Here is a 251,646-nt window from a genome sequence, read left to right on the forward strand (position 1 = left end):
TCTTAACCAGTAGCCCTCCCCACTTTGAGAATCTTTGTAATCCGGGCTATCCTGGAACTATGAAAATTAGGCTGCCATCAAACTCACAGAAATCCTGAAGGCTGGTGAAGGAATGAACCACCATTAATGGCCCTTTTAAAAAGCTATTTGGAGGAAATTTGAGAGTTGTATGCACTTTTTAAATCTAGCTTTCTCCAGTATTATCCCAGCTGATCTGGTACAGTTATTGAAATCAACAAATTAGTATGATAGCACCTTAATTACATTCCCTACTCAGAGTCCACATTTCTCTACCAATATTCTAATTTGTGACAGTTCGTTATCTTTCATGACTCGAGAATTTGTTCTGTTGGGGGTTGGTTATGTTTCTGCTTTGGAGACAAGCATCTTAACTGTGAAGGCCAAGCTGGCCTAGAACCTGCTATCCTGTTTGCATCGCCCCAGGGCTGAGTGCCAACCAGACCTGATGGACAGTTGAGATCCCCCTCAGACCGGTACAACCTTCTGGAGAGAGTGCTGTTCAGTGCCATAGTGCAGTGGTTCTCAACATGTGGGTCGTGACCCATTGGGGTCGCATATCAGACATCCTGAATATCAGAAATTAACATACGACTCATAACAGTAACAAAATTATGAAGTAGCTGTGAAATAATTTTATGGTTGGGAGTCACCACAACCTGAGGAACTGAATTAAAAGGTCAGAATATGAGGAAGTTTGAAGACCATCTTAGAGAATATCACTCAATATGGTTTTAATTTTTTGTTTTTGTTTTGTTTTTTGGTTTTGTTTGTTTGTTTTGGTTTTTTTGAGACAGGGTTTCTCTGTGTAGCCCTGGCTGTCCTGGAACTCACCCTGTAGACCAGGCTCGAACTCGGAAATCTGCCTGCCACTGCCTCCCAAGTGCTGGGATTAAAGGCGTGTGCCACCACCGCCCGGCACTTAATTTTTTTAAGATTGGATATTTTTGGCAAATACCAAGGAGGTCATGCTCCCTTAGTCTATCATACTAGGTGCACAGGACATTAATACAGATACCGTTATCCTTGGTCTGATTGATGCCTGATGCACTCTTGATGCATTCTTGACGCAAACCGCGTGCACTGAACTCTTCCACACTAAAGAAAAGGTACTTGTCATGAAACTCTGGAGGTAGATAGATCATGAGGCTTTGTTTCAGCAAGTCCTATTGCAGGAAGAAACATTTGTGAAGAAAGTGGGGGTGCCAATCGCATAGTGAGGCTATTGAGGTATACGACTTTTCTGCTAGAAACCTGGATATTTTTCATAACCTGCAAGAGTACACAATGAGCAGAGGACAAGGCAGGTCTCTGGTAAACTGGGTCCTCTAAAGAGGTGAGGAAATGGCAGGGCAGAAAAGTAAATAGGTTTCTCCCAAGAAACACAGGCGTGCAGTGGAGTTCGCAAGCCCAGATCTTGCTCACCCAGGGCAGGCAGCCATGACTAATTCATCCCAGAGCTTGCTCCTGAGATGCCCAACCTCGGGGCTGCCCAGGTTATTTAGGATCCTTCTCTCTGCCTCAATCTGGGCCAAAGGGAGTTCGGCAACAGTTGGCCTCAGCGCAGGGACCTCGATTGAATACTGAAAACAGACGCCAAGACTTGACTCACAGCTGGATGGGGAGAGTCCTTGCGTCCCTGACGCACGTCAGCCCGCCCCATCACTGCTGGCTCCTGATAGGCTGTCCGAGCTGTCCATTCCCACAAAGGACTGTGCGCAGGCTCGGAAGGGCGGGGAACTCGGCTGAGTGTTGGCGATTCGGAGCTGCTGGAATTGTCCGAGATGGTGAGTGTCCACCCAAGGCGGCGGTGGTGGGCTCCGGCCGCCCGTCTTGGCCATCTCCCCGCAGGGGTTCTAGTCGTTGGGCGTCGCCCTGCGGGACCCGGGGGTGCGGGCCTCCTGTCCAGCCGAGGCGGAACGACCGGAAGCCGGTGTGTGAGGGGCCGCCCCGGAGGCCCGCCCTCCGGCTCGATTACAGTTTTGCTTTTTAGGCAGTGTTGGGAGACCCCAGGCAGGCTGCAGCGTTTCCTGAAGTCCGGCACGTGGCAGGCACAGTACGTGTAGGCGCTTTACGTGATTTGCCTTTCCACCTCCGCTCTGTGAAGCAGGTGCGGCCATTAGGGCCATCTTCACACTTGGCTTCCAAAGATAGTCGTCCCAGGGATTCGAACTCTGCAGGCTTGACTCTTGTGGGCTCAGTTTGGCGTTGGGGTCAGGAACCGGCGGGGCCCGCTCCGTGGAATCCCAAAATCTCTGCCTACCGTAACAGTGTGGTGCTTTCCACCCCCAAAAGTGTACAGAATTGAAAAGAGCTTTTCCGTCGTTAAACCAAACCTCAGAACCTTATGCACTGCGAAAGGATTTGCAGTTGAAGGGCAGCTTGGGATATAAAACGCCCGACCATTTTTTGTGTTCGTTTTATTTTTTGTTTTGGTCAGTGTCACAAAAAAACTTAAGAGAAACTTTTTTCTAGTTGCGAAGTATTTTATGTATATAAGTAGTGTTTTGCTTGTATGTACTGTACATGTTCCTGCTGCAATAGAAAAGTATCCTGGACATTCCTCCGAAGCCCAAGAGCTACACACTCTGAGGGAGAAGAGAACCCAATGGAAGGACGGCCTGAGACATGGGTCAGGAAGCACAGCTCTGAAAGGCAGTCTCTTCAACAGAGGTGTTGCAGGGAGGGTATCCCCAGCTGAGCTGAGGAGTTCAGGTGCCTCATTGCAGGGCCAAATCCAAGGTGTGGGGGGATGAATTCTGGGGTGGCTGTCTCTGCTCTGGGAAGCGGGCAGCAGGAAACTAAACAAACAGGTCTTTTATAGGATTTCTTAGGGGGCAGAGCTTCTCACAGCAGAGATTTCCAGTGTGAGAATTGGTTGGGATTTGGAGTCCTTAGCTTGGGGAGCTCTGGGATTGGTGGGTTTTCCTGTCCAGGGATTGGTGGGGTTTTTCTCACCCCCTTTTCCTTTCTCCAGGACCTTGAGCTAGGATAGGAAGGCCTTCCCAGCTACAGGCAGCTTTGGCTGAGGTGCCTGAATATGTTGTTCCCTACTGTGCTGTTTCCAGAGGCCAGAGCTGGAGATGCCAGCACTAGGGACAACTCCTTCAGGGGTACCTCATGTCTGAGGCAAGAAAGGAGTTGCCACCACTGAGGACAGCTCCTGGTGAGGGCTACAGGCAGGGGCAGGAAAAGAGGTGCAGCCATTTTGACAGCTCCAGCGTGCTGCTTAGGGACTACATGTGTGTATAATGTGCCTGGAGAGGGATCCGATTGGAACTAAATTTACTCATGGCTATCAGCCACCATGTAGGTGCTGGGAGTCAAACTCACTCCTATGGAGGAATATCCAGTGTTCTTAATTAATAATCCATCTTTTCAGACCTAGAAAGCTATAAATAAAAAAGCAACTTAGAAGGAAACAGAATGGCGTCACCTAGACATGGTTATCAACCTGTGGGTCTCCACCCTCACCGGGATCACATATCAGATAATTACAGTTATGAAGTGACAATGAAATAATTTTGTGCCTGGGGTGACTGCCCCATGAGGAACTGTATTAAAAGGTCGCAGATTGGGAGGCTAAGGACCACTGAGCTAGAGGCGACCACGTAGGCACATTGCGTATAGTGTTCTTATTCTGTGTTTGTTGTGGCCAACATCAACTGTTCAACTGGGGATCTGTGTTTTTCACACAAAGAATGTCTCTACAACATCAAAAACATTATTGCTTCAAGTCTATGTAATGTTATTTTTCACAACACTTACCTGTAAAAAAAAATTTAATAGGAAACTGGAGAGATGGGCTCAGCTGTTGAGAGCATTTGTTGTTCTTACAGAAGACTCAGGTTCAATTCCCAACACCCCCATGTCTTCTCACAGCCATTCATAACTCCTAGATCTGATACCTTCTAGATCTGATACCTACTTCTGACTTCTCCAGGCTCCTGCATGGACATATTGCATATATAAAGTAAATACATCAATATATTTAAAAAAATTTAATAGCATTTTTTTGTTTTTGTTTTGTTTGTTTTTGGATTTTTTTTTTTTTTTTTTGAGACAGGGTTTCTCTGTAGCCCTGACTGTCCTGGAACTCACTCTGTAGACCAGGCTGGTCTTGAACTCAGAAATCCGCCTGCCTCTGCCTCCCAGAGTGCTGGGATTACAGGCGTGCGCCCGGCTAACAGCATATTTTTAATAGCATATTTTAAGAAATACAAAAGGATCTACGTGAAAAATCTCTCTCATCCATTCCCAATCCCAGCTTCAGACTCCTTTAGGAACAGCCAGGTTCGTGTGTGTCTGTCTATGTCTGGGTGTCTGTCTGTGTCTATGTGTATCTGCATATGTGAAACTCCCTCTGTAGACCAGGGAGTTCTTTATACACCAGAATGTGCTCATATATGAAAGTTCCTCAGCAGGCTAGGCTAACCTAGAACTTACAAAGATCTGCCTGCCTCCACCTCCCAAGTGCTGGGAGACAGCACCCCCACCCTAGTAATTTACATAAGTGTGTATGTGCTGTTTTTTTCATACTTGGTAGATTTCTATATGAAATATGAATTTCTATATTTCTATGAATGCAAACTGTTGTTTGCATTCATAAAATTGCTACATATTTACATGAACATTCCAAATGAACTCATGTAGCTTTGTTGTATATAATATGTAGGAGGTGCATGTGGTCAATTCTTACCCCTCCCCCCAGCTAACTACGGCGACAGCTTGCTTTTTGGTATGTGTGGTGGGACTATTGTTTTCTTTGTGCCTTATATAGTGCACAACTTGCCATTTAACCAAAGATGACTTTGAACTTCCAATCCTCCTGCTTCTACCTCCTAAGTGCTGGGATTTTGAGTATGTGCCACCATACTCATTGATTAGTGTAAATTTGGCCATAGGTTTACTTTATGATACATGATACTATAAAGATGTTTATTCTGATCTGGAGCAAGGGTTTAGTGATTAAGAACACATACTACTCTTCCAGAGGAACAAAGTTAGGTTCCCAGTGCCCACATTAGACAAGTCACAACTGCCTGTAACTCCAGCTTCAGGGAACCAATACCCTCTTCTGGCCTCCTCTGTCATTACACTCATGTACACAAACCTATAGATATGATTATAAAATAACTACATGTACTACACACACACACACACACACACACACACACACACACGCACGCACATGCATGCACATGCATGCCTGTGTGTATTCATTGATTGATTCATTCCTCTTTCACTTAAAAATATCTGTTTCCAGACATGGTGGCTCATGTATATGTGTATGTATATGTGTGTGTGTATGTATGTATGTATGTATGTATATATGTATATACATATATATATTTTATATATGGCTCTTATCATACTACCAGCACTTGGGAAGCAGAGGCAGGCAGTTCTCTCAATGCCAGCTTGGTCTACATAGTTTTAGGTCAGTCAGTGCTACATAGTAAGACGCTGTCTTTACACACGCACATACACCAAAAGAAAAACTATCATTACAAGAGCCAGTGGATCTGAGCCCCCACTCATGAGGCTCAGATCATTTGAGGACATACTCATTGCAAACACACGCATACACACACCTACCTACATTCTAAATCTACCTCATTCTAAAGCTGCATAGTGACCTATGCTCATATATTTAGTTTAGTTTCTTTTACAGACAGTTCTGGTAGTAATTGCCTTTGACACTCCTGCCATATAGAACTATTCTATAGGATAGTTCATGTTAATGGAAACTGCTCATTAGAGCTATTATAAATCATCCACATTTTTTGTCTAGTTTTACTCTACCACATAGCTGGTTTCCTCTTTTCCTGTCTTTTTTTTTTTCTAAAGATTTATTTATTATATGTAAGTACACTGTAGCTGTCTTCAGACATTCCAGAAGAGGGAGTCTGATCTTGTTACAGATGGTTGTGAGCCACCATGTGGTTGCTGGGATTTGAACTCAGGACCTCTAGAACAGTTGGTGCTCTTAACCCTATTCCTGTCTTAACATGTGTCTTCAAGATGTCCATGTTTGATATTTATTTACTGCCTAAAAGCATTTAAATAAACCATTCTGTTAGATCATTATGTGTTTTTGGTTTTTCAAGGCAGGGTTTCCCTGTGTATTCTTGGCTGTCCTGGAACTCACTCTGTAGTCCAGGCTGGCCTCAAACTCAAAAGATCAGCCTGCCTCTGCCACCACATGCTGGGAGTAAAGGTTTGAACTATCACCCAGCTATGATAAATTATGTTTACTATATAATAGTTGATAAAGTGGTATGTGTGTGTATATATGTATGTTTGTATATATGAATATGGAGTGCTAGCTGTCCAGGAACTTGCTATAGAGGCCAGACCAGCCTTGAACTCAGATATGTACTGCCTCTGCTCCCATGCTGTGATTACATGTATGCACCACCACACCCACCCATAATTCCAACAAAATTTGACAAACCATTTCCCTGGTATGTAATGTGTTTCCAGTTCTTAACTCAGTCATAATGCTGTGCTCTGTGATTTTTGGTTGTTTCTTTTAAATGTTCTTGAGAGCTCTGCCTTAATGAAGCCAGCATTGAAACGGCCCTGCATTGCTGAGTAGTCATTCCTTTCAAGGGGTTTAGGGGTTTGGTTAATTAGTTGGTTGGTTGGTTTTTTGGATTTGGTTTTTTCGAAATAGGGTTTCTCTGTGTAGCCCTGGCTGTCCTAGAACTCACTTTGTAGACCAGGCTGGCCTCAAACTCAGAAATCCGCCTGCCTCTGCCTCCCAGGGTGCTAGGATTACAGGCGTGCACCACCACCACCTGGCTAGGTGTTTGTAATTTATCTTCGATGTGTTTTGTTTTCTATCTCCTAGTGGACACATGAGATTTTTTTCTTACTATTTTGTGGAATTTTGGTTGGTTTTGGTTTTTTTAAGACAGGGTTTCTCTGTGTAGCCCTGGCTGTCCTGGAACTCACTCTGTAGACCAGGCTGGTGCTGAACTAAGATGCACCTGTCTCTGCCTCCTAAATGCTGGGATTAAAGGCGTGCGCCACCATGCCCAGCTTTTATGTAATGTTTTTAAAGTTTTTTTTTGGTTTTTTGTGTTTTTTTGTTGTTAAATTTTACTATATTAAGGATGGAACTCAAGATCTTGTGCCTACAGGACTACATCATCTATATTTGTAGTTTTTTGTTTGCTTTTTGGAGACACATGCTCCCTATATAGCTCAGGCTAGCCTAGAATCTTTCTAAATGCTGAGTACTGGGCATGGTGGAACCAGACTCCACAATCCTGGAGCTTTACTGATGCAAACACATCTAACTAACTAGAGAACACAGGAACACTGTCTCCTCTTTTGCCTGGAGGGCATTACTTACACATGATTTAGCTTACTCAGGGGTGATAGATGGCTGAGTGGTTAAAAGTACTTGCTGCTCTATCATGGGAATTCATCTTTGGATGCCAGCACCTGTGTTGGTCGGTTCACAAATGTCTTCAGTTCCAGATAGCTCCAAGAGGCCTGATGCTGTTTTTTGGGCATCAGCAGGCATCGATGGACACACACGTACGTATACTGAGATATACTGATAACAAGGCTACATAATTCGGCCTGGTCTCTAGAAAACAAATAACAAATTTAGGAAGAATGCCACAAGTTGGAGGCCTGCCTGGGCTATAAAATGAAAATCTTCTCTCAAAAACAAAAACCAAACAGTCTTACTTATTGTCTTAGTTAGGGTTTTACTGCTGTGAACAGACACCATGACCAAGGCAAGTCTTATAAAAGACAACATATATTTGGGGCTGGCTTACAGTTTCAGAGGTTCAGTCCATTATCAAGGTGGGAGCATGGCAGCATCTAGGTAGGCACAGTGCAGGAGGAGCTGAGAGTTCTACATCTTCATCTGAAGGCTGCTAGTGGAAGACTAACTTACAGGCAAAGGTGTCTTATAGCCCACACTCACAGTGACACACCTACTACAACAGGGCCACACCTTCTAATAGTACCATTCCCTGGGCTGAGTTTATACAACCATCACGGTTATGTTTCTGTTGATGTGAAGAGACACCACAACCAGGGCAATTCTTATGAAGGAAAGCTTTTATTGGGGCATGGCCACAGTCTTAGAGGGTGAGTCCATCATCTCATTGTGGCAGCAGCACAGAGGCATGGCACTCAAGCAGTACCTGGGAGCTTTACATCCTGGTCCATAGTCAAGGAACAAGTGGAAAGACAAACAGAAGGCCAAGCACAGGCTTTTCAAGTCTCAAAGGCCAACTCCAGTAAGTTCACACCGCTTCATCTTCAACAGTCCAGCTGGGACCAGCATTCAGATAATTACTGCAACTTATAATGAGTTTATTTTTGGCTTAGGGTTTTAGAGGGTTAAAGTTCATGGTAGTTTTACAAACATCTGTGAACTTACATCATCTGTAAATCAGAGGCAGAGGTGGGCGAGGAATGGCCTGAGTCTCTGGAAACCTGAAGGCCTGCCCCTAGTGACATACTTCCTCAAGACTATATATGCTAATACTCCCTAAACTGTTTCACTATGCGCCTATTGAGAGCCACTCTCATTCAAGCCCCACAGCCACTATCGCCAAGACCTCTGAGGGGTGGGGCTAAAATTGTGTTTCCCTGCATGTATGTGTTAAAGGATTCCAGGAGAGTGTGATGCATCTCCTGGGACTGCTGGAGCTGGCTGGTCAGTCAACATGGGAGCCACGACTAGGGGAGTAAGGATGATTATAGGAAAGAAGATGCAAAGACAGGTGTGGGAGGCTGCTGGCCGTACTATGCCAGCAAGCAACACAAAGCATGACAATTCCAGGAAGATAAACAATGACCACAAACACTTATGTGGCAAGTTTATGGCACATAGTATCTGTTTGACTACGGCCATTTCCTTCGGGCTAGGACAGTCTCTCAAGGACAGATGCATAAGTGGAGGGACTTGGCAGGGTGTAATGCATGTCTTAATTAAAAACAAAGACAGATGTCAGCAGACTCAGACTCAGTGATTAATCATAACCAAGAATCAGTCAAAGATAACTCGGGAAGTGCGCCCTACATGTCCCCTATACAAGTTAAAGCTCTCTCAGCTATTGGTGCAGAAAGCCTGTGCCTGTTTTAGGTATTCCCTCGAGAAGTATGGACCTTACCCATCATTGGTACATGAATCTTACCATTCATGGCCTGTCTTAGGTTGATCCACCTGAGAGAATCTTACCCATCTTTTATCTATAAAAGGTACTTTTTATCAGTTACAGAGCAGAAAGCTATGCCTGTTTTAGGTTGCCATCTGAAAACACAGTTCTTGCCCATCATTGGCACACAAATAATCGTGTGTTTGTGGCCTGTCTTGGGTTGAAAGGGTTTTCAAGACTCTTACCTGTCACTGACTACCAACTTCTATTAGGGAAACATTGGAGCTTGAACTTATGTAACTTTTCTTTGACATCTGTAAAAGTGTTGATGATTCCTCTCAAAAGAGCAGGTAATAGACATGCCATAAAAGGGATTATAAATCTAAGTCCTGCTATGCCCAATAAGAGATGTATACAAGGACCCTTAAAGAAAAATGTCTTGTACCTTTTTCAGAATATCATTTGCGCTAACAGTGTCAAAAAACAAAGGCTTTGCACTTCTTTTTAAAGATTTATTTATTTTATGTATATGAGTACACTGTAGCTATACAGATGGTTGCAAACCATCATGTTGTTGCTGGGAACTGATCTCAGGACCTCAGCTTGCTCTGGCCCAAAGATTTATTGTTATATGTAAGTACACTGCAGCTGTCTTCAGCCACACCAGAAGAGGGCATCTGATCCTATTACAGAGGATTGTGAGCCACCATGTGGTTGCTGGGAATTGAACTCAGGACCTTTGGAAGAGCAGTCAGTGGTCTTAACCCCTGAGCCATCTCACCAGCCCTGGCTTTGCATTTCTTTTTTTTTTTTTTTTTTTTCTTTTTTGGTTTTTTCGAGACAGGGTTTCTCTGTATAGCCCTGGCTGTTCTGGAACTCACTCTGTAGACCAGGCTGGCCTCGAACTCAGAAATCTGCCTGCCTCAGCCTCCTAGAGTGCTGGGATTATAGGCGTGTGCCACCACCGCCTGGCAGCTTTGCATTCTTAAACTTAAAACCTCCATGGGCAGGGCTAACAAATCTAAAATATATTAGTATTATACCACATACTTAGAGGTACCTTCTTACTCTGGTCCAGTTATGCTGACTCATACATTTGGCTTCTGACTTTGATTCCTTTTACCTCATCTCCCATGATCTGCACTATATCATAGAATGTGTCAACTCTTTGTTCTAACCATCTATCTAAATCCTCTTTATGCTTAGGGCATTGGTTACATTTTTTGCAAGATGATTAATAAAACCAGCTGTTTGTACCTCTCGTGCTAAAACTAATGCAGAAGTAGTAGTGCTGGCTGTAAGTGTTATGAGAACAAGAATACCAGCAATGATTAGCCCAACCATGTTTGTGCCATGCCAGAGTGTGACCTATTCTCCCAATATTTGTAAGCCTTTTACAGAATACCAGGGTTCAGATAAATTTACAGGAATTATAATAGAAGCTGGTTGATGCACTACCATTACAGATAGACCATCATACAGTGCAGAAACACAGTTGGACAAAAGACCATTAAAACAATAAACACTGAACTCATCAGAGCCTACATCAAAAGTAACATTCCCAATTAGTAAAAGATTAGGTGGGGTAATGCAGGATGTCACATTTGCCTTAACCCCAGAACCTGTTCCATGTTTATCCATAGCAACATAACATCATACAAAACAGCTGTCAATTTCCAAATATGTCTCTGAAAATGTCCAGAACCAGCCCTCCAAATGCCCACTGCCATTTCCTTTTGTCCAATATTGAACTGATTCACAGACCAGTCCGTGAATGAACTGGAATGACTGGTCATATTAAAGGACAGAGGGTCATTATAACAACAACTCCATTTGATTTTTCAAAGGCAGATTCCACAGTCTTCGTGTTCTCTGTTCTGAAGGTCTAAAAGCCTGAGGCAAGGCAGCTTGTTCAGTCTGAGATACAGGCATTCCCATCTCAATGCTTTGCACTACAGTCTTAGAGATATTCTTCTTCCAAGTCTGAGGATCCACAGAAACACATCCAACTTTGGTACTATTTCTAGTAAAACAGGTAGGTAGGTCCTGACCCATAGCAGTGTAATTCACTAATTTGGAATACATTTTTACTCTCAGACCAAGGGAATCCAACAGAGTATTATTAGAGTTCACAAGTACTCCTGGCCTGGACTATACAGAAGGATGTAGCAAAGGTGGGTCAGGAACATATGTCCAATAGAGCTTCCCTGTAATCATTGTCCAGGCCCTCAAAAGCTCACAGTCAGCATCATTCTCTGTCCTAGCACCAGCATGTCTCACCAATCACTCTGGCAGCCACTGTGCTCCTTCACCGTCTTGTGAAAAACAACAAGCATGCCCTCCTCCCCCTATTAATACCAAATCAGGACCCTGCCATATGGCAGTAAGTGGATTCTTCCATTTCACCTGGGCATAAGTAAGCCTAGTTGAAGGGTGCCACACAACAGCAGAGAGACCCTTGGCACTCAAAGTTACAAAACTTCTTTTCTGAAACCAAATAGTTTTCTAGACTACCTGAGACATCATCTCTTCAAGACTTAGCCTGTGACTCTGAGACATATCAGATTCTGTATCTAGCCACTCAGTCTCTCAGAATGGTCAGTAGAGTAGGTGCCCATAACAGAAGCCTCCCTGACTTTCAACTAGGTCATAAGCTCCTCAAACGTAGATCTCTGTGAGATCAAGGCCAGTCTCTACATAGTAAGCTACAGGACAGCCAGGATTTTGTAGAGAGACTATATCTCCAAAGGGGGAGGAGGCAAAGGGTCTTTGGAAACAGGGGTATCATTCACAGAAAGAATGATTCTCCATCCCCTGTCCAAAGATCTGGAGCTGGGGTGGGGTGCTCCAGAACTGAAGATAGCACATTCTAACCAACTGGGTACTAACAGCTTACTTCCTGTAAGAATCGTGCCAGATGCTACAGGGATGCGTTGAGGGTTCCTCCTGCAAAGTCGCAAGCGGCTTGATGCCTCTAAAATCTAGAACCTGGGTAAAAGGGCATGGTTGTGTCAGGAGCCATCTGCCTGCTTCTGTGAAGAAGAGAGAAAGAAAATAAAAGTCAGCCTGCCTGGCAGAGTCAAGGCAGGTCAGGGTGTGTTGGCAGATATCCTGGCCTGCTGAGGCATGGAACTATAAAAGAAGGTGCACTTGAGGCTCCTCGGGAGGGGCTGAAGACTCTATTGACCTTGGTGGGAGGAATAGGGATGATTTTGGATGAGAACTGATGTCTTATGTAAGTTTGTTTTTTAAAGGGGTGGGGAGGACCAGGTGTGACATCTTTAATCCTAGCACTTAGGGGGCAGAGGCAAAGTTTCAGTCCAGTCTGGTCTACAGAGTGAATTCCAGGAAAGCCAGGGCCATTATGTAGAAGCATGCATGACAGAGGGAGATTCCAACATCTATCTATTATCTGCTGGGTTGACAGGTTCTCTGTGCTAGGACATCCCACCTTGAGCAGTTTCTGGATAATCAGAACTCTCCCTGAGACATGTATACCAAGTGTCACTGTATCTAGGGTGACAGCTTTTTAAGTCACTGGGTTTATCCTTATGGGGTCATTTTGCTCCCTTTGAAATATTTTTTTTTCTTTTTTTTATTATTTTCTATATTCTTTGTTTACATTCCAAATGATTTCCCCTTTCCTGGTTCCCCCCTCCCCATAAGTCCCATAAGCCCTCTTCCCTCCGCCCATTCCCCAATCAACCCCCTCCCACTTCTCTGTCCTGGCAATCCTCTACAATGCTGCATCAAGCCTTTCTAGGACCAGGGCCCCCTCCTTCCTTCCTTCTTAGGAATGATTTGATATGTGAGTTGTGACTTGGGTATTCAGAGCTTCTGAGCTAATATCCACTTATCAGTGACTGCATTCTATGTGTGTTCTTTTGTGAATAAGTTACCTTAAGATACCACTTAGGATGGCATTTTCCAGTTCCAACCATTTGCCTAAAAATTTCATGACTCCCTTTGAAATATTTTCATTTTGATGTTTAAAAAGTATTTTAAAATGTAGGTTTTTTGTTTTTGTTTTTTTCCAGTACATCAGAATGTGTGAGTCATGGGTCATGGTGTGTCTGTACTCCAGGGAATGGTGTTTATATTCTGCTCTCAGATCGCTGATGGGCAGAGAGGGGATAACCACCTGGTGTAGGAGCCAGTAGCAGTGCTCCTCACGGGGGAGAGGGGGCTGGGGAGCACTCCACATGGTAGCCCCTGGCCTGGGCAGCTTTGGAGCTATGTGCCTGGGTGTCATTCATGGGCCAGGATCTGAAGAAGTTAATCCAGTCTGCCTACTGACTCCGAATCTTGGTCTCCTTTTCTGGCAGGCAGAGGTGGAGGAAACACTCAAGAGGCTTCAGAGCCAGAAAGGAGTGCAGGGCATCATCGTGGTGAACACAGAAGGTAGGTCCTTAGTCCACCCTGCACCCAGCAGGTCTCCAGAAAACAGCCCACCCCATGTGCATTAGCCTTCCTCGGTCCTAATGAGCCTAGATTCATTCTCATTTTCTTTCTTTAAAACATTTCCAAAGTTCTGATACTATTCTTGTGATTTTCTTTCTTCCTTTTTTGAGGCGCAGGGTCTTGCATAACCTAAGCTGTCCTGGAGCTTGTGATCCTCCTGCTTCTATCTCCTGTGTACTGGAGCTAAAGGCATACACCACCTTAGAAAACTTAATATAAATCTTTTCTCAGTTCCACTGCCCTGACAGATCACAGCTGGCAGTAACCTGTTTTTCAGTCCTTGTGATCACCCAACTTATTTCTCATGTGATAATCAGAGTTGTTAAGACTTTCGTTTTTGAGTTAAGGTCTCACTATGTCCTTAAACTCAAGAGATCCCTTTGCCTTCCTGGTGGTAGGATTAAGTGTGTACCAGGGATAGTGCTGAATGCCCCTTAATTCCAGCATTGAGAGGCATAGGCAGGTGGATTTCTTGAGTTTGAGGCTGGTCTGGTCTATACAGTTCCAGGACTATGTAGAAAGACCCTGCTTCAGAAAAAACACGAACAGAAGAATGATGATTTCCACCACACCTGACTATTGGTACTCAGTTTTAAATATCTACCTTAAAGGTATTGTTTTGCAGATTTCACACAAGCAAAAAAAACAAAAACAAAACAAAACAAAAAAAAACCACTTTTTTTAAGTGCTGAGAGTTGAACGCAGGCCTCATATGCACAAAGCAAGTCCTTCAGTCCCTTTAAGCAAAAAATTAAAAGTATCAGTACAATTTTATTTTAATTTTTTAGTATTTTTGAGACAGTGTCTTATGTAGCCCATGCTAGCCTAGAACTCAGTGTATAGCGCAGGGTGGCCTAGAATTCACAGCATTCCTTCTCCTGAGTCTGTCTTGGCTGGGGTTAGACTTGAGTCACTCTGCCCCACCAAGGACGGTGCTGACTGATCTGTCCATGCTGCTCCTGTTCTTTCCTGTGTGCTCACCAGATGGTCAGTGTGCATCCATTTGTGGGGATGCTGCTTTCTTGTGTGTGGCTAATTCTCCAGTTGATTTCTTTGTAGCCAGAGTTCATTTCTGTCTCTGGAGAATGAGCTTACATGCATGACTGGTAAGGGACAGATACTGATACTCCCTGCACAAGAGGGGCAGTGAAGGGAACTAGCCTGATACACTCACTCTGTACTAACTCTGAGGACAGCCCATTATCTGTATTTACTAAGAAAACTTGAGTTTAGAAATTTAATTGATAGGCCAGGCAGTGGATGGAGGTGCACACCTTTAATGCCAGGACTCAGGCATATGCAGGCAGATATCTGTGAGTCTGAGGCTAGCCAGGTCTACAGAGTGAGTTCCAGGATAGCCAGGGCTACACAGAGACAGAAAGAAATTTAATTGCTGGTTGCCTGTCATTACAAAGCCAAAATCTTTTCTAAGATGTATTTTTATGTTTATTTTCTGCATATGGGTGTTTTTGCGTGTGTTTTTAAGTGTCCACCATATACACGCAGTGCATGAGGAGCCAGAAAAGAGTGTCAATCCCCTAGAACTGGAGTTACAGAAGGTTGTGAGCTGCCATGTTGGTGCTGGGAATCGAACCCTGGTCATCTTTCTGGAAGAGCCATCTCTCTAGCCTGCAGACCCAAGATTCAAATCTGAGTGAGTGCACCTGAGGGGTCTGTAGGCCCTGACGGTCCCGACAGCCCAAGGGCCAGCCTTGGAGCTTACTGTATGGCTGGTAAGCGGCAGGTGCTGACGCGTTCATGAACGAAGAAGCCAAGAGACAGCAGAGAGAAGTAGACCCACACAGACCCTGCTTCTGGCCCCCAATCTGATGTACAGACAGACGGCTGGCTGATAGACTGGGGCATCAGAGCCCAGTGTGCTGCGGCTGCCAACAGCCTGTGGGCATGAGCAGCACAAGGAGATGGGTGTCAGAGGTGGCGGAAGCTGTCAGTCTTCTCAACGTTTTCTACTTAGCATGTGCTTTCTCCTGTTGCCAGCTCGCCTGGCAAGAGTTCCTTAGATTCTCCTCTTAAGAAGCTAAGCTCTAGAGCTGTTTACCACTGCCCATGTCTCTAGTTCTGGGGGATTTGATCCCCTTCTCACCCCCGCAGGCAGCTACGTGCACATGGTGTCCCCCTTAGGAGTGCATACATACAGTTTTAAAAAGAGAACAGCGGCTAAGTCTTATGTAGCAGTGAACCTGCAATGTCTCTGAGACTCAGGAGGACCATGGGAAATTCCAGGCTGTTCTAGTCCATAGCATGAGTTCTAGGTTAGCCAGGGCTACATAATGAGACCCTGGTTCAAAGAGGGGGTTTTTTGGTTTTGGTTTTTGTGGTGGTTTTTTTTTTTTTTTTTTTTTTTGGTTTTTCAAGACAACATTTCTCTTTATAGCCCTGGCTGTCCTGGAACTCACTCTGTACACCAGGCTAGCCTCCAACTCAGAAATCCGCCTGCCTCTGCCTTCCAACCTTCCAAGTGCTGGGATTTTATTTAATTTTTTACCATAAGGAATTTGAGATTCAGAGAGATCAAGTAGGTACCTGGCATGTTGGCCCTAGCCTGAAATCTAGCTTGGGAGATACAGACTCAAGAACTGGGCTTAAAAAAAAAATCAACCTCAGCTACATAGTGAGTTCAAGGACAGCATTCATGGGATCCTGGGCTCCAAAAACCAAAGGGGGAGAGCAGCTAAGCACACACCCTCCGAGGTGTGCAAAGCCTCTGGCTCTCCACTGCTTCTCGCACACTTGGGCTAGTGCAGAATGTGTACCTGGTAACTGTATCTGGAGGGTTTCCTTCTTCTCAGTGCTGGGGCTCAGACTCCTCGACATGTACAAATGCTTGACCCACCAGCCCCATTGAAGGGCTTGGGTAGACGTTTTTGTTCTGAGAGCACCTGACTGAGCCATGCCTCAAAAAAAATGTGTTTCCCCAATAACTACATAACTCTGCAAGCTACACAGTATTTGTGAAGAAAAGGGCCTAAGTTAGGTTGCCTAATAGTAGTAGGCATCTTTGAGGCCCCCACCTCTGTCATCCTTCTTAATTTTGTCCTGGTTTAAGAGTGAGCCACTGAATGGTTAGGTTTGCTGGCACCTTAACATTTGCCTACTTGATATATAAACAAACTCATTCTATTATCTGAAGGTAAACTCCAGTAATAACTCAAATACCAATATCAGTAGAGATGCATCACATGTAACCACAGATGCTAGTGAGCAAATGAGGTTAGGTCCTGCCCCCAGGGAACTTATAGTCTGGTGGGAGATGTATAAATGTCTACTTTCCTAATAGTGAGGTGCTGGGGTTGTAATACGCTAAAGAAAATCTATGTGGTACTGGGATGCCATCAGACTGGAGGGTCCTTCCTTCAGGATCATCCCATTGTGGATCGATTATAGCAGGCACCAGTCATACTGCCACCCTCAGCTGTAGAGAGGCCTCACGGGGCTCAGGGCTGCATATTTTTGCCATCTAGGACCCAAAAGCAGCATTGAGGTCAGCCCCTTAAAGATGAATGACCACTGCAGCCCATTCCTGTGCCTTCATTCTGCTGCTCAGCTGCTTCACGTGTTCCTGGTGCCTAATAAAACAAGGCTAGAAGGCTGCCTTGTCTCCAAGCTGTTTGTTCACTGTTGGCCAGATTTGCAGGGCCCATGTCTAGCCACTTGGATGCGAAGAGTCCCCTGTAACACATTCCCTTCACAAGTGTCCAGACTTCTCTTGGATGGAGCCTTCTGACAGGCCATAGCCAGTTCACAGGCACCTGATAACAGAATGTGGCTCAAGCCACACCCTCACCATCATAACTGTAGGTACCAAGTGAAGACACACCCAGTGTTCATTTAATTGTTCAATCTTCAAAAAGAAAGAATACACAATGATAGTCATTGACTGGCTAATTATACCAGTAAAAGCCTAGTCTAAGCATCCAGCAATGGAGGATACTGGGTGAATAGACTCTTACTTCATGGGCTCTTTTTATGGTTTTTTGTTGTCTTAGGGTTTGACTACTGTGAACGGACACCATAACCAAGGCAGCTCTTAGACAACATTTAATTAGGACTGGCTCACAGGTTCAGTCAATTATCATCAAGGTGGGAGAATGGTAGCATCCAGCTAGGGGTGGTGCAGGAGGAGCTGAGAGTTCTACATCTTCATGTGAAGGCTGCTATGAGAAAGCAGCGAGGGTCTTAAAGCCCACACCCACAGTGGCACACCTACTCCAACAAGGCCACACAACCTAATGGTGCCAAGCATATACGAACTATCACATTCCATTCCCTGGGGCCCCATAGGCTTGTTCAAGCATGAGTCTCTGGAGGCCATACCTAAACATAATGCAAAATACTTTTTTTTTTCCGGTTTTTTAGAGACAGGGTTTCTCTGTATAGCCCTGGCTGTCCTGGAGCTCACTCTGTAGACCAGGCTGGCCTCGAACTCAGAAATCCACCTGCCTCTGCCTCCCAGAGTGCTGGGATTACAGGCATGTGCCACCACCACCCAGCTGCAAAATACTTCTAATCCAACTTCAAAAGTCCCCATAGTTTATAACAGTCTCAACAATGTTAAAAGTCCAAAGTTCAAAGTCTCTTCTGAGATTCAAGCAGTCTCTTAACTGTAATCCCATATAAAGTCAAAAATACTGGACCAAATAAGACAAAAACCAGCTGGGCAAACTCCAAACTCTCTCTCCATGTCTGACGTCAAAGCGCTCTTCAGATCTTCAGCTCCTTTCATCCTTGTTGGCTGCAGTTGGCAGATGTGGCATTCAGCAGCCACAGACGTCATTCTCTGGGGCTGGCTGCACTCTGTCAGCTTTCCTCGGCAGGTTCTCACTGCTCTGGCATCTCAAGCATCCTGGGGTCTCCAAGGCAAGCAACATGGACTCTACAGCTTCTTATCCCAGTGTCTGGGATCTACACATGATCTTCTGGGCTCCTTCAAAGGGCTTGTGCCACTTCTCTAGCTCTGCCCTTGGTGGCACTCTAGACTTTAGTTGATGCCACACCACTGCTGCTACTGTTCTTGATGGTCATCCTATGGTACTGGCATGGCTAATATGCTGGGGTCTTCAGTTGCAACTAGGCTTCTCTCATAGGCTATCGTCATGATGCCAGGCCTCAGCTCCTTTGCATGACCCCTTCAGTCCTGGGCAGTCAACTGCAACTGAGGCTGCACCTTCACCTTTCATGGTGCCAAGCCTCAACTGCTTTCCATGACCCCTTCTCATGCTTTCAAAACCGGGGTGAGTTTTACATCACCAAGTCCAGCTATAGCACAAGGGATAACCCTGGCTATCTCTGGAACACAGCTTGTGCTCTCAGAAAATACATCCCAAGCCAGGCGGTGGTAGCGCAAGCCTGTAATCCCAGCACTCTGGGAGGCAGAGGCAGGTGGATTTCTGAGTTCAAGGCCAGGCTGGTCTACAGAGTGAGTTCCAGGACAGCCAGGGCTATACAGAGAAACCCCGTCTCAAAAATACCAAATCCAAAAAACCAAAATAAATAAATAAATAAATAAAAAAGAGAAAGAAAGAAAGAAAGAAAGAAAGAAAGAAAGAAAGAAAGAAAGAAAGAAAGAAAGAGAAAGGAAGGAAGGAAGGAAGGAAGGAAGGAAGGAAGGAAGGAAGGAAGGAAGGAAGAAAGAAAGAAAGAAAGAAAGAAAGAAAGAAAGAAAGAAAGAAAGAAAGAGAAAGGAAGAAAGAAAAAGAAAGAAAATAAGTCCCAAATTTTACAGAGAAACCCCGTCTCAAAAATACCAAATCCAAAAAACCAAAATAAATAAATAAATAAATAAAAAAGAGAAAGAAAGAAAGAAAGAAAGAAAGAAAGAAAGAAAGAGAAAGGAAGGAAGGAAGGAAGGAAGGAAGGAAGGAAGAAAGAAAGAAAGAAAGAAAGAAAGAAAGAAAGAAAGAAAGAAAGAAAGAAAGAGGAAGGAAGGAAGGAAGAAAGAAAGAAAGAAAGAAAGAAAGAAAGAAAGAAAGAAAGAAAGAAAGAAAGAAAGAAAGAAAGAAAGAAAGAAAGAAAGAAAGAAAGAAAGAAAGAAAGAGAGAGAGAGAGAAAGGAAGAAAGAAAATAAGTCCCAAATTTTACTTCAGTGATACTGGTCTCTTAATCAATCACCGCTAATTTCTTAGCTCCAGCATCAATTGACCCAGTATTAACCCTTTCTATTCTTGACTCTAAAGCCAGAGCCACATGGTCGAAGCTGCCAAGTTCTGCTGCTTGCTGGGGATGGAACATGCCCTCCTTATTCTATTATATTATAACATGTTTTCAATGAATTTATTCTCTTCGTAAATTAGACTGGTTAGACTGACTTTGAACTCAGAGATCTGCATGCCTGTCTCCTAAATGCTAGGATTTTTCTACTTGGAACCTTCTCAGTACCAGGCTGGCCTTGAAGTCAGAGGTCGGCTTGCCTGCCTTTGTCTCCTGGGATTAAAGGTGTATACCACCATGCCTGGACCTAAATTTAGCTGGGTGGGCTCCTGCTCCAAATTCCCACTCCCTTAATCTGCTGTCCTCCTAGAACACAGGATTCAGCACCATTCTACTTCCTGGTGCCCCTTTAATACTTGGAACTATATATTTGTATTTTTCCTTTCTCAGCTTGCTCCTTTTCATAAAAACATTCTTCATAAGACTCAACCAGAGAACAAAGTCTGCTGAACTTTGAGACTTCCTTTGTCAATTCAATTAGTATAAATCACTTTACCTTAGCCTTAGGTAGATCTTCAGACAAGGACAAAAAGCAGCCATATTCTCCACCAAAATACCACAAAAACAGTTTCTAGGCCACATACTGAAATTATTCTCTAGTAAAATCTCTTGGGCCAGATCTGCACAGTTCAAATCACCCTCAGCAACAATAGCTTCCATATTCCTACTCAGATTTCCCATTAAGCCCCATTTAAACTTAAATTCCACTGCTTTCCAAATACAAAGTCCCAAAATCCAACAAACAAAAACATGGTCAGGCCTATATCACAGCAATATCCCACTTCTGGTACCACTTCTGTCTTAGGGTTTTATTGCTGTGAACAGACACCATGACCAAGGCAACTTTTAAAAAAAATATTTATTTTATTTATGTGAATACATTATAGCTGTCAGACACAACAGAAGAGGGCATCAGATCCCATTACAGATGTTTGTGAGCTACTATGTGGTTGCTGGGATTTGAACTCAGGACCTCTGAAAGAGCAGTGAGTGTTCTTAACGGGTAAGCCATCACCAGCCCCCAAGGCAACTCTTTTAAGAACAACATTTAATTGGGACTGGCTCAGAGGTTCAGTCCATCATCATCAAGGCCGGAACATGGCAGCATCCAGGCAGACGTGGTCTAGGAGAAGCTGAGAGTTTTACATTTTCAAATGAAGGCTGCTATGAAAAGAGTGGCTCCCAGGCAGTGAGGGTCTTAAATATAGCCCACCCCACAGTGACACACCTACTCCAACAAAGCCACACCTCCTAATGGTGCCACTCCCTGGTCCAAGCATATACAAACCATACAGTTAAGTTATATACTGGACCCAGGTCTCAGACAGACTATACAGAAAAACTCACTTTACCACTGAGTAAACTTCCAACCTCTCACTGGGCTGTTTTAAAGACAGCAATGCACACTGGGATAGGGAAGCATCCTCACATGTATACAAGCTTACAGCTCAGCCAGCCTTAACAAGGACAGTAATGGGTTATGTCTGGTATGCCTCAGTATAAGCCAACCTCTTTTCTTTCTTCCTCCTTTCAACCTCTTCTTTTTTAAAAGATTCATGTGTTTGTGTTTATGAACATTGTTTTCCTGTGCGTCTGCATGACAAAAGAGGGCATCAGATCCCATTACAGATGGTTGTGAGCCACCATGTGGTTGCTGGGAATTGAACTCAGGACCTCAGGAACAACAACTAGTGCTCTTAACCCAACTGAGCCATCTCTCCAGATCCCAACCTCTTTTCTGTTTGGTTTCAATTTGTCCTTCCCACAGGCATTCCCATCAAGAGCACAATGGACAATCCCACCACTACGCAGTATGCCAACCTCATGCACAACTTCATCTTGAAAGCACGGAGCACTGTGCGTGAGATTGACCCCCAGAATGACCTAACCTTCCTTCGAATTCGCTCCAAGAAAAATGAAATCATGGTGGCACCAGGTATGGGTTCTTGCACCTTCACATTTAGTTTCTGAACTTATAGCAGTTTCTCTGTGGCTTATCAGGAAAGTGTGGCACAGTAATGTCTCCACAGGTTCAAGGTAGGCCTAGTGGGTGTAAAGAGTCAACTTGCTTCACTGCCTAGTCACTATTGGGTGGCATCTACCAGTGATCTTCAGCAAGCCTCATAGAGGAATTGTGGATTCATGAAGGAGAAAGACACAAACATTAATGCTGGTCATTCTCAACTTGGTAAGAATTCCATAAGAATTTGGGGCACAGAAGTGTTTATCAGTTAGTTCTGCCTGGGCAATCAGCAAAGATTTCTCAGAAAAAGGAATGCTGGAACTGAATCTTAAGAGCCAGGGAAATATGAGTCAGAAGAGTAGAAAAGCTGTTTCTATATGAAAAAGAATTTATAGTCCTGTCTCCAACCCATATAGCCAGTTCCCCACCACCATTGGAGCAGACTGCTAGTGTGAGTCATCAGTAAAAAGCTTGACTGGGTAGTAAGCACAAGCATGCCTGTGTTTGGGCCTTGGGATCATTCTCAGTGTAATGAGATGCTCACATTGGGAGGCACCCACGAGGATGGGAACTACCAAGGGGAGGCCTTCTACTCTGCCTCCTCTAACTCAGCACTCACAGACTCGAGTGGCAGACAGATTCTATAGGACGTCTGTGTGGTTACCTCTTCCTGTCCTTCTGCCAAGCCATGACTGGACATGCATGGGTTCTTATATAATGATGCCTCAGTTTGTAGAACATGTCAACTAAGGAAGGTATAAAAAGTGGCTCCAGTGGTAGACCCAGAAACTCAGTGTGAAGGGCAGATGACATGGTGCCACAGAGACACAAACACTTAGTAGACAGTGTCTCTCCACCTACTGTGTCACCTAAAGCTCCAGAAATGTCTGGAAGTGCTGACCACTCAGGTCTCAGCTCAGTACGATAATAGCTCCTTCAATTTGTCCTTGAAAACCACAGACATTCGGAGTCTCTGAGGATTGTAGGTGTCCAAGTTGAGTTCACAGGCTAAGTGGCTCTAGTCTCATCAGTGGAAAAGTGGCCAGACCCTCACATGGACAGCCTATGGAAAAGTGTGTAGCGACCTGGCTTGTGGCCAGTGTTTCTCATTCATACTGTAGTTATGCTGAAGGCTCTGACGTGTTGAGGTGGCCATAAGCAGTGCTGTTTCTTGGGGCCACCACACTACTACCTCTCCCTTCCTGAGGCCTTCTCACACACCATCTTCTTGCTGGAACAAGCCTTCGTTCCTCACTGCCCTGCTGACTTGCCTAGCTGCATCTCTACTGGTCTCTGTCTTTCACAGTAAGTTCTCTGAGGGCAGAGACTTGTTTTAAGCACAGTATATACATTCAACAGATGGCTTTTGTTGTTTTGAGAGAAGGTTTCTCTACATAGCCCAAGTTGTTCTAGAACTCACTATGTAGACCAAGCCAGCCTTGAACTCATATACAGTTACTCAGCTACTGGGATCAAAGGCTTATGCCACCACGTCTAGTTCTCAGAAGGCTTTAATTTCCTCCCCTATTGTGGATTGGGGTGGGTTAAGGAGAGGGTTAGGGTTAAGGATGCCTGGGACATAGTGTCTAAACCTCTATGTATTTGTGCCTGGGAATACGTATATCCATGAGGTATCAGTGGAGGTCCAAAGAGGGCACCAGATCCCCCTCTCCCCCAAAACTAGAGGAGCTGAACATTATGAGCTGCTATCTGAGTGCTAGGAACTGTAGGGTTTCTGCAAAAGCAGGAGTGCTCTTAACCAGTTGCTGAGCTGTGTCTCCAGCCCCTGGGACATGTTATTTCAGACGAAAATCAGTACTACATACTTTTATGTACCCAGTTTTATGTGGTCAATATAGAAATCCTGGGTTTGGGGCCAGAATGTCCCACAGGGCAGTCCCAGCATGGTCCCACCATGCAGTGTGGGCAGACTGGAATAACCTTGCCTGGAAGGATAGAGGTCTAGTCTCTTCTTACAGAAATGGACTGCTTGTGGCTTCTCAGAAGTTTAGCACAAGACCCAAGCCCACATGTCTAGAATATGCTGCTGACATGCTTGGAGAACAGAGTACCTGCATCTAAAATTCGTCAGTGAATTTGGGGACTGAGGGTATCAGGATGCTTGCTTACATAAGGCCCTGGCTTTAAGCCCCAATACCATAAGAAAATGATCAAAATCAGTGAGGTTTGCCCAGACAGACAGCACTTTGCCCTATTTTCTTGATAAGTGAGACCTCCATTTCTGTGGAGAGTCTGATCATGAGACTGTCATGGAAAATGCTTCAAAGAAGCAAATACCTTGTTGTGACCTTTCAAGGTTCTCTTGGGTGAGGGATGCATATTGAGGAAGGCACAGACCCCACCATGCCAGGCCAGTCAGTGGCTTCGTAGGTGTCTGCCAGTCATATAAAAATCTCACATTAATGTGTCCGTGTGCATGTACACATGCATGCTCAACTGCAGAGGTTAGAGTGCAGCCCTTGGGGATGATTGGCTGTTTCCTTCTACCACGTGAGTTCTGCAGGTTGAACTCAGGTTAGTTATCTTACCAGCCTCCAAATCTTATCTTGGTCAATAATAAAAATTAAAAGTATGCAGTAGAGGTAGTTCACCCCCCTGCAAGTGAAGACTTCACTTCCCATCAGCCACTTGGCCGGAGACAGTAAGGAACTTGTAGGTTATTTCCTGTTCCCAGAAGTCGTCTGCCACTAATGCTTTTCTGAAAGCTGCTTCCCTCCTGCATTGAATGGCTAGTGATTATTGTTAACCTTCTCCTAGTTTGCATCTAATGATTTGTTTTTGTCTCTCTCTCTTTCAGATAAAGACTATTTCCTGATCGTGATTCAGAATCCAACTGAATAACCCACTGTCTGGCTTCCTGTGTCATTCCTTAATTTAATGTCTCCCAAGAATAATAGTGTTAATCATGTCAGTGGGCACAAGGTGCTTGCCTGAGAGCCCATGTAGACCATGCCATTGATCCAGGGTAGTCCTGCCCTCCCCACCGAGGAGTGCCTCTAATGGTCCAGTCAGTCCCTGCTCATCTCCTCTCCAGGCTTTGGAATAAGAGCTTGTGATAAGCCACACCCAGCTTTCTTCTAACCCTCAGTTCATTTGGTTCCCCTTGGAAAGCTGTTTTTGTTTTTTAAACTAAAAATTACTTCAAGCCCTCTACTGGCTGTTGTGTCTTTACTAGATTGGAAAGGCCCATTCCTGTGTTAGCTCACGGTCAGCTGAACATGCCCATAACTTATAGCCACTGGCGGGTTCTCATGGTCCCTGGGCCTGCTCTTCTTAGCACCTGTGGCACACTTCCTGAACAAGGCTTAGTATGTACTGGTGCCTGACTCCTGGTTCCATTGCATTGCCCTCAGCAAAGGATGAGTGGTGTCTACAGAGTAGCCACAATGTACCTGATGTACCTCAGGAGTGCACATCATTGGATTAAAACTACCTGAGAGCTGGGGACTTGAGAGAAACAGAGGTGGGAAGGAACATGTTGTTCCTGGAGTCTCACAGCTGGGAACATGGGTCTGTAGGTAGCCAGCTCTTTCACACTGTCTTCCTTGGATCTCTGACCCCATCCTTTCCCAGCAAGCTCATTCATGGTGATCATTCTTCCACCCACAGCACTGTTGTGTGCAAGGGGGTCCTCACCAGAAGCTCTTCCCCAGGTCTAGTACCCATTCTGCTGCTCATCACCCTGCAAACCACCTGTACTTGCCATTACATTTTTGTCTTTTGTTCCTTGTTGCACAGAAAGAGGCTGGTGCTGGTGCTCTTTCTAATTGTAGTTGATCAGACCCTGAATTAGAATACACTGTTTAAGAAAAAAGAATGTTCATGGGCTGGAGTGGTGGCTTTGCAGCTAAAAGTGTATTATCATGCTTGCAAAGGACCAGATTTCAGTTGCCAGTATATATGTCAGACAGCTGACAGCCACCTGTAACTAACTCTAGCTACAGGGGATCCCATACCCTCTTCTGGCCTCCAGGGACACCTGTACTCATATTCATATACCCACTTAGAGACATAACACATAACTTAAAATCATAGAAATGTTCCAAAAGGTTACGGTTGGGCTCACGAGCACACAGCCTGGCATGTGTGAGGCCCTGGGATCAGTCCCCAGAGTCCCATAAACTGGACATGTATCCAGTTAGGGGCCAGCCTGGGATATATGAAGGGGTGCCTTAAAAAGACAGATTCTAGCCAGGTGGTGGTGGCGCACACCTGTAATCCCAGCACTCTGGGAGGTAGAGGCAGGCAGATTTCTGAGTTTGAGGCCAGCCTGGTCTACAGAGTGAGTTCCAGGACAGCCAGGGCTACACAGAGAAACCCTGTCTTGAAAAACCAAAAAAAAAAAAAAAAAAAAAAAAAATCCAAAAAGACAGATTCTGAAGTAATGAAAAGAGTTTGAATTTGAAAGAGAGTTGGAGGGTTGGAGGGTTTGGTAGGAAGAAAGGGAAGAAGGGAAGGGAAACTATATATATATCGTGTCCAAAATAAATTTTACAAAGCTATAGAGATGGCTCAACAGTTCAGAGCACTATGTGCTCTTCCAGAGGACCAAGTTCAGTTTCCAGCACCCAAATGGGGCAGTTCACAAATGTCTGTGGCACGTGTGCATGAACACACACACACTTAGGCTGGAAATGGTGGCTTAAATTAGTAATACCAGCACTCAGGAGTTAGAGGCAAAAAGTTCAAAAGTTTGGGGCCTGGCCCTGGAGGGTTGGAGTGGAGCAGGTAGCTCAGTTGACAAAGGCATCTGCTGCTGAGCCTGATGGTCTGAGTTTGATTTCTGGTTTCTATGTTTGAAGAGAAAACTCTTGAGCTGGCCTCATGGCTGTTATGGCGCGCGCACACGCACGCACACATACAGTTTTATTTTTGTGTGTGCATTATAGGTCAGAGGATAACTTCTGGGAGTCAGTTTTCTCCCTCCACCATGTGAGAGTCTGGTATTGAACTTTTTAAAGGCCAGGGCTACAACATCTCTTTGTGGCCAGACTACACTCCTGGGTAGCACTTATCCCATTTGGCTCTGCCCTGTCTATCTAGCTCAAGTCTGCTAACTGAAGAAACAAAAGTTTACAAACAGCCCTGACTCCCTCAGTTGGGTGCCATCCTGAGGGATTCAGATGTTGCACAAGTCCATCTTATAACTAACAATAAAATTCAGAATATCCTTCAAGACAAAGTTTGCCTCGCCCCTGATCTTTTTTTTTTAATAAAGATGTATTTATGTATAGATGTACACTGTAGCTGTCTTCATACACACAAGAGGGCATCAGATCTCATTACAGATGGTTATGAGTCCCCATGTGGTTGCTGGGAATTGAACTCAGGACCTCTGGAAGAGCAGTCCAGTGGTTAAGAGTGGCTCTTAACCACTGAACCATCTCTCCAGCCCACCGCCAGTGATCTTTTAAAGTGGTAGCACAGTGTAGCTGTTTGCAAGCATGTTGAGATGAAAAGGATAAGGATGCTAAATTCCTTAAAATCTGACAGAGATCTGAATTAATGATTGGCTCATTGTAAGACTAAGCAGGTTCTCCCACCTAACTAGAAACATGAGCCATCCACAGCCTCTTCTACAGTGCCAGGAATCGGTCCTGTGTGCTCAAGCAATAAAATCACTTTACATTAAAAAGGAAAAAGAAAAGCTTAGGGCCAGCTCAGCAGGTAAACTCACTTGCAGGACAACCCTGGTGAGAACAGACTCCACAAACTTGTCCTTAGACACTATAGCATGCACCACTCCCGCCCCCAACACACACACACAGTTTATACCTACATAAGCAAGATTTCTATCTCAAAATAGAAAACAATTCACACTGCTAGTTCTGTTTTGACAAGGCAAGACCAAGTACATCAAAAGCAGCTTGATTTTGTTGCCCACTGTCTGTCTGTCCCACTGGTGTTCTTCCCACCCACATGGGTGAGCGCATTACCTGGGACCTACGCATGGAGACAAGCGCTGTGTGCCCAGTCCACCTCCACTGAGACACAGCCAGTGTCTGAACTTAGCCTTCCTGCCCACCTCAGAGCCATCGCTTTCCCCAGTGTTGCTAAAAGGCTACTAAGCTGGGAGGAAAGTTCACCATACACTGAGTGACTTCTGGCTTGCCTAGCATGCATCTGTACCCCTCTTCTCTGCTTCCCTAAACTGAAGCCAGATGGCCCCCACCTGCTGATTGTGGGTCTCCCAGTGTGAAGCCTTCTAGAAGCCTCCTGTCTTCCACCTACTCCTCCCACAGCCACAGCCTAGGCAAGAGTATGAGACAACATGGCCCCTTGACTGTGGTTCTGCTCCTAGCCTGTTCTTGCATGTGGCCAATGAACCAGGTGTGTGGTTCTGGGCAGGAAACAAGGTGATACTAAGCCTAATTTAACATTCAAATACACAACAAATGGCAAGATAAATTAGGGAATTTGATAGTGTTTTGAATTTTCTGGGGCTCTGAATACCTTTTAATATGCATTTGATTTGAATATCCTACTAGAAGAGCATATCAGGGTGTCTGCTCCTTACTCCGCATCCCTGCTGAGACACTCCATGTGATCGTTTACTCAGCCGTTACTCAGCCAATGCCTACTAAAAATAAGACCAGCTATGCTTGGGCTCTACCCCACACCAATACATTTTAATTCTTCAGAGTAAGCCCTCAGACACTTGTGACCTACTCAAAATAAATAAATGAATAAATTTAGTAAAAAGTATTTGGCATCCCTACAGCATTATCAGAAACTGGAAGAATTTTTATCCCCAAATTTTTGAGAAAAACTAGTGGTTGAGATCAGCCTGGACTAGAGACACATTATCAAAAGAAGAAAAAGAAAATGACACTGTGCCAAAACCAAAAATATCTAAGAAAGGTGGGTGTGGTGGTGCATGCCTTTAATACCAGTCCTCAAGAGGCAGAAGCAGCTGGATCTCTGCAAATTCAAAACCAGTCAGGGCTACACAATAAGACCTTATCTCAAAATAAACAGATATAGACAATAATAAGTCAAAAAATTTCAAATTAATAATGTAAGAACACAGAACTTTGGGATACTATAAAATAGATTTTAAAATATGCCTCCTGCTGGGCAGTGGTGGCGCACGCCTGTAATCCCAGCACTCTGGGAGGCAGAGGCAGGCGGATTTCTGAGTTCGAGGCCAGCCTGGTCTACAGAGTGAGTTCCAGGACAGCCAGGGCTACACAGAGAAACCCTGTCTTGAAAAAAACCAAATCAAAAAAACAAACAAAAAATATGACTCCTATGCCAGCTCTAGAGAAAACACTGAGATCTGAAAAGGAGACTAAACACACCTAAGAAGGCTTAAGGAGCAAATAAACAGGAACACCAAATCAGAAGAAGCCTAACAGGGCAATAAAATGAATGGGCTTAATATTCATAATATAAACAGTCTCAACTTCTCAATGGAGACACACAGACTAACAATGGATCAGGAAATAGGATCTATCTTTTGTTGCCTTCAAGAAACACATTTCACAATCAATGAAGGCAGAACTTGGCTTGGTTAGGGTTTCTATTGCTGTGATAAAACAGCATGACCTTAAAGCAACTTGGGGAGGAAAGATTTATTTCCTCTTACAGCTTATAGTCCATTATCCAGGGAAGTCAGGACAGGAGGTCAAGGCAGGAACCTGGAGGCAGGAGCTGAAGCAGATGATGCAGTGTAGGAGCACTGTGTAGTGGCTTGATCTCTGTAGCTTGCTCAACCTTGTTTCTTTCTTTTTTAATTTTTATTTTATGTGCATTGGTGTTTTGCCTGCATGTATGTTTGTGTGAGGGTGTCAGGTTTTGGTGTTACAGACAGTTGTGAGCTGGCATGTGGGTGCTGGGAATTGAACCTGGGTTCTCTGGAAGAACAGTCAGTGTTCTTAACTGCTGAGCCACCTCTCCAGCCCTCCACCTGGGTTCTTATAGCACCCAGGGGTGGCATCACCAACACTGAACTGGGCCCTCTTACATCAGTAATAAATAAAGAAAATGCCCCATCCGAGTTGGAGGGAGGGGTTCAGTAGTTGGGAACACCAGCTGCTCTTCTACAGGACCTAGGTTGGATTTCCAGCACCAACATGGCAGTTTACAACCATCTGTAACTCAAGTACCAGAGGATCCAATGCGCCCCTCTGGTCTCCATGAGCACCAGACACACATGTGACACAGACATTCACACAAAGTAAATAATTTTTAAAAATATAGTCTACCAAACTGAAAAATCTAAAAATTTAAAAATCTAAAAATGAATACACACGCATACACACACACACACACACACACACACACACACACACACATACACACACACACACACAAAGCCTAAGTTAAATCAAGATAAATAAAATAATCTTAAGTAGATTTGTAACACCCATTGAGACAAAAACAGTAATTAAAACTCTCCCATGCGGTCTGGTTTTGACATAACTAGAGTCATTTTGGAAGAGGGAACCTCAGCTGAGAAAATGCCCCCAACAACAAACTGGCTTGTGGATAAGCCTGGGGTGCATTTTCTTGACTGGTGTTTAATGTGGGAGGTCTCAACATACTCTGGGCAGCAGCACTCATGGGCTGATGGTCTTGGGTGCTGTGAGAAAGCAGGCTGGGCAAACCATAGGGAGCAAGCCAGTGTACAGCACTTTTCCATGGCCTCTGTCAGTTTATGCCCTGACTTCCTTATGTAGAAGTATAAGCAAAATAAACCTGTTCCGCAAGTTGTTTAAGTTCATGGCGTTTAATCACAGCAATAGAGACCCTCAACTGAAAAAAGCTCAGAGCCAGATGGGGTCAGTGCAGACCAGACCTCAAAGCAGGATTAACAACAATACTCTTCACCACCTGGAGAGATGGCTCAGCGGTCACGAGCACTGACTGCTCTTCCAGAGGTCCTGAAATCAATACCCAGCAACCACATGGTGGCTCACAACCATCTGTAGTGGGATTTAATGCCCTCTTCTGGTGTGTTTGATGACAGTTAGTGTTCTCACATACATAAATAAAATCTTAAAAAAAAAAAAAAAAGGAGGGAGAAAAGTGAAGGGTGTGCCCAGCAGTTCCACTCTTAAAAAAACAAAACAAAACAAAACCCAATACTCTTCAAACCATTCTGCAAAATGGAAGGAGCATTTCCAAATTCCCTCTACAAAGCCAATATTACCATGACACTAAAACCAAGCAAAAAGGAAAAGAAAAAAATTACAGGCCACTATCGCTGATGAACAAATACAAAATTTCTCAACAAGGTACTTACAAACTAAATTCAAGAACATATCAAAAGGATTATCTATCGTGATCAAGTTGGATGGTTCAACATATAATCACAGTTCACCACATAACAGACATCTCACTAAGGCAGAAAAGGCCTTTCACAAAATCCAACATCCATTCACTAAGAGAGCAGGGTTACAGGGGACATATCTCAGCACAACAATATACAAGAAGATGTAGGCAATATATATTCCATTTAAAATGTGTTTTAGAAACTGACAGAGATCTGCCTGCCTCTGCCTTCCAAGTGCTGGATCAAAGGTGTGTGCCACCACTTTCTGGCAGGAAAGCACGGTACTTTACAGGAAAGACCCCAACAGCACAGGCATTAAGACCAACATTAAATGATACTTTGTGAAACTAAAAAGGTTTTGTACAGCAAAGGACACACTCACACAAGTAAAGAGGCAGTCTACAGAATGAAGAAAAGAAAATCTGCCAGTTATACATCTGACAGAGGGTTAGTATTTAGAAAATATAAAGAACTCAAAATCAAACAAGCAAACTAACAATCCAATTTAAATATGGGACATGGAACTCAACTGAGTTCTCAAAAGATGAAATACAAATGGCTGGGAAAAACTATTTTTCAAGACAGGGTTTCTCTGTGCAGGCCTGGCTGTCCTAGAATTAGTTTTGTAACCAGAACTAGTTGGCCAACCAGGTTGGCCTCAAACTCATAGAGACCTGCCTGCCTTTGCCTCCCAAGTTCTGAGATTAAAGGCATGCACCACCACCATCACCCAGCCAAGAAACACTTTTTAAAAATGTTGAACATCCTTAGCCAATAGGGAAATGTAAACTAAAACATGTCTGAGACTTCATCTTACTCCAAAGAGAATGGCTAATACAAAACAAATGGTAGCTAGTCAGGCCTGGTGGCTCCAGACAGGGGAGCACTGGCCCCTGGTTCTAACACTCCATAAGGAGCAGGCAGATCACTATGAGTTCAAGGACAGCCTGGTCTACATAGTTTCAGGACATCCAGGGTTATACAGTGAGACCCTCCTGCTGAGACAACAAAATACAAATGGTAAAAAATGCTGCTGTACATTTGTGGGAACACAACACTCATCCCCTGCTATACATTTGTGGGAACACAACACTCAGCCCCTGCTGTGCATGTGTGGGAACACAACACTCAGCCCCTGCTGTGCATGTGTGGGAACACAACACTCAGCCCCTGCTGTGCATGTGTGGGAACACAACACTCAGCCCCTGCTATACATTTGTGGGAACACAACACTCAGCCCCTGCTATACATGTGTGGGAACACAACACTCATCCCCTGCTGTGCATGTGTGGGAACACAACACTCAGCCCCTGCTGTGCATGTGTGGGAACACAACACTCATCCCCTGCTGTGCATGTGTGGGAACACAACACTCAGCCCCTGCTGTGCACGTGTGGGAACACAACACTCAGCCCCTGCTGTGCATGTGTGGGAACACAACACTCATCCCCTGCTGTGCATGTGTGGAAGCACAGCACTCATCCCCTGCTCATGGGGCTGCTTCCACTCGGATCTCAGCATGGAAGTTCCTCAAAAAGCTAGAAAGAGACCTGAGGTAAGAGCCCGTTCTACACCCCGTTACACACTCAGAAGACCAGTCTCTCCTAGCGTACTCTAGAGATACCTGCTCACTGATGTTTGTTGCTGCTCTACTCACAATAGCCAAGAAACAGAAACAAAGCAGTTGTCCATCAACTGATGATACACTTACACAACAGATTATGACTTATCTATTAAGAAAATTGAATTATAAAATCCACAGGTAAATGGACAGAGCTGGAAACAATCATTCTGAGTAAAGAAACCCAAAACCAGGAAGACAAATGTCCTGTTTTCTCTCAACAGTGGATGTTAGCTTTAAATCTTCAGACATGTGTATTTCTCTTGCAATACTCAGGAAGGTCAGCAAAGTACTAAGCGTCATATTCAAGGGAAAGGCGATAGGCTGCACTGGTATCAAGGAATCATGGAATAAGAAGGGTTAGATTAGGTTAAGGAAGTGGAGGGTGAGGTAGAGGACATGACAGAGCAAGAGATAAATAACACTGATGACCTTTTGAAAAAAGCTACTACTGCAGAAGCCCCCCTCCCAAGTCTACCCCCCTACACATACAATTACATACACATACACTACCCCCGCACACATATACACACACACACACACATACACATACACACACACACACACTAGTTAAAATCAGGTTACCATGTTAACAGGACAATACATCCTAGACATCAGAGGCTAACAAAAAATCCAGTGCCAGGTATGAGTGGCTTCTATTGACCTGGTTGGCCACTGAAGTCCCAAATATTACAGGACTGCTACTGCTCTCCGTGGCCCTCCAGACGGCACTGCTGAAGACAGCGCATCCTTCAGTATGCTTACGCATTGATCACAGAACATGTCAAGAATCAAGCTGATGCAGACCTGGAAGCTTCATCCCCAAGATTAGTTAGCTTTCACAGTCCAGAGGTGCTGTGCGAGTTACTGGAGGAGAAAAGTTATCAGTCACACCCAGCTAGGAACTGCAAAAATGTCTGTCTGGAAATACAGGCCCCCTGGCTTACTGGCGGCCCAAGCATCACGTCAGGAACCAGCCACTCTATGATCTGATCTGAATCACTCTCTACAGGATGAAATGCACGCCTGTCAACATAAGCCCTAGGGAGAGCCCACTGCTGTCACACTGCCCAATGGACATAGAATTGAACCCAGTCCTAATGACTTGTGGTCTATCCACTGATTAATGGACTTCATTATCTGAGAAATTCTAATTGCAATAGATTGTGATTAATACAGAGACTCACAACTGGCCAAATTGCACAAAATAGGAAGACTATATAGAAAGCTCAGACCTGCTATGCACATATATAAGGAAACATATACAATGCACCCCCGTCTCCCAAGGCTAAGGGATCATTGCAGAAGAGGTGGAAGAAAAAGTGTCACAGCCTGAGACAGTGGGTGACTACAAGGAAACATCCTTTGGACACAGCAAGGCAGCTGCCCATGTAAACTCATAACGGCTACAATAGCATGTTCAAAACCTGTCCAATTCCAAGGCACACAAAATCATATCAAGGACGGGGAAATTCGCAATCCCATTCCAGGCCATGAAACTACTGGCCACTGTCAACTGCTGGGAGAGGAAGCGGCAATTTTCTCTAAGAGTGTACCCCCTGATAATGGTAATTTGGCAGTGCTCCAGTAGAAGGCCACATGTCCAAGAATATTAGACACCACAAAATTGGCCTTGGAGGCTTAAAAATAATGCCACAAACCTGGGTGGGCAGAGAAGGGGAGGCAAATTATGGAGGAACATAAAAGAAGATCTACGAAACACTCAGAGAGGCTGAAGAAATGGCTTCTCTGCTGTTAGGATTACTTGCTTTTGCAGAGGACACAAACTTGAACACTGGCACTCATATCACAACCACAACAATGGTTCACAACCGCTTGTAACTCTAGTTCCAGGGATCCAATACTGTCTTCTGGGATCTGTGGTCACATGTATACACATGGTATACATATGGACATACATGAAGTGAACTCTCAAAGAACAAAAATTAATTGTGTGTGGTGTGCATGTGTGTGTGTGTATGTGTGTACATATGTGTGTGGTGGGGGTATTGCCACAGTGCACATGTGGAGGTCAGGGGACAATCTGTGGGAGTTGGTTCTGTCATCATACAGGTCCTAGAGCTCAGACCGTCAGTCTTGGCAGCAAGTGCCTTAACCAACTAAGCTTGCTGGTAACTTCTAGATTTATCATGTCATATACCCTAGCCCATTAATCTCATCTACTTAGGAGGCTGAGACTGGAGGATCTGGAGTCCAAGGTTTGCCCAGGCTTCAGAGAAAATTCAAAGGCCAGGTTGATTAACTCAGTAAGGCATTGGTATACAATGTAAAATAAATAAATAAATAAAAATAAAAAAAAGTCAAGAGGCAAAGGAGGGTGGATTTCTGTGAGTCAGAGGTCAGCCTGGACTACAGAGTATGTTCCAGGACATCCAAGGATTCATAAAGAACCTGTCTTGGGGGTTGGAGGAGGCTGGGAATGTAGCTCAGTAAGACCAAGGCTAGGGTAGGTTACATGAGACCGTGGCTCCGCCCAGTGCTCAGAGTCACAGCCGAATGCTGTTAAGGAAAGCCAGGGTTCTAGCACTTAAAGGCAAAGAGCTCCAAGCCCAGCTTGGTGATACACACTCAGTCCCAGAACTCAGGAGACAGAGACCGGTGGATCTCTGAATTCAAGGCCAGCCTGGTCTACAGAGTGAGTGCTAGGGCAGCCAGGGCTACACAGAGAAACCCTGTCTTGGAAACAAGTGAGTTCAGAGAACTCACTCACCAGAGCGTGAAGAGGAAGAGAATGTGAGAGAGAAGCGCTCCAAAGGCCCCACCTGTTCCAGGGAGCAAGATGAGTCAAGGGGCCACCCACACTGTTTGAACTGGGACGGAATTCAGCTGCAGAAAACCAACAGTGGCTTACACTGGTGCTAGCAAGATGGGTCAGCTGGTAAACGTGCTTGCCACAAAGTGTGATGACCAGAGTTCAATCCTCAGGACCCACCTGATGGAGAGAAGCTTCTCCTGCAAGTTGTTACTACACACATACACACACACAATTAAAAGTTACTTTTGGTTGATCTGGTTACAGTCCAGAACTCAGGTTCCTTCTAACTTTCAACTCTGCGACAGGTAATAATCCTTTTCTTTTGTTTTTTTTTTATTTTTGGGTTTTTTGTTTGTTTGTTTGTTTGTTTGTTTGTTTATTTGTTTGTTTTTCAAGACAGGGTTTCTCTGTATAGCCCCAGCTGTCCTGGAAATCACTCTTGTAGAAGAGGCTGGCCTCGAACTCAGAAATTCGCCTGCCTCTGCCTCCCAGAGTGCTGGGATTGCAGGAGTGCGCCACCACCGCCTGGCAATAGGTACTAAGCCTTGATGTCACTCACCCAGACAGTGTAGCTCTCCCTGCGGGCAGTCTGCATCAAAGCCTGGGTTCAGGCTCCAGCACTGCACAGTCTGGATGTGGAGGGACACAGTGTGATCCCAGCCTTCACTCAGGAAGTGGAGACGAAGGTCAGGAGTGGGAGGCTGGTGTGAGCTCAGGAAACCCTATCCAACTTTCAAACCTGGCAGGCATAGTCCACACGCTGGTGAAGACCTGGTACAATAGATGGCCAAGGTCTCCGCAAGCTCCAATCAGCACTTTCTCCCAGTGGTCTAGTTATTCAAATGTAATCACCTTGCTTTCCTGAGCGGCAGAGCTGGGAAACAGTCCTCAGCTGGCTGAACTTGACCAGGAATGGGGAAGGAGGCAGAGAAGCAGGCAGCCGTGGGAATCTTGCTTGGGTAAAAGTAACTTTTATTCTCCTGTTGGTCATCTCCACGGCTGCCTACCTCCCTCTCCTAATGCAGGCCTGGAAGCCTCCAGCCTCTGTACAATCTAACCTAGGCCTAGAATGTTTTCAGCCTCTGAGACTTACCACTGAATAAGTTCACCCTTTCTAGTTCTTTCTGAGTATGAATGGCTGAGATGCCTCCCCAAACTGGTTCAATCTGTCCCCCCCTCCCAGACGCTCCTCTTCAGCTTGAGGTTCAGCTTGGCCTCAAACTAACTCTAGCAATCTGTTCTAATCTTCTGGCTTCTCATTCTTTGGCTCCTCTGTCTTCACCTGTCTAACTTGTTCTCTCCAACCTGACACTGTAAAACTCCCAATGAAACTGCCTCCTTCTTCTCTACCCTTCTCTCTGCAATGCTTCCCTTTTCTCTCTTGAGAGTTGGGCATGACCTATTCTGTCAAATCCTCTGATTGGTCACTTTGTTTGCCACTCAATGAGACATCACTTTCAAACATGGGTGCTTCATTCTACAAACTAATTTACAGGCAGGCAGGAAGCCCTGATGTGGCATTAAAAATGGCACAGTGGTGGAATATAGCCCACAGAGGGGAAAGGGGTCCCTAGAGGTCACTCACTGCCTTGCTTCATCCTACAGGAATAATGGTGGACAGGTGAAAAGCTTGAGGGCCACCTAGAAGTCTCAGAGTTGGGGGTCACAGTCCCACTAAGATCAGGGTCAGGATGAGATATGAGAGAGCGAAGGATTAGCTGGAAGCACCGGTTAGTTAAAGGGGTTAGGAACTCTCTTTGACTTGTCGATTTTGAGCAGCCCCAGGCTCAGGAACCTTGTTCAAGAGGCAGGGCCTGAATCTGTGACACGGGGAAAGGCACCTACATGGTAGCTCATGACCATCTCTAAACTCCAGTTTCAGGTGCTCCAATGCCCTCTGCTGGCCTTGTGGGCAACAGGCATGCAAGTGGTACTCAGACATGCAAGCAGGCCAAACAGCCATATGCCATAGGAGTAAATGTGCTATTAGCATATTAAATTTAAAATCCTAGTCAGGCAGCGTTTTTGTTTTGTTTTGTTTTCATTTGTTTTGTTTTTTCAAGACAGGGTTTCTCTGTATAGCCCTGGCTATCCTGGAACTCCCTCTGTAGACCAGGCTGGCCTCGAACTCAGAAATGCACCTGCCTCTGCCTCCAAGTGTTGGGATTAAAAGCATGCACCACCACCGCCTGGCTTTTTGGTCTTACAAGACAGGGTTTCTCTGCGTAGCCCTGGATGTTTGTCCTGGAACTCACTCTGTAGACTGGGCTGGCCTTGAACTCAGAAATCTGCCTGCCTTTGCCTCCCAAGAAGACTGACAGCTCTTCTGAAGGCCCTGAGTTCAAATTCCAGCAACCACACGGTGGCTCACAAACATCTGTAATGAGATCAGATGCCCTCTTCTGGTGTGTCTGAAGATAGCTACAATGTACTTACATATAATAAATTAAAAAATCTTTAAAATAAAAATAAACAAACCACAAAACCTTTTGAGTTTAAGAAGCAGGACACAGCCTGGCATGGTAACACATGCCTTAACCAGGCAGTGATGGTGCACGCCTGTGATCCCAGCACTCTGGGAGGCAGAGGCAGGTGGATTTCTGAGTTCGAGGCCAGCCTGGTCTACTGAGTGAGTTTCAGGATAGTCAGGGCTATACAGAGAAACCGGCTCAAAAAACAAAAAAAAAAAACAAAAAACCACATGCCTTTAAACTTGGGGCTTAGAAGGCAGAGGTGGGTGGATCTCTCTGAGATAGTGGTGACTCTGGACCAGGAGGCAGAGGTGGAGAAAGTCACCTCTGTCAGATTACAGAACTATCTCAAAAGTCTAAGCAACACGACTTGAGGATGTGCTGTGGGAGCACAAAGTCAAGAATGACCGAGGTTTGGAGTACATATGGGAGTTTGTTCTGGGCAAGTCAAACTTAAGGCATCCATAAACAATTCACTTAAAAAACTTGGGAGGCCAAGCTACTGAATTCTGGAAGATGGGTGGCCCAGCGACCAAGGGAGGCAGCACACTGGTGTCAGGTGGATCAAGTGTAGAGTCTGACAAGAGACAGGTGTGACCACTTCTCCCAAGGCCACAGCCGACCCAGTTCTTCCAGCTCCCTTACGGGCTGCAGGAACACTCCATCTCCTGTGGCACTGTTTGTGAGGTTTGTCCACTCAGTCATAGCTCTGTACCAAGGGCACATTGGGGCCCTCAGGCCAAGTATGTCAAAAATCAAACAACACTGTGGTATGCAGTGCCATGCAGGCTGAAGCTGCTCTCACAATGCTGCAGAACTGAGTAGCTGCCAGAGCCCAGGGCACTATGACTACACCTTTAGTCCTTGTCACAAGTTTTGTTGTTGTTGTTGTTTTTGTTGTTGGTTTTTCAAGACAGGGTCTGGTCTTTGTCACTTATAATGATGTCTGCTGATGTCTGCTCCCTACTTAAGAGTCTATTCTGTTATAACAAGATATTATTGAGACAGGGTTTGGGTTTGTAGCCCAGATTAGACTTGAAGTCACATGATCCTCTGATCTTAGTTTCCAGAGCTCTGGATTACAGGTGTGTCACCATGCCTAGCCTACCAAAAGCATTTTTCTTATTTTGAGATAAGGTTTTGCATGAACCAAACTGACCTTGAACCTTGATCCTCCTCCTGCCTCTACCTCCCAAATGCTAGGACTGTAGTCATTCACAAGACAGTTCAGCCTTTCATAACCTCAGAATGGAAAAGGTCAAAATGATCTCTTCCTAGAGAATAATTTCATCACTTAGAAGGGACACTCAATCCTTTAATAACCTTAGCCTTACTGTCTTTGTGTGAATTTTCTATCAATTTCTTCTCTTGGTTTTCTCTGTATGCATCTGGTACTTTTTTGTTTTGCTTTTTAAACACTTATACTGTTTGTATTCACAAGTCTGAGGGTCAGAGATCAATTTGCAGAAACTGGCTCTCTCCTTTTAGCAGACAGGTTTCAGGGACTGAACTCATGTGGTTAGGTTTGGCAGAAAGCGTCTAGAGTCATCTCACTGGCCCAAATTTTATGTTTTTATTAACTTTTTACTTACAACGAAAAGAAATGGGTCTTACATTTCACACATATGGTATACCATTCCCCTGCCGTCCTCTTGTAAACACGATGGCCTTCCTCCATACTTTTCTTGGCCAGTCCTAAAATTTGGGATGACAGGCAAGTGCCACCATGTCCAATCTATGTGAAGCTGGGATCAAACCTAGGATGTCCTGCACAGGAGGCATGCACTCTACACACTGAGCTACATTCCCAGCACTTGGTGTTTTTATAGGTGAGTAGAAGATTCCTACAGCTCAAGCCAGGCAGTGGTGGTGCACGCCTGTAATCCCAGCACTCGGGAGGCAGAGGCAGACAGATTTCTGAGTTTGAGGCCTGCCTGGTCTACAGAGTGAGTTTCAGGACAGCCAAGGCCACACAGAGAAACCCTGTCTCAACAACAACAACCCTCGACACCGCCCGTCCCCCCAAGTCCCTCCAGCTCTGCTTCTGTGCTGTTTACCATCCTATTTGCTTTCCTACATAACCTGCTTCTGGCTTCCATGGTTCAGAGCCCTTCACTACCCGCCTTTCAGTATTTAAAACCTTATTTTTTATATTTCTATTCTCCTAATGACCCCTCCTGTTGTGTCTGACTTTTTTTTTTTTTACACTTAATCTATTTACTGTGTGGAAGTAGTTCTTCTACCACCACAGACAGAAAGTATTTTAATATTTAAAATATTTTTTAAAAAGTTCTTTCCAGGTTCAGTAGAGAGATGTCCTGAGACAGATTTAGTAATCCTGTCACTTGCTGAAAGAGAAGCCGGAACACTGAGGAGACCCAGCAGAAACCCTCAAAATAAAGGCTAATCCTTGCACTAACAGACTTTCTGCAAGGGGAAGGTGTCTAAGATTAGTAGAGGCACTAAATAGGATTTAAGGTCATAATTTAGGAAGGTAATTCTACGTCCCTGGGCTGCCACATACTAGGAGTTTAGCTATTGGAGAAGGCAGTAAGTGGTATCTAAGGACCGGTTGAGTCACTTGCTAGGGAGAGCCTCTAGGATCCCACACACCCCGAAAATTGAACTCATGTCCTCATGCTTGCAGGCAAGCACTCCACCTGACCAAGCAGACAATAACCAAAATCTTTCCAAACAAACCCAGCTCCCTAGAACATTTAAAAAGCAAAACAAAATCTAAAACACAAGGTCTCACTATCTAGATCAGGTTGGCCTTGAACTCAAGAACTCATCCTGTCTTTGCCTACAGAGTGCTGGGATTAAGGAGTATACCACCACCCAGCCTCTTTAAGGCAAATTTAGCTGAATTCTTGTGACCTTAGCAACTTGTTGTACCCACAACCACTACTATTTATGCCCCTATTAAGTAGTTGTTTAGAGTTACTTAAACATGCATCTGTTCATTTGGGTACCAGTTCCCATCGAATTTCTTCCCTTTGAGTTGTATGTTTCTGAAGTGCAAACTTTAACTTTTTCCAAGCAATAGTCCTTTGTAAATTCTTTTGTTTTATCCTTTTTCTTCCTTATTTCAACTCTAGCCCATCCTTCTGCCTCAAATTCACACAGAGCCAGCTACATCTGGCATTGATCCTGGCTTTTAATCAATTTTTAAAGTTCTTCAAGGGTCTGCCTCTTAAGTGTCCGTGTGTGCTCTCCCTCTATCCCCTCCACCTCTAGAAAAAAACTGAGCTATTGAACTTACGCCTCACATCTGCGAGTCAAGTATCCTACCCTGACCTGAATAACATTTCAAGACCATACTTCTTCCTATCCTACCAAGGGGCTCAATCTGTAAATTCTGACTTCGTGTGTTGTCAATTCCTAATGTTCTCTATCTCATGGTTAACCACTTCTGATATAGCCTCCCATTCAGTGATTCTCTCCTGCTTTATCTAAACCGTTTATTAATGTTTTATAATGCTTTCTATGGCTGTTCCAGAGTTCTTTGAAGGCCTGGGTGAGGGTTTAGAGCGATGGCTTGGCAATTAAGAGCCCTTGCTGTTATTACAGAGGACCTCAGCTTGATTCTCAGCATCGCTAGTAACTCCAGACTAAGGGTATCCGACGCTATGTTCTGGCTCCGCGGACTTACACGTAAAAACTTTTAAAACCCCGGGTGTTCCATCCTCTCTCCACGCCACCTTCGTTCTCTAATGCTAAAGTCGGTAGAGGCCCCGTGAATTACTCCGCAGCGTAGAGAGGCTTGATGGAAGCGACAACTGCCTAGCTTCAGCGCCTGAGGAGCCAAGGAGACGAGCCTGTGCCATCGTGACGTCACAATACTGTGACGCGCCCTGGAGCTCCGCCTCCTTACGGCCTGCGCCGGGAATCCGGGCTGTCTGCGCCGTGGCGTCACAGGTCCAGGCAGGCGGGTTTTCCGTCGGCCCAATGGGAGCGGCGCGCCGGCCTCCCCTTTAAGGAATGTTGTGACCTGACGTCACCCAGGCGAGTTACCTCCCGCAGCCGCCACCGCCGGGTTCAGCGCGAGCCCCGCAGCCCTTGAGCTCGAGCCCCGGAGCCCCCGGCGCGCCGAACCGCAGCCGCATCCCTGAGCCGCGCGCCCCGGAGTCCCGGCTGCGCGCCCCGCCGGGCCCGCGCGATGCCCTCCGACCGGCCTTTCAAGCAGCGGCGCAGCTTCGGTGAGGCCCTGGGGTGAACTGCCATCGGGGACCGAGGGATGGGGGTGCCAGTCGACCCCGATTGCCGCAGATGACGTCAGCCCCATGACGTCAGGCACAGGCCGGCCGGACCCTGGGTGGAGAGGCCATAAGGCCTGGCAGGGTCGTCCACCTCTCTACCCGGTCCCCCGGTGGAGGGCTGTGGGGCCGACGGCCCCGGGGGCGGGCGCTGGGGCGGGGCGGGCCCGGGGCCGCCCCTCGGGGAATCAGCGAGGCGGAGTCGCGGGAGGCCTCAGTACCGCTGGGCCTCACACAGAGCTCTGTCCGCAGCCGACCGCTGTAAGGAGGTGCAGCAGATCCGCGACCAGCACCCCAACAAGATCCCGGTGAGTCTTTAGCCCCCCACCACCCCCCGGCCACGCCCTGCCCTGCCAGGTCCCGCCCCTGACTTACGAGTCCCCCGCCCACTCCACTCCCAGGTGATCATCGAGCGCTACAAGGGTGAGAAGCAGCTGCCGGTCCTGGATAAGACCAAGTTTCTGGTTCCTGACCATGTTAACATGAGCGAGTTGGTCAAGATCATCCGGTACGTGGACAGCCTCCTACAAGTCTTGGGTGGGGCAGGGCCAGGTTCCACTAGAAGGGATGGAGCGGGTAAAGGGGACATGATTTGGGACACCCGACCCCTGTTCTAGGAGGCTGGGGAAAGGTCAAGGTCGGGGTTGCGGTGATCTTCAGTAAAGAGGTGAGAGCCTCTGGCTGAGATGGACCGAAAGTGAAGATTCAGAATCATTTTGGGAGGGTCACCCAGGCCTCCATCAGGCGGCCTCCTCACCTGGCATGCCCACCTGCCTCCACAGACGCCGCCTGCAACTCAACCCCACGCAGGCCTTCTTCCTGCTGGTGAACCAGCACAGCATGGTGAGCGTATCCACACCCATCGCTGACATCTATGAACAGGAAAAGGATGAAGACGGATTCCTCTACATGGTCTATGCCTCCCAAGAAACCTTCGGCTTCTGAGTCAAGAGTAGGGGTGGGGGGTGGCTGGGAGTTCTGGTCAGGTTCTCCCCAGGGAGGTCCTGGCTCCTAAACTAAGCTATTTGAATCCCCAGTGGATTAGGCAGAGATGTGACACCCCCTTCCCCCCAGGTAGGGGCCACCAGCCAGCCTACCACATCCTGGGTAGGTCATGGGCCAGTCATGTTAGGGTTGCTCTTTTGGATTCTGGCTGGGTTAGGAGTGGGCAGGGAGCAGCATCCCTGCTCTGTGGGGTTTGCAGTTTTTTAGGCCCTTGCCTGTCTGCCCATCTTGCCCCTCATCCACCGGAGGCTTTGCCTCCTGCCAGGACCTGCCCCACCCCTGACAGGCTGGCTCCCCTTGTCCTGACATGGTATATGGATCTGTGGTCATTTCCTCTGCAGAATAAAGATTGCTCAGGCCTGCCTGGCCCTTTGCCTCCAGCTGCTTGCTTGGGAGTAGGGAGGGCTGCTAGGTGACGTGTACACATGCTCCGTCAGAGACACGGGCCTGTGTCCTTACTACAGGAGACTACCTAGTATTGGGGGCCAAGCTTAGTCCGCTCTGGGAATACATGTCATCAGAACAACAACAATGAAAAAAAGACCCACACATTTATTAAGTAGTCACAACCTATAAAGCCCTGCTCACCGGCTGCTTCCTTTCTGTGCACAGTCACAAAGTGGGGGGTCCAAGTGGGGTGCTCCTAGCTTCTCCCCATGGGCCTTTGTTGCCAACTTTGAGGCCCCTTTGGTGCCAGAGATTTGGAACCCTGGACTTGACCGTCTTCTGCCTGAGGACTCGCCTGCTGGCAGCTCTGGATGAGGGACCTGGCCCGGCTTCTGGCCCTCCCCCTCTTGTCCATGCAGCTCTGTGCCAGCCAGGGCTACTTGAGCACAAGCATGGCCTCAGTGCCGTCCTTGGCAGTCAAGTAGAGACCATGTGTGAGGTAATACTCCCGTCGCAGGAAGGCATAGAAATAGTCAGAGACGAGCAGGATCTGGCAAGGAGAGAGAGAGAGTGAAAGCCACAGGGCACCTTACTGAATACTACCCTCTGCCTCAGACAGGCAGGTTAGTGCCTGCCTGGCATCTCCCAATCTGTAAGCCTGCCCAGGGCCCTCCTTCCCTCTTGGCACATACAGAAAGATCTTAGCGGTCACCTGGAAGCTGTGATTTCTACCTTCTGTACTGTCTGGTTTACACCTCTGTCCATGAGAATCCAGACCAGTATTCTTACAGTGGTGCATGCACCTTGCCTCTCCCCACAGGCGTTCCCCATCTATTCCCCCACCCCCCAGAGAAACTGTCTACCCAGCAACTCAGGACAGAGAACACAGCCCAGGAATCCTACCTTGAAAACACAATTTGTCAGGTGGTGGTAGTACATACCTTTAATCCCGGCACTTGGAAGACAGAAGCAGGCAGATCTCATTCTCAGAGGTCTGACTGCTTCTGTCTCCTGAGCACTAGGACTGAAGGCATGTGCCACCATCAATCTATTGCCAACATTACTAACCTGTAAAAAAGTTATTTCCAGCTGTGACTGGTATGATTTTCTCTCCTTTGACCTAGCCAGCTCACCACTGATGAGTTGTGAATTCTGATTTTGCATGTGTTCCTCACCTACCCTGACACAGAGTCTGGGTGAAAACCTCAGGGCTCAAGGTCAATATCTACTGCCTAAACCAGGCTGACCTACAGCTGCCTGGCCACTTGCTGATATGCTACAGGGCCCTGTGTCCTTTTGTCACACACTTAAGGGTTTTTACCCCAAGTCCAGCCCTCCAGGTATGGCTTTGGTTCAACTACTTGAATGCTTCCAGCCTCAATTTCCCTATTTGTAAGATAGGTCTTTAGCCCTCCAACTAGAGAATGGCAGGAATGAGTCCAGAGACTGTCTGGTTTTGGCCCCTCCAAAGGTCTTCTTAGCTGCTCTCCTATCTTGAGAAAAGTATATAGCATTCCAGGACAGGGCTCAGAAGACCTAGATCCTTGGTTTAGGTCAACTTCTGACCTATCTCCCTCTCAATAAGTACCTGCCATGTTTAGACTTTAGTCTCCCTGTGTGAACTAAGAGGTGGTTTGTGCTAGTACCCTTGGATCCCCTAAACTTTTTAGAACTGTGGTATCTCCGGTACTGTACATGCCCTCCTTTGGTGAAGCAGGACACTCCCCTGCCAGCTCCAGTTACTGCAGTCTTATGCATGTTAGGCTGAGTAGGGCTGTAGACTTTGGGGTCAGTGTGCAAAAGAGACAAATCCTGTTCCTGCCACAGGCTCTATTTAGGGTGACAGCAAACTAAGATTGTTGGCTCCTTTTGATTTTTGTAGTCAGTCTGAGTTGGGGCAGGTAAATGTCACAGTGGCAGAAGCACTCAGGATCCATCCTTAGCAGAAGAGCATTCCCACTAAGTACCACACAGTTGAATGTGAAGTTGCAGTTGGAAAGAGTTTGTCAGGAGAGAGGTTAAGGGGTCAGGATCTAATCTAGGGAAGGTGAGCCTACTACAGATGAAGCGGAGATCGGTACTGACTAGGTCAAAATGCTCCAGGCAGAGGGAACACCAAAGATCCTGTGGTGAGAGAGGCAGTGCAAGGAAATGATGTAATGGATGGCAGGACCAGCTGCAGGGTCGTGGAGCTCGTAAGAGTCGGAAGCATGAAAAGCTTCTGGGAGAACTCAGGTCAAGTAGTAACATGATCAGATTTGTGGTTTGAAAAGCTCCCTCTGGCTGCCTGGCACTGGAGAGGGTTTGAAAGCAGGGGGCCCTGGGAAATGTCTGACATGGTAGTTACAGGGATGGGTAATACTTGCAATAGCAGCAAGTATTTTTAACTGCTGAGCCATTTCTCCAGAACCCTGGGGATTCTTGAAAAACAAATGAACAAAAAGCACAAGTGTCAATCTCAGGACAAATATCAGATAACCTCACTGAGTGAGGAGTCCTGCCTGGTGTTCCATAAGCCTGTCAAAGTTATGAGACATGAGGACACAGAGCAGAGGACACTGGGAGACATGACCAAGTATAACGTGGTCCCCTAGGTGAGTCCTGGAAGAAGCCATGACTGGAAATGTCCCAGTGAAGCCTCCCGTTCAGCTAATGGTACTATCCCCAGAGGGTTCTTAATATAACAAAAGTTCTGTGAATTTAAGATGGAAACCACAAAGGAAAAAAGAGAAGACTGCACAGCACCTCTCTGTACACTCTCTGAAACCTGTGACACTAAGACAGTTCTCCAATGTAAAGGTTATCTAGACAAACCAGACACAACAACACAATTGTGGTCTTTTTTGTTGTTGGGTTTTTTGGTTGAGTTTTGTTTGTTTTGTTTTAAAATAGAGTTTCTCTATGTAGTCCTAGTTGTCTTGGACTATTTGTATCGACCAATGGAATCCTCCAGCCTTTGCACTCCAAGTGCTGGGATTAAAGGTGTGTGCCACTATACCCAGCTTGTTTGTTTTGAAACCCACTGTGGCCTTCAACTTTGTATCAGAGAATCTCCTTAAACTTCTAAACCTGCTTCTATTTCTCAGACGCTGGGGTTACAAGTATGTGCCACAAGTCTGTTTTTATGCGGCACTGGAGATCAAATCCATGGCTTTCTGCATGCTAAGCAAGCACTGTAAGAGTGTTAAGGGAATATTCTCAGTCTGGTTGTTTGTTTCTTTGGGACTGTCTCAATATCTAGTCTGAGGTGGCCTGACACTTATTGTATAGCCAGGAAGAAGGTGGAGGCAGGTAGATCATGCAATTCACTGTCACCCATGGTTACATAGTGCATTGAGGCCAACCTGGTCCACATGTGAGAACACAAGGAACCTCAAAAACATTTTTGTGGGTAAGACATGGTGAAGAATACTTATAATTCCACCATTAAGGAAGCAAAGGAGAAAAGATCCTTCTAAGTTCTAGCCCAGCCTAGACTACAAAAAAATGGTAAAATGTGGCTTTGGCAAATACATGTCTAAAACCTGCATTTTCAATTATATTAATTCTGTGCAAATGAAGTATAAATATTTAACTCTACTTAATGATGTAAAAGCTGACATTTTAAAAAAAAATTTATTTATTATTATATGTAAGTACACTGTAGCTGTCTTCTGACACACTACAAGAGTGAGTCAGATCTCATTACGGATGGTAGTGAGCTACCATGTGGTTGCTGGGATTTGAACCTGGGACGTTTGGAAGGGCAGTCAGTGTTCTTAACCACTGAACCATCTCAGGTTAAGGCACCTGCTTAACCCTCTGTCTTAACCTTAACCGTAACAAGCCTGAGACCTGAGTTTATTCCCAGAAACTACATGGTGGGAGGAGAGAACTGATTCCTAGAAGTTCACACACACACACACACACACACACACACACACACACACACACACGAGCAGGGCCTGCTGCTGAGCACTTCAGAGGTACCTGGTCTACATGAGACTCAAAAACAAAAATAGTAAGGTAAAAACCCAGAATGGCAGTAAACTAAACAAAAGATGGCTTAAGAGACAGCTTTGTAACCAAGAAAATACTGCAGAGTGTTACCACTAGGGTCTCTGTGGTTGGCACGTGGGTGTGCAGTGTTTCAGGGTTGGTGTGAGAGAAAGTGTAGACAAGGGCCTTACTCCTTGGACATACAATCTTGAGTGTTGCAGCTTTAGGTGGCTGCTGTGGCCACAGAGAGAGGATGGAGCTTGGCTCCTCAGAGGAAAACTTGGTCCTGGGCTTTCCATTAATATTGCAAAGAGAGCCTGCTGGTAATGGCACACACCCTTTTTTTTTTTTTTTAATTTTTATTTGTTTATTTGAGAAAGGTTTCTCTGTATAGCCTTGGCTGTCCTGCAACTCACTCTGTAGACCAGGCTGGCCTTGAACTCAGAAATCCGCCTGCCTCTGCCTCCCAGAGTGCTGGGATTAAAGGCGTGTGCTACCACTGCCCAGCACAGGTGCACACCTTTAGTCTTAGCACTCAAGAGGCAGTGGCAGGAGGATCTCTATGAGTTCAAGACCAGCCTGATCTACAGAGCAAGTTCTAAGACAGCCAGAGCTACACAGAGAAATCCTGTCTCAAGAAAACCAACCAACCAACGAACCAAACAAACAAACAAACAAGACTGCAAGGAGGAAGGTCTTCTCCCCAGAGGTGCTAGGATTCACCCTGCTCACAGCCCTTTGCCTATTCTGAGTAGGAAGTATTTGGGGAGGGAAAAGCAAAAGCATTTGTAAGTTAGTAATTGGCTTCCTGTTCTTTACATTTTATTTTCATTGTGTATAAAATGAAAGCAATAAAAGCTCTAGCATATTACCCACCACAGTGGTCTTCCCTAATCCAAACCTATGATTTAGGGGCACAAAAATATGCCTGTCCCTCTGCTTTCAGAGACCTGAGGCCTGTTTTTGGCGGCTGCCCTGCTTGTGGCTGATCACCCAGCCTCTCCCTTATGTTCTATTTCTGTACTCCCAGACTTTCTACAGAGCCCATTTTAACCATAACACAGCCACTCTTTTCTTTTTTGGGGGAAGGCAGGATCTCACTATGTAGCTTTGCTTAGAACTTGCTAGGTAATTTCCCTTGAACTAAGAGATCCATTTGCCTCTACTTCCTGTGTTCGAGGCTCAAAGGAGTATAGCACCACCTCTGGCACCCACACAGGAACCTATTGGCAGGGATGCAGGTTGGAGGGTCTCCCTGATAGAACTTCTTGGTCCCCAAAAGACCTCTTTTTATTGTTTTACTGCTTTTGAGACAGTCTCACTCTGTGGTCCAGGCTGGCTTGAACTCAGTGTGGTCTACCTGTTTCAGCCCCTGGGATGCTCAGATATAGGCAGGTAAGCCTCTGTACCACGCCCGGTTCCTGAGGAATCTTCTGGGCTATACACACATGCATCTGCTGACAGGAACCCCTGCAGCTTCTCTGCCCACATGGCTGTCTGCTCAACAGCCACCATAATACCTCCACACTCAGTTGTATGACCACAGAGGGTGGGGGCTCTAGCTCTGAAGCCTTAGGCTTGCACAGGGCTCACACACTGGCTGCATGTGATGGTTCTTAGCCTTTTGGCATTACCCTTCAGGCCTGGCTTAGAGAGACTTCAATTCCTCTTCTTGGCAATCAGAAAGGCCCCAGGGCTGTTCTCTGGACTGTGGTGGAGACTTTATGAGACAGCCAAGGCCATAGTGGATCTATGAAAACTGAAATGAGACTCAGAACATGCTTCAGCACAGATGTGACAGAAATAAACATTTTCTAAGCATCTGTCCCTGGCCAGGTCCTCCTGTGACTGGGGCCCATTTATAACCCAGGGTCACAAAGTATAAGAGAAAAGTCAGGCTATGCCATCAGTGCTGCCTGTCTACACCCATCTTTCCATCATCTTACCCCTCTGAGGCTTGCTCAGCGTTGCCCTAACAAATACTCTGTGGGTTGTTCTCCCCAGTTCACAGCTCTGTTACTCTACTGGATTCTTTTTGGAAAAGGCAAATAAGTTTGAGACTTCAGAGCCAATCGGTTTATCCACCTTTGACCAATCATCCTCTGGACTGCAGCCCCCTGGAAACACAGATGTGATCCCTTCAGTATGTCTTGACTCCCTAGGCTGCTTCTGTTGGAGACACTGACACTCTTGGGGACTTCAACTGGTTGCCATAGTTGGCAAACAGCTGCTTCCTTGGCCACCTGCCTAGAGTCTAGGCAAGCAGAAGCCGGAGGAGGGTGGCAGCTGACTGTGGAGCTGAGCTCTGGCCTACCCACTCACACACCCAAACAGACGCTGCAAAGGATGGACAGTAAACAGCTTCACCTTCCAACTCAGGGAGTGTGGTGTCACAGGCCCTCACCTGAGGTGGAGACAGGAGGATCAGAAAGTCAAGGCCATTCTCAGCCACTTAGTAAGTTGAGGCCAGCCTGGGCTATAAGAGAGTCTGTCTCAAACACAAAGGAAATGCAAGATCACTGAACTTCAAGTCAATGTTATCAGGAAGGAAGGAGTCTCAAAAACATTCTTGTCCAACATCACGCTGAGTCTTTACAGCCACCTTCCCTGTGAAGAAACCACAGTATAGACTTTCAAGAGACTACATCAGCATTCTCCACACCAGAATTCCAGACTGAAACCTTTTTTCCTCCTGGCAGTATACAGTTTGCAGAGTCTGGATCCAATCATATTTATCCTTGGTTGAGAACTAATGGCTTGGCCTGAACCTCAGCAGAATGAGGTCCTCAGGGGCCAAGTAGCTCTGACCACTGCAACCCTGATATGTTCTCATTCTGTCAGAAAGCACAGCCAGTGCTACACAACCTCTAGCAGCACAAAGCATTACTCTCTTCCTCTGGTTTCCTTTCTCTCTTTCTTCCCCTTTCTCCTAGAACCCCCTGGAGTCTACAGGTTCCCCAGAACTGCATTTAGAAAGCACTTCCCTGAGAAGCACTCCAGGCCTGGCTCCTGGCTCTATGCTCCCGGCCCCAGGCTGACCCCATCACACTGTGTAGCCCTGCTTGTTTATTTTTCCTTCTCTCCACTACACACTGATCCGTAGAAGGGAGGAGGCTATGTCTCCTTCACGACAGGGTAACAGTGCTGTAGAGAGCAGCAGTTCTGTGCACGAAGCACGATGAACTCTCTCTTGCAGGCCTCAAACAAATAGGAGGCTCCTCTCATATACAAGCAAAGGAAGCTTACCAAAGGTGTGTCCCCCCCTTCGCCCCTAACCCCCCATCCCCTCCTCCCCCCCAGACAGGGTTTCTCTGTATAGCCCCGGCTGTCCTGGAACTCACTCTGTAGACCAGGTTGGCCTTGAACTCAGAAATCTGTCTGTCTCTGCCTCCCAAGTGCTGGGATTAAAGGCATGCACCACCACTGCCCAGCCCAAAGGTGTTTTCTTAAGAGAAACTAGTTGATACATCCACCATAATGAGCACACACATACATATACACTCTCCATGAGTACAAAACACTTGGAAACAAGTGGAGAAAGACTCGGAAGGGCAAACCAGCACGTGACCCAGATGACAGAGATCCTGGGGCCAGCTTGCAGTAACTTGCCTTAAGCATAAGCCACTATCAACTACGATTTTAAAGTCTGATTCCACAAGTTCTCCGTTCCTAAATTTATTTAGGGTGATTGAGACACTTTAACTTTTTCTTTTAGAAAAGCCAAATTCATGCAAGCTCTTTGTGTATGGGGGGGTGTACATAAGTCACTGATCAATTTGTTATACATATAATTCCAGCATTTGGGATGTAGAGGCACGAAGATGAGGAGTTTAGGGCCAGCTTCAGCTATGGAGCAAGCTAGAGGTAAGGCTGGGTACAGGAGACCCGGTCCAAAGACTTTAAATAGGAAAGAAAAAAGAGATTTTTGGCCTGAATACTGCCCTAGGAGTTTGCTGCATGTACCTGAGAGCACACTCTTCACATTCCACACACCAGCAGGTGACTGAAGGCAACAATAGGACTCACAGGTCATACCAAACCCACACAACACTGTATGATGTGGGGTTATCACCCTGGAATCTGAGAAGTTAAGTCACCTGCTGAAAATCACCACTGAGGGAACTGTATGAGTCCTCAAGCAACCAGCCAGACATTTCAGTCTTCTCTCTCATACTCAAGCACGCACACACACACAAGCACACAAGCCTCATTAGATAGTTTGCTATTGTCATTTCCTGTTACTGACTCTGAGGTAAGGGTAATTACCAAACTTACCACATGATGTAAAAATACTTAATGGCCCCAAGAGGGAAAACAGAGCTTTAGTCACTAGAGTGCTTGCTGGGGCAGCTAATAATCAACATATATCCATTCTGTAATAGGACCTGGCATTTTTTGAGGTGTTTTATGCATTCTATATAAATAAAACTGAGTCTGTCAATAATAGTTTGGGCTCTGGGCATCTATTTGGAATCTATTTGGAGGCCTTTTGTCACTCTGAACAACTCTTATCTGCCTGTACCAGGGAGGGAAGGAGGAGGCCAGATGAATACAGCTTTCCTGGGTACAAAGGCGTCATAAGAACAGGCTGTGGTGCACAGATGTCCCCGAATGCCTGATATCTCAGTAGAAATGCCAACACAGAAGCAGGACTGGGCTTGAGTGTGGAGGACATGAAGAGGCCAGGCTTGGACAGAGGGAAGAGGGTAGAGACAGCTGCAAACCAACTTTGGCACCTCCACCTTTCCCTCCCGACCCTCACAACCCCTTGCCCCCTCACTTTTTCCCTTCCTGAGGCAAGGTCTTGGTATGTACAGACTAGCTTGACCTCCCCATGAAGCTTGGGCTGGTTTGAAACTGAGGACCATCCAGCCTCAGCCTCCCAAGTGCTGGGATTACAGGTATTAGCCCCCACTCCCTGTTTCCCTTCCCTCCTTGCTTTCCAAGTCTGAAGGACCCAGTTACTACTCTTAGTACCCCCCACCTCTCAACAGAGAAGCCATCTTGTTCCTACTAGATTCTTCAACCAACCCTGTGCATCTTTGATCTCCACATACTTGTCATGGCACATGCATCACATACGTCATACATGTAGTGATAAATAAATGATATTAAATAGACAGCAAGGCAGGAGAACTTCATGAGACCTAAGGTGGTACCAAACTAATGAGAAAATTCTAAATGCCCCATATCTATACCCAGTGGCTCCACAGGTCCAAGGACAGGGGCATATCCCCTTCCTGCTGAGGGTCTCTTTTCTTTAGCCAACACTCCAGGTTAATAATCTTTGTTTTATTTTCATTTTATTTTGTTTTAGTCTTTCTATATATTCTAGGCTGGGCTTGAACTGAGTAATCCTCATACCTCAGCCTCCAAAATACCAGAATACAGTTTTGTGCCATCAAACTCAGCTCAGGACAATAAATGATATGTTTAGAGTAGCAGCCTAGTAAACCAATGTTCCTTCCTGACACAGTCTTTTACTGATCTGGTGGTAGTGGCGGTGGCAGCAGCAGCAATGGCAGCAGCAAAACTCAAGGTCAACAACCTCCAAAAACATTTAATCCAAGGAGCTCTCTATGGTCAGAGTTCAGTCCTACAAAGGCCAATGACAGGTATGTAGGTGGCCTAACAGTCTACCAGCTTAAGGGGTCACCTCGGCTGGCAGGCACAATCTGAATAACAACTTGCTAATATCTTCCAAAAATAGAACATTCACATGCCTTCTGATTCTGCAAATGCTACCACTTAAAATCTACCCTAAAAGCACTGCTATATACGTATGAGCTATGTAGGAGAATACAAAAGCCTCTTCCATTTCAAGTAGCTAAATGACCAGAAGCAACCTCAAATCCCAATAGCAAAGGGTCACCTACCTGGTCAAATAAAACATAGTGTCTCCTACCCAAGGAATGTGGTGGGGTCACTATAAGCATTCATCTCAAGAGGCAGAGGATGAAGCAGTAGGTAGAGTGCTTGTTTACCACGCATGAAATCTGTGTTCAGTCTTCAGCATGACATAAAACTAGGCATGGCAGGCATATGCCAGCAATCTCAATGTTCAGGAGGTATGACAAGAAGGATCATGGTCAAGGTCATCTTCTGCTACACAGCACATTTGAGGCCAGCATTGGCTACATGAAACCCTGTTTCTACACACACACACACACACACACACACACACACACACACAGTGGCAGGGTTTCTCTGTATAGCCCTGGCCGTCCTGGAACTCACTCTGTAGACCAGGCTGGCCTCGAACTCAGAAATCCACCTGCCTCTGCCTCCCAAGTGCTGAGATTACAGGCGTGCACAACCACCACCCGGCTCCGGCTTCATTTTTTTAATTATTGTTTTATGTATACAAGTATTTTGCCTACATGTATATCTGTGCACCTTGTGTATGCTAGTGTCTGTGTAAGCCAGAGAAGGACATCAGATTCCCCAGAGCAGTGACCACCATGAGAGTGCTAGGAATTGAACCCTAGTCTTTCTTAAGAACAGAAAGTGCTGCTATTAACTTCTGAGCCATCTCTCTCATTCCATTTTGTTTTGTTTTGTTTGGTTTGAGACAAGGTCTTACTGTGTAGCTCTGGCTGGCCTGGAACTCTCAACTAGACCAGGCTGGTTTCAAACTCATAGAGATCTATCTGTGTCTGCTTCTCAAATGTCAGGATAAAAGGTGTGTGCTACCATACCCAGCAAGGCTCAGTTTTAAAACTAATTTTCTTTCTTTTTTTTTAATCTCAAAATGAGTGTTTTATGTGAAAACACTAAGTCCAGGAGTAGTTTGCAGATTAGATGTTTTTGATTCACACAAACCAAAGGCTCTTCTTGTATACAAATGTTCTCACAGCTGTCTGAAACCAACCGTATAAAGCCTAAAAGATACAAACCACACTGAATGCATGATCAAATGACCAATTTCTATTCTGGGTGGAAAGGAGAGAATAGGTGGATCTTTTTTTATTTGCTTTTCTACCTTTCTTCCCTACCTCCTCCTCCTTGGTAGTGCTCATCTCAAACTCAGGGTCTTAAGAATGCTAAATAAAGCCGGGCGGTGGTGGCACACGCCTATAATCCCAGCACTGTGGGAGGCAGAGGCAGGCGTATTTCTGAGTTCGAGGCCAGCCTGGTCTACAGAGTGAGCTCCAGCCAGGGCTATACAGAGAAACCCTGTCTCAAAAAAGAATGCTAAATAAGGGGCTGGTGAGATGGCTCAGTGGCTAAGAGCACCAACTGCTCTTCTGAAGGTCCTGAGTTCAAATCTCAGCAACCACATGGTGGCTCACAACCATCCATAATGAGATCTGATGCCCTCTTCTGGTGTGTCTAAATCATTAGGCCAGAACAAGTTGGGCCAGGGCGAGCAGAGGTCCTGAGTTCAATTCCCAGCAACCACATGATGGCTCACAATCATCTGTACAGCTACAGTGTACTCATATACATAAAATAAACAAATCTTTTTAATAAAAAGAATGCTAAATAAAAAATAAATGTGGTGGTATACACAGGTAATTCCAGCACTTGGGAGGCTAAGACAGGAGGATCTCCGAGAGTTAGAGGCTAGCACAGGCTATATAGTAGTGCAGGCCAGCCTAAGAAGGAGTAATAAATTTATTGTTGTTACAGGAAAGAAATCAAACAAAAAACTGGGAAATGGAAAGTAAAGCTGCAAGGTTAGGCCTGTAGTTCAGCAGTGCCGTGCTGGTCTCCAAAAAGGGGAATGGGAGGCTGGGAGACAGCTCAGCTGGTAAAGCACAAGCAGGAGAAGGTGAGTTCAGTCCCAGTAACCGGGCTCCAAGGCTGTGTGGAGTAGCCTGCGCTAACCGTAGTGCTGGGGAAGCAAAGACCGGATCCCTAGAGCTTGCTGGCTAGCCCTCCCTGGCTAGCCAGGCTCAGGGAGAAACGTTGTCTCAACAAATAAGGTCTCCCTTATTTGTTGTGTCTCCCCAACACAAAAGCAAAGATTGCTGGGCAAACACTGTATACTGAGTACATTCTTAAATCCCAATAAAGACTTCTACTTGTTTGTTTGTCTTGAGATGGTGTTACCGCCATGTCCACTGTCAGCTCCCCACAGGGGAATTAACCTTGGGCCTCCAGCACGATGCTTAAGCATGGCACTGCTGAACTATCTACAGGCCTAACCTTGCAACTTTACTTTCCGTTTCCCAGTTTTTTGTTTGATTTCTTTCCTGTAACAACAATAAATTTATTACTTATGTGATTAAAAATGCATCCAAAATGTTTTTAAAAGGTAAGAAATGGGGGCTGGAAAAATAGCTCTTCAGTTAAAAGCACTGGCTGCTCTTCCAGGACTCAGGTTCAATCCAGCACTCTTGGGGTGACTTACAACATCTATAACTCCAATTGTAGCGAAGCCTATACCCTCTGGTGGGCTCTGTGGGTACCAGGAACACACCTGGTACACATGCATACAAAAAGGCAAAACACTCAAACACAGAAAATGAAAATAAATGAATAAATAAAGGTCACCACAATGGAGCTGAGGAGTCCTCAATCAATACAGTATTTCCTGTGCAAGCGGGAGCGCACCAGGTGGGCTCCAGCACCCACATGAAAAGCCAGACCTGGTGGCATATTCCTGTAATCCCAGAGCCAGAGAGGGGTCGAGACGATCCATGGAACTACTGACTGACTGGCCTAACTTAATCTGTGAGCCCCAGTTCTGCTGAGAGACCTTTCTCAAAACCTAAGGTTGGGGGATGGAAAATGGCTCAGTGCTTAAGAGTGCTGGCTGCTCTTGCAAAGAACCAAAGTGTGGGTCTCGGGAGGTATGGCTGGCGGCTCAATCCTCCTATAACTCCAGCTCTAAGAAAGCTGATGTCTTCTTTTGACCTCCTAGAGCAAGCAGACACACAGTAATAAGAAGAGTTTTTTCTTAACCTTTAAAGGTAAGAAGTGATGCCGGGAAGTTGGCTGTTCGCTACAGTTCAGCTACAAATGTACTTGGGCCTGCTGCCTTGGTCTCTAGCTCAACCCCAATCCCTCTTTCCACTAATTAAGTTTTTCTTTTTTGTCTGAAGACACCTACAGTGTACTTACATATAATAATAAATTTTTTCTTTTAAAAAAGATGAAGGTCACCCTGGCTGAACAGTCCCTCGGAAGCCGGCCTGAGCACCAACAGCAAACCCACCCACTCCTCGCTCCTTGCCTGCGTCTACCATGATCAAACCCCACAAAGCTGCCGTCACCTCAACCAGTTCACCATATGACACTTGATGCACTGTTAGTGCTAAAAGGGCAAAATTATAAAAGAGGGGTGCCTCTGAAGTTGGGGCTCACCTGAATTCTTAGCTCCACTGACCATGAATGAGAGCTTCAGTCCCTTAACTGTAAACTATGGAGAAGGCTATCTTTCTCTAGATTTGTTGTAAGGCCTTACTGAAGCAGCGCTCAGCATGGTACCTAATACATGTGCGACAGATTCAACTTCATGCTGTTCACTCCCCAGGCCCTTCTATCCAAGTGAGCTCAAAGACAAAGGAACTGCCCCGCCCCCCCATACGTTCAAAACTACAGGGTGGGAACCCAGGGCCTCAGCTGATAGCCTGAGATGCAAAATGACACCCTGACCCTGTGCTACCCTCAATTCTTACCTGCCCAACATTGAAGGTCAGTGTGATGGCATAAAAGAAATTAGAGTTGGCACTTCCTGCATAAATCCACAGGTGCCACAGGACAGGGAAGAGAAGAGAGCAGACGATGATGATGCAGGTGAGGACGAAGATGTTCCGTAGGACTGCAAAGACAGGCGGTCAGTTAGCCCGGCACTCACTCTCTGATACCCTGTTTGCTGTGATAGGCACAGGACAGGGAGCTCAGACGGCTCAAAAGCAGAGCACTCCTGGAAACACTGTGCTAGGAGCAAACCCCAGACCCCCTCAGACCCAGGTCAATGGCTCCCCATGCCCATAACTGCTGGGAATCTGTATTTGAAGACTTTCCTCCCACTGAAGGCTTGTCTGCCTTAAAAACCGGCTACAACTGGCAATTCTGTGAATGCTTCTATCCATAACAGTGAGGCCATTTTATGAAGACACCTGTCTTCTACTTTTCAACCTTCCCTCTTGGGTACAACATGGCTGGAGACAAAGGCTTCAGATGGGTGAAAGAAAAGAGACCTGACTACAGAAATGAAAGAGGTTATAAGTGCAGCCTGTGGGCTGCAAAGAGACATTTCAAAGTGCTTGGAAGATCTTCACTGGCATCCAGTTGGATTCCGGCCAATGGTGACCTTTGCAGGAACAGGGAACTGCCACTCACTTGCGCTGGCTGGAAGGCTGAAAGATTAAAGCTCTATGCCAGAGCAGAAGGAGCTGGGGACCTGGGGTACAGTACAGCTTGTTCCAGGCACCAGGAGGCGTCAGAGATGACCAGGGCCTACACCCTTCATCAGACCTGCCAGGTCAGATGGACTCAAGTTCCCCAGACACTCACTGGGTGGCTTATCCAATCAGCCACACCACACTGAACAACAGGGACTTCTGACAAGGCCCCTTCCCTCTGGAGACATTCAGAAATAAAATGTCACCTAAAGTATCTGATCTCATCAGGAGAGTCATAGAGGGGTTTAGGGGGCTTCAAAGATCAAAGAGATGTTTCTTTTCTTAAATTACATGCTAGATACAGAAGAACTTACAGCATAATGCTTATAATTTATTTGTATTTTAATCAGCATTCTTTTACCTTTACATAATAGTTAATAAAAAAAAAATACAACACATGTTCAACTCCAGTCCTGTGGTGGCTGGCTCTGCAGTAGTCCACTGCAGGCTGGCACCAGCTCTGCCAGCAGGCTGGCCTCTAATACCACAAGTATGCATTTGTCTCGTCTGACTCATCCTAACTCAAGGCTACAGAAAGAAGCTAATGACTGTGATATATTTATTTATTTGATTTTGTTTTTGAAGACAGGTTTCTCTGTGTAGCCCTGGCTGTCCTGGAACTCAACCAGTAAACCAGGCTGGCCTTGAACTCCACCTTGAGATCCACCTGCCTCTACTTCCCAAGGGCTGGGATTAAAGTGCCAGGGCAGGGCCTATTCTTTTCTCTTCCATGGGCCAATACAAGAAAACATGTAAGGTGGAAGCAGGGAGGTCAGTACTGGCAGCTAGTATTTCAGTGGGACATCCTACAATATTAACTATATTCAACTAGAACAAAAGGCTTCACAAAACGTCTACTCAGGATCCCAAGCCCAGAGCTGAAGTCACTTAGCATAACAACTCAAATGACAAGTCCCAACCAGTTGCTCCAAACTGTAGTCCCTGGACAGTGCCTACAGTACAAAGCATGTTGACTACTACTCTCCGCAGGAGCTTAAGATACACCGTGTCTATAAAGTCCTTGCCCAACCAGTCGATAACTGCCGAAATTTGCTCCTCCTCTGCCCCATCATCTCTGTGGGCATAAAATAATTTATTTCAAGTTTAAAAATGTTTATTTCAATATCTCTGGCTGCTAGGCCAGCAGCTTTGATGGTGGAAATATGCAGGAGATGCCCCTGGTTGATTATTATTGGTGATGAAAAATAATTTTTTTTTTGAAGCAGATCTCTTCATGTGGCCTGAATTCCCTTTCTTGCCCTGGCTAACCTCAAAGTTGCTATCCTCCTGCTTCAGTCTCTTAAGTGTTAGGGTTATAGATACATCCATACCAGGAACTCCACTTATTCTCTTCATCTCATGGGTGGAACAGGAAAATTCAGAGGCTCAGAAAGGCTAAGGCAGCTGCCTGGGAAAGGCAGGATGTAGACTCAAGCGTTAGTCCGTCTGTCTACACACTGAATTCAGCAACATGAGATTGCTACACAACACCTCTGAGAAAGGGCAATGCCCTCTTTAGGACAGACAGCTAATGCAAACAACCAGGTTGGGACAGAGAAAGACCAGTGCTCTACCCTCCCACAGACCAAGGCATATCTGTATACTCCGACTGCCATATGAGTCATCACTGGGTGATTCTTATCTGGGAAATGAGGATGTCACAAGCAGAAGACGCTAACTCCTCTCAGTCAGCTCAGATTGGTCACCATGCCAACCAGGCCCAAGGGACACACCTGGCCTGGGCTTGGCCTGCCCACTTTGCTGTTTACTCTGGGGCCTACACTTCAGGTAGATTTCCTAGCAGCTGGTCAGTTTCACTTCCTGGTTGACACCCAAACAAACTCAAGACAACAAGAACTAACTTCTTGGGAAGCTAACTCCAGGAGTTCGCTTCTTAGCTTGGCTGTGTGTCACAGCTCCCTGTCGGAGAACCAGGAGTGACTGGGCTCTGCTTCCTTTATGGGGATGCTTCAACAGTTTTTTCTCTACATTTGCAGATTCTTTCCTTTTCTTTTTTGATGATCATCAAGGTTTCTCTGTGTCGTCTTGGCTTTACTACTTTGAACAGGCTGGCTTCAAACTCAAGAGATCCACCTGCCTTTGCTTCCCAAGTACTAGCATTAAGGTCATGTGCCACTGCCCAGTCATTTGCTGATTCCTTTGTGTTAGGATCCATGTCAAGTGTTGGAAACACACAGGCAAAGGATATCTACCCTAAGGGAGCCTCAAGAGAGATGGGTAAAATTGAGAGGGGTCTTTATAGGAAGCAGGAAGTCTGATGTTCATAGACAAAGGCCACAGTTGCACTTGTTCAATAGAAGCTTGGCCACTGTCCAAAAAGATGCTTGGTCACATGTGGCTTCCTATATTTGATTTTAAACAAGAATTTCAGTTTCTACCGACACCATGACTCTTCTTTGTAATCTTAGTATTCAGGAAGTTAAAATAGGATGACTTCTTCTAATTTTAGGATAGCCTAGGCTACATAGTGAGTTTCAGGATAGCCTTAGCTACAATCTAGGCTCCATCTCAAACAAACAAACAAACAAACAAACAAACTAATGAAAAAAAACCTGTGCATGACAGTACACACCAGCAACCCTGGATCTGAGAGGTGAAGGCAGAAGGGTCAGGAGTTCAGGGTAATCTTCAGTTACACAGTGATTAAGGCCAGTTTGGGCAATATGGAACCCTTTGTCAAGAAGCCGGGAGTCGGGGAGCAAAGAAAGAAAATACTTAGTCTCTGTATAATATTAGTCGCCACTCTACTGGAATACAGATTAGACACGGTCAGCATTACAAACACTGAGGTTGGACTGCCCTGGGCAAGGACCACAAAGCTAGGCTACGATCCTAGTCTTTCTATTTGGCAGTCACATGACCTTGAGCAAGTGGCTCCATCTTTCTGTTCCTCATTTTTCTCATGTGTATGAAGGAGATACTTACCTCCAAAGCTGATGCAAAGACAAAATGAGCAACAGCGGTCAGGAACATAGTCACATGCTCTAAGTTATTATTATCTTTCCCTCACTGGCCACAGGACCAGGGGACACAGAGGCACATGTACGCTTCAGATGGCCTCCTCTTTCTCGGTGCTGCTAGCACAATGGGTGCCCAGTAAATGCATATCAAGTCCCTCTCCCAGCTGTTTCACCTAGCAGTTAGCTGTCCTTGAATCCATCCCCAGTGAGGAAGTCAGAATACTCACATCTGTACAGATGGTTCCACACAGGGAAGAAAGCCATGTAGAGGGCCACATCCCCCACAGTTGGGTAGGACTTGAAGATAGAGATGATGGCAATCTGAATGAACATGAAGAAGATGGGGTGCTCCCTGGAGCAGGGCAGGGAAGACAAACAGGCAGAGAGATTAGCCAGGGACTAGGCCCACTCTAGAGACCCCTGATCCTACCTCACAAACTAGGGGTACTTCCGGCAACGGCTGCCTTACTACTCACACAGCATGGATGAGCCAGGCCCCAGTGGCAGGCAGATACCAATATGGCCAGAGGTGGCAAGGAAGACCAGACAAAAGCCAGTAAGCCAGTTTACAGGGACACTGCCCATCAGTAGCTTCTTTCTGTCTGTGTTACCTTTCGACATGCCCCCCGGGAACCAAAGCAAGGAAAGCAAATTAAGTTAGCATTTCTTATCTGGGCAGTGGGGGTGCACACCTTTAATCCCAAAATTTAGGAGGCAAAGGCAGGCAGAGTGAGTTCCAGGGCAGTCAAGGGTACACAGAGAAATCATGTCTTGGGAAAAAAAAAGTTAGCATTTCTTATTAGTAGCCTAAATGACTGCTTGTCAAGAGGAAAGTGGGCAGCCTCTCTCAGCAAAGGTCACTGTCAACAGGTCCCAAGACAGGAAGTGCCTGCTGGCTGATGGCTTGCTTACTGACAATATGGTCAGAGAAATAAGAACACTGAGAGCTACACTCAGTGTTTTTAGCTCTTCAGGGGCCAGAATTTCTTTTTCTGATATAGGGACTCATGTAGCACAGGCTGGCCCTGAAACTCATGATCCTCTTGCCTCTGCTTCCTAGGTGCTGGGATTACAGAGAGCTACTATGACTCTCTCTGAAATGGAATTTTGGGGACCTTCAACTAGTAACAGCTACAACTGGCTTCAATTAACAAATTCTCTCCTAAGCCCTTTTCTATGCTGAGTTCTGTGCAAAGTTTCTCCTGTGTCATCTCAGAGGATCCTTACAGTACCAAGGCCAGCCCTCTAGGCAGAGATTCTTGTCCCCTGTCCTTCCCAGAGAAGTGAAGTCAGTGATGGAGCTATCTGTCTACAGAGCTCCTAATCCACCATGCTCCTCTCTGGTATTCCACATGTCTCACAGCAAGGGTGAGGAGAGCATGGGGGACATGGCTCACCCCACAGTGGCCCTCTGAGAGCAATAAAGGGAAGTGGGTAGGAAAGGCCAGTTATACATCCCTCAGAACAGGCTCTCCACACAAGCAGAGGGCTGACTTCTGCACAAGACCTAGATGCCTGCTTGTGAAGCCCGGGTGATGGAGCCGCTTCTGAAACCGCTGCAGTGTTCTGCTTAGGAGCTTGGCATGGCCCAAGAGGATGAATACAGATTCTGGAGTCAGACAAACTATGGGTGAATTCCAGATCCACTGCTTGCCAGCTGTGTAACTCTCTGAGCAAGAAGTCCTCAACTATACTGCTGGCCTCCAAGCTCCTGAGTTTGCTATCAACCCATTTCACAGAGCTACAAAGATATATGACAGTTCTGTTGTAGAAATGAACTACACAGTAAGCCCCATTTCAGGAAAACTGACCAAAAGACTAAACAGGGCTGTGCATGTCCAGTCTTCCAAATGACCCAACTAGAGTCCCTTGGGATAAACCATAACAGGGCTGTTGATCCAGAACTTCCAACCAGACCCACGATCCACAAAGCCATCTTCAGTGTAACCTCTTCTCATGCCAAAAATGGTGACTGAAGACCGTGAGTAGGAATGTGGCCTCAGGCCACTGCAGGAGAGCCCAGAGGCAGCCCAGGGCTCCAGAGCAGCCCCTTTGCGCTTGTACTTGGGTATGACTCTCAACTGCTGACCCAGTCAACGAAGCCAGAAGCCTAAGGGCACTGCCAGGTGCCAGCAGGCCACAGCGGGGAGGGTGGACGAATGAGCCACAGGCTTCACACTTACTTTAATTTGATGGCTAATGGAACTGTGTAGAAGAAGACGTTGATCTGAAACACGCAGACAAAAAAGAGGCTGAAGTGCTCAAACATCTCTGCAAAGAAGTACCAGAAAAGACCAATGTTTGGAGTGAGATCTGGAACAGAAAGTCTGAAATTAAGAAAACACAGAGAGAAAAAAAGCAGAGTTACAAATGGTTGGCTTTGCCCTGCTTTTTCCTCCAGACTGGGGCAGTACTAAGTGACCAAGGATGGCACCATCCTTCTAAAAGTCATCAAGAGCTCTAGATAATGCCATACAGACAATTTACAAAATGTAGGGCTGAAGATCCAGAGAACAGAAGCTGTAATATATACTAGCTAAGGACTGGGATACAGCTCAACTGTAGAGTGCTTGCCTAGAATCCACAATTCCCTTGGGTTCAAACTCCAGAACTGCATTGAGCCCAAATGTAAAAGCAGGAGAATCAAAAGCTTAAAATCATTCTTGTGGATATTGAGTGCAAGGTAAGAATGGGCTACATAAGGGGAAGAAAGCAAGCAAACAAAACCCAGCTAAAAGAATCTGAAATGAGTAAGGAATGCATCTGAGAAACCGAGAGAGCAGCCCCTCTTCTCCACACCGGGCCAGTTCACAATCAGGAGCTGCCCAGATTGCAAGAGGAAGGAGACTTAAATAAACAGAATCTATTTTGGGCATTTGAAAGACCTGCCTAGAGGAACAAGCTCTGTAAGCTTGCTCCTCCCAATTCTTGTTCCACACCCCCATAGCAAGAGCCAGAAAACTGCGTGCCTGAGCCTGCAGCTGAGTTTTCCAAGGGCTTCGGGAGCCATTAGCAGGTTGTGCAAAAATCCCCAGGGCCACAAAACTCATTTGGAAATTTTAAGTTTATCTGGAAAAGTTTTGTCTATTTAAATAATAAAAGAACTGGCTACAATACTGGCTCTTTCAAAAGTCCATGCTAAATGGAAACACACACACACACACACACACACCATTTGTGGTTTGTTTGTTTGTTTGGACTTTTTTGGTTTTATCGAGACAGGGTTTCTCTGTATAGCCCTGGCTATCCTGGAACTCACTCTGTAGACCAGGCTGGCCTCGAACTCAGAAATTTGCCTGCCTCTGCCTCCCAGAGTGCTGGGATTACAGGTGAGCACCACCACCGCCCGTTTTTGTGGGTTTTTTTTTTTTTTTCCAGTGCTAGGGATAGAACTCAGGACTTCCAGAATACTAAAGATACTCTACCACTGGGCTACATACATCTTGAGCTCTCTAAGTGTGCAAGCAAACATGAGTGTGTGCTTGTGTGTATGTGTGTCTTTTAAAGAAAGAAGGCAGCAAGGGGCACTAGGCTGGGCAATGACAAGAGTACTATCTGCTGCCCCTACCATATTTATATTTATATAAACAGATCCCTGTTTATAATTTTATTATTTTATATTATTGGGTTTGTTTGTTAGTTTCATTTTTGTTTTGTTTTTTGTCTTTTTGAGATGGGGTCTTGAGTGACCTGAAACACACTATGTAGACCAAATTGGACTTGAATTCACAGACACCTGTCTCTACTTCCAAAGCGCTGGTATTAGAGGCATATACTACCATACCTAACTTTGACTCATAATTTTAAAAAGTCAATGAATGAGGAAAAGGGCAAGAGAGACAGTTTTCCCTAACCCAGGTAAGGTAAATAGGTAGAGGTGTGTGGGAGGGTGGGTGGGGGGTTGTTGAAATAAAGTCCATGAAATACAGCCCAGGTTGCAAATGAATTTAATATATAGTCAACAATTTTTTTTCCGATCCTGATCCTCCTGACTCCAGCTCCCAACTTCTAGGATTGCAGGTGCATGACATCATGCTTGCCTAGATTAAGTCTGTCTTATAACGACGACATTCCCTTTTCTGAGTAAAAGAAAAAGAATAGAATTTTTGGTTCAGTAGAAAGCCAGAAAAAAACTATTCACCAGATAGTACAGACACCTATCCAAAGCAAAACACAAAGAACTCAAAGTGAGCAAGTTATTATGCTTAGAACTTACCACACGGAGACAGCCCAGCGTCCCGGATAAGACTTCTCCCACTCCTGAGTCCATCCCCACTCTAAATATTACCTATTGAGCTATCTCACACCTACGTAACAGAACTCCTAGGGACTGGCCAGCAGTCTGCATGTCAGAGGTTCTCTGAAAGTATAAGGACCCTTCTTGTAAACACTACCTGCACAGTTTTTTCCCTCTGATTCCACCATGAACTATGAAAACCAAATTAGCCTCCAGCAATTTCTAGAGAGGTCTGTACTCACATGAAACCATAGACTGCAGGGATGAAATCCCAGGAGCTGAGAAGGAAGAAGGAGAGGCAAACTATCACCACGAGGCTTCCTGTGTACATCATGGCGTACTCCCAAGAGAAGATCCAGAAGGCTTTGTTGTTCACTTTAACAGGGATGTACTGCCGCTAGGAGAGAGGCCATAACATTTAGGGACACGAAGGACAGAAAAAACAGCTATCAGCTTATGCATGAAGATCCCTCCTATAAAACCAAGCCATGACACAAGCTTTACAATTTTTCTGTTTCCTTTCTGTTTTGTTTTTTTGAGACAAGGTTTCTCTGTGTAGCCCTGGCCATCTTAGATCTCTCTTTGTAGGGCAGGCTGGTCTTGAACTCAGAGACCTGCCTGCCTCTGCCTCCTGAGTCCTCTGATTAAAGGCTTGCACCACCACTGCCTGGCAATGATTCTTTTTCTAAACCAGAAAAAAAAATGCAAGTGTTTTGAAAAAGATAATAAAAATACATCATGGGCTGGGCAGTGGTGGCGCACGCCTTTAATCCTAGCATTCAGGAGGCAGAAGCAAATGGATCTCTGAGTTCAAGGTCAGCATGGTCTACAGAGTAAATTCCAGGACAGCCAGGGCTACACAGAGAAACCCTGTCTCAACAAACAAACAAACAAACAAACAAACAAATAAACAAATGTATCCTCTGCCTCAGACCCACTAACACTGCTCCAGTTGTGCATCCTGGACGGGTGCACAAAACGTCAGTGAGAAGATGTTGCACCAGGAGGGAAGCACAGGCTAAGAGGGACAGGACAACGGCACACCAGTGATGACATACAAACCCCACCTATACGTGTCAACATAGCTACATCTCAAACATGTAAGGCTATAGCAGGAAATTGCCAAATGATCAGTAGAAAATGAAAATACTTATGCTAACTTGAAATTGCATCCAACAATATTTAATGTTATTCATATATGTGGGAATTTAAGAGTAAATGTTGTATGAAACATTAGGATATACATGGCCCAGCGAGATGATGTGATGGCTAAAAGCACTTGCCACCAAGCCTGGCTTCAGCCTAATCCCCAAGATCTACACGGTGAAGGAGAGAACCAAGTCCTGCAAGTTCCCACTGAGCCCTTCTTATCCACTGTGGTGTGTTTGTGCCAACACCACAAAAAACAAAATTTCAAATGCAATTTAAAATAATAAAAGAGAGCCAGCTATTGTAGTGCACACCTTCATTAAAGTCTTCAGGAGGCAGAGGCAGGTGGATCTCTGTGAGTTCAAGGCCAGGCTGATCTACAGAGTAAGTTTCAGGACAGCCAGGGCTACATAAAAAATACCCTGTCTCAAAAACAGGATGGATGGAAGGAAGGAAGGAAGGAAGGAAGGAAGGAAGGAAGGAAAAATAAGATAAGGTAAGGTAAGATATACACTGAAGTCATAATAACTTGCAAAAGTAGAGAGAAAAAACCAGGACTTTGTAAGTTACATCCTGTTTATTTTGTATGTGCGGTGGTGGCCAGACACTTGCCATGGTGTGCCCGTGAAGTCAGAAGGCTGGTTTTTCACTATGTGGGCGCCAGAGAGCAAACTCGGATTCCTAGACTTGGCAGCCGGTGCCCTGACCGGGCAAGCCATCTCACTGGCTCTACGTAGTGTTTAATAAGTATGTTCAAAGCTAACAAGAGCCTGGAATGATGCACAGGCCCTTGATCCCAACACTCAGGAGGCAGAGCAGAGGCAGGCAGATGCTGTGAGATAAAGGCCAGCCTTGTCTACATATTGAGTTCAGGCCAGCCAGAGTTACATGAGACCTCGTCCCTGTTTCCTCATAAAAGCAAATATGAAAAAAAATGGTAAAAAATAAAAAAAAAAAAAACCAAACAACTTTATCTTTTAACTTTGGGACTCTAAAAATATTGATGGGGGGGGGGGAGTTACTACTGCTCTGCCCTTCACATGAAAGAAAAGCACAGCTCAAAGGACAGTGGCTCACACCTCAACTCCCTCAGAACTGCTGAGGCTGACATAAGGGTCCAGCCTAGACTAAACATCGAGACCCTGTCTCAAAAAATTAAGTAAAATATTAATGGGTGAAATTCTGAAAGGAAACAGACTTGCATAATCTCAAATTATCTCTCTGAAGGTACTTACTACCACAGGGTGGCCAAGCCTGACAACCTAACTTCAACCCGCAAGACCCCAAGGGAGGAGGAGAAAACTGACTCTTGAGAGTTGTCCTATGACCTGTGTGTGTGCACTGTGCCACATACACAAACTACATCAGGGAGGCTGAGGAGCCAAGTGCAGTGTAGCTATAAAACCATGCTGAGTAAAAAGGCGGGTATACAAAAACACCACTGAATTTCACAAATAGACTATTTGGAAGAAGCATAACATAATTTGTTTTATTTCACCTGTATCAAGTTCTGGGCATAGTGGCTCATATCTGTTAATCCCAATACTTGGAAGGCTGAAACAGGAGGATTGCTGAAAGTTCAAAGCCAGACTAGGTTAGAGAATAAGTTCTAGGTCAGCATAGGCTACAGAGTAAAATCCTGTCTCAAAAACTAAAATAAGGCTGGGCAGTGGTGGCACAGGCCTTTAATCCCAGCACTCTGGGAGGCAGAGACAGGTGGATTTCTAAGTTCGAGGCCAGCCTGATCTATAGAGTGAGTTCCAGGACAGCCAGGTCTACACAGAGAAACCCTGTCTCGAAAAAAACAAACAAAATAATAATAATAATAATAATAATAAAATTAAGATGAAAATAAAACTAGGTATAGAATAGGCAGACCCATAATTATTATTAAAATCCAGAACAGGCTTCATTATAGTATTTTCCTTCTTATTAGGACTATTTTAAGCCGGGCAGTGGTGGCGCACGCCTATAATCCCAGCACTCTGGGAGGCAGAGGCAGGTGGATTTCTGAGTTCGAGGCCAGCCTGGTCTACAGAGTGAGTTCCAGGACAGCCAGGGCTATAGAGAGAAACCTTGTCTCGGGAAAAAAAAAACAAATCCAAACAAACAAACAAACAAAAAACAAAAGACCATTTTATGTGACTGGGTGTCTTGCTTGCATGTGAGAATGTGCACCACGTGTGTGCCTAGTGTTGCCTCTCCCCCAAAGGCCAGGATTACAGGCTGCACGCCCATCTTTCATCTTGGCATTTCCACGTGTCACTGTCCCTGTTCTACTGTCTCCCCCACCCCCGCCCTTCCCCCTTCTGCACTCCCCGTCCATCTCTGCAGGCTTACTCCCCCCCCCCCCCCCCCCCCCCCCCGCAAAATTCCCCCTTCCACTTCCATATCACACGTGTTCTGTTAACACAAACACAATGTAAAACAGTTAAGGACCTGCTCCACGGCAGGTTCCTCGCTAAGCTTTCCTCTATCCAGATCTATTCTGTAGACACACATCTCTCTTCCCTTAAATGTGCTGTCGGTGAGAAATACAAATAAAAATTCAACTCTAGCCGGGCAGTGGTGGCGCACGCCTGTAACCCCAGCACTCTGGGAGGCAGAGGCAGGCGGATTTCTGAGTTTGAGGCCAGCCTGGTCTACAGAGTGAGTTCCAGGACAGCCAGGGCTACACAGAGAAATCCTGCCTCAAAAAAAAAACAAAAAACAAAAAACAAACAAACAAAAAAATTCAACTCTTGGGCTGGAGAGATGGCTCAGCAGTTAAGAGCACTGTTCTTCCAGAGGTCCTGAGTTCAGTTCTCAGCAACCACATGGTGGCTCACAACCATCTGTAATGAGATCTGATGCCCTCTTCTGGTGTGTGTCTGAAGACAGCTACAGTGTATTCACATGTATATAAAGTAAATAAATCTTTTTTAAAAAACTTTTACAAAAGGAAGGTGGAAGGTAGAACATAAGCAGCTAAGTTTCTGTCTGGGGATTTATTTAATTCTGTGTAGTACTGCTGACATCTGAATAGAAAATGCTCTTTCCTTAGCAAACTTGTAATTATAAATTGTAAATCAATTCAAGATACATTTTTATTTTTCAGATTAGTTCTGTGGGGAACACAGTCATGAAATGATAAAGTAATGAAGAATATTTATTGAGTTTACTTACAAAAGCTTAAGTTTCAGTTGTAAGGACTATTCCTATTACATAGCAAAGCATAAGTGAGATTCTTCTTTTTCTTTTCTTTTTTTTTTTTTTTAAAGATTTTATTTATATGAGTACACTGTGGCTGTCTTCAGACACACCGGAAGAGGGCGTCAGATCTCATTACAGATGGTTGTGAGCCACCATGTGGTTGCTAGGATTTGAACTCAGGACCTCCAAGACAGCCATCTCTCTAGCCCAATTCTTTTTTTAGACTAGCTCTGTACCCATAGCTGGCCTCTTTATATAGCCCAGGCTAGCCTCAAACTTGTGTCAATACTTCTGCCTCTTAAGTGGTAAGATTAGAAGGATGTGCTATCATGTCTGGCTTTGAAATTCTTTTCACTGTTTTTGAATAATCTTTCTTTTTTTAAAAAAACTTTTATTTTTAATTATATGTATGTATGTGTGTTTGTATATAGATATTCATATGTGAATGCAGGAGAAGCCAGACAAGTCTAATCCCTCTCAGGCTGGAATTACAAACAACTGTGAGCCACCAATATAGGTTCGAGGACTCAGGACCTCTGCAAAAGCAGTACATACCCTCAACCACTGAGCTATCTCTCCAGCACAAGATTTGATTTTTGTTTCTTTTGAGAGAGGATCCCACACAGCCCAGGCTAGCCTCTAACTAACTAAATAGCTGAAGATGACCCTGAACTCATGATCCTCCTGCCAAGTGTTACAGTTACAGCTGTGTATCCCTACACAAGGCTGAGATGGTCTTGCTATATATAACCCTGGCTGATACAAAATTACAGCACTATTCCTGCATTAGCCTCACGGGTGCTGAGACTATAGGCATGAACCACCATGCCTTGCACACTACATTTGCTGCTGCTGCTGCTGCTGCTGCTGCTGCTGCTGCTGCGTACATGTCAGGCCTTGTGGATGTGTCAACTATAGATGTCATGCAAAAGCCATTCACTGTATTGGTTTAGTGGTGTGTGCTTATTGCTTGTGTATGTGTGAGGCACAGGTTAGATGACGGCTCCCAGGAGTTGTTCTCTCCTCCCCCACAGGGGTGCCCAGGTGTCACTTCAGGCAGCAGGCTTCTCCTTTACCTGCTGAGCCAGCTTCGTGGCCCTTGGTTTGTTTTCTGAGACAAGGTCTCATGTAGCCCAGGTTGGCCTCAAACTCACTGTGCACAAATGACCAGGAACTTCAGATCCTCTTGCTCCACCTCCCTAATCACAGGATTACAGATACATTCCATCATACCTGATTGTGTTGTGTGTGTGTGGGGGCATTGGGAATGAAGCCCAGGTCAAATATTCTACCAACTGTGCTCCGCTCTCAGTTCCTCAGCCCCAGTAATTTTTATCCTCCTGAATCCATCTTTGGTCAGTGGGAGACTCTTCAGGTTGGATCTTGAGTTCCTTTAGGATGACTTCAGTAGTGGCTGGTGGCTTGTTTTCTGGGGTCACAACATTCTGCGATCACCCTGTACTACAATCACCATTTCTCTAAGAAACTCATGTCTTTTAAGGGTGAATGGTGTCTCTAGATCACAGCATGGGCACTAAGGATGTACACTGGATCAGGCATTGATTCTACACCTTTTAGTGAGCACGTGATATACAGATACAAACAAAATCAAGTATCAAATACCTGTGGCAGAACAGGTTAAACGGAAGTTTTGTGTGAAGGAGACAGAGCTTCAAATTCTTCAAAAGAAGCCAGAAAGGCTGGTGAGGTAGTTTACATCAGTAAAGGGTTTGCCTGCTGTCCAAATATGAGGATCTGAGTTTGACTCCCAAAATTTATGCAAATCACTGCTGGGTGTGGTGGTGTGCGTTTGTAATCCCAGCACTGGGGAAGTGAACACAGGGGGGATTTCATGGATTCACTGTCTAAACAGCCTAGCCTGTTTGCTGAGTTCTAAGCTAGTGACAGACTTTGTCTCAAAACAAAAACAAACAAAATAAATGTGGCCCTATTTGAAGGTTCATGGAGATGTACACCCAATATCCCAGAGGTGTACTATTACTAACACATATAAACATTTAGGGACAATTATTCTCAAAGCTTGTTGAGGGCTTCTCGTGATAGTATCCAAACCTTGTCACAGAAGGGAGAGGGTTTTTCAGGCTGGTCCCCGACCCTAGAGTCTTGTACAAGCTAGGCCAGTGCTCCATCACCGAGCTTTAGCTCAAGTCCCTCTTCTCAATGCTCTAAAACACTTCCACAGAAACCATTTTCTTTCATGATATGAAAAGGAGAAAAGCCTGAATTCGAAGCCAGCCTGGTTTACAGAGTGAGTTCTAGGACAGCCAGAGCTATACAGAGAAACCCTGTCTTGAAAATATGAAGAAAAAAAAAAAGAAAGAAAGAAGAGAAGAGAAGGGAAGGGAAGGGAAGGGAAGGGAAGGGAAGGGAAGGGAAGGGAAGGGAAAAGAAAAGAAAAGAAAAGAAAAGAAAAGAAAAGAAAAGAAAAGGGGAAAATCTAGTTATGAGACTCAAGCTGCCTAGTAGATTAACCAAATTGGGCAATTGTGGGTTCAAGTGAGATATCCTGCCCCAATATATGTGGAGAGTGATCAATGAAATCAGCCAATATCATCCTCTGGCATCTATAGGCAGATATATACATGTGCATGTGCATCCGCATATACACATGCCTCCTACACATGTAAACACATACACATATTTACATGAAAAAGGTTGTGCTTTTAAAAATTCACCTTGGGCTGGAGAGATGACTCAGCAGTTAAGAGCACCGACTGCTCTTCCAAAGGTCCTGAGTTCAAATCCCAGAAACCACATGGTGGCTCACAACCATCTGTAATGAGATCTGACTCTCTTCTTCTGGAGTGTCTGAAGACAGCTATAGTGTACTTACATATAATAAATAAATACATTTTTAAAAAAGAAAAATATATTGTATTTTATTAAAAATAAATAAATAACAAAAAATAAAAATTCACCTTAAATCTGCACTTCCTATTACTTGAGTGTGTGTGTGCCTTTGTGAGTGTGCGTATATGTGTGCACATAGGTGCTGCTCCTTAGTACTGCTTTCCTCTCCTTCCCTTTTTTTTTAGACAGGGTCTGGAACATAACAAAGGGCTAGAGTAGCTGATGAGTAAGGCAGAGGGATCAGAAGTTCAAGGCTTCCTCAGAATGGTGAATTATAAACACATGATCAAGATTTGCCCTGTATTTTGCCTATTTATAAAAAGGAAAAAACTAAGACACCTGCCACCTCAGCCCTGGAGCTATCCTGGAAGCAAACAGAAAATGCTAGGGAAATAGAGCAGGGTGTAAAAATTCTAAATAAGGGCTCCTCCTGAAGGAGGCCTGGGAAAGATGCAATTGCAAAGTGTCAAGAAAATCTGATGGGATTGACCCAGCTGTGAGGTGGTGAGGTATCATGAATGTCCTCAGACACAGGAAAATATGAAAATCATAGGCTTAGGTTCTTCAATTCAAAGATAAGAGGTCAGATTGTATCTAAAAAAGAAATCAAAAGACTGCCTACAAAAGAGCCTGATGTCTGTTGTCATGACAGAGAACTGGGTCTCGAAGCACTCCTGGGGGTCCAAGGCTGTAAGAATTCCAGGGGTGGGGGCGGGGCAGGGCAGGTAAAAAACAAAAAAGAATTCCAAATGGGGTTAGGGAAATGGCTCACTGACTGCTTGCTATTCCAGAGGCCCAGAGTTCAATTCCCAGCAACCATATAGTGGCTCACAACCATCTGTAATGGGATCTGATGCCCTCTTCTGGTGTGTCTGAAGACAAGACAGTGTTCTCATATACATAAAATAAATAAATAAATCTTAAAAAAAAAAAAAAGAAAAAAGAAAAAGAAAAAAAGAATTCCAAGCAAAACACTCACTTAGGCAGCACATATATTAAACTGGAACGATACAAGAAGATGACCTTTTACAGGATGACATGCAAACTCATGGAGCGTTCCATATTTTCAAGATTCTCTGAAGTCCAAAAGGGCATGTAGGGGATCTTTTCCTAACAATTTGTTTATTTTTATTTCCTGTGCACTGGTGACTTGCCTGTGTGAGGGTATTAGATCACAGGCAGTTGTGAGCTGCCATGTGGATGCTGGGAATTGAGCAGGGTTCATAAGCATGGAGTCATCTCTCCAACCCCTATGCAGGAGAATTTAACCTCAAAAAAAAAAAAAAATCTAAGCAAAATGGAAGAAGGAAAAACCACACCTTCCTGGATGTGCCAGGAGCTCCTTTAGCCCGACCCCTAGTGTCTCTCACCAACATCACAGCCTCAAGCCTTTTCTCCACTTTCTTATGTTTGTTTTGTTTTGATTGCTATGTTGCCTCTGCTAGCCTGGCCCCAAATTTATGATAATCCCGCTGCTTCAGTCACCTGAGTGTTGGAGTTACAACATGCATCACTCTGAGGGGCTCAGCTCAGCTTCTCGGTCTTGTGCTCTAAGCTTGCTTTTCACTGTGGAGCCCAGTGCTGCGCATACCAGGGCTGTTTTATTCTGCGTGCTGTCAGGTCATGCACCATAGCGTGCTATCAGGTCATGCACTGTAAGCGTCTCTCTAATTTGGAAACTAGGCTCCAAGCCAAGGTCAAAGGAAGAGCAGAGCTGGGGGAAGGGACCAGATGGGCCCAAACTATCATTTTCCTCAGTGATTCACCAGGGAGCCAGATGCAGCATCCCTGCTTTTGACCCGGTGTCTCCTGAGAGAACAGAAAAACAGCCTTTGCCTTTGGTTCTGATGAGACACTAGCTTATCCACTATCTACATTTCACAGTCTCTAGAAGCTACCAGCAAAATGAAGGCAGATTTATGTTGTCAAAAGAGGAAATACACTAACTTTAGAGTTCCTTTGATTCTAGAAGAGTAGTTTTCTTTCCCCCCATTGCTCCTCATATTTACAGGCTCGTAAATGTTTGTTCCATGATCACATTCTTGTCATGTGCACACCAAGTAACTATACTACCAAGCGCCCATTAGACTGTATTCTAGATACATAGCATGTATTAACCATTTCAACAGCTGCTAATTCCCATTTTACATTTTTATTTATTATTATTTTATTATACTATTTTACTATTTTATTTATTATTACTATTATTATTACTATTATTACATGTGTGTGTGTGTGTGTGTGTGTGTGTCTGTGTCTGACACATAAGCATGGCACGCCCATGCTGTGGTGTGAGTGTGGAAGTCAGAAGACCACTTTGGGACATGCGGTATCTTCTTCCATCGTGGGCTCAGGGCGTCTGACTCAGGTCGTCAGGCTTATGTGGCAACTGCTTTATGGGATGACCCAGCTTGCTGGCCCATTATCCTATTTTATAATTGAGGAAACTAAAGAAGAAAGCTAGACCAAGGGTGTCCGAACCAAGATGTCAGAAATTGTCTCCTAGTCCTTTTTGTCCTATTCTGAGAAGTATGGAAAAGGCTGACATGATACAATCACCAAACATTTATCATCTATTATCTATGTAGAATCTATTATCTATTTATCATCTATTTAATTTTATTTTTCATTTTATACCTTGGTTAAATTTTAAACCTTGCTATATTCAGGTTTTGTTAAAAATACATTTATTAATATTTGTATCTATATATTTGTATATACATTGCTACAGTGTCAGAGGACAACTTGTAGGGATTGGTTCTCTTTCCCCATTTGGATTCTGGGGCTATAACTCTGGTCATTAGACTTGGAGGCAATCACCTTTACCAGATGAGCCATCTTGCTGGCCTCAGGTCAGATTTCCTAAAGGATATGCATAAAAAAGATGAAGGAAAATCCAGTTGGTATGGTGGCATACATGTGTAATCCCAGCATTTGGGAGGATGAAGCAAAAGGGGAAAGGAAAGAAGGAAGAAAGAAGGGAAGGTAAAGGAAGAAGGGAGGGAAGGAAATAGATGGGCTGGAGAGTTAGCTTAGCATATAAAGTGCTTGAGGTCTTGAGTTCAAATCCCCCAGCATCCCTAAAACATCTAGCATAGTTTCACAGACCTGTAATCCCAGCTCCGAGGAGGCAGAGGCAGGTGTATGTGGGGCTTGCCTGCCAGTCTTGCTGCAGCAGTGAGCGTCACTGAGTTCAGTGAAAGGGATTCTCAAAAACTAAAGTGGAGATGTCAAGTATGGTGGTATATGCCTTCAATCCTAGCACTGGGGAGGCAAAGACAAGCAAATATCTTGACTTTGAGGCTAGCCTGGTGTACACTGTTCTTGGATTCAACAAAAACATAAAATAAAATCAAAACAAAGTAATTTCACCACATAATGATCTATTAAACTGGCAACTATAAATCTAACTTGAAAAGCCAATGCTGGCCGACAAGGAAGCAGTTCACTCCTCTGTGGACACTGCTGGTGACACCACAGTCTGGGCCAAGCTTTCTGGTGAACAATCTGGATTTGCATATAATAACTATAAAACTTTTCACAGACTTGGACCCAATTAGAAAACAAGAATGTTTTCATTGGCCAGGAAGAAAGCTCAGAAAGTAAGAGCATTTATTTTTCTCTGTGCAAGCATGAGGACCCAAGTTCAAACTCCCACACTCACATAAAAAGCCAGGCATGGCTGCCAGCATCCCTGTAACCCTAGCACTACTTGGGGTGCAGACGAAGGGACCCATGGGGCTTCTTGCCTACCTGCCTAGCTCCAAGTTCAGTGGACACCCTGTCTCACAGGAACAAGGAAGAGAATGCTAGAACATCCCCTGACCTCTGGGTGTTCACATGGACACACATACACACACACACTAACAGATGACACATGTATATACATGTATATACAAAAAAGATGAATAAAAGGACAAGAGGAAGGTACACAAGAAAAAAAGAAAGGAAGGAAGCAAGTGAAGGGAGGGAGGGAAGGAAGGAGGGAGGGAGGGAGGGAGGGCTGGTAATGCAAGACTGTAATTCCAGCTAGATAGTGCGCACAAAGACAGCTTGGGCAATTTAGTAGATAGTATTTCAAAGTTTTTAAAAAGTAAGAAAAGGGCTGAGGCTGAGTGAGAGCACCTGACAAGCACGTGTGTGACACTACAGCCAATTCTCAGCACAAAAAGAAGAAAAGAAAAACAAATTTCAGCGAGCGGGATTGACCAGAGCGAGCAGAGGTCCTAAATTCAATCCCCAGCAACCATATGAAGGCTCACAACCATCTGTGAAAGCTACAGTGTACTCATATAAATAAAATAAAGAAATAAATCTTTAAAAAAAACCCAATTTCTAATATATATATATATATATAATTAATAAAGAGGAATAAATTAATCGCTTACCACTGTGTACAGCAATATGATTCTATATACCAAGTAAGTTATAATGGTAAGACATGACCTGTTTTAATGAGTGAGGTGTACAGTCTAACCTGGCCTGTAAACCGCTCTCCTGGACTTGAATCCCAGTGCTGCCGACTACACAGTCTGAGCCATCACCGGATCCATTTGGACCCAGCACTCAGTACCTAGATGCTAGTACCTAGCACATCTTGGTTTGATGTGCTCTTTTTTATGGGCTAGGGAAGTAGTTAAGCATCAAACCCAGAGCCTTTCACGAAGGCTGACTGCTTGCTCTACTGCCAAGCTACATCCCAAGCTTGAGGTGTACATTCTTTATGAGCTAGACAGCAGAGTCAGACACCTGAGCGCAGAGCGCAGTGTGGTCATTTGGTGGCCCAGGTGAGTGACTGACCTCCCAAAACTCCAGGTTTAATTCATGTGTCAAGTGGAATATATTTGGTCACCACATGGCTAATAATATAAGCTACCCATGAAGTTTCTAAGGTTAGGATGAGACGATGTCTGCAGAGGGCTTAGCATAAGAGCGCCACATGTGGCGTCTTCTCCACAAACACCAGCCCTCAGAATCCTCTGATTACTGTGTGCTGGAGTGGCCACTTACCAAGTTCTTGTCATTGCAAAGGGGCCTGGGTTCCAAAGTAGTGCAGAGGTCAGCCAGGGTAATGGTGTAAGGTTGGTCAGTGTGCCATGTTTCAAAAAAAGGATAATACCTACCATCACTTTCATTAGCGTGGAATTAACTGCTTATTGAAAATAGCAGACACAGTTTAAAAATTCCCATTTTGTTTAATCGCTGTAAGACCCTTACAAGGCAAGTGCTCTTGATAAGAATAAAAGCTTTAAATGAACTCAAAGAGTTCTATGTATATTAGGTGAAATAAAATACAGTATTTAGTGAATCCCCACCTCAAATATTCTAAGTGAACTGTCTCTACACACTTGCAGTGACAGACACAGAACTTAGTGACTTTAAAGTCTCCTTTATTTCATATCAGTCTTTGTCTTTTCAAGAAGAAGTAAGATGTCTTCAGTTCAAGACCCAATTCCAGAAACATCTTTTAAAATGTTTGTTCTGTTTTGTTTTTGTGGTATTAGGAATTGAGCCAGAGCCTCATGTGTGCTATGCAAGCATCCAACCACTGAGGTACATCCCTAGCTCCAAATGCTGTTAGTGGCCTATGCCCTTCCTGCCACGCCCCTCCACCCCCCACACACAAGGCCAAGTGCTGAGTATCATTGGACCGAGGCACCAGTATGTGCTTACCTGGAGGAGATAGAGAAGTCCTGGGGCAAACAAGGTGATTGGGTACAGAGACTGGTATGTTGCTAAGGCAAGAAAAATAGCACTGAGGAAAACGCTGCCTGTGAAAAGAAACAGAGGTGTAGAATAACCCAGCCTCATCACTCAGCAAGTCCACATCAACGTGAAATGCTCAATTACCTGTCAAGTGCTTCCTGGTATGCAAGGTACTATGCAAACTCAAACAGAAGGAAACTACTTGGCTTAGTCCCCATGAAAGGCAACAATGGAAGTCAAAATCACCACCTTTAGCAACCTGTGATGCCACAGATAGTTTCTTAAGAATTTTCCAGAGCCAGAAAGACGTTATAACACCTTGGTTCAAAAGATTTACAAACAGATAATATCTATTAACCTCCATGCCTAATGCACCAAGTTACTGAACCTGCAATTACTGCTCATGATGTTCAGAGCTATAAAACCTCTACAATTACTGCTCATGATACTTGGAGCTATGAAACCGAGCTCCCTGAACCTCATGACAGCTCATCACTCTGTAATACCCCTATCTTGAAGCTGCCTGTTTTCTTTTTTCTAAATAAAAACACATTATTAATGTTTATTGTTTGGTTTCACTCTGTAGCCTAAGCTGGCATCAAACTGCAGCAATCTTTTTTCTATAAGTCCTTTAAGCCCTCACATCAAGCTCAGAGTATATTTTTTTATTAATAATGAGTCTATTCTCTACACAAAATGGACTATATGTAATCATTACACATGTTCTAAAGGAAAATGATACTTATAAAACTTTGTTAAATGAAATTTTAAAAGATAAAGCTTACACCATCAGGCTCAGCTTCTCTGTTTTCTTTTTAAAGCTTTCAAAAAATGTATCTTTAAACTAAGACTAGAGGTTTCCGTACAGGTTTCAAAGTGACCTAGAAATCAGTTGAATATAATGGTTCAAAGTGCATGTCTCATGATGGTTACAGTTTATAAAACAACAGCACTCAATGTTACTCTGATGAGTATGGGATCAACTCTTTACTAAATATGATAGAAATTTTCACAATGGTGTTTCACAAGAGGACCCCTTCTTCACTCTACTCAATCCAAGGAAGTTCACACCTTTCCCTAGCTCCTGGGACACAGAGACAGAGATGATCAATAAGCTGTCCCACACACTAAAGCATGTCTACTGACCTGACGGCAAGGTCACCCTCAAGCAGTAACATGCACGAGTCACCACGGGAGGAGAAAAGGCTAGGAACATGTGTGTGATGGAATCAGAAGAGGAGGATTATGACCAGAAAAGCAAAGAGCTAAGGGGGGGGGGGGTGGGAAATACAGTAATGAGATGCATGTAACTTTAAAAAGTGGATTCTAACTGGGGAGAGGGGAACAAACTGGAGGAGAGCTAGGATATGGGGAAGGAGAAGGAATGGGAGCAAAGTAGAATGTCACATATGTGTGACAATTAATCTTAAAAATAGAAATAAGAGGGCTGGGCGGTGGTGGCGTATGCCTTTAATCCCAGCACTTAGGAGGCAGAGGCAGGCGGATTTCTGAGTTCGAGGCCAACCTGGTCTACAGAGTGAGTTCCAGGACAGTCAGGTCTATACAGAGAAACCCTGTCTTGAAAAAAAACAAAAACAAAAAAAAAACAAAAAAAAAAAAAAGAAAAAAAAGAAAAAAGAAATAAGAGATGAGGAAGTAGAATAAAAGGACTCTGAACATTTATTTTTCAAACTAAGAATAATTGTTATGGACAAACCAGTAGGAAGACGGCAGAGACAGAAGGGAGTTGGATGTAGAGGACGAAGAGCAGCATTCCTGGAAGAAGGCTGACCCACTGTACTGATGACTAACAGACAAGATGTTCCCGACCTCAGGTACTTGCTAAAACAACTGAGCAGACACAGAAACAGGCGGAGCCAAGTCCTGACACCTAGAGAGGCCTCCTCCCAACTACTGAGTTAGAGGCTCTAGAACCAGAACCAAGTCACCCTGAGACTGGGAGATGGCACCCATGAGAAAGGCAAAAGTAGGCTCAGGATTCCTTGACCTTGCCAAAAGTTTGAATAACAGTTTGAGGGAAATTGGCTAAAAGTGGGGAAATGCTAGAGAGAGTTTTTTATTTCACATGTTTCTATGCATCTGGTGGGCCCATACATGGAAGTGTTGTCAGAGTTGGGAGGCTATTGTTCCATATCATTCATTCGTACAAATAAGGTGGAAACACATGACCATCACCTCATTCTCTGCCCCAGGAGGCCCCAGGGAGTAAAATAAATACAGTTACCTCCTGCCCTAATTGCCTAAAATCAGTAATTGCTTGTCTGGAACACTGTCTGTAAAACCCAAGAGAGAGAAAAAAGGCTTAAAAATGAACTTAAAAATGCCTTAGAAAATGTGCTCTGAAGATCAGGAAGAAGCAATCTGTCTTACTTGTTTGTTTATGCACAGGGTCTCTCTATGTAGCCCAGGCTATCCTGGAACTCACTATGTAGACCAAGTTAGCCATCTAGCTTCCTCTGATTCCTAAGTTCTAGGATTCAAGATATATGCTATCACATCCAGCCCTGAGATGATATCTTAAATAATTTTAATTGTTTTATTAGTACTAGGGATTGCAACCCATGACCTTGCCAGACAAATGCTTTACCACTGAGCTATGTTCCCAGTGCCTGCATGGAAATCTTAAGCAAGAAAAATCAGTTCCACCTGCTTTCTATTAATAAGTGCCATTGAAGTCCAGGTGGATACCTCAGCTCCATGTTCCTTCTTACACTAGTCCCCAGGCCCACAGGGCCACCTCTGAAGTCAGTTCTTGCTCTCATCTGTTACCAGTGTTCAACAATCTCTTTTTATTTGGCCCCCTCCTTCACAGAAGCACCAAAGGACTCTTGTAAATCAGGCAGTGACTAATCCACAAAGACTAAGCCAGGTACTGCAGTGCACACCTGTAATGTCAGCACTCCCAAAGGCAAGGCAGGAGCACCAGGAACTCAAGACCACCTTCAGCTTAGCTGAAACAATCCTAGGCTACCTGAGACGTTCTCAAAAGCCAAAACATAGTATGTTCCTGTTACTGCCATGTCATGTGGCAGCAGGGGCTCAAGTGCATTCTAGATTGGACTTCACCTGTAAGTTACTGCCATGCCAACAATCACGGCTGCTGGAACTGTCCATCCTGCCTTACAACAAGGACTGAGACCATCTATGTGTGCTTGCATCCTGCTGTGAAAAGCCTGTGTAAATCAAGTTGGTGGAGGCCCTTTGTGCTCAGCACCAAATCACACTAATTAAATTTGATGACAGCAAGAAACTAGGGGAGGGCTGGAGAGACGGCTCAGTGGTTAAGAACACTGACTGCTATTCTACAGGTCCTGAGTTCAATTCCCAGCAACTACATGGTGGCTCATAGTCATCTGTAATGGGATCTGATGCGCTCTTCTGGGATGTCTGAAGACAGTTACACTGTACTCATATAAACAAAATAAATAAATCATTTAAAGAAAGGAAGGAAGGAAGGAAGGAAGGAAGGAAGGAAGGAAGGAAGGAAGGAAGGAAGGAAGAAACTAGGAGAATGGGTGTGCCTCTATGGGATGGATCAAGAGGGGAAATACCATAATGTGCATGGTTGGTCGTAGCTGTATAGTGGTTAAGGACTATGACAAAGCATCTCAAGCCAAGAACATCAGTGAAGAATTCCTCAAATGCAAGAAATGAATAAATAAATTTGGCTCCTAAAAAAAACCCCACAAAGCCAGAGCCCATCGGTGGCAGCACACCTTCAATCCCAGCACCTGGGAGGCGGAGGAAGTTAAGACCAGCCTAATCTACAGAGCTAGTTCCAGGACAGTCAGGGCTACACACAGAGACCCTGCACTGGAAAACAAAAACAAAACAACACAAAAACTAAACCAGATCGTGGTGTGGTAGTACACACCTGTAGTCCCAGCATTTGAGAGGCAGAAGCAGGCAGTTCAAGGCCAGCCTATAAAGAGATAGATAGATAGATAGACAGACAGACAGGCAGGCAGGCAGACCACCAACAGGCCAGACAGACTTCTCAAGTCCTGTCTCATCAGTCAAACTCCAAGCCCAAGCCCAAGGCCGTCATCTGCGCTTTGTCTCCTCCCCTCGCACTTGCCCACCCTGCCTTCCACTTAGACACCACTGCAGCTGCTGAAAACAGCATGCCCTTCCGTTCATGGTCTGTGCTCACGCTATTCTTTCTGACTGAGCTCTTTCCCTGTCATCCCTCAGTGGCCGCAGAAGCCAAACAGAGTTAACAAAAGTAGTTACAGCTAACACTTGCTGCCCCCTTACTAGGTGGCATGCATTGTGTAATGCCTACCTCAAGAAGGTGCCAGACTCAAAGAGGCCTTCAGGGAAACATCACAACAGCGTGTGAAACAACTTTCAAGCTTACTTTCTTGTGACACAATTATTGTTATAAAATCACATATTCTACTCATTTCGCACATGTAGAAACCAAGGCATAGAAGTAAGGCTAAGTATAGAACCTTAAGTTGCCCAGTCGCCCCAGTCCATCCCTCCTCTCTTGTTAAGGAGGCTCTAGTAATGCCAGTTTGCCCTTTCTGCCCTGTCTGTCTTGGGAATTTCTCAAGGGCAGTAAGCCTTTCTAAATTCTGAGTCTCTTCCTTTTGCAGCACACATGAGGAATGTGTAACTGACTGGATGAATGAACGTTAATCAGTAATGCATAGGAGAGTCTTTCCAAAAGCAAGCACATAGCTGGAGGTGGTGTCTCATGCCTTTAATCCCAGCACTCAGGAGGCAGATCTCAGAGTTCAAGGCCAGCCAACAAGATCTACAGACTGAGTGTCCATATAGCCAGGACTACACAGAGAAACCCTATTAAAAAAAAAAAAAAAGGCAAACCAATGCCCTTGAAGAAGAAGCCACAAAGCTTTAACAGCAGGTAATATAACCTGAGAAGCACAGCACAAATCTACTTTAGAATGGATCAGATCCTACAGATGAGCAATTGAGAACTCAAAATGGCAGAGGCCTGGCATGGGAATGCTTTCTAGAATAAAATAATGACTGGATGGCTGAGGCCTGAATTCTGGAGTAGAAGCATGATGCTCCGACAGCCAATGGCCTGGGGTCTGGGTATGAGACAAGGCAGGCAGGGAGGTGCACGAAGACTTCGAAAGGGCTGGTAGGTTTTGAGGAAATCTAAAAAGGGTAAGAATTAAGAAAGCATCCAGTTAGGATGATATGTGGATGGTAAAGGGGAGGGAAGATGGAAAACAGTAAAAGGTGACCAAACATTTCAGACGAACTGTGACAAGCAAACGCCAGAGTCTGTTGTTCGAAACATACGCGGGGTGTCAAGGAGACCAGTGACTCAGAGATGTCCTTCTGGAGCTCCCAGTAAATAATACAAAATACAGGGAAGTAATCAGTCAGTCAGAGCCAGGCCACGCCCATCAGGATGCTGGCACCTGAGCTTTTGAACAGTGAGTAAGCGAGACACAGCATCTAAGGGAACAGCACAGCAGAATGGGAGGATTCGAGGTAACAGTGTGCTAAGAATAGGCGGGATGCTAATTAACAGACAGTGGGCAGGGACTCTGGATGAGGACAAGGGACGTGGAGACCGGAGAATCAGAGTTCAAAGTCAAACTCTGATGTAGAATGCATTTAAGGTCAGCCTAGAATACCTGAGATCATCTCCGAAGGCAAAACAAACAAAACAAAAGAGAAAGACATAGGAGTCATTAGTATAAAGATAAATGAAGTGTAACAAAATACTGAGTCCTGCTACCCAGATTAAGCAGAATTCTACATGTGTCCACGAGAGAAACCTCACATCCCCCACCTTTTTTTTTTCCTTTTGAGACAGGGTCTTCTATTACTTGGACTGGCCTTAGACTTGCGATGTAGTTGAGGATGACCTTGAACTTCTGGTCTTCCTGTCTCTACTTTCCAAATCCTAGGTCCTCAGGCAGAAGCCACCACCTCTGGTTTATGAAGTGGTAGGGATTATAACAGCAGGCAAGCACTCTACCAACTGGGCTGCATCCCCAGCCCAGGTTTTATTTTATTTTTTTTTTTTTTATTTTTTTATTTTTGGATTTGGTTTTGTCAAGGTAGGGTTTCTCTGTATAGCTCTGGCTGTCCTGGAACTCACTCTGTAGACCAGGCTGGCCTTGAACTCAGAAATCCGCCTGCCTCTGCCTCCCAGAGTGCTGGGATTACAGGCATGCGCCACCACCGCCCGGCTCAGCCCAGGTTTTATATTTTAGTATTATATCTGATGTACTTAAATTAAAAGTTACAATCTACCATATAAAGTCACAAGCAGGCAGAAGTCAGAGCATGAAGGGCTTAGTTCCAGAAATAATCCAAAATAAATATATACAGGTCTACAACGGAAATAATGTCTAACCAGGAAGACCTGTGACAAGAGGGATATGAGTTTTACCCCAAATGATACAACTTGCAAGTGCAGCCCATGTAAGTTCTAGGTTTCATGAACAAAACTTCACCTTTGGCCTGATCCGACAGAAACATTGGGATGAATGAGCTAAGTGGGCATGGAACTAGTTGCTGTCTCAGGCAATGGCATTACCCAATCTACCTCTGACTATGTTTTCCAACTCCCTATCAGGGTGGGGGCCAAAACAAGCCTCTGCAAGAAGGTGCCTCAGGAACGGTGTCTCTCTGAGGGCTTGGGCAGAGCAGGAGGAGACAGACGGATGTAGGAATGAGACAAGAAGCCAGTGGCTAGCTCAGAATATGGATGTAGCAAGGAATACACAGTCAGAGACTGGGTCAAGACTATGACCTGTTCCAGGGCAGGCAGGCAGTGGGACAGACTGGAATACTGCCCAAAAGGGCTGAGGTCCCATAGGACTATCAGAAAAAGGAAATTGCACCAGCATCTGAGGCAACCGGAGGCAGAGGAACGGCTCGGGGCAGACCCAGTGCACTCATCCCTTGCCAACTGGGCTCTATTAACGGGAAGGCTGTCTCAAAGCACTCTAAGCATACCGATGGGGAAACTGTTCCAAACAGAACTGTGAGCATGCCACATGCCATAAACTGCAGGCTTTTCAATCACTATTACATACAAAGGGACATAAGCCTAAACAATCTCCTCCAGGCCCCTCTGCATGTCTGCACCACCATGCTGATCTCAGTCTATATCTGAGATATAATAAACAGAGGCCAATGTGAGACTTCGTCTCAAAAAGCCAAAACAAGTAGTGAAAGTGAATTGTACTATCTTTAGTTTTACTGTTTATGCAATACAACAGAAACTAGGCTTGAAGAATGTACAACTAATCCAGTTTTACTGAATGAACTATTACTTGGCATCATTAATATACTTGAAGAATCAAAGTGGTTCAGAGGGAATGCAACTAAGAGAGAATTCTTCGAATATTTTAATAGATTAGGAACACTGTGATAGTCTCTATTTATAGCAGACAGCAGTGGAAAACAAATGTCCAGCACTAGGGAAGGGCCTGGGCTTCAGAACAAATGTCTATCAGACATGGAGATGGGGGTAGGGTGGAGAAAGACTGGCTTTTTATTTGGTATAAGTTTCTTTTATTTTTACCAAATGCTTAAACAACTCCTAATTTTTAAAATTAAAATGACAAAGAAAATGACAAATGTGTGTTTAATGTCTGTATTACTTTAGAAAGAACCCAAGCACACAAAATGTATGCAGTGCTGGGAGTTGAACCTATGGCTCTGTACATGATAGATAAGTGCCCTACCAAGCAAGGTACACACCCAATCCTCGGTATTACTTCAGGATAGGTTCTCAAAAGAAGAATAAACCAAGCGGGTGGTAGTGGCGCACGCCTGTAATCTCACCGGGTAAGAGCACTGACTGCTCTTCCGAAGGTCATAAGTTTGAATCCCAGCACCCACATAGTGGCTCACAACCATTCATAAAGAGATCTGATGCTCTCTTCTGGTATACACAGCTATAGTTTACTTACATATAATAAATAAATCTTTAAAAAAAGATTAAAAAAAAAACCAAAAACCAAAAAGCAGCAGAATAAATAAAAAATATAAACATTTTAAGACTACTGATAAACAGCCTCCCAGGAAGGTAATACCAATGTGTTAAACCAACTTGCAATGTTCATAAAATATTAAACAAAATTGTGTGTATAACATTTTTAAATGGCTATGAATTTATTCAATAGAAATCAAGTTATATAGTAAAAAGCCTCTCTGTGGAACCAAAACTATAGCTCTGAGATTTTCTTAGAACCATTTTCCCCTCCGGGTTTAAAAGAAAATTATTTGTGTATATCCCCAGAAGGAAACCATGGAAACCATGGGGGAGCCTGGGAGAGCTGTGTCTCTCCTTCCACCATGTGGGCCACGCGTAGTAGCGGGCTCCTTCGCCCACTAGGTCAACCTGCCAGCTCTTCCACGTAACCCTGGCTGGCCTCAGACTCCTCACTATATGCTGAGGACGACCTTGGAATCCTGACACTCATATGTCTCCCTCCCAAAACTGAGAGTACAGGCATGTGCTACTATGACTGGCATTACTTTTAAAATTGTGAAGCAGGGTCCAAGTTGGTTGGTGGCTCTCTAGTGCACTACATAAGCAAAGGCAGCCCTTGAACTTATGACCCTCCTGCCTTCAACTTCTAAGGAACTCTTTAAAGTTACTTACATATCAATTCTAATGACAGAATAACAGTCATAATAATAAAAAACAAAAGTGACTTTCTCAGCGCTGGTCAAAGTGATACATATCTGTATTCCAGCTACTTAGGAGGCTGAGCAAGAAGGGTTCCTTGAACCCAGAAGCTTAAAGCTAACCTAGACAACTGCACAAGAGCTCCAATAAGGTCAAAACAAAGCAAAACAATTAGAAAGATGACATTTCCCAAGGCCAGTGCTTCTGGCTGACGCAGCACGTGTCCTTTATTGTGATGGACACTAGGTGTCTTGGTAAGGGACAGCCTATACAGTCTCTGCGCTTAGCATCTAGAGGCAGAGATTGAGGTAGGACATATAGACAGTAAAAACTTTTCTTTCTAGTATTATTTACTTATTTTATGTATGTAAGTACACTGTAGCTGTTTTCAGATACAACAGAAGAGGGCATCGGATCCCATTACAGATGGTTATGAGCCACCGTGTGGTTGTTGGGAATTGAATTCAGGACATCTGGAAGAGCAGTCAGTGCTCTTAACTGCTGAGCCATCTCTCCAGCCCATAAAAACTCTTTATTGTTAAGAACTGTCTCTTGCAAAAATGCCCACAACCTTCATAACAATATCAGAATTTCTTCACCACTGGAGATTGAAGCTAGGGGCTCTATTCTACCACCGAGCTATATCCCAGTCTGTAATTATTGTAAATAACCCAACAAATGAAACTAAAAGGCCTAAAGAACATCATAAGCAACCCAAAAGAAACAAAGCCTTAAGTCATTCTCATGAGCTACCCTGCAAAAGGTTAGTACACTGTACATAAACGGCTCACGACACCTGATGTTACATGATGAGTATTTCTTGATCTTACCAATGATTAAGCAACAGTATCTGAAAATAAGAATTCCTATGATAAGCCAGGTGGTGATGGCACATGCCTATAATCTCAGCACTTGGGAGGCAGAGGCAGGTGGATTTCTGAGTTGGAGGCCAGCCTGGTCTACAGAGTGAGTTCCAGGACAGCCAGGGCTACACAGACAAACCCAGTCTCAAAAAAAACAAAAATAAAAAAATAAAAAATAAAGAATCCCTATGGTATTATAGGAATATATTATAAGAATATAAAGGGCTGGAGAGATGGCTCATCGGTTGAGAGTACAATCTGTTCTTCCAGATGTCCTGAGTTCAATTCCCAGCACCCACATGCTGGTTCACAACTATCTGTAATGAGATCTGATGCCCTCTTCTGGTGTGTCTGAAGACAGCTACAGTGTACTTATGTAAATAAAATAAATAAATCTTAAAAAAAAAAGATTTAAAAAAAAGAAAAAAGAAGAATATAAATTTAGCAACAAATTTAAGGAATCATGAGCTGGTAGATTCCATTTGTAGAACTGGTAAGAAAATACCTGGTTGTGAAGGCAAAAAATTAATACACATGACGAAACTGACTGTAGTATTATTTAAGTACCTAAATACCAGAAAATCACCTAAATACTAAATAATAGAAATTGATTAAAGCATTTCTAAGCTGAGCATGGCAGTTGAAACACCTACAATACCAGCCTCAGAAAGCTGAGGCATTCACAATCAGACTTGGGGTACATCGGAAGTTTGAAGTCTGTCTGGGTTAAATACCAAAACCTTTTCTCAAAAATCATACATACGTACATACACACACACACACATATATAGAGGCAATAAAGGGAGGGGAGTCTTGAAGAATTAGCTCAGTGATTGACTCAGAGGACCCAAGTTCAATTCTCAGCACTCACAGCCATTGCAACTCCCACTCCAAGGATCTAGCACTCTCTTCTGAGTGCACAGCCCTCATACACATGTGTACACAATTAAAACTTAAACCTTAAAAAGAATCTCCACATATTCACTCACACAATGGACCAGTGCTCGGAATTACAGACTCCAGCTGGTGGAAGTGGCACATGTGTCTTTAATCCTAGCACTAGAGAGGCAGGGGCAGGTGGATCTTTGTGAGTTTGAGGGCAGCCTGGTCTACATAGCAGGTTTGAGGTCACGGCTACACAGTGAGACTCAAAGGAAAAACAAATTCAGGCTGGGTTCTTGAGCCCGCTCAACAAGGACAACACCTGGCACACGAGCCTGCGTGCATGAGGTCGACCCCCAAAGCCCACAGTGGAAGGTGAAAAACAAATCCCAAAAGCTGTCTTCCTACCTCGTGTGCTGTGGCAAGCACACATGCTCAGACACATAATCAATACAATGTAGAAAAAATAAAATAAGGTCTAGATTACATCTGGATCTGTCACAGTGAAACCCAGTACTCTGAAGACTAAATAGAGAGGACAGTAGCTTTGAGGCTAGCCTGGATGCAGTTTGGGAAGGGTTAGAAGGTGTGGTTTTGTTAGGTAGGTTTGTCTCTGGGCCTCTGAGGTTTCAGAAGACTCAAGCCATTCCCATTCCCAGTGTGCTCTCAGTGTGCTTCTGTTCTGGGTCCGGATGTGCGCGCTCAGCAGGTAGTCCAGCTCCAAGCCTTTGTCTGCTGCCACACTCCTGCCAGGATGGTGAAGGTCTCTTACACCTCTAGAACTGCAAGCCTCAAATAAACATTCATTTCTGTAAGTTGCCTTGGTCATGGTGTGTTGTCATAGCAATAGAAAAAAGACTAATACAAAACAAACTAACAGACAAAATGCTCACTGGTACATTTATGGGACCATGTTACTAGCTTCAGTTCTCCCATCCTCCCTACGCCCAGGCTTTCTGTCTGCTTTAAAGTGCCTTCCCATGGCGCACAAGAAAGATGCTTCCCCGTGGTTTTCTGTTTTGTTTTTCTGTTTGTTTTTGTTTTGATTTTTTAGTAAGGGTATCACTATAACTCAAACAGGCCTAGAACTCACTATTAAGAGACAAAGTTATCCTTTAATTTGTAGCAATCCTCCTGCCTCTGACTTCTTGGTACTAAAATTACAGGCACATGTCACCATAACTGGCCCATGTGTTATATTTTGATTAATGGATATTAATATAGACAATGCTACCAGAAACTTTAAAAAGTCATGCCTGATTGGACTTGTCTATTATGCTTCTCCCATTCCTAGAAGAACAAGATGTTTAAATTAGTCCCCTCATGCAGGAAGATGATAGACTTACAGAGTTGGGCCCTACCTAGATTAGCAAACTCCAGCCAGCTACTGATGTACAAATGATCCATAGTGAAACTGATGGCAAGTCACATCCACATAGATAAGCTGATCTATACAAGCAGCTGTGTCAAAACGCCATGACCAAGGCAACTGAAAGCACAAGCTAAGTTTTTGTGGCTGCTTTAATTAAGTTTGGGGTGGTCTGTTAAATAACCTTTTATTTGGGGCTGGTGGGCAGAAAGACAGAGAGGCTCTCACTACAGGGTTCTGGCTATCCTGGAACTCAATATGTATATCATCCTGGCCTTGAACTCACAAAACTCCACCTGCCTCTACTTCTCAAGTATGGGGATTATACACATGAGCTACCACACCTGGCCAAAATTATATTTTCTGTGGCACTATTTATTATATATAATACCAAAAGTCTGAAAGAAAAGTGGGAGAAAACTAGAAATATATAACCCATATGTAAATGGAAAAGACTTTCAGTCAAAATGTATCATCAATCACATGTATTATACTTTATCTCACTGAAATGACAGTATATAAGAATTAAACCACCAAAAATAGATTATAACAAAAATATTCTTTTTAAAGCGTTAACCTTTATTTTATTTTATATGTACAGGTGCTCTGCCTGCATATGTGTCTGTATACCACGTGTGTACAGTGCTGGTAAGGTTCAGAAGAGGACACTGGATCCATTAGGGCTGGAGTTACGCACGGTTGTGAAGATACCACGTGGGTGCTGGGAATCCAGCTCAGGTCCTCTTGAAGAGCAGCCAATGCTCTTAACTGCTGAGCCATCTTTCTAGGCCCTCCTCCCCTCAATTTTTAAAAACTGGGTATAGTGACAACAAACACCTATAACTCCAGCACTGGGTAGATAAAAACATTGTCAGGGCAGTATGGGCAACAAATTGAGTTCTAGACCAACCTAGGCTACAAAGTGAGACCCTGTCTCAAAGAAATAAAAATGTACACTTGAGAGCTAGAGAGCAACCAATGACAACACATACCTACAATCCCAGTGCTTGAGAGGCAGATGCAGGCAGATCCCTGAGAGTTCAAGGCAAGCCTAGTCTACAAATTGAGTTCTAGGGCAGCCAGGGCTGCATAGTGAGATCCTGTCTCAAAACAACAAGCAAGCGAGCAAGCAAGACCTCAATGGGGAAAGGCATTTGTGAAAATCTGATGACCCAAATTCCATGCCAGAATCCACAAAAAAGTAGGAGAGAAGTAGAGTGGGCCTCTGCCATAAACACGAGCCACGGCATGTGTGTCCCTACAAACACATCTCTCTCTCTCTCTCTCTCTCTCTCTCTCTCTCTCACACACACACACACACACACACACACACAAACATGCATACACAAAATAATAGATAAATTAAAATCAAAAGTAAAACAAAAACAATTTCAGGAAAAATAAGCCACAGTATAAGACTAGAGCAATCACATAGAAAAAAGCAAAAGTAATGATAGAAAATAAAAGTAGTAATAGTTGCTACTTTGCCCAGCAGTGAATACTACACGGTGTTGTGAAATGTAAGTTCTAACCACAGATTTACTTATTTATTGGTGCTAGAGTTTTAAAGCAAGAGCTTATCCATTCATTCTAAGCACATACTACCACCAAGTCACACACTCAGCCCTACTACTGATTTAATCAAAACTGAAATATAAGAAAAGCAAACAAAGAAGAAGCAGAAACATTGGTACAAAAGTCCTATAAGAAATCGCCACTTCTCGTAACAGAACACAATTAAAAATGCCTAAAATGTATCAGTCATAGACAACTACATAGTTCAGAAACACAGAGGTAAATCATAGCAAAGTATTACTCCAAAGAAGCTGAACTAGCCAGAAGTGATGGCTCAGCCTATAACACCAGCACTGGGAGGTGGAGGCAGGAGGATTAGTGGTTCAAAGCCATCCTCCCTAACCTGACTCACAACAACAAAGACTGGCCTAGACATCTTACATTCAGAATTGATTCTTCCTTCTTTCTGTCCTGCATTTACAAAAGAGCTGCAACACTACCATGAGAGACAATAATAACAAAGTTGGACTATAGTTACAGAAGACTGACATTCGCATATCATTTGTTTGGAACTTGATTATGTCAGTGATTCTCTGAGTGGTAGATTTTTAGGGCTTTATTTTTTTTCTCTTGGTTTATCTAAATTTTCTATAATAATCTTATGTCATTTATATGCAATTTTTTTTAAAATGTATTTTTTTTCTTTTTGAGACAATTTCTTACTATATAGTAAAGGCTGGCCTTGAATTCCAGATCTTTCTGTCTCAGCCTCCCAGATATGATAATAAGTATGTGCTACAATGTCAGCTTATGTATGCGTGTAATAAAACCCTGTACCTTTTATATTCATCTTGGATGCCTTACCTTTTATTGTGGTCAAAATGAAGAAAGCAATGAGGGTGTTGTTGATGGCGCAGGTAGACTTGGCAACACAAGACAAGATCGTGTAGGGATTTAGGAGATAGCTAGGGAAAACACATAGGTTGTCATTAGCAAATCTGATCAATGGACCAGAGAGAGTCCTGGCCACCACAACCATGAAGTTCAACTCATTTATGAAAAGGAAGAAAACTTCTTAGAAAATCATCCCACAAGCCAGGTGTGGCGGCACATGCCTGTAATCCCAGCACTTGGGAGGCAGAGGCAGGCAGATTTCTTAGTTCAAGGCCAGCCTGGTCTACAGAGTGAGTTCCAGGACAGCCAGGGCTACACAGAGAAATCCTGTCTTGAAACACCGCCCCCCCCCCACAAAATCATCCCAAATAGAAAAGGATAAAGTGGGATTGAATGAATAAAGGCACTCAACATTATATTATATATGTATATATGCAAATCTGTCATGTTTCTATGTAAGAATCACAAAGATCCTATAAACTAGCAAAAATATTCTTGTTTTTATTTTGTTTTCGGTGGGTTTTTTGTTTGTTTGTTTGTTTTTGCATTGTTCTGTGATTTTTGGGTCCTATGAAGCACAAGCTGGCCTTGAACTGGTGATGACCCTGCATTCCCAACCATCTGGCTTCCAGCTTGTCAGTGCTGGGATCTCACGTATGTACCAGCCGCCAGCAACATTATCTTACTTTTGTAGATGATGAAACTGAGGCTCAGTGATTAAATAACTTGTCCAAGTTTTTAAAGCTATTAAATACACTCAAAAATCTGGTCTTCCTGGTTCTAAAGCCAGCATTCTTTCTAATAAGCCCCCTGCATAGTCAAGCAGGACCTCCTGAGCCAGACTCACAAAGTATCCTCCTAATCTACAAGTTGGTTGGCAAAGAACTTCACAGGACATCTTGACCTCCTATTATGAAAGTTAAGAGTCTTTCCCCGTTAAGGTAGGAAGGAATGGAATTAGAAAATGAATCTAAGGTGTTTTGGGGTTGGAAAGTTTTACACTGCCAGAATGCATTTTCTTTATTTCTGTCCTGCTTCTACAAAAAAATCTGTATCAGCTGAAATGAAAAAAAATAAAAAAAATAATAGTAAAGTAAAACCAGCCATCATCAAGACCAGAGGAAATACATAAGAACAAAATAGAACGCACACCTAGGAAAACCAAAGAGCTATAGCTGTGGTACAATAACCAGCCTCAGACAGGTCTACAGCTGTACAAGAACAGCCTCAGACAGGTCTACAGCTGTATAAGAACAGCCTCAGACAGGTCTACAGCTGTACAATAACAGCCTCAGACAGGTCTACATCTTTACAAGAACAGCATCAGACTGGTCTACAGCTGTACAATAACAGCCTCAGATCTGGCTGAGTTTCCCAGCAGACAAAGGAAGAAAACCCAGTTACATAATTCTGATTATCAGAAAAGAAGAAATACACCAGTGTCTTAGAAAAAGATTATAATAATTATTTACAAGTAAAGGCCTTAAACTAATACTATCTCCTAGGAATGTAAGATTAGTAGTTCTAAAACCAAATGCCTAGAAACTCTTGGGGGTTTGGTGGGTTTTTGTTTTTTGTTTTTCCCAGCAATCAGACTTGTTACACAACCTTTAAAGAAATGACTGCTGCTATTATGAAACTACCCTCAGGGGATACAAGAGTCTATAAGGATTCATTATGTTGCTAAACCTTTGGTCCTATTAAAGTAGTTCCCATCAAATTTCTGAAATATGTAGTTGAGAACGGATATACCAAAATTATCTCATTGGAGAAAAAAAAACAACACAAAATCTTTTCTAAGTAGCAGGTTCTAAAGAAGCAGCTGCCTAGACATCTACCCGGAATACTGAATAGGAAATTCATACACAGAGCAAAGACTCCTAAAAAGTTGCCTGCCCCATGCCGGGCGGTGGTGGCGCATGCCTGTAATCCCAGCACTTGGGAGGCAGAGGCAGGCGGATTTCTGAGTTCGAGGCCAGCCTGGTCTACAGAAACCCTGTCTCAAAAAACCACACACACACACACACACAAAAGTAGCCTGCCCCCCAGAATACCTGAGTGGGCATCAAACTCACTATGTAGGTGAAGCTGACCTTGAACCTCTGCTCTTCCTGCCTCCTATTCCCAAGTGGTAGGATGACAGACAAGCACCACGACACCTAGTTTATTCAGAGCTGAGGATCAAACCCAGGGCCTTGTATGCTATTCAAGCACACTAGTGACCAGGCTCCCTCCACAGACCCATTTTCTGATATGGAGTACTGCTACATAGCACAGATCAGCCTCAAACGCAGCAGTCCTCTCTCCTTAGGCCCTGTGGCTGGGATCACAAACATGTGACACCATGTCCAGCGTCTAATTCTAAAAAATTTTAAGAGCATGCTTTTCCACGAGGAAATTTATGTTTTGTTTAGTATGTGTTTCTAGAAACTAGCATGTTATTTATATCTGATGACTACTGGCTGATTAAATAATTCATTTTGCCCATCTCAAAACACAGATGAGAATGATCTGAGAGGATCATACTCACTGGCACATTAATACTCCTAGAGAATTCTTTGTTAAAGCATCAGCTGCTGCCACTCTCCCAAGCTGGTCACCTAGCCCAGTTTTCTGAATTATAAACAGGGAACTAAATCGTACATGGAGTACAGAAGCTATCTGAGACAGCAGCACAGAAAGATCAAAATTTTATTCAATATACCACTAATGAAGAACTACCATTCTTAAAAAACACTAGTTACAATCAGGTTGGAGCCCAAGCCAGCACTGAGTCAGAAGGCCTTTGTGAAGGGTTTGATTGTGCGTGTCCCTGTGTGAGCCTTTGTCTCAACAGAGACAGAATGGCTCTGTCTCTCTTATTGGCCAGAACCCCAGTTGTGCAAGAGAAGTACAGCAAACACTTGATGACTAAGACTGCAAATCTCTACAACTACAACATGGGAGAGTCTCATCAGATTTTCCTTGCGTTTGTTGGCACTGAGTTCTGATTTGTGGCGGAGTACTTACAACAGGGCCACTTTCAGAGGGATGTAGCGCATTTCCATAGGGGTTCGGATGAGTTCAGCCACATCTGGGGCATACTGGTCCAGCTCCAGGAGAAGCTTCTGCTTTTTAAACTAGAGGTGGGAGAGAGTGCACAAGACATAAACAGAAGATTTGCCATTGCTTTCAGGATGAAGTAAAAAATCTTTGCCCTGGTCTACACCATGGTCTGTCCCACCCTACCTCTCCAGGGTCCTCATACTCAGTCCCCCACCTAACACCAATAAGCCCCAGCACATGGACAGGGAATGTTCCTCATGCTCCCAGAACTCTCCCCTAGCTGACTCCCACACAGCCCTGAGAGCTCAGCTACTGCTTCCCTTCTCAGGAAGGTGTATGCTCCTCAAGGTGTGTATACACATTCTACTATAAACACTCTTCACGGCAGTACTTCTAACTGACTGGGGCCTGGCTCCTCCCTAGAGTCTAAGTTCCACAAGGGTTCCGGTTACTTAATTTGCTCTCTGTGTACGCCTAACACTTAGCACCGTGGGCAAACGGATGGATTAATGTATGGCAAAGTCACTTAGTCATTCTGGGAGGCGCCATCAGTGGTGGCAGGGCTTGAGAGTTCCAGCAGCAAAACATGTCCAAGCAGTTTCAATGATCTAGATGCACAGTATCTCAGGTTCCCTTCCCCATTCCTCTATCTCAAAGGTTTGTTTGTTTGGCCTTCTTTTATGCTTTTACAGAGGAAGCGTGAAGGAGTTCTGATGGAGAAAGGGACTGGAATGGCTGGGGAGCTAGAGTAGGACGCAGTCACATAGGGTAGAAAACTTCTTGTTCTCCCTCATGTATCCCAACAAATTCTTGGATGTAAGTTCCAAAAAAGAAACATCATTGAAGAAAAGGACAGATTAGGCTAATGTCACATTTGCAAAAGTCAGCTGGCCACCAACAGTTAGAGCATTCATACCCCAGAGGCTGATGGGAAAAGAGGGCTGGCTGTGAAGTCCCCTCAGAACCAGTTTTCCAGGATGCTTTGCAGACTACAGGGATAAAGTCTCAAATCCATCGAGACAAATGTCCCCAGACTGTAAAGATCCTTTTAACAAATGGAGACTTTTAAATGTAATTTTTATTTATGCTTTGATAGTAAGACATGTGCATAATGATATTTTAACTATAGCGAGCCCCCACTGATCTCTTATCCACGGCTCACTCCTGCTGTACTGTATCCCAATACATCTGTCCTGGCTGGGTGTGTGTCAACTTGACACAGGCTGGAGTTATCAATCAAAGAGAACGGAGCTTCAGTTGAGGAAATGCCTCCATGCAATCCAGCTACAAGGCATTTTCTCAATTAGTGATCAAGGGGGGAGGGTCCCTTGTGGGTGGTACTATCACTAGACTGGTATTCTTGGGTTCTTTAAGAAAGCAAGCTGAGCAAGCCAGGGGAAGCAAGCCAGTAAGTAACATCCCTCCATGACCTCAGCTCCTGCTTCCTGACCTGCTTAAGTTCCAGTCCTGACTTCCTTTGATGATGAACAGCAATGTGGAAATGTAAGCTGAATAAACTCTTTCCTCCCTAACTTGCATCTTGGTCATGATGTTTTTGTATAGGAATAGAAACCCTGACTAAGACAACATCCCTCTGTACTTTCTTTTACTTTATTTTATGTATTTGGGTGTCTTGCTAGCACGTGTCTGTGAACTACATGAGTGCCTGGAGTCCCTAAAGACCAAAAGAGAGCTTTGGATCCCCTGGAACTGGAATTTTGAACAGTTGTGAGTTGCCATGTGGGTGCTGGGTATTGAACCTGAGTTCTCTAGAAGAGTAATCAGTGCTCTTAACCACTGACCCATTATCTCTCTAGAACCTCTCTATTTTCTTTTTCTCTTTTCTTTTCTCTTTCTTTCTTTCTTTCTTTCTTTCTTTCTTTCTTTCTTTCTTTCTTTCTTTCTTTCTTTCTTTCTTCCTTCCTTCCTTCCTTCCTTCCTTCCTTCCTTCCTTCCTTCCTTTCTTTTTTTTTTTTGAGACAGGGCTTCTCTGTATAGCCCTGGCTATACGGGAACTACAAGGCCACTCTGTAGACCAGACTGACCTTGAACTCAGAAATCTGCCTGTCTCTGCCTACAAAGTGCTGGGATTAAAGGAATGCACTAGCACTGCCCAGCAAACATCTCTATGTGTATGTGTGTGTGTGTGTGTGTGTGCAGCCTTGAGGATAAGAGTACACCTTGGTACACTAAGAAATAGCATAGCGAGCTGGGCTTGGTGGTATATGCCTATAATCCCAGGGCTCGGGAGACAAAGGCAAGAAGATTAAAAATTCAAGGTCATCCTGGACTACCACATAAGAGCCTGTCTCAAAAACAGGAACAAAAAACAAAAGAAAATCTCTCACACTCTCTCTCTCTCTCTCTCTCTCTCTCTCACACACACACACACACACACACACACACACACACACACACACACACACGACACACGGCTAGAGAGATTACTTGGTTGTTTTTCTTTTTTTGTTTTTTGGATTTGTTTTTTTCGAGACAGGGTTTCTCTGTATAGCCCTGGCTGTCCTGGAACTCACTCTGTAGACCAGGCTGGCCTCGAACTCAGAAATCCACCTGCCTCTGCCTCCCAAGTGCTGGGATTACAGGCGTGTGCCACCACTGCCCGGATTACTCAGTTGTTAAGAACATTTGCAGAGGACTTGAGTTCCAGTCTCAGCACGTACATGGTGACACATAATTGCCTGTAACTCCAGGTCCAGAGTATCTGACACCCTCTTCAGACCTCTGCAGGCACCAGGAATGCGTATGTCCTCTCAGAAGCCTGGACAAGGAGAATGGTCCCAAGATACAATTTTCCTTGGCTATTACATGATTAGGAAGAAACTTTGTATCAATACTTTTTCACTTATTTATGTACATGTAGGAGCTCACATGCAGCAGGGCAGCTTATGGAGTCAGGAAGCCCACTTGCTGAAGCACTTCCCCGCTTCCACTGTGTGGGTTCCAGGGACCCAACTCAAGCTGCCAAGATTGGCAGCAGGCATGTTTATACACTAGGTGATCTTGCCAGCCCGATATGCCAAATTTTCTAATTAAGATTATTCTTTTAGGGCTGGGAAGTGCAGTGGGATGGCACTTTCCTAGCATTTTCCAAGGCCATGCTTTCAATCTCCAACCCCCAAATTACTATCTGAAGGAAAACCAATTTATCAACAATGGGACTCCAATTTTACTTCAAGAGGCTTAATACAGTGAGTTAAAGGCTTTGTTCATTTTTCCTTTGAAGAGATAAACTGATAAAAGGGAAGCTTTTCAATTTTTATTTTAGGGGCTGAAGAGATGGTATATCGGTTAAGAGCACTTGTTCATGCAGAAGATCCAGGTTTAATTCCCAGCACCCATACAGTGGCTCACAACCTTCCATCACTCCAGTTTCAGAAATTCCAAAATCTTCTGGCCTCCAGGACACTGCATGCATATGGTACACAGCCATATATGCACACAAAATATCCCCACAGAAAATAATAAAATTAAGAAATAAATACAATAAAATTTTATTTTAGATAGTATATCATTAAGCTCAGGCTGGCCACAAACTGGTGTAGAGCAGAGAATGACCCTGCACTTCTCATATAATAGCCTTTACCTCCCAAGTGCTGGCACTGCAGGTGTGAACCAATACAACCATGTTCTCTCTCTCTCTCTCTCTCTCCCCTCTCTCTCCTTTCTTCCTTCCTTTCTTTTTTTCTCTTTCTTTCTTTGAAGTATGTGTGTCTACATGTGTCTGTGTGTGTCTACATGTGTCTGTCTACATGTGTCTGTGTGTGTCTGCATGTGTCTGTGTGTGTGTGTGTGTGTGTATGTGTGTGTGTGTGTATGTGTGTGTGTATGGTAGTGTAACTATCACTGCACATAAGCAGAGGTCAGAGGATGACTTCCAGTAATTGTTTCTCTCCTTCCACCAACCCTGGAGACAGAACTCACCTGAGGCTTGCTGCAAAGGCCTTAATCCAGTGAGCCATCTCACCAGCCCCCGTTAATTTCTTAACATTTTTACATAGTTGGATCTTTAAGTACATGACTTTTGATTCTTTGCCATAAGTGAGTTACCAAATCCCTCCAGCTTTGTCCTACCCACTAATGACTTACCACAACTTTATTGAAGTCTTGAATTGCAAAATACAGGGCAATAGCAGTAAGGGCATCTGTTATCTGTCAAGAGAAAGAGAGTAATAGGAAACAGAACCAGGTCAGTTCAGGATACTGGATGCTGCCACGCCTGAAGAACTCTGGGGTGGTATTGCACTGACTACCCAGTACCAAACTCACAGTCAGGCCGGGCTTACTTAGGGAGATAGAAGAGATAGGACAACAAGTGCCCTGGACTATTATCCAGTCAATCTGATGGCCATATCTCTAGAATAGCAAGTTAAATGAAAATAAGCCAAGGATCGAGGTTAACACCTGTAATCCCAGAAGGCTGAGGACTCTCATGAGTTCAAGATCAACCTAGGTTACATGGTAAAAATGTCTCAAAAAACAAAACAAACAAAACTATACATACATACATACACATATACATATATATTCAAACATGTATATGTGTGTGTGTGTGTATGTTTGTGCGTGAAGGTAAATGAGAAATACCCACTGATCTGTAAGCGTCAGGTATGCCAAGTGCCTCACACATCCCAAATCTTGAATAAATAGCAGCCAATAAAATTAAGGAATACTTCAGAGTTTCTTTTTCCTTTTCTTTTTCTTTTTTTGGGAGAGGGAGGGGTGTTCAAGACAGAGTTTCTCTGTGTAACCTGGCTATCATGAAACTCTCTCTGTAGACCAGGCTGGCCTCAAACTCAAGAGATCCACCTGCCTCTGTCTCCTGAGTGCTGGCATTAAAGGTGTGCACCACCACCGCCTGCTAACTTATAGCTAGCAATGTTTTATATCCTGACCAGATTTTCAACTCCAAACTAAAGTTTCAAGTTGCTCTGCTCTCAAAACTCAACCTATCATCTCAATCTTCAATTCTTGTCCTTGAAAGCCTCTTCAGCCCCCTCAGAATATCTTGGCAGAATGCTTAGGAAACTCAGGATGCCCTCCAAATTGCCAGGGTTAAAGCCAACCATAGAATTTAGGGGCTACAAAATTGAAGACTACATAGTCCAGAAGCCAAAGAGTAAGAAAGAAGACCTGGCCAGAGTCCCGGCCTATTCCTCATACTCCATACCACAGCTCCAAAGCCAGGGTCCAGACTAAAGATATTGAGGCTTGGCTTTTACTTTCTGAGAAACTCACTTCCTGTCCCCCCCCCTTTTTTTTTCCTTATAGACCAGGGTTCATGATAAAGCCCTGGCTGGCCAAGACCTGCTATGACCAGGCTGGCCTTGAATTCACAAAGATCCACCTGCCTCTGCCTCCCAGGTGGTATGATTAAAGGCATGTGCCAACACACCCAGCTCTTTATTTTCTTAAAAACAAACTGTAAATACAAATCTGTATATATAGATATTGATTTTCTCTGGAAAGATACTTACCATAAATACCAATTCTGCATAGTCAATTAGGAAATGAAAGAGGTATATTATTAATGGAGTCTGTAGGAGAAAACAAAGATGAAAAAAATTAAGTTAAACCTTAATATAATTTATCAATTTCCAAATGGGGATAGGGAAAAACTTACTCAGCTAAAACATCCGGTTCTTCCTGCAACAGTATCCTGTACTAACTGAAAAACTTAGCCTCCTGAATCACATGGTATCACTGAAACTGCCAACAGAACATAGTAGAGGATAAAACAAAACTTGATGTAAGTTAGAAATTTGCCTGGCATACTTGGCTTGGTGGTTCACCTGCAGTAGAGGGTTGAAGCGAGAAGACAGGCTGAACCCCAGAGGAGTTCAAGGCCAGCCTAGGCACTTCAGTTTACCCCATCTGAAAAAGTAAACAGGGGCTAGGGATATAGTTCAGTCTGTAAGATGTCTGCTTAGTATACATGAAGCTCCAGGGCTAGTCTCCAGCCTGCAAAAACCCAGCGAGCTGCTGGTGAGTGCTTGTAATTCCAGGACTTACAGGCAGGGGTCAGAAGAGCAGGGGGTGGATCAGAAACTCAACATCATCTTGGATATAGCAAGTTCTATGCTAATCTGAGCTACATGAGATCCTGTCTCAAAAACAAAAGAAGCCGGGCAGTGGTGGCCCACACCTGTAATTCCAGCACTCTGGGAGGCAGAGGCAGGCAGATTTCTGAATTGAGGTCAGCCTGGTCTACAGAGTGAGTTCCATCTTAGAGCTAGCTAAAAGGGCTAACAGAAACCCTGTCTCGAAAAACCAAATCCTAAAAAAAAAAAAAAGGCTATCTTCCACTGGATGTTTTCCACTCCTTTGTCGAAGATCAAGTGACCATAGGTGTGTGGATTTATTTCTGGGTCTTCAATTCTATTCCATTGGTCCACTTGCCTGTCCCTGTGCCAATAAATACCATGCAGTTTTTAACACTATTGCTCTGTAGTATTGATAGAGGTCTGGGATACTAATTCCCCCAGAAGTTCTTTTACTGTTGAGAATAGTTTTAGCTATCCTTGGTTTTCTGTTATTCCAGATAAATTTGAGAATTGCTTTTTCTAACTCTGTGAAGAACTGAGTTGGGATTTTGATGGGGATTGCATTGAATCTGTAGATTGCTTTGGCAAGATGGCCATTTTAACTATATTAATCCTGCCAATCCACAAGCATGGAAGATTTTTCCATTTTCTGAGGTCTTCTTCGATTTCCTTCTTCAGAGACCTGAAGTTCTTGTCATAAAGATCTTTCACTTGTTTGGTTAGAGTCACACCAAGATACTTTATATTGTTTGTGGCTATTGTGAAGGATGTCATTTCCCTAACTTCTTTCTCAGCCTGCTTATCCTTTGAGTATAGGAAGGCAACTGATTTGCTTGAGTTGATTTTATAACCTGCCACTTTGCTGAAGTTATTTATCAACTGTAGGAGTCCTCTGGTGGAGTTTTTTGGGTCACTTAAGTATACTATCATGTTGTCTGCAAATAGTGACAATTTTACTTCTTCCTTTCCAATTTGTATCCCTTTGACCTCCTTATGTTGTCTAATTGCTCTAGTTAGAACTTCAAGTACTATATTGAAAAGATATGGAGAGAGAGGGCAGCCTTGTCTAGTCCCTGATTTTAGTGGGATTGCTTCAAGTTTCTCTCCATAAATGGTGCTGGTTCAACTGGAGGTCAGCATGCAGGAGAATGTGAATTGATCCATTCTTATCTCCTTGTACTAAGCTCAACTCCAAGTGGATCAAGAACCTCCACATAAAACCAGACACACTGAAACTAATAGAAAAGAAACTGGGGAAAACCCTTGAGGACATGGGCACAGGGGAAAAGTTCCTGAACAGAACACCAATAGCTTATGCTCTAAGATCAAGAATTGACAAATGGGATCTCATAAAATTACAAAGTTTCTGTAAGGCAAAGGATACTGTCAAAAGGACAAAACGGCAACCAACAAATTGGGAAAATATCTTCACCAACCCTACATCCGATAGAGGGCTAATATCCAATATATACAAAGAACTCAAGAAGTTAGACCCCAGGGAACCAAATAACCCTATTAAAAAATGGGGTACGGATATAAACAAAGAATTTTCACCTGAAGAAATTTGGATGGCCGAGAAGCACCTTAAGAAATGCTCAACATCATTAGTCATTAGGGAAATGCAAATCAAAACAACCCTGAGATTTCACCTCACACCAGTCAGAATGGCTAAGGTTAAAAACTCAGGAGACAGCAGGTGTTGGCGAGGATGTGGAGAAGGAGGAACACTCCTTCACAGCTGGTGGAATTGTAAGATGGTACAAGCACTATGGAAATCAGTCTGGAGGTTCCTAAGAAAACTGGACATGACACTTCCAGAGGACCCTGCTATACCTCTCCTGGGCATATACCCAGAGGATTCCCCAGCATGCAATAAAGACACATGCTCTATTATGTTCATAGCAGCCTTATTTATAAAGAAGCTGGAAAGAACCCAGATATCCCTCAATGAAGGAATGGATACAGAAAATGTGGTATATATACACAATGGAGTACTATTCAGCAATTAAAAACAATGAATTCATGAATTTTTTAGGCAAATGGTTGGAACTGGAAAATATCATCCTAAGCAAGGTAATGCAATCACAAAATACACATGGAATGCAATCACTGATAAGTGGATATTAATTAGCCCTGAAACTCTGATTACTGAAGATATAATTAGCATATCAAATGATTCCCATGAAGAAGGAAGAAGAGGGCCCTAATCCTGGAAAGGCTTGATCCAGCATTGTAGGGGAGTACCGGGACAGAGAAAAGGGAGGGGGAAAGATAAGAAAATGGATGGAGAGAAGAGGATTTGTGGGACATATAGGGAGGGGGGAACTGGGAAAGGGAAAAACTTTTGGAATGTAAACAAAGAATATAGAAAATAAAAATATAAATACATAAATAAATAAATAAATAAAAGAAAGAAGGGGAGGGAGGGAGAGAGAGGGGGAAAAGGAGGGAGGGAGGGACACTCTACACAGGACAGACTGTTGAATAAACAAACTAGGAGGAAATTTTCCTTCCTCTATTTTCTGATAAGTCTATCTAAAAATGTTATTTCTTGCCTTGATGGGCAGTGGTGGCACATGCCTTTAATCCCAGCACTTGGGAGGCAGAGGCAGGCGGATCTCTGAGTTTGAGACCAGCCTCGGTTTACAGAGTGAGTTCCAGGACAGCCAGGGCTACACAGAGAAACCCTGCCTCAAAACCAAACAACAACTAATGTAAATTCTCCTGGGAGACGGAAGGAGAACCCACATGTAAAGCTTGCTGTAACACCAGCACTTCAGCTGAAGTAGGGTGAAAAGTTCAAGACCAACCTGGGCTACATACAGAATCCTGTCTCAAGGGGAAACGGTTTCAAGAAAATTCACTCAATAATCTTGGCCCGAGGTTTTTCCTTTTAAAAAAAAAAATGGTTTTTAAGACAAGGTCCGATGCAAGCCTAGCTGGCCTTGAACGTACTGAACCCTCCCAATGCTCCGGATGGCCTGCAAGGTCAGAGGTTACATGGATACCACCAAGTCTAGCTTCACAAGGTTCAGTTTTGTTTTGTTTTGTTTTGTTTTGTTTTGCTTTGTTTTGTTTGAGAGACTTAAATTGTGGGTTAAATTTTTCTCATGTAGTAAACATTATTCTGATTTGCTTTATTTTATTAATCTAGGTAAGTAGTATTTTCTAGACACTTATTTATATACATGTTCATCTAAATTTCCAGCTCATTAATTATAAGGTTGCTTATAATGTTTTCTTTTTTGTTTGAGGCAATACATTTTCCTGTCAAGACAGCTTTAGCAGTAACACAAAAGTTTTGGTATGTTGCTTTTTTCCCCACTATCATTCAATTAAAAATATATTTTAAGGGCCAGAGAGAAGAAGGCTAAGAGAGCTCCTCTTAGCCATTCTTGCAAAGAACTGGAGTTTGGTTCCCAGCACCTACATTAGGGGGCTCACAACTGCCTGTAATTACAGTTCTAGAGGGCCTGATGCTTTGGGCCTCCTGCATACATAGCATTCACATATACACACAATTAAAAATAAATCTTTTAAAAAGACACTACACTAATCTCCATGGCGTTTCTTGTCTGAGCTGACCTCACGTGTACATACTGGCCGGGTGCTGTGTTCATTATGTATGAGTCCTGTGCTCAATCCTAGTACAAACACAAGAGAGAACGTGGCTGAATTCCAAACAGCTGCTGTTTGTTTATCTGTTTGTTTTTTGAGACAAGGTTTCTCTGTGTATCTCGAACCTAGAAATCCACCTGCCTCTGGCTTCCAAGTGCTGAGATTAAAGACATGTGTCACCGCGACCCAGCTGATCATTTATTTTTGAAGTATTGGGAATGAAACCTTGGGCTTTGCACATGCTAAACATTCTATTACTGCCCCAGCTCTTCTTTTTCTATTATTATAACTTATTTGTAGCTTAACTCTAGTATCATCATTACAAGTACAATAAATGATCTGAATAACTTAAAGTGTGTTCTGAGCCAAGTGGTGGTGGCGGCGCATGCCTTTAACCCTAACCCCAGCACTTGGGAGGCAGAGGCAGGCAGATTTCTGAGTTCGAGGCCAGCCTGATCTACAGAGTGAGTTCCAGGACAGCCAGGGCTACACAGAGAAACCCTGTCTCGAAAAAAATCAAAAACTAAAAAAAAAAAAAAAAAAAAGAAAAAAAAAGAGCACAGTATTCTATATCTTATATATATATATATATATAATCTTATAATAATATATAAGATATAGAATATATTTATATAGAATATATGTATATTCTATACAATATAAATATATATTCTATAGAAAATCTGAATTACATTTGTATGGCATATAATTTGCATGGTATAATTTGTATGGTATACACACTATAATTTGTCTGGTAATGATTTTTTAAATTTCTACATCCTTATTGATTTTTTAACAAATCAATTATATCACTCTTTGTTCTATCACTGATGGAAAAAGACAGGTTAAAAACATCCCACTATTACGACTGGAGAGGCAGCTCAGCAGTTAAGAGCATTTGTTGCTCTTGCCAAGGACCTGGGTCTGGCTCTCAGCACTCACATGCTGGCTCACAACTATCTTTAATTCCAGTTCCATGGAACCTGAAATCCTTTTCTGGCTTCCTCTAATACCAAACATATATGTGGTACATATATGTGCACTTAGGCAAAACATTCATACCCATGAAAAAATAAATAAATCTTAAGTATATATCCCACTATCACCAGGCAAGGGAGTATATACCTTTAATCTTAGCACTGAGGAGGCAGAGGCAGGCAGATGTATGTGAGTTTCAGGTCAGTCAAGGCTATATAGTAAGACCCTGTCATACACACAAAAAAGTTCCAATATGACTAAAGGCATATTTATTTCTCCTTTTGCTTTGTGTTTTTGTTTGTCTTTGAGACAGGACCTTATATAGCCCAGGCTAGCCTCAAACTCACTATGCACTGAAGATGACCCTGAACTTCTAACACTCTGACACTCTTCCAAAGTGCTAGGATTGCAAGTGTGTGCCACCACTCCCAATTTTATTCAGTGTTGTACACTGAGCCCAAGGATTCATGCATGCTACATGAGCACTCTACCAAGTGGGCTCCACTTCCGCCCCTGCTCTGTACAGTCTGAAGCTGTGAGTTAGATGCAGTTCCATGTAGAATGACTATCTCTTGGGTAGAGCAATTTTTATATTACAAAAAATCCTCTTCATGTCTAATAAAGTGGGGGGTTGGGGTTTTGTTTATGTTTTTGGCTTTAAAGTCATCTGACAGTAATAAACTACACTAACTTGTCAAACTACTATTTGCATGACATACTCCTCCCTTCCTTTCTTCCTTTTTTCCTTCCTTCCTTTTGTTTTTTGAGTTTAAGAGACAGGGCCTCATATAGTACAAACTATCCTCAAGCTCACACTAGGCAGCCAACGATTATGTCGGACTCCTGATCCCCCTACTTCCTCCGCCTACGTGCTAGGATTATAAGCATGTGCCACAATGCCTAGATTTATGAGTGCCAGGGGTTAAACCTAGGATTTATGCATTCTACCAACTGAGCTGCATCTCAAGACCAAGCTTTTTCAATCCTTTTACTTTGCTGGTCCTTATATTTGAGATGTGCTTTCTGTTCAGGTGATTTTGATGGTGGTTAGATGAGTGATCATCTGGTTTAGTTTTTTTCCTGGTGCTAAGGATGAAACACAATAGGTACATGTTCTACCATTAAGATACATGCAAGATTTCCCTAGCTCTGAGATGCATTTCTTTAAAAAGAACATACAATTATTTTTCTGTGTTTTATTTTGAGTTTGGTTTGGCTCTGAACCTTTGTGATGGACTCTAATATAGCAAAAGCTAGCCTCAAATTCATTATGTAGCCAAGATGACCTTGAGTTTCTGAGCATGGTGCCACCATCTTCCCAGTGTTATGATTACAGGTTCTGGTCTTACTTTTCTGCTTTGCTTATTTGAGACAGGATCTCGGGTATTCCATGCTGACAGCCAAGGATGACCTCTGACTTCCAGTGATTTTCTCACCTCCACCTCTTGAGTTACAGACATGCAGTACCACACCCGGTTTATGAGACATTTGGGGCTGAGTTTCATATATCTTAGGCAAGTACTCTACTAACTGAGTTATATCACCAGTCCTATTCACATTATTTTTATTTTATTTCATTACTTTTATGTGTGTGTGTGTATCTGTCTGTCTGTCTTTTTGTCTGTGTGCTTGTACTTGCATGCTGGTGTCAGAGAAAACCAGATAAGGGTATCAGATCCCCTGTAGCTGAGCTTACAGGCAGTTGTGTACTGCTTGACAGGAGTGCTAATATTCAAACTTGGGTCCCCTGTAAGAACAGCCACTCTTAACCACTAAGCCACCTTTCCAGCCCCTGAGTCTCACTTTGTAAACTTTGCTCTTGAATTCTGATTATCTTGGTACTTTCCAAGGCCTTTAAACAAACAGTTTGGTATTTCTTCTTTCTTCTTGTCCTTGCCAAGTTAGCTGGCCCACTACTATAAGCTAGCTCACCATTCCATCAGAATCAGAAAGGAAATGCATAGTTAGGTTTTAGTGTGATTGCTCAGAAGAATCTATTCCTACCACCTAACTACATGGAAAAACGTGCTTTTAACACTATAGGATGGGCGAAGGATGTAGTGGAAAAGTAGAATACTTGCCTAGCATGCACAAAGCCCTAAGACAAAAATCTATTACCAACACCCACCCCCAGCCCCCCACCCCCATGCTACAGATCTATCTGAGCCAGGAATAGTGACTCACATCTATAATCACAGCATTTGAGAAGCTGAGACCAGCCCAGGCTACATAGTGAGTTCTAGGAAAGCCTGAGCTATGTAAAAGGCCGTATTTCAAGAAAATGGTGAGGGGGGCTCGCAACATTGGAATGATCACTGACAGACATTTTAGTAAAATGTTTCCTAGCTAGGTGCAAAGTACCTAGCATGCAAGTGGCTCACAAACATGCATGCAGACAAAAACACTCATAAAAAAATGATTTTTAAAAATCTATTTCACAGGGCTCTAGGGAAGAGTAAAGGCAGTTATATATACAAAGAAATTACTACAATGCCTAGCACAAGTTAAATCTCAGCCTGTTGGCTACCTACAATCAACTTCTTATATCTTTTTAAAAACAGGCATCAATTGTCTCTTTCAAAGTTCCAAAGGAACTAATAGATTCTACTATTCACAAATCATTGTGCGTGTGTGTGTGTGTGTGTGTGTGTGTGTGTGTGTGTGTGTGCATATGTGCGTGCATTTGAACTTTATATTTCAAATAGCCTGCTTTTGAAATTTCTTGATGCTTCAAACAGTTTAAAAAGGACCCAAATGAGAAAAACATTGTAACATTTCTCAAAAAGCCTATCAGCAAAATGGCTGGCTTCCACAGTTAGCTAGCACCTATGTGGCAGTTTAATTACACATAAAACTGGAATAAAGAAGCACATATTGAATGAAATCTGCCTTTATGTTGAATATCAATTTGAATGGCCATAAATTTTCCCCTAAATCCTTAGTGACATTCTATATATACGACAAACTAAGGTTTTTGCTTTCATTAATTTCAGAGATACTTCTAATTTCATTTCTGATTTCTTCTTTGGTTCATGGGTTATTTTGTTTCCAAAGATTTGGGGGATTTTCTGCATATCTTCCTGATGTTAATTCTTTAATTCTTCCTTGGTTAGCAAAAATGAATCTCTAAGTGACAAATACATTGAACCTTCTTTTATGGACATAACATAGTCTCTGGAGCAAATGTCCTACACACACTTAAAATGTACTTAGATGTTACTGAATGGGGCATTCTAGATGGCTGATAGCATTATTCATAATTTCTATATTCTTGGGGCTGGAGACATGGCTGGGCATTTTAGAGCACTAGGTCTTTCAGAGAACCTAGGTTCAATTCAAAGCGCCTGCATGGTGATCCATAATAATTCATAACTCAGAGAGGTCCAATGCCATCTTCTGACCTCTGAGGACACCTGGCATACAAATTATGCACATACATATATGCAGGCAAACACTCAGAGAAGTTAGTAACAGACACATCTTTAAAAAAAAACCCACTTTCAAATTCAAAATTCATTGAATATTGAATTTTAATATTCAATATTCTTGCTAACTTCCCACTTGTCCCACCAACTGTTGGCAGGAACACTGAAATCTCCTACTCTAGTTAGGGACTGGCCTTCTTTACATGAGTCTGTTTCTTTAAATGTGGGGTTGGGGAGGCGCACACCATAGCTCACATTTGGAGGTCATAGGAAAACTTTCAAGAATCAGCTGTCATCTTCCACTTTATTGAAGTGGGGGTCTCTTTTTGTTTATACTGCTATGCTGTGTACTCCAGGTTAGGACCCATTAGGTCCCAGGAGAGTCTCCTGTCTTACTTAACTATCAAAGAGCTGGGATTAAAGATACATGTATCCCATCTGGCTTTTTACATGGTTTCCAGAGATTGGAATCAAGTCATCAGGCTTGCAGCACTAGCATCTGCACACACTGAGCTGGCTCCCCTGCCCGGTCTATCAGTCTTCACCTACTAAGGCTTAAAGCTGGAATTAGAGAGCTACAATCACTCATTCTGAGAAACACATCCTGTCACTCTGATAGGAACTTTGTCATTTCTGATAATATTCTTTGCTCTGGAGTCTGTTTATCTAAAAAATATAAGCATAAGCACCTGGGCTGAAGATGACTGAATCATTAAGAACACTGACTTCCAGGGGGCTCAGGTTCGCTTTCCATCACCTACATTATAGCTAATAGCTGTCTGTAAATCCTGTTCCAGAGGATCCAATGCTCTCTTCTGGCCTCTGTGGAAGCTGTACATATGCGGTACATAAGACATATATGCAGGAAAGACACCCATAAACATAAAACAAATACATCTAAAAAATTCAAGTGCATATAAAAGTAGTACATGGGAGGCAGCAGTGAGATGACCAGGAATTCACAATCACCCCCAGCCATAAAGAAGCCAGCCTGAGCTATATGAGATCCTGTCTCAAAAGAAAAAGGAAGTAAAGGGGGCAGGGAGAAAGGAAAAACAGATAGAGTGATGACAGGCAAGTATTATAAAGCCAGTGTCTGTGTCTTACTTTGTATCACTAAAACCTAGTAAGAACTGGTCTCTGGTAAGTACAAGTGTCTATAGAGAAAGGAGAGAGGGAGCGGGGACTGGCATGAGACCCTGAGGTAGGTACCAAAAATCAGTGATGAAAAGGGGTATAAGTTTTGAGGAGAAAAAAATAACCATTTTTCTATTCTTATAGGTAGCCCTGGCTGACTTACGGCTCCCTATATAGAAGAGAGATCTACTTGTTTCTGCCTCCTGAGTGCTTGGAGGAAAGGCGTGTGTCACCACACCTGGAAGATTAGAGGTGAGTTTAAGAATGGGATATGAGCCAGCAGTGGTGACTCATAACTTTAGTCTCAGCACTCAGGAGACAGAGGTATGTGGACCTCTTGAGTTCTACGCCAGCCTGGTCAACTGAGTGAGTTCCAGGTCATCTAAGGTTACACAGAAAAACGCTGCCTGGAAGAAAAAAAAAAGTGGGCTATAAGCCATGGAAGGGATAAGATTCTTTGGGTGATAAAGTAGGAGCATTTAACTTAGTCTAAAGTGATGCTGGATGCTGGAAGATTTTCTGGGAAGGTAAAAGTCTAAATTTGTGTTTCATAAATAGAGCCACACACACAAAAAAGGGAGAAGAATGGCTTTCTAGGAGACAACATCATGAGCAAATATGATTAGACATTAGAACTATGGTACAGTAGCACTGGAAGCTTAAGCTTTCAAGCACACCCCAGGCCCTTCACACTGGTCCTTGGGGCTAGTGGGCTGTCATGGATGTCAAACATAAATACCCAATAGCTACTTGTGCGCTTAAGAAAAGGAAGGAAGGGAGGAAAGAAGAAAGGGAAGAAAAAGGATCAGAGAGAAACTCAGAGAGATCTCAATGCTCCTCTGAGTATTGGGAATTTGCACCTGAGATTAGTGAAATACAGGTGCCAAGCCTAACAGTGACAAATTCAGATTCATAGTTTAGAAAAATGTTCCCAACTGCAGAGTAAAGAGTACGAGCAAGACTGAGCCAGGAAAAAAATTAACAATAAAGGTGCGTGTGGCAGAAATCCAAGAGACGGGGACGATTACTCAACAAAGAACATTTTTATATTTTTGTTCTTTTGCCATTTTGAGATAAGAGTCTCATATAGCCTGGGCAGGTCTCACCATGGCAGTCTCCTGCCTTGGCCCCTAGAAAGCTAGAATTACAGAGGGAGCCCATGCCTAGCCTGTTTTCACTAGTTTTAAGAACTAGTTTTATTAGGCAGGCAGTGGTGGTGGATCCCACCTATAGGGAGGCAGAGTTTAAGGCCAGTCTAGTCTACAGAAGGGAGTTCCAGGACAGCCAGGGCTACACAGAAAAATCCTGTTTCAAAATACAAAAATGAAAAACAAAAAAGGGAACTAATTTTATGGTTTCAACAACCTTGGTAGGCTAAGAAACCAATGTCATAGTTTCCATGGGCAAGCATTTCAAAAAACCAGTTACATGCCACTTAGCATACAGCGATTCATGGACTGACAGCAGCTTAAAACATGCAATAAATAAAATAATTTCTATAGAAGCCTCCGTTTGGTCTCCAGAACCCACAGAAAGCTGGTAGCATCTGGAATCTAAGCGCGTCTGATGGGACAATTACCCAGAAGCTTCACTGCCAGCTGGCCTGGCATGTGGAGCCCATACCTCAACAATGGAAGAACACTAACTCCTGAAAGTTGTACACACACAAGCACACACACATGAATACACACACATACATACAAACATAAACATGGTCTCTGTCTCTGTGTCTCTCTCTCATTCTCTCTCTCAAGTTTTTTAAGTCCTAACCTGGATCATTTTCCCTGTAATTCTACAAAAGGGCTATTCTTATCCAAAAACAGATCTTTTTAAATATCTGCAGCACACAGAGTTCAGGTTTTCTCTGGTATCCATAACTGTAAGCTTCTCTCAGTGCTAGAAAAGAAAGCACATACTTACTTCATGAAACACTGCTCCAGAATACGGAGACACTCCCAGATCCAACAGTGCAAGGCCTTCAACCACTGAAAGGGAAGAAAGACATATCCACTCAGACTTTAGAGACACCAGCAAAGGGTCATAAAGCATTAGATATTCCTAGGACCAAGAAATGCCTGAATGTATCTAATCCCTTTACTTCTGGTCAAGCAAGTAGCTGAAGGTTGATTTAAAAAAAAATTCAAGACTGTACACACATATGAAATTCTCAATCACACACACACACACACACACACACACACACACTTTTCAACAATGGACAATTCTTCCATACAAAGCAGACCTTTCCATCATGAGCAATGCTCATTATGAGAAAGTATTATACTGAACTGTAAACTTCTGAGTTTGGAGAAATAGCTTGGCAATTAAGAATGCATACTACTCTTGCTTCTCAGTTCAATTTCCAGCATCCACACTGGGCAGCTCACAACTGCCAATAAGCACTCTTCTGGCCTCTGCATTGACATACACATTCACATGCAGATATACATACATACATACATACACACACACACACATAACATATAGTTAAATAAATTCTTAAAAATAATCATACACTTCTACCTTCTTGACCTATACCAACTCTAAAGCATTCCTTTTACGTATATTCTGCCCTATTCCAAAATACAATTAACAAAATCAGCAGCTGGCTTTTAAAAATGTCGTCCAGGCTAGTGAAATAGGCAGTCACTCTTGTGGCACCTGCCTCAACACCCCAGTCCCCTACCAAAGTAGGAGCAAGCCACCAAGCACAGTTAAGATGACACTTTTGTTTGCTTGTTGAGATCTTTAACTGATCTGCTAAAGAGCTCAGTCTGGCCTCAAATTTCCTATTCAGCCAAGAATCACCTTTAAGTATTTAACTCTCCTGCCTCCACCTCCCAAGTACTAGGATTACAGGCATGCACCACCATGACCAGCTTAAAATAGTTTTGTTGTGTTTTTGGTAGTGGTTTGGGAAGGTGATTGAGGGGGTTTTGGTTTGGTTTGATGCTATGGACTTAACTTGGAATCTTGTACATGCTCGGCAAATACCCACTGCTGAGCTATATCACCCAAACAAAATGATAATTTTTGGGTTTATACAAAGTTTCACTTTGTAGTTCTAGCTGGCTCACAACTCTCCATATAGACCAGGCTGGCCTTGAAGTCAACAGAGATCCACTTGTCTCTGCCTCCCCAATGCTGGGATAAAAAGCCAGTGCTGCCATGCCTGCCCCCAAATGATAAATCTTAAGGTAGATTATTTTAGGAAATAACTGATCAAGTTCCTGATAAAACATTCAGTACAGCTCTCAGAGTAATGTTTTTATTTTCTATGTATGAGTGCTTTGCTTGTGTGTACGTCTGTGCACCACATATGCGCCTGGTCCTGAAGAGGCCAGAAGAGGGCATTAGATCCTCTAGAACTGAGTTACAGATGGTTGTGAGCCATCGAGTGGGTGCCAGGAATAGAACCGGAGTCCTCTGGAAGAGCAGCCAGTGCTTTCAACTGATGAGCCATTTCTCCAGCCCCTCTTAATAAAAACTTGAAAATAATCCCAACACTGATTAATGGAGATTTATTTAAATACATAATATATGTATCTACTGATATACCAATATATACTGATATGCTAAGCATTAAAACTATGTTGTAAATAAATAAATAAAATAGGCGGAGCGGGGCGGTGGTGGTGGTGGTGGTGGTGGTGGTGGTGGTGGTGGTGGTAGTGGTGGTGGTGGTGGTGGTGGTGGTGGTGGTGGTGCATGCCTTTAATCCCAGCACTTGGGAGGCAGAGGTAGGCGGATTTCTGAGTTCAAGGCCAGCCTGGTCTACAGAGTGAGTTCCAGGACAGCCTGGGCTACACAGAGAAACCCTGTCTTGAAAACAAACAAACAAACAAATAAATAGGTAGAAGAAAAAGAAATGCTCTCTGTGATGGTTTGTGTATGTTTGGCTTAAGGAGTGGCACTATTAGGTGTAGCCTTGTTGGAATAGGTGTGTCACTGTGGGTGAGGGATTTAATACCCTTGTCTTAGCTGCCTGGAAGTTAGTCTTCTGCTACCTGCATCTGAACAAGAGGTGGAACTCTCCAGCCCCACATTAGCCTGGATGCTGCCATGCTCCAGCCTTGATGATTATGGACTGAACCTCTGAACCTGTAATCCAGCCCCAATTAAATGTTGTCCTTAGTAGAGTTTCCTTGGTCATGGCGTCTGTTCACAGCAGTAGAGCCCTAACTAAGACACTCCCCTTATACTGACTGCTCAGTGGCAAGTGTAGGAAGGCCACATGTGATGCTGTGGCAGGGCAACATGCAAAGCAAGAGGGAGGATCTGAGGTCAATACCAGGACTAAAAAGGGTAAAGAATGAAGAATGGAACAGGAAGTCATCACTTGGCTGACCCACAGAATGGTTTTCAAAGGAAACTATCGTTAGTGGATACTGAAGTCAGTGGGCAAAAGTATGAAAAACAAAGTATTTGCAAGGGAAAAGTAATAATTTCATCTAGACTTTACAGTACCTGCTTTAATCAGGTGATCCATTAAAATCAATAAGTTAACTGCATTATCAAGTATCTCATGATTCACTGATGTGGTGATAAGAACATTTCTGTGGTCCTCATGCTACCAATGCAGTACAGTGAGGAAATCAAGCAAAACCATACCCTCCGCCTAACCACCGGAAAACATCAGACAACCCAAACTGAAGGCAAGATAACTGCCAAGAATCTTGAAAAAGTAAACAACATGTCCCAGATTGGTAGTCACTCAGGAAACATTACCACTAAATGCAATCTTAGGTCATGGACTGAACATTAGGCCAGAAAATGGACAACCACAAGGAAGCAGTACAATTCTTTTTATTTTGTTTTGTTTTCTGTTTTTCAAGACAGGGTTTCTCTGTGTAGCCCTGGCTGTCCTAGAACTCACTCTGTAGACCAGGCTGGCCTCAACCTTGGAGATCCACATACTTCTGCCTCCTGAGTGCTAGGAATAAAGGCATGCACCACCACTGCCACCACCACCACCACCGCCACCGCCACCGCCACCGCCACCGCCACCGCCACCGCCACCGCCACCGCCACCACCACCACTGCTAACCGCCACCACCACTGCTAACCGCCACTACCACCACCATCACCACCACCACCACCGGCTCAATTTTTTTTTTCAAGATACATAAAAAGGCTTTATTTGCAGGGGAACAGGAATTTAACCAAACAAGCCAAATCCCATCTGATGCCTCAGACTCCTCCTTCTTCTCGTCTTTCTCCTCTGCTGCAGCAGGGGCAGAACCAGCAGCAGGAGCTGCAGAGCCAGGGGCAGCAGCCACAGACCCACTAGCTGGCTGGCCAACATCCTGAGTGATGACATTCTCAATGTTTTTTCCATTCACCTTGTTGAGCTGGTCGTCATCCACCTTGATGCCCACGCTGTATAGTATTTTCTTGATGTCTTTGGTGCTAGAAGAGGATTTGCTGCCGAGGGTGGCCAGCAGATAAGAGACGACATAGTGGGCTACGGTGGACAAACCTTGCGGGTGCAACCTTGGTGGTGGCAGGCAGTGAAAACTGGCTCAGTTCTTATAAGATATATACACTAACGATATTGACTGATTGAACCCACTACATTACTACATTACAGTAATACTGGATAAAGTATAAACAGAAACTTCACATATTTTTATAACTGCGTATGTGTGTGTACAGGTGTGTGTATAAGTACCTATGGAAGCCAGAAGAGGTTGTCAGATCTCTTCAAGCTAGAGTTACTGATGTTTGTAAACAACCTGATGTAAAGGCTGGGATCCAAATCACAGTACTCAGACTAATAAGGACTCTTAACTGCAAAGCCATCTCTCCAGCACCCTCCCACCTCTTTTGAGGGTTGGCAAAAAGGCTCTGGTGATTGCTCTCAAGATTAATGACCTGAGTCCAACCATCAGATCCTAAATTAGAAAGATCCCATTAAACAGGAGTTACAGACAGTTGTGAACTGGCATGTGGATGCTGGGAATTGAACTTGGGTCCTCTGGAAGCACAGCCAATGCTCTCAACCAAGGAGCCATCTCTCCAGCCTGTGCAAGACGATTTTAACCAGGGCTAGCAAGATACCCCATCAAGTAAAGGCTCTTGTTGCCAAGCCAGATGACCTGAATTCAATTCTAGGAGCCCTCATGGTAGAAGAGGACCAACTCTCACCAGTTGTCTTAACTCTGCAAGTACATGTATGTGCACATACACATTCACGCACACAGACATAGGAAATTAATATCTAAATGCTTACAGAGACAATTGTAACTGGTCCTTTATTCTAGTACTGAAAAGAAAAATCCCTTAAGAAGCAATGTAGAGGCTGTTCTGAAGACAGCTATTAAACTCTCACTAGCAGCTTTACTGGAAATTCAAGGATTCATGAAGCCACTTCACAAGGCTTCCTTCAGCCTAAGTCAAAGCATCTTGCCATAGCAAGTAAAGCCAATCCTTTGGTGACTTTGCTTCATTTGATACTGTGCATCAGTAAACTTGTTTGAGTATTGTGGTGGTTTGATTATACTTGGCCTCATGGAGTGGGGGGAGGTGGCCCTATTAGGAGGTGTGACCTTGTTAGTGTGTGGGGGCTGGCTTTGAGGTCCCTATGCTCAAGTTCTGCCCAGTGTGGAAAGAGACTCTCCCCCTGGCTTCCTGCAGAAGACAGTCTCCTCTTGCCTGCCTTCAGATAAAGATGTAGAACTCTTGGCTTCTCCAGTATGATTGCCATGCTCCCTGCCATAATGATAATGGACTAAACCTGAAACTGTAAGCCATCCCCAAGTAAATGTTGTCCTTTAGAAGACTTGGAGACATGGATGAAAGCTTTCTCAGGGTCTACAGTGTCTATTTCCCATCTCGGCTAGAAAATTGTCAAAACTCTTCTCCGACTCTATCAATGATTCATTCAATGTTTAAAAGAATAATCAGGCTGAGCATGGTGGCTGGCACTGTAATCCTAGCACCCGGGAGGCAGAGGGAAGAATACTAAAATTCCTAGGCTACCTGGTCTATTTATGGAATTCCAGGCCAGCTTGGAGAGCCTGAATCCAAAACTTAACTAAAACCAAAAGATGATCAGTGCACTTGGGAAGCAGAGGCAGGTGGATCTGTATGAGTTTAGGTCAGTCTGGTCTACACAATGAGTTCGGCCAGGCAGCGGCGGTGGTGGCGCACGCCTGTAATCCCAGCACTCTGGGAGGCAGAGGCAGGCGGATTTCTGAGTTCAAGGCCAGCCTGGTCTACCGAGTGAGTTCCAGGACAGCCAGGGCTATACAGAGAAACCCTGTCTCAAAAAAACCAAATCCAAAAGGCTAAGGAAAAAAAAAAAAAAGAGTTCCAAGACACTCAAAGCTATATAGTGAGACCCTATCTCCAAAACAAACAAACAAACAAACAACAAAACGAAACAAACGTCAAGCATAGCTGAAAGGATGGAAGTTGAAATACTTTTATAGCCAAACAACCTGAAATCCTAACACTCAGGAGGTAGAGGTATTGGGATCTCTGAGTTCAAGGTTAGCTTGGAAAAAGAAACATGCAGTTTCCACTTTCTTTTTAAAATGTTCTTTTATTACACTTATTTACTCTTTGTGTCTTTCTCCCCTGTCCACTGACACCTCCCACCCTGTGTGTGTGTGTGTGTGTGTGTCTAAGTCAGTTCTTTCCTTCCACCTGGATCAACCTCAGGGTGGTTGACTCAGACTTGGTGACAAGCACCTTTACCCACTTATTCTTTCAAAGGAGCTTTCCTTTCCATTACTACCATCTTGCTGAGGAAGACCCAGAAACTTCATACCCACCTAAGCCACAGCCATGGCCACATTCAGCCATACAAGTACAAAAGAGCAGTCAGTGCTCTTAACCGCTGAGCCATCTCTCCAGTCCCCAAAGACTTTCTTTTAGTCAAACAACAATTAAATATTGTATTTAATTAAATAAAATATTAAATTTTAATTTAAACAAAATTAAATTAAAAACCTAAAGAACTCATAAGCTTTAAGCTTTTCTTTTTCATGTATTTTTTTTAAATAACATTCATAAAGTGCACCAGAGGAGCAGTACTGAATACATTTCTTTCTTTCCTTTCCTTCTTTAGATTTTGTTTCAGAGCCCAAGAAAATCTTAAACTTGCAACACTTTGTCTAGGTCTCCATAAGTTACAGATTACAGATATGTAATTACCACTACACCTAGCTGTAACATTTCTCCCTTCCTCTATGAGATTATTATTTAATTAATATTTTGGAATAGAGTGGAGTTTTTGGTGGTTGTTTTTTTGTTTGGTTGGTTGGTTTTTGTTTTTTTATTTTTCATTTTTTGGGGGTTTTTTTGTTTTTTTGTTTTTGTTTTGTTTTTGTTTTTGTTTTTTTGCTGTGTTTGGGTTCGGGGCTCCATAATCATAGGCAAGTAATCTACCACTGAACAACATATCCAGACCTAGAGGAAGAGGGAATCTCAGATGAAAAGCTGCCTCCACAAGACTGGTCTGTGGGGGTATTTTCTTAATTGCTAATTGATGTCAGATAGTCTTGGCCACTGCAGGCCTGAGCTGTACAAGAAAGGTAACAGAACAATCCAGGAGAAGCAAGTTAGTAAGCAGTTTTCTTCTTCTGTTTTTTTGTTTGTTTGTTTGTTCTTGGTTTTTTGGATTTGGTTTTTTTTTTTTTTTTTTTTTTTTTTTTTGAGACAGGGCTTCTCTATATAGCCCCGGTTGTCCTGGAACTCACTCTGTAGACCAGGCTGGCTTCGAACTCAGAAATCCATTTGCCTCTGCCTCCCAGAGTGCTGGGATTACAGGCGTGCGCCACCACCACCTGGCAGGCAAGCCCACTCTTGCCTCTACCTTCTAAATGAATCTCCTACCTCAACCTCTAAATGCTGGGATTACTATAAGACACACTGGGCAGTGGTAGGGCACACCTTTAATCCTAGTGAGAAGCAGAGGCAGGTGGAGCTCTTAGTCTGAGGCCAGCATGGTCTACTGAGTGAGTTCCAAGACAGCCAAGACTACACAGAGAAACCCTGTCTTGAACAATAACAAAAACAACTACAAGACACCATGCCTGGCACAATTATCTGCTTTTTCATCTATCCCAGTTACAGAATTGTAAATACAAGTGACAGATATTGTATCCTTTCTTTAAAGTGAAATTAGTAACTATCCTTTGTTAACAAGATCCACATGCTGTCTGACTACCAATTCTCTGTAGCCTAGATGCTGACCCTAAGCTAGAGCAATCTAAACCTCGGAATGTCATGCTATTATACACTAACACTTACTGCCCTATCCTCTCGGGGTCACCTAGTCAGCTCAGCCACTGTCTCACTCTTTTAGTTCCTGAACTCATGACTTTGGAACTAGTATTTTGGTTCACTGCGCTTTAACGGGTTTTTTTCTCATTTAGTGTCTCATAGATAAGAAGTCACAAAGAAGTAAATGGCAGAGTCAGAAAAAGCCCTTCCTACTACTCTAGAAATCATACACAGCACTGCCTCACCTTTAAGTTGCCTGTCCATCTACTCTGTAAATAACAGAGCTTACGCTTCCCATATTCCTTCCATATCATTCAATAGTAACTAACTACACACCTGTTGTTCTCTAGCACCAAAGAATTTAGGCACAAATAACACAGTCCTTCCAGAAGTTCTTACTACTACAGAAAGACCAGAGATAAACAAAATTTTATATAAGGTGAGAAATTCCTGGGGGTTTTTGTTGTTGTTTTAAAGATATATTTATTTTTATTTTGTGGGCATCGATGTTTTACCTGCATGTACTTCTGTGTGAGGATATCAGATCCCCTGGAACTATAGGTACAGACAGTTGTGAGATGCCATGTGGGTGCTGGGAATTGAATCTAGATCCTCAGGAAAAGCAGTCAGTGCTGTTAACTGCTGAGCAATCTCTCCAGCTCCCTTGGTTTTGTTTTTAAGAGAGTCTCACTCTGTTGGCCTTGAATTCTATAAGAAAACTTAGGCTGTTTTCCAACTCATGGTCTTATTGCCCATGTGCCGAGATTCCCAGGTGCTGAGATTCCTGATCTGTGCCACGGTGCCCACTTCTGAGAAAGTCTTACTACAGGTATGTCTAAGGTTCTAAGAATGTAGAGGAAGAAAGACCTGGTGGTGCCTTGAGTGTTCTGGTATCCAGAAAAGAGTAGGAATTAAGCAGCTTCAATTCATTTCAACAACAAATTACACACAAAGATACCAAACCCAAGTTCTACCACCTCACACAAGAATCACCACTACTACTCACCAACACTAAACTTGGACAAAGTCTTTCTTAGTCCCGTTTTTTACTATGTATAAAATGGGGGCATACTACCACCTACCACAAAGAATCATTGTGAGGGTTAAGTGAGGGGAAACAAATTTTAAAAGCTTACTATACTCCTTGACATACACTAAGAAACTTTAGAAACTTTAGTGAAGCCACACCATAAGAGACAACCAACTCCCACAAGTGTTCTCCAGCTTCCGTACAAGCCCACGTGTCTGCACATGCAGCCATACACAAGAAATAAATAAATATTAGAAAATAAGTTGATGACAGCAAGTGATATCAGAACACAGGCATTAAAGTTTTAGGATAAAGTTAGATGTGATGGCTTACACCTACAATCCCAACACTTGAAAGGCTGATCACCATGAATCCGAGCACATGCTGGGCTAAAGAAGAGATCCTGTCTCAAAAATCAAATAATAAGCAAAGTGTAAGGCTACACAAAGCAGACTTCTAGGATGTTGGTGTTTTTGAGCTAGCATAGACATGCATAGACATGGCTCATAAAAATTCACTAAGCTCTCTGTCCCTGCTTACATGTGCCTTGTACGTATGATGCACGATAGGTTCTGTTTTGTTTAAAGAATTAAACTTGATCTGGACAGATGGTTCAATAGGTATGAGCACTCAAACTGCAAATTGAATCTAGATCTGAATCTAAATTCTCAGCACCCCTGCCAAAAAAAACCAAACAAAACAAACAAACAAACAAACAAAAAAAAACCACAACAGTCATAGCCAGAGATGCCCATAACATTGGAGGATTGTAGGGGTGGAGACTGACAGAAACCCCCTGGGGGCGGGGGAGCAGGCTCTTGGCCAAACAGCCCAATTGAAATAGCTTCCAGTTCAAGTAGACCCTGTCTCAGGGAATAAAGGGTAGAGTAATACTGAAGAACACCAGACATCCTCTTTTGGCTTCTGAACACACAGGTGTGTTCAGCACAATAAAGCTATATATTGACTAATAATGACTAAAAAAAAATTTAAGTCAAACTATAGCCCCAACCTAACCCATATCTTTCTCTACTCTGAACAACCTCAGGTAGTTCCTGACCCTTTGCAACCTGAAACTTCTCTTTTTCTAATCTTTTCCCAAACCTGGTCCTTCATTCATTCATTCTGGAAAAGGGACGTCAGTTTACCCAGGGTCAGATACTAAGGAAATGACTATAAAAACTTATTCGTCTCCTCTACTGGCCTGTGGCTCCTTCAGCCCAATCTCCGCGTCTTGTTGGAGACGACAGTATGCAATAGGGTTTGATGAAGACCATGTACATACATATATTTAAAAGACAAACTAAGACAAACTAAGAAAAACTTCACGAGTCCTAGACTGGGCAGAAGTGACTTAAGTACACAGCTACCTTTCTTACAAAGGCACTGGTTCCCTCGGTCGCGGTCACCGGCTCCGCGATCTGCTACCCTGTGGAACACCCCCTGCAATCTCATTGCTAAAAGCTAACACTTCACAAGACCCAGTGCACACCGCACCCTCGGATATCCATCCTTACGCCGATCCCGCCGCCAGACTCGGGACACTGGGACACGCCCCCTCGGATACCCATCCTAGGGTAGCGGGGCTCACACTCCACTTCTCCTCCACACCAAAGCTCCGCCCTCAACTCGCGAAGAACCCCCAGACGTGGGTCAGAACCGCGCGCTTGTGTCCACCTCCTCCACCTCCAATTCAATTCACTGAGGTTGGCAGAGCGCGGGCCGCCCTACTCTAGTCAGTGGCCTCACCTCTCTTCCAAGAGCTCAGTGGGGACACCACCTCCACCCTCTCGGAAATGAACTCGGCCAAACTGGAGCGAAACAAGGCCGCCCTCACGGTCACGGCCACCACAAGCACCAGGGCCAAGGGAGCCGCCATGATAGCTGAGGCGAGCGCGCAGGCAATGCGGAAGAGCCTCAAGACTTCCGCGCCACACTGTAGTACCTCCGCGGAGCGAACACCGCTACTGCTGCTGGAGTATGCAGACTTTGAGACTACCATTCCCAGAAAGCTCTGCGGCGGGACGACGGAAAGCGGGATGTGTCAAACTTCTAGTAAAGGTTTGGACTACGCCTCTGATCAAATAAGAGAAATGAAGAAATATTGTACTTATTTTACTAAGATCGTGAGCAAACTTTAAAGAAATCATTTCACTCGAGTGAATATTTTTGATGTTAAGATTTTTACATTTATATTTGTAAAGAGCGCGACTTATTTATTGAACGCCAACCATCCTCAAGGCACTATATTGTGTGGTGAGGAAATATTTTGGAGTGGTTAATTATTAACTTTGCGACCTTCAGCAAGCTATTTAACCGAGGGAAGTTAGAGCAGGAACTCAAGGTAGAAGCTTGAAGCTAAAACCATGGAAGAACCCTGCTTTTACAGATTTTCTCTTCTGCTCAAGCTCAACCAGCTTTCGTGCACAACACAGGCACACCTGCCCAGGGACGATTGATTCCTCCTCCTACAGTGAACTGGTCCCTCTCAATCAATTAATTGATTTTCCAAAACCAAGACAATTTCACACAGATCAATCTGATGGAGGCAAGTTTGCAACTGAGGGTTTCCTCTTCCCAAATGACCCTAGGTTGTGTGAAGTTGAGAAAAATAACCAGGACACGTACTGTGGCAAATACTGTGTAAGGATGCATTTCTGCTTTTCTCGGTTCGGGTTAGTAGCTTGAAATCCCTCCAGGTAGGAGAGTGCACAGCTCAGAGATAAGCAAACAGAACAAGTCAGGGGTTTGGAGAGCGTGTTGATAAACACTAACAGCATACCACACTTCAGTCATTTATGCATGAAAAGCGTTAAAGGAGTGCTTTAAAAATAGCTATAATAATTAACTATGCAAGGAGTCTTTATATCCATGATGAAATGGAACAATGTATCGATAATATGACCATGGCTAACAAAAAGTATTGACTACTTCAAAATAGAGAGTAGAAGCGTTTGGCTTTCCTAGCACAGTAATGTTTGAAGTCATATGTCAGTTCCCCTGTGATTACTATTCTTGTATACTGTATTAGGTTATCATACTGTACCCCATCAGTAGGTAAGCTGTTTCAGTTAAAGGCATGACTTAGGATACCCATGGGGGAGGGAGGGACCCTGGTGACATGACAGGGTGACATTTTAGATGAGAACCTTAGGATGAGTTCTCATGCCTTCCAAGCAGAGGGTACAGACTCAGATGGAATCAGGAAACAACAACTATAAATGAGAATCAGAAAAGGCAGCTGGAGAGAGGGCTCAGCCCTCAAAGGCTAGGCTCACAACCAAAAGGACAAGAGGACCAGCAAAGAATCCAGTGTGGGCCAAGGGGACCAGCAAAGAATCCAGTGTGGACCAAGGGAGGAGAGCAGCATCAGCTGTGGAAGAAGACATTGTAAGAGGCAGGCAGGGCAAGCGGCTGCAGTTAACAATTTGGGGATTATCCAAAGTACAAACTAAGTATCATTGAAAAGTTTTATTTTTATTTTGAGTTATTTTGGTTTTCAGATACTGGGACTTTATATAACCAGGCAAGCCTTAAATTCCCTGTGTATCTGAAGATGTTCTTGAAAGTCTAATCCTATCTCTGCCTTCCCAGTACTGAGATTTTTCGGGCTTATGCCACCACCTAGCCTTTTTTGTTCATATTTTTGCGTTTTGAGAGGGGGTCTTGCCATGCACCCCTAGCTGACTTAGCAATCTCTATGTGATTTAAAGAGGCTTCAAATCTGTGGCAATCCTTTTTATTTTAAGATTTATTTATTTATTTATTTATTTTATGTCTATGAGTGCTCTGTTTTCATGCACACCAGAAGAGGGCATCACATTCCATCACAGATGCTTGTGGGCCACCATGTGGTTGCTGGGACTTGATCTGAAAGAGTAGCCTGTGTTCTTAACTACTGAGCCATCTCTCCAACCCCAGCAATCCTTTTTTTTTTTAAAGATATTTTTATTTTTGGTGGTGGAGGAAGGATATGGAGGTCTGAGGAAGTTCTGCCTCTGTCTTTAAGGTCTGGGACCAGAAGCATGACCTACTACACCCAGATTCCATTTGGGAGTTTTAAACAGAGTGGTATCAGATATTTTCATTTTGTGGAGTTTTTGAGGAATAGGAGTATTTCATTTGATGCTAGGGATGAAACCAAGGCCCTGGTGTGTGCTAAACACATGCACTATATTACCTAACTCATTGTTCAGGTGTACATTTCTAAAGGATCACTATATTCCCAAGCCCATTTGGGTGTTAGAGAACAAGTCATGAACAATGATGGAAAATGTAAAAATCAGCTCCAAGGGTCATATCTAAGAAGCAGAGGGTGACAAGATCATAAGAGAATAGAGAAGGACACACATCTTTGGATCCAAGCATGGTGACATACTCATAGCACAAACTTCTTTGGTCTGTTCAGTTTTCTTCCTAAAAATATAATGTTGACACATGCATAATGCCTTTATGAAAAGTGGAAGCTAAAGTAGCATCCACTCTATATAAAGTCTCCAAAGACTGTACACAGTGAAATGCTTGGCACATATCCAGTGCCTGACACACATCAGACACCTGTTGTGTTAGTTACACCCACTTTGTAAAAAAATATTTTAGAATGTTATTATTTTGCACATATGGGTATTTTGCCTGCATGTGTGTATGTGCACCACACACATGAGGTACCCACAGAAGCAAGAACATGCCATTCAGATCCCCTGGAAATGGAGTTCTGCCCCACAGTGAGTCACCATGGCAGTAGTGGGAACCGAACCTGGAAAAGCAGCCAGCATTCTTAACTGCTGAGGCAGCTCATTCTTAACTGCTGAGGGTTCTACTTACATCATGTTAATAGGTAACTTGAAAGTTCTTATAGTGAAGACTGTCTCTGGGGGAAACTATGACCAGCCGTTACGAGTAGAACTGAAATCAAAACTTAATAGTTCCAAAACATGTATCGCTCAGTATCCATATAAAAAGGCTTACAAGAACTAAGACTCAGAAGAAAACAAGAGTAAATCTTCTGATGCCTTGTAAAGCATCTGTTTCTTTTCTATAACATCAAATACATAGGCAACAAAAGGAATAAGTTGGACTCCTGCATTAACTTTTCCTGGGAAGAAGAGAATGAATGTCTATTTACCCATAAGACAGCACCTATGACAGAGCAAAGGAACAGTTCCACCCAGGTCCAGCTTGATGAACAAATGAATTTATAGGGCTTACTTAGAGGCACGTGCATGACCCCAAACAGCTGCATCATGGTAAAGCCCCACCCACCACCTCCAAACGCTGCCTAGGCAGAATGCCGCTTCAGTTCATCTTCCACCCTCTATATGTGTTAGCACCTGTTGAAATGAATATGCATACAGCTGGGAGAGTGGGGGAGGGACTGGAATCTCAGGTGAGAGTCTTTTTATGAGGGACTGCCCAGAAGCCTGACCTTAAGGGTCACTCCTGAACGATGCAGCTGCTCAGATAATAGCTGTTTTACGCCCTGTAGCTAGTGTTCCGTAGCAGACTTTATCAAAATTGAAAACTTTCATGCCCCAATAGATACCACCAGAAAATAAAGACAGCCTATGAAAAAATCATGTACCAGAATTGTTCCAAAATCCATAAAAAATTGTTTTCATTTTTTATTTGTGTGTGTCTGTGTAAATGTGGCTAAAAATGAGTGCAGTACGCACAGAAGAAGGAAGTTGGCCGGCCCAGCACTAGAGCTGCAGACAGTTGTGAGCTGGATGACGTGGACACGTGACACCAAACTTGGGTCCTTAGGAAGAGCAGCAAGAGTTCTAAAATGCTGAACCATTACTCCAGCCACTTAATTTTTTTTTTACATTTATTTAATTTAAGGTGAAAGGGTCAGTCATATACCATGGCGTTCATGGGGAAGTCAAAGGACTTGTGGGAGTCAGTGTTCTTCTTCTATCATGTGAATTCCAGGATTGGATTCAGGAGCCTTCCAGTATGGCAGCAGATGGCTTTACCTGCTGAGCCATCTCACTGGCCTGAGAATATATTTTTAAAATACCCTTCTACAAGTCACTTATGAAAAGACATAAGAAAAGACAAATTCTCTTTTTAAAAAACGATTAATTAGTTGATTAATTAATTAATTAATTATATGTAAGTAAGTACACTGTAGCTGTCTTCAGACACTCCAGAAGAGGACTCCAGATCTCGTTACAGATGATTGTGAGACACCATGTGGTTGCTGGGATTTGAACTCAGGACCTTTGGAAGAGCAGTCAGTGCTCTTAACCATTGAGCCATCTCTCTAACCACAGAAAGGACAAATTCTTAAATGATCCAAGGATTTCAACAGACATAGATGCAAAGAAGATACACAGATTGCCAATGAGTAGAATCCCTGATGCCCAGCCTCACTGGTTACTAGGAAAAGTCAAATCCAAGTCACCAATGACCTCAGCTTCACACTCACTGGGATGGCTGAAGAAAACAACAATACAGTCCGGCAAAACAAATGCCTCTGTGCACTGCAACTGCAAACAAAATGTAGCCACTTTGGAAAACTGTTCAACAGTTCCACAAATGTTAAAACTTGAGATGGGCATGTAGCTCTGTGATAGAGCTCTTTTTTGTTTTGTTTTATTTTGTTTTGTTTTTGAGATAGGGTTTCTCTGTATAGCCCTGGCTGTCCTGGAACTCACTTTGTAGACCAGGCTGGCCTCGAACTCAGAAATCTCCTGCCCCTGCCTCCCAAGTGCTGGGGTTAAAGATGTGGTAGAGTTCTTGCTATGTATCTGACAGAAGTGGAAACATATGTCCACACAAGTGTGGACAACTTAGTCATAAAGCCAAAGCAGATACACTCGTAACCTGGTAACAAAATAGAGTTGTATATCTATGCAATGAAACATAGCTAAGCAATAAGATATAATGAAGTGCTGATATATACCACAATATTCAAGAATCGTGAAAATATTTGCTAAATGAAATAAACCAAACCACAAAACTATTTATTATATAGTTCCATTTATATGATATGTTCAGAATAGGCAAATGTACAGCAAGAAGGACTACGGACAGCTGAGAAGGTAGGAAAGAGTATGATTTCTTCTCCTCTTCCTTCTTGTGCAGCTGGGGATTAAACCTACAGCCTCTTATATTGAGCATGCACTCTACCCCTGAGCACACGATTTTTCTTCTTTCTTCTTCTCTCTTCTTCCTCTTCCTCCAGTTCTTCCCCTTCCTCCTTGTCCTCCTCCCTCTCTTCCCCTGTCCCTCCTCTTCCTTCTTCAACTCCCACTCCTCTTAGGTCTCAGACTCGGTAGTGAGCCAAAAGTGGCTTGAATTTTCAATCCCTCTGCCTAGGCCACCTAAGTAATGGAATAAAGGTGTGAGCTACCACACCCAATGTACAACATGCTGAGGTCAAAGCCAGGCCATCCTGCATGCTAAGTTCAGCCTATCAACTGATCCATATTTCTAGTCCCCTTAACTTCTTTTATAGTGTGTGTGTGTGTGTGTGTGTGTATGTATATATGTGTGCAGTGTGTGTGTGTGTGTTTTAAAAGCAGCATCTTGCTGTGCACTCCTGATGACTGGATACTCAAGATGTAACCCCAACTAGCCTAGAACTTGCAACAATCTTTCTTCTTCAGCTTCCTGAGTATAAGATTTCAGCCATACACAACTATGACAGCTACTTTTTTTTATCTTGAGACAAGTCTCCCAAGCTGGCCTTAAACTTTCAATCCTCCTGTCTTAGTCTTCCCAGAAGCTGGGATTACAGACCAGGTAAGGTAATACAACTTCCTTATGAAATAATCAAAATGTTCTAAAATTAGATTGTAGTGATGGTTACATTGGTCTGTGAAGATACTGAAAACCACTAAACTGAATCAGCTCTTTCCTCTGCCATGTGGGTCCCAGGGATGGAACTCAAATGGTCAGGCTTGGCATCAGGCCCATATCTGCTGAGCCATCCCGCTAGCTCAAGAATGGTTTGGGTTTTTTGTTTGTTTGTTTGTTTGTTTTGTTTTTTGTTTTGTTTTTTTCGAGACAGGGTTCCTCTGTGTAGCCCTGGCTGTCCTGGAACTCACTCTGTAGACCAGGCTGGCCTCGAACTCAGAAATCTGCCTGCCTCTGCATCCCAGAGTGCTGGGATTACAGGCATGCGCCACTACCGCCCGGCAAAAATGTATTTTTTAAATGTAAACTCCTCCAGTCTTCCCTAAAAACTGTGATTCACAACAGTAAACTGTGTTCCTTATTTCTCCAGGAAATTCTGATATCTCAGACTCAGAATCCATACCTTGGAAAACATGATGTTGAAAGGCATACACATCCAGTAGTCTATGCAACAAAAGGATGAAGAGAGGAGTAAACAAATAGTGCTTATTATGGGCCATGTTCTGTATGTATACGCACTCTTACAGCTGCTCTTGTGTCCTCATTAGCAATAAGGAAACTGAGGCATAAAGAGACTTGATAATTTGCCCAAAGTCACATGACAGGTGGCACAACCAGGATGTTTATGTAAGCTCTAAATATTCTGGCTAATTGTTATGCCTGAGAAAATGAGAGGAATTTGGGTTGGGTTGGGTTGTTTTGTAGTTGGAGCTGAAGAGGAAGGGTATTTAATAGAAAGGAAGTCATAAGCAAGGTGATTCCTCTCCTGAGAAACCAAACATCCCAGTTGATAGGTGAGCCACCAGGTGAGCAAGAAATTGAGGCTCTGAAATACCAAGTAAACAGCATTAAGCCACACGCCTGGGTTGATTTTTATTTACCATTTACTGAGCACCTGTCACCACTAGACCCTGTGCTAATCGTGAAGGAGAGAGGATCCACCTAATACAGTTTGTGGATTCCAAATAGCAAATCCATTCTGTTCATCTTCAACATAAAAGAAATCATTAGAATGCTATTTAATGCACACACTATTAAAGAATAGGCCGGGGAACCAGACACAGAAAAGACACAGAATTCAGGTAAGCCACACTGCTGGCCCTGGTCAGCAGAACTACCTAGATGGCTACCCTTTCCATTACTAGAATAAGGACATTTGAATTCGAGTTAATTACCTTGAATATCTCACTCTGGAGGCATTGTGCTCAGAAAGAGGATGATAGTATTGATTATGATCAGATTTGACACCTTGCTGCCTCTTGGCTGTATACAAGGCAACAAGAGAAAAGAATCTGTGAGAAATTTACCATCGTTGGCCTAGAACAGCATACTCTGAAGGCAGTTGACTGGAGTCAGTTCATTGATATTTTATATTCCGCTGGGGTCAGGCAAACACTAATAATGAAGGTGTGAAAGAGAGGCACAGCCCTTCCTCTATTGGAGTCTACCAGGGAATCATTAAATTAATGTAGGCAGCCGAAATAATTAGGGTTAGCGATTAGACTTTGCTGGTCAGAGACAGGAACAGGGATAATGAAGAATGGAAGAGCTATTGTATAGACCGGCTAGGCAAGGAAGTGATGGCTCATCTGAGGAGCCACTGGTGTGAAGAGTTGGCAGTGGTGTGCATGAGGAAGAGAAGACTGAAGCCACTGAATTTGCAACCACAGAGGCCAATGTGGTTGGAGTGATGGGAGCCAGAAGAGAAATGGAAAAAGCAAGTAAGAATCAGATGACCTTTGAAGACCATCATGCTAAGCTGAATTCTTATCCCCAAAAGAAGAGGAAATCCATGAAAGCTTTTCAGATACAGTTAGAACACCACCACACATTAGATTTTTTTTTTCCAGACAAGGTCTCATGTAGTCTTAGCTGCTTCCAACTCGGATACCCTGGAGCTGCCCTTACAGAGATGTGTGAGCTGCTATGTGGTGCTGGGGATGGAACCTGGGTCCTCTGGAATAACAGCCATTGCTCTTAACTGAGGGCATTTCACTCCAGCCCAGCCCCTGTCTAACCATTTCAGATACAACTAGAAACTATCTTTCCAACTGCCTGACAACCAGCCACCATTGTGAATGACAGAACAATGAGAGGAGGGGGTGGGTGCCCATGACCTTCCAACCACTGACAATTTTATTAGAAAAATAAGATCAAGACACAAATGAGGTCTAAAACCCACATGAGCCACAGGTGTGCTCTACCCTTGGGAAGCAGTAGGACCTAGCCAGAAGTTTCAGAAGGTAAATCAGAATTTACAAGAACACATCAGATTTGAAGACTACTTTGCTAACAGCAAAAGAAGCGTTGACAAATTAAAAACCAATCCCTGCCAGCATGGTGACTCATGTCTGTAACCCCATCATTTGGATGTGAAGGCAGGAACATCATGATTTTAAAGCCATCCCGGACTACTCACATAGTCTATCTCAAACAACAAACATTTACAACTTGAATTCTGCAGAGAAACCAACCCACACTGGGTTTTCCAGGTACACTGGGATGACATAAAAAGAACTCAAGAAATTGTCAAAAGAAACAACAATAACAAGCTATTGTCCCAGGGCCTCTGGAGGCTGAGGCAGGAGAATTGCTATGTAAGGTTGGGCAACATAAGGTCAAGCATATCACGGCAGAAGTTAGGGTGATGTGAAGGAAATCTTAGTGTGATCTATAGTGAGCATGATTTTTTTCCACCAAGAATTAATGAACTTTAATACCTTGAAAATAAGCCGTACAAACAACAACCGGGGGCGGGGCTGTGAACAGTAGCACCATGTCAGGGAAGATAATTAAAGGGATTCCAGAGATTGAAGAAAGAAGAAGGACCTGACCTAGCCTTGTGTACAGACTGGGAAACTGGAGACCAGAGAGGGGCAGCACCAGGTTCAGGAACCAACAGCAGATCAGTGGTGACATTAGGCCTAGACACCAGGGTTCCACCATAAGCAGCCTCCGTTTTCTGGACCAGAGTCTCTGATGAGGCTCATTAGAAAGTTCACAACTAATTCGCTCCTCAACCCTTCACCCAATTATTGTAAGCCCCCATCGCTCCATCCCCCCGCCCCAAAAGAAACGAAGATCTGACTTACTGGCTTATGTAATTCCTTAGGACAGATTTCAGAGACCAGTGTGTCTACAGCTCTACAAATTTCCTTCCTACTCTGAACCCACACATGCCCACAATTACCAAAGTCATCCTGTTAGGAAAATGATGCTAAGATGTCACTATGAACCCAAAGCCGGAGCTTCGCTCCTCTTCCTCAGCCTCCTCTATTGGATTCTCTTTCCCTCCCAAGAATCCCACACTCTCCATGGCTATGAACCCAGGCTCTTGGTGTCCTTGCCCCACATAGGCACACCCTTCAATGCTCTGGGAAAGGTGGTACAAATTCGTAGTCTTGGTTTGTTGTTCCTTGGTATCCATGCCCCCATATTCTCCTCTTCCCAACCCCTGATTTCTCTTCCTAGCAAGACCTTAAATTCTTCAGCGCTCATTCCAGGAATAGGGCCTAAATGATTTAAATCAACAAATACATGCTAAGACCCCACCATCATGACTGGTTGACGGATGAGCACGTGACCCACAGGACATTCAAAACTGAGATTTGGATGAGCCATCTGGGGAAATGAATTTCATCTTTTCCTTTGGATTTGAGTTTAGAAGACATCCAACCCCAAGAGCAGCTGGTAACCTCTTGGCATACTTATCTCTGCACATAAGACAAGGCTACAGTCTGAACGGCTCTACTAAGAACAAGGCAGCTCATTGTGTCCTGTCCTACACACCAAAAGGATCATACTGAGGCACAAAGAGTTAACCAGTTCCACTGAGTTAGCTGTGGGTACTCTGTTACCTAGGAGCCAACTCATTTGCTTTTTTAATTTTTTTAAAGGTTCATTTATTTATTTTATGTATATGAATACACTGTTGCTCTCTTCACGCACAACAGCAGAGGGCATCAGATCCCATTACAGATGGCTGTGAGCCACCATGTGGTTGTCCGGAATTGAACTCAGGACCTCTGAAAAAGCAGTCAGTGTTCTTAACCACTGAGCCATCTCTCCAGCCTCAGAGCCAACTCTTAAGAGGCAGCAATGCTACATATTCTCAACTATATCCTAAATGGGATGGGCAGAAAACCCTGTGCCTGGGGCTGGAGAGATGAACATTTCCTGTTCCTCCTGAGGACCAGACTTTAGTTCCCAGCACCTGTCAGGAATCTCACAACAGCCTATAACTCCAACTCCAATACACACACACACACACACACACACACACACACACACAATCTAAAACCAAACAAAACAAAACTCTACACCTCATTAGATCCTGAGAAGTCACAGAACCATCTCTTGCCAGCCTCCCAGAGGACATGGGAGGCCCTGGGGAGAAGGCTTTTCCTGTCTGACAAGCCTTCTGGTGTTCTGGTGCAGCTACAGGGCACTCTGCCAAGAGCCAGATGAACTAGTTAAGCTCATCTTGGGCCTTCAAAATTCCCAGATGTATCTGGGGCTTTAGTTCCAAGCCCTAACAGTTAGTTCTTAAGTCCAAATGTCTGTTAAGAGCCCAAGCTGTTTGTTAAGGGGTCAGTTGTGTGTTCAACAGAATGGTTTGTTTTTGTTTCTGCATTTCCGTGTACTATGTAGCCAGGAGTTCCAGATATTGTCAGAAAAGGAAGTCCATCTCAGTGCTGAGTGAACTCTGCTTCATTAACTGTCTGTTTACTTTTTCTCTGTGAGTATCAAGCTCTGTGAGGGCAGGGACTCAGCTGACTCATCTCTGGGGACACCACCCCAGGACCTGGGACAGAGTAAATATTGATACTGAGCTTCCACTTGGATAGCTCTAGTGATGGGGGCTCAGGGTCAGAGAGGGCCAGCCCACTCCTCACCCATGTGCATCTTTTCCTACCCAGGTGTCCAACAGGTTCTGCAGAAGGGAAATCGATAAGGAACAACTGAGCTTTGCCTCAGGAAGAAGCACACACAGGCCAAGTCTGGGTGTAACCTGAGACACTGAATGCATCACTGACAGAAGTCTAAACTGGCACAGTTACATTCAAAATTATATACCAATCAATTTTATATGTCTAAGGAGATACCTCTCATTCTATGTTTTTTGGGCTTTTTTTTGTTGTTGTTTGTTTGTTTTTATTTTGAGACAGGTTTCTTTGTAGCTCATTGTGAGTTCCAACTAGCTATGCAGCTAAAGGTGACTTTGAACTTCTGATTCTTCTGCCTTCAGCTCCCAAGTGCTGGGATCACAGGAATCTGTCACCATGTCTATTTTTATGCAATGCTGCAGGTTGAACCCAGGATTTAGTGCACACAAGCATGCTACTTGGTCAGCCCTATCTCTGCCCCCAGAGATAGTCCCTGTAGCATTGTTTGTGAGGGCAAGACAAGGAAAACCAAATATTCAACAAGTGACTAAGAAAACTGCTTTCCATTATGAAACAGAATTCTGGGGGCTGGAGAGATGGCTCAGTGGTTAAGAGCACTGGCTGCTCTTCCAGAGGTCTTGAGTTCAATTCCCAGCAACCACATGGTGGCTCACAACCATTTCTAATGGGATCCGATGTCCTTTCCTGGTGTGTCTGAAGACAGCTACAGTGTACTCATACACTTAAATAAAAGAAAAAAGAAATAGAATTCATTTTCACCTTTTTGGGGGGAGGGTTTTCTTTAATGAGGTAGTGTTTGTGTATCAACGTGGTACAACATCCAGGCAGTCTAAACAGTATAAATCAGTACATCATAGAAGCTATGTAGTTATGTCTTTAACATTTGAATTTTAATTTTTTTTTTGGAGTAGAATAGAGTTTACTCAGGGCCGAGGATGGGAGTAATGGGAAGTGGAGGCAGAGAGAGGCAGAGAGAGAAAGAGAAGAGAAGAGAAGTGGAGGAGTGGAGGCCGGCTATGACCATGGAGAGAGGGGGAAGGGAGGAGAGCCCAAGGGCAGAGAGGTGAGAGTGCCAAGAGGCAAGAGCGATGAGAGAGCTCAATTTTAATTTTTTATCTCTTTATTGTACATTCACTGTGTGTGTCTAGACATGACCACCACTTGGTTATCTCTAGTGATGGGAGCTCATGTGGAAGTCAGAGGACAGCTTGGAGTGTTGGTGACCTCTTTCCTTCCACTAGGGAATCCTCAGCCTCTCAGTCCTCCCTGGGGATTGAATTCAGGTGGCCAGGTATGGCGGCAGCTGCTTTCACCTGCTGAACCCTCTGATCGGCCCTAGTTTTGATTTTTTTGAGGCAAGGTCTCACACAGCCTGGCTTTAAACCTTGAACACTTACTGGCCCTCCTGCTGCCACTTTTCAAGTGCAATGACCACAGGCCTGGGCCACCACATCTGGCTAACCTCCATTTTTAAATGCCAATTAAATTTTCAAAATTGCTTCAACTGCAGAGACCTGATTGAAGATACTTACCTTAATGTAAATATGCAAGGCTGGGATGGCAGCACATGACTTTAATCTCGGCTCTTGGGAAGCAGAGGCAGGTGGATCTCTGAGAGTTTGAAGCCAGCCTGGTCTACATAACGAGACTTTTTTTTTTTTTTTTTGGTTTTTTCCAGACAGGGTTTCTCTGTGTAGAGCAGGCTGGCCTCGAACTCAGAAATCCTCCTGCCTCTGCCTCCCAAGTGCTGGGATTAAAGGCATGTACCACCACTGCCTGGCAAGACTTTTTTTTTTAAAGTCAAATTATGTGGATAAATATGGATTGCAGTGTTTTTAATAAACGATTGGAAGTAACCTTCCTTTCCATTGGATATTACGCTTCTGTGAAATAAAGTGAAGCTGCTCTACATGTTTATAATGAACAGTCTTCAAGATATAGTGTAAAAGACGTGTGTAGAGCAATGTTTCTATTTTTATAAAAAAAAAAATTCATGGGGGTCCAGCAGTGGTGGTGCATGCCTTTAATCCCAGGACGTGGGAAGCAGAGGCAGGTCTACAGAACAGGATAGCCTGGTCTACACAGAGAAAATCTGCCCTGAAAACCCAAAACAAACAGCAACGGACAAAAACCACTCCCAGGGACATGGAGATGTGGCTCAGTTGGTAAAGTGCTTGCCAAAAATGCATGAAACCCTGGGCCGGATCCTCCCTGCTTTTTTTTGGGGGGGGGGAGATTTGGCTTTGTTTTTTTGAGACAGGGTTTCTCTGTATAGCCCTGGCTGTCCTGGAACTCACTCTGTAGACCAGGCTGGCCTCAAACTTAGAAATCCACCTGCCTCTGCCTCCCAGAGTGCTGGGATTACAGGCGTGCGCCACCACTGCCCGGCCGGATCCTCCCTACTAAATGCAATGTGTGTGATGTCACAGGCTTCTGATCTCAGTACTCAAGAAGGGGAGACAAGATCAGAAGTTTAAGGTCAACTGTGGCTCAAGATCAGGGACTAAAAAGCCGACACAGTAATTCAGAGTATTTATTGCCCTTGAGGAGGGCTGGTGTTTGGCTCTCTGGAGACCCACGACTACACCTAACTTCAGCTACAGGGGAATCCAATATCTTCTACTGGTCTTGTGTGTACACACACACACATAATTAAAAGTAAAAAGCTTTTTAAAAGAAAAGAAGTGACCTTGACTCTATCTTGGTTAAATTTTTCATTTATGTTTTTAAAATTATATACAATATGAGTAAACTGTTGCATTGTTTAAAATCCACTTTAATCAATAATACAAAGTTCAGGTGGCAACGAAATGAAGCCAACTCTCCTTTATGAAGGACTCGGGTCCTCCTTGTCCCACCAGTCTTTCCAAGGACACTGGGCTTAGAGATAGGCACCTGGTCTATAAGGGACATCATTCCAAGCAGTTTCTCCTCTCACCTCTCACCCACTTGGCTTCCTGTTACCAGTGTTCTGGGCTGAGGACCAGAGCCAACTGATTATAGGGGTCGTATTTCCAGAGGTCCAGGAGGCTGGGAAGAGCCAGGCCAGGAAAATGGGACATTTGGTCTGGCTCCTTTGTTCTTCCAGCCACGCCGCCACTGCTCCACCTCCAGTGTTTGCTTCTGTCTGTGCCTGAGCAGCTGAGTTCAGCGGAGGCCTCAGAAAACCCCACTGGACTAGACGTAGTCTTTTAGCTAGTGTTGTAGGAAGCTTCTAAGTGGGGCAATGGTTTACTGAGGAATATGCAGCACTGGACTTTCTGCTGCCAGAGAAGAAGATGCTTAGGGGCAAGCAAGCCTTATTATCCCTAAGTCAGACTGTTAGGCAACAAGACACAGAGCCTAAGATGGCGGACCCTGAAGCTGGGTGGGTAGAGTCATAGCCTAGGCTTGTAATTCAGCAGCTACTAAACCTTAGATAAACCTCAAACCTCAGTTTCCCAGTCTGCTTCTACATGGGGTTATTGAGATGCTATGACAGGATGTTACATGAAGTGTTTGGGTATGCGTGGGTGTAGATATGAGTGGCTATACCTGTGTGTGGGTAAACATGCACACATGTGGACATATGTATGCAGGCGTCACTATGAGTCTATGAGTGGTTCTCACGCCATGTATAATCACCTCTGCCCACCTTTGAACAACTAGGGATCTGTTGTCCTCCGTGTAGTATATAACTTGTCTGCTCTAGAATTTCATATAAATGCAGTTGTACAATATGTTGTTTTGTGTCTGGCTTCTACTCAGCATTTTATTTTAAATGCATCAAGATTTGTGGCAGGCATTAGAAGGGCCTTCCTTTTTTGCTGAGTAGGAGTCTATTGTGCAAATACACCACAGTTCTGTTAGCTTTATGGGCTAAATATTAAGAGCGCAAAGGCTGACTGAGTCTGAACTCTAGGAGGAGATGGCTGAAAGGCACAAACTGAAGGTTGAAACCTTGTTTCCCCTTGTCCACTCTCTTCACCTGTAAACATAAGGAATCAGATGATTTCTAAATAACTTTCTCATGTGCTCTCAGGTTTTTAGGCTTTTCTTCCAAATAAAAGTTCACAGGATGGAGCTAGAGGGACGGATCAACAATTAAGAGGACCTTTTGCTTTTATAGAGACGCCAGGTCATGTCCCCAGTTTCCACATAGAGCTCACAACCCTTGTGTAAATCTTGTGAATTCCGCAGGCACCAGGCACACACGTGGTGCATAGATATATATTCAAGCAAAACACTCATAGACATAAGTAAAAATTAATAATGTCTCCCAGATTAAAGCTAGCCTCTGTGAATTTAAGATAGACTTAGTTCCTCTAGTGGGAAGGGACGACACAATTCAGAGAACCAACAAGCTGGCAGACAATAAGCAAGGCCCAGGACCGACCAGTCAATATTTGCACAGTATTCAGAACCTGCCTCCCTGGCTTTCCTCCCCAGCGCTCCTGGTGGTAACCTCTTAGATGGAATCAAGAGAATCAGACCAGGAGGGATGTATGTAGGAGAGGTTCTGAGAGCCTCAGTAAGCAGACTGTGGGAAGAGGTTCAAGCTGGGCTCAAATAGAAAGATAACTGCAAACAAGGGGGAGGGGGATGGGAGATGGACCTAGAAAACAGAATCAAGCCTCGCAAAGATACACTGAACACTCCCTCCCTCAATCCAAAAGCTATGACTCACACCTGTGAAGCCATCACTCATAATGTTTAGGCAGGAGGATTGCCATGAGTTGAAGGCTAGCCTGGCCTACTTAGCAAGTTCCAGTACAGTCTGTCTTAAAAACAAAGTGCCGGGCAGTGTTGGTGCACGCCTGTAATCCCAGCACTCTGGGAGGCAGAGGCAGGTGGATTTCTGAGTTCCAGGCCAGCCTGGTCTAGAGTGAGTTCCAGGACAGCCAGGGCTATACAGAGAAACCCTGTCTCGAAAAAAAAAAAAACCAAAAAAACAAAAACAAACAAAAAACAAAAACAAAAACAAAACACAAAGCAAAACAAATAAGTTTATCCCAGGGTTCCTCACACATCAGGCCCAGTACCTTCAATGCCACATTCAAGACCAGCTGTTTACAGAACAAAGTGCTGAGAACAAACTAAATGCTTCCCTGCAGGGGCAGATGGAAAGGGGTTAATCTGCCAACACTATGCCACAGTGAAATGCCATGAAGCTGTTAGAGAACAGGCGGTCAGGCTGGAGAAGGCTCAGCGGCTAAGAGCACTGACTGCCCTTCCAAAGGTCCTGAGTTCAATTCCCAGCAACCACATGGTATCTCACAACCATCTGTAATGGGATCTGATACCCTCTTTTGGTATTCAGATGTACATGCAGATATACATTAAATAATAAAAGTTTAAAAAAAAAGAATGAGGTGTTCTTTATGTAGCCCTATACACATAATTCGGGACAAATCCCCAAGTTATATTATTAAACTTATTTACTTTTGTTTTCTGCACATGGGTGTTTCACCTCCACATATGTCTGTGTACCACATGAGTGTGGTACACACACAAATCTGTCTGGTGCCCACAAAGGCCAGAAGAGGATATTGAATTCTCTGACACTGGAGTTACAGTCACTATGTAGGTTCTAGGAATTGAATCCATCCTCAAGAATAGCAACCAATAGCCGGGCGGTGGTTGCACAATGCCTGTAATCCCAGCACTTGGGAGGCAGAGGCAGGCGGATTTCTGAGTTCGAGGCCAGCCTGGTCTACAGAGTGAGTCCCAGGACAACCAGGGCTACACAGAGAAACCCTGTCTCGAAAAAGCCAAAAAAAAAAAAAAAAAAAAAAAACCCCAAGAATAGTATCCAGTGCTCTTAACCTCTTCAGCCCCAGTATTACTGAATTTTAAAAAAAAGAAGGGAAAGGCAGCGAAGGGAAGGGAAGGGAAGGGAAGGGAAGGGAAGGGAAGGGAAGGGAAGGGAAGGGAAGGGAAGGGAAGGGAAAGGCAGGGCAGGGCAGGGCAGGGAAGGGCAGGGCAGGGCAGGGCAGGGCAGGGCAGGGCAGGGCAGGGAAGGGCAGGGAAGGGCAGGGAATTCCAGGCTGACCTGGTGTGAGGATAATGGACTGTAAGCCTAGATGCTCAGGAAACTGAAGAGTCTTGAAAGTTCAAGAGCCAAGACAGCTTGCAAATCCTGTCTTTAAAACCAAACCAAACCACCACCACCAACAACAAACTTCATGGGGCTGAAGAGATGGATTAGCAGCCAAGAACTCTGTTCTTCCAGAGGACCTGAGTTCAGTTCTCACCACCCACAACAGGTGGTTTACAACTGCCTATAATCCAGCTTCAAGGGATCCAACAGACCTCCATGGACTCCAGGCATACATGTGGCATAAATACACAGACACATATACACAAATACAAATACAAATAAACCTTAAAAATAAGCATCAGAATGTATGTGTAGGACATTAACGTGTGTTTTAAAGGGAGAGATTTTTTTGTTTATTTTTTATTATTTATTTATTTATTTTTGGTTTTTTGGATTTGGTTTTTTCGAGACAGGGTTTCTCTGTATAGCCCTGGCTGTGTTGGAATTCATTTTGTAGACCAGGCTGGTCTCTAACTCAGAAATCTGCCTGCCTCAGCCTCCCAGAGTGCTGGGATTATAGGCATGCGCCACCACCGCCCGGCCATTTTATTCTTTTCTTTCATTTTGTTTTTGTTTTTGTTTTTTGAGAGAGTGTTTCTTTATGTCATTCTGGTCGTCCTGGAACTCCCTCTGTAGACCAGACTTGGCTCAAACTCAGAGATCCACCAGCCTATGCCTTCAAGTGCTGGGATTAAAGGTGTGCATGTTTACTTATGCAGAGGATACTCTGCCAGGTCACAGAAAAGGCTGGTAAGGGCAGTCTCCACTGACGAGCGGGAGCATACTGTAAAGTTCTGGCAGCAGAGGTGGGAAAGAATCCTGCCCCTTTGTTCTTTGAGATGTTTGAATCACGTGGTAGCCTATTTATTTATTTAAAGGCAGGTGTCTCATAAAACACAGGCTGGGCTCAAAGACACTATGTGGCGGAGGATGACCTTAAATTACAGATCCTTCTGCCAGATCCATCTCACAAATGTTGCAAGTGTATGCCACCACAGGGGCCTCAAAAACCTTTCCTGTTCAACTCCAAGATGTCTTACTGTGAAGATAATACACACCCTCCACACACAACACACACGCGCACACACACACCACACCACACACATCCCTTGTTGTCTAGCACTCAGTTTCTCTTACCTCCTAAGCATTTGCTTTTGGGAGTTGGGAGACAGGTTCTTGTGTAACCCAGAATGCAAACATTCTACCACTGTGCTACATTCCAAACCCAGTGTGGTAATGGAGAAGCAGCCTAGGCTAGAGAGAGACCCTGACTTAAATTAAAAAACGAGTGCCAGGTGGATGTGGCAGTGGCCCAGGCCTTTAATCCCAGTTCTTGGAAGGCCAAGGCAGGCAAATCTCTTGAGTCAGAGGACAGCCTGGTCTACAGAGTGAGTTCCAGGCTGATCAGGGCCACCCAGAAAAACCCTATTTTCAAAAAAGAAAGAAAGGGGAGTGAGGTATGAAACCGCCTCAGTGGGCGTGGTCGTTTGACTGAGTATAGACCCCACAGGCTCATGTATTTGAATACTTGGTCCCCAGTCAATAGAACTGTTTGGGAGGGATCAGGTGGTGTGGCCTTGTCAGAGTAGGTACACTTCTGGGACTGGGCTTCAAGGTTTCAAAAGCCAGTGCTACTCTCACTTAGCTCTTTCTGTCCAGTGCTAAGATGTGAACTTGCAGCCTTTGGCCAGCGCCATGCCTGCCTTCCTGCTGCCATCCTCCCTGCCATGATGGTCATGGATCCTAACTCTCTGAAACCCTTCCACCTGTAAGCTGTCTTGGTCATGGTGCTTTATCACAATAGACGAAATGGTGCTTTTCACACTCAGGTCTGGAAACCCTGAGTTCCATCCCTAAAACCCTTCTAAAAGTGGAAGGACAGAACCAACCCCACAACTGTCTCTGAGCCCTCCACTTTATTGTGGCACAGAGGTCCCCCATAAATAAATATAAAACACACTAATGTTCTAGGTCTCTTCCTAAAAGAGAAGTAGTTACTGTATATAGCTGACATGGATAAGGGCCTGAGTGAAGCATTTAGGAATATATTTCCTTCCTTTTAGTCTAAACTTCAACAGAAAAATAGAAAGAATATATTATTGGCTAGGTTCATGGTGTAGGCTTGTAATCTCAACATCTTGGTAAGCTGAGGCAGGAGGATTGTACATTGAAGGCATGCCTGGGCTAGAGTGTGAGTCCAAGGCCATCCTGGGCAGCTTTGGAAGATACTGAGAAAGAAAAAAGGACAAGAAAGGACATGGCTTAATGATAATGTTCCTGCCTAGCATGCAGGAGGCCCTGGGTTCAATTCCCCATATTGCCAAAATAAAAATATCTACACTTGAGGGTTTCCTTGCTCTGTCTCAGTGACTATCTTAAAGAAAGGGTTAGGGGGAAAGAGAGGTGGGGAGTGACCAGCATGTCATCACAGACAGGCTCAGACCTGCTGTGCACATCCCATGAAGGACACACCCAAGCTAACACATCTCAGCCTTTTAGAGGCTCCAATCCAGTTCAGAGTCCTCAGGGCACAGTAAGTACAAACCCAGGGCCTAGACATAAACACAAGGGTGGCCTCTTGACCTCCAATCCTAGCGCCCATAAAATTGGGCAGGTGCTCCTACTCAGGAATGAGTAGGAATGAGTTAGGTTAGACAGACATGACAGCTGCTAGTCCAAAGGGTGTAAACCCATCTACACATCTGTGATACTTGTTCCTAGATATTTTCATATACATCCATGTTTTGTCTGATTGGATATGAAATTTCAGGGAAGGCTCCTAGCATGATACAATGTTTTTTTGAGATTTATTTTACAATTATAGGTGTTTTTTGTCTGCATGTATGTCTGCATACCGACATGCATGCCTGATGCCATGGAGGTCAGGAGAGGCCATCATATACCCTGAAGCTGGAGTTACAGATGGGTCTGAGTGGGTGCTGGGAGTCAAACTTGGGTCTTCTGAAAGAGGGACAAGTGCTTTCAACCAATGATCCATTTCTTCAACTCCTCCCTTTTTAAAAAGAATTATTTAATTTATATCTGTGAGCACACTGTCACTATCTTCAGACACCCCAGAAGAGGGCCTTAGATACCATTGCAGATGGTTGTGAGGTACCATGTGGTTGCTAGGAATTGAACTCAGCACCTCTGGAAGAACAGTGTTCTTAACTGCTGAGCCATCTCTCCAGCCCCCTCTTGGACTTCTTTTTATTTACATGTTTATTTTGGCAGTACTGGGGATTAAACCTAGGGCGGCATGCATTGGGACTTCTGCTCTACCACTAAAACCCAAGCCCCAGCCCCCTTTCAATAGTTGCCAGTCCCAGGCTAGAGTCCCAAGTAGAGTGGAATTTGGCTTAGCAGTTTGAACATTGGGTACAGCCAATATTGGGAACAGAATCCAGGTCAATTAGGGTACCAGAGGGTATGCCAAGAACCCTATTCTCTAGATTTTGGGAACCAGAACTTTGTGCTTCTATTAAGATAGAGGGTCCACGGGGAGACTCCTGTGCCAGACACTGTCTGTGGGCTTTAGGCTATAATGACTAAGACTTTGATTAAAATCCCCTATATGTCAAATATGACATATAGCCTAATTGGGGAAATACATGAACAAAGACCCTATCCTTGGGATGTCAATCATTCACTTGCTAAGATACACATCCACACAGGTGTCAATACTTGCTTGTTATTTTAAAAACTATTTTAAGATGTATTTTTATGTATATGGATGTTTTACCTGCACGTATGTCTGTGTTTACCACATTGACAGTGCCCGAGGTGGTCAGAAGAGGGTGCTGAATCCCCTGGAACTGGAGTTACAGTTGTTAGTGGCTCTGTGGGTGCTGGGAATCAAACCCTAATCCTCTGGAAGAGCATCCAGTGCTTAGCTCCTGAGTCATCTAGCCCTAGTTCCTATTAGTAGGGCTGGAGAGATTGCTCAGTGGTAAAGAGTGCTTTCAGATTTTTTTGTTTTGTTTTGGATTTTTTTTTGAGACAGAGTTTCTCTGTATAGCCCTGGCTGTCCTGGAACTCACTCTGTAGACCAGACTGGCCTCGAATTCAGAAATCTGCCTGCCTCTGCCTCCCAGCGTGCTGGGATTACAGGCGTGTGCCACCACCGCCCGGCTGCTTTCAGATTTTTAATGAGGTATATAAAAGTATTTTTTAGTTATTTTTATGTGTATAGATGTTTTGCTTGTATATATGCATGGATGTGTACCACATGCATGCCTGGTGTCCAGAGAGATCAGAAAAAAAGCCAGCAGAGTCCCTGGAACTGGAATTAAATGGTTGTAGGCTGCCATGTGGATGCTGGGAGTCAAACGTGGGTCCCCTGGAAGAAGAGCCAGTGCTCGTAACTGCTGAGCCCTCTCTCCAGCCCATCCAGTCAGATGGCTTATTTTTAACTGGGTCTCTCTGAGCATGGTAGCACATGTCTTTAATCCCAATGCTTGGGAGGCAGAGGCAGGTGGTTATCTGTGAGACCAGGCTAGCCTGATCTACATAGCAAGTTCCAGGCCAGCCATAGTTGCATGGTGAAACTGTCTCAAACACACACACACATACACACACAGACACACACACACAGAGCATGTGTGCTCTGACTCACAATGTAGCACAGGCGGTTCCCAAACATGGGGTAAGTAGGACCACAAGTGCATGCAACATACTCAGCCACTTCCATTTATTGAAAAAAACAAAGCAGACTGTTCATCAAAGTCACCACTGACACATGGGTAGGACAAGAGTGGCCTCCCCTAGCCAGGCGGTGGTGGCACATGCCTTTAATCCCAGCATTTGGGAGGCAGAGGCAGGTGGATTTCTGAGTTCCAGGCCAGCCTGGTCTACAAAGTGAGTTCCAGGACATCCAGGGCTACACAGAGAAACCCTGTCTCAAAAAAACAAACAAAAAGACTGGCCTCCCCTGAGAAACACTAGTTGAATTTTGAAAACAGGAAGGAATGCAGAGAAGGCAATCTAGACAGAGAGAACTTAAACAAACTCATGGGGGCAAGAAGGTTTTGAAAAGACCAAGGAGCCGGGTGATGGTGCATGCCTGTAATCCCAGCACTTGGGAGGCAGAGGCAGGCGGATTTCTGAGTTCGAGGCCAGCCTGGTCTACAGAGTGAGTTCCAGGACAGCCAAGGCTATACAGAAAAACCCTGTCTCGGGAAAAAAAAAAAAAAAAAGGAAAGGAAAGGAAAGGGAAGGGAAGGAAAGGGGAAAGGGGAAAGGGGAAAGGGGAAAGGGGAAAGGGGAAAGGGGAAAGGGGAAAGGGGAAAGGGGAAAGGGGAAAGGGGAAAGGGGAAAGGGGAAAGGGGAAAGGGGAAAGGGGAAAGGGGAAAGGGGAAAGGGGAAAGGGGAAAGGGGAAAGGGGAAAGGGAAGGAAAGGAAAGGAAAAGAAAGAAAAGACCAAGGAAGTTTGCTAGCAGAGGAGGGGCTGTCGGTGAGAACCCGGACTGGGTCGGGTCTGGGTGAGAACCCGGACTGGGTCGGGTCTGGGTCGTGATAAGCCATCAGTGTTGTTGGGATTGTGGGGTTTTGTGAGAATATACAGTTTTAGGGGGTGCCGGGAGGGACACGTTATGGATTAGTTTGTCAGCAAGGTGGTCAAGGGAGATGTACGTGATTAGTAGGAAGTGGCTGTTAGGCAGAGGCTCAGGTTTGCACAAATGAGGGCACACTGGAACCCCTAGTGTAAGAAAAACAGGGCTATTTGCCTCCCCTCAAGCCTCTGGGTATTATTTTCTGGCTGTTTCCTCTCCCTGACAGGGTTCAGTCCTCCCTTAAGGCTTTCTGACCAGGCTGGGGGCAGGGTTTTAAAATCACCAGAGCTCTGAACTAGCTCCTGCTGGCCAGATGGGCAACTCTAGGAACCTCATCTCCCAACTCTGTTCTAGAGACCCAGACGCTCTAGCCGTGGAAATCCCCTAAGTATTTCACAGTATTGCAAGAGTTGGGGCCTGGAGCATGAACTTGGCAGAGTCTTGAGGATGATGGGTCTGGAAAATCCTGTCAGCTCTGAGTTTGAATATCTACGGCAACATGACAGATAAACTAAGACCCAGAATAGTAAGGATTTAACTTGAAATTCTACGGTTGAGACACAGGACTGGAAGCCAGGTTTCCCTGTAGACTTTAGAATCCTGGAGTTCAGTCCCTCTGGGGTAGTGTGATCAGTCAAGGCTAGTACCTGTGAGTTAAACTCCTGGCTCTGCCATTGACTATTGCTTAATATCCTCGGGAAGTTGCTTAGTTTCTCCTGCTGTTTCTATAACTGTAAAAGAAGGATAATACCTACCTTTTGGGTTTATTGTGAAGATTAGAAAGCAGCACAGTGCTTGGCATATGGTAAGTGTTCCATGTCAGCTGGCAGTCTGGAAGAAGCAATAGCAGGTGCCCCTTCTTTCCCTCCCCTCCCTCGGAGTCTCCTGTAGCTCAAGCTGCCTTTCAACTCTTGAACCTATTTCTACCTACCAAGTGCTGAGATTAAAGGCAGGTACAAGCAATCTGTTTCTCTGCATGTAAATCAGGACTAACAATCCCTGCCCTGTCACTGCCCCCCCACCCCCACCCCCCCCCACCTCGTCCTGTTCCGGTAGCAACGTGGACTAAATAAGGTATGTAAACGTTCTAGGCTGAGCTGTCTCCAGGTCAATGTTTATTCAGCTTAGAGCAATTTCTTTCCAAGTCCTACGCTGGCCAGATTTCCCGTCAGCCCCATCAATTCTCTAACACTCGCAGGTGTTCCTTTGTAACCGCGGAAGAGGCAAGGTCCGCTCAGCCCACCGGAAAAAGAAAGCGGGGTGGGGGTGGGGAACCAGAAAACATGTAGGGAATAGACAGAGGGAGAGCAGGCAAGGACAGTGTGGAGAAGTGGGGTAAAGGACAAGGAGGGGGGTAAAAAGGACTTACAGATGGAGCGCGGCGGGGGTGGGTGGGGTGGGTACCTAAGATGCAGGCGAAGGGACGTGCGGAGCACTGGGACAAGTGAGGGAGCAGAGATATGTGCGGAAAAGGCAGCGAGGTGGGATACTTAAGGATTGGGGGGGTCGCTTTCAGTGTGAGGTCTGTGGGTGACTGGGGGGCAGGGAATTCGGGCCATCACCTCCACTCAGACAGAGGCTTGGAGCGCAGCTCCTCGGCGGCTGCCACCGGTTGGCAAACCGCGGAGGGGGCGGGGAAAGAGCATTCGGCTCCTGTGATTGGCTGCCGCCCCGCCGGCCGCTGACGCGAGCGGGCGGGCCTCTTTGTGACGTCACAATCAGCTGTTGAAGCGTTCGGATTTGTGCCCTGAGCCCGGGCGCAGCGGCCGCAGCAGCTCCGGGCGTCCGTTCAGGAGCCCCGCCGTCTCTCGGCCCGTCCCCGGTATGCGGCTCCGGTTGTGAGCACCGGCGACCCGGGGACGCCCGGCCGCACAACTACCTCAGCGCAGCGGTTGCTGCAGCTGCCCCAGGTGAGTCCCGACCTCGGGGCTGGGGTCTCCGGGCACCCCCAGGACACGCCCTGCGCCCCCCTCTCCCGTTCTTTGTCTGTCTCCGCCGGCGGCAGCGGGAGCTGCGTTCTTGGTTCCCTATTGGTTGCCCTAAGCCTGTAGGCCATGACGTCGCTTTATTTGCATATGACATTGAGACGTCACCAAGGCCAGCCCCGCCTTCCAGGCTTGCTTGGGTGCTTGTCCTCTGGTGACCCGGTGGGCGCTGCTCTGTCGTGCCCGGCCGGCCTAGGGTTGAGAGACGCTGAAAGGCAAGCTGGACCCGAGGGGACTCGGCGGTTTCCCGGGCTAATCTAGGGACTGGGGTCAGGCCTCTCATCTGCTTTTTTCTTGCGACCTGAGGAAGGGTCTGACAAGTTAAGAGGGTGGTAGGTAGATGAAGGAGGCTTCAGACTCCAGGTTCTGGAGACAGCACCAGATGGTAGCGGATCCCCTCTGTCTTCAGGCTCCGCCCCCTAACATAATAACATCCTTCTAATCCCTGACATGTGTGCAGAGCCTGAGTTGATGTCATTTTCAGCCTGCAAATTTTGAGGATCTTAAACCCCACTTCACGGAAGAGGAAACTGAGACTCAAAGAGACGTAGTTTACTAGAGATCTCAGCCAATTAGAATCACACTCTATAAGTGACAGACTCCTTACCTGAATGAAGTACAAGCGACAAGCTATATATACATCTACTGAGGCCCCTTTCTTGGGTTCAGCACCACTCCAATTTGTTGGAGTGTTTTAGTCTTCCTGGTCCTGGACATTTTTTCAGGAGGTCTCTGAAAATTGGGTCCCTTACAAGGCTCTAACCACCTCTGGCTTCTACCTCAGAACCCAATAAATTGCTGTCTCCCAGCTTTTGACCACAGAAAGGTGAGTCACTAGTTGCCTGCCTCCAGGTGTCTCCAGGGCAGATGTTGAGAGGGAGTTCCCTCTATTGGCCTTTCATCAGATCCCAAGCTGTCAGCTGGAAGAACCAGACCTTCCCTGACACTAGTGACTGCAGAGCTTATGCTGTTTCCCAAGTCTGTTTCCAGAGTGACAGAAGGATGTTTCTTACTGGAGCCCTTCCCAGGTTGGGGGTCGCTCAAGAATGGCCTGGGCTAGGGTTGACTTAGGCCTCAAGTGCTATTCTAGGCACAGCGGCTGTAGTATTAAGGGAATGGCTCTTTCTGTAGCAGAGCCAGGAATCTGAGAACCAGGAAGTCAGCAGGCTAGGAAAGAAAACCCAGGAGGCTCTCCTAGTGCTCAGAGGAGGAGGCAGGCATTGCTCGCCGCTGCTTCTATCTCTCCTGGCTGATACTCTTTTGTATGATCTTCACCAGAGAGCTGCTTCTCACTTGACACGTCAACAATTGAAAAGGCTCATTGCAGGGTCTGGCACACAGTGTGAACCCTGGGAAATGCATGAAAAAGTTTGATGTCAGGATAGCTACATTGTTTAGTGGATAGGCTGGACCAGGGCATGTATCTGATCTCCCTGTTTCCTGTGTATCAAGAGGTTTTTCTGATTATATGTATTCTGCATTGCCACACCACTAAGCTATAGCGTTATTGGGTAGATTACTGTTCTCAATTTGATGTGTCCATTCCTAGAACAGGAGACTTCTTGTCTGAAAGCTTGGGTCTTGGTCCAACACTTAGGATTCTCAAGGGCTCCTTGGATAAGCTTTACTTCTTCACTATCACTGCCATGTCTCACTAGCCAGCATTCTTTCTCTTGGCCAGGGATGCTGACTTTGAACAAGAGTCTGTGGGAAAGGGGGGGTTAGAGTCGTGGGGAGAACCTGTGGGCATAGGTCCTCCTCATTAGAGGGCTGCCCAATCTCATTGTCAGATTGTAGAAGTATTGTGAGGTTTCTGTTAGCTAGAGCCCTTCAAACCACATCATAACTATTCTTGGTCTATGGGTTCAAAGACTACTGCTTAGAAAATCTTGCTGAAATCCAAGGTTTTTTTCTTTCCTATAAAAATACACCTAGACACAGCCCTACCTGGAATCAAATACTACCTGTGTTTTTTACTAGCTGTGAGACTTTGGGTAGTTATCTTACCTCTCTGGGATTTGTTGTATTTCTCTCTTTAACCAGAAAAAAAATTCTCTCTCTCTCACTCCTTTTCAGTCCCTTTGACAGGATCTTATGTAGCCAGAAACTTTTTTTTTTTTTTTTTTTTTTTTTTTTTTTTTTTTTTTAGGTAGGGCCCCATGTAGTTCAGACTGGCCTTAAACTCACTGTGTAGCCTAAGCAGGACTTGGACTCCTGATCCTCCTGCTTCCACCTTCTAAGTGCTAGGATGACATCATGCCTTTGAACTCCTGTCCTCTTGCTTCTACTCCCCAAGTACTAAGAGTCCAGGCTCACCCCTTCATATGCTGTAAGGATATAAGTAAAATAGATGAAGTTACTAGTATAATGTCATATGTTACTGACACAGGAATGTTACTTATGATGATGATAATAAGGGCATTTTTTTTTTCCTTAATGGAAAATTCCTATTTACTCCTCAGAGCCCAGGTTGGCTGTATCTTCCTCTAGAGACCTCCCTGGCAAAGCCTGGCCATATATATCACTTCTTCCATATCCCCAAAGCACCTGTCATAACACCAAGTTTATTAGCTTATTGAATGTTTACTCTCTGCTCATGCATTGTTCAAAACGTGTCATTGTTTCGCTCACTAACTCATTAGGGTATTACTATTGTCATTTGACAGATGAGAAAACAAAGACCCAACGCTTGCCTAAGTGTATACAGGAACACTTACTGAATGCAGGAAAGCACACACACCAAGGGCTCCTCCATACCTGCTCTGGCAGTTAGGGGCTATAGCCTTGTCTCCAGCTACCAAGTGAGGACTGACTTTAGTTTGTGCTTCTAACGTCTTTCTATGCTTCCCAGGTCTTTCAACTGCCATAGGGCGCCCCCTTGAGGTTGCTGCACCCTCTGACCATGTTCCAGCGCTTCACCAGCCTTTTCTTCAACACCCCTGCGCCTCCTGAAGACTCCAATTGTCCAGGGGCCTTTGTCTCTGAGGAGGATGAAGTGGATGGCTGGCTCATCATTGACCTACAGGGTGAGGCTTGTGTCAGGAGCAGCACTCTGATTCCCTAGTCTGTGAAGCATAGTAAGGACAGGAGGCTTTGCAATATGGAAGGGGAAGGGGGCCATTTGGAAGTTGGAGTCCTCCTAGGCCTACTGGGCAAAGTAAAGTTGAAGCAATGAGCCCAGAGATGCGGTAACACAGACTCTTCTCTTGAAAGCTCTGTTTCCTGGCATTTGTTGGGGCATACACCTGGGACCCTAGGGCAGCGGGCTAAGGATCCTGGCCTTCAGGTGCTCTCTGGGCACGATGGATAGAGCTGCAGGTCTGACTAACATGCCCTTTCTCTCCCCATCCCCTGTGTCCTGGTATGTGTGTGTGTGTGTGTGTCTGACCCACCCTGCTGCCCCCTCTCTTCTGCATGGCTTCCCATTCCCACACCCTATAGACAGCTATACAGCTCCTCCCGACCCCGGGGCCTCTCCTGCTCCTGCAGGCCGCCCTCCACCCGCGCCCTCCTTGATGGACGAGAGCTGGTTTGTTACCCCTCCCGCCTGTTTTACTGCAGAGGGGCCCGGCCTTGGGCCTGCCCGCCTCCAGAGCAATCCCCTGGAGGACCTCCTCATTGAGCATCCCAGCATGTCCGTTTATGTCACCGGCAGCACCATAGTGCTGGAGTCTGGGCCACCTTCCCCTCACCCTGAAGCTGCCTTGCCTGATCAGGACCTCAGCGATGGGTGAGTGGGTTGAGGATGGAGACTGGAGGCTAGGGTCTAGGAGACTAGTAGGGGCGTGTCCTTGGAATAAAGGGCGTGTCACCAAGGCTCATAGAAGGAAAAGAGTTATGGTCTTGTGGCTAAGGTGGGGCTTGGGAGAGTCCTGGCTCTGAGGGTTGGGAGGGACCAGCCTGAACTGAATCAGAGCAGCGTTTGTATTGATTAGGGGTCAGAGACTTTTCCCTATTCTGTCTAGTTGCCTGTTTCAGGCGCTTAATCACATCTTTGTGATTAAGAGATGTGATTAAGATGTGAGGATGTAACCTCAGTGGTCTGCCCCTCAAAGATAGGGTGTGGGATGCCAAGCCCCACCTCTTCCCCCTCTGACAGAGTTGTACTCTGTCCCTGCAGAGAGCTGGCGCCTGCCCTCCGGGAACCCAGGGCCCTGCACCACGCAGCTGCTCCTTTGCCCGCTCGTGCTGTGCTGCTGGAGAAGGCTGGCCAGGTGCGGAGGCTGCAGAGAGCCCGACAGCGGGCTGAGCGTCACACACTGAGTGCTAAAGTGTTGCAACGGCAGAATCGCGCCCGGGAGAGCCGTTCGCGCCGGCCCAAGCACCAGGGCAGCTTCATTTACCAGCCGTGCCAGCGCCAGTTCAATTACTGAGCGCCCCTGCTGCACCACGAATCCCTCGCAGTCTCCTGGTCCCATCCGCCTCTTCTGCAGCAGCCAGTGTGCTGCTCGAGGGGTGTTCAGGGTCCGCCCGCCTCCATCTGGATACCACAAAGTCCCTCCTTCCTAAGTTTTGAGGTGGGATGATGGTCCTCTACTTCCCTGTTTCTGATCTAACTCACCTATTAACCTCTCTCATCCTGGGCCACCCCCTCCCCTTCTCAGTGTCTGATTCTCCACCCTCACATGCCCTATCTCCCGCTTCTTTTTCAGACCTCTTCTTGTCTCCAGCCCTTCACTTTTTCCCTCCTAGTTCTAAGAGCCTCTCCCACCCTGACCTGGCACATTCTCCACTTTCAGCTCCTCCTTTCCAAGACTTACTCCTCTGTTTGGGATCGCTCCACTCCTGTTCCTTGTTTTCATTCCTGGCAATCCCTCCCAGTCCTGCAGGTACAACCTGCCTGCTAGACCTGGGCCATTGTCCTTACACTGTAGTCCAGGATCAGGCACAGGTTTTGATTTCAGTTTTCCCCCCTCTCTGCCCTGGGGGCTGGGCTCCTTATTGCTGCTTAGGCCTAGAAAGTTTAAGTATGTGGAAGAGGCCGGTGAGTTGTAAGTTAGATAAGGCGAAGGGAATGGAGGGAACAGGCAGCCTATTGGGAGATGCAGACAGGGACGGATAGCTTGAGAAGCAGAAGAGGGAGCAGGGCATTTTGAGAGCTGGCATTGTGCTTGGTCAGAGAAGCTAAGCCCTGGTCTTCGGCCTGAGCCTGGAGTCTGCCCCCATTTCCTTTTCCTATAATCCTGCCTTCCAGGTTTTTTTTTTTCTCCTGAAATCTGTCCGTCTTCAGGAGTAAGCCCTACCCACCCCTGCCCCTGTGAGTTTGGAGTCCGAAGGGCTTGTACTTTGTCACCTTACCTTGTCATGCCACTCCAGGAGTAGAAGCTGGGTAAGGCCCCAACATCCTGGCCATCTCTGTTCATATGCCCAAGGTGCTCGAATTAGTTTAGGAGAGATGCAGGCCAGAGGGTTTCCAGGCAGGGAAAAGGATACATACCCCAAGGCAAGAATGCAGAGGCATGATGCTGAGGAGGATAACTCCGGGGCAAAGCCATCCCCAGACTGACAGCTCTGCCTTCATCTTGCCTCTGGCCTTATATTTCATACTTTGTTCAACATGGCTGGATAATAAACACTCCTGGGTAGAGGAGGCCAGGAGCCTCACTGTCCCAATTCCCCAAATTTTTCTTACAGAGATTCAGGGCCTTCAAGAGTCTTCTTAATGTTCTCTTTCTTTCTGAGTGCCCTAAGATCCCTCTTCTCTTTCTAGTTAATTATCTGCAGTAAGGAATTCTTGGGTAGGGCACAGGGGTGGGGTAGCCAGCTTCTTCTTGTGGTGGGGCTCAGACACCAGCAACAGCCTCTTGGGATGCCCCAAGTTGTTTCCGGTTCTTTCTAGCTGTCCTTTTTTAAGTGTGTGCTTAAAACCTTTAGATTTCCTGTTACATACTAACACAGGTCTTCCCTTTCACTCCAACCCCAGGTTTCAGGCCTCAGAGCCAAGCCAGGGTTGGAGAAAACTGCATTCCTACAAGGGTAAAAAAAGTAGCTACCCTTTCTGATCCTTTCTCAGTAGGCTTCATGTGGGATGGGAGAGGGTGTCCCCAGGATAGGGACAGAGGAAGCCCTGCTAGGGTCTCCTAGCCTAATAAGCCAACTGGGAACTGTAAGCAGATCAAAATCCTACACTAGCTAATTAGTGCCCTATTAGTTGATAATCTTGTTCTTGAGTTACAACCTAGTATACTTCCAACTGTCCTAAGGTCACATCCCAGCCAGCGTAGGAGCTTCAGCACTTTTAAGAGCTGCGGTTCCCTCTTGCCCTTCTTGTCTATTCCTCACTGCCAGTTGGGACCCAGGCTCAGTCCTGGGCAAGTGCCCATGATCCTGCTGCTGTGGGAAGTTTGATAGGGCATTTGGCTCAAATTTCAAAAGGCCTCGCTCCTGACCTAATTTCTGAAGCTCCAGCAGTGCTAGACCCCTCCAGTCTCAGCTGGTTGCAAGGCTTATTTTTCTTTTGTACTTTCCTATAGATTCTGTAGCATTTGAGTGTGGCAATATTTTCGTTGTGTATAGATTTCTAAGAACCAACACTACTCAGTCTCCTGCTAGTCTGACTCCTGAAGCATCAGACCTTGTCATACTGTATTGACTGTGTATGTGCCTTTCACCTTGAGCATGCTTCAGGATTTTCTTTTCTTAAACCACAGAACTTGAATACATAAGGGAACCAGAATTCACAAGTCCTATGCAACCCTAGACAGGAGGAGGTTAGAGAGTCTGTCTTGATTGGTGGTTTCAGAGACCCTAGAGAAAATTGTACCAGTTTGTATTAATGTCAGTACTACCAGCACTTTGCCAAAACTAAGGATGTCAGAGGGACCTGTTTCTAGAGTGAGTCCCAATTACATCAAAGGGCAACCTGCAGCTTTCTCCAATAAGTCTGAGTGGTTCTCTTGAGCTGGTGTCACTTTCTAACCTTTGCCAGTCTAGCCCCAGCAGGGCACTGTGTGTGTGTGTGAGTGCAGTTTGGTGCTGTTTTGGAGTATGCCTGCTCCCCAGCCTGGAACCCTCTGATCAACTTGCTGTGACCTATAATGTCTTAGGTGCAACAAGGACCCTACCAGAGCTCTTGGGTGACTTTCAGGATCCATGTAGCTTTGTGTGAGGGGACTGAACGCAGACAAACCACAGCCTGCTTCTAATACCTTCTTTCCCTACCACCTAGTTCCAAAATGGAACCAACAAGTTGAGTGCATCTGTTGGGTGTTTTGTGTTGAGACTGGCTGAAGTGAAGAATCTTTGACTGACCATGTTGTGATGTGTCGACAGACTCAAGGACACAACCACCTCGACCTGGTCATGTGGCATGCCTGTGTATGTGTGTAACAGGATTCTGAATGTTAGGTTGTAATGCTATTCATGTATGGGAGAAAAAAATAATATAAACAAATAAAAATCTATTTAAAGCACATTAAGCTTTCTGCCTCAGCTGAGCTAAAGTATGAGAAACACTATAATTTCAAGTATAGTCAAGACAGAGGATACTATCGTTAGGCTAGTCTTCAATCTCCTTTGTCATACAAGAAAGGAAGGGGACAAATAGATCACTAGAAAAAGACAATATCGGGTCTGACTCATAAAATATTTTTAGAGGATCCTTGGAAAACACCTGGATACAGAAATGAGAATGAAAGCACAGCAGACACTGGTCCACTCTTTAGTCCCAAAGCTACCTAGTAAACTGTAGAGCCATGCTAAATAATCTTGTGGTCAGTCTGAGCGCATCTCCAGAGTGCAGTGGCACAGGCTTCTCCTGGGAGGAAGTACATCTGTGCTGCTAACAGCCTCTCCTCTCTAAACCCTGGGTGCCTTTGATGGAAGGTTGGTTCGGCTTTTTGAGACAAGGTCCCACCTGGCCTCAAACTATCTATGTAGCTGAGGATGACCTTGAACTCATGATTCTTATGCCTCTACATCCCAAGCACTATGATTACAAATGTATACCACCATTGTTCATTATTTTCAGACAAATGAAACTAGCACACATACACACCCCTCCAGTATGTTGCTAAACAGATCTGGTTTGTTCAAAGCCAAGAATGAGTTGAATGAGCAAGTAGATGCATTTTCCTCAGCTTGCTGGGTAGCCATTTCAGATGGGATGTGTCTGAGTTACAACGAAAGCTTTGTTTACTCATCTATGACCCACACGGAAAGCTTGCTCATCCTTTCCAATAACATACTTTTAAGTTCTATGACAAAAACATTTATTTAACACGTTCAGTATTTCACATTGTACAAATCCTTAGATTCTCTTTATTCACTGGTCCATTTCTACAACAAATACATCCAAAACACTATATAATAAAATTATTTACAACATTTCCAAATGACAAGATTGCTTTTTGCCCCACTACTGCTATTCACACACAGTACTTCCACAGCACAATACATCATTAGAAGATCTACAAATGTTCACCCTGTACTCTAGGCTGCTTAAGAAATGTGAAACTGATAACATTTACAATGGCATGAGCGCCTTTCAATACATGGCAACATTTTAGAAGCCTTAAACTTCATTTTGCAACACCAAAAGGGCTGCTCCACGTTAAACTTTATGAGACAGGTTTCAGGGACTGGAAAAGGACCGCGTTATTAAAACGACGAACTGTACAGAAATAGATTTAAAAAGTCACAGCTGAAAATTGCTCTTTGTAAAATTCACACACATTTACAAGTATCAAGTCATCTTCCAGCTTGCTTACTTGGATTTTCTTCGCTTGGATTGCACTGCACCAGTTATGTCTGTTGGGAAATGGAAGGACATGTTCAATGAACGCAGAGGTGCCCCTTAGCCATCCACAATGGCCAGAATTGACACAGAAAAGCCCTATTAGGCTTTAAATCAGTTTAAGGGACAATGATTTGAAAATGGTCACGGGCTTTGTCTGCTAACTTATGTGGTGAGAGAGAATGACCCCTGATATTAGAGCCTGTCAGGTGGATTTCTGAGTTCAAGGCCAGCCTGGTCTACAGAGTAAGTTCCACGACAGCCAGAACTATACAGAGAAACCCTGTCTTGAGGGAGAGGGAGAGAGAGAAATAGATTTCTATAAAGTAGGTTTTTATCTTGACATTGTTCATCCTTAGAAAAGCATTTGAACTGAGGAGACAGACGGCTCAGTTGGTGAACTGCTGGCCTGGCAAGCATGGAAGATGATCCCCAGCACAGCACCCACATGGAAAGCAACAGCAGCTATGCACGCTGTAATCTCAGTGCTTGGGAGATAAAACAGGCAGCTCCCCAGAGCTCGCTGGCCAGTGCCATCAGCAAGTTCCAAGTTTAATGACAATACTGTCTCAAACAAGTAAGGTGGAGAGTAGCTGATACCCAGCATTGACGTTTGGTCTCCACATGCATGCACACGCATGTGAACATACCTGAAAGAACTCATGTACACACACAAAAATACCTATCAGCTAGGTCAGTTTTAGAAACAACACCCTTATGTATCAAGAATCAAACAGTAGCTGGGTAGGGTGGTGCATATCTCTAATCCCAGCACTCGAGGCAAAGGCAGGATTTCTTTGAGTTTGAGGCCAGTCTGGTGTAAGTGTCGAGTCCTGGAATAGCCAATAACGCACAGAAAGACCCTGTCTTAAAAGAAAGGAAGAGAAAGAAAGCAAAAGAAAAAGATACCAAATGGTGGACCTGAGACAAAAATGGCTGGAAAATGAGGTTTAGGAAGGGAGGTGAGCAGTGTCAGGTTTCACCCCCTTTTGTTCCAAGTCACTTCAAGGCACCCAGTGAATTGTAATTGTGCCTTTGACAAACAAACAAAATCAATGTATGAGGCCCTCAGTAAAGGTGGCGATATATTTTTATGAAAAATGTCCTTTAGCTCCCAAAAGACTAAACCTTTGGCAGACCTTACAGCAAAATCAGTAATACCCCTTGAGGTCAGTTAAGACTATTTACTTAACTTGCTATCCTACTGTGAACTCAGCATGTTTAAATTTAACCTGCCCTTAAGAAAACATCTTAAGCTACCTTACTATGCTTTGAATTTCCCAAGCAATAAGCCTTTACAACTTAAGATAAAGGTAAAGCTTTGATCTTAAATTATGTATTTTTCCCTTTTTTGTTTTGTTTTTTGAGACAGGGTTTCTCTGTATATCCCTGGCTGTCCTGGAACTCACTCTGTAGACCAGGCTGGCCTTGAACTCAGAAATCCACCTGCCTCTGCCTCCCAAGTGTTGGGATTATAGGCATGCGCCACCACCACCTGGTACTTTTCTATGCCCCTGGCCCAGAATATGTGTGTATGTGCATGGTGTGGTAACCATTTGCTGAAAACAGCCAACAGATTGAAAGCAACCTTAAAACTAATATCCACCGTAAATGCTGCAAACAGCATGTGGCTATAAGTTGATAATGTCTATCTGCTGTGTTGAGGGTTATGTAGAGTAAGATGCAGTCAGTAAGATGCCTCCATCCCTCGTAAAGCTCTGGGGCAGATTTCTGTAAAGAATCCCATCCCATATTCCTGTGCCGTTTAATAAATACAGAACAAAGTCCTTTGTTAAGGACAGGGATAATAGTGGGGAACAGAGTCAGACTCACAGAACAGATTACAGATATGCCACAGACTATAGATAGAAGACACAGGAAGACAAGTGACACACTCAAATTTGAGTGAATTCTTGGTGAAATTAACACAAGCGAAAGTGGCTTCATTTTCACTCTTCCACAACATTGACACAGTTTAGTGTTAAGGTTATCTTTAATGCATTAAGCAGTGCAAGTAAACAAGTGACTAAGGCTAGAAATTAAAAAACAAAAACAAAAAAAAACAACAAACCAAATGTCTTTTGAAGCCTGGTGGGAATGATGAACAGTGTACCTTTATGCTATCATGAGATATAAATGTTTGTTTTTGGAACAACGTCTCAGGATGTAGTCCAGGGTGACCTAGAGCTGGGCCCAGAACCAAGTCAGGTTTTGAATATACGATCTTTCTGCCTCAGCCTCCTAAATGTTGGGATTACAAGCATGTACTTTATTTAGCCTGGCTAACTTTTGTTTTTCTTTCCTGGTGTTGTGACACACACCTTTAATCCTAGCACTTGGGAGACAAAAGCAGGTGGAGTTCTGTGAGTTCAAAGCCACATTTAGGTGCAAATATGAATTTAAGTTTTGTTTTTTTTCCAGACAGGGTTTCTCTGTATAGCCCTGGCTGTCCTGGAACTCACTCTGTAGACCAGGCTGGTCTCGAACTCAGAAATCTGCCTGCCTCTGCCTCCCAAGTGCTGGGATTAAAGGCATGCGCCACCACTGCCCGGCCAAATACGAATTTAAAACGAGACCCACCTAGCATGTTCAGTTCTTTATTCTCCCAGCATATTTACTGCTGTGTACACATAGAGAAACATGCATGCTAGCAAACAGTGGACAAAGGACAGTGAGGAAGAGGAAGCAAAGGGACCTGACAGGAACTGCTGGGATGTGGACCCTCTCATATCTTAATATCCCCTTGCCCAAACATCCAGGGCCCACTGCTAACCTTTAGTAGAGCTGGAGGCTGAAGCAGGCCGAGAGGATCTTTTTCGATGTCCGTTTTCCACGCTTTCAGAAGCCATAGTTGGCTCCTCAGTTCGAGAGTTTCTTCGGCTCGGGGTTTTGGACTTCTCAGCTATCTCTTTTGGCTCACTGCTGACAGAGAGAAATACCAAGTTTCCAAGAAGGTTAAGGACATTAAGACATATAAAGCTGGGCAGTGGTGGTGCATGCCTGTAATCCCAGCACTTGGGAGGCAGAGGCAGAGGCAGGTGGATTTCTGAATTCAAGGCCAGCCTGGTCTACAGAGTGAGTTCCAGGACAACCAGGGTTACACAGAGAAACCCTGTCTCAAAAAAAAAAAAAAAAGAGGAGGAGGAGAAGGAGGAGGAGGAGGAGAAGGAGGAAGAAGAAGAAGAAAGAAGAAAGAAGAAGAAAGAAGAAAGAAGGCGAAAGAAGAAAGAAGAAGAAAGAAGAAAGATGAAGAAGAAGGAAGAAGAAAGAAGAAGAAAGAAGAAGAAAGAAAAAGAAGGAAGAAGAAAGAAGAAGGAAGAAGAAAGAAAAAGAAGAAGAAGGAGGAGGAGGAGGAGGAGGAAGAAGAAGAAAGACACATAAAAAGGGACTCTTTAAGAACAATTTCATTCAGAAAGTAGATTATTAGCAGCTATCCAGGGCCAGAGATACAGCTCAGTCTAGCTAGCATGTACAAGGCCTGAGTTTGATTCCCGGCACCGAAAACAAAATCAAAACAAGTCATAGTCATTCAAGATAGAAACAGAATAATGCTACTGAGAAACAGTTGTTTCATTACATTAGAAAAATAAAACAAGAAAGCACAATGCTGGTGGAACTGTGGGAAAGCAGGTGAGAGGCATAAAGAACTGTAGCAACTCCTCTGAAAACCCTCACTGCTTTCCGAAGGTAATAATATGCCCCCCTTCAAACATTACTTTGTAAAGTTTTAGCTACAGAACATATTTAATGTCTGAAATGTTTGAAAGCTTCTACTAGCTCAAAATAATACCTAAAATCTGTATGTGGTGGTGTATACCTTTAATTCCAACATTTTAAGGGAAGAGGCAGGCTGATGTCTGTGAGTTTGAGGCCAGCCTGGTCTACATTGTGAGATATATAGTCCATTGAAGGTTACACAGAGAGACCCTGTCTCAAAAGAAATTATTATTTGGGGGTAACTAGAAAATTTGAGCATGTATTAGTATTAGAGAATAACAAAGTAATTATCTAAGTAATAGGAATATATTCACAATCCACTGCAGATAAACCAGATGTCTTAACTCCAACTCTGGAATTTTAGTAGAAAATTCTTAGGGACCCCAAGCTGCCCTGGAACTCACAGAGATTCATTTGCCTCTGTCACCAGAGTGCTGGGATTAAATCGTATGCCACCACCACCCAGTCAGTAGATAAAGATTTAAAATTGGTAATACTGTTCTTATTAAAGGCAAGGGACACGTTTAGACAGACAAAAACCCTAATAACTGGTTAGTTATGGCACATCTGTATGCAATCCATCCTGTGGTAGATTACTTATGACACTATCCGAGGTAGGTGAGTGGACAGCATGATAGCACATCTGGATAGGACTTCTCTGTGTACTCTGTAAAGAGGGCTACAAGATGAATCATTCTTCACTTCTCTGATGTTTCTTTTCTCTCTTTCTTTTTTGAGATAAGGTCTCATGTAGTCTAGCTTCATACTCACTATATAGCTGAGGATAACTCTGAACTTGTAGTTCTTTGCCTGTACCTCCCAAGTGCTGGGATTATAGGCATGCACTACTATTCCTAGGCTTAACTCTGATATGAATCTGAAATTTTTTTTTCTTTTTTAATAAACTTCTTACTATATCTATGGCTCAAAAATGCTTATTAAGATCATTTTTAAAAATCAGATTAAATTTGCTTGCAAGGCATAGAACTGAAATGTAATACAACAAAACAATTTAAAGCCCATTTTTTCTGGGACGTTTTCCATACCTCTCTCTCTCTGTGGACTTGTCTCTTCTCTTGGGTTCATAGTCTAAATATATGACCTTCTAAAGCATCCATTAGATGCTCTATTATATGGAGGTTTTAAAGATTTATTTAATGTGTGTGGGTGTTTTACCTGTATGTATGTCTGTGCACATATGCATGTAGTGCCCTTAGAGGCCAGAAAATGATGTTGGATCCTATAGAACTGGAGTTATAGAGAGCAGATTCACTGTGTGGGTGCTGGGATTTCCAGGTCCCCTGGAAGAAACGTCAGTGCCCTTGACTACTGAACCTTCTCTCCAGCTCTGAATATTCTATTGTAATGTCTGTGCCTTTCATGAGACTGTGAACTCCTTAAAAGTACAAACCATGGTTTATCAACTATCACTGCTTCACTGCTTACTCTTGCTGGAAGACCCTTTGCTAGTGACACTATGGCTGGGAACTGGGCCATAACTATTTAATACCTTATCTACCTCATATCAAACCACAAACCAAGAAAAGACAGAGGCCAGACTGGAGCTAGGGTGAAATTACAAGTGAAGATGTTGACATCACCTTTTATAGATTCTAAGGATAGCTTTCTCTTTGAACTTAGAAACTAGTTAACTTTTCTGAAGCCAGTTCCTAATAGTGGACCCTTTTTCTTATGACTAACTAAGTAAAGCCACAGCAACACAACAACTGCCATGTGTTTGGGTAGTCAGTGTTCGGGCAGCAAGGTGAACAAATATCTGTGATGTGTATGTGATCTTGATAAGTAGACCCCTTTTCTAGATAAATAGTTGGCATATATTTAAGAAACTCAAATGAATTCATGTATTAGTTCAATTCAAATAAAAACAGATGGGTGTTTAATAGGAATAGCAGAGAATTTGGAACTAGATAATATGGGTCAAGTTGGAGAACCTGTGCATTTATCAGCTACAATATTTAATATTTAACTCCTTGCTCTCTAGAGTGTAGATGGAGTCTTATCTAAAACAAATCCCAACTTGTCTACTGTAATACATAGATCAAATGTGGGGGTTCTGGGGTCAGAAAGAGATGGGTTGGAAACTCAGTTTCACCATTTGCTGTATCTGTGGCTCTGGGCAATTTAGTTAAAGCTCTCTGATCTTTAGATTTCTCATCAATATATATTTTATTATCATAATGGATAATGTGAAAATAAAGTAGTGTACTGGCTAGTTTTGTGTGTCAACTTGACACAGGCTGGAGTTATCACAGAGAAAGGAGCTTCAGTTGGGGAAGTGCCTCCATGAGATCCAGCTGTGGGGCATTTTCTCAATTAGTGATCAAGGGGGAGGGCCCCTTGTGGGTGGTACCATCCCTGGGCTGGTATTCTTGGGTTCTATAAGAGAGCAGGCTGAGCAAGCCAGGGGAAGCAAGCCAGTAAGAAACATCCCTCCATGGCCTCTGCATCAGCTCCTGCTTCCTGACCTGCTTGAGTTCTAGTCCTGACTTCCTTTAGTGATGAACTGCAACATGGAAGTGTAAGCTCAATAAACCCTTTCCTCCCCAACTTGCTTCTTGATCATGATGTTTGTGCAGGAATAGAAACCCTGACTAAGACAAATTGGTACCAGCATAGTGGGGTATTCCTGTGACAACCTGACCATGTTTTGGGGAGGACTGTGGAAGGACTTTGGAACTTTGAGCTAGAAAAGCCATTAGAATATTAAGAGCTCGGTGGAAAATTCTATAGGAGCTTGGAAGACAATGTTAAGAAAAGTGCAAAAGATGGAGGCCTGGCTTGTGAAATTTCAGAGGGAAGATTAAAGACTCTTACAGTGGCCATGTTTTGATTGTGAAGATTCTGTGGTTTTGGTTAGCTGGGGCTGAAGAATCAGCTGTGAGTAACAAGATACCAGAACTACTAAAGCAAACCTTTGTGTTACTGGGACTATTGATGCTGGTTAGCTGGAGCTAAGGAATTAGCGGTGATTAAGAAGAGACCAGTATCACTGAGATGAAATCTTCTTGGAAGTGTTTTCTGAGAGCACAGAGAGTGTGTTCCAGAGATAGCCACAGTTGTATTTTGTGCTGTGGCTGGACTTGGTACTGTGTAAGAGTCACCCAGATGGTACTGGTTTTGAAGGCATGAAGAGCAGCTGAGGCTCTTGGCACAGTGAGAGACCACGGAAGGCCATTGGTGAAGGTGCAGCCTCACTTGCAATTGATGGCCCAGGACTTGAAGGGGTCATGCATAAGAGCAGAGGCTTGTCACCATGAAGAGAGCCTATGAGAGGCTATTGGTGAAGCCTAATTACAGTGGAGTACAGGCAGCTGGAGCCTAGAAGACAAGCTGTGTGCTACAAAGGGCAGAGTTGGAGAAGTGACCCACGCCCTTGGAGGAGCCCGGAAAATTGTGAGTTGGATCCCAGACATTGAACCATTGGAATTTGAGTTTTGCTTTTGGTTGTGACTGTGCCCTGATATGTTTCCCTCTTGAAGGAAGAAAGTATTTTAGTGGAGCCCACAGTTAAAAGACTTTGAATTTTTAAAAGATTTCGAATTTTAAAGATATTGGACATTTTAAGGTGAATGAACTTTTAATATGTAAAGACTGTGGGACTTTTAAAGTAATTTAGATCTTGGGGATAAATAAGAAAGTAAGGGTTGAGGCTTAATAGTGATGTGTTTGTGTGTCAAGTTGACAAGGGGTCAATTGTACTGGCTAGTTTTGTGTGTCAACTTGACACAGGCTGGAGTTATCACAGAGAAAGGAGCTTCAGTTGGGGAAGTGCCTCCATGAGATCCAGCTGTGGGGCATTTTCTCAATTAGTGATCAAGGGGGAGGGCCCCTTGTGGGTGGTACCATCCCTGGGCTGGTATTCTTGGGTTCTATAAGAGAGCAGGCTGAGCAAGCCAGGGGAAGCAAGCCAGTAAGAAACATCCCTCCATGGCCTCTGCATCAGCTCCTGCTTCCTGACCTGCTTGAGTTCTAGTCCTGACTTCCTTTAGTGATGAACTGCAACATGGAAGTGTAAGCTCAATAAACCCTTTCCTCCCCAACTTGCTTCTTGATCATGATGTTTGTGCAGGAATAGAAACCCTGACTGAGACAAGTAGGTGATATATCTAGAAAGCTCATAGTCCAGAGTACGGCAAGGAATAATATTCAAAAAATGTTATCTGATATTAAGAGCTGATATATTCAATGAGAAATGATTCGTGAAGATACTTTACAACTAAATTTCTATATAAATATGAGACATTAATTAAAATATTACTACATTCCTTCACTAAAAAAAGAGTGATTCTTGGGAGATAAAACTCCTTTCTAGGACTAGTGAGGTTAAAGCACAGGTGTGCCTCATCTCTTTGGTTATATAGTGCAGCACAGCTAACTGAACAAAGTGTGCGCTTGGGGTTATGCCCTACCTATGTGGCTTTTTCCTCTTTGACCTTTGAGGATCAAACAACTATGCTCAGAAGATACATCTGAGGACCACTGGTAAAGAAGGAAGGTAACATTTATAAATAGAACACTCATTTCCTCACTATGCTGAGTGCTGAGTACATCAGCAGTTTTCAAAGCAATCATAAAAGATAGAAATGTAGTCTTCAAGTTTTATTAGGTGAACTGTTTCCCGGAGGAATGAGGACTCCTAGCCGCTCTCTATGTGAGCAGTGAAAATAAACTGGTGCCAGAAAATAGGAGAAGGACAAGGTGAGAAGTGTAAAGACTGAGAAAGCTGATATCCTGCAAAGAAGCTTATGCCAGGGTCATGCTAAGTCTGCAGAAACGGCCATCTTACCTTTGTCCAGAGGCTATGGCAGCATTTGCCTCAAGCTCTGTAAAACAAACAAACAGGAGAAATTGAGATGTGGAAGCTGTGGTTATCCGTGTCCACAGGGAGAACAAGGAATCTAGAATGCCATATTTATACTAACAATTCTCCAAGGCCTACAGGAGTATCATCCTGAGTGATAGAGAGACAAAGTCGGCACTGACCCAACTGGGTTTGTTGGGGGTACTTGCTTGGTTTATTTTTATTTATAGTTCACTGTGAAATAATCCTGTTTGGATCAACAGAACTAAATTCATATTGTCTGGCTCAGATTTCATCTAATTAAAACTAGGCTAGTAAAAGAAAACTCTTTCATGTAGAAGATTGTTTTCATTTTTAAAATATCACCATCCTCCTGCATTTTCTTTTTAGAGGCAATTACCTTTAAATATAATAGAATGTCTATTAAAGATTCATTTTCCCCTTAACAACATTTTCACTGGATTTTAGTGGGCCCTGCTTTGAGACACTGCCCACAGACTGACTACCTTATATTTCTTTCTGAGATACTTCATAGGCTTCATCAACCACCAAGCAATGGCCTAGAAACAACTGAAACAGTTTGTCTGGCAGGACTGCATCAGTGAGCATTCTCTGGGTTTATCAGATACTTCTTTTCAGCATCAGCAATAAAATGAAATGAAATAAAAACAACAAAAACCTTTCTACTTCTATTAGTATACCTCTAGGTGGCTCTTTTATAGAGGCCAAAGGCCGTTCTCCAATGTACTAGACAACCATGCCTCCTGCCTGTGCCCTCCCTGGCCCTGTGCGTGTTTTCCAGTGTCTCATGCTCAATAGCCAAACTGCCAGACAAAGCACATGGCCGTCTCTCTGAAGGCAGAGTTACTTGGCGTATTTTTTTAACCCCAACTTTTTCCTTCCTTTCCTTTCCTTTCCTTTCCCTCCCTTCCTTCCCTTTCCCTCCCTTCCTTCCCTTTCCCTCCCTCCCTTCCCTCCTTCCTTCCCTCCCTCCTTCCTTCCTTCTTTCCTCCTTAACTCTCTCTCTGAAGGCAGAGTTACTTGGCGTAATTTTTTTAACCCCAACTTTTTCCTTCCTTTCCTTTCCTTTTCCTTCCTTCCTTCCCTCCCTCCCTCTCTCCTTCCTTCCTTCTTTCCTCCTTAAGTGTATGGGGCTCATTCTGTAGCCCATGCTGTTCTGGAACTCACTATGCAGCCCAGGCTGAGCCCCAAACTCATGGCAACCCTCCTGCCTCAGCTAAGTGCTGAGATTATAGGGAATGAGCTACCATACCCATTGTAATTTCGGATTATCAATGTGTTCATATATAAATTATTTGCCTTCTCAGAATTTAATGCCTCATATGAAAAGTATAGCTGACTACATTATCTGCTTTAGCTTTTTTTTTTTTTTTTAATTTGGTTTTTTCCGAGACAGGGTTTCTCTGTGTAGCCCTGGCTGTCCTGGAACTCACTCTGTAGACCAGGCTGGCCTCTAACTCAGAAATCCGCCTGCCTCTGCCTCCCAGAGTGCTGGGATTACAGGTGTGCGCCACCACTGCCCAGCTTGCTTTAGCATTAAGATTAAATAAAACACAAGCTTTAGTATAGTGCCTGGTACTTAATAATAACAGCTCAGCGTCAGCCACTGCCATCCGTTACGTTGACGGCCGCCTTGCACTTTTCATGTGAGGGAGGAGGCTGACCCTTCACTGCAAGATGCTCACAGTAGGGAATTCTTGCATTTTGTCTTCTGCTTAGTTCCCAGAATCTCTTCCATAAAACATGTAATGCCACCAAGAAATAGACACTAACTCCTTCTTGGGTATATACTTCCTTGCTGGGTCAGCTAGAGTATACAAATTCACCTAATATATAATCAAGAATTAAAAATGTGGATGAGCAGTCTAAGGTGCTAGATCAATAATAAAAAATAGTTCAAGTAAGAACAGGTGCTAACCTTGAAGAGCTTCACCCTCAGGCATCTCATTCTGTATTACAAGCTTCCTGAACTCCCTATGTAGCCTACTCTGGCTTTATAGTAGTAATCCTCCTGCCTTAGCCTCCTAAGTGCTAGGATTATTGGCATGTGCTACAAAAGGCTAGTCTGTTCTTTTATTCTTAATTTTTTTGTTTGTTTGTTTTTTGGATTTGGTTTTTTCAAGACAGGTTTTCCCTGTATAGCCCTGGCTGTCCTGGAACACACTCTGTAGACCAGGCTGTCCTGGAACACACTCTGTAGACCAGGCTGGCCTCGAACTCAGAAATCCGCCTGCCTCTGCCTCCCAGAGTGCTGGGATTACAGGTGTGCGCCACCACTGCCCTGCTTATTCTTAATTTTTAATTAATAAATTCTGTTTATTTTTGAGACAGTCTCTCTATGTAGTCATGGATGTTCTGGACCTATTTGAGGAGGCTGGCCTCAAACTCACAAACATCTGCCTGATTCTGCCTTCAAAAAGCTGTGATAAAGGCATGTGCCACTAGACCTGGCTTGTATGCCCTTTTGAAAGAATCAAAAAAGTTGATGTTGAGAACTTTTACACTAATTTATGTAAGTGGAAATTTCTTTTTTTTAAAGCTTTATTTATGTATTTATTTTATGTATATGTGTACACTGAGGCTGTCTTCAGACACACCCACATCAGATCCCATTACAGGTGGTTGTGAGCCACCATGTGGTTGCTGGGATTTGAACTCAGGACCTCTAGAAGAGCCGTCAGTACTCTTAACCACTGAGCCATCTCTCCAGCCCCTCAATGGAAGTTTCTTTTCTTTTTTTTTTTTTTCTGGTATTTTTGAGACGGGGTTTCTCTGTGTAGCCCTGGCTGTCCTGGAACTCACTCTGTAGACCAGGCTGGCCTCGAACTCAGAAATCCGCCTGCCTCTGCCTCCCAAGTGCTGGGATTAAAGGCGTACGCCACTACTACCCACCTGGCTTAAGTGGAAGTTTCTAAGGGTGTGTTTACACATGTGCACAGGTGAGATGTGCCGTGTGCATTAGAGTATCCAAAGAGGAGGCCATAAGATACACAAGACCCCTTGAGTTGGAGTTACAGGCACCTATGAGCCATCAGATGTAGGTGCTGGGCACTGATCTGGTCTTCTGAAAGAGTAGCAAGTGCTCTTACCTACTGAGCCATTGGCCCAAGCATACACCATCAATGACATTCTAACTTCCTTTGGGAACTAGTCATACTTTCTTTTTTGTACCTTCAACAACCTTCTGTGACAAAGAACCAAGTGAAACTATGAAAATGTCTATGATACTCATTGGCTCTGGTGTCTGTTTTGCAAAGGCAGCAGTGTTCTTGCTGCCATCAGGGTACTTGTGTGTTCAGAGCTGACCCAGCATCTCACAGCAGCTGTTATACTTGAATTCTCCTTCCATATACACCACCCCTAGTGCTGTTTACTAGGGCTATTTACAATATCTTGGTCATGGGAAGAGACTTAGTCATACATAGATGGCTTGGATGATTCACTGTAAGCAGAGGGGCTGGAATATGCTTCTACATCCACTGTGACAATCCAACTACATTTGGTACATCCATGCTTGTCACCCAGTAAGCAAGCATATGTTATCTACTTAGCAGGCAGCTGTGGATAGCAGGATCGTGGAACAAGAGGGAACCATTCAGGGTAGGGTGGCAGACAACGAGCAGAGATGCCCTTCTTGAGCTCTCTGTGAATACTACAAATGTGAAAATAAACAAGCTGGTTGGGAAAAGTAACCACAGAGTACTACACAAGTTTTGCCACTCAATTTAAGCTGGCTTAGAAAACAAGTAGGTAAGACAGTTTAAGATACTTACTGACTGGTGAGAACAGCACTGACCCCGTCAATGTGACCCATCCCACTCCAACAAGATATCCTACACAGTACCTTACCTGGCCTGGCAGCAGACCCCTGCAGTGATGTGGCTGGAGTTTCCTTTGGGGCTAAAGTCTGTGAAGGGGCTAAGGCAAGAAACAAACAAATAGGTCTTTTACTTTTTTTTTAATCTCTAACTAAACTAGAAATCATTAATCAAGCAACTGAACAACTGCTGAGACACCATATTCTTAGAAGGCCAAGCTTGCAGGCTTGGCACTCATCTTCAGTATGTCCTTAACGAACCAACTACTCCACCCTTCAGCAGCAGGGACCTGCTCTGCTCCTCTCTTTACAATAGAAAGAACCAGGACGGAGATGGTCACAAAAACAACTGCAGCCACAACTGTAGGGCCAATTTCAGGTTCTGACTTTTTTCTTTCTGTGTGGGTTTCAGACAGTATCTTTCTTAGTTTCTTCAGCCTGGTCTAAAACTCTTGAGCCTCTCACCCCAGTCTCCACAGTGCTGGGATTACAGCATGCGCCACCACACTAGGCCTAATGGCTGTTTTCTGAAAAAACTGAAAACTATGTCTTAATAAGCAAGCTAGTTTCTTTTAGAATGGCTATATCACTCACCTCAATATGTAACCCCAGTAGAGACTACACTCCTTGGTTACCAAAACACAATTCTGTACTTTTCTATAGCATCTAGTTAGAGTGATGGGCATAAAACAGGCAATAAATACATATTTAATAAATCAATATAGTATTATTTACTTTTCTAGCAAATAACTATAAGAACTTTCTATAAGCAACTCAGCCTATTCTGGAAGGTGAGATACATACAGTATACTCCACTATGACGTCAGATGGAAAGAGACATAAAATATAAAGTGCCATGGCAGTCCACAGGAAAAGAATATTCTAGGCTGAAAATGTAAAGGAGTACTTCAGGTAGAAATGTCAGAATGAGTCTTTGAAAGACAGAATGGACTTAGACCCTAGAACCAGAACACACGAGACACTCTGGAACACAACTTTATGGATTGTACAGTAAAGACTTAAGGCTTAAGTATGCCAGGGCTATCCTCTTAACACTATAGCTTAAAATTCTTGATTAACTACAACAGTAAGTTTTACCCTTTGATGGAAACTGAATTTTGTACATTTCTCTCTCTGCTTAGTAACTTAATTGCTAGTTCATCTCCCTAAAACTTATGTTTCTCTACTATCAATTGTGATCGAAATAAAAATATTTTCTAATTATTAGAGGAAAATGTTCCCTAAAAGGAAATAGAAATGGAAATATCATGCAGCAGAGAACATACTTAAGCCACACCAGTTTCTTCTGGTTTACACAAGGTCTCATGTAGCTTAGCTTGGCCTTAAACTCAGTCTGTAGCTGAGAGTGGCCCTGTTCCCGATCTTACCTCCTCTCCCACGTGCTGCATGTATGCACCACCATGCCCAGCTTTCTTTTTAATTCTTATAGTCACCTACATCAACAAATTCAAACTTGAAACACAGAGCCGTCCCCAGCAAAGTCTCTCTCTCTCCTGTAAGGACAATGAACTCTTTGTACCCCTTCTTGTATGTCTTTAGGTAAGTGGGAGAAAGAAAGGAAGGGACCTTTCTAGAGCTATGTCTGAGGTAGTATGCTGGCACTTGATATTCAAGTTCTCTCACTGAATCCTACATATCCTGGGTAGTAAAATTATAATCTCCACTTTACAGGTGAAGTACGAGGAACTCACCAGACTGTAATTGGCAACCAGTGGAGCTAAAATTTGAACTCTGATCATAACCTGAAGCTGGTATTCTTTCTGCTCCTCCTCCTAATTGGTAGGCACTCAAAGTATTTTAGCTGCATAAATAAAAGAGGCATTATTAGCTGGCTTAGACACTGCAGAGCCTCCAGCTATGACCAACTTGTCTCTAGGAACATGGAGCCTCGGCACCATTTCAGCCATACAGGAGAAAGGAGGTTCACAGATGCCTGTGCCTCCAGTATTAAGCACTCATCTAGTATGCAGGAAATAACTTGAACTAGATGTCCACTAATGCAATTTACTAAGAGGCCATGTCCAAAAGAAATAGGCAATAACACTTAAACCATATTACCACATTTTAGGTCCTATGCTAAGCATGTCACATGTATTACCTCATAGAAATCTTGTGACTATTACTGTCTCCACGTTACAAAGGAGGAGGTGAAACTTGCCCCAGCCCATTGAGCTGGCAAATGCTGGTAGTTACCAACTCAAGCCTATCTGATTCTTCCCCACTCAGATCTTCCTTTGCTTCTCACGAAACCTCGTTTTCTGGTAAGCTTTTCTGGAGTAGACCAAATAGAAAGGCCCCTGAGTTAGCATACAGTGAGAACCAGGCAAGAAGAACAATGGGAGGGGCACAGAGAGGTAGCTGTTCACACTCAAGGATGCTGCCAGGTCAGACTTAAGAGTACAGGCTCAACAAATATTAGACATTTCTGAGCTTCAATCTTTTCACCCACAGGAAAGAATAAGAAGACTATATCAATGGTTGGTATAAAGATGATATTAGATAGGATGTATGAAAATACTTTTTAAAACTGAGGAACACACACACACACACACACACACACACACACACACACACACACACACGCATGCACGTGCGCGCGCACACATACACACACAAAAATGAAACATGAATCAGAAGCCAGGGAAGAGCCACGTTAATGAATATAAACTGAACATGGCATTTAAAAGCATAGTTCACAATGTACTTTCAGTAAGTAAATCTACAACTACTGCCATTTTTCTTCCTGTAAGTAGAAAAGGGCTTGTGCTTTCTCTCTTGTGGGACAGGTCAGCAATAACCTGACCTGAAGAGCTGATCCCAAGCTCAAGTACATACCTATGCTGGGCAGAAGCTCTGCATGGGGTCCCACCTTCTCCTCCACTAGGCCACCTGCAAGCGGCTCAGATGTTAGGCCACCATGACTGCCTTTTGTGGGTGGCGCTGTGGAGATGAGCTCAGAGGGTACCAATGTGGTTACTATTGAGCGTACACTGGTGGGAAGAGCACCGCCAGGCAAGATGGGTCCTGCTGAGGTGGAGCTGGGGCCCATGGGGCTAGAGGTCATGTTTAGTAGAGTGGGTGCTGAGGGTGCTGGGGTTTTACTGTCCAGCTCTGTGGAGCACTGCTCTGTTCCCATCAGCCCAGGAGCTGTGCTCTCTAGCCCTGGGCCTTCAGTCTCTCCATCTGCACCATACTGTTCTTCCCCTTTCTCCAGAGAGCCTGTAACTTTCTTACAAGCCTTGGTCAGCAAAATCTGGCCAATTTTGTCCACTTTTCCTTTGCCCTTACTGGATGAGACTGGGCTTCGCCGATTGGCAGAGGAGCCTGGACTATTGGTCAAAAGGGGAGAAACTACTGTGGTTGGCTGTGAAGGAGGCAGAGTGCTCTGGTCTGCTGAGGTGTTCATCTGAGGACTAGCCTCATCTGGATTTAATTCTTTTACTTGCTGGACAGAAGAATTAGGAGCGACGACTGGAGAGGATGTACAAGGAGGGGAAGGCAGCTGAACAGGAGTGGCTCGTGAGCTAAGGACCAATGGCCGACCTGTCTGTATATTTGGAGCAGGACTACTGGAGGGGACATTAGGTGTTACAGGAGCTGAAGAGAATTTTATGTTCTGAGGTATGTGTAAAGGTCCAACAACTGCAACAGAGGGAGGCATCAGGCCACTGTTGGTTGTCAATGGGGCTGCAGGAATTGTGCTTGGCTGTGATCCTTTCATAACCTGAATTATTGAAGATGAATTGATAAAGACAGGTGTAATGAACTGAGGCCGGGCATTAGATTGAGCAGCTGACTGTCCCTCAGAAACCATAACTTTGTTACCCACGTTGGGCATTGTGACGACTGTCGACATCAATGCAGACTGCAAGTGAGTTGGCAGGGCTGCTGATGTGTTAGATGAAGTGGTTATAGGATTGGAAGTAACAAATACAGTTATTTGGTTTGGGGGTAAGGGAGTAGAAATGGAGGAAGAGCTGACAGGTCTTGACATTACTGGAGGGATGCTTGGTGCAACGTTAGAGCTGACCTCACTCAATTCTGAATGCGCAAGGGTTGAACACGGCTCATTACTGTGAGGTAAGTTTAAAGAATTAGAGGGGTCTTTAGAAGACGGATCCTGCAGTGTGGGAATGACAGATGCTTTTTTGAGGTCCTCTCCTGAAACCACTGAAGGTGTTACTTCCAGATCGGTAAGCCCAGGGGGTTTAATGGTCACATTAGGAGCTCCAGAGTTGTCAAGAAGTTGGCTTAATGATGTTGGTGCTTCTCTCATGGCAGGAGACATCAAATTTTTGCTCTCCTCAACACTGGGGAGTTTGTTAGGATCCAACGGTTGCCCATCCTTTTTGGATTGATCTTCAGGGACAGTCATTTTAGCTTCTTGGGTAGGGACGACTTTCAGCTCCACATTTACCTGCTCCTTCTTATTCTGGGGACTCTGGCGATCACTGTCCTGAGGAACATTTGAACTCTCTTTGTTATCCTCAACAACAGTCCCCATTGCAGGCACAGGCGCAGTGAGATTCTGGGGATTAAGTCCATTATTGTTAGGAAAGTTTCCAGGTAAGGGGGGATTGGCAAGTGGAGTGGGACCAACCAACACATTTCTAGGCAGCTCCATGTTCTGCAACATGGTTGTGCTTGTTTGAGAAGCCAGAGTAAGTTTAGGGGCTTTTGAATTTTGCCTTCCAGGACTTGGGGTAGTTTTCCTGCTGGACCCAGGACTAGACCTGCGACTGTTGCTTGGACTTGCACGTTTTGCTGTTCCAGGATTAGACTGTTTTCCAGAATTCACCACCACAGAATCTAATTTATGAGCTTGTGGGGCAGCAAAGTTAGGAGGATTATTTATAGTAAGATTTGAAGGTGCTTGCCCAATGGCCTTCAGAGTTGTTGGATTTAAGCCCTGTTGATCAAAGCCCCTATTTAAATTTGGCCTGGGAGGTAAAGGAATATTGATCTGTGGAGGGAAGAGTCCTGCTATGGAAGCATTGAGTCTTTCTGGAGATAGACTGATTTCTGAAGGTTCTGTGCTGGGAGGACGGTTGTTGGGTGTCTGAGGATAATAGGGTCTGGGGCTGGCTCTGTTTGGTGTTTTAGGTCTAGATGTCTGGGTTGGAGCAGCCACATTTGGAAAGTGGTGGCCATGGGAACTAGGCAAGGAATTTACAGGAGGTTGCTGGGGAGTTGCACCTTGAGTTGCTGAAAGGGGAGATGGTCCAGGTTTGGGTCCTGTCATCATTAATTGATTCTGAGAAACTACTAAATGTGAGGGCATGTTATTTGGGCCTCCTGCAACAGATGGTACTTCACTGCTACCAGCTTCAGAAAGTGAGGACATCTCTCCTAGTGGTGAGTTGGAAGAATTCTGTGGGTTCTCCTGGTATACCATTTTCCTTGAATTACTTCCCAAAGGAGTATTCACAGACATCGGCATTCTTTGTTTATCAGGTGATGGCGGCACAGAGGCAGGTCCTTGCAAACTAACCATGACAGGCACATTGCCACTCTGCTGCATGGGCATTCTTTGGGAGTCTGGGTTCAGGGGACCCCGTGGAGGATGGACATTCTGGGAGACTGGAAGCCTAATGGATTTAGGATCTTGCTGCATCATGAGCATCATCATCATCTGCTGTTGCTGCTGCTGCTGCTGCTGCGACTGTGGCTGACTAGGTGGTGGCTGCTGCTGCTGTTGAGGCAGTTGTGGTTGTGGCTGCTGCTGTGGTGGCTGTGGTGGGGGTGCCACATGCTGCATGAGTTGAGGAGGCATCTGCTGCAGTGGCCTCTGTTCAACTGGTTGTGTAGGATAACCTAAAACAAGCCCCCCAAAATCAGGGAAGTTAGATTTTTCAGTGAGAAAACTTTGCTACCTTTAGAGTATAGCTAAGCAGTACTCATAGGTAGCAGACTGCGTATAAACAGCTCAGGCATGCTGCTCCCAGGACAGCCCCTCATTATTTGACACAAGCAAGGGAGGGGGGCACACTGCTTATGGAAGCAAAAAGCAAAGCATTAAGAACACGAAGCAAGCTCCTTGGTGTTTAGGCTGCAAATGAGGCAATACTGTATTAAGACTGTACTATGTGCTATAAATGTTTGTATCTACTAGATGAACATATAAGAGAGAAGCTATCAACAGTAAGTGCCTGGCTGCCCAGCATTTAGGTCTCATGTAGAAATAATCAGTAATTCACTGTGCATATGAAAAAACACATTTAGAAATCACTTTTTTCTTGGAGCAGAGGACTTGGTTTTCTCAAGACTTGGTTTTGATGCAAACAGTCTTTTATTTATTTTTTTATTTTATTTTATTTTTTTTTTTGCAAACAGTCTTTTTATTCCTTCAGTAAAATTAAATATCTAATTATACAATTGAGTTCTTTTAAACAGGATTTCAACTAGCCTGGGCCGTGGTCTCTGTATATTACGCTGGATCCGTTGGGCTTGGCCCTTGGAGAACACTGAATGCACTATACTGCTCCGAGGTGCGCGTCGGTTTAATAAACAGAGGAGCAATGGGGATGGTTATTATGGTGAGAATAAAATAAAATACTCAAGATTTTATGCATATTCAACTCCATGTACCACCACATACAGAAGTCTTTATTTGGAAAAGTATTCTCTATGAATCCACAATTGAAGAATAAATAAGCCAGAAGCACAGACCTCAGGAATAAAATATAATTTAGGACAAAGAACTCTGAGGATAATACCTTCTAAGTTTGCAGAAGGCATCATCATACATGATTCCCTCTTTTGTGATGATTTATTTGAATTTCTGAACAAAAACCTTATACAATCAGCATAAAGGAAGAATCAAATTAAGCCAAGTATAAAGGTGGTTTACTGTGGGAAAGTGGAAATATGTCAGGGATGTGATTCCATAATTATATTTATTCAATCATTGCATGAAAATTAATTTGGGAGTTTTACAGAAAGTGTAAGAACACAAATAACTAGCTCTGGCAGCTGGAAGAAATTCTGGATCAAGATTTTTTTCATAGCAGCTACCAAATGCTTTGGCCAGACTCTGTGCTTAACAGAGTTACTGTCTTCTAGTCAAAAGATTTCCATGGTACCAATGAGCAGAATCCAGTTCTGAAGTTGTTTTTGATTTGTTTGTTTATCTTGTTTTTTTTTTTTTTTTTTTTTTTTTGGTGACAGGGTCCCAAGTAGCCCAAGATGACCTTAAATTCATTAGGTAGTTGAGGATGAACTTGAACTGCTAACCCTGCTGCCTCCACCCTGCAAATGCTGGGAATACAGTTGTGAAGGCTTTCTTTAAAATCCTTTTGTTTTGTTTTGTTTTGTTTTGTTTTAGCCTGGGTAACTTCTTGATACTTAGAAATTTGGCATTCCAACAGGTCAAACACAAAGGGTTCTTATATACTTTGGGATTCCAACATTAAGAAAAGTTTAATTTTTGAAAAAGTTCATTTGTGTCAGGGCTCTAAAACAGATGCCTTTCAGATCTTTAAATGAGTTTATCAGACAGCACAGTAAATACAATGACAGTAATAGATATGACATGGCAGCCTCTCAAAAGCAAGAGCTAAAGGCTCAGCTGTTATAAAGGGTCCAGAAGCTGGAGGAATCAGTCCAAAGGGGCTTAGTGGTAAGAAGACAGACTGGGATAGATAGTTGAGAGGAAAAGCCAGGTACACACAATAACTATATATATGGTCAAGGGACACAAAGCCTTGATGCCTTTAGGGGCCAGGCAGGTAGTGAAGAGAGAAGTAGACTGCATAAGACAGCAGGGTCCCATGGACACTGTCCAACTGCAGAGCAATCCCCTATTTCTATAGTCAATTAGAAATTGACTCGGATTTATTTAGACACCACTAGTGATTCAAATCTGTTAAAGGCCAAATTGAGGTTGGTTCCCAGTTTTCAGAAAGGAGGCAATAAATGTTTGAAAGAACTCTGGAATACACACAACAGTCAGATGTACCTGAGATAAGAGGACGCCTCTCTTCCTGCTCACATTGTCTTCTGAACTTTCTCACCAAGCTCTACAAACTAGTAGCTTCAACAGTGCTACTGTGGCTCACTAGAGATGACTGCAGTATGCTAAGCAATTTGTAATAAATAACATCAAGATTTGACATCATGATGGAGATACTTTTGAAACATAAATTTATAAATTAAAAGCAGATAAGGTTAGCTCTAAAAAATATCACTTTCATTAATATGCCAAAAATAGGTGAAATTACTTAGGAGGAAAAAACAAAGCATTAATTCTTTATATCTATAGGAGAGGACTTGTGAAATTTTGATTTGTATTCTGGAATAAAGTTATAAGTCATTGTTTAGACTAAGAAAAAACAGGTGCAGAGAAATTGTGATATCTGGTCTTAGTGCCATAATACCATAATTTCAGATTTTTATAAACATTGAAAAGATAACTTATAATCAGAGGAGGGGCTTCAGTAATATTGGTACTATTAAGCTGACACATGAGTATTGCTTATGTTCTAAGGAGTCACAATAATTTTTTACTATAAGAGTCATCTTGCTTTAAGTCCTAGTAGTGGTTCTCTAATTTGAGAAAGTCTCAGGAAGAAAGAACTGCAGATAAGCAGGATACAGTGAGTAGATCTCTATATTATCATATTTTATTCTGATGGCAACTAAACTGACCAAAATCGACACTTTCCATTCAGTCTGACTTCAGGATTTAAGATGAAGACAGTTAAGCACATCTGCATGTGTGTGCATTACATTACCTATGGACATTATACTTGAAGTATTTACTTAACCAATGCAGAGCTTGCACAGTGTATTTCCTAAGCAATCTAGTTAGTAGACAGAGAGCATTATTGTTTCACTGAAGAGAAAGAAGCCTTGTAAAGGTATATATGCAGTGCAAAGTATATAATTTTAGCTAATATTTTATTACCTGGTGGCCGGTTTGAAAAGTCTGGCAGTTTAGGGCCTGTACTGTCCAAGTTGATTCCTTGTTCTCCAGGTAATGACTGTTGATCAACTTCCTCTAGACCAGGTGGACGATTATCTGGGGTGCTAAACACAAGTAGCACAGGTTTATAAGGAACACAGGAACTAGTGCAACTCTTCCTACTTTAAGCAACAACAATGTGTTTATATACTGCTCTTAGCATTATTTGTATCTTTCTAGTCTGGATTCTCAATATTGAGGTAAGATTAACTTGGCCATTTCATTAAACCTTAAAGTTCACTTAATCTTTGCAGTGTACTTACTCAGTGTTACCCTCTAATTCTTGATACTATATTTTATACAATGACCTTTGATGTTTATCCTGATCAGGGCTCTGAGCTACCAGTATTCTGCAGTGTTACTCCGGTATTCCAGTGTAGCTATTAAATGCAAACCAGATGCCAGGGATTCAACAGCTGTAAGGTAACTTTAGATGTCTACTAACTAGATGGAGATGGTACTCAAAGAATGAAGGTGGAAAATACTATAGCAAAGCTACTTAGCTTTGCTACAGAACGAAGACTTAGAGACATTAACCATTGGATTCTTTTTGTAACTTAGAATTCTAGTAGGAAAGAAAAAAATAGAAAAAAGAAAAAACCTCTTTTTTCCTACTAATGTCCACATTTTGAGGATCCAGTGTGCTTATATTCCTCATTTAGTTTATTTTTTATTCCCATTTGCATCTTTCTTTCCTACACTAATTTCCCTTTTATCTGATTATGGTCATCCGCGTGTAGATACTATTTTGTCCCATTACACTCTATATAGTTTTATAAACCATGCAAATTCCTTTAAAAAATAGCACCAGCAGCAGCAACATAAGGCCGGAGAGACGGCTCAGAGGTTATGAGCTACAGTTGCTCTTCCAGAGGATCCAGGTTCAATGCCCACCATCACTATGGCAGCTCAGAACCACCTATCACTGTAGATCCAGGAGACTGGTCACTCTTTTCTTGCCTCTGGTTACACCAGATACAGAAGCATGTGGTGTACAGACACCCAGCCAAAATACACATACATATAGAAAATAAGAGGAAAAAAACCCCAGCATTTAACATGTCCTAAGGACAACCAAATCACTATGCCAACTTGTTCCTTATATAACTTCCCAATTATTTCAAATTATAAATGAAGATTTTGTGGTATCTTTCACTTAAAACTTTTATAGCTAAAACAATTAAAGAAACAAAATCCACCAAAATTTAGGTATCTGCTCAAGCCCCCCCTCTTGTTATGGATAAGAAAACAAAGGTTCTAACAGTCTAAGACAGGTTTCATGGTAAGATACTGGCAGATAGAACTGGAGGTAGGTTACCTTCTTCCTAAGCCTACCACCTCTCTTTCCTAGGAGCCCTGATGCAGTTTAAGATCCTTTTAAAAGTGTGTTGAGTCAACAACTCACCAGAAGGCTGGTGAAGACAGCAAAAAACATACTAATAACAAATGAATTAGAATAATTGTACTTTCAGCATACTGAAGGGAATAAACTAATTACTACCATAAAAATGTTATTCAGACAGGTTAATAGAGCTGGAGAGATGGCTCAGTGGTTAAGAGCACTGGCTGCTCTTCTAGAAGTCCTGAGTTCAATTCCCAGCAACTACATGGTGGCTCACAACCATCTATAATGGGATTCATCTCTCCAACCCTTTGTTTTGTTTTTGAGACAGAGTTTCACCATGTAGCCTTGGCTGTCCTGCAGCTCACTCTGTAGACCAGATTGGTCTCAAAATCACAGGATATCTGCCTGGTGTGTCTGAAGACAGCTACAGTGTACTCATATACATTTAAAAAACATGTTGGTAACAGCAGGAATTTAACTGAGGACTAGGTATAAGGAAAATAAGTCTGAATTGTGGAAAATATATGTTGTTAATATATAGTGACTGACATTTAATAGTTAAGAGTCAAGAAATTGCAAGTTACTATGATAGGCTAAAACCAAAGAACGTTAGAGAAAAGCTTGGATAAAGGCAGCTAGCTGGCTTTAGTTTTAGTTTGAACATTTAAGCTCATCTAGACAAAGTTCCTTTGTTCAAGTTTTCTGTCTTTAGTTCCCCCATCCCGTCTTTCCCCCTTCTCTCTGAGGTCTCTCTAGTTATCTCAAGCTAAGCTCCTGTCTCAGCTTCCTAAGTGTTCAGAAAAGTGTGAGCCACCATACTCAGCCTAGCAATTCATCTCAAACTGTTTTATATTCATCAGTCACTAGTCCCTGTTGATAATGTTTCTGAACTCATTTTATGATTAAAGGCTGAAAATCTACCAAACACTCAGGAAACATTTAGCCAAAAATCAGAAACATAACTTAATATGTAGTTTTAGGATATGAAACATGTCTTATGAAAAAGTTCTTCTAGGGAACTTTTACATAAGGGAACCTGATTGAAGCTTTTAGGGATGGTAAGAAACTTTTAGAGAAAAAGCATACATGCAAAAAATTTTCCCCTATTTGCAGGGTGTCTCCACAAGTAGTTTTGCTTCACCAAACACATTCCCCAAATTCCCCAACAGCCAGCATAACATTCAAATCTGTGCTTTATAGAACAGCAGTAGGATATCACTGGTTACTTTTCAGGCTGAGGGAGTGGTGCACACCTTTAATCACAGCACTCAAGAGACAGAGGCAGGCAGATATCCTGTGATTTTGAGACCAATCTGGTCTACAGAGTGAGCTGCAGGACAGCCAAGGCTACATAGTAAAACCCTGTCTCAAAAACAAAACAAAGGGTTGGAGAGATGACTCAGTGACTGCTCTTCCAGAGGTCCTGAGTTCAATTCCCAGCCACCACATGGTGGCTCACAACCATCTGTAATGGAATCTGATGCCCTCTTCTGGTATGTCTCAAGACAGCTACAGTGCACTCATTTACTTAAAATATATAAATCTTAAACAAAACAAAAACTAATCAACAAATACCCACACAGAAACAAACGAGTCATATTTGAGGTAAACTGATCATAACCTACTTTAGATCTTGGTGACAATTTTTCTTCTTCCGAGGCGGTTTCTTCTTCTTCGGTTTATTTGCATTTGTATTATTTTGTTTATTGTTTACACCAAAATGGCCTGCAGAAATGTCACTTTGCAGTAAGTTGACCAACAATGGGCTTGTTAACGTTACATCCTTATTGACTGGAAAGCCTGGATTTTGACCACAAGACATCTGACTTCCATTGGGTGCACCACCAAATGGTGCATTGAAAGACACTCCATGGCCCGAGAAGTGGCTTCCCGAAGCACTGTTTCCCTGCATGCTCTGCACATGTGGGGGGACCATGCTGGTTTGCTGCATGCTAACATCAGGCATCATCTGAGACAAGTTGACATCATTATTTGCTGTAGTGACAGGATCAGTATGTTGCTGGGCCATGTGTGGGCTGGGTCCTGGTGGCCGCAGAACCTGCCCCTGCATCCCCATAACCTGAGATGGACTGTTGTTCACAGGCCCTTGCTGAGGCAGCATCTGTCCTGACATCTGTCCTGTGAATTGCACCATGTTTCCTTGCATATTCGGAGTTGGTCCCCTCATTATCTGTGCTGGTCCCGGCATGACATTAGATTGGTTCTGAGAGTTGAATTGTGCCTTATTCCCCTGCATCTGATTGGTCATTATTTGCTCTATCATTGGGTTCTGCTGGAGCAAAACTTGCCCCTGAGGCCCCATCATCTGGTTATGTGGTGCCATCATTTGTGGGCCCTGCTGGGGAAGCATCTGCTTGGGTGGGGTCATCCTTTGGGGTGAAGGTCCAAGATTTTGGTTTTGAGCATTCACCATCATCTGACCCTGTGGCATAAGCTGGGCCCTTGAAAGGATCATAGGGTTTTGAGGGTTCAAAGTTCCTTGTTGCTGGGCCATTTGGCCCTGTGAGGGCACAATCTGTTGGTGCATGCCCATCAGCTGAGATGGTGGGCCCTGCTGGGGCTGGCCTTGCATATTGCCCAGGGTCACCTGAGGAACCCCAGAGCTACCAGCCTGCTGGTTGTTTATGTTGCCATGAATTCCCATGAGGCTGGGTTGCATCATATTTGGTGGCCCGTGAGACACCTGCATCTGGTTTTGAGGAGGACCAGCTCCTTGACCACCTTAAGAAACAAAAACAAAGAATAAAAAATTATCATATTAAGATACTCCAATTACATTGCTTAGAAAACACCCATCATCCATATATGTAACAACCAACATAAATGTACATGTTTACTACACTTCCTGTGAGCATTTTAGACTCTGGAGGTATGATATAGGATGGAGGTAACTACTTACATTTTGCATGATCATACAGTAGGGAAACCATGTCTTTACTCTTACATAGTAACTTAAAAATAACATTAGAAAATAAAGTTTACTTTCAGATTAAACGAAACATTATCAGTTTTATAACATAGTTTGTAATAAAATTTAAAAACCATCATGGGCTAGAAAATGAGCCTCATTATGAGTAAACAAGGGGAAAAAAAAGAATGTATCATTGTCCTCTAGAAAAAACTCAGGAACACAGAAAAGACATTTTAAAAATGCTTCTTTGAAAAGTAATTATGCCTTTCAAAGACTATGTGTGTGAAATCTGGATGCTGCACTTTAAAGAAGACAGTATACAATATATCCTAAGGACGGGTACCTCTGCTTAAGTGACCTAGAAACAGGAGGATGCTAAAAGTTTAGTGATCCTACTCTGTGACAGTCCCTACTGGACCATATGGGACTTGTCCTGAGTTCTCTTCTAACCAAAGGTACTGTCAGTACTGTCTGGCTGGCTGTATTGTTTGTTGGATCCTTGGAATTTTCCTATAGCTACTTGCTTTATCTCCAAATCTTACTGTGATATTAGACATTGAACCCACAGCCTTCAATATACTTAGAATGAAGTCTACTGGAGTTATACTCACAATCTACCCCAACCACTTCAACTGAGGAACCATGTGGCTTATTTTGTTTGTTGTGTTGCCAAAGGACCTCAGGATTAGCAGGCCACCCTGAGGCAAGGCAACTGTCATAAATTCAAGGGCAGCCTGGACTACATAGTAAGATCCTATCTCAAAACATCAAAAATAAAAACAATGAATGCAAGGCCTCTTATATGCTGGGAAGGCACTCTACTACTGAGTGGTACATACCTTGAATGCATGTGGTTAATTTTATCCTTGTCATTTTTGGTGTATGTATGTATACATGCGTGGTATGGTCTGTGTGGGCACTTCCTGACCCCTGGGATTATAGGGAGGAGCTGCCACACGTACTCAGCTCACATTGCAGGTCTCAGGCTTCTACAGGACGCCATGTCCTAGCTCTGATTTTTTTTTTTTAATCTTTAAATAGGAGCTATAAAGTAGCAATCTAATGATGTTACAGACCAGTCCATGCTCTAACTTGAGACAGAAGCATAAACTGTCCATTGGTTACACTATCACATTTCTTTCTGAGTTTCAGGAAGGCTTTCTAAACCAGCCTCATAAAGTCAAACTTGAATTCCATAAACACTGCATATACAAGTATACAGTCATTCAAGCAACAACTATTTGAGTATCCAATAAAAGTTAGGGTTATCCAGTTATTGATACTAAATCCAGTGCTGATTTAGTATCAATAAAATGGTTCCTTTAAGAGGCAAAAGACAAAAACATAAAAACCAAGTTTTTTCAGGAAGTAATAAAAGTTAACAGAACTCTAAGACAGGAAACAACAGAAGATGATAAAGGAGAGGAGAACTGCTTCAAATAGACCAGCTGGAGAAATGAAAACAACAGGAGCACATGGACACCTTCCTTTAAAAGGTACAGCCGTGCCAGGATGGAAGAATTATATTTTTATGTATATATGCTTGGTGCCTGTGAAATCCCCTGAAGTTGCAGTAAGCCACCATGTGGCTGCTGGGAAGCCAGCCTTGGCCCTCTGGAAGAGTGCCTGGTGCACATAACTACTGAGCCATCTTTCCAGCCCCAAGGATTATGAATTTTATGTTTTAAACTTCCTATAAAACACTAATTCACATATTTAGGGATGTAATTTTATATTAGCAGATAGGAAAAATTAAATAGTCCTACTCTTCTCTCATCCTTCAAGAGACAAAATAAGCTTTTTATTTATTAAGTCAAAAAATCCACTCCACCCCAACCTCACCCCCCAGAGACTCACCAGGTCTCTCTGTATAGCCCTGACTACCCTGGAATTCACCATGTTGACCAGGCTGGTTTTGAACTCACAGAGATCCTCCCACTTTTGCCTCCTAAGTGCTGATATTAAAGGCGTGTGCCACCATGCCCAGCCTCATTCTTTTCCTTTTTAATTTTTATGTATATGTATCTGTGTGAATGAATGACACATGTATGCATGTGCCCATGGATCCAGAGGAAGGGGTCAGATCTCCAGAAGCCAGAATTACAGGTAGTTATGAGCCACTGATATGAATGCTGAGAACTGAACACAGGTTCTCTGGAAGAGCAGAAAACCTTTAAAACACCAAGCCATCTCTAGTCCCTCATTTTTATTTCTTAAAAAATTAAATTTTTATTATTATTATGTGTGTATGTGATGTGATGATGATGGTGGTAGTGGTGGTGGTGAGTGTGTGTGTATGATGTATGTGTAGGCAAATATTCTCATTGGCAAGGAAGGCCAGAATAAGCACTTTAACCTGCTGAAACATCTTGTGAGCTCTAGGTATTTTTTCTCATTCCTTTAAGCAATTTACAATGAACATTGAAAGTTCAGGAAAATTTAAGCTAACTTAGTGCAAACTACTTCAATGAGAAAGGACAAAAAGATTAGTCCTTAGTTCCTGAACAACCAAAAGAAACCCAGCAACATGAAATTTGGGCTTTAAAACTGCTTCAAAGAGTACTTATTAACCGATCTACTATATGTTAGTTCCTCTCCAAACTTTCTTATATATACTATACTACTAGTACTTATTAGATTGGAAAAATGCCACATTGCATACTAGAATTTAGATATTCAGCATAAGTGAAGCTAATATGTACTATACAGAGATTTTAAGAGTAAAGATGTTCAAACATGCCTTATATCTACATACCTATGAGTTTATGATTTCCATTCCCAGAAATGCCTTTTGCCTGAGCAAGTTCTAATCTAGGGTCAGCAAGTCAGGCCATGGCTGGTTTGGAAACAGGAAAGGATTGGGAGAACTATTCCCTCACTAAGCAGACTGAATAGTTGCAATATAGATCAAATGATCTAAGCTATTTACTATTTGGACCTTTATAGAAAGAAAGTGCATTCATGCGTGCATTCATGTGTGCATGTGTGTGTGCATAACTTCTGTTCTAACTAAGTTTCCTTTGCTTTCCAAGTGTTTCCTGATTCTTGAGAAATGACTTATTTTTCCATATTTCAATCATCACCCCAAAAGTGTATCTATGTGTTTGAAATTAAAAAGAAAGACCATGACTTATTCATTTTTATACCTCTATTGTCTTTCAAGGTATTTACCACTCAATCAATGCTCATGCAACACACGTGGCTAAATAAAAGTAAACAAACCTGCATGCTGGACATTTTGATTTGCTTGCAGCTGAAGAGCTCCTGAATTCCCAGGGGTGGCTGCTGTGGTGGAAGGCACCTGACCTTGCATAAAGTTGGGATTGGCCTGTCCTGCTGAGAAGCCAGGTGGGAGGCGTTTAGGCATTCCTTAATAGAAAACAATGAGTGAGGCGGTTACCTAGCAAATTGAGACTCTTGCTGAGATATGGAATGAATAGGAAGGATGAGCTGCATGGAGTTTCCACTGGCTTAGCTCTCTCTGTCACACTGGTAGGATCTTTAATAATAAGGTTGGGAAAGATGGTTAAAAAAAACAACACAATCCCTTACATGAAAACACTGTCAAAATGAAAAGGAAATACTAAAAAATTTACACTTAGAACATGCCAAGAAAAAAAATGGCAATCTGCTCCCTACATAGGATCTGAGGCCATATCATAGCAAGGTTTGAGGGCTCACTTTTCTCTATAGTAAAATGGACTCCCAATATTTATATACTGTAACACAGGCACCAAAGGAGTATGCTAAATTCTCTCATATTCAAACAAATTGCTATGAAATACAATAAAAGAAAGAGTGGGGTCCAAATTAAAGATAGGTGGGTAATAATTTTTTTCCTTTGAGGGAAATGGATAACAATCTTTGCAGAAAAGTCTCCCTCCCTCCAGTGTCAGGCTTGTCTCTTCGGAAAAGACAAGAGTTCACAGGAACTTCAAAGTGAGGCTGTATCAACTTATGCCTATCTCTCGTAAGATCTGCTGTGACTGATGGTTACAGTTCCAGAAACCATGCTCTGATATCATCTTAAGTTTACATCCCTTTAGGAAGGCCTAATTTCAGGAAGCAAGTTTGTAATAAAGAAAATTTCAGATCCACTTGTGTGTGTACCACAGGTCTTGATGTGGCCAGACCACCTAGATGAGGTATCAACTGCTCTACTAAAGCAACAATAACCAACGCTCACTTCAAATTTATTAGGGCCACATTTGTAGTGCCCCCCAAAACTCTCTGTAGACAAACTGCATTTGTCCTTCCATTAGCGGCAAGTCCCCATTTCTGTGCTTCCACTTAACTAAATCAGTAATCGTGTCTGCAGCAGCCATGCTCTTACACTTTCTAAAAATGTCTTGGAAATAATGTTAGAGCCTGTATTTCAGCAAAATCAATTATAAGAGAGTGGAAGAACTGATGAGCAACTTAATTTCTCCAGGAACCATGGGAGCATGCCTACTCTGTTGTATTAAGATGCGAGGGTTCTCTGGGTAGGCAATGGGTGTCTTTTGGTGGGGATATGCTTATCGGATGGCAGTTTTACTGAACTCTACACCTCACTGAAAAGCTCCAAGCACAGTCATGTGCACGAGGTCATGATTAATAAGAATAAATAATAAACATGGAGATGGATAAGTTTTACTGGAATCGTTTTACCTCTCACACATTAAGTTCCATTGCTTTTTCTTCATACAAGAGGCACCTTACAAAATAAATAAATAAATCTCCTTTAGGTGTAACTAGTGGAATTCCCTCTCTAAGGAGCAGGCATTGGCATTATAAAACTACAAAAGTAATGAATGAACTTAGTCCCCTTTAACACTTTAATCAGACTCAAACAACACCATGCTTACTACTTTACTAACTAGGATTATCAAGACTGCTATGTAGAAGGGCACTGTCCCCATGAAACCTGGACATATCCTTTCATTTCTGCTCTACTGTATAATCTTAATCCATCAACAAATAAGACGTTTAAATTACTAATAAAATACATGTTTGGTCTGGACATTTCAATTTACTAGTATAAAATTAAGTAAAAATAGTTTGAAACAAAATGAGCATCTCTATTTTCAATTTTACCTGCATTTTTATCCAGAGTAGTTTATATTTAACCAGTAAGATGTTACATAGTATATCAAGATAAAAATACATTACGTTAAGTAAGTTATATCAAGTGTCATCACTATTATCACAAAACAAAACATTTATATCCTTATTTCACTCCCTCCATTAACACTAAAAACTGACATATCACTCAAATCTAGCTCCAGTAAATTTACCAACACAAATAGCTTCAGTGTTCCTCACCTCCTAGGCCTGGATGTAAACTCTGTGGCCCCTGGTTTGGTGGTTGCTGCTGCATCACCATGAAGTTAGGTGGCACATTTCCCTGTTGAACCATAGGATTCCGACCTGGAGAGCTGACAGGCTGTTGAAATCCCTGGGAAAGCGGGTTACTTTGAGGTGGCCTTGGTCCCATCTGCTGCTGAGTTTGGTTAACCGTTGGGGAGGATGCAGGGGATCCCTGCTGGAAGGAGGAGGGTGAGGAGGCAGGAGACTTGTTGGTGAGGTGGGGCTGTTGCAGGGGGGTTGGGACCCTAGAGGGTCCTCCCTGCAAGCTCTTCATCTGAGGAGCTGTGAACTGGCCTGGGTTGCTCATTTGAGGAAAGTTTGTATGGGCTTGTGAGGCTTGTTGGCTGCCAAAAGGATAAGGAGGGGGAGGGTGAGAAGGTGTCTGTACCGTGGCTAAGGAAGGTCTTGCCTGAAGTTGCGCTTGCATTGGGCTAGGCAAGGGAGCCTTCTTCCACCCTTGATTTGTAGTCATTGTGCCTAGAGATCCCTGGGCTGGTGGAGGCTGTAAGGCTCCAGAAGGCAGCTGGTTCCAGCCTGGAGGAACAGGCACCTGAGTTGGAGCAGTAAACTGTGGTCGAATCCCCTGTGGCTGCTGCTGCTGATGTTGTTGTAGAGGTCTTGTCTGCAACTGCTGCTGCTGCTGCTGTTGCTGCTGTTGTTGTTGTTGCTGCTGCTGCTGTTGCTGCTGCTGTTGCTGTTGTTGCTGCTGCTGCAGCTGGGGAAAATTAGCTGGGTTCATTTGTCTGTTCACAGGAACAGGCTGCATTGGGTGATGCGCTGGAGGTAAAGATCCTGAGGGATGACTCTGTTGCTGTATATGGAGTCCAGAGAGAAGTGGATCCACTGCATCTGTTTAAAGATAACGAGCAAGAATTAACCTACTGCCACCCAGACTGTAGTACACTAGCATGGGTCTGTTGATACCACTGATATTACCATAGTCATGAGACTCTTCTAAGTACCAACAGATATAAAGAGAATCCTGCCTTAAAGACAGTTTATAGTTCATTAGTGGTAAAGAGCATCAAAAATAAAATATAGATAACATTTTCAAAATTTTATTCTGGGCAACTATTGTTATAGGAAAACAAGATAAAATTGTCAACTAGGTTTGGGAAATGCTACACTTAGATTTTAGACAAGTTTCTTCTTTACTGTAGGAAGCTTAGTGCTGTAACATGTTAACTTAAAAAACATTTACCCAGCCAGGCGGTGGTGGTGCACACCTGTAATCCCAGCACTCTGAGAGGCACAGGCAGGCAGATTTCTGAGTTCTGAAGTCAGCCTGGTCTACAGAGTGAGTTCCAAGACAGCCAGGGCTATACAGAGAAACCCTGTCCAAAAAAAAAAAAAAAAAAAAAAAAAAAAAAAAAAAAACCAACCAAACAAACAACCCCCCCCAAAAAATTTACCAATTCATAGGACTTCAAAATTCTGTCATGATATATCTTATAGGAATAAGCATCCAAAGGTATATGTGTAGTTTGAATGGAAATGGCCTCCACAGCTCCATAGGGAGTGGCACATAATTAGGAGAAATTATTGTTGGAGGACCTTGTTGGAAGAAGGGGGTATGACTAGGGGTGGACCTTGAGGTTTGAGGTACTGAAGCCAGGCCCTGTGACATTCTCTCTTCCTGCTGTCTGCTGATTCAGACTAAGAACTGTCAGCTACTTCTCCATCACCATGTTTGCCTGCACACCACCATGCTCGAAACTATGGACTAAGCCTCCAAACTGGTAAACCAGCCCAATTAAATGTTGTCCTAAGAGTTGCTGTAGTCATGGTGTCTCTCCAGATCAATAGAAATCCTAACTAGGTGCACTGGGGACATTGGAGAATAGTTGATAAAATAACAAGAAATTCTGAAAAGAAATGCTGACATTTAGTTGTCAGCCTCTGTGGCTGAATCTCAATGATATCTGTTAAGTAATTGCAGCTTCTTACTGGAAGACACTACCTGACTGAGAAGCAGGGCGAGGAGTCCTGGGTTGCAGTTCTGGATTGGGGCCTGGTGCCATCATGGAAGATGACATGTTCCCGCCCTGGGGCATCATAACAGTGGCAGGGCTTGTCATCCTTATTAGTCCTAGAAGGAAAAAAAAAACAAAATAACATTCTGGAGTCGGCACATTTGTGTGTGTATATGTGTGTTTTGAGACAAGCTCTTACTCTAAATGACCAGACTGGTCTGAAACTCAACAGTAATTGTTTCAGGAAGGGTTGAAATTACAGGTGTGAGCTACAGGTTATAGTTTTTCATTTTAATGACATACCTTAGAAACATTAAAAGATAAAAAAATTGTCTTTTAAGAACTATGTTTAGATTAAATTTTTTTCTGTTTATATATGCTTTGCCTGTATGTATATGTGTATACAATACTATGTGGGTGCTGCACACTGAATCCTGATTTTCCAAAAAAGCAGGCGTTCTCATCTGCTAAGCCATCTCTCTAAGTCCTCTGTCTGTACTGACTGTACTATGAGACAGAGTTACATAGCCCAGGGTTACTTGTTACATACTCCAGGCTGGCCTCAAACTCATACAAACACTCCTGTCTCATTCTCTCACATACTGGAATTACAGAGGTGCAATCTAACTCCAGCTGTTTTTTTTTTTTTTTAATATTAAGGAATAACTCACCCACACAGTGTAATATTTATCCTTTAAGAATATGTTTCTTGCCAGGCGGTGGTGGCTCATGCCTGTAATCCCAGCACTTGGGAGGCAGAGGCAGGCGGATTTCTGAGTTCGAGGCTAGCCTGGTCTACAGAGTGAGTTCCAGGACAGCCAGGGCTATACAGAGAAACCTGTCTCGAAAAAACAAAAACAAAAAAAAAAAAAAAGAATATGTTTCTTTAAACTCTTCACATTTTAGTTGTCCTTTTCTTAAAAGAATTATTTACTTATTTGAGTCAGGGTCTTGTTAGTTTAGGCTGGCATCAAACTTACTATATAGCTGAAAATGGCCTTGAACTCTGGATCCTCCAGCTTCTACTTCTCAACTGCTCAGATTATAAACATGTATCAGCAGGCTGGGTTTTATGCAGGGCTTGAGACTGAGCCCAGGGTTTGTCCTGCTGGGTAAACTGTGCCTCAGGGGAGCGCCACCCCAGTCATCACTCTTTATAAAGAAACATATGGTGCTGCTCTTAATTATAGTTTTTATTCACTTACTTCTGCTCTCAATTTCCTTTTTTTTTTTTCCCCATTTAAGATAGGGTCTTATTATGTAGCTTTGGCTGGCCTAGAACTTGCTATATATAGACCTGGTTGGCCTCAAGATCATAGAAATTACCTCCTGCTGTAGGGAACTTGCTTTGTAGACCAGGCTAACCTCAAACTCACAGAGATTCATGTGCCTCAGCCTTCCCAGTGCTGGAATTAAAGTCATGTACTACCAAGCATGATTTTATCCTTTTAATTTTAACATCGGCTTTGTCTAATTAAAAAAATTATACTTCTTCTTAATTACTATTTACCTAGTTGACTTAATTTTATTTTTAACTTTGAATTTTATGAATCCTTATATTTTATACAGTTTTCTAAACAGTACAGAGCTAAATCTGAAATTATTCTTCTAAGTAATCACTTCTATATTATTAGCGTTCTATTCTGACTTATCATCTACTCTATGACTTCTGTTCACGTTATTTTTCTCCCTGTGCTATACTGCCTTACTTTTCCTAAGCTCTACTAGGTTTTTTCATCATGCCTTTCCTTTCTCTCATTCCTTTACTTCCTTGAAGTTGTCCATTCTATTATTTACTGTTATCTTTACAGTGTCAACAGGCAAACCTGACCTAGAATGTAACTGCAATATCTGACTGTTGTTATTACTAAGTCAGTCTTCTGTAGCTTTAACTATGTTTACCAATCACTAGCTCATCATTCCTTCTTAGACCTTACATTTTAGTTCAACTTTCTTCTTCCTGAAATGTATCCCTGAGCAGATCAATTAGCAAAGATCTGTGAGCAAAGACCTTTTTTATTATTTATTTATTTATTTATTTAGCCAAGGGACAAACTATATTGGGCCTCTGAATTCTAGTTTTCCTTCTTCGGCAGTTTTGGTTTCCTGTGGTTGCCCAGCACAGTGGGCAGTAATGAGAGCACTTTGTGCCCAGCAGGGACATCTTTGGATAGTGGAGGGTTTGCTAATGTACTGGTGGTTACAACCTCCACAGAGATGTGCCACAGGACTTATGTCACACCCTGTATGTGTAGTTAGCAGGTCCTCTTGCCTTGTACTTGTAGTATGCAGGGCTTATGTTTGTCAATTCTACCCCCGCTGGCCACCATACTGAGAACAGCTTTGTTAGTCTCAAAAATGACCTTAGTCCCTGAAGGTTCACACCAACTTGCCTCTGTCCCGGGCCTGCCCCCAGAAAACACACAATAGTACCCTCATGCACGGTGCCCACAGACAAAACATTGCTGATATTGAGCTGGACCTTTTTGCTTCAGTACACAAACGGTTCAGTGTGGATTCTCTCTGTAGCGATGCATAGCTCCATCTGATTCTTACATCAGTAGGGAACATGAAGGATCACATTCACAAAGGGAGTGCAGCACACAAGGTAATGGATGCCCTTTACGGGACCCTAACTATAAAGGTCAAAGCATGCAGGTGCAAGGTATACAGAACCAGCACCTTTCTTCTGCCTTCTACCACAGGGCCCACGGTGGCAGGTCAGATGGTAAGCTCTTAAGTCCTTGGAAACTTCTCTTGCTCCATTTCTGTTGACAGTACAACTAGGTTTACAATTCTAGACTCCTAATTATGTCCTTAGCATTTTGGAAATATTATTCTAAGGTTTTCTGACTTCCAATGTTCCAGTTGAGAATCTGACAGTCTTTCCTTTGTAGACAATGGCTCTTTGGGGGTCGCTGGGTGTGTGCTTTAACACTCTATGGTTTAGATGTGGATTTATTTATGATGCTCGGCTTCTGATATGGAGGAATTGTGTTCTTTTGAAAAGTCAGTTCTAGAAAAATTTCAGGTCTTCTCTAACACTGTCCCTCAGTTTCCTCGTCTTCTGGAGCTCTTTTTAACAGCAATGAGCCTTCTCATCCTATCTTTCCTCCAGTGCTTTTGGATCTCCACTACTTCTCTCTCCTGGGTTCTAGGTGAGTCCCTCAAAGTCTCCTTCAAGTCCAGCTATTTCTTTCTTTTCTTTTTTTCTTTTTTTTTCTTTTTTTTCTTTTTTTGGTTTTTTGGATTTGGTTTTTTCAGACAGGGTTTCTCTGTATAGCCCTAGATGTCCTGGAACTCACTCTGTAGACCAGGCTGGCCTCGAACTCAAAAATCCCCCTGCCTCTGCCTCCCAGACTGCTGGGATTACAGGCATGAGCCACCACCACCCAGCAAGTCCAGCTATTTCTGATTTGCTGAATAAGTTATTCTTTTGATGCCTTTAAAATTTTTTATATGTTTTGTGCCTCCCTTCAAACATATTTATACTCTATTAATATCTTTTTTCTTATGGCTTTTGTAATCTTAAACACATGAATATTCTTAATATCTAAAATTCCAAAAATTGGAAGTTAAACCCTAAAGTCCTGAATTTAGTCCAAACTTGTTTATTGTAGTAAGTCTGTAAGAGTCTGGCTTAAGAAAGGGCCCCTCCACAGCATCAGTGGGTTATCAGTCTAGAACCACTTAAAGCTTAATGGTAGGCTAGCTTCCAGTCATTTTATTAACATATGGTCAACATGCAAATGGTTAGAGAAGCCAACCCCCCAAACCACCAGCCTCTAAAGAGAGCCCAGGCCAAGAAAGGCAGATACTCATGTATCTCCCAATGTCAAAGGTAACTAACAGTTTTAGAATCTACCTTCCCTGGAAAGTCTGGCTTCATAAGTGATTTTTAAATTTTAGAATTTTATTCTTCATGTAGCCTTCCTAGCAACTCAAGTCACTTAGTTCTTCAGATTCTTCATGATTTTATGTATTTTTCTTTCTTCCCCTTTCCCCTCTTCAAAGACTTGGTCCTGACACAGCTCAGACCACTCCCGACACACTCAGTCCTGACACACAGCCGTTGGTCCTGACACAGCTCAGACCGCTCCCGACACGCTCAGTCCTACTGCTGGGATTACAAAGTCTTGTGCTTCAGCACCAGTTGCTCATCACTGTTTAAATTTTTATATTTAATTTTGATTTTTCTCTGAGAAGTTTTTTTGCTTTCTTAATATCTTAACTTCTAGTTAAAGACAACATGATGAGCATCATCTGTTAAAACTAGATCTACTTCTGTAGAATCCCAACCCATTTTCAAAGATAGCAATTAGAAAGAGCATTTGTGAACCAGATGTGACAGTATATACGTGAAACCTCAGCACTCAGAAGATTGGAAAAAGACAGGAATATAGTAGCAAGTTCAAGGCTAGCCTGGTCTATAGAGCAAATCCCAGAATAGTGAGAGCTATATAGCGAGAACCTGACTGAAAACAAAACACAGTAAACAACAACAAACAAGCACACTCTCATGACATGCAGAACAGATCTCAAACTAGGATGAACTGCTTATTCCCAGAAACTTACCAGTATAACATGCTAAGGAGTAACATGTAAAATGCATTTCTAGTACTATGGGGATTTGAACTAAATCTGTGGTTCCCACTGCAGGTAACATCCAGGAGATATCTAGAACATCTTAAAATATCAGTTAATCTTAGCACTACTTTCTTCTCTTAGCATTGACAAGAGAACACAGCTCTCTATCCAGAGATATCCAGAAATATTTTTAGTTGGCACAATTAGAAGAAAGAGATACACGGTGGTGCTACCAGCACCTGGTAGGGAAACGCTAAGGATGCTACTAAAGAGACCTCAATGTACAAGATGGCTACTCACAGCAAAAGACTATACCAACAGGCGAGAATGAAAACCTTTGACTACTATGGGATCTCCACAAATCTTGGTATTTTCTATGGGGATGAAAAAAATGAACTATAAATGTAGATTTATACATTTCTGTGATTTCTTATCAAACTGCCTTAACAGTTGCTCAGAGCTGTATGGGGACCAGGTGTAAATGTAAGTTTCTAGGTCAGATCTTCTTCATTACTTATATGGAACATCATCATCAGTCCAGGCACACTGACTGTGACAGATTCAGAGCACAGATCTTGAGGGCTGTGAACACAGAGGACAGCTTGCCCATGCGTATGTGAGGAAATTAGGAAATGCTTGCTTTATAGGAGAGCTCATCTGCTATCAAGCATGAGCTCCAAAGACTGCAGGCCGTATCTCATTTTTAAAGATAAAAATGAAATATACTTATTACATCTCTGGGTAACAAAAATATATACTAAATTTGCATGAAGTATAGTAAATACTTGAGGTAAACACAAAATGCATTGGCAATATAAAAACCTAACTTCAACTCTATGCCAAATTCTTTGTTTCTTGGTTTTGGTGTTTTGAGACAGAATCTCTCTAAACAGTCCTGGCTGTCCTGAAACTTACTATGTAGATCAAGCTAGCTTGGTCTACAGAGATCCCCTGCCTTTTACTCCTAAGTGGGATTTAAAAGCATATGCCACTATACTCAGTGTCTCAAGTTCTTGCTTACAGTTCAAAACAGTAATTTATAAATGAGGTTCCTTTACTTTTTGCATTTTAAAAAAAGTATTGTACATGTATGAATGTTTTGTTTGTGTGTATGTCTGGGCACCAAGTGTATATGCCTGGTGCCTGTAGAGGTCAGAAGAGGGCACCGGACCTCCTGGTTGTGAGCTGCCATGTGGTTGCTGGGAACCAAACCCAGCACCTCTATAAAAACAACAAGTGCTCTTAGCCACTGAGCCATCCCTCCAGCCCCACCTATTGTTTCTTTCAAAGAGTACTATGGTTGTCAACGATTGAGTGAGTATAGTTTTATGTACAGTTTTATGCTCCTACTCCACAGCAGCTGTGCATTTCTGTTTTATTTGAATAAAGACTCCATAAGCTTCTAAGATTTCAAAGTTACTAGATGCAGTAAAAACAAAAACAAAAACAAAAAAAACAATCAAAACAAAACAACCCACCACCACCACAATAACTTAAGGATCTAAGAGTGAGGCCATCTGGAATGTAAGCCCACTTCTACTTGACCTGGGACAAAGAGCTTCCTTGTCTATGAATCCCACAACTGCCCAGCTTTAAAAGTAAGAGCCAACTCAATTCAAATGTCTTATGAATCAGAGAGTACCGAGTTTAATCTCTGAAGGAAACATTTTGGGATTATTAGAAAAGGAAGCAACCCACTTGTACCTCTTTGAAACTCTCCCCTCCCACTTTGAGCATGTGATCACTGTGCCTTAGCCTCATGAGTGATGAGAGCACAGGCCTGCCCACCACTTCCAGCCAACCCCTTCAAGTTCTAAAAACATAAAAACACATTATTCAATGATTCCACATAAAACACAAGAACTCTGCTCAGATCCTCAGACTCAGAGAAAGTACAAGGTGGAAAGCTAATTCTCTACTAGTGATAATGAACATTCTGAAGATGGAAACAGTTTCCTTATCATACATGAGGTACTTAGGAAATGCTTACTCCATAACTCAGTGTTCATCAGACTTTTAAGCTACAGACTATAAAGACCACAGCCTTATGCTCCGTCACTGCAACCATTCTGAGAATAACTCATTTTTCTGAGTAAATAAAAGTGAGTATGCTATATACCTCATCTATACGGCAAGACTCGTTAGCTTAAGAAATCAAGTTCCCAAAAGGAAACTGGTACACGTCATACAAAATGAGTAGGAGGTCTCACCTGGACCACTTGCCATGGGAAACCCTGCCTCCATCCTAACGGAATTTCCAGAGGCCACAGGTCCATTCATCCTCACATCTTGGCTTCGGTTCTGACCCAAAGCCAGGTTGATAGCACCTTCCCCTGCGAATGACAACAGAGTTACAAAATGGAAATAGCCAGAGTAAAATGCAGATTTAGTTTAAAGACAGTTACATAAGAATTTCCTGGTTTTGAAGAACTGGACTAGGTTTACCACTACAAAAAGAGATAGCTCAGTATTATAGTTTAGCCTTATAATTTGGCCTAGCTCTGAACTCATGACTTTCCAGCCTTGCCCTCCAGACTGCTGGAGCTATAGGAAACAGAAACCCTAGCCTATGCAGCTTGTTCCAGCATGGCAAACACAAGGCGATCACAATCAGTCCTCACAGTCATTGATGACGTTGCTTAGTGTCAGAGGGCTTCAAAGTCTCAACATTTGTTTTCAAAACTAGCGCACAAATTGTGTGTGGGCAGGGGCAGGGGCAGGATGAAAACAAGGGGAGAACAGGAAGAAACTCAGAAACTCAACATTCTTGATTTCCTTCTGGGAGTTTATATTAGAAGATAAGAGAGATGAAGTTCAGTGTGGAAAGAAGGCAGGATAGTGTGGACACTGTAATACTTGGGTGTAGAGACTCTGGAGGAATTGTGAGGAAATTACCATTTTCTTTCAGTAACTGTGCTATAAAAAGGTTTCCAGGTGAATATAAGTCAGGTGGCAGAGTCCTTGCCTAGCATACACAAAGCACTGGGTTCTGTCCCCAACACTGCACAAGCCTAGTGTGTTAGAACATGCCTGTTATCAAAGCACCTCAGAGGTGGAGGAAGATTTAGAAGTTCAAGACTGTACTCAGCAACATAGGATATTGGAGGCTGATGGCTACGCAAAATCTTATTGCAAAAATAAAAAACCAAACCACAAAGAACAAAAAGATCCCTTAGGCTTCTAGTAGAGATGTCATGTAAAGGCAAGCAGAGAAGTCTCTCCTAGCTACCTGTGACTAAAGGTAAGAACATTTAAATCTGTTTTTAATGGGCTCTGCTGGGGACTGAACCCTTGTACATGGTAAGCTGGACCAATTATTACATCTCCTCTCTCTCTCTCTCTCTCTCTCTCTCTCTCTCTCTCTCTCTCTCTCTCTATATATATATATATATATATATATATATATTTATATATATATATAAAACCAATATATATAACCAATATATATTAAAACCAATATATATAACCAATATATATATTAAAACATATATATATATATATATATATATATATATATATAAATAGGTTTTTTTCGAGACAGGGTTTCTCTGTATATATACCACTACCACATGTATACAAGTACCCAAAGAAGTCAGAGAGGGTGTTGGCATTATGGATGGTTGTGAGCCACTATGTAGGTGCTGGAAACCAAACCCAGGTCTTCTGCAAGAGCAGCAAGTATTCTTAACTCATCTGAGTTTCACTAATAGGATCACTAGAATTGTTTCATTAAACAGTTTCTAAGGAAACAAATTTTTTTTTAAAATATTTATCTACTTTAAGTATTATGAGTATACTGTCGCTGTCTTCAGACACAATAGAGGAGGGCATCGGATCCCATTACAGATGGTTGTGACCCACCATGTGGTTGCAGGGAATTGAACTGAGGACCTCTGGAAGAGCAGCCAGTGCTCTTAAGTGCTGAGCCATCTCTCCAGCCATGGAAATGTAAATCTTACTTGGCCTAATGGAAAACAGCTGCTGAGCCAGGCAAGGTGGCTGGGATCTTGAATCCCAGTGCTCAGAAGGTAGAAGCTGGTGGATCTCTGTGAGTTTAAGGCCAGTCTGACTTATAGAGCGAATTCCAGAACAGCTAGGACTATGACACAGAAAAACCCTGTCCCAATAAACCAAAAAAAGGAAGAAGGAAGAGGAGGAGGAAAAGGAAGAAAGAGAGGAGGAAGAGGAGGAAGTGAAGGAAAAAGAGGAGAAGGAAAGAAAAACAGCTGCTAAAACAAGTTTCAGAGTGCTTCTTGCACTTAATCCACAATTCTGAGTACTGTAGTCCTTTCTATAGAAGACACTTAGAGCTTGTGGACAGTAGGAACGTAGCTAGCCCATTACTGGGAGCTGAAGGATGATGTGCCCCAGCTCCTTCTGTATCCTAGGACCTTGGTTTGCAGGCTGAAGGTGAAGCAGGATGATAATAAGGAGGACTTTCCTCTGCTGTCATGGCGCTTTCTGTGTAAAGTCTAGTCAGGGGCTGACTGGCTGCTCAGTGAGAACAACATCAATAAAGAACATCATTAGAGGCTATCAGATACTCCGACTTGCTTTTTTAGGAACCAAGAGTGAAAGTCAAATAATTGGAAGGTTTTACCATTGGGAAAGAGCAATTTACTAAACTTGATAAGAAAATTTGAGCAGAAGTTGTTTTGGTTTTTGTTTTTTTCTGCTTTTTTGAGCAGAAGGTGTCTTTATTTACTTATTTTAAAAACAGGATCTTATTCTTGTAGTCTAGGCTGGTTTTTAATTTGTAGCAATCTTCCTGCTTCAGCCTCGTTAGTACTGTAATTATAGGTATGAGCTACTTCACCCTGCTTCCCAAGCAGAAGAGTTCTTGAAATGACATTAGATCTCATTACAGATGGTTGTGAGCCACCATGTGGTTGCTGGGATTTGAACTCAGGACCTCCAGAAGAGCAGTCAGTGCTCTTAACCACTGAACCATCTCTCCAGCTCCCTTCTCTGCTTTCATTTGACATGTTTACTAAAGAGACTAATATGAACCAGGCAATTCAGAAATACAACAATGAACAAAACTAGACATGATCCCTTTCCTACTAGAGCTTACAGAAAATGGAGAAATAAACAGTAACCAAATAACTGCTCTCAGTAAAGTGTGATATAAATGATCTGAGAGAAAGGGATTTTTGTTAGAACATAGCAGCAGACTTAGCCGGAGACTTAAAGCTGAAGAGATTAACCTGAGGAATGGGAATGGTAAGAGCAGTACTCCATATCCAGGCAGTGACTACAATAGATCTATGCTAGAAGGGAGAACAGAACTGTGCGATCAAAGAACCAAGTGAAAACTGAAGAGACTGGAAAACAGAGAGCTGGGGAAGGAAATTAACTAGCATAAGGCTATATGATGAAGGCAGATGTCACACTATGCAGGCCCTGAGATCATGGTAGAGGATTCGGCCTGTATTCTGTAAATATGCAGCAAGAATCCAGGGTTTTAAGCTGGATGTTATATATACAAATGTTAGAATAATCGTATCTTTACATTCAGAGGGTCATTCCAGTGATGATCAGTTACATAAGAACTGTTTAGGACTCCCTAATCTGCTAGATGAACAAAGGAAATATTAAAGGAAATAAAGGAAAGCAATTAAAATTAAACATTCTTCAAAAGACAAATCAGTTCTCTGCAGAGTACAAGTAAGATCAAAGTCTAAGACTGAAGGTCAAAAGAGCCAAAGGATTGAACGTTCAGGCTACAGCAATACCCTCAATCCATTTTTATTCTAAGGTACAGCAACATGAAACACCGGCTACACAGGTGTTTCAGATTCTCAAACATAAGAGCAGAGAGACAGAAAGGCAGCATCAGAAATTAGGCAGGGGTACTACTGTTATTGTATTTTGGTTCAGATAGGCACACGGCAAAGTAAAGGACCTTCAATCTGAATGGAGAGAATCCCTAGATCCCGAAGCTGCTGGTTGTTGCTCTGAGCCAGGATCCGTAGCCGCTCTGCTGCTTCCCGGGGGATATTGAATGTGACCCGCACGCTGTTCCAGGGCTCCACCTTCTGTACTTTTAGCTTGCTGGATTCTTGGTCACAAAGAAAAGAGAATAGCATTATTAATTTTGAAGGCATTTGAGAATGAGCAACTAAAACAAAACAAAAATCCCTATTTTAAATAAGAGCAGAGTCCACTGAAGTACAAAAAAACCAAGGGAGGAAACTGATATTCTGACAAGTCAGCTTCCTTTAGGACAGAAAAACACTTAGCATTCTGCAGTTCTAAAACAAACTTCTGGACATATTCTTAAGATTGCACAAAAGCTAACTTACTCTGGGGAAAGTGTGTGTCCATATGCAAAGGAGTGAAGTTATACCTAATATAATGTACAAAAATTAATCAAAAATGGAACAAACACTAAATATAGACCTAAAACTCTTTGGAGAAAATGTCTGACAAGCGTTCTCCACCTTAGACTTGACAGTGATTTCCTGGATATAGCAGCAAAAGGACAGGCAATAAAAGAAAAAAAAACAGAAACACTAAACTTTTTTTCTCCTGAGACACTGTTTCTCTGTGTAGCCCTGGCTGTCCTGGATTCACTCTATAGACTAGGCTGGTCTCAAACTCATAGAGATCTACCTGACTCAGCCTCCTAAGTGCTGGGATTAAAGGTGTGCATCACTACTGCCTGCCCCGAAACACTGGACTTCTTAATGATTTTGTGCATTAAAAAAAAACACTATCAAATGACTACATACCGTATCACATTAGAGTGGCTATTATAAAAATAGAATATAGCAAATGTTGACAATGATATGGGGAAATTGGGGGCCCTGTGCACTAATGATGGGAATACACAAATGGCACAACTACTAAGAGACTACATGGTAAGGAGTTAAAAAAAAAAAGAGTTATATAATGATAGCAGCCATCTAAGAAAAGCTATGGCAAGCAAGTGAGTTTCCTGGAGATGGCCCATCATTTTGCATGGTTGTGATGAATCACTCTAGGAGGCACAGCCCTGGAGATTCCGCCCCAGGATTGCTTTTCTCTGCTGATATGCCTTTCCTGCTATTATTACAGAGCCTAAAGCTCTTGGGCATCAGCCCACCCTATTGGGCAAATTTCCTACAGATTTCAACATGAAGATGAAGCGCCTATGAATTAATGCTGTTTAGATGAATTAATGACTTTATAGAATTCAAATAATTTTACAAAGATAGTTTAAGGAGATGGTTTTAGAGTCAAGAATAGAAATGGCCCCTCTTCACAGAACAGTAAGTAAAGGCTGCATGATGAGCTTTCTTAAGTTACACTAAGAAGAGAAGTGGGCTAAATGAAATAAAGCAGTCATAACGACACATGATTCTGCTTCTATAAGGTAGGTAAAAAAAAAAAAAAAAGAAAAGAAAAGAAAAGGGGATGGAGAGATAGAGAAATGGCTGCTTTTCCAGAGGATTAAGGTTCACTTCCAAGCACACACATGGCAAGTCACAACTGGCTGTAGCTCTAGTTCCAGCAGATATCACGCCCTCTTCTGGCCTCTATGGGCATTGCAAGCATGTAGTGCATTTACATGCATATAGGTAAAATACCAATACACATAAATAAATCTAATTTTTTAAATTAAAAAAAAATCATAAAAAGTACAATAGTGCTTATTAAGTGTAGGTATGGAATGGGACGTTATTATATAATAGTTATAGATCTTAATTTTATAAGAGTTATAAAACTGGCTACTAATAATTGCTGCATATTTTAATTGTATTTAAGTATCATTGAGCCATATATAAAAATCATGAAGATGGCAAACTCTGTAATATGCATTTTACAATTAAAGATTTACAAAGTAAATTGAGGTAGTAATATTGTTTGTAATCACATTTCACAGACAAGAAATAAAAGATATCTGGCAACTTCAGACAAAATAATTTCCCCTTTGTTATCAACTCAGATCAACTAAATAGTTTATACCATTTATTCAATTACCCCCTCCCCCTCTTAAGATAGGATTCTTCTGTGTACTTTGGCTGTTTTGGAACTCACTCTGTAAAACAGGCTGGCCAGTGCCTCCCAAATGCTGGGATTAAAGGCGTGTGCCACTGCCCAAATACATCTTTCAATATTAATAAAATGGTTCTATAGGAAAACGCTTTCTCAAAATCAAGATATCTATGAAGCATTTCAATATGTCACCTAAGCCCGTTCCAGCTCTTAAACCATTAAATAAGAAATATTAACACAGACTTTACTTGTTCTAATGTAAAATAAAAAACAAAACAGACCACTTGCTAAGGGCAATGGGATTAATATACTTACAAACTTTAAAAATGCTTAGACTATGTTTAGTCAAAGTGCTCTTAAAGGTAAGGAAACTGCTCCAGAGAAAAGCTAAGGAAGCCATGCAGAGACCCACAGCTACCTAGTGAAATCAGACAAGTGCTAAGTGTCAAGCCTCTGCTTTTCCACGACACTTGGAGACATGTCTCCATACACTGAAGAACTTTGGTTCTTGGTTCCACAGGACAAAGACACTAAAGTTTCTTCTAATCTGACGATTACTAGAAACTTATTTGTGTTCTGCATATATATCAGATATCTTTATACTAGTTTTAATGTTAATATAGTTGAAAATTATTTAATTACAATATACTTTACTACTTTTAAAACTGGGCAAGGTAGCCTAAACCTGTAATCCTAGCATCATAGTTGTAGGCAGGTAAGTCTGTTAAAGCATACAACAGCAAGAAGGAAGCAAAAATTACTTACCTATGTGTAACAAGTTGGGCACATTCTTTAATATTGCATCCAGTTTCCATTTGAAATCTTTATCATCTATATTTCCTTTGAAGGCTATAAAAATTGTGGAATCCTCCAAAATACTATCACTTTTCGTGTCATCATCTTCTAGTCCAGAATCAAACTCCACCTCTGAGTCTCCCATTGTTGATGAACACAAGGAAGTATAGATGTCTTCAAAGTTTGGAAGGTCATCCAAAACCATGGTGTATTATTCCAGAAGTATATGCAAAGTGAACAGTAAGAAAAACCTTCAAAATAAGAGAGCATGCAGAGTATTATAACTTATCATTATATATTCAACATATCATTTTTATTTTATTTTACTTAATATATCATCTATACTTCTATCAAAGATGTAACTTATTTACTAGATAAAATTTCCTTTCATAATACTATTTGCAAATTTTTTGTTAAGATTGGATTACTAGGAGAAATATACAAAGTGTCACAGGAAAACCAATGGGCCTGAGTGTTAGCAGTGCACACCTGCAACTTCAGCCCTTTGAAAGATTACAAGTTGAGCCTACCCTGGGCTGCAGAAGTAAGCTCTTGTCCCAAATAACAGCACCCAGAAAATCATTGTGTTTTTTTTTAATTTTTTAATTTTTTTTCTGAAACAAGGTTTCTCTGTGCAGCCCTGGCTGTCCTGGAACTCACTCTGTAGACCAGGCTGTCCTCGAACTCACAAATCCACCTGTCCCTGCCTCCCAGAGTGTTGGGATTACAGGTGTGCGCCACCACCACCCGGCCTCAGAAAGTCCTTTATAAAATAACTATACTTCTTCCCCAGCTACATTTAAAAATTTCTAACAATATAAAGTAAATAAATAAAACTGATAAAGATTTTTAAGGCTAAAAAGATGCTGCTTTGCAGGAGAAAGACTGAGTTTTGAAACTGCCTAAAAACTGTAGATATTTAGCAACCATTTCAAAGCAGGACAGAAAGAAAAATAACTTAATGGTATATGTCATTAAAGTAAAACAAGAATAAGTCAAACCAAAATTAGTATGGAGGGTCATCACACAGACTGGGGAGATGGCTAAGCAGTAAATGCTTCTAAGCCTGACGCTCAGAGGGCTGCCGAGAGGACCTGGCGTTGCAGGGCTGCTCACAAGCTTGATAACAAGCTTGGTCCCTGAGATCCATGTTATGGAAGGAGAGAATTAAACTGCAAGTTGTCTGACTTACACTCACGCACCAAGACCATTAACACAAACAGTAAACAAATGTTTAAACATTTTTTTCCAAAAAAAAGGAAAGATAAAATAAATGTTAGGATAGGCTTTAATAAAATGGATTAAAACAAAATTATAAAAGATTAATGAAACAAAGAGTCCTTTGATAAGATAACCAAATTGACCAAAATAAACAGTCATGAATTAAGAAAATTAGGAGGCTGAAGATGCAGCTCAGTCGATCCAGAGCTTGCTTCCCTCACATGCACAGAGCCCTGGATTTGTCCCCGGCATCACACAATCAGGCACAGTGATACCTACCTCTAATTCTGGCACACGGGAGATGGAAGCAGGGGGATCTCAGTAAGCCAAGATCACACCTGGTTAAAAGGGAGTTTAAGGCCAGTTTGGGATACAAGAGACTTGGCCTCAAAAAAGATAAGTACACATACATAATATACATTACATAATAATACTTACATAGACTAAAAAGGAGATATTAAAGCAGTGAAATTCAAAGAGGATCATTAAGGAATTTTTTAAAAACTTCCAGTAATTTGTTAAAACTAGAAGGAATCAGTCTTTTACTCAATACAAGAATTATCAAAATTGAACCAAAAGGATATAACCTTAAAAAAAAAAAAAAAAAAAAAAAAAAACGGCTACCATACAATGAGGGTTGGTGAGATGGGTTAGTGTGTAAAGGTACGTGTACCCAAGCCTCATGACTCAAATTTAATGTCCAGAAACTGTGTGGAGCAAAGAGAGAACCAGGCACCTCTGTGTGTTGTTTGCTAACCTCTGTACCTCTTGGTGACATACACACATACAAGATATGCACATACAATAGAAGTAAGATACGGAGGCTGGAAAAATGGCTCAGCAGTTATGAGAACATACTGCTCTTACAGAGGATCCAATGGTTTTGAGTGGGTGCTAGGAAATGAACTTGCTTCTCTGCAAGAATAGCAAGTACTCTTAACCCCTAAGCAACACTCCGGCCCCACTTCACCCTCTGGTCACATTGACTATAGTGCTTGAATTCTTTGTTGTGTGTTTGCCTATTTTGAGACAGGGTTTCTCTGTGTAGCTCTGCTGTCTTAGAACTCATTATGTAAGCTGGGCGGTGCACGCCTATAATCCCAGCACTCTAGGAGGCAGAGGATTTCTGAGTTCGAGGCCAGCCTGGTCTACAGAGTGAGTTCCAGGACAGCCAGGGCTACACGAAGAAACCCTGTCTTGAAAAACCAAATCCAAAAACCCAAAAAAACAACAACAAAAAAGAACTCCTTATGTAGACTTTGCTGGCCTCAGACTCATCATAGAGATCCACCTGCCTCTGCCTCTGAAGTGCTGGAATGAAAGGTGTATGCAAATTATAAAATAAGAGTATGTGCTATCCTATCACTCCAGCTAGTGCCTGTAGCAAATCAAAAGCACAGAAACAAGCAAGGCAGAAGTCAAATCATTTCACTTACAGATACGATCATATATGTAAAAGAAACTAAGAATTTTACAAGGTAACTCTTAAGAGTTAGGTAGTAAATATTTTCAAGAAAATATCAAGGATACAGAATTAACCTAGAAAGCCCAGTCGCAGGGCTGGTTAAATGGCTCAGCAGTGAAGTGCTCTTTGCAAGGACTGAAGCCTGGTTCCCATGTCAGATGGCTCCCAACCTTGCCTAGAACTCCAGGTACAGGGGATTTTATATCCTCTTCTGGACTCCACAGGCACCCACAAGCACACATGCAAATGAAAATAAATCAATAGGTTCTCTATATACTGAAAATATGCTGGAAAAGAAATCAGGAGAGACGGCTGTGGCTTGAACCCAGGATCAATTCCTAGAACCTGCATGGAGGTTCTCAACTGTCTGTAACCTCAGCTCCAGGGCATCTGCCACCCTTTTCTGGCCTCCTTGGGAACTTCACGAATGTGGTGTACAGCATACAAGAATACAAAATATATACAGTACATATGAAACAAATTTAAAATAAAAGCCAAAAATGTAGACTTGAAAAAAAAGAATATTACATAAAGTTTCACTTACCAAAATGTCTTAATTTTTATCACTTATTCAGATCATCCTCTAAGTCCAAGCAAGGTGGCATCTTTAGAACTTATATGTCAAAGTAGCAGCCAAATCAGAATTCTTTTAGAAAGGGATAAAATAAAGTAAGAGAGAGAGAGAAAAAACAGTATTATAAAGAAATAAGATTAAAAATGTGAACAATAAAGTCAATACGTAAGTTCTAGAGATTGTTAAATCAGTTTTCACTAGAAATCTTAAAACATGCTTTATCCCATGTGTAGAATGTACATGTAAGAATTACAGAACTGGGAATTCTGGCTTTCTAGCACCCTCAAAACTTTTATTCCTAACCCTGCCAAATTAAACAAGTAAACTGCGTATAGATATTTGGAGACAAATATTTTTCTTTTTACAAGTTTTAAAAGATTTGTTTGTGTATGTGGGTGTTTTGCTTATATATATATATATATGCATATATATATGCACATATATATATGTACACACATACATACATACATGTATGTGTGTGTGTGTGTGTGTGTGTGTGTGTGTGTGTGTGTGTGTGTACCACTTGCGTGTTTGGTGCCTATGGAGACTAGAAGATGGTGTCAAATGCCTTGGCACTGGAGTTACAGATGTATTTGAGCCACCATATCAGTGCTGAAAGCCAAACCAGGTCCTCTGGAGATCAGCCAGAGCTCTTAACAGCTGAGCATCTGTCCAGGCCCACAGAATATTTTCTATTTACATTAAATACAATACTCATATCTTACATAATTTCAATTTTTCAAATCCATAAAGTATAAATATTTTTCTTATTTACTCACAATATCTTGTAGTTTTAATTAAAATTTTAGTTTAAATTCTAAAGTATCCTTTATGTCAAACATACAAATTATACCTGGAAAATTAACTTTTTTGGTATGCTTTAGGAAAAAATTACCTATCTTAATAATAAGATAGTATCAGACTATAACATCTTTAACTTTGGTATTATAATTCTGTCATTGCTATATACCGATTAAAATCTTTGAAATATCTATGTATTTTTTAAAAGATTTATTTATTATTATATCTAAGTACACTGTAGCTGTCTTCAGACACACCAGAAGAGGGCATCAGATCTCTTTACAGATGGTTGTGAGCTACCATGTAGTTGCTGGGATTTGAACTCAGGACCTTTGGAAGAACACTCAGTGCTCTTAACTGCTGAACCCTCTTTCCAGCCTTGAAATAGCTATTTAATGTGTTCATATATACATACATACTTACATACATACATACATATGTAACAGTGTGCAGAGGTGAAAAGACAACTTGTAAGAATTAGCTTTTCACTTCTACCATCCTGGGGATTGAACTTAGGCCTTCAGGTTTGGTGGTCATGTGTCCCTACCCTCAGAAACTATCTTAAGGAACTCAATATTGATTTTATTTATTTGTTTGTTTGTTTGTTTATTTGGGTTTTTGGATTTGGTTTTTTTGAGACAGGATTTCTCTGTGTAGCCCTGGCTATCCTGGAACTCACTCTGTAGACCAGGCTGTCCTCAAACTCAGAAATCCACCTGCCTCTGCCTTCCAGAGTGCTAGGATTATAGACATGCACCACCACCGCCTGGCCCAAAATTGATTTTTATAATCTTGAAACTTTAGATGGATATGTACTAGTAGCTAATAAGTAACAAAAACTATTGTTTAATTTTTTTTTAATTAATGAAAAAGGTACTTTTAAAGTTAAGTCATAAGGAAAAATCTCAATACATCTTAAACAACAATAGAGAACTCAAATACTCTAGTAACAATGCACTTGCCGGGCGTGGTGGCGCACGCTTGTAATCTCAGCACTTGGGAGGCAGAGGCAGGCGAATTTCTGAGTTCAAGGCCAGCCTGGACTACAGAGTGAGTTCCAGGACGGCCAGGCCTACACAGAGAAACCCTGTCTTGAAAAACCAAAAAAAAAAAAAAAAAAAAAAAAAAAGCACTTAAATATTTACCTCAAAATAAAACCAACAAACAGAATTCTTTCTATCTTACAATAACAGCAAAACCTATGGACTCAGGTTAAGAAAAAAAATACCAAGCAGAAATACAATATTTCTAGAAAACTATAAATTAATACAACTTTAGGAAACCAAGAATACAGGCAAATTAATGAGGAAGAAAATTAAGTCATAAAATACCTATATGAGACACAAGGGGAAGTAAATAACTTAAATAGCCAACTCAAAGTCACAAAGTCATTAGAGTGAGCTAATGAGCTAAAAAGGAGGCAAGTGAATAATGCATTAGTAAAACAGAACTCAATTAGAAAGCAGAAGAAGAACAGACATTGATGGGGACACCTGCAATCAGCCCTCAGGAGGCAGAGGCAAGAAGGGCACAAATAAGGCCATTCTGGACTATGATTCAAGACTCTTACTCAAAAAACTAAGAAAGGGTCAGACCCAGTGGCTTTGTCTGGTAATCTCAGCACTTGGAAGGAGGAAGCACTCAGGGCAGGAAGATCAGTAATTCAAGGCCAGTTAGGAACAAAGAGAATCTGAGGCCTGAAAAGAGAATATGAGGCAGTGTTTCAAGTTAATAAAACAGTAAAAAAAAAATTCCAATAAAACAACAGTTAAACAGGTAAATTATTAAAAAAAATATATGAGGCAGGCTGTGCCTCTTGACCTTGAATTCTCAGCAGTCCTCCGGTCTCAACTTCTCATGTGCGTGATTACAGGCATGTGCTATCATGCTCAGCTCCAATATTTCTATATTGGAAGAATATTTTAAAGTTATATAACTAGCTAACTTAAGAAAATAAAGAAGGAAAACAACCACCTGGCAGTGGTTATACATGCCTTTTGAGGCCAGCATGGTCTACATATTGAGTTCTAGGAAAGCCAGGAGTACATACAAAACCATTTCAAAAAAACCAACCCTTTACTGCCCCCACTATGGAGAAAAAGGGACAATGACAACAACAGGCCAGAGCAACACAAAATAGAAACAAAAAGTATTGCTGACTGTGACTATTTTGGCCAAGATTTTGTTCATCATAGTATAAATTTTTGTTTTGTTTTGTTTTTTTCAGGGTTTCTCTGTGTAGCTCTAGCTGCCCCGGAACTCACTCTGTAGACCAGCCCGGCCTTGAACTCAAAGATCCACTTGCCTTGGCCTACTGCGATTAAAGGCATGTGCTACTGCCAAGCTACAATATAAATGTTTTGATATTCTTATGTTGAGAGCACAGCAGGAAGGTTTTTTAGCCCAAGATCTCCAGGGAGACCAGGAATGCTCCACACACAGGATTGTCTTTCCAAAGGGAAAGACCCAAAACCTGTTTTTCCATCCAGAAAGCTGGGAATCTGAAGTGATTTAGCTGCTGGTCAGTGTTATCTGTTGGGCCAGGCCATAGCAAGTTCCAATATAAACTCAGGAACAAAGGTAGGCAGTAATCTAAATGATCCTTATGGCTAGGGGGCTCCCCAAGCGCCCACAACCAGCACCAGAGATGGCTTATAGCACACATGACCTCTATGCTGTCTGTATGACGGAAACCAGGCCAGACCCTTCTTTAGACCGTTAAGCTTGGTACAGGTAGCCTATCTCTAGAGCCCATCTTCTCGGAAACAATGACACAATCCCTGAGTTGAGTTTCAATGTAATTGTTCCTTGTGCACCAAGGATTGTATTACAACAGGAAAACTATTCCAAATCATACTGTTTAAATTTGTTGGGAATACACCACACAGCATCAGACTCCCCAAAGTCTTGATCCAGGTTAATGAAGTAAATCTGGACCAACTTTCCATTCTCACTTCTTCACACTCATTCCCCTGCCATGACCACCTGCAGGATCCCCTTCACCCCTCTCAGCACCATATACAAACTTAATGAAGAACAAGACACTTCTGGAGTACACACATATACAGAAAAACCTTTCAATGCTTTTTAGAATTGCATTTATGGTTTTGATTCTATGTGAATATACTCACGCCACAGCACTCACATGGACCTCAGAGGACAACTTCTGAGAGTCACTTATCTCCTTCCACTTTTAGGTGGGTTCCAGTGACTAAATGCACGTAATGAGAATTACTAGCAGCCCCTTTACTGAATGAGCAATCTTGCCAGCCCCTCAATTCATTTAATGAAGTAAATATAAATACTCAAAGCCAACACAATCTGTAGACAGAAAGCTACAGATCCATTTTTTTTTTAATATTACACCAATGTATGAGATTCTAAATCAAATTTTAAATAGACCTTGGCAGGTCTACTTTAAAGTTTGTTATTGGGATTCAAAGCAAACTCCATATCAGAAAACTGAGGGAAGATATTATGTGATTTTCTCCATTAATGTAACATACCCCTGTCTACAATATTGGGTATTGAATCTAGAGGGTTTTTTGGTTTTTTGGTTTTTTTGTTGTTGTTTCCCCCCCCCCCCGCCCCCCAGAAAAGGTTTCTCTGTATAGCGTCCTGGAACTCACTCTGCAAACCAGGCTGGCCTCGGACTCAGAAATCCGCCTGCCTCTGCCTCCCAATTGCTGGGATTAAAGGTGTGCGCTATCATATCACCTGGCTGAATCTAGAGTTTTATAGATGCATTTTATTTGGAAGAGGACATTATTAGGGTGGCAATTTACTTCTTTATTTAGAGACTGGGTCGCACTCACTATGTACATACCACAGCCTGGCCTCAAATAAACAGATGCACCTGCCTCAGCCTCCTGAGTACTGGGAATAAAGGTATGTGCCTCCATATCATCTTGGGCTGGCTAGCAATGTGCAATGCAGGCTAGCCTTCAAGTCTTGAGTCTGTTGCCTTAGCCTACAGCATAGCTGGATTATATGACTACCTCATCTGGCTGACTCAATCATTCATTCTTGATAATTTTCTAAACTTGAAAACATATACAACATTTTCTTTTTTTCTAAGTATTCCATTCTTGTTTATTATATCATGTATATGAGCGTTTTGCCTGCATGTATGTCTATGCACAATGTGTATGCAGTGCCTATATAATCCAGAATAAGGCATCAAATTCGTTGAAATTGGAGTTACAGACAGTTGTGCACTGCCTACAGTCAGTTGTGAGCTGCCATGTGGATGTTGGACTCAAACCAGGGTCCTCTGGAAGAACAGCCAGTGCTCTTAACCACTGAGCCATCTCTCCAGCCTCAAACAATGCTTTCTTAACATGACAGGAGAGCTAGCGTATAACTCTGTGGCAGAGTACTTGTATATATAAAGCACATTACACACAAAGAAGCCAACAAAGACAAATCGACACTCTGCTTCATAGGAGAATAGGGGTCCATGCTAGTTATGGTCCCCAAAAAAACTGTTTGCAGGAGAACATCTGCATGCAGTTTCTGGGAACATGCCCCCAGTTCGTTCTGATTGGTAAATAAAACCAATAGCTGAAGAGGACAGAGGTGGGGTCTTAGGATTCCTGGGCTTGGGACCAGAAGCAGGAAGAAGAAGGATAAGCCATGCCTGGTCAGTGTGGAGGGAGGAGAGATGCCATGTCTGAGAGGAGTGCAGGACAGAGAGGCACGGCCACCATGTGAAGGAGCCAGGATGGCACAGTTCAGAGGGCTGCCCAACTGGGTCCAGGGCAGCCAAGATAAAAGATAAAATTTAGTAAGTAGTAACTCGGAACTATCGGCGGAAGGTAGATTCTATCAGCAGTAGAGGTTAGGCAGTGGCCCAGTGACTGTGCTGTTTAAGGCATATTAAAACATAAAGGCTGTGTGTGTGTGTGTGGGTGTGTTTCATTCGGGAATGTAAACCATTGAGGCCGGTGGTGAACCTGCCACTAAGATTAATTTAAAAAATTATTACTACACTGTATTCTTGAAAGTCAAACAAAAGACAGATGAGAAAATTTAGCAAAGCAGTACAATGCAAAATTAATATACAGAAAAAATAACAACTGTTATCCATATAATCATCAACAGGTAGGGAAAGATCACTTTTTAATAGTGACAAAAAATTAAAGTCTTTAAGAACTGACAAAAAAAGAAAGGTCAAAATATAAAAAGAAAACCTTAAAATACTTATGATGGGGGCTGAAGAAGGAGCTCGTTGGTGAGAGCCTTTGTCATTCCTGTAGAGGATACATGTTCAATCCCAAGCACTCACAAGGTGGTTTGCAGCCATCCATAAGTCTAGTTCCAGATATGAGGCTACCTTCTCACTTCTTAGGGCACCCTGCACACACACGGTATACATACATGCAGGCAAAATATTTGTATATATAAAATGGTTTAAAATACTTAATAAAGGACAAAAAAATTTTAAAGACATGAATAAAATGACACCCTCATAGGTAAAGATTCCTATGTGTCAATTCTTCCTAATTTATATTTATGACAACCTAACTCTAACATTTGTAGGAAAACGCTGAAAAAAAAACCAGATTATAGAGAGGGATTAAGCCCCATCAGATTAAAACATGTTATGAGGGGCCGAGGAGTTGGCTCAGTGGGTGAGAGTGGTTGGAATCCAAATCCCTAGCACCCATACAGAAGCTGGGCATGACCATGTGTGCACCTGTAACTCTAGCACTGCGGGGTAGAGAGAGAACGATCACCATGGTTGCTGGCTACCAGTCTAGTTGCAGGTTCTAAGAGACCTTTTCTCAGGTGAAGAAGGTCTCGGAGAGTGACAGAGCAAGAAAGCCAAAGTCCTCTCTGTCTTCTAGAAGAAACTGGTTCTGTGTTCGGCTTTTCACACACACATATATAACACACACATGCAATACATGTAAGTTAAAAAACGTTGACCCACACTATATTCTCAGTAGTTTAAACTACTATAAAAAATTTTAAAAAGTGGATGGGAGACTAATAGAATTTTTCAAATTTTAGTATCTTATAAAGGTGAATAAAAATGATTTACTTTCCTTATATGATCTTGGAACAAGGTAACTAGCTATCTAGAAGATAATAAAATTGATTCATTTCTCTCACTATACAATAAAATAACTCCAAACAGACCAAAAACTTCACATATAATAAGTGAAACACTATATTTTAATATAATAGAAGCACAGAAAAAATATTTATAACTTTCAAGAGAGGAAAGTCTTTCTTTTTTTTTTTTTTAAGATTTATTTATTACATGTAAGTACACTGTAGCTGTCTTCAGACACACCAGAAGAGGGCTTCAGATCTCATTACAGATGGTTGCAAGGCACCATGTGGTTGCTGGGATTTGAACTCAGGATTTCTGGAAGAGCAGTCCAGAGCCATCTCACCAGCCCAGGAAAAGTTTTTCTAATGATTCAAATTCTAAAACCCTGTAAAAGTGATCAAATATAAATCGCTGGGTGTGATAGCATACATCTTTAATCCCAGGACTCAGGAAGCAAAGGCAGTGATCACAGTGAACTCAAAGCCAAACATGGTCTACTTAGGATGTTCAAGGCTAGCAAGGAAACATTTGTGAAACCCTGTCTTCAATAATAATGATCATAATCACACACACACACACACACACACACACACACACACACACTCATGCAAGGAAAAAAAGGGGAAAAACAAACACCTGCAATCATTATCATCAACAAAAAAAGCAAATCTCAGGACTGATGTTATTCTCTTAGCCTGAGCAAGACCTTGCATTCAAACTCTTGAGTACAACGAAAGAAAAAGCAAATGAAGGGTGTGGGGTAGGGAGGTATGTATAAGCATGTAAATTATATGTCCGTGTTTTTATATATAAAATAAAAATTTGGAGGTTTTATCTATGTTTCTATTCCCTTCCAAAACCACAAACAACTAAGAAATTCACCTCTTTATCTAGTCTTGGTTCCTCTTATGGAACTAATAAAAAATTCATCCATATTTCATGTATTCAACACAACTGATAACTTAAATGCTTTGTTGGTAATGACTTTTTGAGACAGGGTCTTCCTGTGTACCACAGGTTGGCCCTGAACTTAGTATGTGCAAGGCTCATGATCTGGCCTCAGTCAAATGCTGGGATTACAGGCTGACCTGGGTATGGCCAAATGCTCTTGCATCAAACAGTTCATTAGTTAACCACATGCCAATTGGAGCTTGCCAAAGCAAAATATTTTGTTGTATACTGAGCTCAAAGTAACTTCTTTTTAAAATAAGGTTTGGTCAGTGAGATGACACAGTGGATAAAGGCTCTTGCTGCCAAATCTGCTGACATGAGTTCAAGTTCCCTGAACCTCAGGTGGTGGAAGGAGAGTACCAACTCCCTCTCTAACCTCTATACATGTGGTACATGGCACTCACACATACACACGCATCGTAAATGTTTAAAAATCTTTAAGGGATACTTATGGACTCAGGTACAGTTCCTAGTTTAGTATCTGCCTAACACATATGAGGCACTGGGTTCAATTCCCAGTGCTGACAAAAAAAATTAAAGTTTATTTGTAATTCAATTCTTTTAGTTGAAACTAAGTCTTTCAAAAAAAAAAAAAAAAACACCAAACTTTTATTTTTATTCTACATAATTGACAGACCTGTTAAGAACTCTCTGACCACTCTCAGAGAAGGTAGTCAGTAGGACCCCTCTCCATTCCTCCCAGGACCTAGACAAAAGGGGAAAAGAAAAAGAGGAAGGAGAGAAACATCAGACAAAAAGACTAAATAAACCCACAAAATAGAGTCTAAGTAAATGTTGATGATTGGCCAAATTCCATTTATCATTATTTCTGTTAATTTATTCTAGAAAGAGCTGTAAAAGATATACAGTCTCTTAGTACAGTGGTTTTTAGTAAATAAACTTTATTAGCAAGAATGTTCAAGGTATTTTCAAAACAGCTGCATAACATTTACTTATAAATGTAAATTCATTTTAAACGTCACGATCTTCATGGTTTGTACACTTTTCTTAATGAATATTATACTCCAATTAACACAGACAAACTGAGGATTGCCTGAACCACACAATATGTTCTAGGCTAGCCTGTGAACTACACTGAGACTCTGTCTCAAAAGATAGAAAAAGAGGAAGGACACAGGAGAAGAGAAAGAGAGGGAAGGGGGAGGGAGAAGGAGGGAGCGAGAGAAAGGCAGGATGCACTTGTCCAGAACAGAATCCCTGAAGGACTTCCTTAAGGACCAGCTCATGGGCTAGCTTGCTTGTCCTAGCTCGCCCAGACACTCTATATCAGAGTTCATATGGTTTAAACTATAAATATGGTGACAGCACCATACATTTTAGCTTAGTATTTACTTAATACTCTGAAAAATTATTTTATAAATGACAACTGCAAAAACTAACAAAGAAACAAATACATAGAAACACAGATGCCCCAAGTTCACAGTCATTCCCTGTTACAGCTACTTTACCATCCAAACATGGAAATGAAATGAAGCTTATGCAACATTTCCTAACCTTAGTATTCATTTTTCAAATAGTAACATCAGCTAGTGTACATATTCAGAAAATACAGCTTATTTACTGTTTATTTATTTAGACAGAATCTATCTGTATACCCCAGGCTTACCTAAAACTCTTAATCTTCCTGCCTCAGCCTTCAAAGTGCTAGAGTTACAAGTGTGTCCCACCTCATCTGACTTTGGCTACTTGGCTAGCACCAGTTACACTAGCACATACTGTGAAATGGAGAGAGAGCTAGGCTGCACATGCAGGTGTAGGGGTGTGTGTGTGTGTGTGACTTCTCACTGTGGCTTCTCACTGTGGCCTGTTCTCATCAAATTGCATGAGTTGGAGCAGAATGTAATTCATATGAACCAAAGACTCTTTAAAGTTATATAAAGAGAGGGCAGAGCTATAGCTAAACAGATTTTTCAGGTTCCTTTTAGGTTTTTTTTTTTTTAAGATTTATTTATTTATTATAGGTAAGTACACTGTAGCTATCTACAGACACACCAGAAGAGGGCATCAGATCTCATTATGGATGTTGGTGAGCCACCGTGTGCTTTCTGGGATCCTAACTCAGGACCTTCAGACGAGCAGTCGGTGCTCTCAACCACTGAGCCATCTCTCCAGCCCTCCTTTTAGGTTTTAAAACACTCAAGGACTATAAACAAAACATTTATTCTTTTCCAGTGTAAATGGGTAGGGAACTGTGACAAAAAATTATCTCTGTTCAAACTAAAACTGTACAAATATATATTTGGAGATTTATAGAAGGAAAAACTCTACTTTTTTTAAAAAAATTATTTATTTAATGCATATGAGTACACTGTAGCTATCTTGAGACACACTAGATGAGGGCATCAGATCCCATTATACAGATGGCTGTGAGCCACCATGTGGTTGCTGGGAATTAAATTGAAAGAGCAGGCAGTGCTCTTAACCACTGAGCCATCTCTCCAGCCCACAGTAATACTTTTGACTTACAAATTTACCTTTTCTATTTATTTATTTATTTATTTATTTATTTATTTATTTAAACTTATTTACATTTCAAGTGTTATCCCCTTACCTGGTTTTCCCTTTTTTCAGAAACCCCCTATCCCATCCTCCCTCCCTCTGTTTTTATGAGGGTGTTCCTCTACCCATCCACCCACTCCCACCTCCCTACCCTCGATTCCCCTACACTGGGGCATCTATCAAACCTTCATAGGACTAAGGACCTCTCCTCCCACTGATGCCTGACAATGTCCTCTAATACATACGCAGCCAGAGCCATGTATACTCCTTGGTTGATGGCTTAGTCCCTAGAAGCTCGGGGGGGGGGGGGGGGGTTGGTTGATAGTGTTGTTCTTCCTATGGGGTTGCAAACCCCTTCAGCTCCTTCAGTCCTTTCTCTAACTCCTCCATTGGGGACCCTGCACTCAGTGCAATGGTTGGCTGTGACTCTGTATTTGTAAGGCTCTGACAAGGCCTCTCAGGAGACAGCTCTATCAGGCTCCTTTCAGCAAGCTGGAAAAACTCTACTTTTAAAAGCATATATAAACACCAAGGCAGTGGTGATACACCCCAACACTCAGGAGGCAGAGGCAGTAGATCTCTGAGTTCAAAGCCAGCCTGGTCTATCTATAGAGTGAGTTCCAGGACAGCCAAAGCTAAACGGAGATATATTCATATACATTAACAATATGTAGGATTGTTTATAATGGGAAAGAATCAGAAATATCCATTGAGTACCACATAAACATAATATGCCACTAATAAAATTTAATTAGATACTATTTTGAGATTTAGAAAGAAATGTATGGTTAAGGGGGGGGGGAGTCATAGCTAGGTGTGGTGGTGTCCATATGCAAACACATCTCAGAAGGAGAAGAAGGAAGGAGATTTGCAAGAGTTTTTCTTTAAAAACAACAACAAAAACAAACAAACAAAACAACAACAACAAAGGAGAATCACATTCCGCTACTCAACTCATATGATTCATTTGGAGCTGTAAATTGGAGAAAAGGAGATGCTGGTTTTCAAGGCCTATATGACAGGTGTTCAGTTTGTTGCAATAAACTACTGCTATGAGAGTTTAAAAGAAAAAAACCTTTAAGTATAATTTGTAAAACAAAAGAAATACGAAAAATGATAAGCATGATAAAATGGTTACTTAAAATTGATAAAAGTATTATTATGTAAAAGGCAGCCAAATAGGGGGCTGGAGAGATGGCTCAGTGGTTAAGAACACTGACTGCTCTTCTGAAGGTCCTGAGTTCAAATCCCAGCAACCACATGGTGGCTCAAAACCATCTATCTGTAATGAGATCTGATGCCCTCTTCTGGAGTGTCTGAAGACAGCTACAGTGTACTTACATATAATAATAAATACATCTTTAGGCCGGAGTGAGCAGGCCTGGAGCGAGCAGGCCTGGAGCAAGCAGAGGTCTTGAGTTCAATTCCAAGCAACCACATGAAGGCTAACAACCCTACTTAAGATAAATAAATAAATCTTTAAAGGCAGCCAAATAAAACTCTTAGAGACTAAAGAATAAAAACAAATTCTAGATGCTTTTAGGTAGGCATAAAGACCTTTTATGAATTAAAAATGTACTTGTAGGGGGCTATAACACTCTAAAGGATGTTATAGCTCAGTTGGTTGGAGCACCTACATCACATGGTTGAGGTTCTGAGTTGATTCCCAACACCACATAGACCGCTGTACTGAGTGTAACCCAGCACTTAAGAAGATCCAATGTGTGAGGTCATTCCAGCTATACAGTGAGTCTGAGGCAAGCCTGGGTTGCATGGGACCCTGCCTCAAAAAGGTGTTTTGCTTTTTTGTTTGTTTGTTTGTTTGTTTGTTTGGGTTTTTTTGCTTCTACTCCACAAATGAAAGTTCTTAACTTTAAATGTGTGCATGCACATGTGTGTGTGCATGCGTGCGTGCATGGTATGTGTGTGTGTGGGCATGCGTGTGTTTTAAAGCAGATAGAGAGTTGGGGAAATGGCTCAGTTGTTAGTTTGTTGGGTACATGCTATTTTCACAGCAGACTGGAGTCCAGTTCCCGATACCCATGTCAGGCAACTCACAGCCTCCTATAACTCCAGCTCCAGAGATCTACTGCCTTCTTTCTGTGTCTGCGCTGCGCGCGCGCGCACACACACACACACACACTTTTAATAAAGACAGACATAAACTATCATAAAATCCTGCGAAAGAAATCTCTCCCATTATATTGTCATGTGCTTGTGTGTAACCTCTTCACCCAGCCTTGCTTTAGCTCCCCCCTGACAGTGGAGTCTCTCTTTAATAACAATACAACAGTTTTGGCTATACTGAACACAACCTTATGTGCATCATTTGGACAGCATCATCATACTGAACAAATGGCAAACAAACTAAGATGAAAAGTAAATGAGGCCGATGAGCTAATTAGCATGATATCTTCTCTCAGATACACATTTCTAAGAAACCACAAAAGAAAAAAAATACAACTTTTACAATAGAAAGACCTGGAAATCACCACCTTAGCCCTTTGATCATTCAAAAAAAAAATGACAATGTGGCAAACAGGGAGGTATCATCAGAGTCAAGCATTGCAGGACCAATTAGTAAGTAGTAGGACATTTCCTTAAAATATGGATTAGGAGCTGGAGAGATAGCTCAACAATTAAGAGCTCTTACTCTTAATAGGACTTGGGTTCAGTTCCCAGCACCTGCATGGTGGTTCACAACCATCTGTAACTCCAGTTCCATGAGATTCCATACCCCCTCTGGCTAGTACACATACATATATGTAGGCAAACACTCATACTCATAAAATAAAAATACATTTTTTAAAAAATGAAGAATTTGAAAGACATAAGGTTATGAGAGAACAGAAAATTTTTTTTTCCTTGAGACAAGATTTCTCTGTGTAGCCCTGGATACTCACTATTTAGATAAGGCTAGCTTTGAACTCTAAGATCCTTCCTAGTGCCAGAACTAAGAGAGCATGCCACTATGCCCGCCTGGGAAATTCTTAAAGGTGAACTAAGCTCATTTAACATACAACAGAAGATAGTCTCTTCAAAGCAAGGAGTAAACTTTGAATGATATGCTATCCTTTTATTGTACTAAATAAATCCAATAAATTGTTCTTGAACAATAGAGGACCAAAATTTAAGCCTAGTAGCTTGACATGTATGTTAAGGTTGTTAGATATGTCATAGAAGAATATGGTGATCAAAGCTATATCAGTCTAATTGAAAAAATATAACTAATAGAGCTGAAACTGAACTCTCTGGAAGATTAAAAATACCTTTAAAGAAAGCTAGAAATATGATCTGCCATGGAGAACCATTTCTCCATAATCCCTTAGGCATAACTATGCAAACCCCAAAACATATTCCTAAACAAACAGAGACGTTCTAATCATCTGATTGTGATCCACCTAATATAATGATCTAATCAAGACTCTGAAGACACTAAACTTAGTGTCTATTACTGCACTATCTGCTTAGATTCAGGTTTGTACCATACATATTTGCTCATAAAACTGATGATATACACCACGTCGTTGTTTTAGATAAAACCCTATTTTTTATTTTTATTTTTTATTTTTTTTTGGTTTTTTGAGACAGGGTTTCTCTGTGTAGCCCTGGCTGTCCTGGAACTCACTCTGTAGACCAGGCTGGCCTCAAACACAGAAATCCTCCTGCCTCTGCCTCCCAAGTGCTGGGATTACAAGCATGCGCCACCACACCCGGCTGATAAAACCCATTTTTAAAAATGTCATCACTTATATATAATAAATAAATAAATAAATATTTTTTTTAAAAAAAGGGCTGGAGAGATGGCTCAGCGGGTAAGAGCACCGACTGCTCTTCCGAAGGTCATGAGTTCAAATCCCAGCATCCACATGGTGGCTCACAACCATCCGTAAAGAGATCTGACACCCTATTCTGGTGTCTGAAGACAGCTACAGTGTACTTATATATAATAAATAAATAAATAAATATCTTAAAAAAATGTCATCACATTACAATTGCCCTTCTTTTCAAGGTTCAAACGATCACTTATTGGTATAGGATTTCCTCAGCACACCGCTTCTTTGTCTGTAAAGCCCCTTTTCAGCCTGACACACTGGATAACATTACTGAGCCTGGCCTTGTTAGGAGGCTATTTCTTTCCATAAAGTTAAATGTCACGAGCTTCCTGTTGAATTTACACATGAAGCTTTACACTGGGGTTACACCTCATTCGGTACAGTTGATAGTATTTCCTTTGGATGCTTTTCAAGAAATTCCCCTCAATGAATCTAAAGGAGAATTATTTTGATGACTGTCAGTGAACTGAAAGTCCAGCAACATGTTCAAGTTTACAAGATCTTCCAAAATCTTTTTGGTGTGGACTCTGATGTTTTGATCATCACTCTTTCCAGCACTGCTCGGGCTTTATTAGTAAGGGCTCAATTTATATATAACATATAATGCATGCATTAAAAGAAAAATTCAAACTGAGCATGGTAGCCCATGCCTTTAATCCCAGCACTCAGGAGTCAGAGGCAGCCAGATAGATCTCTGTGAATTCCAGACCAGCCTAGTCTATAAAGTGAGTTCCAGGACAGCCAGGGCTGTCAGAAAAACCCAGTCCTGAAAAATAAATAAACACCACCAAAACCAAAAATGAACAAGCAAACAAATCAAACTAACAACAACAACAAAAAAAACCCAAAAAACTGTAAGTAATTTTAAAATATTACTTATTATAATTGTGGACACACAGGCACATACAAATACACATATAGAGGTCAGAGAATAACCTTTTTTTCTTTTTTTTTCTTTCTTTATTTTTTTTACAGTCCAGATTTTATCCCCCTCCCGGTCCACCCTCTGACTATTCCACATCCCATACCACCTTCCCCCATCTCAACAACAAAGATATCCCCACCCTCCCACCCTCCCAGCCCTCCCCACTTCCTGGGGCCTCCAGTCTCTAGAGGGTTAGGTGCATCTTCTCTGACTGAGCCCAAACCCGGCAGTTCTCTGCTGTATATATGTTTGGGGCCTCATATCAGCTGGTGTATACTACCTGGTTGGTGGCCGGGTGTCTGAGAGATCTCAGGGATCCAGGTTAGTTGAGACTGCTGGTCCTCCTATAGTGTCGCTCTCCTCCTCAGCTTCTTCCAGCTTTTCCCCCAATTCAACCACAGGGGCCAGCAGCTTCTGTCCACTGCTTGGATGTAAATATCTGCATCTGACTCTTGGCTGCTTGTTGGGTCTTTTGGAGGACAAACATGATAGGCCCCTTTTTGTGAGCCCACCAAGCCTCAGTAATAGTGTCAGGCTTTGGGGCCTCCCCTTGAGGTGGATCCCAATTTGGACCTGTCACTGGATCTCCTTTTCCTCAGGCTTTTCCCCATTTTTGTCCCTGTAGTTATTTCAGACAGGAACAATTATGGGTTAGAGTTTTTGACTGTGAGACACAACCCCATCCCTCACTTGATGCCCTGTCTTCCTGCTGGAGGTGGGCTCTACAAGTTCCTCATCCCCACTGTAGGGCATTTCATCTAAGGTCCCTCCCTTTGAGTCCTGAGAGTCTCTCTCCTCCCAGGTCTTTGGTGCATTCTGGAGGGTCCCCGCCTCCTACCTCCAGAGGTTGCCTGTTTCTATTCTTTCTGCTGGCCCTCAGGACTTCAGTCCTATTACTCCTACCCAGTACCTGATCGTGTTCCCCTCCCTCCCTTCCTGTCCCCATTCCTACCAAGGTCCCCTCCCTCCCTTCCCCCTGCTGTGATTGCTTTCTTCTCGGTCCCAATATGATTGAGGCATCCTCACCTGGACTCTGGCTTGTAACCTCTTTTGAGTTCTGTGGACTGTATCCTGGGTATTCTGTGCTTTTTTTTTTTTTTTTTTTTTTTGGCTAATATTCCCTTATTAGTGAGTACATACCATGTATGTTCTTTTGGGTCTGAGTTACCTCACTCAGGATATTTTCTAGTTCCATCCATTTGCCTGCAAAACTCAGGATGTCCTCTTTCTTAATAGCTGAATAGTATTCCATTGTGTAAATGAACCACATTTTCTGTATCCATTCTTCTGTTGTGGGACATATGGGTTGTTTCCAGTTTCTGGCTATCACAAACAAGGCCGCTATGAACATAGTAGAACACGTGGTCATGTAGCATGATGGGGCATCTTTTGGGTATATGCCCAAGAGTGGTATAGCTGGATCTTCAGGTAGATCTATTTCCAACTTTCTGAGGAATCTCCAGATTGATTTCCAGAGTAGTTGTACCAGTTTGCAATCTCACCAGCAATGAAGGAGAGTTCCTCTTTCTCCACATCCTTGCCAACATTGAGGTGGAGTCTCGGGGTTGTTTTGATTTGCATTTCTGTGATCACTAAGGACCCTGAACATTTCTTTAAGTGCTTCTCAGCCATTGGAGATTCTTCTGTTGTGAATTCTCTGTTTAGTTCTATACCCTCCCCCCCCCCTTTTTTTTTGATTGAGTTGTTTGATTTTTTGGTGGTTAGTTTCTTGAGTTCTTTATATATTTTGGATATTAGCCTTCTATCAGATATGGGGCTAGTGAAGATTCTTTCCCATTCTATATGCTGCCAATTTGTCCTATTAACTATTATCTTTGCCTTACAGAAGCTTTCCAGTTTCATGAGGTCCCATTTATCAATTCTTGATCTTAAAGCATAAACCACTGGAGTTGTTTAGGAAATCTCCCCTTGTGCCAATGAGTTCAAGACTCTTTGCCATTTTCTCTTCTATTAGTTTCAGTGTATCTATCTGGTTTTATGTTGAGGTCCTTGATCCATTTGGACTTGAGCTTTTTGCAAGGTGATAAATATAGATCTATTTTCTTTTTTCTACATATAAACTGCCAGTTAGACCAATACCATTTATTGAAGATGCTTTCTTTTTTTTCCATTGTATATTTCTGGCTTCTTTGTCAAAGATCAAGTGTCTGTAAGTGTGTGGCTTTATTTCTGTGTTTTCAATTCTATTCCATTGATCAACAGATCTGTCTTTGTACCAATACCATGCAGTTTTTATCACTATTGCTCTGTAGTATAGCTTGAAGTCAGGGGTGGTGATTCCCCCAGAAATTCTTTTATTGTTAAGAAATGTTTTTGCTCTTCTGAGTGTTTTGCTTTCCCAGATGAATTTGAGAATTGCTCTTTCCATGTCTTTGGGATTTCCATGTGTTGGGATTTTGATGGGGATTGCATTGAATCTGTAGATTGTCTTTGGTAGGATGGCTATTTTTACTATGTTAATTCTGCCAATCCATGAGCATGGGAGAGCTCTCCATTTTCTGAGAGCTTCAATTCTTTTCTTGAGAGACTTGAAGTTATCGTCATACAGATCTTTCACTTGTTTGGTTGAAGTTACCCCAACATACTTTATATTTTGTGTGGCTATTGTGAAGGGAGTAACTTTTGAGAGTAGGCTCTCTCCTTCCAACTAACTGGAGTGCTGGGGTGCAAACTCAGGTGGGTGCTGGGGTGCAAACTCAGGTCATAGGTTTGGTGTCAAGTACCTTCCCTGCTGAGTCATCTTGCCAGGCCTAAAATGATTTTTAAAGTAATCTACTTCTCTAATCAAAACCAAACAATTATTTAAGAGGGAAAAAAAGATGTTTATATTTGTAAGAGATGTGGCATAGTATCAAAATGTCTTTATTTTTGGTTGTGAGCCTATCCTTGAACAGCTTAGCCATCTAGCTCCTCTCTTGCCTAAGATGTCTTTATTTTTGTGTGGTTTAACACATTAAGAATATAGCAATGGGCTGGAAAGATGGCTCAGTGGTTAAGAGCACTGGCTGCTCTTCCAGAGGACCCAAGTTCAATTCCCAGCACCTACATGGCAGCTCACAACTGCCTATAACACTAGTGCCAGGGCATCTGACACCCTTTCACCAATGCCCAATGCACATACAAAATAAAATTAAAAGAAAAGGAATATAGCAGCATGTTGAGCAGAGATGGCAGGCACTATTTAGGTTTTGTGTATATGAAAATTTGTATGACAAAGTATTTAAAGCAACACCCAGTCCCCTGCTAAACTGTGATATATTGCAACTGTGCTACAAGTAAAACAAAATTATAGAATCCAATATTAACTAGTAGCTAGCAGCAATAGAAACTGGTAATCATTCTAAGGAATAATATGACAATGTGGCCAAAAAATTAATATCCTTAGTCCTAACTCACTTAGCTTTAACTCACTTTAGGGAATATGGTCTAACAGAAAAATAGGAAGGGCTTATAAACAGATGTTACAAAAATACAATTCAGAACAGAAATAAAAACAAACTGAGAAACACTTAAACATCAAATATATCAAGATAACAAGATTCATTATTTTACATCCACTAAAAGTGAAGATACACAGACATGACTAAAAGTGCATCAATACTGTTACTGAGTAATACAAACAATACCTGGGAGGCAGAGGCAGGTCAATCTCTTGAGTTTGAGGCCAGCCTGGTCTACAGAACTAGTTCTAGGACAACCAGGACTACACAGAGAAACCCTGTCTCAAAAGAAAAACAAAAACCAAACAAATAAAACAAAAACTCTGCAGTGGCATCCTGCTCACAAACACTGTAGTTACCAAAGTCACCATCATGCAAATGTCCTAGACCTGGTACCCATGCCACCAACAAACTGCTCTGGCTTCATCTCCATAACTCAATATACCAGCAAACAGACACCTCACCATTCCATTGCCTAAATAACTTTAAACTTCTTGACATCCAGCATTCCCTTGTTTCACCTCATCATTTGTTGCAATCTTACTCTCTCATTCATTTAGTCAAAATTTTGACTCTGTGTATGTGTGTGTGTATGTATGTTCACGATGTGTGTGGGACATATATGCCATGGTGCAAATGTAGAGGTCAGAAGACAAGTCTGTGGAAAACAGCAAGCACCTTTACCTACTAAGTTATCTTGCTGGCTTATTTAGAAAATTTTAATTTAATAGTTCTATGTCATCTCAAATGCTGCCTATTAAGAGATGAATTGTGACTAGGCAGTGGTGGTACATGCCTTTAGTCCCAGCACTCAGGGGCAGAAACAGATGAATCTCTGAGTTCGAGGTCTTCCTGGTCTACAGAGTGAGTCCCAGGACAGCCAGAGCTACCCAGAGAAACCCTGTCTAGAAAAACAAAACAAAACAAAACAAAACAAAGAGGAACTGTGTCCTCAAATCTATTTAAGCCTTTATTCTCAGAAAAAGGATTAATTTGAAATAGGAAACTAGTTAGGATGAGAAAGCTCTAATCCAATTGATTCTTATCTTTTTAAGGACATTTGGACATAGACACTGGAGACACTGGGATAGCTACACATGACAACAAAGGAAGAAACTAGAATGATGTGGTGGAAACAAGGAGCACCAAAAACTGATGTAAGGTGGGAAGAAGAGCAGTACAAGCCTCTAATCCTGGCATTCTAAGGCTGAGGGAAAAAGGTAGAAGGATTGTACCCAAACTCTGAGGAACCATGCCTTGTTGGCATTCTAAGTTCAGAGTCTAGCCTAGGTTTCAGCCTCCAGAACTATAAGAGACTAAACTCTAGGTATTTTAGGTCACTGAGTTTGCTTCTCTATAATTGAAGCCCAAGAAAACCAATATACCACCTTTTTCATAAAACTTTCTCCTTAACTATCCAAAATGTGATGTAGTTTTCTGAATTGCTACACCCCTGTGTTGTTTGGTATCAAAAAAGGGTCTTATCACCGGGCGGTGGTGGTGCACTCCTGTAGTCCCAGCACTCTAGGAAGCAGAGGCAGGCGGATTTCTGAGTTTGAGGCCAGCCTGGTCTACAGAGTGAGTTCCAGGACAGCCAGGGCTACACAGAGAAACCCTGTCTTGAAAGAACCAAATCCAAAATACCAAAAAAAAAAAAAAGGGGGGGGGGTCTTGTAATGCAGTCGAGTTGAACCAGAACTCACCGTGTGGTCCAGAATAGCTTCAAACTTGTGGAACTTCTTCAGCTTTATTTTACCAAGTGCTCTGATTCTTTCTCCCCTCTTATGTTCACAGGACCTTGCTAAATGAACTTTTTATGGAAGGCAGAAACTATTATGGTCCTCTGTACCTGAGAATGTGGCATTAAAATTATAGAGGCCTAGAGAGATGGCTGAGCAGTTAAGAGCACTGGCTGCTCTTCCAGAGGACATGGGGTTCAATTCCCAGCTCCTACATGGCAGCTCACACCTGTCTGTAACTCCAGTTCCAAGACTTTTGGCACCCTCATACATGCAGGCAAAACTCCAATAAACATAAATTATTCAAAAAAGTAGGCAGAAAAATGCATTTGTATTCATTCTTTCTTTTTTATTATTCTATAAATACAGTATAACTTATTACATAGTATTCATATTGTATTACATATTATAAATAATCTAAAGATAACTCCATGAATACAGAAGAATACATAGAGGTTAAATGCAAATGAGACAGCATTTTATATAGGGAACTTGAGCATCTATGAGTTTTGGTATCCAAGAGGGTCTGAAATAAGTCCTCCACGAACACTGGAGCCTAAGCACACTATTAACTGTGCATGTCTCTCAACGCCTAGAGTGCATTCATCATATACTGACTACTAGTCACATTCCCTGCCCCAACAAAATTATTTTCATCTGAATATATTTGAATGTATCATCTCCACATATGTTGACAAATTAAATATACCACAAATCTTTCTACTTATAATTCATATTTTGTTTTCTTGGTCCTGGGGACCCAAGCCAGTCCCTTGAGCATTTGAAACAACCACTCTATCACTGAATCACATATCCAGTCCCAAAGATGCTACTTCACAGGAAACAATCATAGCTACTTATTATGTCAATTCATATAATACTGATATGCACACATAATGCTCTTAGCTAACATCCACAATGTTTAAAAATACATTCTGTGGGAAGTACTTGATTTGCCTTACTCTCTTCTCACTATCTAGGCTAGGCTGGGTAGGAAATAGAAATCCCCCTGCCTCCAACTCCTGAATATTGGGATTACAGGCATGTGCCATGGCCCCTACCTAGCCTTGGTTTTCTCTTAGTCTAGTAAAATGCAGTTTACCTAAAATTTTCCCAGCATTGCTGGCATTCAGTAGGAAACAATGGTACTTTTGAATTTCTCCAACTGTTCTTCAAATCTGGGACTGGAGATGGCTCAGCAGTTCAGAGCATTGGTTGCTCTTCCAGAATTTCTAAATTCAATTCCCAGCAACCACATGGCAGCTTACAACCATCTGTAATGGGTTCCAATGCCCTCTTCTGGAGGATCTTAAGACAGCTACAGTGTACTCATCATATACATAAAATAAATGAATCTTTAAAAAGTCTTTAAGTTTATATTTTATAGAAAGGCCATGGAGTTACTTTCATAAAACATTGAACAAATATGGAAAAGGAGCTTGTGAGATGCTCAGCAGGTAAAGAGACTTGCTGCCAAGCCCGATGACTTAAGTTCAATCCCTGTGACCCACATGGTAAAAGGAGAAAACAGACTCCCACAAGTTATCCTCTGACCTCCACATATACACAAACACAACAAAATTCATAACCAAGTATAATTTTAAAAATTAATAATATAGGAAAAGACTTAACCCAATGAAAAACTTCCCAAAAAAATAATCTGATACACAAACTCTTCACTATTCCTTCCCATGAGAGTCTATTTGATCTTTAAAAACATGTAAATAAATGGGTATGATGGAGTATACAGTCAACAAGTTTGTATTAGTAAATGAGCTGGCTAGTGAGAATGCTTTGTTGCCTCTTTGTGTGCATATTGGGAATGATGAAGTTAGACCTTGATATCTACAGAACATAAATATCGATGTATAGCTTAAGTGTTCTTTAAATTTGGTGATCATTAGTATTATTAACTGATCCAAGTTAATAATATTAGCTGATTACTACTATTCTAAATGATACAGAATAGAAAGCCCCTCTCAATTAATTATGTGATGTATATAAAATTTCGCTTATCAATCTGCATGCTGCCATTGCTCCACCAAAGGATTTATTCCCTTTCTGTAGTCATCCATATAAGCCTCTAGACATTAATTTAAAAATATTTTACTAGTTACTATTTATTTATGTATGCATGTTTAAGGAGCTCAGAGGGCTGTCAGATCTCCTGGAAATGGAGTTAGAGGCAGTTGTGAGCTACCTAATGTGGGTGCTGGAAATCAAACTCAGATCCTCTGCTCGGCAAGAACAAGGCACACTCTGATTTGATGAGGTCTATTCCAGGTCTAGAGATTTATTAATTAACTCAGCAAATATTTGTTGAGCTCCTAGACACCCACCGTACATATTTTTAGAATAAAATAGAAAAAGATCAGAAAATTTTAAAGTAAATAAATATGCTAGATTACACAATAGGTAGACAATGGAGACAAAGGCAGAATGTAGGAGCAACAGTTGGCCCAGCCCTCAAGAAGCATCTGATCTAAAGAGCAGGGAGGAACAACACGGCTCCATCGCTTCCCTTTATCCCTGCACTGGTCCAGTACTTCACAAAAGGGCTTCTCATCCTACAGTTTTCACTACAACACTAAGACCTTTGATGGTTTCCCACTGTTTAGTCAATCAAGTTAAATTCCCCAGCCTGAATCAAGAATAAATAGAACAAAGTTGTCCATGAACCAGGTGCGTGGAAGAAACCTGTAGTCCCAGCACTCTGGAGGAAGTCAGGAGATCTCAAACTCAACACTAATCTGACCCAGAAAGAAGATGTCTCAAAACAAAACAACAAATACAACCAAACCAGGCTTCCATGGTTCATTAGCATACAATGCACAAATTAGGAAGACAGGCTTTGCAACTAGACTGCCTGAATACAAATTTATCATCAACTATTACCTATTATTTCTTGCTTAGCCTATAAAAGGAATTTTTTTAAATATTTATTTATTATATGTAAGTACACTGTAGCTGTCTCCAGATGCCAGAAGAGGGTGTCATATCTCTTTATGGATGGTTGTGAGCCACCATGTGGATGCTGGGATTTGAACTCATGACCTTTGGAAGAGCAGTCAGTGCTCTTACCCGCTGAGCCATCTCTCCGGCCCCTAAAAAGGAATTTTAAAAACCAAAAGCTTCTTCAAGTTATTATGAAAATCAAAAAAATAAAATAAAATAAAAAATAGAGGGCCGGGCGGTGATGGTGCACGCCTTTAATCCCAGCACTTGGGAGGCAGAGGCAGGCAGATTTATGAGTTCGAGGCCAGCCTGGTCTACAGAGTGAGTTCCCGGACAGCCAGAGCTACACAGAGAAACCCTGTCTCGAAAAACCAAAAAAAAAGAAAAGAGAAGAGAAGAGAAGAGAAGAGAAGAGAAGAGAAGAGAAGATGGAAGGAAGGGAGGGAGGGAGGGAGGGAGGGAGGGAGGGAGGGAGGGAGGGAGGGAGGGAGGAATAAGAAAAGAGCAGACTCCTGTGCAATGCTCAGCACGTGTAGCAGGTAGCACGCAGCACGCAGGCAGGCCCAGCACTAGCTGCATTGAGAGTTTATCTCCCACTATTGCTGCCATTCGTTCTTCTCGCTGAGCCTTATCTCCAAAACCACTGTGTAACAACCTGGTTTCCAGGCAAACTGGACTCTTATTTTTATTTGTTGGGGTGCATTGTCAAAGGAAACTTTATTAAGTCAGTTCTCTCCTACTTTAATGCAGAGTTCTGGCCACCAAACTTGGGTGGCCTTTATCTACTAAGCCGTGTCACAAGCCTCAAACTAGACTCTACTATTTCCTAAGCACACACCACTATACTCATGATGCATCAGTCTGTAAAGTAGTATCATCTTCAAGAATTAAGATCCTCTCCATTCTTGATATTCTACTTCAACTCCTGAACACACTACCGATACTTATCACATATATTCTGCCATATTCATCTTGGTATCCTATAAACTCTACAGTGTAGAGTTCTGGCCAGTTTGTAGCATGCATGGCAGGTAGTAAAATGTTCAAAGAGTGAACTCCTCCCTCCTCTCTCTCATGTGGAGTTATTAAGACAGCAACTCCCTATCACAAGGACAAAGATCTCTATTTTGCAATATTTTTAAAAGCTGGCTATCAAGTACTCTATCACCAGTGTGGTAATTTGTAATATAACACAGTACCCCAAAATAGTAGATGCCTATATATCCACAGAATTGAACAGAATTTTACCTCACCTTATACACTAAATTCTCATTTTATTCACTGTGTTCAAGCTCATTCTCTTAATATGTTTTAGTGTTTGGCCTGTCCACAAACCCATGACTACTTTCAGTTATTCTGATCTTATCCCATCTGCTGTATCTTAGTGTAGGAGACAATATTCAAAATTCCAAAAAAGAAAGAACTGGAAAATCAAATGTCTATAGAAACATAAAACTAAATACTGCAGACCATGAAGAACTAAAAAATACACCTGCCTACAAATATTGCTGGATTTTTCTATCAAAGAATATGAGCTTAGTGTTGACAGATCTTCCAGGTTTTTCAAGACAAGTCAGAAATTCAGAGGTTTGTATAAAAATTTAAAGACATTAAAAATATTGCATGAGCCAAACAAAATATGTGAATAGGTCAAAGTCAACCACAGGTTGCCAGTTTGTATCCTCTGCTACAAAATTACTTGCAAAAGTGAGGAATTTGGGAGTTAAGACAGCCCTAAACCAAGCAATTCCTTCCAACCATCTCAGTCTAGGTCTAGATCATTCTGACTTAACCTGAGAGCCAAATATATGCCACACTTTGTGAACTACAGTGAATCCCTACTTTGTGCCAGGTGCTAGGGAGTGAGACATGAACAGTGGCTATAAATAGCAGGTAACATTTATTGAACATTCTGTAAGTGCCAGGGACTATTCTACATGTTACATGAATTAATTTAACCCTTTTAGCAACTCTATTAAGTACTATTATCTTTATTTTAAAGATAAAGCTGAGGCACAAAGTTATATAAATCTCTCGTAGGACAATTAGTAAACAGGAAAGCTGAAATTAGGAACCCAGATTCCACCAAGAAGTTTACAATTTGAAAGCAGGTGCTATTCAGTATTTGGTATTTCGATAAGTGATTATACATAAATAAAATAATAAAGTTGCACCTAACCTCATCCCACACACAAAGTAGACCAGAGATCTAAACATTAAAGGTAAACAAATGAGATTCTAGAAGATCATTTACACAGTAACTTAAAATCTTGGGGGAGGAAAAGATTGATAAAATTGACATTAAAATTTCAAAGCTTTAGCAACCTTATATAGATTTAATTAATTTATTTAAATACTTATATGTGTAGGAGTGTTTTGCCTAAATATATGCATGTGTACCATATGTATGCAGTATCCATGGACCAGAAAAGGCATTGGATCCCAATATTAGACACTTGCCAAGCAGGTGCTGGAAACTGAACGTGGGTCACTAACAGAAACACTGAATGCTCTTAATTACTGAGCCATCTCTCCATCACCCCTCCTTACTTTTTTCCCCATGCTGAGGATCAAGTCCAAGGCACTGATCAAATTATGTATTCTCAACTCTCAGAGTTTTAAAATATGTAACAAACTGGGAAATGATATCTGTAATACATATATACAAGAGTTAATAATTAGAATATATAAAGAAATATTTTTTAAAAATAATCCAATAGAAATAAATAATCTAACAGAACAAGCCCCCAGCCAGGTATACATTGTATAAACCTGAGACTACATCAGTTAACCCACTCAGCAGATTCCAAAACAGTTAGTTTGCTATCACTGAGCAATAAAAGTAGCCAGGGGTCTGTATCTTCCTGCAGGTACAGAGTAGAAGGGGGACCAGCCAGAAGAGCAGAGGTAAGATGGCAATTCTCCATGGTATAGAAATTGGAGCAACATAAAGATTGAACAAACATTTGCAAAAAAGTATTTTCAACTTTGTGAGTTGATATATTCTCTGTAACAACTGCTCAATTCTTTAACTGGAAGCACTTACAGCCATAGACACTGTAAATCAGTGTGGTTGTGCTTCAATGAAACATTGTTTAAAAAAACCAGGTTGGTCCACAAGATTTAACCTATGAGCTAGTTTGGTGTTCCATAACATAGGAAGCTGTGAGTCCTACAACTAGGATTATTCTTTGCATCCTGCCACTGCCTTTTATGTCAGCTGACACCTCTAATTTCTAACCAAAAACTAGACTACACTTAACAGCTTTGGAATGGTAAAATACAAAACCCAAAACCCAAAACCCAAAACAAAACAAACAAAAAACCCTATAACAAAAATAAAACAAAAACCATCTAAACTTATTATCTGTGACAAATTTCTATTCATCTTTATTTCACTGGAAAAAAAATGTTTTTGACAGTCATCACCCAAACTAGAGTTTAAAATACAGTACTAGTTATCAACACCTGGAATAGCTAATTCTGCTCAGTATCTACGCTCTGAATTTTAATTTTGGCCCTTATTGTTTCTTTCCTTTCTCTTCAGTCTATCCTCCATATCTGAAAAGAACATTTATTTGTGCTTAGAAGGTAGCTCAGTTTGTAAAGCATGAGAATCTTTGTTCCATCCCAGGAACCAATTAAAACAAAATAAATCAAACGAACAAACACAAAAAACCAGGTCTTTTGGTGCACAGTTGTAATCTCTGTGCTGAAGAGGCAGAGACAAGCAGTAGTCTGCGCTTACCGGCCAGCTAACCTACCCTGCTTGACAAATTCCTGATCATCAGGAGACCCTGCTAATATATGGACAGAGTGATAGGCAGATAGGTTAGACCAACTGATAGACACACAGATGGATGCCAAGCTGAGCAGTACCTAAGAAATGACAACAGAGATTGAACTCTGAGTTGTACAAGTATGAGCACACATGTGTGCTCTCTCTCTCTCGCTCTCTCTCTTTCTCACACACACACAGAGAGAGAGAGAGAGAGAGAAAGAGAGAGAGAGAGAGAGAGCATTCATTCATCTCCTAAAAATTAAACCTCATTATATACTCCCCCTTTCAAAAATCTTGACTGCCCCATCCTCAAGTGTGGAGGAGTCAGGCTAAATTCCTCAGATGAGTCTTTACCAGCCTTCCTTGTCTTGTCTCTGCATATATACTGTTCTCAACTTTATTCAAGGTACATGTCTTTTGTCTTTGAAATTACTTCTTAATGTGCTGGTAACAGATTATATATAGGACTTGGAAGACGACTCAGGTGGTAAAATGCTTGTCCCACAGGGCATAAAGACCTGAGTTTGGAAACCCTAGTACTAACAAAGGCAGGGTGTCCATCTGTAACCCCCTGCTGGAGGGTAGAGACTGGCAGGTTCCTAAAGCTCCTTGGCTAGTGAGTTTACCTGGATCAATAAGCTGGAGGGTTAGTGAGAGGCCCTGTCTCAAAAAATAAAGTGGTTAGGGCTATAACACGGCTCAGTGGGTAAAGGCACTAGCTGTCAAGCCTGATGACCCCAGTTCGGTCTGACAGACCCACACAGGTGAAGAGAGAAGTGATTCCCACAAGCTGTCCTCATATTTCCACACGCATGCCCCCACACACACAAATAACTAGAGAACAGAGAAGAAAATGTCAAGGTAAAAACAAAAACAATAAAGCATAGAAGCAAACAAGTAAGACACCAAAGCCAACCTCTAGTCTCCACATGCATACACACATACTCAAACACTACACACATGTCTAGTGCAAGGGGCATCATACAGCGCAGCAGTGCTGACCCAAACTAAGCAAGGTCCTGAACTTGATCCCTACCACCACATTCACAAAAAGGAATATGTGCAGACACATCTACATCAGCATAGATAATTTTTATACTTAGTAATTATAATTGCTTTTCTTTGTAATCCAATGTACTTTATTTTATACAATTAAAAATATGATTTTGAGAAAGGCCCATGTGTTTCACTAGCTGCCACAGGGGCCATGACGCACATAAGACCAGACTTCTCTGTGTTAGGAAGGCTCAGAAAAGTTGCTATTAAATATACCTAAGGCATTTAAATCCTTACAAGTTCTTTTGGCTAAAAGTCCTTTTTGTGCTTGGGATAAAACCAAGGACCTTATGTTGTATGCCAGGCAGATACCGTACCATTACTACATCACTAACCCCTGAAAATCTTTTTGTTTTCCTCCTAAGACACAGCCTTGAAAGCAGTCTCCTGACTCAGCCTCCTGTGCACTGAGATTATAGATGTGAGCCACTGCACTCGCTTCTAAAACTGTTTTGATTATGTAGGGCTCTGTACTGTCATTCCTTGCTATATCCATTGACAATGGATTCCAGGACCTCCTAAGATATCAAAATCATTATATGAAGTGGTACAGTATTTGTATATTCCCTATACCTGTAATACCCAATACAACAGAAATGTCATGTAAACAGTTGTTAAGCTGGCTGTCTAGTATAGGGCAGAATGACAAGAAAAAAAGGTATATTTAGCACAGATGTAATTGTTTAAAATGAATATTTTTAATTCGTGATTCATTGAAGCTGTAGATGCAAAACTCAGGGACATTAAAAGTCAACTATGTATCGTTGAGTGATTTAATCTCCTGGTCCATTTAAATTCTAAATGCCCTATAATAACACAACTTAAAGACACCGAGATGGAGACCTAGGTCTCCATCATCATTCTGTTTTTTTTCCTTGTAGGCTTTTTGTGTTCTTTGCTGTGCCATCTAAAAGAGGAAGGGCATCTTTTAACTCTACAAAGAGGTTCTTTGTTGATGCTTTTTTTGTTCCAATGGAGATCTAGGAAATAGTCAATAACTGATTATCTATAGTTTTTGTATCCCACTCAGCCTGTGTACTGACACAAACTTGTTCAAACAAAACTTAACGACTCTTTAATATATGGTATCTTTTGGCTTAGTAAAATCCTTTGAGGAAGCAGTAGGCCTTACCCAGGAGCCCCATTCAGGAACACGACCTGTCTTGGCAAGGCCAAGACCTTTCTATGTTTCAGGCTAAAATCACTATTTGATCTGAAATCATGACACAACATCCAAAGCCATTGTAGTATTTCCATACTCATGCTTCATCTTTCTAACTGGTTTCAACTAGACCTTTCAGATGACCTCTTCAGGTGACCCTGCTCTTTAAGCAGCGCCTGTCCCCTTCCAGGAAAGACACTTTGGGTCACCGCCCCCTAACAGTCGGGTCCCTCCTTTTAAAGACATCTCCTTAAGTTGCTGTAGGTTCTCTCTTTTCCTAACCAGTTCCACTCTGTACCTTTTGCTGTCTGTCCCGCTCCTACATCCAACCCCCGCCACCCCTTTCTTTCCTCATCAAGTTCTTCCCTTTTCCTGTTGCTGCCTCCAACCGGACTAAGGCTCCTTGGGCTCCTCGGGGCTCATAGGACCTGAGACCCTTGGGAGTCATAAAGGCTGGCCATTCAGAGCCAGGACCTTTCCAGACTTATTCCCGCGTCAGTACCTCACTCTGATACCCGCATTCGCAACCCCATTTTCTAAGCAATCACCTCCTGTGCACGCAAAGAACTATTCAAGCCCTGACAACCAGGACTTGGCCCCCAAGCCGCCTCCCCTATCCCTGGGTATGACTCTGGGGTCTGGAGCACTGCGCACGGCCTAACCTAACTCCACCGCCCACCACCCCGTAAGCCCACCAACCCCAACGCGGGTCCCATTCGCTCCCGGGGTCTTTTCTCTGCGCTCCTAGCCCCGACCTCACACCCCGATGTAGCCCGCTGCTGGGCCGGAGCGCCACCCCGCTCAGTCCCCCGGCCGCCCTGCACTCCCGCAACGCCCCGACCCCGCGCCCCGCACCCTCCCCACCGACACCCCGGCGCTCCCGCCCGCGCCCCGCCCGCAGGCCCCGGGCCCGCTCCCCAACATGGCGACGGGGACACGAGCGCGGCGGCGGGTGGGGCGGCTGCGGGCCCGGGCCGCACTCGGGCCGAGCTGCACGGTCGCCCGGCGCCATCTTCGCGCGCCGGGCCCGGGCGGCGCCTCCTCCCCTCGAAGCCAACCGGGCCGGGCCCGGGACGCCCGGCAGGCCCACCCCTTAAGGGCCAGCGTCGCCGTCGCCTCACCTGAGCGCGGCCCCGGCCCTCCCGGGCGGGCCTCGCAGCGCCGGCCCGGGCCGTGCGTGCCCAGCACCCTCGGCGCGTCTGTCCGCCCGTCCTCGCGTGTGCCCGTCTGTCCGGCTGTCGGCGCCCGGCCGCCCGCAGCCCGACCCGGCAGGGCCTCAGGGAGCCGGTGGGGAGGGGGGGGATGGGCCGGACCGGGCCGGGGAGGGAGGGGGAGGGAAGGAGAGAGGGAGGGAGCGCGGCGGGGGCGGGGCGGGCCCGAGGGGCGGGGCCCTGTCCACGTGATCGGGCGTCCCCCGGCGCGCAAGGTGGAGCGCGCGAGCCTGAGAGCAAGCGAGTGAGTGAGTGTGCGAGCTTCGGTGCTGGGTCCGATCACTTGGTCTGGTTAGACGTTCAGCGCAGTCCCAGCGGATGGATGTGCCTGCTGGGTACGTTAATGTTCCATGCCTCAGTTTGCTCATTCCAACTATGGGGATAACAGGATTTCCCGGCGCAGAAGAAATGGGGGAAAGGCTTGGAAAGCATTTGACACATCGGGCTATTACTGCCATTATTAGCATAGAGTCTAAGAACAGTGGCGATAAAGATAACCTTTTTATTCTCTTATAAATATTTCCCTACTCTATCCCACCACCACCCGAGCAAACTCAGTAGGTGCTCACAAAATGCAGTTGTTGAAAGTGTGGGCGGCCCACTAGCCACTCTTCTCTCTTCCCAAAGTTGGGCTGGGCCTGGATTCACTTAAATCGGTTCTCACCACTTAGCTTCATGATTTTCTTTGCCCCTCTGAATCTCAGCTTCTTCCACTGTAAGGAAGGCCAGGGAAGGGGTTAGGGCAGGTGGATTATCTGTACTGTCTCCTCTAAGTGAGAGTGCTGTAATTCTTTCATTCCACAGATATTTCTTGAGCACACTCTGTGCATTTAGACAGGAGCTACCCTCACCACCACCTCCAATGCGCCTCTCTTATTTTTCTTGTCAGCAATATTCTTCAGTCAGAAATCACTCTCTTACTAAAAATAATTGGACAAAATCTAGAGTGTGTGTGAGAGAGAGACAGAGACAGAGAAAGTGTGTTTTGAAAGCCAGAGTACTCTTTGAGAGGAGAGGAGAAAGGACGGGTGTAGGGTGTGTGGAGGGGAAGTAAGGAAATGTGGAGTGAATATAAATGTGATATACGTGTATCAAAATCTCATAATGAAGCCTATTAAGTAATTTTAAAGATTTACGTTTATGTATATGAGCGTTTTGACTGCATGCATGTATGTGAACCACACATGTGCATGCTTGGTGCCTGTTACAAGTGAGTTGTGAGTTGTGAGCTGCCGTAGGTGCTGGGAATGGAACGCTGGGTCCTCTGGAAGAGTGGTAGGCTACTGAGCCATCTCTCCAGTTCTCAAAAAAAAAATTTTTTTTAAGTTAAAAAATGGGTAAGTGCACTTGCTGACAGCCTTAGTTCTGTCCCCAGAGCCCCACACTATGGTCTTCTGACCCCCAAGTGTGTGCATGCATACACAAACATTAAATGTTTCAAAAACACTTTATCTATATAAATTTTTGGCCTGTGTATATGTCTGTGCATCATGTGCATGCCTGGTGTCTGCCTGTGGAGTCCAGAAGAGGGTGTTGGATCCCTTGAAACTGTAGTTACAGATGGTTACTGCAGTTACCATGTGGGTGCTGGGAACTGAACTATTTAACTGGGCCATACAGCCAACTTTTTAATGTAATAAAAGTCTCTAAACCCAGTCTAAGTTCATTGTTCTTAAGCTAAAAGACAAACATTGCGCCAGGAGAGGGTGTATGTACCTGTATGTGTGGGAGGGATGGGGAGTATTTCAGGGTCATCTCTCCTTCTCTCTGTCCCCCACCCCCCACCTGCTGATCCCACTGCCTGAGGGAGATTCTCTCACAGACACCCTTCACTCCCCAGTTCAAGCATGGCTACCTCATCGATATGACCCCCTGACCTCTCCCTACACAGCCTTTTCTTAGCAGTATGTACTTGTCAACAGAGTGTACAGTTGATAAATAAAATAAAAACAGTTCATTTTCTTTAGATGGGACTCATCATGCTGGCTTCTGTTCCCTCTGTAAATAACACAATGTCAATAGTGAATATTTATGTGGATTCTACGTGCCGTTCTAGGTTTGAAGCTCAAGACCTTAAAAAGATAAAGAGCCACGGCAGTCTCACTGGCCTGGAGCTCAGAGATTCGTCCGCCTCTGCCCCCTGCGTGCTGGGATTAAAAGCATGTGCATATTAACCATATGACATAATGGGTTTCATTATGAGATTTTCATGTCTACCGTACTTTGATCCTGTTTACTCTATGTTATGCTACCTTGTATCCTGTACACCCTCCTTTCTTTCCCTGGCCCTTTCCTCTTCTACTTCTGTGTCCTTTTTTAAAACCTAAATTCCACGTGAGAAAAAACATGCAGTATTGGTTTTTCTGAGTCTGGCTTCTTTTGCTTAACATGATGATCTCCAGCTGCAATCATTTTCCATCAAATGACTTGATTTCATTTTATTTTTATCTTTTTTTATTCAATATATTCTTTATTTACATTTCAAATGATTTCCCCTTTCCTGGATCCCCTCTCCCCAAAGTCCCATAAGCCCTCTTCCCTCCCCCCTCTTCCCCAATCCACCCCTTCCCACTTCCCTGTTCTGGTATTCTACAGTGCTGCACTGAGCCTTTCCAGAACCAAGGGCTACTCCTCCATTCTTCTTGGACATCATTTGATACCTGGATTATGTCTTGGGTATTCCAAGCTTCTAGGCTAATATCCACTTATCAGTGAGTGCATACCATGAGTATTCTTTTGAGACTGGGTTACCTCACTTAGGATGATATTCTCCAGTTCCATCCATTTGTCTAAGAATTTCACGAATTCATTGTTTCAAATGGCTGAATAGTACACCATTGTGTATATATACCACATTTTTTGTATCCATTCCTCCACTGAGGGACATCTGAGTTCTTTCCAGCTTCTGGCTATTATAAATAGGGCTACTATGAACATAGTAGAGCATGTATCCTTATTACATGCAGGGGAATCCTCTGGGTATATGCCCAGGAGTGGTACTATTTTTATTTCTTAATTTAGTTTAACTTTAATGTGCATGTGTCTAGGGAGAGGGTGTATGTACCTGTATGTGTGGGAGGGATGGGGAGTGAGTGAGGGGTGGTGCCTGCAGAATCTAGAAGAGGGTTGCAAATCCCCTAGAGCAGTTGAACTTAGGTCTTGTGCTTTTAACACCCGTGTCCCATCTCCATCCCCTATTTTTATTTTTTGAGATAGAATATTTATATATTCCTGGCTGGCCTGGAAAATTCTGGTCTAAAACTCACAGAGATCTGGATGCCTCTGCTTCTCAAGTATTGGGATTAAAAGTGTACTTCTATATCTAGTTGATTTCATTCTTTTGGTTTTTTGTTTGTTTGTTTGTTTTGTTTTGTTGTTTTTCTTTCTTTAAAATGGAAGTCTTATTCCAAATAGTTTCTCTTTTTTAATATTTACATTTTATTTATTTATTTATTTATTTATTTATTTATTTAATGTACGTGAGTACACTGTAGCTGTCTTCAGACACACCAGAAGAGAGCATCAGATCCCCATTACTGATGGTTGTGAGCCACCATGTGGTTGCTGGGATTTGAACTCAGGACCCCTGGAAGAGCAGTCAATGCTCTTAACCACTGAGCAATCTCTCTAGACCCCGTTTTGTTGTTTTTTTGAGACAAACTCTCTCTGTGTTTCTCTGGCTGTCCTGGAACTCACTCTATAGACCAGGCTGGCCTCAAACTCAGAGATCCACCTGCTTCCTCGGTGCTGGGAGTAATGGTGTGTGCCACCACTGCCCAGATGATTCCCTTCTTGTTATGGCTGAGTAATATTTAATCCTGGATGTACAGCAGCTTCTTCATTCACTGATGGGTTCCTAGGCTGATTATATAGCTTGGCTATTGTGAGTAGTACCACAGTAAGTGTGTGTGTGGCCATTCTGGTGTATATTAGATCCTTTTAGGTATGGTTACATAAGAATGATATATCTGGATCAGATGATAGGCCTTTTATTAATTGTTTGAGGAACATTCATATTAATTTCCATGGCGATTAGATTGATTTATGTCTTCATTTTTCATTTTACAAAACGTTATAATTTATACCCAATAAAATACGAAAATCTTACACCTGTGCCTAATTTTTTTTCTTTTTTTGATGCTGGAAACGAACGCAGGGCCTTGCACATGCTAGACAAATGCTTGCCTGCTAAGTTATATCCCTGGTCCACCTAATAAGTTTTTAACTTGTGTTCTCGTGGTACCACCACTTACTCAGATCAAGTTGCAGATTAGTTAACCCACAAAGTCCCCTTCTGTTCCCTTCCAGTAAATGCCTGGCCCATCAGAGGTAAGAATCATCCTGATTTCCAGCATTAAACTTATTTGGTCAGTTCTTGAATGTCTGGTAAACAGAATATACAACATGTATTGTTTTTTCTGTTAACCTAAAAATGTGACACAGCAAAAGGATCACTTTTGTTTATGATCCAGTGAATGACCTCCTTGGCTAATCAGTCTGAATACCAGAATGAAAAGTGATTGATTACTTCTTCATTCTGCAAAGATGGGGTCCTGACCCCAACTGGCAGCCATCAGTTAGGAATGACGTCATCTACACATCACCCAGCTCCACAAAAACTTTCGGAGGTGTGAAACTCAAAGGTCCCAGAAACTCAATAGTAACAAGAATCCCGACCTGACTATAGACAGGTCTCTGAAGAAAATATCCAAATAGCAGAGAAGCACATGAAAAACATTTAACTTGAGTAGTGATGCAAGAAATGCAAACCAAAGTCACAATTGAAGGGTCTGGTTAAGTGCTCATGGAAAATGCAAGCATAAGGACTTAAGTTTAACTTTCCAGCACCTGCAATCCTAGTGCTGGAGTGCAAAAAGGCAGTTCCCAGCTAGGAGGTGGGGACACATGCCTTTAACTCTGAGTTCCAGGCCAGCCTGGTCTACAGAGTAAGTTCCAGGACAGCCAGAGCTAGAGAAATCCAGTCTCAAACAAATAACCCCCCCCCCCAAAATCTAGTTTTGAGTTTTGCAGAATAGATTCCAGGTTCAGAGAGAAACTGTCTTAAAGATAGTGATAAAAAAAGAAAACCAACCCAACATCTACCCTATATGCACACACACATGCATGCCCATAGACAAGAGCATGTGTGCAGTCACAGTCACAGTGACAACTGGGGCTAGGAATATAGCTTGCTTGATAGAGTTCTTGCCTAACATGCATGAAGGAAACTCTAGGATTAATCCCTGGTGCTGCAGGAATACCTGTAATCCAAGTACTCAAGAATTGGGAGCAGAAGAACCAGAAATTCAAGGTCATCCTCAGCTATACAATAGGTTAGCCTGAGCTACATGAGCTCCTGTCTCAAAAGGGAAGAAGGAGGCAGAAAATAGCTATTGGCAAAGACGTGGAGGAATTGGAACCCTGTGGGCCTGTAACCGGAAAACAGCCTGACAGTCCCTGAAAAAGTTAAACGTGAGATAACCACATGAGCAAGTTAAGATGTTTACATTAAAAAATATTTCTGGTGGGGGGGGCTAGAAAAGGGGAAATCATTTGAAATGTAAATAAATTATATCGAATAAAAAAAGAGTTTCAAAAAATAAAATTTTAACACTCAAAAAAAAATATTTCTGTATACCTGTGCTCACAGTTATTTATCACAACCAAAAAGTGGAAGCAATTCAAATGCCCATTAACAGATGAGCAGGGTGTGGCTTATATTGTGAAATATTATTCAGCTTCAAAAAAGAAGGGGCTGAGAGGAGAATAAATATGTGCTTAACATAACAAAGTCATCAACTCAATTCCCAGGACCAAGAAGAAAAGGAAAAAATGTTTTAATACATATCACAATGTAGCTGAACCTTAACATTGTACTAGATGAAGTCAGCACAACTATTGTATGGTTCCTCCTATGTGAGGCAGCTCAGTCAACTCATAAAGTAGACTAGTGATTCCCAGAGGCTGAGAAAGTGTGGATCTGGAAGCCTTCATGAATACAGGGCTTCAGTATCGGAAGGGTGGTGGGGTGGGTGGTGGGATGCGTGTTCTTAGTGCCTCTGAGCTGTAGCTTAGAGTGGCTGGGATGGGGCATTAGTCAGGGCCTCCAGAATCACAGAACTTAAGGGATGAATCTCTTGATAGATAGATAGATGATAGAGATAGATATGTGTGTATATTCAATATGTCATTCATTCATATATATATATGAATGATTGACAGGCTGCAGTCCAACTAATCCAACAATGGCTAGCTATGAATGGAAAGTCCAAGAATCTAGTAGCTGCTCTGTCCCACAAGCTGGTGTCTCCATTGGTCTTCTTTATATGCTGGAATCCCCACTGGCTCCATGCCTGGTGAAGGAATGGATGTGCTAGCAAGGTGAGGGCAAGCAGGCAAAGAACGAGACCTTCCTTCTTCCACTGCCCTTATATAGACTTCCAGCAGAAGGTGTGTCCTAGGTTAAAGGTGTGACTTCCCACTGCAAGATCCGAATCACAGGTATGCCCTCCATTTCTGAATTGAAGTTCATTCCAGATGTAGCCAAGTTAACAACCAAGGACATCCATCACAAATGGTATATTATACACACACCCCACACACAGAACCCAAACCATTATCAATTCCTACTTTTTTTTTTAAGATTTATTTATTTATTATATGTAAGTACACTGTAACTGTTTTTCAGATACACCAGAAGAGGGCATCTGATCTCATTACGGATGGTTGTGAGCCACCATGTGGTTGCTGGGATTTGAACTCAGGACCTTCGGAAGAGCAGTGTTCTTAACCTCTGAGCCATCTCTCCAGCCCCAATTCCTACTTTTTAGACAGGGTATCACTGTGTAGCACTGGCTGGCCAGGAACCCACAGAACTCTGCTTGTCTCTGCCTCCCAATGCTGGATTAAAGGTGTTTACCACCATGCCTGGCACCAACTCATTTTTTAATATTGTATTATTATTTCAATTATGTGAATATTGTAGTGTGTGTGTGTATGTGTGTGTGTGTGTGTGTGTGTGTGTGTGTGTGTATGAAAAAAGAATACAGTGCTCACAGAGGCCAAGAGAGGGCATCAAAGTTGCTGTAACAGGATGTGGGTATTGGGAATCTAATTCTAGTTCTCTGAAGAATAAGGCACATTCTTTACTGCTTGGCCATCTTTTCAGCCTCCATCCTTCCATTTAAAAACAAAAACTCGCCAAGCAGTAGTAGCGCACGCCTGTAATCCCAGCACTCTTGGAGGCAGAGGCAGGCAAATTTCTGAATTTGAGGCCAGCCTGGTTACAGAGTAAGCTCCAGGACAGCCAGGGCTATACACAGAAACCCTGGCTTTCGAAAAAAACAAAATCCAAAAACAAAAACAAAAACAAAACAAAACAAAACAAAAAAACTCTTGGGGCTGGAGAGATAGTTGGCTCAGTGGTTAAGAGCATTGACTGCTCTTGCATAGGTCCTGAGTTCAATTCCCAGCAACCACATGGTGGCTCACAACCTCTGTAATGGGATCCGATGTCCTTTTCTGGGCTGTCTGAAGAGAGCAATGAAGTATACTCATATATGTAAAATAAATAAATACATCTTTAAAAAATTCTCTTAGCCGGGCGGTGGTGGCGCACGCCTGTAATCCCAGCACTTGGGAGGCAGAGGCAGGCGGATTTCTGAGTTCGATGCCAGCCTGGTCTACAGAGTGAGTTCCAGGACAGCCAGGGCTACACAGAGAAACCCTGTCTCGAAAAAAAAATCTCTTAATTATGTTTCAAAATTGTACTTTTTACATTTTATTTTGTATATATGTATGTATGCCCATATGTTTGTGGGCATGCTTATGCAAAAGTGTGTGTGTGGAGGTCAGAGGACAACTTTGTAGAGTTGGTTCTCTCGTCCCACCATGTAGGTTCCAGAGAACAATCTCAGGTGGTCAGGCTTGATGGCAGGTACCTTTCTCCACGGAGCCATTTCACCAGCCCCTTGTTGTTTGTTTTTGAATTCTGGCCTCCAACTAAGCCGTGTGGCTGAGAATGAGCGTGAACTTCTGGCCCTCCTGCATCCGCTTGAGTACTGAGATTCCAGGCAGGAGCCACCAGGCCTGGTTTTCATGGTATTATTTTTACTTTTCTGTCCATCTCCTTAAACCAGAGTTCGTGGGTTTCCAAGGATGTCCAAGGATGCAGAGAATGGAGGAGATAGGGAGCCACTGGGCATCTGTAAAGGTAACGGGATTACAGGCCATCGAAATAGTCCTTCCTCATGGGGAGGCAACACAGGAACAGAAGCAGGCAATGAGCTGACTGCTGATGATCTAGGATGGTTATAGGTTTGAAACTGAAGCCAAAGCACTGAGTCAGACTCTAGCTCTGCTGCCTATTGGCTGTGTGATCTCGGCCAGACCCAAGCTCCTTGTACAGATGAGAAAACTAGAACCAAAGGGGAAAATGCTTTGTCTTAGAGGGCCCATATGATTTTCTCTTTTCCTTGTTTGTGTGGTGTATGTGTGTGAACATGTGTGAGCGTGTGTTCAGGCTAAAGGGTGATGGCAGAGTGTCCTCTCAGTCACTGTCTACCTTCATTTTTTAAATAATGTATTTATTTATATTTTATGTGCACTTGTGTTTTGCTTGCATGTAAGTCTCTTTGAGGGTGTCAGATCTTAGAGTTACAGACAGCTGTGAGCTCCCAATTGGGTGCTAGGAATTGAACCTGGGTTCTCTGGAAGAGCAGTCAGTGCTTTTAACCACTAAGCCACCTCTCTAGGCCCTGTGTACCTTAATTTTAAAATGTATTTGTGTGCATGTGTTACATATAGAGTGTGGGTGCATGCATGCCATGGTGCTCATGAGGAAGCCAGAGGACAGCTTTCCTTGACACTTGGGTTTCGGGGATCCAACTCAGGTTGTGACCTTCTTCATGGGAGGCCTCTCATCAATCCTGGAACTCACTGATTTAGCTGGGTTGGTTGGCCTTCCTGGTGCCAGAATTGCAAGTATATGCCATGGGTTCAGCTTTTTAAAGTAGGGGAATCCCTATTCAGGTCTTCATGCTTACATAGCAAGCACCTCCCCAGCCCTTTGTTTTTAAATCTGTGCATGACTTTTGTTTTGCATCTCTAATAGACTGTAAGCTTCTGACTTGGGGCAAAGGGGAAAAAATCAAAGAACTGGAGATATGGATCAACAGTTAAGAGCATGGCTATTCTGGTCCCTAGTACCCATGTTTGGTGGCTCACACTGCCTGGATGCATAGACACACTATTTGCATATTTGTGCATAAATGATTATGTATAATTATGTATATGCACATAATTAAAATAAAATCTGAATAAAGAAAAAGCAAATCCATTGTTCTTCAATATAAATGGTTTGACTGGCATGTATTGAATTCCTGCTTTGTATGTGTATACAAATGGACTTCAGGTTTGTAGCAGTAAGATTGTTAGTGAATGTTAAGTGGGGTTTTGTTTTCTGCTCTTTCCCTCGGGTGTCCAGGTCAGAAAGGATGGAGTGAAGTCTGGAACAGGTGGGTCAGCAGGATCCTGGTCAGGCAGTGAATGCGGGGGTGGGGATAGGTGGGGTGAGGGATGTGCTTCTCCAAGGATATTAGTGTTATAGCTCTCTTAGTATAACCAATGAAACAGCTTTGTGTGTATACTTTATCTGGGGTGAATCAAGGGCTATGTATATGAGTCTTGGAGAATGGGAAGGCATTCTTCCTAGATGAAGTTTCACTGGCTGAGGCTTAAGGTTTGGGGATTACCTCATTTGCATGGTGAGGCGTTCTAGGAAGTTGAACCTGAAATTTTTGACAAGGACAAGGTGACATTTGTCAGGTAGAAGATTGGGGGTAGGGCTCTCCTGATCAGGCAGGGAAGAGAAAGCCCTGCTAAGAAAAGGGAGTCCTCCATTTTGGGAGGAGCTCAAAAAAAGCTGTCCAGACATGGTAGATTACAACCTTAGTAGTGAGGTGCAACAGTCAAACAGACAAGTTGAGCTGGTACCCAACTAGAGGCTTCGCCACTATGACTTGCATCTATGGGACTTTGCAGGCTACAGTGGGAAAAGGTAACCACCAACCTTATAAACCAACAGCGGTGACCTGCCTGCCACACATGCTGATATAATAATGGCACAAATATTGTGGGAGTAACCAACCACTCTGATTGGATTTAAAACCCATCCATTAGATGGAAACCAGGCTTGACACTGCTTGAATGGCCAAGAACCTGAGACTGGACAGGTCACAGACCTATAGGAAAACCATGTACGATTATTATGCTAAAGAAACATAGCAACAAAATGACCCCCGAGGGCATTCTGTTGCAGCCACAGTTCAGTGCCTCACACAGCCACCATCAGAGCAGCTTACAGTAGATGGGAACATGACTAGCCCTATCACAACAGGACTAATGCACATCTAAGCTCACAGAGGCTATGGCAGCACACACAGGGCCAGCACAGATTCAAGCTAGACAGAGTTCCAGGATGACAGGGGAACTGGACACAGGCTCCTACCCCTAACCAAGAAGCTATCTGCAATTGGTACCTGCTTGCAAAGGAAAAACCAGTTTTCTAAAATGGAGTCCAATAGCCACAACTCAGAGGAGGTTCCATTCCAGGAGTAGATGTCCAACACAAAATAAATTAAATAGTATTTTTGTAGACTTTTGGTTTCATATAGCTTTGAGCTTTTTTATTGGTCTTTTGATTGTATATTTTGGTTTCTTTCTTGTGTGCAGGTTTCTTTTTTTGTTTGATTTTTAGAGAGAGGGGGAAAGAGGAGGAGTGGGAAAGAGAGAGAGAGATGATGCAAATGAGGGGGTGGGGAAGTGGGGAGGATCTGAAAGGACTTGGGAGAGAGGAAAGGCATCAACAGAATATATTGTATGAGTTTTTTTAATCAGAAAACTGACAAATGAACTAAAACAAATCTAGCACTGTAGCATCAGATTAAAAGTAGTGGCATGTGCAATGGTCTGGAGAGATGTAGCACTGACTGCTCTTCCAGAGGTCCTGAGTTCAATTCCCAGCAACCACATGGTGGCTCACAGTCATCTGTAATGGGATCTGATGCCCTCTTCTGGTGTGCCTGAAGACAGCTACAGTGTACTCATATACATAAAATAAATAATTCTTAAAAAAAAAAAAAAGTAGTGACATATACCTCTGATCCCAGTGGAGGCAGAAGCAGGCAAATCTCTGAGCTTAAGACCAGCCTGGTCAAGAGAGAGAGAGAGAGACAGAGAGAGAGAGAGAGACAGAGACAGAGACAGAGACAGACAGAGACAGAGACAGACAGACAGACAGACAGACAGAGCAAGTGCAGGATTTAGTTCCAGGGCAGTCAGAGCTACACAGAGAAACTCCTGTCTCAACAAACAAACAAACAACAAAAACAAGTTTGACTGGGCATAGTGGCACATGCTTTTAATACCAGCACTTGGGAAGGAGAGGCAAGAGGTTCTCTGTGAGTTCAAAGCCAGCCTGGTCTACAGAATGAGTTCCAGGGCAGCCAGAGCTACATAGTGAGACCCTACTTCAAAAAACAAAACAAAAACAGTTTGAACTTGGGATTTAATTGGGACCATACAAGAAGAACTGGTGAGGGCTGCCAACAGTAGAGCTACATCTTGTGTAGGGAAAGAACTAACACTAACAAAGGGGGAGAGAGCATCAACACACCACTGTTTTCAGGGGTCTTCACAAAGTGGCCAATGACTAGTAGTCCTGCAGGGCACAACTCATCTCAGTGGGCACCGTTCACTGGGCAAACATTGTACCTTGTAACTTCATTGATAGTTGACCAGCAGGTGGCAGGAAAGTGCCTTGATACACAGATGGAGGGGCTCCCCCTTAAGAGAAGCAATATTTAGTATAAAATTCATACTATAAATGTTTACCATGGGCAAGCTGGCTTGTTCTTCAGAAAGAAAGGATTTAAAATGGAAGAAATAGAATGATAGATACACAGCTGAGAAAAAAGTTGAACAGCATCAAGAAGTGTTCTCCCTAGTTCGGGTCATCTTAGTGTTCAAAGATCTGTTCTCAAAATAGAGGGTTTTCCCTACAGGTATGCATTTAGACCTCATATATGTAGTGTTCATGGAGGTCAGAAGAGGGCTTCAAAACCATTGGAATTGGGATTACAGATAGTTAGGAGATTGTGGGTGCTGGGAACCAAATCCGGGTCCTCTGCAAGAACAGCCAGTCCTCTGTACCTCTGAGCCATCTCTCCAGTTCCCTGAACATTTAAAACTTCAGATAACAATAATACAAAGGCATAAGAGTATACAAATCATAAATATGATGAGTGTTCACAAAACACAGCACAAATGTCTAATCAACACCCATATCAAGAAATAAGAAATGGGTTGGTAGAAAACACAGCAAATGGAGGTGCTTGCCACCAAGCCTGTGATGGCCTGGAGCCATGCGGTAGATAGAACTAACTTCTGCAAAGTCCTACCTTCACACACACACACACACACAATGTAAAAGAGAATGATAGAAAGAATCAGAAAACATCAGAAAACAGGAACTGGACGAACAATTCAGTAGTAGAGCTCTTACCTAGGATGCACAAGACATTCAGTTTGATCCTCCGCACAGGGAAAAACAAAAACAAAAAAAAAACAGGTGCAGGGGAGATGGCTCAGTGGGAAGCTTGAGGATCTGAGTTCAAATTGTCAGCATAAATAATGGCAACACACACACACACAATTTAGAAAGAGGAGAGGAGGGTATGGGGAGAAAAGGGTAGGGCAGAGGGCAGAGAGAAGAGGAGGGAAGGAGGAAGAGAAGGAGGAGGGGTAAGAGTGGGAGAGAGAAGGGAGGAGAGAGAGAGGGAGAGAGAGAGGGAGGCATGAACATGTATTCTGAGCGCCGTGAAGACTCTTTCGAACCACCTCCTGGAAATTGCCGTGACTCCCCTTCAGGTGAAGGGCATTCTGACTTCTCACTCCACAGATTAAAGCCTGACCAGGGCTAAGCTTTATACACTGTAAACGGAACCACACAGAATGCAGATTTTGAATCTGTTCTATTTATGTGTTTATATTTCTGAGATCCATCTGTATTGTTGCATATGTTTGTAGTTTATTTCATTTCGTTGCTGGGTAGCACTTACTTTGTGACTGTTATGGTTTATTCGCCCTGCTGATGCTAACTGCATTTGAGGTTTCACTGTAAGGGTAGTTTTGGGTTTGTTGTCTCTTGTTTTCGTTTAAGACAGTGTCCTAGAACTTTTTTTTTTTTAAAGATTTATTTATTACATGGAAGTACACTGTAGCTGTCTTCAGACACTCCAGAAGAGGGCATCAGATCTTATTACAGATGGTTGTGAGCCATCATGTGGTTGCTGGGATTTGAACTCAGGACCTTTGGAAGAGCACTCAGTGTTCTTAACCTCTGGGCTATCTCTCCAGCTCCTGTCCTAGAACTTACTATGTAGTCTAGTCTGGCCTCAAATTTACAGAGATATACCTACACCTGCCTCTGCTTCTTAGGAGCTGGGAGAAATGTTTGTCCCACTGTTTGGGGGATGGAGGTAGAATTGCCTAAGCAGTATCTGTCAGTCTTTTGTTTGTTTCTTTTTGAAACATGGCTTCTCTGTGTAGCCCTGGCTGTCGTGGAACTTGCTATGATGAAGACCAGGCAGGCTAGCCTCGAACTCACAGGCCTCTGCCTCCTAAGTTTCTTTGTTTTTGTTTGTTTGTTTGTTGTTTTTCCAAGACAGGGTTTCTCTGTATAGTCCTGCCTGTCCTGGAACTCATTCTGTAGACGAGGCTGGCCTCAAACTCAGAAATCCACCTGCCTCTGCCTCCCAAGTGCTGGGATTAAAGGCGTGTGCCACCACTGCCTGACCTTGGGGTATTTTTTTTTAAGAGTCTATTTTTATTTTGTGTATATTGAGTATTTTGCCTGTATGTGGTGTATACTGTGTATGCAGTACCTGTGAAGGCCCAAAGAAAGCATCTGATTCCTCAAAGCTGGGGATGGAAAAAGGCTGGGAACCAAGCAAATGCTCATAATTGCCCAGTCACCTCTTCAGCCCCAGTTTATTAAAGCTTGCTCAGTGGCTGTGCTATCCTCTGCTGATGAGACCCAGCTGAGGAGTTTGCTGCCGTTGAATTGTCCCTTTCTCCCTTCATTTCTGTCAGTTTCTGATTCAAATTTTAAAAGAGTATTTCTTTGACAGTCTTATCAATGCATATAATGAATTTTAGTCCTTGGTACCCTGTTCCTCTTTCTCATGCCACATCCTTCTACAACTGAAAACCATCTTCTCAACAAATCCCCACTGACATAGTCCTTTTCTGTGTGGAACTGAGTTTAATTAACCTCTCACCATGCCTGAACATGAGTGTGGGGTTGCTTCATATTTTTAAATTTCTTATGTCTTATTTAGTGTGTGGGGGTTGGGTGTGGTATATGCACATGAGTGTCCAGGTTTGTCTGCCTACATACATGTGCATGCAGAGGCCAGCGGAAGATGGTAAGTGTCTTCCTCTGTTCTTCACTGTATTCCTGTCACTGCATCTGAAGTTTACTGTTCTAGTCAGACTGCCTGACCAGAGAGCATCCGGGATTCACCTGTCTCTACCTCCCAATGCCAGCTGTGTAGGTATGTGTAGCCATTCCCAGCATTTGACCCGGGTCCTGAGAATTCAACCCCAGGTCTTCATGCCTGCACAAGTGTTCTTACCCACTGACCCATCTCTGCAGACCAATCCTTCATGGTCTTGACGGTTAGTAGGATGTGAATATGTTTATATTTGTCTGGTGGGTTGATGCTAATGACTCTTTGTTTTACAATCTATTGTGTCTGAGTCCAATAACCCTAGTTCCCTCTCTTCTCCCCTCTGCCTCTTATTTTATTTTTTCATGATCTGTGATTGTTTTTAATTATCTTCTTACTATTGATAACTTGTGAACTATCTCTTTTATTTTCATCTTTCCATCTAGTAAGTTGGCAAAGAGTGCCATTCCCAATCACGCATAAACAGAAATTCCAGTTATGTGCATTTCTGAATGGGTATTTAAGGACAATTCTGAATTACAACTTAGTCTTAGATAAGAGAGAATTTAAAAGGCCTCACTTGCTTGTTCCTAAAAGCATTTTAACTTGTAGATCAACTATAAAGAAGTGTTAAATACTCTTTATTTGATATCGTACATAAACCACAGTAAATGCCTTTCAGTGGTAAAAGGCAGCATCCTTGATATAGGAAATTCTAATTAGAACAGCATTGTCAAGAATAGACAGTTGCTTCCTGGTGTTTAGCTGTTGTCTGTAAGAGGCCAGTGAACACAAACTGAAACACAGGCGAGTCTTCTTGTTTCTGAGACAGTGATAGAATTTTCCCAGTGTTTAAACATATTCATATACCCAGTTATATAAATCTAAGTATAAAACCATTTAATAGGCTTGAGATGACACCCCCATATTTATGGAAAGTAAAACATTACTAATTAAGTCCAATCTCATCTTGAGAAAGGGAGGACAGTGACAGCATGAATACAACTGGAATTGTTGCTTTAAAAACGATCATATACTTGCCAGGCAGTGGTGGCGCATGCCTTTAATCCCAGCACTTGGGAGGCAGAGGCAGGCGGATTTCTGACTTTGAGACCAGCCTGGTCTACAAAGTGAGTTCTAGGACAGCCAGGGCTATACAGAGAAACCCTGTCTTGAAAAGA

At 43.1% G+C, this 251,646-nt stretch overlaps 5 protein-coding genes across 11 annotated transcripts; 3 read left to right on the forward strand and 2 right to left on the reverse strand.

Moving 5' to 3' along the window:
- Nucleotides 1–1,700: 1,700 nt before the first annotated feature.
- Nucleotides 1,701–24,978, forward strand: Dynlrb1 (dynein light chain roadblock-type 1). Its single transcript, XM_052184023.1, has 4 exons — nucleotides 1,701–1,805; nucleotides 13,478–13,553; nucleotides 21,610–21,777; nucleotides 24,623–24,978. Exons 1-4 carry the CDS (start codon nucleotides 1,803–1,805, stop codon nucleotides 24,664–24,666), a joined length of 291 nt encoding a protein of 96 aa, XP_052039983.1. The 5' UTR covers nucleotides 1,701–1,802; the 3' UTR covers nucleotides 24,667–24,978.
- Nucleotides 24,979–41,894: 16,916 nt separating this feature from the next.
- Map1lc3a (microtubule associated protein 1 light chain 3 alpha) lies at nucleotides 41,895–43,599 on the forward strand. The gene is made up of 4 exons (XM_052184026.1): nucleotides 41,895–42,169; nucleotides 42,479–42,534; nucleotides 42,628–42,734; nucleotides 43,009–43,599. The coding sequence occupies exons 1-4, from the start codon at nucleotides 42,130–42,132 to the stop codon at nucleotides 43,169–43,171; spliced, it is 366 nt and encodes a 121-aa protein (XP_052039986.1). The 5' UTR covers nucleotides 41,895–42,129; the 3' UTR covers nucleotides 43,172–43,599.
- Nucleotides 43,600–43,763: 164 nt separating this feature from the next.
- Nucleotides 43,764–122,717, reverse strand: Pigu (phosphatidylinositol glycan anchor biosynthesis class U). The gene is made up of 12 exons (XM_052184024.1): nucleotides 122,545–122,717; nucleotides 112,455–112,519; nucleotides 100,810–100,869; nucleotides 99,422–99,484; nucleotides 95,279–95,388; nucleotides 92,240–92,340; nucleotides 78,055–78,152; nucleotides 65,412–65,566; nucleotides 63,116–63,259; nucleotides 61,160–61,284; nucleotides 57,223–57,365; nucleotides 43,764–44,168 (listed from the first exon to the last, which is right to left on the reverse strand). Exons 1-12 carry the CDS (start codon nucleotides 122,672–122,674, stop codon nucleotides 44,055–44,057), a joined length of 1,308 nt encoding a protein of 435 aa, XP_052039984.1. The 5' UTR covers nucleotides 122,675–122,717; the 3' UTR covers nucleotides 43,764–44,054.
- Nucleotides 122,718–146,889: 24,172 nt separating this feature from the next.
- Nucleotides 146,890–154,599, forward strand: Tp53inp2 (tumor protein p53 inducible nuclear protein 2). Of its 2 annotated transcripts, none has more exons than XM_052184033.1 (4): nucleotides 146,890–147,106; nucleotides 150,033–150,207; nucleotides 150,623–150,911; nucleotides 151,302–154,599. In XM_052184033.1, the coding sequence occupies exons 2-4, from the start codon at nucleotides 150,084–150,086 to the stop codon at nucleotides 151,552–151,554; spliced, it is 666 nt and encodes a 221-aa protein (XP_052039993.1). In that variant the 5' UTR covers nucleotides 146,890–147,106; nucleotides 150,033–150,083; the 3' UTR covers nucleotides 151,555–154,599. The 2 variants fall into 2 exon arrangements, with proteins under 2 accessions (XP_052039993.1, XP_052039994.1); XM_052184034.1 differs by having other exon boundaries at nucleotides 150,743–150,911.
- A 775-nt stretch (nucleotides 154,600–155,374) lies between these two features.
- Ncoa6 (nuclear receptor coactivator 6) lies at nucleotides 155,375–236,058 on the reverse strand. 6 transcript variants are annotated; one of them, XM_052184028.1, is made up of 16 exons: nucleotides 235,866–236,058; nucleotides 213,947–214,015; nucleotides 205,467–205,568; nucleotides 202,207–202,487; nucleotides 199,367–199,522; nucleotides 195,672–195,794; nucleotides 188,862–188,990; nucleotides 186,857–187,750; nucleotides 184,775–184,921; nucleotides 180,246–181,362; nucleotides 177,219–177,340; nucleotides 171,149–174,127; nucleotides 168,325–168,393; nucleotides 164,440–164,476; nucleotides 158,689–158,837; nucleotides 155,375–155,929 (listed from the first exon to the last, which is right to left on the reverse strand). In XM_052184028.1, the coding sequence occupies exons 4-16, from the start codon at nucleotides 202,439–202,441 to the stop codon at nucleotides 155,886–155,888; spliced, it is 6,201 nt and encodes a 2,066-aa protein (XP_052039988.1). In that variant the 5' UTR covers nucleotides 202,442–202,487; nucleotides 205,467–205,568; nucleotides 213,947–214,015; nucleotides 235,866–236,058; the 3' UTR covers nucleotides 155,375–155,885. The 6 variants fall into 6 exon arrangements, with proteins under 6 accessions (XP_052039988.1, XP_052039991.1, XP_052039990.1 ...); XM_052184031.1 differs by lacking the exon at nucleotides 213,947–214,015 and having other exon boundaries at nucleotides 184,775–184,885; XM_052184030.1 differs by lacking the exon at nucleotides 213,947–214,015 and having other exon boundaries at nucleotides 184,775–184,888.
- Between the last annotated feature and the right edge of the window lie 15,588 nt (nucleotides 236,059–251,646).

The sequence above is a fragment of the Apodemus sylvaticus genome, chromosome 5, assembly GCF_947179515.1.
Source record: "Apodemus sylvaticus chromosome 5, mApoSyl1.1, whole genome shotgun sequence".
Lineage (NCBI taxonomy): Eukaryota > Metazoa > Chordata > Mammalia > Rodentia > Muridae > Apodemus > Apodemus sylvaticus.

Coding starts and splice junctions, on each gene's coding strand:
- Dynlrb1 (XM_052184023.1), top strand. Junction 13,554..21,609: donor CATCGTGGTGAACACAGAAG/GTAGGTCCTTAG, acceptor TCCTTCCCACAG/GCATTCCCATCAAGAGCACA. Junction 21,778..24,622: donor TGAAATCATGGTGGCACCAG/GTATGGGTTCTT, acceptor TCTCTCTTTCAG/ATAAAGACTATTTCCTGATC.
- Map1lc3a (XM_052184026.1), top strand. CDS start 42,130: ATGCCCTCCGACCGGCCTTTCAAGCAGCGGCGCAGCTTCG. Junction 42,170..42,478: donor CAAGCAGCGGCGCAGCTTCG/GTGAGGCCCTGG, acceptor CTCTGTCCGCAG/CCGACCGCTGTAAGGAGGTG. Junction 42,535..42,627: donor AGCACCCCAACAAGATCCCG/GTGAGTCTTTAG, acceptor CTCCACTCCCAG/GTGATCATCGAGCGCTACAA.
- Pigu (XM_052184024.1), bottom strand. CDS start 122,674: ATGGCGGCTCCCTTGGCCCTGGTGCTTGTGGTGGCCGTGACCGTGAGG. Junction 65,567..78,054: donor GACTTCTCTATCTCCTCCAG/GTAAGCACATAC, acceptor CCTCTCTCCTAG/CGGCAGTACATCCCTGTTAA. Junction 63,260..65,411: donor CCTGCAGTCTATGGTTTCAT/GTGAGTACAGAC, acceptor TCTTAATTTCAG/ACTTTCTGTTCCAGATCTCA.
- Tp53inp2 (XM_052184033.1), top strand. CDS start 150,084: ATGTTCCAGCGCTTCACCAGCCTTTTCTTCAACACCCCTGCGCCTCCT. Junction 150,208..150,622: donor GCTCATCATTGACCTACAGG/GTGAGGCTTGTG, acceptor CACACCCTATAG/ACAGCTATACAGCTCCTCCC. Junction 150,912..151,301: donor GATCAGGACCTCAGCGATGG/GTGAGTGGGTTG, acceptor CTGTCCCTGCAG/AGAGCTGGCGCCTGCCCTCC.
- Ncoa6 (XM_052184027.1), bottom strand. CDS start 202,441: ATGGTTTTGGATGACCTTCCAAACTTTGAAGACATCTATACTTCCTTG. Junction 195,795..199,366: donor TCTCTCCATTCAGATTGAAG/GTCCTTTACTTT, acceptor TGTCATTCGCAG/GGGAAGGTGCTATCAACCTG. Junction 187,751..188,861: donor TCGCCCTGCTTCTCAGTCAG/GTAGTGTCTTCC, acceptor ATCTTTAAACAG/ATGCAGTGGATCCACTTCTC.